This window comes from Misgurnus anguillicaudatus, chromosome 3 (assembly GCF_027580225.2).
Source record: "Misgurnus anguillicaudatus chromosome 3, ASM2758022v2, whole genome shotgun sequence".
Lineage (NCBI taxonomy): Eukaryota > Metazoa > Chordata > Actinopteri > Cypriniformes > Cobitidae > Misgurnus > Misgurnus anguillicaudatus.
The window spans coordinates 5,679,018-5,967,375 of NC_073339.2; the positions used below are offsets into that span (position 1 = coordinate 5,679,018).

General features: G+C 37.1%; 19 protein-coding genes, 1 long non-coding RNA gene, 1 other non-coding gene and 1 pseudogene across 34 annotated transcripts in view; 13 read left to right on the forward strand and 9 right to left on the reverse strand.

The window, feature by feature from the left end:
• Positions 1 to 5,547: 5,547 nt before the first annotated feature.
• On the forward strand, positions 5,548 to 8,753 carry LOC129437232 (uncharacterized). 3 transcript variants are annotated; one of them, XR_008642185.2, is made up of 4 exons: positions 5,548 to 5,706; positions 6,372 to 6,588; positions 7,580 to 7,796; positions 8,363 to 8,753. It is a non-coding gene; the product is annotated as an uncharacterized lncRNA (long non-coding RNA). The 3 variants fall into 3 exon arrangements; XR_008642186.2 differs by lacking the exon at positions 5,548 to 5,706 and adding an exon at positions 5,756 to 6,043; XR_008642187.2 differs by lacking the exon at positions 5,548 to 5,706 and adding an exon at positions 6,126 to 6,213.
• Positions 8,754 to 10,022: 1,269 nt separating this feature from the next.
• Positions 10,023 to 12,177, forward strand: avpi1 (arginine vasopressin induced 1). The gene is made up of 3 exons (XM_055204235.2): positions 10,023 to 10,183; positions 10,892 to 11,286; positions 11,750 to 12,177. The coding sequence occupies exons 2-3, from the start codon at positions 10,892 to 10,894 to the stop codon at positions 11,997 to 11,999; spliced, it is 645 nt and encodes a 214-aa protein (XP_055060210.2). The 5' UTR covers positions 10,023 to 10,183; the 3' UTR covers positions 12,000 to 12,177.
• A 2,200-nt stretch (positions 12,178 to 14,377) lies between these two features.
• pi4k2a (phosphatidylinositol 4-kinase type 2 alpha) lies at positions 14,378 to 24,397 on the reverse strand. Its single transcript, XM_055204236.2, has 9 exons — positions 23,912 to 24,397; positions 18,410 to 18,610; positions 17,951 to 18,082; positions 17,692 to 17,845; positions 17,533 to 17,594; positions 17,356 to 17,455; positions 17,081 to 17,214; positions 16,520 to 16,579; positions 14,378 to 15,291 (listed from the first exon to the last, which is right to left on the reverse strand). Exons 1-9 carry the CDS (start codon positions 24,248 to 24,250, stop codon positions 15,130 to 15,132), a joined length of 1,344 nt encoding a protein of 447 aa, XP_055060211.1. The 5' UTR covers positions 24,251 to 24,397; the 3' UTR covers positions 14,378 to 15,129.
• A 3,983-nt stretch (positions 24,398 to 28,380) lies between these two features.
• On the forward strand, positions 28,381 to 33,226 carry cdc25d (cell division cycle 25 homolog d). Of its 2 annotated transcripts, none has more exons than XM_073860197.1 (12): positions 28,381 to 28,670; positions 29,018 to 29,123; positions 29,536 to 29,563; positions 29,654 to 29,687; positions 29,906 to 29,968; positions 30,208 to 30,351; positions 30,450 to 30,554; positions 30,637 to 30,699; positions 30,786 to 30,884; positions 31,885 to 32,081; positions 32,167 to 32,278; positions 32,360 to 33,226. In XM_073860197.1, the coding sequence occupies exons 1-12, from the start codon at positions 28,566 to 28,568 to the stop codon at positions 32,495 to 32,497; spliced, it is 1,194 nt and encodes a 397-aa protein (XP_073716298.1). In that variant the 5' UTR covers positions 28,381 to 28,565; the 3' UTR covers positions 32,498 to 33,226. The 2 variants fall into 2 exon arrangements, with proteins under 2 accessions (XP_073716298.1, XP_073716299.1); XM_073860198.1 differs by having other exon boundaries at positions 28,382 to 28,670; positions 29,657 to 29,687; positions 32,360 to 33,223.
• A 161-nt stretch (positions 33,227 to 33,387) lies between these two features.
• Positions 33,388 to 35,836, forward strand: pgam1b (phosphoglycerate mutase 1b). Its single transcript, XM_055204239.2, has 4 exons — positions 33,388 to 33,679; positions 34,136 to 34,410; positions 34,498 to 34,678; positions 34,813 to 35,836. Exons 1-4 carry the CDS (start codon positions 33,541 to 33,543, stop codon positions 34,980 to 34,982), a joined length of 765 nt encoding a protein of 254 aa, XP_055060214.1. The 5' UTR covers positions 33,388 to 33,540; the 3' UTR covers positions 34,983 to 35,836.
• A 517-nt stretch (positions 35,837 to 36,353) lies between these two features.
• Positions 36,354 to 42,963, forward strand: exosc1 (exosome component 1). The gene is made up of 8 exons (XM_073860199.1): positions 36,354 to 36,462; positions 37,194 to 37,309; positions 37,430 to 37,504; positions 39,930 to 40,018; positions 40,671 to 40,704; positions 40,788 to 40,838; positions 41,631 to 41,711; positions 41,798 to 42,963. Exons 1-8 carry the CDS (start codon positions 36,435 to 36,437, stop codon positions 41,906 to 41,908), a joined length of 585 nt encoding a protein of 194 aa, XP_073716300.1. The 5' UTR covers positions 36,354 to 36,434; the 3' UTR covers positions 41,909 to 42,963.
• Positions 42,955 to 48,535, reverse strand: knop1 (lysine-rich nucleolar protein 1). 2 transcript variants are annotated; one of them, XM_055204240.2, is made up of 6 exons: positions 47,150 to 48,535; positions 45,472 to 46,693; positions 45,014 to 45,073; positions 44,831 to 44,884; positions 43,556 to 43,895; positions 42,955 to 43,371 (listed from the first exon to the last, which is right to left on the reverse strand). In XM_055204240.2, the coding sequence occupies exons 2-5, from the start codon at positions 46,552 to 46,554 to the stop codon at positions 43,590 to 43,592; spliced, it is 1,503 nt and encodes a 500-aa protein (XP_055060215.2). In that variant the 5' UTR covers positions 46,555 to 46,693; positions 47,150 to 48,535; the 3' UTR covers positions 42,955 to 43,371; positions 43,556 to 43,589. The 2 variants fall into 2 exon arrangements, with proteins under 2 accessions (XP_055060215.2, XP_073716295.1); XM_073860194.1 differs by having other exon boundaries at positions 42,955 to 43,895; positions 47,150 to 48,534.
• Positions 48,536 to 49,871: 1,336 nt separating this feature from the next.
• gprc5bb (G protein-coupled receptor, class C, group 5, member Bb) lies at positions 49,872 to 54,362 on the reverse strand. Of its 2 annotated transcripts, none has more exons than XM_073860196.1 (4): positions 53,584 to 54,362; positions 51,919 to 52,980; positions 51,737 to 51,843; positions 49,872 to 51,528 (listed from the first exon to the last, which is right to left on the reverse strand). In XM_073860196.1, the coding sequence occupies exons 2-4, from the start codon at positions 52,976 to 52,978 to the stop codon at positions 51,484 to 51,486; spliced, it is 1,212 nt and encodes a 403-aa protein (XP_073716297.1). In that variant the 5' UTR covers positions 52,979 to 52,980; positions 53,584 to 54,362; the 3' UTR covers positions 49,872 to 51,483. The 2 variants fall into 2 exon arrangements, with proteins under 2 accessions (XP_073716297.1, XP_055060218.2); XM_055204243.2 differs by lacking the exon at positions 53,584 to 54,362 and adding an exon at positions 53,168 to 53,478.
• A 5,248-nt stretch (positions 54,363 to 59,610) lies between these two features.
• LOC141358136 (LITAF domain-containing protein-like) lies at positions 59,611 to 66,869 on the reverse strand. Of its 2 annotated transcripts, XM_073860201.1 has the most exons (7): positions 66,757 to 66,869; positions 66,265 to 66,312; positions 63,044 to 63,079; positions 62,115 to 62,201; positions 61,494 to 61,538; positions 61,221 to 61,359; positions 59,611 to 60,709 (listed from the first exon to the last, which is right to left on the reverse strand). In XM_073860201.1, the coding sequence occupies exons 2-7, from the start codon at positions 66,293 to 66,295 to the stop codon at positions 60,604 to 60,606; spliced, it is 444 nt and encodes a 147-aa protein (XP_073716302.1). In that variant the 5' UTR covers positions 66,296 to 66,312; positions 66,757 to 66,869; the 3' UTR covers positions 59,611 to 60,603. The 2 variants fall into 2 exon arrangements, with proteins under 2 accessions (XP_073716302.1, XP_073716303.1); XM_073860202.1 differs by lacking the exon at positions 63,044 to 63,079.
• A 1,783-nt stretch (positions 66,870 to 68,652) lies between these two features.
• Positions 68,653 to 71,851, reverse strand: LOC129443958 (uncharacterized). The gene is made up of 3 exons (XR_012364847.1): positions 71,676 to 71,851; positions 69,743 to 69,919; positions 68,653 to 69,515 (listed from the first exon to the last, which is right to left on the reverse strand). It is a non-coding gene; the product is annotated as an uncharacterized protein (transcript).
• A 6,014-nt stretch (positions 71,852 to 77,865) lies between these two features.
• On the reverse strand, positions 77,866 to 83,918 carry LOC129443951 (lipopolysaccharide-induced tumor necrosis factor-alpha factor homolog). Of its 2 annotated transcripts, XM_055204244.2 has the most exons (11): positions 83,785 to 83,918; positions 82,513 to 82,604; positions 82,300 to 82,377; positions 82,106 to 82,183; positions 81,700 to 81,783; positions 80,597 to 80,632; positions 79,974 to 80,060; positions 79,720 to 79,782; positions 79,330 to 79,398; positions 79,057 to 79,195; positions 77,866 to 78,556 (listed from the first exon to the last, which is right to left on the reverse strand). In XM_055204244.2, the coding sequence occupies exons 2-11, from the start codon at positions 82,586 to 82,588 to the stop codon at positions 78,451 to 78,453; spliced, it is 816 nt and encodes a 271-aa protein (XP_055060219.2). In that variant the 5' UTR covers positions 82,589 to 82,604; positions 83,785 to 83,918; the 3' UTR covers positions 77,866 to 78,450. The 2 variants fall into 2 exon arrangements, with proteins under 2 accessions (XP_055060219.2, XP_055060220.2); XM_055204245.2 differs by lacking the exon at positions 79,720 to 79,782 and having other exon boundaries at positions 77,867 to 78,556.
• Positions 83,919 to 86,406: 2,488 nt separating this feature from the next.
• Positions 86,407 to 94,437, reverse strand: LOC129443952 (lipopolysaccharide-induced tumor necrosis factor-alpha factor homolog). The gene is made up of 5 exons (XM_055204246.2): positions 94,346 to 94,437; positions 93,384 to 93,493; positions 91,749 to 91,844; positions 89,647 to 89,794; positions 86,407 to 86,745 (listed from the first exon to the last, which is right to left on the reverse strand). The coding sequence occupies exons 1-5, from the start codon at positions 94,399 to 94,401 to the stop codon at positions 86,640 to 86,642; spliced, it is 516 nt and encodes a 171-aa protein (XP_055060221.1). The 5' UTR covers positions 94,402 to 94,437; the 3' UTR covers positions 86,407 to 86,639.
• Positions 94,438 to 96,098: 1,661 nt separating this feature from the next.
• LOC129443953 (lipopolysaccharide-induced tumor necrosis factor-alpha factor homolog) lies at positions 96,099 to 99,786 on the reverse strand. Of its 2 annotated transcripts, none has more exons than XM_073860200.1 (5): positions 99,738 to 99,786; positions 99,339 to 99,447; positions 97,736 to 97,816; positions 97,204 to 97,348; positions 96,099 to 97,087 (listed from the first exon to the last, which is right to left on the reverse strand). In XM_073860200.1, exons 2-5 carry the CDS (start codon positions 99,439 to 99,441, stop codon positions 96,982 to 96,984), a joined length of 435 nt encoding a protein of 144 aa, XP_073716301.1. In that variant the 5' UTR covers positions 99,442 to 99,447; positions 99,738 to 99,786; the 3' UTR covers positions 96,099 to 96,981. The 2 variants fall into 2 exon arrangements, with proteins under 2 accessions (XP_073716301.1, XP_055060222.1); XM_055204247.2 differs by having other exon boundaries at positions 99,642 to 99,776.
• Positions 99,787 to 101,768: 1,982 nt separating this feature from the next.
• On the forward strand, positions 101,769 to 108,350 carry tekt4 (tektin 4). Its single transcript, XM_073860195.1, has 6 exons — positions 101,769 to 102,518; positions 103,073 to 103,144; positions 103,359 to 103,502; positions 107,076 to 107,298; positions 107,545 to 107,699; positions 107,974 to 108,350. Exons 1-6 carry the CDS (start codon positions 101,974 to 101,976, stop codon positions 108,185 to 108,187), a joined length of 1,353 nt encoding a protein of 450 aa, XP_073716296.1. The 5' UTR covers positions 101,769 to 101,973; the 3' UTR covers positions 108,188 to 108,350.
• Positions 108,351 to 110,317: 1,967 nt separating this feature from the next.
• LOC129443955 (NACHT, LRR and PYD domains-containing protein 3-like) lies at positions 110,318 to 119,515 on the forward strand. Its single transcript, XM_055204250.2, has 9 exons — positions 110,318 to 110,668; positions 110,834 to 110,998; positions 111,253 to 111,300; positions 111,477 to 113,277; positions 113,628 to 113,801; positions 115,499 to 115,672; positions 117,942 to 118,115; positions 118,289 to 118,462; positions 118,556 to 119,515. The coding sequence occupies exons 1-9, from the start codon at positions 110,641 to 110,643 to the stop codon at positions 118,563 to 118,565; spliced, it is 2,748 nt and encodes a 915-aa protein (XP_055060225.2). The 5' UTR covers positions 110,318 to 110,640; the 3' UTR covers positions 118,566 to 119,515.
• A 270-nt stretch (positions 119,516 to 119,785) lies between these two features.
• Positions 119,786 to 156,201, forward strand: LOC129443956 (NLR family CARD domain-containing protein 3-like). Of its 2 annotated transcripts, XM_073860191.1 has the most exons (10): positions 119,786 to 119,973; positions 120,405 to 120,455; positions 120,574 to 120,725; positions 122,432 to 122,486; positions 126,311 to 128,120; positions 140,599 to 140,769; positions 141,038 to 141,211; positions 146,327 to 146,500; positions 154,819 to 154,995; positions 155,236 to 156,201. In XM_073860191.1, the coding sequence occupies exons 2-10, from the start codon at positions 120,425 to 120,427 to the stop codon at positions 155,414 to 155,416; spliced, it is 2,925 nt and encodes a 974-aa protein (XP_073716292.1). In that variant the 5' UTR covers positions 119,786 to 119,973; positions 120,405 to 120,424; the 3' UTR covers positions 155,417 to 156,201. The 2 variants fall into 2 exon arrangements, with proteins under 2 accessions (XP_073716292.1, XP_073716291.1); XM_073860190.1 differs by lacking the exons at positions 119,786 to 119,973; positions 120,405 to 120,455; positions 120,574 to 120,725; ... (1 more) ...; positions 154,819 to 154,995; positions 155,236 to 156,201 and adding an exon at positions 146,570 to 147,378 and having other exon boundaries at positions 126,318 to 128,120.
• Positions 156,202 to 157,682: 1,481 nt separating this feature from the next.
• On the forward strand, positions 157,683 to 166,141 carry LOC129443962 (NACHT, LRR and PYD domains-containing protein 14-like). 3 transcript variants are annotated; one of them, XR_012364334.1, is made up of 11 exons: positions 157,683 to 157,791; positions 158,227 to 158,274; positions 159,337 to 159,474; positions 159,801 to 159,848; positions 160,054 to 161,860; positions 162,180 to 162,350; positions 163,063 to 163,236; positions 164,789 to 164,965; positions 165,179 to 165,352; positions 165,446 to 165,768; positions 165,865 to 166,141. XR_012364334.1 is itself a non-coding variant. In XM_073860187.1 (10 exons), the coding sequence occupies exons 2-10, from the start codon at positions 158,244 to 158,246 to the stop codon at positions 165,537 to 165,539; spliced, it is 2,814 nt and encodes a 937-aa protein (XP_073716288.1). In that variant the 5' UTR covers positions 157,683 to 157,791; positions 158,227 to 158,243; the 3' UTR covers positions 165,540 to 166,141. The 3 variants fall into 3 exon arrangements, 2 of the variants coding, with proteins under 2 accessions (XP_073716288.1, XP_055060241.2); XM_073860187.1 differs by having other exon boundaries at positions 165,446 to 166,141; XM_055204266.2 differs by having other exon boundaries at positions 157,692 to 157,791; positions 158,224 to 158,274; positions 165,446 to 166,141.
• Positions 166,138 to 175,990, forward strand: LOC129443964 (NACHT, LRR and PYD domains-containing protein 12-like; annotated as a pseudogene).
• Positions 175,991 to 177,554: 1,564 nt separating this feature from the next.
• On the forward strand, positions 177,555 to 222,548 carry LOC129443969 (uncharacterized). The gene is made up of 22 exons (XM_073860080.1): positions 177,555 to 177,765; positions 177,941 to 178,087; positions 179,957 to 180,004; positions 180,219 to 182,025; positions 182,246 to 182,416; positions 182,744 to 182,917; positions 183,880 to 184,056; positions 184,272 to 184,445; positions 184,529 to 184,538; positions 184,767 to 184,773; positions 188,322 to 188,468; positions 188,583 to 188,630; positions 188,801 to 190,610; positions 192,715 to 192,885; positions 193,313 to 193,483; positions 197,255 to 197,428; positions 199,351 to 199,527; positions 202,388 to 202,564; positions 207,064 to 207,240; positions 217,054 to 217,227; positions 220,705 to 220,881; positions 221,625 to 222,548. Exons 1-22 carry the CDS (start codon positions 177,735 to 177,737, stop codon positions 221,812 to 221,814), a joined length of 6,339 nt encoding a protein of 2,112 aa, XP_073716181.1. The 5' UTR covers positions 177,555 to 177,734; the 3' UTR covers positions 221,815 to 222,548.
• Positions 222,549 to 234,919: 12,371 nt separating this feature from the next.
• On the forward strand, positions 234,920 to 237,693 carry LOC129445404 (uncharacterized). The gene is made up of 6 exons (XM_055206612.2): positions 234,920 to 235,046; positions 235,461 to 235,652; positions 236,650 to 237,147; positions 237,225 to 237,294; positions 237,392 to 237,430; positions 237,522 to 237,693. The coding sequence occupies exons 2-6, from the start codon at positions 235,472 to 235,474 to the stop codon at positions 237,586 to 237,588; spliced, it is 855 nt and encodes a 284-aa protein (XP_055062587.2). The 5' UTR covers positions 234,920 to 235,046; positions 235,461 to 235,471; the 3' UTR covers positions 237,589 to 237,693.
• A 24,782-nt stretch (positions 237,694 to 262,475) lies between these two features.
• LOC129443970 (somatostatin receptor type 5) lies at positions 262,476 to 274,027 on the reverse strand. 2 transcript variants are annotated; one of them, XM_055204278.2, is made up of 3 exons: positions 273,896 to 274,027; positions 271,249 to 272,383; positions 262,476 to 266,000 (listed from the first exon to the last, which is right to left on the reverse strand). In XM_055204278.2, exons 2-3 carry the CDS (start codon positions 272,374 to 272,376, stop codon positions 265,878 to 265,880), a joined length of 1,251 nt encoding a protein of 416 aa, XP_055060253.1. In that variant the 5' UTR covers positions 272,377 to 272,383; positions 273,896 to 274,027; the 3' UTR covers positions 262,476 to 265,877. The 2 variants fall into 2 exon arrangements, with proteins under 2 accessions (XP_055060253.1, XP_055060254.1); XM_055204279.2 differs by having other exon boundaries at positions 262,476 to 266,192.
• Positions 274,028 to 285,559: 11,532 nt separating this feature from the next.
• Positions 285,560 to 288,358, forward strand: part of pkd1a (polycystic kidney disease 1a) — an 80,687-nt gene continuing 77,888 nt past the window's right edge. Inside the window, exon 1 of one of the 2 annotated variants that reach the window (XM_055204281.2) lies at positions 285,560 to 286,119. In XM_055204281.2, the coding sequence (XP_055060256.2) occupies positions 285,851 to 286,119 (269 nt within the window). In that variant the 5' untranslated portion in view covers positions 285,560 to 285,850. The remainder of the gene's footprint in view (positions 286,120 to 288,358) is intronic. The other variant, XM_055204280.2, reaches the window with a different exon arrangement.

The window sequence follows — 288,358 nt, forward strand, 5'->3', positions numbered from 1 at the left end:
TGTTAACGCGTAAATCACGTGTTAACACGCACTACGTGTTAACGCGTAAGTGCGTGTTAACACGTAAATCACGTGTTAACGCGTTAGAAATCATGGACATGGAGTTTTACCACCATCTAGTGGTGTGGCGAATCTGACCTAAATACACAGAACGGACAGATAGATAGGATTGTAAATTGAAGTATTTTATCCTAAATATATATTTTTAAAAGTAATTAACAGTGAATAATGATCATAAATAGTTTACAGCTTGGACTATATATAATAATTATAGTATCATTTAATTTTGTTATAAATAATTTTGTTAGCTTTGTGAATTAGCCAATAGTCCCAATTTCTATTTACTTTGTGTCTAATGTCTTGTTCTTTTAGTACCTGCCTATGGAAAGAATTATATTCTTAAAAATAGAGGTGTTAAATGATGACACAGTAGTGTTACACAATTCTTATAAACAGTAGAGGATGATTAATATTGCAAGAAAAAATTATTTAAACACTACTTAACCACAGGTAATCTAATTAAGTTTATGTTAATAACAATTGGTTAAAGGCGGAGTCCATGATGTTTGAAAGCCAATGTTGATATTTGAAATCACCTAAACAAACACGCCCCTACCCCAATAGAATCTGGACCTTCTGTTGATAGACCCGCCCCACACATACGCAAACCGGCATTTGATTTGATTTGATTGGCTATAAGTGTGTTTTGGTAGTCGGCCCGTCTCCTTTTCCAACGCGTTTTTCAAACATCGTGGACTCCGCCTTTAATAGCAAGATTATGAACGTAAATGGAATGTATGCTCAAGCAGATGGTACATCTGCATCATTTTTGAACACACACACACATTATGATGTTCTACGTATGAAGTCTTTGGACTACCTGCCATCATGATCTGATTGCACTTAAAGCTAGTTCAACTAGTTTATAAATGCCTTATAAAATTTGTTTTTCACTAGTGTCATACACATATCCTTAATAATACAGTATAGCAATACCACACTATATAATTACAACCAATTTAGCATATGAACAACAGATGGAACTCTATATGTATGGCCTAATGGGAGAACATCAATGTCATTGTATAGAGCAGTTAGGCTTTAAAACATGCTTTTTGAGTTTAATTAATAATCTTATTTTGTCTGAAGGAGGCTCTCTACTACAAACCTTTTAAGCTTTTTTTTTTACTTTTTGGCACGCGTTGCCTCAGACATAGTTTCCATTTCAGATAGTATGTGTCATAGATCAATCTGAGGCTTCCAATGGATTAGTCACGCTCAGACTGTTTCTTTGTCATAGTAACTAGAACTACTCTGCAGCAGATACTAGAACAATTATGCAAATGTAATAAACTTTTGCTTTTTTTCTGTGTATTTTCTGATCTATAAGACACTTTGGATGAATGTATATGCTAAATGAATAAATGCATATGTGATGACTGGAAAAAAAGAAGAATGGCAATAAAACACATGTCTATAGCTTTGATTGGAATAAAAAAAAAGTGCTTTCTTGTTTTCACCTTTAGCACCTTTTAACTCCAAGCAGATATGAGACAGATAGGCTACTCACTACAGGGGGCTGCAAGAATAAAACAAAATATTTATTTTTGATTATGCCCTCGATAATCATGATAATTAATGTTGATTAATAAACTACATTAAAATGCTTAATTGCATTTTTATAGGTAATTCATTTTATAGGCTAAAACGTTTGAATGGTTTTTGCTTGCTTACTAATTTAAGACATCACACTAACTTTCTGAGTGACATGGAAACAAAAGGTTTTTCAAACTTGGACTAAATTGTATAGAAATTGGCTACACTGCACAATAAAAATCCCTTTATAATGGATGACGTGGGGATTACTTGGCCCGTCTGAGTCTGACCTTTGGATTATAATCAGTACAATCAATGTACAGTAGAGAACACAGCAAAATTGTATTGGGAGCAATTTAGGGGCGGTTTCCCGGACAGGGATTAGACTAGTCCTAGACTAAAATAAATGTAAGAGCTGTACAAACTAAAAAAAAAAATGTATTGACATATCTTAAAATACATCAGTGCTCTTTGTTTTGCCTTATAATGCACACAAGTAATGTTTTTAGTAAGGTATGTTTGTTTATTCTTTCCTAATTAGGCTTAATCTTGGTTTAAGAAAACCCCTGTCCGGGAAAACACCACTTTGTTTGTCATTTAGTGTTTTGTGTTCATATTCTTAACTTTGGACATAGATTTATTAATATATTATTAAAATGATAAGATCATTAATGCATTGTCATTAATTTTTAAACACTGACGGGACTCTAATTAGTTATGAAAAATTTAGTCAAGAAAACAGTATTAATATTACTCAAAGAGATTTTCTAAGAATAATTAAGGGTATTTCCCCTAAACTTCTACAGCTTATCAGATCATCCTTACAATACTCTCCTTTAAGGGAAGACATTCCTCGAATAATGATAGATGGTATTGACTTGTTAGATAAAAATGCAATAATATTCATATCAGAAGAACATTACTCTCTATAAGTAGTATTTCTCCTAAAGCAGTGTCTTCATGGAAACGGTTATATCCTTCGGTATCTTTATCTAACATATGGTCTATTCATAATAAGTTTGTGATACCAAATAAAGTCAAAGAAATCCACTTTAAAATCCTTCATATTTTTTACCCCTGCAAGTTATTTTTATCTAAATTTATGGATATTCACCTTTTTGTGGTTCTGAAAATGAATCAGTGATTCATTTGTTTGGTAAATGTCCCTTTACAACACCATTTTGGAATGAAATTTCAAGATTGATTTTTACATCCTTTAATAATCTTATTGACTTCACTGAAGAAATGGTCCTGTTTTTGTCATGTAATACTGGTTCTGTTCCTTTAAACAATACTATTAATATCCTGTGCTTGCTTGGAAAAGGTCATATTCATAAGTGTAAAGTTACAGCCTCAAAACCTAATTTTATTGCATTTTGCTCAGAATTAAAAGGTTTAACTGAATCTCTTTGTAAATTAAAGAATAACAAAAAAGCAGTTAAATCATACCAGATATTAAATAAGGTTTTGAATTCACATGTAATTTGAGATATGATATTTAGATGAACTTTCCTACCCCCTACTTGAGTAAAAATATAACAATTATTTTATGTCTATGTATGTTTTTTCTTTATTTATTTTCTTTATTTATTTTATTATTATTTGTTTATTTATTTCATTATTATTTTTTATAACTGTAAATCCCTCATAAAAGAATGTTTGTTCTTATTACTTTAGAATACTATGTTATTGTATAATACTATTTGTATGTATAATACAAATGTTAATTGTTACTGACATAATGGTAATAATAAAAAAATATAGCTGCAAGCAGCAACACGGGGTCAAGCACCTTCGGCGCAATGCAAACACAGCACAGCAAGCACACAAAGCACAGCAAGCTCACAATGCACAGCAAGCACACAAAGCACAGCAAGCTCACAAAGCACAGAAAGCACACAAAGCACAGCAAGTACTCAAAGCACAGCAAGCACACAAAGAACATCAAACACCCAAAGCACAGCAAGAAACATACAACGTATCAATCACCCAGGGCGCATTGAGCACCCAAGGTGCATCAAGAACACAAGGCGCTGCAAAGAACCCAAAGCGTAGCAATCACAGAGCAGAACCACCGCAGTGCCAAGAAGCAACCGAAAACACGGCAAAAACTGAACATATGTGAACTACAGACAGGTCGAGAAGAATAGGTGAGAAAGAACAAAATGTAATAGAAACGACGAACACTTGCCTCAGGCGGGATTAGAACGCAAGAACTCAGAATCTCATTGCGTGTGCCTTACCCGCCACGCCACTCAGTTAACACAGTTCAAGGAACAGCAGAAAAGAAATTACAGAGATACAAGGATTGACATATGCCAATTACCAAAGATGTAGAAATGACACTGCAGAGCAGAAATAACAGAAATACAATGTATATGAGAATCAAAAAGCTCAAGTGAGATTGAAGACAAGAAAAACATTCTGTAGAGCAACGCTATAAAATGTAATATACAGTAATTAACTATGACAAATAGACAACATCACAGGCACGATCAACTTTACAGAGGTATTTCTCAAAAAAATGCCTAGGTGCCAGAAAAATCTGTTCAGTCATTTCTGTGCGGATTGCTCCAAAGAACCTACGAGTAGAACCTGGCATAAAATAAACAAAATTTGTAAAAGGAGTAGCGAAAAGATAATTTACCATATGCCTTACAATAACACATTAATAGAATGTTGGAAAATGACAAATGAGGTATTGTTGCAATCGGCATAAACCAGTGAATTTAATTTCACAATTTCACAACAAGAAAATTAATATCAGACAAAGTATTCAGAAGTTATAGGCAGTTCTATAAGAACTGTTATTGTTTATAACCCCTAGGTGGCGCCATACTCTGACTTCCCAGGTAACTTCAGGACATCATGCCGAAGCTCCCTACCTATTTTTTCGCCGATATAGCCAATACTTCAAAAGTTATAGCAATTTATGACTCATTTCAAAATGGCAGACAAGCGGTCCGGTCAATCCCGGCATAATACACACCCACATATGCGGCATGAGCCAAGGAATCCGTAGACACCACAATTATAGTTTTCTGACAAACAATTCAGTAGTTATGGGCAAAAATAGCCTTTTTTCATATCTCAAGACCCATAGGTGGCGCTGTCACCAGATTCAGCATGGTCCCCCAGTTTATGCTTGACATGACGTGTACCAAATTTTATTTCGATTGATAAAATAATGACCGAGATACAGCTTCAAAACCATTTTTGCGTCAACCTCGTTAAGTTTGTGCATTTATTACTTTTAAACAAAGATAAATATCAAAATTCTGTTCGGTCATTTCTATGCGGCTTACTCCAAAGATCACCTGTGCCAAATTTCATAACAATTGCACCAAATTTGAAGGAGGAGTAGCGAAAAAACAAAATACTGTACATTTCAAAATGGCTGCTAATGTAATGGGTGGAGTCTTACTGTACAGTTTTAAAAACTATAAGTGTGATGAGAGCAATCATGTGTACTAAGTAGAATTTTCATAGATCAAACGGATCTGCAGTTATAACCATTTGAACATTGAATTTTTGCACTGCTGGTGGCGCTATAGAGTTAGTACTATAGACCCCATTTTTGGCCAAATGACTATTTATGACCACCACTACAACTGTGCCAAATTTCATCATTTTCCTACATACGGTTCATAGGGCTGCCATAGACACCAATGGCTAAGAAGAAGAAAAAAGTACAATTCCAATAGGTGTCTCAGCACCTTCGGTGCTTGACCCCTAAAAAACAGAAAAAAAAACTCGTTTTAGTCATTTGTGCATTGCATGTCGTTACCACTAATGAGCACAAGATGGCAGATGACTTCTTCGCCACTATCATTTTGAGTCGTATTTTAAAGGAAGATTTACAAGCAATAGCATGCAATGATTTTACTATAGCCAACTTATTAAAAGAAGATCCAAAACCAGGAAGTCAAATGCAGTTTGAGATTTATTAAGAAAAGTGTGTTATATAACAGGATATAGAAGAGGCAGATCATTATTTTCACACTCCATCACAGCAGGTGGCGGTATGCACCTTTAAAGTTGGTTCGTAACCCGCCATTAAACCAAAAGAAGAAGATGAAGATTGTAACGTCAGCTCATCGTAAGCATTAGGTAAGTGCTCGCTCACAAGCTTATGAATAATTATATTGCAGCGAATGCGTTACGACAGGCACTGTCATTGTGTGAATAATTAATGATATAGTGATCCAAGCATTACGTCGAGTTTGCCGTAAGCTTACCTCATAGCCATCATAAGCCAGGTTTGCTGACGGACACGGAAGAGCCAAAAAGTACTATTGAGGAATACAAACGCAAAAGCAGCAGCAGTAACAACAACAGAAAACAGTTTTGTTAGATAAATGGCCTTGGGCAAAAGTCTTTATAACTGCAATCACATAAGTTAGTGGAAACAGTGTCAGGCTTTCCCAGATGGAGACAATATAGTGAGGTAAAACTTTAGTGCTGTTTAAATGAATGCGTTGTGTTTGTTATTCATTTAAAAATATGACCATAAAGTTATGACTCATGACAAACTGGCAAGAGAGTTGATAACACAGATCTGTCCAAATATGAGGGAAACTATATTCCTTTGTAGGCCTACTGTGTAGCATTATTAGAGTAAATTGGTGTATATAATTTCCTTGTTGATTTTACATTAATTCTATGATTTTACATTTGAATAACCATTGTTTAAAAAATCATAAAAACAAATCTGATTCTAGTTATTACTAATACAAGCAACTTTTTATGGTTTTCTATATGCTTGTCTTTCACAGATTATTCACCCAGTGTTTATTCACAAGATTGACCGAAGCTTATTTAGATGACCAAATTATGAACATTGTGACCCACCCTGAGGCTGTAAGAGTGTGCCTGATGAGAGAATGCGTACTTGAAGCAGTTATAGGACATAATATATTCAAGAAGACCAAGCGATCCTTATAGGACTACATGCAAAGCAATGTACTCCAGACCGCACAACTGGACATACAGGTACTTTTTAAAAAGCTCATTATTCTTCTTAACTTAAACATGCATGCTTATTCTTTCTACTATTGTCTGTTTTATTATTAGTAAACAGTTTTGTTTTAAATTGTTAAAACATCTTTATCCTTTTTCAGATTATATTTTTGTTAAAGATTTTTTATTATCTACATGTCATGTCTGTGTTTATTTCAAATGCAAACAGTAGAACTGTCACAAATGAATATATCTATGACTTTGCACCTGCACTTAATTTAGACATTTTTAAGCATTTTAGGTCAAAATCAGAGTGTAACTTTTACTTTTCATACTAAATGAAATATTCAGCCCCAAATAGCACTTGATTACAGAAGAGTTTTCACTTGTTAACCTGACCGATACAGCAACCATCACACCAAACATTCCAAAACCTGTTTCATTAGATAGAATCAATCAATGAATTTGGGCAACCAGTATCTGATTGAATACTATAGCTAAAAGTGTGTCACAGCTTTGTTCTGATCAGTTGTTTCTGTTTATGTGTTTTGTACGCTGTGTGTTTTGTCATTGGTTTGTTTTGACAGGTGGCCATGCACGTACCAGTCATTGTCTTAAGCCCAGGATACACTGCAAGATTTTTGCTCCCCTATAATATCATTACTTTATCACACTGTGCGACATGGATCATTTAAACTTGGGTACGACAAGCATGTAGACTGTATAATGATGACACCTATTGAATCATAGGTTGTGACGACTGTGACTCCAGTTAAGTGCAATGTCACCAGCATGTGCTAGTGTTAAACAAATACTGGTACGCTGGTCGACATAGGACCACCGAAGAGCCACGATCACAGAAATTGCCACAAATGTTTCACGATGGTAATCTTTCGTTTGGGACCGCCAAAAATCATGCAGTGTATCCCAGGCTATATCCTCCCCTCCGTCTAGTCATCATCTCATTAATTATGAGATGCGCTGTCAGTGCTTTTTCTTTCTGACTCTTCTCTGTTCTCTCCAGATTGTGCCCTGATGCCATCTGCCCCGTTCTCCCAGCCTCATCTTCCCTCTCTATGCCTAGCTTCACATCGGTTGGCTCTTCTTTGGCTCTCTTCATCCCGTCTGCCTGCCTCGCTGCTCTCCCTGATAACATTTCCTGACTGATGCCTTGCACTCTGACTCTTTCTGCAAGGTGCCATTCTCAGCAGTGACTCAATTTAGTGCCACCCTGCTGCTTGGTGAGTCTCTGCATTCTGGAATTGAGATTTTCATTGCCCATTCAATAAACTGTTTTGTGCCTACAGTTGAGTCTGTGACTTTTTTTGACCAAGTGATGTAAGTAAGGTCTCAACTTTATACCTTTTAATATTGATTTCTAGTTACACAGTTGTCTTTATGATGGGCCTAGCATTTTTTAGAGTGTCTGTATTTCTGTTTCCTATGTCAATACTACCTATTACAATGTTTTTGGTTGAAAACAATTATAGGCCTTTGTTGCCAATGTTTGTTGTTTATGGGTTTTATTAATAATCAAATATTAAATAAGATTCATTTATAACTGAGCAAAAAAATATTTAATTATTTATATTCCATTATAATTTGCCTAATTCTTACTAGAGTACATGTAATAAAGTTCTGTTTTCTTTGTCATGTATGTTTTTACTACAGTACATTCTGATTGTATGAAGTTATAAGACTTAACAGTTTACAGGCTGTGATGTGCATTAGGCCTACATATACTAACATTCCTAGGTCATCCATTTCCCAGGGCAGCACAATAAACTTTACCATTTATGTGTTGCAGGCATTGCACTTCTGAGGTCATCACCATCTTTCTTCAGCCAAACAAAATGATTCTCACCAACAACCCCGGCTCTGCTAAGCTTGATGTTGGAGGTCTGCTGTTTTTGAAGCAGGGGACCACTGTCCATTAAAGGCTTCATAAACCATTTAACAAAATCACATAAGATAGTGTAGTTCATACTCCATGCGATGTGCCATACAATGGAAGGGCCATGTTCCTTATCACATCTGGATACTGCAAAGCTCCTGTCTCCTCAACAATTTACGAAACTAATCAATTATTAAATGAAGAAATGCTATGTAAAAGCAAAGATATTTCTTCCTGTGGAATTTGAGTCTTAAATGTAGTAATTACTGTTTTATGGCATAAATAAAAGTTAAATATTATATTATTTTAAAAGCATCATGTATCTTTTTTCATTCCTAATGTATTCTACTAGTAGTGTGTCAGGCACTTTAACCCTTATGAAAAAAGCCAAGGAAAGCATCATATCAAAACAACTGTTTATTTGCACATGCAACATTAAACTATGGTATACATCTCTGTTTTCATTACAATATTGAAAAGGATGAGTATTTGGAGTCTACAGTACTGCTTGCTCCATCTCCAGCAAAGATAAAAACATCCTAAGAAAAATGACTCATTCACACAGTATTCCTCTTTTTACAACCGCGACACATTTTGCACAGACAACACAGCATCTGGAGGACGTATATGATCCTCACCAGTGTTATTTATTGTTTTTCCTGTGTGTGTCTAATGATGATAAAAAAAATATAATTGATCAATTATACTTTGAAGGATAAAGCAAAACTACTATATTTACTATAAAGCTATCTAAACCAATAGCAGCTTCATAAGACTTAAGGTGGTTATCAAAGGGACTAACAAACAAATATAATGCATATGGGTTGACCTGTGAAAACATAATGTCCTGTTTTCATTTGTCAGTTACCAGTTAGGCTTTAGAAACATGATAAAGTTAATTAAAGTGTATTTAAAAATATAGTTTGGAGAAATGTGTGAAAGTGGTCATGAATTTCAAGGGTTGAATGATTATAGTTAACTGTTTAAAAATATGTAGTTGTAGCCTACTAATGCTTTTATAAAATGCTCAAAATATATTTTAGATGTATTTAAAAATATAGTTTGGAGAAATGTGTGAAAGTGGTCATGAATTTCAAGGGTTGAATGATTATAGTTAACTGTTTAAAAATATGTAGTTGTAGCCTACTAATGCTTTTATAAAATGCTCAAAATATATTTTAGATTACATCCTGTGATATCCAAGCCTTCTTTCTTTCTGTGTTTTCAAAGCTCCACACCAGTAGGTGGTGGTAAAGAAAACCGTGTAGGTACGCGTTAACACGTGATTTACGTGTTAACACGTGATTTACGCGTTAACACGTAGTGCGTGTTAACACGTGATTTGCGCGTTGACGCGTGGTGCGTGTTGACGCGTGGTTTGCGCGTTGACACGTGGTGCGTGTTGGCACGTGTTTTTGGCACGTTTTTGCCCCAATGGCCTTCCATAATATACAGACAATACGCACAGTACTGTCCACACCACATGACACACAAAAGAGAGAAATTTGATTGGTTGAGCGCTTTGGAGGCGGGCTAAATCGTTGTTTCCAGTCCTTTGATTGGTCAGAACGGTACAGTAAGGTGACGAATCTAATCGGTAAACTTTTCTGTTCGCCATACAGACAGAGACAAACAGCTAGTGTGTGTTTACTACGGTGCTCTGCTGCTTCATCGACAGCAATTTAAAACATCCAACATGCAAATGAAACTAACGCACTAGTGTAAAAGGAAAAGGTGAGTGGATTCTGCACGTGTGTGTTTCTTTGATATTTTTCACGCTTTTTTTAGCGGAGAGCAGAAAAGCAAAACCGTACTACCATCTAGAAATAACGAGCCACCATTGTGCTCTTTCATGTAGTCAAAAACAAACGAGTACGTACTCCTGCATCTATGTGTTTTTTAACGTTTCTTGTGCGTTATTATTTGTTAAATTCTCTTTGAAATTGATTTTTTAGTCGCGCTGTTGCAAGCTGGCCTCGCGCAGCTGTCACTGCGGATGTCGTGCGTCATTGGCGTGTCGTCACGTGACGCATTGTGGCACAAATATCAACACATCTCACGCCTAATTTCATTAACACTGAAGAAAATATTTTAGCAATGTATTTTAAAGCCTATAGGTTACAATACTTAACTCTATCTAGACAGTCTGTACTTACATATACATCGTATTTTGTATTATTGTATCCCCGTAGTTTGTACTTATCTGTTATATACAGGTTTAGAAAAACTGTCATATGACGTCAGGTCGCCGATCATGACGCACCAACACAACGTAATTGCATCACTAGTCGTTCTTTTTAAGCTAACGCCAAAACGAAGTATTATTGTTTATCTTTGCAAATATGAAGTTTAGTCACATGAAAAAAATCAATAGCATCAATAGTTTATTCAACTTGTTTTTCTACATACTATGATTTTAACAATTCACTCTTGTATCCACAGATGGAGGACGTGGCCTCCACTCCGGTTCTCGCAGGTCCATCCCAAGCCACGTTTTCCCATCCGACTACCTCGGCGCGCCGTAACAGGAAGTCTGGAACAGCTAACATTTTCCAGGGGGTGAACCTGAAGCAGCTCAGACGTCTGTTCCACGCAGCGGGTGAACCAGACGCCGAGCAGAAAGCCAGGATGGTTTGGGGAAACCGGAGACTGGGAAGCAGCGAGGACGGAGTGGACGGGGAGGAGGAAGAAGAGAATGGAGGGACGAAGGAAGTGGAAACGGGCCTTGCCCAGGCACTGGTGGGACTAAGGGTCCGAGCTCGGAACAGAAATGGAATCAGGGAGTCTCACAAGGACACTGCGGGAACAAGATGGGTCAGGGCGTTTGGTCACCTCAAGTAAGAGACGATGAGTAAAATAATGCCTAGATGTTTTACTAAGTATTAAAGTTAAGCAACTAATTTAGCCTACCAGGAACTGTTTAACGTACTGTATAGACTTTCAAACGATTTGATTTTTAGGTTATTTCAACTTTTTGTTCAAGCCATCAAACCAAACTCTGCACTGGAGATGCGCATGTAGTTTTCATTAATGTTTTTTATTCGAAAAGGTTTGTGACCTGGTATGGTTAACATGACCCTTATGTACTTATAAGGTTGAATTATGATGCACTTGGCAACCGCACTCCACCCTTTAATGCCACTGTGTGTGTTGGAAACATGCTAATCTGAGCAAATGTAGGTCATGACATCAGCCACACACTCACCTCATTTTAAAACCTGTACACGAACAGGAAAATCTAGGGATGGGTCACAACAAACTTGGGTCACCATATAAATGCATGCATTTTTTTACCTTTAGGATCAACGAGGGGTCACTAGGAAAACCAACTGAAGTCACAACCGGAGATGACGCTGATGAAAATGAAGATGACGCATCAGCTCTAGGTGCCTGTGGAGGGCCGAGCACATTTGAGGTCGCATCATGTGATCAAGATGACTTCCGGTCCCCGGAGGAAGAGAGTCAGGGGCCGTCCGGTGGGCCCAGATGGAGTTGGAATGCCGCTCAAGAGAAGGACCCAGAACGCTACCTGCACCGAATCCGACACTGACACTGCTGGCGGGAAGTTGGATTATCGCTGACTGCTAAATGCATGGAATTAGATTACTGCCTGAGAGAAGGTGGTTGTTCTCAGATTTACTTGAAACTTAAACGCTAATCGAGCCATGAACACTACAGCCCTGCGGGGCTGAGAACAAACTTTAACAGTAAATCCACCGAGTCCTCTACACCTGAGAGTTGTTGTGAAGTGTTGTCTAGTTCTCTAACTACAGGTTTGTGCCATTCCACGTCTTTTGAACGTAAGCACAATTCCACATTGCACAATAGTTGAACACTATTATAGAAATAGGTGATAGAAAAATCTGTTGATTTTACTCATCTTCATGTTAGATCAAACCTGCATGATACACTCTCTCTTTTTTTGCAACACAAAAGAAATGTTAAGCAGAATGTTTCGAAAAAATGCTGCAAACAATGAAAGTGAATCGAGACTTGGGCTATTGTGTCATACCAAGTTTAGACTGACTTAAAATAATACTATTACTGTTTTTAGCATGTCTCTAAAAGGGCCTGGTTTCACAGACAAGGTTTAGCGAAAGCCAGGATTAGGCCTTAGGTAAATTAAGACATTTAAGTCTCTTTTAAAAGGATGCATTAGAGACATTACGGGTGTGTATCTTAAAGGGACATTCCACTTTTTTTTTAAATATGCTACTTTTTTCCAGCTCCCCTAGAGGTAAACATTTGATTTTTACCGTTTTGGAATCCATTCGGCTGATGTCCGGGTCTGGCGCTACCACTTTTGGCATGGCTTGGCACAATCCATTGAATTTGATTGGACCATTGGGATCGCGCTGAAATTTAACCAGAGTTTCGATATTTTTCTTGTTTGAAGCTTGGTTCTTCTGTAGTTGCATTGTGTACTGGGACTGACGGAAAATTGGAAGTTGCGATTTTCTAGGCAGATATGGTTGGGACTATGCTCTCATTCTGGCGTGGGGATCGGGTGCTTCGCTGCTGTAACATGGTTGCAGCAGGCATAGTGATATTACGCTATTGAAAGGGGACTATTTTCGGGCAGTGCTTAATATCATTGCGCCTCCTGCGGCCATGTTGCAGCAGCGAAGTACTTGATTGTTGCGCAGTTTGAGAGTGTAGTTCCTGGACATATCGGCCTAGAAAATCGCAACTTTTGATTTCCGTCAGCCTTGGTACACAGTGTAGCTGCAGAGGAGTCAGGTTTTGAATAGGAAAAATATCGAAACTCTTTGGTTATTTTTGGCGCGATGCTGATGGTCTGGTTAGATTCGGTGGATTGTGCTGGGCTATGCTGGGGGTGGTACCGCCAGACCCGGAGATCGGCTGAATGGAATCCAAAACGGTAAAAAAAAAATCAAATGTTGAACTCTAGGGGAGTCGGAAAATGAGCTTATTTTCAAAAAAAGTGGAGTGTCCCTTTGAAACCGGAGGAAAGTGATAGTTCACCGAAAAGTTTTAATCATTTACTCATTTTGTTCCAAACCTGTAAAGTGGTCTTTGTTTTGCTGAACACAAATAAAGATATTTTGAAAATGTTTTTTGGGGGCACCGTTCACTTCCATAGTATTATTCTTCCCTATATTGGAAGTCAATGGTGCCCCAGATCTGCTTGGTTACAAACATTGCTTAAAATATCTTCAGCAGAACAAAGACATGTACACAGGCTTGAAGCAACATGAGGTTGAGTAAATGATGACACAATTTTTATTTTTCAGTGAACTGTCCCTTTAAGATCTAGTAAAGTTTCCTTTAAAGTTTAACCATTTAATGATGCTAAAATAGCCCATGTCGCCATTCAGTTTCATATTATTTATTCTCATTGTTATAAACTTCCACAGAAACAAACCTTGACATTTTTTTATTTCTAAGTTAAACTACTTCAAATCTGAACACAAAATTATGACTCTATGCTTATCAAAGCTTCCAGAGGCCCCGCCTCCTGTGTTTTGTTCATATGAATGTGTTGGGCAAGAGAGTCTGGGCTTTCTATTATTTAATGATACATGCATGTTATTTTTAAAGTTCAGTGATGTATATTGAGCGATATATACATTGAATTTTCTGCTGTAGCGGAGTTCACTCTTGGTCATTATAGTGTTGTTTTATATACAAATAGTTTGTGATAATATGTAAATTATGCATTAGAACTGTAATATCACCAGTAGCTGAAGTTGTATAACTGAACTCTAATACTTATTACCGATTATTTAACATTTTCAGAAGCAATACAGATTCAGACATGTAGCTGACATCTTAAAACAAACTCTTCCCGAGTCAACTTTTGCATCAGGGTATAAAAGTACATGTGTAACACTACATGTGTGAGAATAAGAATTATTTTTCTCATCATCAAAAGCTGGAACTTCAAAATAAAAAATGTTTTTGAAATTAAACTTACATCTCTTATTTTATTGAGTAATGCACCGTTAAAGTTTTAGCATCTTTCATTAAATACATTACATATAAATTATACAGATCATTGTCTTGTGTTTTAAGGTCATTTTGATGACGTCTCTAAATAGATTGTTAAAAAATTACAACATCTTTAGGTTTTTGAGTGAAAACGAATGATAGTGAAGAATGGAACCCTCCAGTGTTACCGCACATGCTCAGTTCAGCGCAGAGGTCGACTTGGGTTGCGCACATCAGATGCACGCATATCAAAAATAGAAAAATATAAGCAAAAAGGTACGGTGTGTGATTTTTCAACATAAATGTAAGACAACTAAACTAACAGAACAAGAAATTGGCTATGAATTAGACAGTTCATTGTGTTTAAATGGAAGCAGCGCATTGTACTTGGATGCTATTGGACACCACTACTGTGTTGTAGTTCCTCTTCCAGTACTGGAGAGGGCGATAAAGCAGTCAAGCATCAAAGGTACTACAGCAGAAAGTTTCTCCTTCATTGTCTTATTGACATGCAAGTCGCACTGAAGGCGTCTCATGCGCGTGTCCATACAGTGTTATAGTCAGCAGTGTCTTCCTGCAAGCCAATGCTCTCAAGTCAAGAGAAAAAAAATTCACTCGTTGCTCCCAAAATCAGTGTTCTGATGTCAGTCGATAAAGGAAAAAAAGGAAATAATTCCAAGAATCTGGCCGTACGTGCACCCCCAACACACACACATGAAAGCCCCCCATCACCACCAGGTAAAGAAGGGTCTTCTGCTTTGGAAGCTCTGTGTGTAAGATTCGCTGTTGGCCCGTTGAGGCGCCCGTGCCGTCTCCACGATAATAGGTGGCATCTGTACCAGCTGCAGAGGAGTTTTACCGTCTTTCAGAGCCTGACTGAGATTCAGGATCTAGAGGAACACAAGACAGAAAAAAGGATGAGGACTGAATCTAAAACATAACACAAATCTAGCTTTGAGTGAACTAGGATGTGTCTGATTCAACCAATATTCAGAAGGCACAGATGAACAATGCCTTTATGTAGCTTTGTTAAATTGGTTTTACTTTCACTTTTAGAGGGCGTGTCATGGATTTGAAAAGTTAAATGAAATCAGAATCTGAGTTATTGGTCCATGTCCATTAGCTTTAAAGTCATTTTTATGCTAGTGTATGGGTAATTTTAGCAGATTTTGCTAAATCTTCAGTAGATATACACACAAAAAAAGTCTGCAGATATACAAAGATATATTCAAATGTACAAATTAAAAGTCTAACATCTAGGATAAAAAATAAACTTTATGAAAAAAAACAAATATTCACTTTATCTAGTGCCCTTTTTGTGAAAACTTAAGATAAACCAGACAGCTGATTTTCATAGCAAGACTACATTTCACTAAGTGATTGCAAAACGTTCACTTTCAAGCTTCATTTCATATATGCATTTGTTTATTTAAAACAGCTTTGTGCTTGTAATTAGAATTGCTTGACATTTCTTAATACTTGAAGAATAATGTCCTATTTCCCACAGCATCCAAAACTATTGAAATCTTTTGTATTTACTAGTGCTGGCCAAAGATTAATCACGATAAATCACATACAAAATACAAGTTAATTTACGCATAATTTTGTGTATGCTGTGTGTAATTATTATGTATATTTAAACACACACACATACATATATACATTTCAGATTTTTTTTACATTTATATATAATAAAGAATATATAAAAAAACAAATAAATATATACACACACACACAAATGTGAATGTTTCTTAAATACATACATGAATGTGTGTGTAATGTATTTATATATACATAATAATTACACACATCACACACTTGTATATTATGCTAAAAATCACTTTTATTTTGTATGCAATTAATCACGATTAATCTTTTCCCAGCACTAGTATTTACAGTACATTCAATGCAGAATTATTTCCCACAATGCCGTTGGGTTAAATGAACCCAGAAAATGTTTATATTTGACACAATAATAAGCATTTTGGGCTGAAACAACCCAGCACAGGTTAAATTACAACCCAATTTCTATAATGTTTCAACGTTTTCTGGGTTAATTTAACCCAACGGCATTGTTGAAAATAATTGCTTTAAATTTTTTCAATGTTAACGACTCACCTGCCCCCTCATTACTGAAATCTGTTTCTTGAACTGTCCCCTGTCAAACCCTTGGTCTTTCTGTCAATGTAAACAAAGAGAAAGCAAATAATGAGCACAGAATGTCTAAAATCGACTTGACTTAAATACCAGTCAGTGTCTTGGTATGATTAAAGGTGCAATGTGGGATTATTAGTGGTATCTAGTGGTGAGATTTTGAACTGCAACTAATGGCTCAGTCGAAAGCTCAGCCCTCCCTTTCGAAACGCATAGTGAAGCTACGGATGCCCCCACAGGACAAACAAGTCATCGTCTGAGACAATGTTATATCAAAATGCGCTCTTATGTAGAAACATGCCGGTGCAAAATGGCGACTTCCATTTAAGGAGACCCGCAGTGTATGTAGATTAACGGCTCATTCTAAGGTAACAATACAGTTTATTATATACGATCTTTATACACCACTGGTAATATATTATATTGCATTATAATATCATTAGATACTTCTAAAAGTCCCACATTGCACCTTTAAGAAACTGACTAACTTGCATAAAAACCAAGGATATTTTAAGGCAATCTCACCTTAAAAAGCTCATACAGGTCTTCTTCCAGGTCCTTGACGAAGTTTGGATCAGATAATTTGGGAATCACTAAATCCCGGATTTCTTCGGAGAATGCAATTTTAGCCTGAGGTAGCCACGCCCAATAAAAAGGATCTACAAGAAAAAGTTTAACAATTTTGACAACATTAAAAACAAACTACACTGAAGTAAAAAAAAAGTCATTAATTCAGTAAGAAATGTACATTTGATCAATTGCCTATCATGTGATTGTGAAGTGGATAATGATTGGCTTACAGGCTCTCCATGAGTCTGGATGTTTAAGGGGGAAAGCCAGGCCATTATCAATCGCTGCTAGTTGAATGATGGGGTCCTTCACTACTACCCAATCACTATCCTGGACAACAAAACATGAAATGTGTTCAAACACACACAGTGAATAAAACAATCTGTCTATTTATGTTGGCCACTTACTCTATTGCTTGATGTGTCCATGGGACAATCATATTTTAAGAGCCAGTTATCATTTCCTCGATCTAAAAGCACACAGAAATAATCTTGTTAGGGCTGTAAAAGCTGAGAGGATTAGTTGCGTACTAGTTAAAATGTGTTTTCATGTTCCTCAGTGGTTACCTGTGTTTCTGATGATGTAATCCAGCACCACCAGTCTCTCAAACTGTAGCTGGAGTTGGCGATTGGTGTTTTCGGGTAAAGGCTCAGCCTCAAATCGCCGCAGCCAGAAGTCTGCATCTTTATAACCCTCGACAAAAAGCTGGAATGAGCCGACCTACAACAGTAAATGAGTTTATAAAGCGACAACCATCAATAAAGTGCAACAGTGACCTGATCCTTCTCCAGACAGATAGGTGGCGCTGACAACGAGCACACTTACCTTGGGGGGCAGGCCAATTCGATGAAAACGTTGGCCGACTTTGGGCACCTTTTCTAGCGCTAACTTCTTCCCTCTGGACTTTACGCGGTCAATAGCGCTGTAATTAAACGTCTCACTCGCTAAATTCACCACCTAGGACAAAAAGCAATAAAACGTTTGTGATCTTTTATAGATTAAATGTCTACCCTCTCTCTGCTAAGTAATAGAAACTGACAGTGCTGACATTGTGGGTGTGAAGGTGTGAGATAAGTTTAGTTGCGTTTAGCTATGTGGTGGACTGTTTGTTTTCAACCGTGCCAACAACAGGAAACGAATAAGGTTAAAAAACAAATGTGAAACCACCACGACTACCACTCTAGCTTTCTCATGTCCTTATTTCACCTTGGTTTTCGTTTCACATTACTGACGTGACGCACATAAACAGTATTGATCTGAATCAACAGTTAGATGTTGTCATACCTTGGTGCGTGGCACAATATTGAGTTCTAGTTTTTGGTCCACTAAACTGGCTCCGGCCTCTGACAGGTAACCCTGGTTCAGAACCAGACAGTCCCGGCCGAAACAGCAAGGACAGCAGAGCTTCTGCAGCCATTTGGTCCACTTTGGGTTCAGCTGCCCGTAAGGTTCCTCGTTCTTTGGTTTAAAGACCCCGATGATCTTCTGTTGGAGAGAACATTAAAGGTCATAAGTGAAACGTAAATTGAAACGTGACGAATCTGCTCGAGAAAAAGCAGTCCTACCACGTCACATTCCTGTTGGCATTCACACATTTTATTGCGATGACTTGACTGTGACTGTTTTAGCAAATAGCCTCAAAAGTAGCGTACATTTCACTTTTATAACTTAAAGGTACACTGTGTAACTTTTAGGAGAAAAAAAATCTTGAAAGAAATGCAATATAATCCATATAACTATATTATCAGTGGTGTATAAAGACCTTACATAATGAACTGTATTGTTTTTATTAACTTAGAATGAGACATTTTTATCTACATACACAGTGGGTCTCCTTACATGGAAGTCGCCGCCATGTTTCTACAGTAGCCCTAAACGGACAAACTGCCCTATAGAGCGTGATTCGTCTCTACGTTGCATCAGACAATGACATGTTTGTCCTGTGGTGGCTATTGTAGCTTCCCATTGCGTTTCGAAATTGAGGTTGATTGCTATTCACAATCTCACCACTAGATGCCACTAAAACACATTACACCTTTAACGCTTAATATATTTTGCTCTGTTTTAAAGCGTTATTAAAATATAGTTTAATCTAGAGCTGCACAGTTCAGATTTACAAAACCTATTAAAAAAAAATTGATGTGTGATAACTTGCGATATACGATAATACTTTACGTTTGTAAAATCAATGTGAGCTTATTAAAATCAGTTTAAAAATGGAAACTTACATACACGTTTCACATTATTTTAAGTATTAAAATTATTCAGTTATTGCAAACGATTGTGATATGCACGTTTATGATATTTTGATAATCTTACACAGCCCTGTTCTGATCACCCAAGGGGTTCGTTTTTCAGACTCCCATGAAGTGTTTCCTCCAACTAAAAGAAAAGAGTTGGAGAAAGACTTCATAGCAAAGCATGCGTATTTTGTCAGTGACACTGTCCAGCAGATCATCTGATCATAGATGTGCCTATGAGGTGCATGACTCATGTGAGTTGCCTCCATATTGAACAGAAGAACTTTCCAGCATGTTCACAGAGAAGAGTCTGCACCTTTCTGAGGACCATCAGCAACCAACCTGAAACACTGCATGATCGCTTCAAGAACAATCCTGTCTACAGCTCAGTTCTGCCTCCTACAGACAGCTCGAATTGATTTATTGATTCAAACATGGCTTTCTTTTCCAAATAGGAGCATTACATATTACATTTCAGAGTCAAGAGCATTAAATCTTAAACATTGGAGTACTTTTTTTTTCTTCAAAAACATTTTTTCTCAAATTAAATAAATCATATTGGAAATTCCATTTCTTCCACAGAAAATTTTATAGTAAATATCAGTTCCTTAAACTCCTGTTATTTTTTCGGTTCTGAAACTGTTGGTTAGTGAGACTATCCTTGTGCTCTTAAATGGATAGTTCAGAAAAAAATTAATTACCCGATGATTTACTCATCCTCAAGCCATCCTTGATTTATGTGATCATTTATTTTTAGACAAACAAAATCGGAGTTATATTAGAAAATGTCCTGGCTGTTCCAAGCTTTATAATGGCAGTAAATGGTGCTTTTGATTTGAAGCCCAAAAAAGTCCATCCATGCTTCATAGAAGTAATGCACATGGCTCCAGGGGGTTAATAAAGGCCTTTAAAATGGCAATCGATGTGATTTCTTAAAAAAATATTAATATTTTGAACTAGCTAATGGTAACGCCTGAGTCGCATTCACGAGAGGGTGAGTTTCCAATGTATGACATAGGGCGTATGTATTACTCACCCTCATGTCCTTTGAACCCCCATTGTCTTTCTTTGTTCTTCAAAACCCAAATGCAGATTTTCAAAAAAGTTTTGCCTCTCTTTCAGTGCATATTCTCTATGTCCAAACTGTCGTTTAGTCAATTTAAGAAGATTTAGTTAATTAATGTGTAACAACTAAGAAACAACATGAGTACATTTCTTCAGGACACTTAAAGTACATGACACAAGTTAAGTTATTTATTTAACGCTTTTGGGCCATTTTGAAGTCTGAAGTGTTGAAGCCCAAATTGGTCACCATCCAGTGCCATAGTAACCAGAAACATTTTAACTTTAAAAAGAAACTGCGTTAGGGTTCTGAAAAACTAAGAAAGACATTTGGGGTTCAAGCAACATGAGGGTTAGTAAATAGTTTTAATAATAGATTGTAGTTTTAATTTTGGAGTGAACTATCCCTTTAATATGTTTACTGACATACTGAATCATTACGTCTCAATCACATTATTCACAACGTGAGAGTTTAAGAACTGCGCAATATTGCTCAGGAAGATTAAACCACTTCTGACTAAACTAACACAAGCACAGGTCAGGTAGTACAAAGGTGTGATTTTTAGCATTAAACAGCTTAAACTACACCCAACAACTAAAAAGAACACAACAACTATGTCGTCACTAATCTTACACTACGTTTTTGATATGAAGTCTTATTTTAAAATCAACATGAATTGTAATTAAAACGCATTTTACTGTCAAAATGTGATAAATTTATGAGTAAAAAATATTAAATGAGATCAATTATAGTGCATGAATTATGTTTAAACAATCAATGTTTACATATGTGTTTGGTTTTCATCGCAGTCAACTGTTTTGCCTACATTAAACCAATAAATAGGGGTGCACTGATATATCGGCCGATGATGCTTGCTATGCTTGTCAATGAATTACGATGAAATGGCGCTACATCCAAAAGCCAGAGGGCGCTCTCGTGCAGAAGGATTTAACGATCAAAAGCCATAGTACATAAAAATTGCTGTGCATAATATCGGCTGTGCGATTCAGAGTAGTTATCGGCCAGGTATTATTATGCTACGTGTACACCAAATGCGGGGCATCGCGTTCTTCGCTCTAGATTACTCCCAGGATTTAAAGGAATAGTCCATTTTCTTAAAAGAAAAATCCAGATAATTTACTCACCACCATGTCATCCAAAATGTTGATGTCTTTCTTTGTTCAGTCCAGAAGAAATTATGTTTTTTGAGGAAAACATTGCAGGATTTTTCTCATTTTAATGGACTTTCATGGACACCAACACTTAACAGTTTTTTCAACAGAGTTTCAAAGGACTATAAACGATCCCAAACGAGGCATAAGGGTCTTATCTAGCGAAACTATTGTCATTTTTGACAACAAAAATAACAAATATACACTTTTAAACCAGGTCCAGTCCTGAAAGCGTCAGCGTGACCTCGCGCAATACGTCATGACGTCAAGAGGTCACAGAGGACGAACTCGAAACTCCGCCCCAGTGTTTACAAGTGTGGAGAAAGAGGACCGTTCATACGTTGTTGTATGTCAACTAATACTAATTAATGTCTTTGTGTCAGTTTATGGTTTACAATGGTCCGCAAATGTGCGTTTTATATATGTTACACGTGACCTCCCTACGTCACTACGCATTTACGCGAGGTCGCGCTGGACCGAAGTAGACGAAAAGTTGTGGTTTAAAAGAGCATATTTTTTATTTTTCTTGTCAAAAATGACAATCGTATCGCTAGATGAGACCCTAAAGCCTCGTTTGGGATCATTTAAAGTCCTTTGAAACTCTGTTGAAAAAACTGTTACGTGTTCAATTAAGTATTAAGTGTTGGTGTCTATTAAAATGAGAAAAATCCTGCAATGTTTTCCTCAAAAAACATCATTTCTTCTGGACTGAACAAAGAAAGACATCAACATTTTGGATGACATGGTGGTGAGTAAATTATCTGGATTTTTCTTATAAGAAAATGGACTATTCCTTTAACTAAATTTTTCAACTTGGGCGTAGATACGTTTGAGGCGAATAGCGTGTGTTTTCACGGCAAATGCGAGACCCATATTGCGTCATTTGCACCGCCCCATGCTAGGACGCATCTGATCGCGTCTTTTCATTGACTTTGTATGTAATCGCGCAAATCGTTGAACTCGCTTCTGGTGTGAACCCACAGTTAGTGTATATTGCATTTATTGTCGCATCTATACCAATAAAGATTTTGATAGTCTAAGCACTAAACAAATTAAGGAAATGTTAGAGAAAGCATTTGATTTTGATGCATTTGGCAGACACTGTAATCAAAGTGATAAACAGTCCACTCAAGGCATACGTTTTTATCCGTATGTGTGTTTATGGGAATCAAGCTCACAACTTTAACAACTATAAATGTGATAATGCTCTACCCAATGAGCTACAGGAACAGACAAGACAAAGCTTCATAGTAACATTTTATTTTAATCAATCAAAAGTGACCCATAAAAAACATTAATCAATAACCTTTTTACCTTTGGACACAACAACAGCAGTTTCACATACTCTGGCTATCTGGTGAATTAACTTATCTAACAATACTGTGTTCATGATACGCTATAAGGACATCAGAATTAGGCCACTTAACACACGTGACAGCTCTTAGGTCAAATCACGCCTCTCGTGAGAGCCATTAACCCATTGTGTTTCCTTTGATAAATTCATATGGGAAACCATTCAGACAAAGCAGAAATGAGTGCTGGATAACAGAGTAGGTAATTACATCACGTCTATGAATAATAATAATAAAAATAATGGATGCTGCTGTATTTTCACTAAAGGTCTTTTAAGAAAAACTTGTAAAACTTTTGTTTAAGGATGAAAGGCCGTGGCTCCATTTTAAAATCTAATGAGCTACGCAGCAAAGCAGTGTTTTGGCAAACAAACATTTTCTGGCAAAAAATCCAGGAGTGCCTGTGATGCCTACAAATGCTGTCTTGGTAGGCCGCTCACTAGATTTTGAGACAGAACCATTTGCAGTTCTCTAATCCAATTTAATTAACTGTCTGAGCAATGACACAGCGATAGGTCCAGAGATCCTGAATCACTGAAAACATACAGATGTGCTTGCAAAATTCAATTTTGACTTCCCATTGCTCAATTGGTAGAGCACTGAGGTAAATGGTTAGGGGTTCGATACTAATAAAAATAAGTAATACCTTTATCAGTTGCTCTTAAATGACACTGTTGCCTAACTTGGGTCAACATTTTTGGTGATGGTGTAAATGACACCAGAGGTAAAGTTTTAATTTGTGTAATAAAAGTACCCAGAGTTGAGTAACACCATAAACTACCCTACCATTGTCAATCCCATTTGAGGTTAGAAAGTTTAGATCATACGCTAACTTCTGGTTTGCAGGCCTGACCTGATGACACAGCTGTTAATGTGATATTTCAATAAACAACATGTTTGGCTCAATCTGAGTCTGCGCATCTAAACATAAAACATTAAATGACAGTGAACTTTCTCACCCCTGTTGAATCTTTGACAAAGTAGCTGCCACTGGAGCCCTGATAGATGCGCTCCGGGTAGATGCCCTCCTCGATGGCCCGCTCAGCCTTCCGGATGATCGCATTGAACAGCGGATCATCCGGAAAGTCATTCCTGTACGGATCCCGCGGAGACGCGCCACGATCCCGGTCCAGCAACGGCTGACGCTCCCGGCTGCGCCCAGGACTCCCCGCCGGCAGGCGCATCACGGAGCCCGGCGTGCCTCCAAATACGCCCCGGGGACTGGTCGGCTCGGTCGGACCATAGTTGAAATCATTGGAATCGCGAGTAGGTGAGACTAACGGGCTCGTCTCGTCCATGGCTGAGAGAAAAGAGAGTTGGAGAAAAGGGGGAAAGGGGAAATTACAAAGGACAAACGTCCGTTTGTTGCTTTAATGAAGTGATGCAGCTCGGTACAGTAGATCGCCAACAAACCAGTCACATGACAATACACTTCCGCAAAGAGGTGGGACTAGCCAGTGATGTCAAAGCCTCCGACCAATCGGCGCTTCGAAACGATATTGTTTTTCCATATGTAAGCTGTGATTGGTTAGAGCCAATGACACCCACATCGACCATGTGATAAAGCACAACATCACTGCAGTGTGATTAGTTTAGTAGTTTGGTGAAATTTGTGACTTGCAAACTCGACTTGTTTATCTGCACTAACTAATAAAAGAGAGTGTTGCTCAGTGTGAAGGCCCGTTCACACCAACTACGATACCTATAAGGTTTTAAAGATACGTTTTTATCTAATCATTTTAAATCATTTCAAAATATACCAAAAATAAATGTATGTTTACAAAATGTATTTTTCACCAATATATTTTTGGCCTTTTTGTATATTTTGAAATATGTTTTAAAAATAAATACAGTGATGTAAAAAAGTGTTGGCCCCTTCCTGTGTTTTTTTTTTTTTTTTTTTTTTTTTGCATGTTTGTCACATTTTAATGTTTCATTTATTAAAGATAACACAAGTAAATGAAGGTTTTTATTATGAAGGGAAAACAAAACAAGAACAAGCTGCAAATGAAAGGAGAAACTTTGGAAGTAGGAAGGACACATAATATCTAGACTCAGCTTTGGTCATTCAGTGCTTTATCAATCATTATTTATTATTGATTATGAATCAGGTAATTGCAATAACTTATATACCTGAGACTGTGGAACATACCCTATTATAATGTACAGCATATGAAAGAGAAATAATGCGATTAATAGAAGAATTAAGTATGATCAATATTCAAATTTGTTATAGAGCCCTCCCCTTGGACAGCACGTCAAATATCCTTTATCTCAATATTAATTAAATGTTAAAGCGAAGAAGTGAAATTAGCAATAATGATCAACAAAATCCCTTCAGGAGGGTGATGTGTGATTAATTTTCTGAAGCAAAAGATGACTTTGTTTAATTTTGAATGTCAAGAGGACATGAAACATTTTTGTCCTACTCCATGGAAAAAGGCTGAAATGATGAAATGAACAAATTCATTAATGAATAAATAAATTGAATGAATTTTGTCCTATGTTTTTGTAATCCATATTTTTTAAAATGCAGAAATGTGTTAAAATGTGATGCAATAAGTAGAACAGATATATAACAAAACATATATTTAGAAAATGAAATATTACATGTAAACAACAAGCACATACAATTCATGTATGATAAATGGATGAAAACTATGTAATAATTTTTTTTTTTACACTTGTTAGACCTCCTTTGGGAAATATACAACATAGATATGTGGTATTTCCCAAATAAGGTATAACACATGTAAACTATTTAGTTTAATTGTATTACATGTTTTCATACAATCAAATTTATTTCAGTTGTGCCACATATTAACCTTAAAATGTATTAATTAATTAATTCAGACATTGAAAACAATATTTCATTGTCTTATAACAATACCAAAAACACAGAGTGCCAACATTTTTATTAAGTTAACAAACTTAGATACAAAACAGGCATTAAACAATCATTATTATCAATTTACACTTGCTAAAGGCAGACATATAATGAGACTCACTAAAGTTCTATCAACAGTAAGGATTGGGCTAATATATATGATGTTACGTCTTTCATACATGCGCGGAACAAATCGTGTTTCCTGTTACAACAAAAGATCCTCAGAAGCTGCACAACATGTTGAGGTCCAACGAAATTCAGGAACAAATGAGAAAGAAAGTAATTGAGATCCATCAGTCTGGAAAAGGTTATAAAGGCATTTCAAAAGATTTGGGACTTTAGCGAAGCACAGTGAGAGCCATTAACCACAAATGAGGAAACCATGGAACAGTGGAGAACCTTCTTAGGAGTGGGCGGCCGACCAAAACAACCCCAAGAGCGCAGCGACGGCTCATTCAAAAGATCACAAAAGACCCCACAACATCATCAAAAGAACTGCAGGCCTTTCTTGCCTCAGTTAAGGTCAGTGTTCATGACTCCACCATAAGAAAGAGACTGGGCAAAAATGGCCTGCAGTGGCACAGTTTCAAGACAAAATCTGCTGCTGAGCACAATGAACATAAAGAGTGCATCCCAATTCAGGGGCTGGATCCTTCTAAGGATTCTGACTTTGAGGGCAAGACTCTGTGTTTAAACTACATGATGTCATCAAAGTCTGGACTCTGAGTCCACAAGTCCGCAGTGTGCCATTTAGAACAGGGCCATTCAAGGCTAAGTGTATCCCATCATGCATCATGTTTTGGATGTAAATCGTGAAACTTTTGGCAAACCTTGCGAGATGACGCAGATCCGCTTAATTGTAAGTTAATAAATATTACATATCTGTTTTGCTGCTTCAGGACCTGGAAGACATGCTGTGATAATGGAACAATGAATTCTGCTGTCTCCCAAAAAATCCTGAAAGACAATGTCCTGCCATCTGTTTGTGACCTAATGCTAAAGCGAACTTGGGTTTTGCAGCAGGAAAATGATCCAAAACACACCAGCAAGCCCACCTCTGAATGGCTGAAGAAAAACTAAATGAAGACTCTGAAGTGGCCTAGTCAAAGTCCTGATATCAATCCTACTGAGATGATGTGGCATGACCTTAAAAAGGCGTTTCATGCTCAAAAATGCCATGTGTGTTTGGATTTTGTTTTAATCCTCATAATCTAAAACAGTGTTTCCCAACCCTGGTCCTCGGGCACCCCCTCCCAGAAAGTTTTAGATGTCTCCTTATTTAACACACCTGATTTAACTCATCAGCTTGTTAGGGACACATGTTTACCATTTTGTAAGGAGGCTGATGAGTTAAATCAGGTGTGTTAAATAAGGAGACATCTAAAACTTTCTGGGAGGGGGTGCCCGAGGACCAGGGTTGGGAAACACTGATCTAAAAAACCTTCATTTAAAAATTGCATGTTATCTTTACTTGGGTTATCTTTGATAATTATTTCAATTTGTTTTAGGATCTGAAACATTAAAGTGTGACAAACATGCAAAAAAATATTTTTGCCACATGAGTTGTAAAATTAGAAATGTATTTGTTGCCCCTGAAAAAAATTTAGAAATATATGTTAATATATGAAGGTTAAATCTAAATATATTTTCAAATGTAAAATATATAGTTAATTAAGCTTTAGTTTCTACAAAAATATATTTAACATATATTAAAAACTTATTTTTGGCCAAATAAATGTATCTTTGCTGTATTTGCATTGGGGCTAGTATTGTGAACAGGTTTTAATTTTTAAAAATGTTTAAGGGGTTCCCGAAGAGAGTTTAGATTAAGCCAGGACTACCTTATTAGGACAATTAAGTTGTTTTTAAACATACCTTATAAAACACATTGCTGTTGTGCATGTTGTAACAAAATTGTATTTAAAATTAGGTCAGGGCAAGCTGTTTTTGGTGGGGACAACTCAAACATGCATTTTAGTCTTAGACTAGTCTTGAGCCCTTTTTGGGACTAAATTGGGACTACTCCAAAACCTTAATTTCTGAGAAAATTATGTTACTATAAAGTTTTAATAAAAATATAAAGAAGTGGGCAAACTAAAAGTCTGTCTTCTGTTCTACTAATAAATAATCATTTTTTTTAGTATCCGTTATAAAATGTACCCCCTCAACTGAACTGCAAACATTTAAGTTTTGGGGAAGGAAATGTTGTGCTGTGATTTTCCACGTGTGTCAGATGAGTGACTCCTCTGTGCCAGATTGGCATGACTAGACTCACAGGGACGCGACGCACAACACGCATCACATGATCTTGTTGTAGCAACACAAGTTTCCAAGGGGAGGTGACCGGAGAGACCCTAGTGGACAGAGGATGAGACATTGGGCGTGTGCGACTTTTCCAGACGCTGCGCAGATTGATAGCACATGACATCATAGTGCCGCGAGAGCGATTCAAAAGCAGAGTTCTAAATCACTCTCGCGGTACTGTGATGTCATATCGTTTTGCGCAGAGTTCCGTGAAGTCGAACACGCCCATTCACAATATCCATCACTGCGTATTAGCCACAGACACAACTGACTTTTATGTCAGGCATCTTGCAAATGAATTGCGCATATTTTATATTCACCAGCAGGAGTTATGTATTAGTGTTTGATGAATCATCATGCACATCTGATATTTAACTTTGCAGTTTGTATTAGAGCACAGTTAGATCTTTATCGTCATTTTAATGGCTGGGGATGTGACGGAGGCAGTTTGGGATCTCTCCTCTGCAGAAGAGTCCTCTCCGGTCTCTGAGCTCTCATTCAGCCTGCAGAAGCTCCAGTGTCAGGATAGTGTGAGTCTTGCAACTATTTAAAGGTTTTCTATTTATTTAAAGGTTTTCTATTTATTAGTGCACATTTAAAATACATTAAACATTAAAAGCAAATTCTAATATAAACAAAGTGTATTAATAATAATTATTATACTATTATTTAATAATATGACATTATATTTGTATTATTATTTAAGTGTGTAATGTTATAATAATTATATATATTATTATAATGTTTATTATAATAATATCATTTTCACACAAATAGTACACTAATAAATAACATATAGTATATTTGTCATATTTTGCAAATACAGTATTAATATATTCATATGATAAAATCATTTATATTTTTATAATGCATAAGTGTGACAGAAAAGAGCTGGACCCCCCGGAGAAAGCTTGTTTTGACACCTGAATGGATCAGTACACCGATAAACACTCTCTCCAGGGAGAGAGAGACGCCAACAGGTCTGGACAAGAGTTTCTCTCTCTCTCTCTCTCTCTCTCTCTCTCTATTACACACACCCACACACAATACGCAACAATTGTTAGTAACTAATAATTGTTTACACTACTTACAGTGTATACCAGTAGGCACTGGAGATCTATGTCAAGCAGAAAGTATAGATTATTGGAGACATTTGTAACTAATAATATATTTTTAATATTAATAAGTATTGGTAGAGCCCCTTGGAAAGATTTGTCTTCCCCTTTAGCTCAATTGCACTGGCAACGCAAAGGTCATGGGAACACACATTACCACAAATGCATTTTAAATTCCTCACATAAGCATCTGCCAAATGCATAAATGCAAATAATAAAACGGCCACAAATCTGATTATTTAATCCTGGTATATTTTTTTCAAATTGCCCCTTCTAGTCTCTGCAGTGAGAAGACGAAGAGCAAGGTAATGAAAACATGCACATGGTTAATCAGTAAACTGTGATGATCACATGGTTGAACAAACTATCATACAGTACATTTTTTTCTGTTTCAGCAGAAGTCTTTCCCCTGAATCCTCTTCAAACAAGGTAAGACATGCACTGACCAAACCTGATCTATGATACAACCATAAAGGAATTCCTGAAATGTCATATGAAAAGACACTTTATGTGCAAATAAAAAATTTTTTTACTGTATTGTCATGTATTTATTTATTTTTAACTGACTATAAACAAAACAGATCCACAATTAATAAAAACTAAATATAAGATTGTATCTGATGTTTTTTCTATTTGTATCGAATCAGGAGGTCCAGTCAAGACGTCTTCAGAGGGAACTACATGCTAATAAGGAAAATGAGCGAGCTGTTGTCAGTAACAGTTGTTTTAAATAGCTAAACATTACTCCACATTTTGTTTTTTTTTAACTAAATTGCATTGCCATATTCAGGTAATTCAGTTTGTATATCTTGCATGACATTTTACACTGCACTTTTGAATTTGGCAGTGTTTACAAGGAGTGTTTTTTTCTGTCACCTGTGCTTCTCACTTATGTTGACCATCCCATTGCTGTTGCATTGTGGGTAATGTAGTTTGCATTGTCCAGCAGAAGAGACTGCGTGTGCGGCTGTCTAGCAGATTTTCAAGTGCATCGCAGAGGTCAGAACCAGCATGTAGAAACTGGAAACAATACTGCAGTGATCCAGAAGATGATGGCAGTTATCCGAGGGAGATGGATGCGATAGACCCGACGGTGAGAGTAAAATAAAAATTCAAATGTGTTAAATGTGCTTCAATTATTAGTATTCATTTGTGCACATGAATATTTGATCTGTCATTGTGTTTCCATAGGCTGCTGTGAAGTTCTGTAGAATGAGGTCACACAGAAAAGCTCCACCCATTAATATAACCGAGGCCGCCGTCGCTGACCTCACCCTCATAGGGGACTTTAGTAAGGTACGTATAGGTCTTTAGAGAGGTAATCAATCAATAATAGCTAATAACCATGTATTCAGTTTTGATACAATTGTTTCCATAGCAACACTTGCTTCCTGTTGAAAGTGTTGGCCATCAAGAGCTTCACTGTGTCAGTGCACACACAGTAAGAAATCGTCTGAAACTAACGTAATGTTTTATCACAAACATTCAATGTTTATTTAAATGCTTTGGTCTATTCATGACTTGCAGGTGGCGTCGCTGATCAAGGGTCAGTTTGGTCCAGCGGTTGAGGACTTCCTCATCGTCGACTGTCGTTATCCGTATGAATATCAAGGTGGACATATTAAGGTATTTAAATATATTCGTAACTCACAAGCATTAAAGTTACAATGAAATTAAAACTTACATTTTTTATGTAATATTGCAGTGTTTATTATTGTCTTTTTTAATTCATGTACCCTCATAAACTTCAATCAAAATCTAAAAATGTACTTCCACCCTCTTGTGGCACCAGACGTGAAAGAAGCGTGAAACGTTAGTGATTTACATGTTAAGTCAATGTAAAGACGCTACAGATATCCGATTCGTGCGAATGAGGTGGTGTAAATGATGCGACGTAAATGACGCGACGTAAATGACGTAACGTAATGACGCAACGTAAATGAGTTGAAAAATCTGAACTTGGCATGTTAACCAATCAGGAGCTTGCTCTAGTAGTGACGTGATTACGATGTACCAAGGCAAGCAGAGGCAGAACTCAATTTGAGACTACAAGCTAGCTAAAGCCGTCAAATTGAGCGTATTCGCGTCTGAATTTCACACGCAATTGTCTCTTGCTGCCTGCTGCCAGTTCCATACAACTTTTCTATATCCACTCAAAGCACAGTCGAAAACACAAGCCACGCCCACTATTTTCCTTGCGCGATATTCTGTTTCACTCGAAAATACGCCCCAATCCGGAAGTAAAGACAATCGTGACTTCCGGTTCACGGGGACTTTAAACTTTTCTTTTTAGTGTTTACATATTTTTCCTTTCGAAAAAGAACGTTTCAGCAAGACGTATCAAAGCTGTCATGTTTTTTAAATAGCCAATAGCTTTTGGTTTACATCACAACAGTAAAGCATGATTTCCTGATTGGTGGTTTGCTGCAGGAGGTATTGAGGGAGGGACATTTTAGTTTGCTTAAAAGTAATTTTGTCAATGGGCACGCTAGAATAAAAATGACCTCAAAGCTAATGTACATAGACATATATGACATAGACTTCATTTGAATTTCGACCGTGTCTTCAAATGTGTATGTTTGCACAGGAATAGTAAGGCTTTAATTATGTTCTCTCTTTAATACAGGGAGCAGTAAACCTTTACACTGAATATCAGATCCAGCAAGCTGTCGCCCAAGCATTAGAAAGGGCTAAGCTTCACCCCACAGGAAGCTTCTTCTGGGGGCACCAGCCATCTGACTCAATTGCAAAAGTGGAGGGGTCATCGCCACGGAAACTAATAGTGTTCCACTGCGAGTTCTCATCCGAAAGAGGGCCACATCTGTAAGATAACTTTAAGAGATGTTTTTGGCTCTCATAACATGAACACGTAAAATTGATACAGTGATATTTCTTACATGTTCAACAGGTGTCAGTATCTGAGGAGGTTAGACAGATGTCTAAATGTGTATCCAAACCTGCACTATCCCGAGGTCTACCTTCTGTTGGGTGGTTACAAACACTTTCACAGCTGCTATCCGGTATAACACAATATCTGTGCATTATTTCCCTAAACATCATGTGCATCGCAGCATGCACACTAATCTCTCTGTCTGTCTCAGGACATGTGTGACCCCTGTGGATATGTACCCATGCATCACCAGGACTACCAGGGGCAGCTGCATGGCTTTCGCAGGAGAAGACCCACACGTCAACGAAGAAGACGGCCGATCAGAATTCATCAAAGGACGACACAATAAACACGACTTTACTTATGGACATCAGCTGCATCACAACTTGTATACTTCTATGCACTAAACCAGTGGCTATCAAATTGGGGGCCTTGTGCCAAGGGTGCCCTATTTTATGACCTTTTATAAAATGCATTAATTTCTCGTAAATTCTGTGTAATTAAACCTTAGAAAAATAATGCTACTAAGACTCAGCATTACATTGTATGATGCAATTTTTTTGTTTTGTTTATTTACAATTTTAAGTTTTTGAGAAAGTTTTATGAAAAGCTGGTTTAAGCTAGACCAGCTTAAAAACTGACCAAAACACAGCTAGACCAGCAAAACCAAGCTGGGAGACCAGTTAAAACCAGCTCTCACCAGCTTATGCTGGATTTTTCAGTAGGGCCGTACACTAGGGAGGTCGCACCATGAAAAGTTTGAGAACCACTGCACTAAAGTATGTACTTCATTGCAATCGGAATATGCATACTTTTTTGGATTTTAGGCCACCTGTAGGTATGAATTTATTATTAAAAATATTGGTAGTTGTGTCTCAAGGTTATTTTATTGTTATCTCAGAATGACGTGCACTATGATGTTACACACTGTATAGTATGTACTACTATTAATAAAGAATGCATTAGTACTATCGAGGTCTTTTTCTTAATTGCCAGTCATAAACAAGACAAAATATCAACAATATGGTGGTATAACAATCTGTTGAACACATATTTAACAAAAATACAATTTTAAATGAAAAATGTAAGTTCATAAAAATAAAAACTAGTATGAGATTCTTTTACAAATAAATGTTTACATACAACGACGCTCAAGGTCGAATCGGAGCATCAGATGTAGTGACGTAAACGCGCGTGGTCTTTAATTTCCCCTCTGATTGGTCGCACCAACCAGGAAGCGTTTCCTTGCAACTTTCACAAGCAAGCAACGACCTCCAGATCTCCCGACTTACATCCGATCTGCCAGCATCTCTGATCCGTTTCCCCGGTCCGTATCTCCGTTATTCGGTACGAACCTTTCCATTGCATTTGAAAGCGTGTGCACGCAGCGACATGGCCGCGTATAAGCTCGTTTTGATCCGTCACGGCGAAAGCTGCTGGAACCAAGAGAACCGATTCTGCGGCTGGTTCGATGCGGATCTGAGCGAAACCGGAGAAGAGGAAGCCAAGAGGGGCGGACAGGCCCTAAAAGGTGACAGTGTTTTAAATGCCCCCCTAATTAAACAGATAGATCCTACTGCATGTCTTTCTTGGATTGCTTAATGGCCCTGTTGTGTACACGATATGAGACCACTGCGACACTGCAGGCCTGAAGAGATGCATGCTCTCTGCACCGACCTGCAGGTGTATTTTTGTAAATGAGTTAACTTTTATATAAGAATTAAATGTTATGCATATATAAAAATGTGCAGTTTAAATTATTTCGATGTGTAATTCCTTTCTTGTCCTTTTAATGTTTTTAATTTATTTCAGCTAATTTTTGTTCTCATTCTATACTAGCAGCCATTATAAATATCATCCAAACTTGCTTGTCCTCCGCAGAGTCATGGGAGGCTGCAGCCCAACCCAGTATCTCAGGCTGAAGGCAGGGGGTGCAGTCTATCACAACAAAAATTTAAATTATAGTCATCGGACTTTTCTCTTCCAGATGCTGGATATGAGTTTGACATATGCTACACGTCCGTCTTGAAGCGAGCTATCAGGACCCTGTGGTTGGTGCTGGATGGCATTGATCAGATGTGGCTGCCCGTGCATCGCACCTGGCGTCTGAACGAACGCCACTACGGCGGTCTCACTGGACTCAACAAAGCCGAGACGGCAGCCAAACACGGGGAGGCTCAGGTGAAAATTTGGAGGCGCTCTTATGACACCCCCCCTCCATCCATGGACCCTGACCACGACTACTACACCAACATCAGTAAGGTTAGTATGCTTTAACGGTGATCTCCAACAAACATCTTTTACTTTTGTTTTGAGACTATAGTACAACACTGTCACGTTTTGCTGCAGGACCGTCGATATGCCGACCTTACAGAGGACCAGCTGCCCTCGTGCGAGAGTCTCAAGGACACTATTGCTCGTGCGCTGCCGTTCTGGAACGAGGAAATTGTTCCTCAAATCAAAGAGGGGAAGAGAGTCCTCATCGCTGCCCACGGCAACAGCCTGAGAGGCATCGTGAAACACCTGGAAGGTGAGAAAATATGTCAGACGACACCTGAAAAAGTAAAGCTCACTGATAAGAGATTGATATATGGGTTCAGTTAAATATATAAAGATGTAATTGATCTGAACACCTCTTATGTATGACCGCTGTGTGTTTTCTAGGTATGACAGAGGAGGCGATTATGGAGCTGAACCTGCCTACAGGAATCCCCATCCTCTATGAGCTGGACAAGAACCTGAAACCCGTGAAACCCATGCAATTCCTGGGAGATGAGGAGACTGTTCGCAAAGCAATGGAAGCTGTAGCCGCTCAGGGCAAAGCCAAGAAATAGACAATAGCATTGTATGTTTGGTCTCATAACAATTCTCCCCAAAAACCACAATCAGAGAACAAGTCTAGTACCAAACCAATGACCAATAATACATTTATTAATGCTATAAGCATATAACTGGGACCATCTTACTGTAATAAAACCTTTTACATACAGTTATCGCAGTCACTTTAACCCCTTGAGTATGAATATATTAATTACAACTGAGCCACAATAAATTTAGGAGATATTTTAGCTTTGAATAGTCTCTGCGCTGAACATATTTAAAAGATGGTACATGTGTTTTATCTGTGATGGCATGGCTTTGACTGTATCCAGGCAACAGCTTATATTAATGATGTGGTGGGTAGCAGAAATGTGTGATTCATGCATAATACCGATGTCCTATATATACGCCCACAGACGCGCTCTTTAAAATATTCCCTGCTTTAAAGCACTGAAAAGATATTCCGAAACTGCGTTTAGGATTCGTGATGTAAGTTTAAATGGTAATTAACAGAAGATTATATTCCTATGAGAGATATTTATTGAAAAAGATGGTTGTTTTTGTCTTTGGTCTGGTAATTGCACTGTAACTGTATGTTATAATCATGCTGTTGTCCATTTCATTTTCACTGTATTTTGACCAACATATGATGTATTCCACAAACATTCATTTAAGATGAGAAGAGTGATTAAAAATTGATATTCCTCTAGAAAATACCTTCTCACGTGTTGTCTTATCCTTCACATTTTGGAAATAAATAGTGTGGATATTATTTTCACTTGACTGAAAGATGGTGTTTTACTGTATGCTTGTTTACATTAGTAATGTGCAATCCCAATAAATGTTGGCCAACCTAAGCAGAAATAAATGTTGTATGTGTTTTATTTGATTCTTTAGAAATAAATAATTGGCTAGCATTTTTTACACATATGACATGCATTTTGAACTAAAAAATAATATGCTGCTATTTTTATAAAAAAAAAAATATACAAACACTTAGATATGGGCATAAACATTTATGTTTACACAATGGCAAAAAAAAGATGAAATTAGATTTTCTCACAGTTTTCTACTTTGAGGTCTTTTAAAATATCTTCATAAATTAAATGTAACTGATTTCTAAAATGTTATCAAAAATAATGTCCTAAAAATTGTTGACATAAAAAATATGCATTTGGGAATTGTATAACTGGAAAATGTGTAGAAAGTGAGTTTAATTTATTTTATAGTCACAAACATTCAAATGATAATACTGATACATAAATAATAAATGTGGGAAATTTAGTACTAATGATTCTAAAAATATTTATTGATGTTTGTACACGAATGAGATAATTTCGTTTTTATCTACTGCCACAACAAAGATGGCGCTCTCCGTGTACCACACATTACGAATTGACCAATCAGTGCGCAGTTTGCCCTCGGCCTAATAGCCAATCAGAAGGCAGCTGTCGCTTCTTGAAAACATGTCGCCCATGAAGCTGTGTGTTCCAGGTGGGTCACTGTTATTAACTCTTTACCTTCTCATTCTTTACTGTTTATTGAGATACTCTTAGCGTGACTTATATGTTATTCACCTACGCGCTACCTGACATTTTATGAACTTTGATGTCGTTGGTTAACGTTTACAGGAGTATGAGCGCTGCCAAGCTTTTACACGTGCAGTCAAGTGGGTGTTGCATTGCTCTGCTGAATTAGCTGCGCGCGCAATACGGTTGTGAAAGTTTTAGCATGTATATAAACATCCTCCGCAGTCACATATCTCGGTTTTGCCGTCGTTATTTAGTTGGTTTGGTAATATTGATTTACTACTATACTACGCGGGAGTAGTTCTCAGGGTGTTAACGGGGTTTAAAGACTCGTTTGGCGAGCCCCGCCCACCGCTTTGGGCGTGAGAGCTGCTGTCATGCATACTCCTCTGACAGGACTGCATTATGTGCCTGTACACGAACTTGGCAACTGATCAATGACTCCAGCTGTTTTCAACAGCAAATCTTTCCTGAAACCAATTAAGATCGTCTGTTTTAAGAGTTTCACTTTTTAAACAAATGTCCAACAAAAATCACGTTACATTTACATGAAAAGTGCGTTACAGTAACGCTGTTACACGTGCATGATTGGATTTTCAACCTAATTCCTGCATAAAAGCTGAAACTGTGTTGTTTAACTTCTGAAAATGGCAATATTATATATTTTTAAGTGTTAACTGTCTGTTTTTTGTACAGGTGAAAGGCTCTGCAGCACGGAGGACTGTATCCCCGGCACCGGCACGTATCTGCGGCACGGCTACGTCTTTGCCTCTCTTGCGGGGTACGTACTGAGGAAGAACGAAGGAGAGGAGGTTAGTTGGGTGATTTGCTATTATGTTGAACCCAAATGTTCTGTAGCCACTTTATACAATGTGAGTATTGAATAAAAACATTTATAAGAGAAACTCAATGTCCGCCTTTTTCTTTTTTAGCTTCCGGTGATTTCAGTTGTTAGAGAGACAGAAGCACAGCTTTTGCCTGACGTCGGTGCCATTGTCACCTGCAAGGTGAGCGTCTGAAACATGACATCATTATAAGTGTATAATGCCATATCTGAATCACTGTAATAATGAGATTACTATGGTCAGATTTCATTATGAGCTGTTCATGTCCTCACATAGAGAAGATATTTGTTTCTTAGGCACTTTTAACATCCAAATTAATCTCTTTGTCGTTTGTGTGGCTTTGTCGATGGCAAACAACTTAAAGGGACAGATCACCCAAAAATTTAAGTTGTGTCATTGTTACCTTGCCCTTATGTTCTTCCCAACTAGGGTTGCAAAATTCTGGGAATTTTTAAGGCTGGAAACTTTCCATGGGAATTAAAGGGAATATATGGGAAATAATGGGAACAAACAGGGAATTTTCCAGGCCTTGACTACCACAAAAGCAACACTTGCTGCATTTCAGCCCAAGTACTACATCAAGTCTTGATTATGTTTTGATAAGCATTGATAAGCTATCATGTAGGTAGCTCAAGCTGTGATGCTCTTTCATTCTGCTAGCCAGTTTTCTGTTATCATACAGAATTACTGTACCACCCAAAAGTTTGGACAGATTACTATTTAATTTTTTTTAAAGAAGTCTTTTATACTCATCAAGCCTGTGTTTGATCAAAAATCATTCAGAAATCATAAATATTCGAATAAATCCACGGCTTGATGAGCATAAGTAGCAGGATTCTTCAAAGCATTGTATTACCTTGCATGCATGTCTGCTTTTGACCAAAGAAAATGTTCATTTATGTTTGTATATAATATAGTTTATATAAATTTCCCAAAATTTTCAAATAATTCCCATTAAGTTTAGCCTGACGTTGCCATACTCAATTCTAGTCAGAATTTGAGTCTGATACCGCTCCATTGAGCTATAATTATGAGGCGTGTCTCAACCGAAAAATGCCTCTGCACTCAATTGGATAGACCTACGACCAATCAGAGCAACGGAGTGTGTGACGTGTGTTGAAATTACGTCTTTGCAGCCTGACCGAACTGATAGTTATTTCGCTACAATGACACTAACATTGTGATTATACTGAGTTAGCGAATGTACATCAACACCTATTATGTTTACAACATTTCGTTTATATCACAACATGAAGTATTTACTAAGTCATAGAGTAAGACTATCTCTTACCATTTGTACGTTAGGTGAACTTCATCCACGACGACACCCATTACGTTTGCTTGAAAATATTGGAGCCTAGCATGTCTCTCCACTTATTCAGCAACCACAATTCCGGGCTTCCGAAAAGAAGCTGGCAACGACCGCTATATCCATCTCGTCGTGCACGCTGAGTTGCATCGCCGTGATAACGTTAGCCATTTCAGTTGCGACCAACTTTTGCCGAATAGGAAGGACGGCAAAAACATCAACAAATGCCCTGCTCGCGTTTCTTTGTTCCTCTTTTAAAATCAATGCTCTGTTGATATCTTTTAGAACAGACTCAATGGCTGCGTCCGAAAACTCTAAATTGCTGCCTTCTGAGGCAGCTTTCCAAGGCAGCAAGGCATCAAGGCATGTCCGGATTCAATGTTTGGTTTACTTCCTGTCTCCTGAGATACCTATGCGTGGACGTACATTAAGAATGTGATTGGTCGAGTCCGGTTGAGTTCGAAAAAATAAAATGGCGGCCAAGGACGCGACAGGACCACCAATTTAGTGTAAATAAAGGTATATTTGTACTTTTTACACCTTTTAATTGCATTTCTAGCGAGAAATTAGTATTGTAGTTTTCAAATATGTGATTAGTTATCACAAAGGCGCTCTCTGTTTAAATTTCAAACACGCTGCCTTAGAAGTGTGTCCGAAAGTCTATCTCTGAGCTACCTTTATGCCTCCGAAGTCATTTCCTCATGAGGCAGCGAGGCAACGAGTCACTGCCTTGAGTTTTCGGACGCAGCAAATGTCAGAATCCACACATCTGAACTCTACAGCGGCAGCCATTCAACACACGCGCTCTTTGGTGACGTGGTTTATTACGTTACTGTTGATTATCTGTCCATCATCGTATAAAGCCCGCCCTGACAATTTGATTGGTTCGACCAGCGTTTGTCCTAGCATAGTAGCTCCTCAACGCAGAAACCCCAGACCCATCTTCCCGTTTACAAAATCTTGTGGGCGGGGCTAAGATGGGCTGGCACCCAGGCTACATTAAGTTTACAATTTAAAAAAAATCCAAAATTACCCAGGTGAAGTTTCCATGAAAAGTTTCCAGAAATTTACAGGAAACTTTCAGCCCCTTTGCAAACCTATTCCCCACCCAAATAATTTTCTTTCTTTTGTGGAATACCATTCACTTGAAAACATGAAACCTAATACTGAAAGTCACATGGGTTTGAAAAAAAACAAAGGTGTGTAAATGATGACGATTCTTCCTTTTTGGATGACCTGTACATAATGTTTCTAATTGTGTGTGATTTGTTGTGCAAGGTAACAAGTATCAACCCAAGGTTTGCTAAGGTTCACATCTTATATGTGGGGTCGACACCACTGAAAGATCGCTTCAGAGGCACTATCAGGTATACTGATGTTTCAAACACCATCAAATATAGTTTAGCCCCTTAATTCTGTTTAATTCAAATATTCATGTCCCGAAGATGGAAGTCTTAAAAAGCATTAAATAAGCAATTCCATGCCAATGACAACTTTACCAAAAAATGAAGTTTTTACCAAATGTTTTTAACCATACTGATACTCTGATGTAAGTATTTGGTGGCTTTAATCTCTGGTCTTTGTTTTATGTTTTAAGTCCAGATTTCAGAATTGTCACACCCATAACGTTGTTTCTTCCTCATAAATTCACACAAGAAAAATAATACATATTTTCTTTTCTTTGAAGAGTCGCCCCGTCTCCATTTGTTGGATATCATTGCTTCTGATTTGTGCAATTTTAAATTTAAGGAATTCCTACAACTTGAATGTTACACAAATACTTGTCACATCCATAACGCTTGCATGTTTTCCCTCATCTTAAATACATCACATGGCTGATATTTTTCTAATGTTTGGAAAATATAAACAGATGGTTCAATATATTGGTAATAAATGCATTCTCTGGGAAATTATATTAAAATTTTTGACTGAAAAATCACATCCATTTTGTCAGTGCATTGTTAGTATAGAAGTAAAAATGTAATTTGACCTTCCTAATTCTTGTTTTTATCTCTCCAGAAGAGAAGATGTAAGAGCGACAGAGAAAGATAAGGTGAGTTAACCTGGTAAATTGTAGAAAGAGAAATGCCATGTTTTGAGTCGATTGTTAAATTTTTTTTTCATTTTTCTTTTCAGGTGGAGACGTACAAAAGCTTCAGGCCAGGAGACATCGTCCTTGCTAAAGTCGTATCCTTTAAAAAAAAAAATTTAATCTCTTGAGAGTCAGTTTACTGAATGAGTCCTTGGATAGAGTCAATAAGTAATTTATCATTTTGTGATACCTTTTGAATATAATAATTGCCTTTTGTCCACTTTGATGTGTCTATCCTTAAAGACTTGGTAGTTATTGTTGGGTTACAATTTTGCATTAAAGGAGACATATCACGAAAAATCAAACTCTGGAAAGAAATAAAGTTCAGAGAGTACAGATGCAAAACCCTCAAAGTAATTTAACATTTTTTTAACAGGCTTTCAGGTTTTGGTTCAGTAATTAAAATTTCTTATTTTCACAAATGTCACTTTAATTTGATATTAAACACATTTGAAAGGTTTTGCTGCACATTCTTCAAATTTTGTTTTTGAGTAAAAGGCTCAAAACTTCGGTCAATATCCTAATATATTCGATACATCACCTTTAACTGAGTGATAAAGTCTTGCACCTTGATGTACGCATGCCGTTGTTCATCTAATTTTTTGCTGAAAATCATTGTGGTGTTTAATAGATTCTCCCAACAAACCAGTATTTCTAAATGGCCCGAGGTCGGGATTAGGCGGATTTAAAATGTTTGAACGTAAAACACAGGCAGAGAACATTCGGTCAGTATCATTATCTAATTTTTTAAGAAGGGGAATTTAGCAGCTTTTGCATTTGAGCTCTTCAAAAATGACCTGACTCCATTAATAGCTTTATAATACAGGACTCCTGTTATAAACTCTTGTATCTGAAATGCGTTTTTGACCCTTGACCCCAGCCCTCAGATCTCTTTAGGTGACGTGCAGTCGAACTACCTGCTAACTACAGCTGAGAATGAACTGGGCGTGGTGGTGGCCCACAGTGAGGCTGGTAAGGGGCCGTTCAATGATAGTGCACCAAAATAGTGTAAATAATCTCCATTTTACTCACGTTTTGTTCCTCTGATTTTCACGCTGGTGCTCAGATGGTTCCCATCAGCTGGTGCGAGATGCAATGTCCACGCACACACGCTAAAGAGTTTCGCAAGGTAGCGCGGGTACAGCCGGAGTACCTGCAGGCCTGAGCCACGCCCACCAGGTCTTTTAACCACACCCACTGGAACACACAGCTTCAAAGACACGCCCTCTTACTTTACTCCTGTCGATTTCTCTGTCAGATATTTTATTCTTAACAGGTGTAATGCGTATGAAGTGCACACTGGTAAATTGATTTAAAACCATTTCTGAAACCGTAGGAGCAATGATGACATACGAATAACATTTTACTATGATAAGAATGTAGTTGTGTACTAATGAAACAGGCATTTATGACATTTTGGGTGTGATGCAATGTCATATGTGAAATTGTTTTAGAGCCTCTACAAACATCCCAGGATGTTGGTTATAAGTGAATCTTATGAAAAAAATCTGGTTTATAATTTTACCTCAGAGAAAAAATGTCTTTTTATAAAGACAATGAAGCCTTTTTAAGACCATCAGTGTTTGACATAATTTACAAAACAGTTAAGCACATCTTTCTCCTAATTCTCATTAAAATATTACTGTTTTACATTTGTTTAAACACTATTTGCGTTATAGTTTTGAAAATGAAATTATATTGCATTACTGTAATGAGAATTCTGGTTGAAGAGTTATTAATTGTAATGAAAATTTCACTATGAAGAAATGAGCTAATCCTAAAAATAGGCTTTGTTTTGGGGTAAAACATGGTTTTGTGAGAATGTAAACCACCAATGATACTTATAAAAGTAAAATGGTGTTTTTTAAACCATCCAGGTCATTTGATTCATACAGCGTGAGATCCATAAACAACAAACCTGAATTCATAAGAAATGTCACAATCGCATTTCAACAGAAAAACATGATGGAGAATCTTTGGAGGAAATCTGAAGTGAAGTTACTGAGGTTATTTTTGGCGGCACTGATTTCAAACTCTTAAAAGCACATGAACCGCAAAAATAGTCATTCGGAGATGTTCGAGTTTCTTTTTGCTGCTTTTATTCTTGGAATATGTCTCTTTATTTTCATACTTTTACTTTGTTCTGTCACTTTGTAACTGTTTTGAGAGGTCATGTGTTTACAAGAGAAGAAATAAAGCATCTAACAGAAGAAAAGTTCACGCTTGGCTTTAATGTAGCATTTTGTAAAACAATAAAGCACTGGACTTATCTCTATATATAAAAAAATAAACACTGCAAACCTCAAAAATTTCCCTCAATATCACTGAATAAGACATTTAAAGAGCCTTTGGTGATATATCTAATTCTTATGAGTTAATTACATCTTAAAAATTTCATCCGAGTAAATTAATTTAATGAAGACTGGTGGTTATATATCAAAGACTCTTCGGTAGTTTGCATTTTATTTACAGGTAATTGTTATAACAGGTCATAAATGATTGAGATTAATAGTTTACACAAGTAGTTCACAAAAAATATTGTCATGGTTTACTCTTGCTCCTTTCTTTCCAAACCTGTATGATGTTTTTGTGAAATTTTAAAGGCTCTTCATGGCCACAGCTGTCAACCTAAAAATGTAATTGCAGTCAAAACAACAGCACAGATTTTTCAAAGCAATAATTTAGTACCATTAAATTTATGGACTAGTGGCCTGCATTGACACTTTTAAGGAATTTTTCTGTATATTCTGGAGATTGACTGATATAATTGCTATAAACTAAAAAAAAATCCCGTAAAAAAATGTGTAACAACCTGAGTAAACAAAAAATGTGTGTGCCAATTCATCTCAGTCATCAAACCGTATCGATTTCCGTGCGTTCACATCAATTGCGAACTTCTTATTGGACGGAGGTGAAAATCCCAACCCGGTTCCTCTACTCCCGAAGTCCATGTGCCGACTCTGCGCACGCTCAAATTCTCCCAGAAGGCCTTGCTGTAAAGTCTGTTGACCTTCAGTTCCTAGGGCCATGTTTGCCCGCCCAGTGCTTCCTGTGATTGGCTGGCTGCTCTTTTTAAACCCGCCCATCAGTCGCAGGAACTTAGCTTGTCTTTCAGAGCTGTCAAACTGAGCTGTGCTCCACTGGCCGACATTCTAGAAATACACAAATACAAATCAGATTCATCCACATAGATAAACAACCGTGAACAAATAACAAGGTCATATGAGACACAGCCATCTTTTAACAGTTTACATACTGGGAACTATATTCTCAGACGGTGAAGCACTGCTACTTGTGCGGAGTGATTTGCTCGCAGCACCCGAGAAGCCCCTGGTGAGGAGCAGAGAGTTCGGCATTGTGCCAGAGTTGTGCATTTGTGTATTTGTACACGGTGCGACTATATAAATCACAACATATAAATAAGAAAATGTTCGCAATATTTTGTCACTTATTGGGAGCAGTATGCTAGCTGGAGCCATTCACTTCCAGTCTTTGTGCTAAGCTAGCGGGGGCTGCGTCAGACAGAGTTACAGCACGCACAGAGATGAGAAAGTTGTATGTATGGACTTATCTAACTCTGGGGGTTACAGTGAATAAGCTAAATTCCCAAAATATGGGCGTGTTCTTTTAAACATAATTAAAATGAATGTTTCTTTTAATTTATCTGCCATCTTAGATTATGTTTATCACTAAACTAAACAGTGCATTGTGGGATTGCTTTATCCACAAACTATACATGCTACCTTAGCTTCGAAACATACAATATGCAAGTACGCAAAACAATCCTTGATTCTGTAAATTAATCAGGTGTTGCATGCTAAATCAAGTATGCAGTCTAAGGGACAGTTCACATTTTCACGTCTAAAACCAAGTGGAACACGCGACCGCATTGCTTTCCTTCTTCTTTTAGAGGCAGAATTCTGAAAAGTTAAAATTTAAGTGGCTGCGTTGCAGACACGCCTGAAAAAAAAAACACATTTGAAATAACACATTTGTGCACGCAAAAAAACGAAATGTGAACCGCCTCCAAGTGGGCAGCTAACTAGTGCATGTATGGTGTGTGTTTGGATGTACAGTAGGAACTGACCACTTCAGGTTGTGACTCCTGATCAATTTCCTTCTGCAGGGCGAGCCGACGAGCCTGTGGATCAGAAGATACCCATCAAAAACTTCTGACAGGACGACACGACAGAATGAGCTGTATGAGGTAAGACCCTGTTGTGTCTAAATTGGATATAGTCTTGTCATTCATTGTCAGCTGGGGCAGTACCTGGTCTATAGAAACTTCATCCTGATTTCCAGGCTTTGCCGACAGGAACACAATATCATCCTGATGATACAAAGTGAGCATGTATGAGTGATACAAAAAGCAGCATGTTAACATTGCATTAAAATACTTAAAGATTTAATGCACATTTAAGTTCTTATACATTTATTGGTAGACAGGGGTAATAAATTCAGAGATGCGCTGCAATTCAACCACACACGATTGTGGGACAAATTGGGACAATCCACAAAAACTTTTTATTGGAGACCCAATTAAAGCACTTAAACATGAAAAAAGTGGAAAATGTTCATGATATGTCCCCTTTAAACTACTGCATTAGAGCACAGATAATCTAGTGAGGTGGGAAAATGTATTACAATTTTATTCAAATAATATTATTATTATAATTTTTTTGTTGCTGATTTTAGGGTCAAATGTACTCTTATTATTGAGTTTTTTACCTTTTCTGTGGACTCGTTCCTGTCTTTTTTACTCCTCTTCTTTTTCACTAGCTCCTCCTTTATCTTCTCTGTGACATCATCAACCTTCACCTTGATGTTCTTTTTCTTCTTCTGGTCTGACGTCTTCACCTTTCCTATGACATCACATGTGACATTTGCCTTTTCTTTCATCCCGTTCACGCATGCAGGGCCCTCATCTATGCTTTCTAATCTTTTTTTCTTCTTTTTCTGTGCATTTATCTCCTCCACGTCGTCTTCTACTGGAGCCAATTTCTTCTTCTTCTTTGTTTTTACCTTCTCTTCAATCACTTCCACACATTCTACATTACTTTTAGTCTTTAAACTGGTGTTTTTTTCTTTTTTCGTCTTTTTCTTTGTTGGTTCGTCACCTATGCATGCTTCACTTTCTTCAGTTTTTACATGTGCCTGTGTCTTTTTTCTTTTCTTCTTGATCTCTCCATCCTCTGCTTTTGGGTTTAGTACTTCATCTTCGATATTCCTCCTTTTTTTCTTCTTTTTCTTGTCTATCTCTCCATTGTTTCCTACATCAACCTCTTCTTCTTTGACCTCGACTTCCTTCTTCTTCTTCTTTTTCTTTATTTCTCCAGTTTTGGTGACATTCACCTCCATCTGTTTATCTCTTTTTTTCTTCACTTTCTTTACCCTCGACTCCTCCAAATGATCTCCATCCATCTTGACTTCCATCACTTCTTCTTGAACATGTTCCATCTCTTTTTTGTTCTTCTTCTTTTTCTTCTTCTGAGGAACATCATTTTCTTCTTGGCCTCTTTTACCACTGTTTATTCCCATGGGTTCTGTTTTAACAGCAGTCTTGACAGACGCTTCACAAGACACAAGGTTGTTTTTTTTTACTTTCTCCTCTTTGATTTTCTTCTTTTTCTTTTTAGTAGCATCATGCTCATGTTGCCCTCCATCACAGATCTTTACATCTGATTGTTCAGTTTTAGCATTTGCCTGGACAGAAGTGGGGTGATATTGTGCAATATTTTTGGTTCCACCCAGTTTACCTTCCTTAATTTTTTTCTTCTTCTTCTTCTCTTTAAACGTTCCATCGACCGCCATCTCCAGATTTAAAGCTCCTCTTGTTTGATTACACGTGTCAGTTTTTGTCAGGAAAGGTCTGAAAAGTCATCTCTTGATTTTTGCATCTTTATTTTACTCTCTTTTATGATCCAGGATCAGCAGGAACTTTAGGTAAAGGCTGAAAAATAAAAGCATATTTCGGACAGATCAATGACGTCATGTGAAGCTGTTTGTGATATAAACACAATGTATAGACATTATATAGACATAGATATTTTTTATATTTATGTATTGTTATTGATTCATGGGGAATTTATTGTATTACATGAATTTGTTTGCACAATCACTTTATTTTATTACCTTTAAGAATACACAGATTTTTTTAAAATAAACTAAAAGCCACAGAATATCCACTATTGTCTTAAAGATCAAGCAACTTAAAAACGCAAAGCGCTTGTGACCAATGTTTTCATTTGGTAAATATGCATGCAATATATTCAGCGATAACAATAATCCAGTAACAGTTTCATATTTTATCCGTTTAGCAGCTTACCACACGCATGTACAAAGTTACACCAAACGAGTGATCCACGTCAACATGTTGTTTATATAATTTGTGTATTTTAATACTTACTTCGCACGTGTGCCTGTCCACCTTCCCTGCGACTTCAATCCGGAAGGAACCATGATTCTACTTCCTCAGCAACGCTTACGCGCGCTTGGCTACGGTGACGCCACCGACAGAGACCGATAGAGTGCGCACGCGCAATTCAAAAAGTGACAGGAGACGCTTTGAAAACACTGCAAGTATTTTATTAGGATTTATTTCAAATATAGACATCAAATATAGGAAGAAATACGAGCAAATCTGTGCAAATCACGTAATCGACCTCTACAATACAAAGAGTACATTTAAAGTCTTCTATCCAACCTGTTGAAAGTGCTTATGTCTTAAAACAATTAACAAAACTCGACTTCATCCATCGCTGCGCAGACCGTCGGTGTATGACGTCAAATGTCTGGAGTCTCGGGGTAATTTGACGTCATATGCCAATCGGGCTGCGCAGCTCTGCATGAAGTCGAACAAAACTACACTCATTTATATAACTGCAGCACCGTCAAGCCAGCATATTTGTGTGCCAGAAAAATAACATGAAATAACAGTATCGCCTTACAAGATCAAACACGGCACTGAGTTTATAAATGTGCTCACTGTACTGAAATACAACAGTTACAGCATCAACTGCATGAAGATTGACGAGCAATAAGCGTGCAACAACGTCTGGAAAATGTACATTACTGATAAAAAAAATTTATGGTTATAATGGGACCTGTACTGGTTTTAATGGTGAACATTTGATGGTTCAAAATGGATAATGTAATAGTAACTATTATATATTTTTTAGCAGGGATGTGATATCATAACAAACTATTTAGTTCAAAAGAGACCAAATATCAATTTCATACAAATAAATACAATTTAAACAAACAGATTGTGATTATGTTTTTAAAGTGGAATGCAGAAAGAATATTTGCTAAGGCTAGATTTGTTTGTTTATGTACATTAAAACAGGTCTTCATCTCTGCATTTGACTGAAGGAGTAAGTATGGAATATTGGCGACGGAACATTTAACTATTCAAAATAAATAAATGCGGCAACAACATAATTGGGGTGATATGGAACTGGCGTAGTGATATTGAACTGTAATGCAGTCGACAGACCTGAAACTATTTCATAGATGTGTGTTTACTAAAAAATAATGCACACCCTTAGAACGTTTGTCAACCAATCAGAATGATGCATTCCACAGAATGATTAAAATCCAACAGCTCTGTGGTATAATCAAAATGTAAACAAACAAGATTGGTATCCTTTACAAAATTGTACCAGGTTAATAGTTTCACAATCACAGCTAACAGAAAAAAGTTCCAAGAACGCTCCCCGAAAGCTCCCAACGCTCCCAAAAACGCTCCGCCAACGCAAAAAGTGTCCAGCCTTCCCGACGCTCCAAGAACGCTTCTGTGCCGTCCCAACGCCAAAGGAATGCCACACTTCACCACCTCCAAACGCCATGACAATGTCATGTTTCAACGTTCACAAAATGTTCAAAACAAAAACTGTTTACTATATTGACCCGCCCGATTGTTATGTAAATGATAGAGAAACATTGCATTTATTATATTTATTTTTTATATTTATATTACTCCACTATATTTATTATATACTATATATCTATTATAAGTTTAGATGCTGATGTTTTGTTTCATTCCAAGTCACCATTATTGTGACCAGTGTTCGCCCCAGTTGGGCTCCTGACCCCCGTCCCTCGCCTGCCATTTTTTTCCCTGGTTGTGTTAACTCTTTGCTAACACACCACACCTGCCATGAACATGTTAAGTTAGTAGTGTAATTCTGTGGTGAGGTGGTTGGTACATAATGGAAAAAAATCATCCCTAATTAATTTACTAATCAAATCTGTTTATTTTATGTCAACAATGCAAATGAGATACAGCACTTTCAGAGCAGTCCGTCATCAAGAAGTTTTAGAATCTTTGGACAAAAAATATCTGCTGCATAATTGGGATGCACAAACATCAAGAATCAGACTATGAATCTCAACCATGGTGACAAAGAAAATTGTAAAAAAACAATCATTATTTATCCATGCTGCAGTGCATGCTGGGAGTCCTGAATGAGATTTTTGTCCAAAGTTTCTAAAACTCCTTAATGACAAACTGCTGTGAAAGTGCTGGATCTCACCCACATTATTGACAGAAAACAAACTTTTGATTAGTAATTTAATTAAGTCATTATCTTTACAATTATACCAACCACCACAGAATTACACTATTAACCCCACATGTTCACAACAAACGTGGTGCATCATCACAAAGTCAACACAACAGAGAAAACTAGCAAGCTAAAGTCAAGGGTCAAGAGCCCAACCAAAACAAACACCAATCACAACAATGGTGACCCAAAATGAAACAAAACCTCAACATCTAAACCTAATAAGTAAATTGTGTTTTCTACAGCAATATATTTACTAAACATTCAGAAATAATGTTTTAAAAAATATATAATAAATATAATAAAATTAAATGCAATGTTTCTCTATCATCTACACAACAATCACACAAGTCAACACAACAAACAGTTGCTGTTCCAAACATCGTGTGAACATTAAAACATGACATTGTCACAACGTCCAAAAATGGCAAAATGCAACATTCCTCCAACGTTGAGACAACACAAAAACGCCCCCAGAACGTCAAGAAAACTGGACACCTTCCACGCCGGCAGAACGTTCCTGGGAACGCCGGGAACCCTCAGGGAACGCTCCCAGAACTTCCCTCTGCCAGCTGGGATGTTCTTTGTAGTAAAACCATAGTAAACATTTACCATTGTTTCACTGAAGTAACTAGTTAAAACATGACATTTGTAGTAAAACTATGGTAATACAAATGGTAATCAATCTCCCACTTCTATTATAATAAAACTTATTTTGTACAATGTTTATAAGAGAAGGCAAAAGTATTGTCCATTTTTACGTGTATGCGGGGTCAACATACAATGTGCATGACACAATTTTCCTCATCAAAAGAGTGTGCATGTGTGCAACGCGAGGGGCAACCTTTCGATCTCTAATGAAGCCAATACGGAAGTGACTTAAACTGCAATTCATCGACTGACCGCTAGAGGCTGGCTCCAAAAGGGAGTCAATTCCCATGGACTACCATGTTAAAAATGCCCAACTTTACAGTAGAAAATAATGTTTACAGCCTGGTACAAAAAGTGATTTTGGTCTGTATAGCTAATTTAACCCTTCATGACAACTGTGAGGGGGTGAATTTTTTGTAACTCATCCGTTTAAATTATATTAAGCCTTAAACTTCTGCATAATAAAGGGCATGGCCACTTGAGTTATGGTTGAACAGCCATTGTTGTCACTAGAATCGAGCTAGGCGGGCGTGGTTTCAGCAACCAGCCACCTCAGCTTCAACCATGTCCCACCTCTTTACCCATTTTTGGTTTTCCGCGAGTGATTCGCGGTGACGCGTGGCCAAGATGGCGATAGCAGGCAACGCCTACTTTAAGCTTCAAAAACGGTCTTCACAAACCAATGGGTGACGTCACGGACACTATGTCCATCTTTTTTTTACAGTCTATGTAGGTCACGCATGCGCCTACAGGAGTATGCAGTATTTAGCCCAGGAGATGCATTGCATTTTGTCACAATGTGCATGAGTTGAACGTATGTGTACATGTACGAGTCAAGTAAACTATACTTTGCAAGGCTGTGTGTTTGACCGCATATGTTCGCATACACGTAAAAAACAGAATATACTCCGGGCTAGAGGTCCATTTCAAAACAACCAGTGCAAAATTGTGCTCCCTATCATATTTAAAATCTGTATCAAATTTTAGTCAGCTCTAACTTGATTGACAAAAGCATTTCCACATTATTAACATGGAACTCTAAAGGTGAAGTCTAATTTCTGTGTCACGAGCGGCACCAAGCTAATTTTTTTATTCTCACCAAGAACCGTCCAGGACACAATTGTTTGACTAAGCAGTAAAGCAACTAAATATAATGTACAAAAATTAAAGAATTTATTAATAAAAGCTGCTTGTGTATATGTCGTTCATGTTTGTTCATTGTTTGAGGGTTATAATGTGCAAAATACATAAGATAGCTAGTAACCAGATAGCTAGTTCACTGAGTTTGAGACTGGCTTTGACAAACAGATAGTCCTGCACTGAAACTCATGCTAATAGTTGAGCCAATGTTGCTATTGCTGCTCCAGTTAGGATTCCCAAAGAAAGCTGCATCTTTGACTGGTGCTGCCTGCGGCACAGAAATCACCAACTTCAACCTTTAATAAAGTGCCTATTGACTATGTGAAGTCACCCAAAGTGCATCCTAACTGAGAGGAAGAGGATTGTTATTGCCATGGTAACCGCTTCACCACAGATGCCTCCCGGTAAAGTTTGGAGGTGCAGTTGGGATCTGAAACACACATAATTCAAAGGACCGGAGTCAACTATTTTGATTATACCACGGTTACCACAAACATTGCTCTGGTGACTGTTTTTAAGACAGTTGACAGGTAAGGTGTGTGATTTACAGAAACATAATCAACACCAATGGAACATTTCTCAGCCAATCAGAATACAGCATTCAACAGGCCCGTGATATAATTTAGCATAACACTCACCGTTCCTGCGTTCATGAGCAAGGCCATCTCAGTGGGCTGATAAACGTGACTACGAAACGGCACTGCGGGTCGTATCAGTCCGTTATGATACCCTCCAGCCTGTAGAACTATAAAACACATAAATAATTTAAACAAACCCCCACGAACACGTGAAAAACATAACCCCATTTGTTTATCAGTACCTGTACCATGCTCCTCCACAGAGTACGCCTGAGTACTCTCTGCGTACGACGCTCCGGGATTGGTCGGCCGCTCGTCGTCATGGTAACCCTGCACGGTTGTAGGCGTGTCGTAATAATTCTGTCCCGCGTCTACGTTCCTCTGGTCGGCCGGGCGCAGACACAGGTGGGATTCTGGGATAGCGTGAAATAACAGCAGCACCCATCCTTCCGTCACCAAGGCAACTGCCAAAGCCGGCTCATCCCAATCTTTTGCAACAGCTGCGACGTCGCCGTAGAGATAGAGCACAAGCCAGGCGACCCAGACGAGAAGAGACGAGAGACATGTGAGAAAAAGCCAGACGCCGTTACACCTCCATTTCATCCGTATCCTGTTTGATTCATCTCGGTTGCCGCCTCCACACAGGATGACAGCCAACGACAACACGCTGGCCGCCAGCAACAAAGCTACAGCGTAGCTACACACGAGCACAAAGTCTAAAGGCAGGTAATCACAGGCCGCGTGCCCCTGTCGGACCACAGTGAGCAATATCCACTCTCCAGCGATGATGCCTTGAACCAAAGTGAGTCCGAAAGCCAGCCCGGCGAGAGAGCTACCTGCCGGGCTCCGCCTCCCTCCGGCCAATTTCTTCAGTCGTACCCCCTGCATCAGCAAACACGAGAAGCACAGCGCAAACAACGCCCCCCAAAGCCCACGTCGTACCGCGCAGAGCACCTCGCCACGCCCAACCAAGAAGACCAGTGATAGGCTGAAAAGGCCAATCGTCCCGGCCAATAGGAGGAGGAGAGGGCCGACGCCACATCGTTTCTCTGGTTCCGTTACCGTTTTGAACTTGGCTAGGAGAATCACACCTAGAATCAGAGATGATAAGGTACCACCACACGCTGTTGCCTCTAGTACCACACCCCATACGGACTCCAGGTCACACAGAACCCTGTAGGGCAGGTCCACAGCAGCACCACACCCTCGAGGAGGGGGAGAGGCTATAGCCTGGGGCGTGTCCTCAAGAGCGCAACAGCCAATTAGAGACAGGGTAAAGATGAGAGTGAGTCTCAGAGCCATGCCTGTGGAGAAAATGAGATATAATCAATAATTTTCCATCAGGGGAATTTAAAACACGTTTTCAATAATCAGACTTAATTTATTCATGACATATATGCAAATGCCCTGGCACCGTAAAACTAATTCCATATACGCACCTCTAACATTTTCAATTATTAATAAGTTGTTCTATTTGCAAATATACGTTACCTGGTTAAATAAAGGTGAACGATTAACTAGCAGAACACGAGATGCACTTGCTCATCCTCATCTGTTTACTTGTAAAAGCTGCGTGATAACGCTCGCATCCTCTGCCCCTTGTAAACCCACGGCAGTTGCTATGGCAACCAGAGGCGCGCGTGGGCTGATCCAGATAGAGACGCTCGCAATTTATATAAAGAACAATCGCTAGAAACACACACGCACACACACAGCTCCTCGACCGTATGCATACACATACACAACTTTTGTGTTGCATTCATAGTTAACTGCAGCAATATCACGATAGACTAAAATCATTAAATAAAATAAACGTGCAAATATCACAGTCCTTAACAGTCCTATAAACAATTTAAATGAATAACATCAAAACATCGTTTGGTATGACGAAGAAGCTGATTTCTTACCTTTTGAATGTTTATTTGATTTGTTGAAGCTTTAACGCACAAATCTAGATTTTTTTATTTGTCCAGAATAGTTTGTGATCCACACATACCCACGGCGCGCACGCAGATGATAACCATAAAAATATGTTTTAATAGTGTGGAAATTAGGTTATCCTCATATATTCTGATGATAATACGCTCCTTTACTAACATGGCAAGCAAACGAGTCTTTCTCCCGTGGGTCCTCGTACTCAATAGTCCAAAAACAGGGACTGGAAATGAAAAGAAATTGTCAGTAGTGTGCGCCAGACAGCATCACACCTACACACGACATCTGTAGAGCTGCTTTTTTATTTTCTTTTCTTTTCTTTCTTTTTTCTTTTCTTTAGTCTGTTATTCGTGAAGCAGTTAAATATTTTGGTCCTCGCAGTTGAAGTGTTGATGTGGATGCTACTGTCTCCTCTGCTGTAATGGTCTGATGTTCAGATCGGTGTGCAGTAGAGGGTAAAATTCACGTCTGATTCAATAGAGACTCCACTGAATTGCTGCAGTCCATACTTAGATTTCTTAAGCACCCATCTCCAAATGACTCCACTGATGCAGAACTTATAAATAAACAATAGCATCATCCACAAACTCCTCAGGACAAGACTTGTACTGGTCACGTGGTCGAGATGATTCTGATATATTTTGAATAGATAAGGATTCACCTGTTTTTGTCAAAGTAAACTGACAGTAAAGTCTTGCACCAGTAACGTGCTCGCGCGCGGCCAGGTATGTGTGCACACGGAATGTCTTAAGAGACTTATGTAATAAAGACCTCATCGCTTCAGGTCATACGTATGTTTGTGTGTGACAGAGAGAATGAATGTGTGTATTGTGTGTGTGTGTGTGTGTGTGTGTGTGTGTGAGAGAGAGAGAGAGAGAGAGAGAGAGAGAGAGAGTGTGTGTGTTAGTGCGTAAGTAGTCTTACAATAATCCTTTGCAATGGTGCAGTGCCATCAGAATATAAGCACCTTTTCATCTCTATAGATAACAAGAGTATAACCAATTTAACACAATTTACACAAAGTAACAAGAATAATGATTTTACCATTTCATTAAGGCTTTAGAAAATCGACAATAACTATATGATTACTTGCATGATAAAATATGAGTGGCTATGCTGTTACAGCTATTAGTTTTGTGGAGTTATTCATAATGAAATTATTTGTTGACATTAGTTGTGAGAAACATCCAGACATAAACACACATTCTGTAAAACAAACTTTGCCTGAGGACACACATCCATGCAGATCTGGCTTGTCCCCACAATGTAGATTAGGTTAAGCTGCATCTAGATCAGTTCCTATAGACGTCCGATGTGCCCAGCCATAAAACTTACCCCGAGTCAGCAAATGTCCTGGAAAACCACAACACAACCATGCATAGTTTTAATAAATGCATAAAGGCTGACAGAGAAACATGTTACGATTATATACTGTTAACAGCATATTTTTAATGCTGCCAAACATATACTGTATGTGACACATATAAATGCGAAGTAGTGAAGTTGTCCAGATAGCAAGCAACCATTTAATCAATGTTAAAAACAGATGTTAATTGCATTGAATTAAAAGTAAATTTGCATCCTTTGTTAATGTTGAAAAACATTGAAATTTCAACATCCAACATTATGGTGATCCGTGTTTGCTTTAGTTGGGCCGTTGAGGCTTGTATTTTAATGGTACGTTTTTTTGGTTGTTTAAACAGAGTTATAAAATATATCTATAGCAAAAAAAAAAAAACTGTAAAGTGGGGATTTAGACAGACAGAGGCAGTGGATCCAAATGCAGACATTTAAGCAAACATAAAACAAGGTAATCCAGATATTAGTGGTGGCTGGTGACTTCTTTTTTTTGAGGTCGCTCGATGCGAAGTTCATCACAACGTGTATGTAGCCCGTCATGTGTGTGGTTCTTTTTTTCAAAATATGTGTTCTGCGCTTTGAGAGATCATGTGTGCATCACATGCACTTGACATCTGTTTTTAACATTGATTACTTGTTAAGCTTTATGCTGCAATGCACACTGGGTATTAACATAGTACTAAACACATACAAGCACTGACAAATAATTAGATTAATGAAAGCCAAAGGTCAAGAGCCAAAGTAAAGCAAACACTGGTCACCATAATTGTTTTTTATTTCATAATTTTTCAACATCAGTGAAGGGTGCAAAAGTAATATTGACTCATTTAAATTTTTTAAAATTGAGTCAATGGATTCTGTCTTGTCACTTGCTATCTGGGTCAGTTGGTAAAGCATGTATTGTTAATATCGTCATGCTATCCTTAAGGGTCACTAGAACACACAGGACAGAACCTGAGTCGACAGACTTTCCTTACCAGATACAAACAAACAAACAAACCTCTCAAGTTTCAAGAGGAAGCACATTAAGAGGTGAAAGCAATAGACCAAGAGAGCAGTCAGACAGACCGGTCTATCTTTAAAAGACACAGTCAGGTCAAGTCAAGCTCACTTCATACACAGAGAACAATGAGAGGAAAACCCTCAGGCTCTGTCCCTGCACTCGAAACACAGCTCTATTCTCTCGTTTTTATGCGTACACAGTAATTATTTGTGAAAAATTTAACTCAAGCAAACTAGCAATAATAATGTTTGAATAATAAACGTTACTCTAGTAGGCCTATTGCAGTAAATAAAGATGGACCAATTTCAAATAAACTATATTTTATATTTTACAGAATGTTGCAGTTTCATTTACTAGCCACCAGATGGAATCCTAATGTCTTATTTTGTTCTTTATTTACCTGGGGCCGTATTCACAAAGAATTTTAAGGCTAAAAGTAGCTCCTAACTGGCGAATTTAGGAGCAACTCCTAAAAATAATGGGCGTGTCACTCCTAACTTTAGGACTCCTAATTTTTTTCACTAAAAGTAATTCACGAAGCATTTTAGCCCTAAAAGTAGCACCTAAGTCTGGGACAGCTTAAAAGAAGTCGAGAGGACTCCTAACTCACTAAGACCTATTCACAAAGGATCCTAAATGGCTTAGGTGCTGTCTGATCCTCCTTAACACGGACAGTTTCACCAACTCAAAAGCATTGCCAAGACTTAAAAGCACACTTTAATGTAAGCATATTGTTTATGACATTTGTTTTTTACAATTCATTACATTCGTGACAAGCAGGAAGTTTTTAGAATTACATGAAACAATAATGATATTATATATTTAATATTGTACGCCAACCTGTTGCCATGCTTGCCCGTTTAAAGGCTGCAATCTCAACCCTTGACTGCGATTGTAATGCATACCACCTCTCGCAGTCGTCCGACCCAGCTAACAGAAAAAAGTTCTAAAAACGTTCCCTGAAAGTTTTTAACATTCCCAAAAACGTTCTGCCAACGTTAAAAGTGTCCAGTTTTCTTGACGTTCTAAGAACGTTTTTTGTTGTCTCAACGCTAGAGGAATGCCACACTTCACCATTTCCAAACGCCATGACAATGTCATGCTTCAATGTTCACAGTCACACAATGTTTAAAACAACAACTGTTTATTATATTGACTTCTTTGATTGTTATGTAAATGATAGAGAAACATTGCATTTTATTATATTTATTTTTTATATTTATATTATTTTATTATATTTATTATATATTATATATTTGTTATGTATTATATATCTGTTGTGTGTGGGTTTGGATGTTGATGTTTTGTTTCGTTTTGGGTCGCCATTGTTGTGATTGGTGTTCGTTTTGGTTGGGCTCTTGAGCCTTGTCCTCTGCTTGCTGGTTTTTTCCCTGGTTGTGTTGACTTTTTGTTGGTGCACCGCATTTGTTGTGGGCATGTTGAGTTGGTGGTGTGGTTTTGTGGTGTGGTGGTTGGTACATAATGGTAAACAATCATTCCTAATTAATTTACTAATCAAAAGTTTATTTTCTGTCAATAATGTAAATGAGATCCAGCACTTTCAGAGCAGTTTGTCATTAAGGAGTTTAAGAAACTTTGGACAAAAAATATCTGCTGTATAATTGGGACGCACAAACATCAAGAATCAGACTATGAATCTCAACCATGGTGACAAAAAAAATTGGAAAAAAAATCTTTATTTATCCATGCTGCAGTGCATGCTGGGAGTCCTGAATGAGATTTGTAATTTGTTAATACCCAGCATGCATTGCAGCATGAAGTTTTTCATTTAATTGTCACCATGATTGAGATTCATACTCTGATTCTTGATGTTTGTACGTCCCAATTAAATAGCGGATATTTTTTGTCCAAAGTTTCTAAAACTCTTTAATGACAAACTGCTGTGAAAGTGCTGGATCTCATTTACATTATTGACAGAAAATACACTTTTGATTAGTAAATTAATTAGGAATGATTTTTTACCATTATGTACCAACCACCACACCACAGAATTACACTACTAACATAGTGGTTTTCTTTAACCACTAACTTAACATGTTCATAACAAATGTGGTGTATTAACAAAAAGTTAACACAACCAGGGAAAAACTAGCAAGCAAAGGACAAGGCTCAAGAGCCCAACTAAAATGAACACTAATCACAATAATGGTGACTTAAAATGAAACAAAACATCAACATCTAAACTTACATATAATAAATATATAATATATAATAAATATAATAAAATAATATAAATATAAAAAAATATATAATAAAATGCAATGTTTCTCTATCATTTACATAACAATCAAGAAGTCAATATAATAAACAGTTGTTGTTTTAAACATTGTGTGACTGTGAACATTAAAACATGACATTGTCATAACGTTTAAAAATGGTAAAATGTAACATTCCTCTAACGTTGAGACAACAAAAAACGTTCTTAGAACGTCAAGAAAACTGGACACTTTTAACGTTGGCAGAACGTTTTTGGGAACGTTAAAAACTTTCAGGGATTGTCTTAGAACTTTTTTCTGTTAGCTGGGGAGTCCGCGACATAAGCGGGAATGCTGCATTGATCTGCAAACAAATCCTCTCCCCATGCGCGGGTTGATCCGAAATGAGCGTGTGCCTGCGGTTACGAGTCATCAAAAAATATTTTTTATGATATTCGGGTCGCGGTCGGTCGGGTCGTTTGAAATAAAAATGCCAGTTAACTATTTTAAACAATTACTACTTTAAAAAAATGCGGGCCAGCCAGGGAGCGGGTCGGGTATATATATAGCCTATATATTTTTTTGCGGTCCGGAGTTGCGAGCGGGTTAGTTGAAAACATTGGTCGGTTGTTTTGTTGTACATGTTTCGCGCATGACTGTCTCCCACGTCTCACGCTTAGTTTTGCTTGATATCTCAGTGCCGAATTTCCCTTTTATTATGTTTCTGTTTCCAGCACTAACTGGGACAGCAGCAGCAGTAGCTGATCCTGCGTCTAGTTGGGCTTTCTTTTCCGTTTTGGCGAGTTCATAATCCACCGTCATTTATTTATTACATTAGGCTTCTTCAATATGGGAACATTCCTTGCTTTAAGTAGTCTATTTAGGCTAATAGGATGTAAATTAATCAAGCAAGTGTTAATGCAATGTCATTTTTTATTATTAGGCAATTGGCGGTTTTCATTTGGTTATAGCTACCTTGATTTAATTTAATTTCATTCACGACTTTTCTTTTATATATGCATTTCGATGGCATTACTATTATTATTTTGTGTAGGACAGACATTTTTTGATAATTCACTCATCACTCAATTATCATAATTCCATGATAATTGTAATTCCATGATTTGGTGCGTCTGTGTTATGTTCCGCATGACAGCCTGTCATCTAACAACCAATCACCGTGGTCAATGCGAGGCAGCTCGTGCATGAGAACTGACGTCATCCGTAGCAACGGAGACTCACTCTTAGTTTAGGAGTTATAATTTTTCCTTACTAAAAGTAGGTCTGAAAGGCGTTGTGAATAACTTTTAAGAGAAAACTCCTAACTAAAATCTTTTAGTGCGATTTAAGAGTACTCTTAGTGGTAAGATAAAATTCTTTGTGAATACGGCCCCTGGCCTATATCAGGGGTTTTCAAACATTTTGATGGCAGGGACACCAACATATAATGAACCTTTAACGAGAGACCCCTTTTCTAAAATATATATCCATATTTTTTATTAAGAAACATTTCAACTGTGTTACCAACTTAAATAATTGGCTACACATAGACTTTTCAATATTTTTGCTTTGTCTTTGTTCCCCTGAACTTTTCAGACCCAATTTTATAACCCCCTGGCCTAGACTATTGTCAGCTGTATGTAACTCTATTTCCACCTCTCTTTTAGACTGCTCTATACACACATTTAATTTATCTTTTGAATATTTTGCACAGTAGAAAATTTTTCTGTATGCGTGAGAAAAATAAAATGCATTGTACAACGTATCCCACAATGCAAAGTGCTTGACTCTTTCCATTTTCATGAGACGAATCAAGCAGAATAATATTAGGCTACAATTTTATATAGACATACAGATTGATGTACTTATTTCATACGGTAGCATACTTTAGCATTTCTTGTAGCATATAGCATATTATAGTAGTTACTTGTAAATGTAAACTATTATGTTCTGTAGTATAAACTATAGTAAACTGATAAACTGTAGTACACTTTGTTGTAAAGTGACACAAATCTGATTAAGAGGTTTGACAAAGGTTACAGTCTTCAGTATCTCATCCAACTTCCTTGTTCGAAACTAGATGAGCTTGTCCAGTCACTTCGCATGGTCTGTTTTGGATTTTTGAGTGCAAGCTATTAAGAAAGTGTAATATAGGTACAACACCCATGTGAATCATAAAAATATATATTTTGCTTGATTACATTAACGAGGTTGTTCAGCAGCATCATCACATAAGGAAGAAAAGCTACAAAATCAAAAACTTTTCATCATGTCATGATTATGTTTTTATGAATTATTGTAGACTCGATTAATGTCCAGTGAAGGTTGAAACATTATTATTATTAAAGCTTTGGAACAAATTTGGTTTGTGTTTGAAGCTTTCTTTCCCGAATATTCTTTTATCACAGAAAAAGCTACATTCGTTTATATTTGTAGATGACGATGTTGCACTGCGGACAGTGATGCTCTACGTCCTTGCATGCCTTCACACAGAAAGGGATCAAACAACATGGCCAGATCCTGAAAACAGACAATCTGTTAGTGAGTTTGAGTTTGTAATTTTGATATTAGCAACAAACTATAATCGGTCACACTACATCTCAGATAGCAAGCAACTATTGAAACAATGTTAAAATTTTTTGACTTGTTAATGCACATGTATTTTTTCTAAAACACATAAAAACACTGAAAAAAGAACTTGGTGAAATTCAAGAGTCAATGGCCCAACTAAAGCAAACACTGAGCACCATAATTTCAATATTTTTTCAATATTAATGGAGGGTGCAAACCTGATATTGGTAAAATGGGATTAACATTATTTCTGGTATTTCTATTTTCTGGTTGCTATCTGGGATTTTGGCAGGGCCACCCAAACCCAAAAGTGGATGGACTTTTCTTTGGACAGCGAATGCTATTCCTACTCTGAATGGCACGAATAAGATAGGGGAATTAAACTGGTCTGGCAATGAGTATGAGTATGGCTAAAGAGTATGGCTATGATGGTAACATGATGGTGAATATAGTTCCTTACCCAAAAATGCCAAGACCTCCGCAGATGGCCCAGACCAGCAGGCCATCAACATACTCTGTGCGCGTGACAACCATTTGTTGGCATTGAGGGCATTTTGCTTGCCCCGGTACATCACTCAGATGGGGGGCCGCAGCAATAACTTCATATGGAGAAAACAACAATTATATTCTTTGAAAAGATGAATATTATAATAAATACATTCTGTATTGCATCCACTCATCATTTGCATGATGGCAAGTCACATTAATTGTCATAATACAAAGTAAAACTCACTAATAGCAGGCACAGGAGACATGACTGGTACGCTTTGTTGAGCGGCTACCAAAAGTAAAAAAAATCAAAGTAGAATGAAACTTTTACAACAGTTATTAAATCAGTATTTTATTAATAGGCCAGTTGACATTTTGACACGTTTGGGCAGTTATCACTGCAGTTCCCAGATAGCAACCGGCAAAAGGTGCCAGCGATGAAAATCAAACCAGCGACCTTCAAGTTATGAGGCCGACTCTCTAATCATTAGGCCTCCACGGCCCCTATGATGACAGACTTTGGAATGCTCAACTTATTACTTTATGCGGAAACATCCAGGTTTACAAAATCTCATAATATAAAGTGAATCTATAGCACAACTAGCTCACCTACACCAGGCCCAGGTGGCACAGTTTGGTTTGGAGATGGAGCCATTACTTGTGGATCAGAGACTATTAGTAATATAAAGATAAAAGCTTTTCTTTAGTTAATTAATCTAAGTAATTTGTATAAAGAATATTCAACATCAAAGGCTTTTGCAAAGTATTTTTTCTTCTTCTATGTATTTGATGCCAACACAATGACATAATGGGATTCTGGAATATTTTGGTTTAGTGAAAACACAAAAAGGGTGTGATTTCTCACATGTAGGTGCAACCGTAGACTGGACTGTCACGTTTATGCATGGACTCTTGTATTGTTGTGGTGCAGAAGGTTTCGTATCCATATAACCTGGCAGGGGTGTAAAGTACTTGAGTGATTATACATGATTAATAAACTTGAGTATTATTTTTAAAGATCTATACTTCACTTTGCTCACACTGAAATTGTGCGTCTTTTCCGTTTATGCTATATACCAGTATATTCAGAAATCACAAAGGACTGTTTGTATTAAGCTATTCAGACTGTCAAAGTACACTGAAAAAAAATTCTGTGCAGAAAATGCTTGTAAATTTTAAAGGAACTGTCATGTAAAAACTAAACAAAATTATCAGTAACTTTAAATAAACATTCCCAGGTAAAATTTATTTTTAAGGAAACTTTACTCACTCTTCATTTGTAACCCAGATATCAGTAAACATCACTTTTGCACCCACAATTATTTTATCAAAACAACATTATGGTGATCAATTTTAGATTTAGTTGGGCTTTCTTTTACTGTCATAATGGTTTGTTAAAATTTGCAAAGAAAACTTTCTAATGTGTTAGTGTGATGTGAAGTTACAAAATTGACCAAACGACTGTCCCTGAGATCGTTAAGCAATTATATAAAGTTTGTCTGAGCAAACCTGTAATGTTACAATAAGTGATTAAAACGGTGTTGTAGCATCATGCTCTTAAGAATTAACAAAAATACTCTCAATATTAAACCACATTAAACACATAAAGCCATCAAGAATCAATGTATAAAAACTCCACACACAGTCATCAAATTAAAGCTTCATGCCGCAATGCATGCTAGGTATCAATATTTTACTAAATATTGTACTAGCTTTTTTAAAGTAAAACGTTTTTAAAGTTTTTAAGTCTTCACTGAAATCTTTTTTTCACTGTACTGTGTGACTGTACTGTACCTGGTGGGGGTGGTGCATAAATTGTAGGCATTGGAACTGTAAAATAAAATATAAAAAATACACGGTTGGTCCTACAAAACAACAGAGGAAACTAAAAAATACACTACTGTAATGTTTAGAGATGTTATGTTCAATTTTACGATTTACAAAACTGAACTTTACATGCAGTCCAACTCCACCCCAACTATTGCATACAAATGTTTCCCATTTGTGTAGTCAGATGGAGTGACCATGAAGCTTTTTTACAGACACACATACTGTCATAACATATATATCTTTTCTGTTAGCACGTTGTGGCATTAATGCGACTAAATATGCTATTGTCTCAGAATGTATTCACAGGAATCAGATCTATTTTTAATCAAAAGCTGTAGCTTATTTGCAGGTACACACATGAAAACATCGCTTTTTTGCATCCATAGTGGCATTTTGGATAAGTAAATAGTGGCAAATTGGATATGGGCATAATATTAGCTCTTTATCAATGCAATATCGAAAAAAAGTGGAAATACATTTGAAATTAAAGGCGCAAAAGAGGATGTTTCCGCCGACTGAGAATCCAAAGACCGTTACTGAGTTTTTTAAATAAGCGCACGCGTAAGAACAGCCTCCCTCCTTCACAGCTCATTTCAAGGGAACGCCTTCCATAACTCGTGCACGAGTATTTGAACACGAGTGTTTGTTTACCACCGGCATATGCTGTGTCGCGTCAGTGGATTCATTATGTGAAAAGATATGATAATAAACACATAAGACGTAAAGTTAGATCAGTCGACGCTACTCCCATTTCAACTAACATGTAGCAGACTGGTCACTGCATTACACCCAGCTAACAGAAACAAGTTCTAAGAACGTTCCCTGAAAGTTCTTTACGTTCCCAAAAACGTTCTGCCAACGTTAAAAGTGTCCAGTTTTCTTGACGTTCTAAGAACGTTTTTGTGTTGTCTCAACGTTAGAGGAATGTTACATTTTACCATTTTTAAACGTTATGACAATGTCATGTTTTAATGTTCACACAATGTTCAAAACAACAACTGTTTATTATATTGACTTGTTTAATTGTTATGTAAATGATAGAGAAACATTGCATTTTATTATATTTATTTTTTATATTTATATTATTTTATTATATTTATTATATATTATATATTTATTATATATTATATATATATTATATATAAGTTTAGATGTTGATGTTTTGTTTCGTTTTGGGTCACCATTGTTGTGGTTGGTGTTCGTTTTGGTTGGGCTCTTGAGCTTTGTCTTTTGCTTGCTGGTTTTTTTACATGGTTGTTTTAACTTTTTGTTGGTAAACCACATTTGTTCTGGTTGTATTAACTCTTTGTTAATACACCACATTTGTTGTGAGCATGTTGAGTTGGTGGTGTGGTTCTGTGGTGTGGTGGTTGGTACATAATGGTAAAAAAATCATCCCTAATTAATTTACTAATCAAAAGTTTATTCTCTGTCAAAAATGTAAACGAGATCCAGCACTTTCACAGCAGTTTGTCATTAAGAAGTTTTAGAAACCTTGGACAAAAAACACCCGCCGTATAACCGGGATGCACAAACACCAAGAACCAGACCACGAATCCCAACCATGGCGACAACCAAATGAAAAACTTCATGCTGCAATGCATGCTGGGTATTAACAAATTACAAACCTCATTCAGGACTCCCAGCATGCACTGCAGCATGGATAAATAAGGATTTTTTTCCAATTTTCTTTGTCACGAGATTCATAGTCTGATTCTTGATGTTTGTGCGTCCCAATTATACAGCAGATATTTTTTGTCCAAAGTTTCTTAAACTCCTTAATGACAAACTGCTGTGAAAGTGCTGGATCTCATTTGCATTGTTGACGGAAAATAGACTTTAATTAATTCGGAATGATTTTTTGACATTATGTACCAACAACCACACCACAGAATTACACTAATGACTTAACATGTTCATAACAAATGTGGTGTATTAACAAAAAGTTAATACAACCAGAACAAATGTAGTGTATTAACAAAAAGTTAATACAACCAGAACAAATGTGGTGTATTAACAAAAAGTTAATACAACCAGGGAAAAACTAGCAAGCAAAAGACAAGGCTCAAGAGCCCAACTAAAACGAACACTAATCACAATAATGGTGACTTAAAATGAAACAAAACATCAACATCTAAACTTATATATAATATATATATAATATATAATAAATATATAATATATAATAAATATAATAAAATAATATAAATATAAAAAATAAATATAATAAAATGCAATGTTTCTCTATCATTTACATAACAATTAAACAAGTCAATATAATAAACAGTTGTTGTTTTAAACATTGTGTGAACACCAAAACATGACACTGTCATAACGTCCAAAAATGGCAAAATGCAACATTCCTCCAACGTTGAGACAACACAAAAACGCTCCTAGAACGTCAAGAAAACTGGACACTTTTAACGTTGGCAGAACGTTTTTGGGAACGTAAAGAACTTTCAGGGAACGTTCTTAGAACTTTTTTCTGTTAGCTGGGCAACTACAGTACAAGAACAACGTCAATATATCTGAAAAACAGTACAACAATAATTATTCCACAAAGAAAGAATAATCACTGTTACCTGTCGAAGAGAATTTTTGCGACCTGCGCGTCTGTCTTGACACCTCTCTGTTCCTTCATTGCTCTCCAGTGTTGAAATGTGTTTCTCCAATAACAACTCTGGTTTGTTTACATTATTCTGACAATTTTCTCCTTTTCTCAGCGACTTAAAAAGTCTTTCTTTTGCGTCCTCCTTTGGGTTTCTCTCTTCCATGGTGCAGATTCGAGGAGGAAAGCAGGAGTGAAAATGAAAACAAACCGAAACTAAAGACGGAGTTTCATGCGCTATGCGCAATTGCGCATGCGTCACTCGTGTAACGTTACTGGAGCGTGCACGTCTCTCACAAGAAACGTAATGGCAGTAATTGACAAGCCAGAGGGCCAATGATGATTGCGATGATTGCATCAACGATTGGCTGATATTTATAAGGCCCTACCTTATGCACAGATGACATATATTAATTTTATTACTTTCAGTGCGCCTAATAAATAGTCTTTTATCATTTAGTAAAGACAGTTTCAAGTAATATTGCAAAAATGTATTAAACAAACATCCTCTTTTCCACCTTTAATGTGGTCTTAACTGACACTTAAATCTCTTTAAATGTGTGCTTTTCAAACTTACCCTGTGTTTCCTGAAGCTGAATCGATGCCATCCTCCTTAATTCACTCACTGTTGGATAAGAAGAATCAGATTTTAAATGGTATTTCAAATATTTTTAGTCAGTAAGACAGTTTTCACACTTTTGTATTAGATCAGCTCCACCTTAAGACATCATGTCCAAGTTCATCAGCCGAATATCGCTCTTTGCCCTGTGTGTGGTTGTTTCCTGTATTTTGTTTTTTATTCCGTTTAATTTTTTACATTTAGGGGTGGTTTTCTGAACAGGGCTTATCCTAGTCCCAGACTAAAATGTATGTTTGAGCTGCTTGATTCAAAAACATCTTGTACTGTTTGCATTTGTGCTTTTAAAACCGCTGTTTGTATTCGCTTTTTCAAAGCAGGTAATTATGTGAAGATTTGGTCTTAAGTCTCAATGTTCTGTAAAACTCTTTGAAGTCTACAGTCAATGTGAACTAAACATACATATTTAAGTCTGTATATTTGTTTGCTTACCTTAAATGAAGATTCTCTTTCACAGATCTTTTTCCTGTCTTATTGAAGAAGGAACTGAAGATCTTTAACTCTCCATATTCATATCCAATGTGGGAGTGTCCAGTAAAGCAATAGGCAAAGTTAGTAAATCAACAATTACACTCTTCTTATCTTCACTCCATAGGCGAGACAAAGGTGCAATCAAAGTTAATTTTCATATAATAAAAGCCAGCTATATATTTCATGTCTTCAGAAACACAGCAAAAATTAAAGAGTTGAAATTTCAGTGTTAAAGGGGACATTTCACAAGACTTTATTAAGATATCAAATAAATCATTGGTGTCCCCAGAGTATGTATGTGAAGTTTTAGCTCAAAATACCATATAGATAATTTATTATAGCATGTTAAAATTTCCACTTTGTACAGTAGGTGTGAGCAAAAAATGTGTGATTTTGGGTGTGTCCTTTAAATGCAAATGAGCTGATCTCTGCACTAAATGGCAGTGGTCGAGTTGGATAGTGCAGATTAAGGGGCGGTACTTTAATATATTTTCCATGAATGTGTATGTTTATATTTCATGACTAATTCTGAAGGAAAAACATCCCATTGAAATCCTTGATTTCCTTCAGCATACTAATCTGGCAGCTGTACACATTGACACATTTGGCAGTGACTATTCCTGTGTCACTGCTTCAGTCAAACAGACATTCTCAGCCCTAAAATGAATGAAAACTTATGCCAGAAATACTACTGGACAGTCTCAACTTTCAGCATTAGCCTCTATGGGGATAGAAAAGGACTTATTGTTGTACAACAGAGTGACCGAACTCTTCTTGAAGAAAGAAAGGAGGATGGATTTTGTGTACAAATAATCCGTAGGCTAATTTGGTGAGTTCAATGCATTTTATTTAGTAAGAAAATAATATTTGTAAATATTTGTAAAATGTAAATTTTGTGGATATCACTTTTTTAATAGTAAAACTTTGCATTATCCTTAAACAATAGACTGTCAACAAAGTAATTTGTTACACTTTTGATTCAGTTGTTAATTTTCTTCAAGAACCATTTATGCTATTTCTTTTCCAAAAAAGTTTGCCTTAATTCACAGCAAAACCCCCAGAGTTAAATGAACACTGACTGCTGGGTGTAAATATTGTCCCAATCTTACAGATCGTTGAAAGTAACTCTGAAGCAGAGTTATAAACTGAAATCTGTAACTTTATCTTCTCTATCAACGTCTCTGTTTAAAACTTAAAGTTGCATTTTACATCTTGTAGAGTTTGTTGGCTGTTTCATTTAAAGTCATATTATGGTGACCCGTGTTTGTTTTAGTTGGACTTGACTCTTACCTTGTTAAGTTTCTTTTTGGCTGTTAAAACCTTATGGTGTGGTTTCACAGACAGGGATTAGCTTAAACCAGGACTAGGCCTTAGTTTTAATAGTTTAATATAACTAGTTTGAACAAACATGCCTTATTAAAAACATGTTGTGCATTTTGAGGCAAACACTAATGCATTTTAAAATATGTCAATGCAAGTTGTTTTCAGTTTGGACAGCTCTTACATTTCTTTTAATATACACTGTAAAAATTTGCTGTAATTTTGCAGCTGGTTGCCAGTAACTTACTGTAGAAGATAAAGTCTGAAAATGTTTCATGTTCATTTAACTTTGAACAAAATGTTGCCAGTAAATAACATACATGTAAAATCTACAGTGAGTTGCTGGCAGCTAGTTGCCAGTAATACCCATTAATACTGTAATTTCTGCAGACATTTTTTACAGTGTAGGACTAGTCTAATCCCTGTCTGTGATTAAGGAATGTTTGTTATGGCAGAGAAACAACAGTAGTGCAACCTGTCTTATATGTAATTTTTCATAGCATTTTGTTATAAACACACTGGAAAAATATTAGTTTTAAAACAAAACATAATAAGAGCGAATCAGACCTCACAAGTACACCCAAAACTGTGACCCGTAAATACATTTTCAGGTCTACAGTAAAATGTTTGGACACATGGTAGCTATCCCAGCAAACATGCTCCTGTGGGACAGAACAAACCCACATTAAACTCCAAGTGGCCCTTGAGCGGTTTTTCCCTTGTGGCCCCTATATAAGGGTTGTTCGCGAGCCAACCCACTGTTACCATGCCCACAGAAAACCCACACTGGCTCCATATGGGCAGGTCTTTATTTTTAAGGTCTTTATTGTTGCCAACATTTGCATGTTTACATGTACTGTACAACAAACATTAGAAAACAAAATGGGCTTCATTCATGTAATCCTCATAAATATGTGTGAATGTAAAATTTGTAAGTAATAAATCTAAATGTATCCCCATCTTTCTCACTATCTCCTCATTGAAAGGAATATGTGGGGAAAAACATATTATTGTGCCAGAAACCAAAATTTTTATTAAGCCGCTCTGCCATTCGCTGAAGACCGCATCAAGGGGTCAAAGGAGGCGTTGATAAGCACACTTAAAAGCATCAAAATGACAGATGGGACACCCCACAGACTTGTAGACTAAACAAGCATGCGCAATTTAAGGCCAAAAGACTGAAAGTCCACATAAAGTGTGCCATTTGGGACAGGGCCACTTATTGCTCAACATCATCAAGAATCTCCAGTCTGAAGTTTGGATCTTTTGCAAGATCAAAAAGTTTCTTCAACCCTAAGACTCCTTTGAAACTGTGGCTCAGATCCAACTCTCGTAGGTGTGAGGGGTTCGCTGAAGACAAATAACACAATCCTTTCTCTGTCACCCCACAGCCAAACAATCTCAAACACATGAATCAATGGTAAAGATGAAATGATTAAAATGAGTAAGACAGAAGTCCTCAACACTAAAACAACTTATACATCTCAGTATATAAAAAGATTTGGACGGATCTTTAATTGGTTCATTGTGTGTAATTAAGTTATGTATATTAGCACTCATTATAATGAGTTCTGGTACAGCTGAAGATGTACATTGTGTTTCCATCATACATAGATCAGTTAAATACATCAATATCTCCAGTTTACAGTTTGGGCTCTTCAGTCCATCAGAGATCACCTTTACTCCTAAATCCTGAATCAGGTTATTGTGACTCAGGTTCAGCTCTATCAGATGAGAGTTTGATGATTGTAGAGCTGATGATAAACTTTCACAGCACTCAACAGTGAGTTTACAGCCTGTCAATCTAAAAGGAAAACAGAAGCAGAGCACCTGTGTGGGCAGCATTCACTTTTTGTGCTTACCCAGCTAGAAGAAAAAGTTCTAAGAACGTTCCCTTAATGTTCCCAAGGTTCCCAAAAACATTCTGCCAACGTTAAAAGTGTCCAGTTTTTTTAAGTTCTAAGAACGTTTCTGGGTTGTCTGAACGTTAGAGGAATGTTACATTTTACCATTTTTAAACGTTATGACAATGTCATGTTTTAATGTTCACACAATGTTTAAAACAACAACTGCTTATTATATTGACTTGTTTAATTGTTCTGTAAATGATAGAGAAACATTGCATTTTATTATATTATAAAACATTATTTCTGAATGTTCAGTAAATATATTGTTGTAGAAAACACAATTCACTTATTAGGTTTAGATGTTGATGTTTTGTTTCATTTATAGTCACCATTATTGTGATTAGTGTTTGTTTTAGTTGGTCTCTTGACACTTGACTTTTTGCTTGCTAGTTTTCCCTGGTTGTGTTAACTTTGTGTTATTGCACCACATTTGTTATGAACAGGTAAAATTTAGAGTGTAATTCTGTGGTTGTGTGTACATAATGGTAAAGATCATCACCTAATTAATTTACTAATCAAAAGTTTATTTTCCGTCAACAATGCAAACTAGATCCAGCTCTTTCACAGCAGCCTGTCACCAAGGACCCTCAGAAACTTTGGACAAAAATTTCCGCTGCACAATTGGGTCGCACAAACATCAAGAATCAGAGCATAAATCTCAACCATGGTGACAAACAAAATTGTTTTAAAAAAACCCTTATTTATTCATGCTGCAGTGTATGTTGGGAATCCTGAGATTTGTAATTTGTTAAAACCCAGCATGCATTGCAGTATGAAGTTTTTCATTTAATTGTCACCATGGTTGAGATTCATACTCTGATTCTTGATGTTTGTGCGTCCCAATTATACAGCGGATTTTTTTGTCCAAAGTTTCTTAAACTCCTTAATGACAAACTGCTGTGAAAGCACTGGATCTCATTTACATTTTTGACAGAAAATAAACTTTTGATTAGTAAATTAATTAGGAGACGATCTTTACCATTATGTACCAAGCACCACAGAACCACACTGTCAACTTTTCATAACAAATGTGGTGTATTATCAAAAAGTTAACACAAACAGGAAAAAAATAGCAAAAAAGTCAAGGGTCAATAGTCCAACTAAAACAAACACTAAACACAACAATGGTGACTATAAATGAAACAAAACATCAACATCCAAACCCAACAAGTGAATTGTGTTTTCTACAGCAATATATTTACTGAACATTCAGAAATAATGTTTTATAAAATTATAAAATGCTTCTCTATCATTAACATAACAATTAAACAAGTCAATATAATAAACAGTTGTTGTTTTAAACTTTGTGTGAACATTAAAACATGACATTGTCATAACGTTTAAAAATGGTAAATGTAACATTCCTCTAACGTTCAGACAACCCAGAAACGTTCTTAGAACTTAAAAAAAACTGGACACTCTTAACGTTGGCAGAATGTTTTTGGGAACCTTGAGAACTTTCAGAGAATGTTCTTAGAACTTTTTTCTTCTAGCCTTAACATGTTTTTAAGGTTGTTTTTCATTTATTATCTGTGAAATTGTAAACCTTGTTGTATGAGTCTAATTATATGTGAAAACAGTTTATCGTAAATCACTGCAAAATTTTATATTCTTTATTTTTGATACAAAGGGGACTCTTATTGCTCAGCATACCTTAGCGTCTCCAGTTTACAGTTTGGATCTTTCAGTAGATCAGAGAGCAACTTCACTCCTGAAACTCCTGGGCGACTGTAGCTCAGATCCAGATCTCTTATGTGTGATGGGTTCGACCTCAGAGCTGAAGCCAGATAAGAAATGCCTTCTTCTGTCACCTTACAGTCACATAATCTACAAACACACACACAAACAGTGAAAAGTGACCTGATCATCAAGTATTTCCATACTCAAAATGTGACCTCTGCATTTACAGCAAAGTCCCGGGAGTTGAGTTGGCACTGCTCGGTGTTTATATAGGTCCACTCTCCAGAGTGTTAAAAAAGTAACACCAGAGAGAGTTAAAAGCTACAATCTGTGACTTTATCCTCTCTATCACCATCTCTGTTTGAAAACTGAAATTGCATTTTACATCTTACTTTTACATCCTACTTGAGTTATTTTCTTAAATTAGGTTTAGATGTTGGCTGTTTCATTTAAAGTCACCATTATTGTGATCAGTGGTTGTTTTAGTAGGACTTGACTCTTGACTATTAGCTTGTTAGTTTTTTCTAACTGCTATATCTTAGTGTGTTTAAAACACATTGTTATAGCAAAGAAAAGGTTATTGTGTGATTGAATACTGATGATTAAAACAAAATGTCAAACATAATCATTTAATGAACCGATTTATTAATATAGTTTTCCCCCCTTATCAAAGGCATCATTTTCTATCAATAATAAATTACTACAGTTCAAGGTCCAGAACTCTCATAGCAGTTTATCATTCTGAAGGACTTTGATAGTGTGCACAAAAACATTAACCGCTGAACAATGTAGATACAAAGACATCAAGAATCGGAGTATGAATCTCAACAATGGTGACAAAGAATATGGTAAAAAAGTTCATTATTTATTCATGCCTCAGTGCATTCTGGGAGTTCTGGATGAGATTTGTAATTTGTTAATACCCAGCATGCATTGCAGCATGAAGCTTTTCATTTTATTTTCACCATCGTTGTGATTCATACTCTGATTCTTGATGTTTAAGTGTCTACATTATACTTCAGTTACTCTGTAAATGTCAGTGTTTAAAATGGTTCAGAATGAAAAACTGCTATGAGATGGCTGGATCTCATACTACAGTATCATATTATTGACAGAAATAAACACTTCTAGTAAGACGTCAATTAATTATTTTTTAAGAGTGTTATTTGAAAGTATATCCATAGAGACACACTAGTGTCTCCTCTTTGGCCACGAAAAACATGTTTTAAACACATGCAATTGTAATAGCCAAAAACAGCTGAAAAGCTAAGACTAAGACTCAAGAGTCCAATTAAAACAACCACTATTCACAATAATGGTGACTTTAAATGAAACAGCCAACATCTAATCCTAAATTAAGAAAATAACTCTACAAGTAAGATCTAAAATGCAATTTCAGTTTTCAAACAGAGATGGTGATAGAGAGAATAAAGTCACAGATTGTTGCTTTTAACTCTCTCCGGTGTTACTTTTTTAACACTCTGGGGAGTGGACCTATATAAACACTGAGCAGTGTTAATTTAACTCCCGGGATTTTGCAGTGTACGACGCTTCTGCTTAGTACATAAGTACATTAGTACTTAAGGTACATAAGTTAAATTTATGTTTGGTCTGATCGGGTCAATATGCTGATGTCCGGGTGTGTAAGACTAGTCAATCTGCAATAATTTTTCGAAAAGAAAAAAATCTATTAATTTTTTTTAACGTTTCACAGGTTTAAGGCATTGTAATATAGAATGGTAATTTAATGCGTTATCACTTGATCTGTGTTATTTTATGTAAAGTAGAATACCTGAAAATTATTTTTTTATGTATTTCTAATTGTTTTGGCCATTCGGTTCGCAGTAACCTATTTCGAGATTTACACCGCTGGGTTTTCTGATTTCACTTAATCGCGTGTTATTTAGACGTGCTCCGCATCATGAGATATTAGCCTCTTTTCACCGATAAAACAGAAGAGCTAACCGAGACAGACATGGAGAATGAAACGAAACTTAGAAAAAAATTATTATATGCGGTGCTCTGGTTATGAACCGGATTGCTGGAGATGCAAACTGTAAAACAAGCAATCACTCCGTCTTGGACCCTTACGAAAATGAATCATAGTTTTACTATAGTTAAAGCCAAAATCATGGTTACAACAATATCGTTTCAAAAACCAACCACCCAATAGCTTAAAAAAAGCTTACTGTAGTAAAACAATGGTTATTCTTGTTAGATGATAATCCATTATTGCATAATTGTTAAAGACTTTCACCGGAACAGATAATGTTTATTCTTCTTCTACAAAAACATGTCAAACTAAATTAAGAATAGTCTGTTATATAGCCTATATACCTTTTATCATTCGCTCCGTCTGAGGTTATAACACCATTATCTGTATTTAAAATCTTTAAAAAAATGTTACAATGTTTTCAACGTAAAAATACATTCATATACATGTAACAGTCAGTGTTTATTTGAACTGTGATGAAATGTTCGCTGTAGAAACAAACATCTGTAGGCTACTTGAATGCGAAGGCAGCCACAGGACAGTGCGAGGTGAACTAGCGTCTGATAATGCAGACAATGCATTAGAGGTGAGAGGATCAAACAACGCTGTAGTTCTGTCACCTACAGACACCTAATAATCTCCATTAATACTAATATTTCTCTGTTTATGCTTCACTTAATCGGTCAGCGAATATAACACTCTCAATCAGCCCTGCTGCTGCCATGTTTCCCACGTAAGAGGCCAGGCAATGGGAGTTGTTGGCCCCGCCTTGACGCAGTGATTCACAGGGCGGGGGCGTGGTCAACTCGGAATGCATTTTCAATTGAATTTTGCTACATCCGTTGCGCGCTATGTAAATGAAAATGCAAGTAGTTGGTATAGCCTTTATTGTTTATATCGTCATGCTATCCTTAAGGGTCATTAGAACAATAATCTCCATAAATACTAATATTTCTCTGTTTATGCTTCACTTAATCGGTCAGCGAATATAACACTCTCAATCAGCCCTGCTGCTGCCATGTTTCCCACGTAAGAGGCCAGGCAATGGGAGTTGTTGGCCCCGCCTTGACGCAGTGATTCACAGGGCGGGGGCGTGGTCAACTCGGAATGCATTTTCAATTGAATTTTGCTACATCCGTTGCGCGCTATGTAAATGAAAATGCAATCCCATGTTTTCCACCCGTAAATGTAAATGCATTTAGGGAAATTTACATTTAAATGATCATTTTGCTACAGTTTTGCTTGACAATGTGAAACACATTATATCAGTTCGGGTAATACATTTCCATTTTAATTTTTAGTACTAAACACATACAATCACTGAAAAAGAATTAGCTTAATGAAAGCCAAGAGTCAAGAGCCAAAGTAAAGCAAACACTGATCATCATATTTGTTTTATTTTAATTTCATAATTTTTCTAAAATGCAATCCCATGTTTAATTTCATAATTTTTCTAAAATGCAATCCCATGTTTTCCACCCGTAAATGTAAATGCATTTAGGGAAATTTACATTTAAATGATCATTTTGCTACAGTTTTTGCTTGACAATGTGAAACACATTATATCAGTTCGGGTAATACATTTCCATTTTAATTTTTAGTACTAAACACATACAATCACTGAAAAAGAATTAGCTTAATGAAAGCCAAGAGTCAAGAGCCAAAGTAAAGCAAACACTGATCATCATATTTGTTTTATTTTAATTTCATAATTTTTCTAAAATGCAATCCCATGTTTAATTTCATAATTTTTCTAAAATGCAATCCCATGTTTTCCACCCGTAAATGTAAATGCATTTAGGGAAATTTACATTTAAATGATCATTTTGCTACAGTTTTTGCTTGACAATGTGAAACACATTATATCAGTTCGGGTAATACATTTCCATTTTAATTTTTAGTACTAAACACATACAATCACTGAAAAAGAATTAGCTTAATGAAAGCCAAGAGTCAAGAGCCAAAGTAAAGCAAACACTGATCATCATATTTGTTTTATTTTAATTTCAGAATTTTTCGACATCAGTGAAGGGTGCAAAAGTGATATTCACTCATTTTACATTTTTTTAATTGAGTCAATGGTTTCTGTCTTGTCCCTTGCTATCTGGGTCAGTTGGTATAGCCTTTATTGTTTATATCGTCATGCTATCCTTAAGGGTCATTAGAACAATAATCTCCATAAATACTAATATTTCTCTGTTTATGCTTCACTTAATCGGTCAGCGAATATAACACTCTCAATCAGCCCTGCTGCTGCCATGTTTCCCACGTAAGAGGCCAGGCAATGGGAGTTGTTGGCCCCGCCTTGACGCAGTGATTCACAGGGCGGGGGCGTGGTCAACTCGGAATGCATTTTCAATTGAATTTTGCTACATCCGTTGCGCGCTATGTAAATGAAAATGCAATCCCATGTTTTCCACCCGTAAATGTAAATGCATTTAGGGAAATTTACATTTAAATGATCATTTTGCTACAGTTTTTGCTTGACAATGTGAAACACATTATATCAGTTCGGGTAATACATTTCCATTTTAATTTTGCAACTTTTAAAGCATTAAAATATGTATTTAAAACAGGGCTGTAGAAAATGGAAAATGTAAATTAAAGTATTACATTTTCATTTCTATTTTGCACCAAGGATTGCACATAAATGCATGGAAAATGTAAACTTAAATACAGAAATGCATTGTCATTTACATATTGCATTGTCATATTGCATATTACATTCTAAATTGAATTTAGCTACCCATATGCTTCCATACTGTCATAGTCTTGAATTATAAAAAAAAAAACACTTTAAAAAGTTACACTACTGAATCAATCTCTGACATCATGAATCTTCCTTGCAAATATTAACCATGGTTTTACTACATTTAAAATGAAAAAACATGGTAACTGTAGTAAACCCATGGTTACCACAAAATAACCATTGTTTTGAAAACCATGATACCTAAATCATTATTGTTGTAAAACTAGGTTAATTAACATGCAAAAAAACATGTTTACTACACTTTTACCACAAAAGCAGTAAGCTTTATGCTGCAATGCATGCTGGGTATTAACATAGTACTAAACACATACAATCACTGAAAAAGAATTAGCTTAATGAAAGCCAAGAGTCAAGAGCCAAAGTAAAGCAAACACTGATCATCATATTTGTTTTATTTTAATTTCATAATTTTTCTACATCAGTGAAGGGTGCAAAAGTGATATTCACTCATTTTACATTTTTTTAATTGAGTCAATGGTTTCTGTCTTGTCCCTTGCTATCTGGGTCAGTTGGTATAGCCTTTATTGTTTATATCGTCATGCTATCCTTAAGGGTCATTAGAACACACAGGACAGAACCTGAGTCGACAGACTTTCCTTACCAGATACAAACAAACAACAAACCTCTCAAGTTTCAAGAGGAAGCACATTAAGAGGTGAAAGCAATAGACCAAGAGAGCAGTCAGACAGACCGATCTATCTTTAAAAGACACAGTCAGGTCAAGTCAAGCTCCACTTCATACACAGAGAACAATGAGAGGAAAACCCTCAGGCTCGTTTTTATGCGTACGCAGTAATTATTTGTGAAAAATTTAACTTAAGCAAACTAGCAATAATAATGTTTGAATAATAAACGTTAATATAGTAGGCTTATTGAAGTAAATAAAGATGGTCCAATTTTAAATAAACTATATTTTATATTTTACAGAATGTTGCAGTTACATTTACTAGCCACCAGATGGGATCCTAATGTCTTATTTTGTTCTTTATTTACCTGGCCTATATCAAGGGTTTTCAAACATTTTGATGGCAGTGACACCAACATATAATGAACCTTTAACGAGAGACCCCTTTTCTAAAATATATATCCATATTTTTTATTAAGAAACATTTCAACTGTGTTACCAACTTAAATAATTGGCTACACATAGACTTTTCAATATTTTTGCTTTGTCTTTGTTTTCTTGAGCTTTTCAGACCCCAGTTTAAAACCCCCTGGCTTACACTATTGTCCGCTGTATGTAACTCTATTTCCACCTCTCTTTTAGACTGCTCTATACACACATTTAATTTATCTTTTGAATATTGTGCACAGTAGAAACATTTTCTGTATGCGTGAGAAAAATAAAATGCATTGTGCAACGTATCCCACAATGCAAAGTGCTTCACTCTTTCCATTTTCATGTGACGAATCAAGCAGAATAATATTAGGCTACAAGTTTAAGTTTTATATAAACATATAGATTTATGTACTTATTTCGTACTGTAGCATACTTTAGCATTTGTTGTAGCATATAGCATATTATAGTAGTTACTTGTAAATGTAAACTATAATGTTCTGTAGTATTAACTATAGTAAAGTAAAGTGACACAAATCTGATTAAGAGGTTACAGTCTACAGTATCTCATCCAACTTCCTTGTTCGAAACTAGATGAGCTTGTCCAGTCACTTCGCATGGTCTATTTTGGATTTTTGAGTGCAAGCTATTAAGAAAGTGTAATATAGGTACAACACCCATGTGAATCATAAAAATATATATTTTGCTTGATTACATTAACAAGGTTGATCAGCAGCATCATCACATAAGGAAGAAAAGCTACACAATCAAAAACCTTTCATCATGTCATTATTGTGTTTTTATGAATTATTGTAGACTCCATTAATGTCCAGTGAAGGGTGAAACATTATTATTATTAAAGCTTTGGAACAAATTTGTTTTGTGTTTGAAGCTTTCTTTCCTGAATATTCTTTTATCACAGACAAAGCTACATTCGTTTATATTTGTAGATGACGATGTTGCACTGCGGACAGTGATGCTCTACGTCCTTGCATGCCTTCACACAGAAAGGGATCAAACAACATGGCCAGATCCTGAAAACAGACAATCTGTTAGTGAGTTTGAGTTCATAATTTTGATATTAGCAACAAACTATAATCAGTCACACTACATCTCAGATAGCAAGCAACTATTGAAACAATGTTAAAATTTTTGACTTGTTAATGCACATGTATTTTTTCTAAAACACATAAAAACACTGAAAAAAGAACTTGGTGAAATTCAAGAGTCAATGGCCCAACTAAAGCAAACACTGAGCACCATAATTTCAATATTTTTTCAATGTTAATGGAGGGTGCAAACCTGATATTGGTAAAATGGGATTAACATTATTTCTATGGTTGGTTGCTATCTGGGATTTTGGCAGGGCCACCCAAACCCAAAAGTGGATGGACTTTTCTTTGGACAGCGAATGCTATTCCTACTCTGAATGGCACGAATAAGATAGGGGAATTAAACTGGTCTGGCAATGAGTATGAGTATGGCTAAAGAGTATGGCTATGATGGTAACATGATGGTGAATATAAATCCTTACCCAAAAATGCCAAGACCTCCACAGATGGCCCAGACCAGCAGGCCATTAACATACTCTGTGCGCGTGACAACCATTTGTTGGCATTGAGGGCATTTTGCTTGCCCCGGTACATCACTCAGTTGGGGGGCCGCAGCAATAACTTCATATGGAGAAAACAACAATTATATTCTTTGAAAAGATGAATATTATAATAAATACATTCTGTATTGCATCCACTCATCATTTGCATGATGGAAAGTCACATTAATTGTCATAATACAAAGTAAAACTCACTAATAGCAGGCACAGGAGACACAGTTTGGTTTACAGGTGGAGACATGACTGGTACGCTTTGTTGAGTGGCTACCAAAAGTAAATAAAAATCAAAGCAGAATGAAACTTTTACAACAGTTATTAAATCAGTATTTTATTAATAGGCCAGTTGACATTTTGACACTTTTGGGCAGTTATCACTGCAGTTCCCAGATAGCAACTGGCAAAAGGTGCCAGCGATGAAAATCAAACCAGCGACCTTCAAGTTATGAGGCCAACTCTCTAACCATTAGGCCTCCACAGCCCCCATGATGACAGACTTAGGTATGCTCAACTTATTACTTCATGCGGAAACATCCAGGTTTACAAAATCTCATAATATAAAGTGAATCTATAGCACAACTAGCTCACCTACACCAGGCCCAGGTGGCACAGTTTGGCTTGGAGATGGAGCCATAACTTGTGGATCAGAGACTATTAGTAATAAAGATAAAAGCTTTTCTTTAGTTAATTAATCTAAGTAATTTGTATAAAGAATATTCAACATCAAGGGCTTTTGCAAAGTATTTTTTCCTTCTCTATGTATTTGATGCCAACACAATGACATAATCGGATTCTGGAATATTTTGGTTTAGTGAAAACACAAAAAGGGTGTGATTTCTCACATGTAGGTGCAACCGTAGACTGGACTGTCACGTTTATGCATGGACTCTTGTCTTGTTGTGGTGCAGAAGGTTTCGTATCCATATAACCTGGCAGGGGTGTAAAGTACTTGAGTGATTATACATGATTAAAATATCAGTAAACATCACTTTTGCACCCACAATTATTTTATCAAAACAACATTGTGGTGATCAATTTTAGATTTAGTTGGGCTTTCTTTTACTGTCATAATGGTTTGTTAAAATTTGCAAAGAAAACTTTCTAATGTGTTAGTGTGATGTGAAGTTACAAAATTGACCAAACGACTGTCCCTGAGATTGTTAAGCAATTATATAAAATTTGTCTGAGCAAACCTGTAATGTTACAATAAGTGATTAAAACGGTGTTGTAGCATCATGCTCTTAAGAATTAACAAAAATACACTCAATATTAAAATGCTGGCAATTAAACTACAATATAAAGCCATCAAGAATCAATGTATAAAACTCCACACACAGTCATCAAAAAAAAGCTTCATGCCACAATGCATGCTTGGTATCAATATAGTACTAAATATAGTACTAGCTTTTTTAAAGTAAATCCACTGAAATCTTTTTTCACTGTACTGTGTGTGACTGTACTGTACCTGGTGGGGGTGGTGCATAAACTGTAGGCATTGGAACTGTAAAATAAAATATAAAAAATACACGGTTGGTCTTACAAAACAACAGAGGAAACTAAAAAATACACTACTGTAATGTTTAGAGATGTTATGTTATATTTTAAGATTTACAAAACTGAATTTTACGTGCAGTCCTACTCTACCCCAAACTATTTCATACAACTGTTAGATCCCATTTGTGTAGTCAGATGGATTGACCACTGAGCTTTTTTACAGAAACACATACTGTCATAACATATATATATCTTTTTTGTTAGCACGTTGTGGCATTAATACGACTAAATATGCTATATTGTCTCAGACTTTATTCACAGGAATCAGATCAATTTTAATCAAAAGCTGTAGCTTATTTGCAGGTACACACATGAAAACAGCTCTTTTTTGCTGGCATTTTGGATATATAATAAATAGTGGCAAATTGGATATGGGCATTTGAAATTAATTGATCAAACTAATAGTACAAATTGATAAAAATTGTCTTATTTTACAGAAAACTTTTGTGCTCCACAACTTGTGTGACAGAAACAGATAACACAAACTATACAGCGAACAGAGAAAAGTTCTAAGAATGTTCGTTGAAATTTCCTGACGTTCATAGAAACGTTCTGCCAACAGATTTTTTTAGCATCTTAAAACGTTTTTTTTTTGGTTGTGTGAACATTAGAGGAATGTTACATTATACATTTTCAAACGTTATGACAATGTTGTGTTTTAATGTTCACACAATGTTTCAAACAATGTTTTTTATATTTACTTTTTTGCTTGTTATGTAAATGATAGAAATATGTTATTATATTAAAACTGTTATAAAACATTATTTCTGAATGTAAAAATATTGTTTTAGAAAACCCAATTTACTTATTAGGTTTAATTGTTGATGTTTTGGTTCATTTAAAGTCACAATTATGGTGTTAAGTGTTTGTTTTAGTTGGACTCTTGACCCTTGAAATTTTGCTTACTAGTATTTCCCTGGTTGCATTTTTATGCTAGCAGAACGTTTATGGGAACATTGGGAACTTTTAAGGACCGTTCTAAGAACTTTTCTCTGTTAGCTGGGTACTACAAACCAGGTGTAGGCTGGACTGTCTGATGTACAAATGAGGAACCCTGGACTGGTTGTGCTTCATATGGTGGAGGAGGAATTGGCATTCCTTTAACAAAACAAAACGAAACAAACAGATACAAGCTGAATATAGAAATTCTAAAGAGAAACTTGAATGAAAAAGATTTGATTACAATGTCTTTAAAAATAATTTTATATTGAAGAATACATTTAAAAAAACTTTGAAAATAATAATAAAAAAACACTTCATAAAGTAACAACCTATGTCTATTACATTTTTTATACATTCTTAGAACATAGTGGCTGAGTTTGGAATGTTGTTGGGCTTTTTCTGCTTTGTGTGATGACTGTATAAAAATATTAAAGAACAGGCTTGTAATACAAAGTGAAACTAAAGCAAAAGTGCTCACCTCCACCAGTCGTGTATGAAGACTGCCCTGTCTGACTTACTGGTACAGGTTGTGGGGTGTAAACTGTGGGCATTGGAGCTATAAAATAAAAATTTAAGTAAACTTTTTGAACTTTTCACATTATGTTATTTTAATAAGACATTAAAGTGAACTTCTAAAGCAGAAATTTGTAAAAAATAAACATTGATGCTCACCTACACCAGGTGTGGTTGCATATTGGACAATTTGGGGTCCCTGGCTGTTTTGCTGTGTCTGAAGGTTGGTAATTGGAACTGTAAAAAAGGTGAACATGAAAAACTTTACAAACCTGTTAATTAATGCTAAGATATTTTTACATGGCATTTAACTGTGAAACTCTGAAGTTGTTAATGATGAATAATTTATTTCTTTAGTTAATTTCATCTGACCTGATTGAGGTGGGCTAGCCAACTCCTGTACAGGATAGGCAGCGTCATCGACAGATGCACCACGTTTGTTTTTCATTATCAACAATCTGTGACTTTGGAAAGACATAGGAGAGTTTGGTTAGATTACTTTAATTTTTAAATCTTGAGAAAATCGCTTTTTTACAAAATGTAAATAATACAAATGTCACAAATGTTTGGACATTTAAGTTAATCTTAAAATTATGCACAAATGTATCCATATGAAATATAAATGCATGTTACATTATCAAGTGATTTAAATACTTTGAGATTGATAGTAACTGAAAGTTGTCAGTTCCCTCAAGCTAACACTTTTGTCATAGCAGAGGAACCACAGGTGTAGTTCAGAATCAGATACTGTATGTTCATTTAAGTGTTGAATGTATTTATATCTATTGTTTTATAAAAATCTACCTTTTTGTGATGTATATTTTTTTTCTTCAAAATAAACACTTTCATATTGTTTTTGAATGCAATGGCATCATGAATATTTGAATAGAATTAATGTGGCCAAAAACATTTTCCAGCTCTCATGCGTTTATACATTATCAATGAAGGATTTTAACACAAGAACAGCATTTTCTGGCAACACCAGAAAAACAGCATAGCCACTGCATGCCACACATGGTATGCAAAATATGATTCCCCTTTGAACACCATAAGCTGCTAACACATATATTTCCTAATGTAACTTAGCAACAATTCAATCATTCTTAGTTTGTAATGTAAAATCCAAAATTATTATCGCTTCCACACTGTTAAATATTGTTCATAGCAAGGAAGCTGCTTTGAATCAATGTGCTTTGGAAAAAAAATCTGCGTTTAATTTAAATTTAATGGGGTGGTTTCCCGGACAGGGATTAGCCTAGTCCTAGACTTAAAGTGCTCTTTGTTTTACCTCAAAATGCAATGCTTTTAGTAAGGCATGTTTGTTAAAACTAGTTATATTTCCTAATTAAACTAAGGCGTAGTCCTGGATTAAGCTAATCCTAGTCCGGGAAACCGCCCCATTAATACTCCAAAATAAATACTTTTCACATATACTATTTTTGTTCCTTTTTACCATATCTATCACAGTAATTCTTTTGTCAGTGCTCAGTATAACTTTTTATATTGTAATCTAAATGTTTAAAGGTTTAATTTACTAACTGTAAATAATTCATGTTTTGCAGTATAACAGACAGAAGTGATGCACCAAAATTAATCTTATTTTCTATTTTTATCAACAGATGCACATTAGAATCTGACACATACCTGTGTATTTCAACTCTGATGCTCCTCTTTAGAGACTCACCTGGGGTGTTTAGACAGGATACAGGCTAAACTCACTTATATAAGAGAGAAAGAGAAAGAAAGGGGAGAGAGAAAGAGAAAGAAATGGGAAGAGAGAGGTAGAGAGAGAGAGGTAGAGAGAGAGAGAGAGAGAGAGAGAGAGAGAGAGAGAGAGAGAGAGAGAGAGAGAGAGAGAGAGAGAGAGAGAGAGAGAGAGAGAGAGAGAGAGAGAGAGAGAGAGAGAGAGAGAGAGCTGGAGCATTATAGATTAGGGTTTTATACCATTTAGAAATACATTTAGAATGCATTTTAATTCAAACTCAATATTAATATTTCTAGACCACATATGGAGTGATACCACTGCAATTGGAATTTATATTTAATTATATTATGTTTATTAAATATTTTCTTAAATACTATTTTTTAAGTTTTTAATTTATGGTGGAACAGCATTGTAAAACAACTTTCTGAAACTAAATGGCTTTAAAACATTAATAAAATACATTTTAACTTTTTTTTATTTAAACATACTAAGCAATACACAGCACTGCACCAGAATACCTTTGTGATCATATCAGTTTATACACTTCTTCACACACTCCTTTTATCTGCCAACTCTTTTTTACTTCATCAGCCTTCAAGTAAACCAAAGCCCTTGAGTTATGTAACACATAATTATGTACCTCCTACTTTCAAATTATTGTTATTATTTTACTACTATTTTTATAGCAGTAAATTTACCGCCCCCTCCAATTGTTAGTCTGCTGCAAGTTCCATTTCTAAATGAAACACCTACTTTCTATATCAATTCACAATTGTAAACACAAGCCACGCCCACTATTTCCTCGTCTGATATTCCGTTTCACTCAATAATACAGAACTAAAGTTGATCGCAATTTCCTGTTCGCAGTTATTCGAACCCTTGTGAGATCCTTAAAAAAATTATGTATATGTGTTCCCAAGGCAAAAAATGACACCTTTCCAAAAACTGCTCTTAAAATGTCATACATCAATATTTTTTCCCACTTTAAATGAGTAAAACTACTTCTTCCTGAAACATACATATCAAATATTAATTCAATTTGTGAAAATGTTAACCCTGTATATGCCAGTTTGTTTACAGTAATTGAACCACAGTGTTCGGCTGATGGCGTGAATCCTTTGGTGGGACGTTGTAGCCTGAAAATGCCCCGTCCTGATTTCTCACTCCAGAGGTTGAGGGCTGATTCATTTTTTCTGTAAATACTGGCCAGAATGAGCAGCCCCACATAAAGTTTCTATGTCTCAAGATATCTCCAGCTGGAGATTGAGTGTCTCCTGTGCAGGTTCCTCATGGCCCGACTATGCTGCAGGATTTCAGCAGTAATGAAAACCTTGAAGTTCGCTTACTGGACATAACCACCAACGAAGAGTTGCACTTTTGTCTTTTCTCTGCCATAACAAACATGTTTTAAACACACAAAATGATAGCAGTCAAAAAACTGAATAAGGCAAGAGTCAAGTTCAGCTAAAACAAACACTGATCACAATAATGGTGACTTTAAATGAAACATCTAAACCTAAGTTAAGAAAATGACTCTACCAGTAAGATGTAAAATGCAATGGTAAGATGGTAAGAAAGAGGATTACAGAGCTTGTAATTCTGCTTCAGTGTTACTTTTTAACACTCTGTTAGATTGGGACAATATATACATTCAGCAGTGTATATTTAACTCTGGGGATTTGTCTGTGTGAAGGCTTCCTGGGGGCTAAGTGAGGTCTGCCCGTGCAGGGCCAGCGCTAAGGGGCCAACGTTTTGCCAATGAGCAAACCTGCGTGGGGCTCTAGGGCTATGCCCATAAGATGCCACCGTAGGCTTGCTTGCAAGGTAGAGAGATTAACCTGTAATATCTCAGCAATGTTAGTATGTTGCCTTTCTTGTTCGTTTTGTATCTCTTTAACAAACAAAGAATCACCCAATTGGATGGTAAGGTACTAAAATAAAAGTAAAAAAATGGGTGTGGTCGGGCTATGTGGTTTCATCAAATAACCTTGAACATCCACCTTTCTGCTGCATAAAATCTTTTTTTGTGGTAAAAAAATGACTACAGATGATAAAAGTTAGGAAAAAAATGTTTATTTGAAGAACTGTACAAGGTTCTTGATGGTTCTTCAATGCTGTGAATGCTCTTTAAATCTTAATTTTAAGAGTGTTCTAATAATGCCAGAACAGTGAGTGTGTATTTATAGGTATGTATTTTCCAACTCATATCCTCCCATTCTGTATAACAGACAATATTCTCTTAATGTTTTAATTTCATTTTTGCACTCACAGCAAAGGTTGATATGCCTTTCGATGACAACTTCCCCCAGGCTGTAACTAAAGTTGAAGTGAAAAAGTGAAAGTGACAAGCATGCAGCGCATACTTGAAATGTGACCTTTCCATTTAACCCATCACAGTGAGTAGTGATGTGCTCATTTGAGCTTATAATAAACAAAAATGCCTGCACATCATCTCAACAAGATACACACATACTGATAAGAATGTATACCTTAAAAGTCACTTTGGATGAAAGCATCTGCCAAATGCATAAATGAAAATGTTGGAAGAAGAAAGCATTGGAGACTTTTGAAAAAACAACAACAATTTAATTAAATAAACGCATTCATAAAACATATTTGTGCAAAAATGCCAACATAGAGTGAAAATGTGTTAAATTAACTTGTGCATGATATACGATTCTTGTTTATAACAGAAGAAAGGAAATGACACAATTATTATGATGTTGGGACAGTCCTGGTACATTCATGAAACTGATCAAAATTTCTGCTTGGAATATGTGTGTTTCTGAGTAAGTTACATGCGTTTGTATATGTGAACAACATTTCTGCAGTTTGGGCAGCGATGCTCTACATCCTTGCAGGCGTCCACACAGAATGGAATCAAACAACACGGCCAAATCCTGCAGGGACAAAACAGACACAAATGAGTGTGTTTTTCACTAAGGAAAAACTAATCTATTCTCCAACTCATTTCCCTAAAATACGACTCATAGGAGCGTTTACTAAATTAGCATTCCTACCGGCAGTGTCACTGTGGCCTTAATGCTGTTTTATCTGAATGAAAATAAGAAATTCCTGTAGCTTAGTTGCATTAGCAGAGCATAAGTCACAGGATTAGTCCCAAAGAGCACATATACAGCTAAAAAAACTTTGAATGATTATCCAACGTTGTAAATCAAATGGTGGGTAAGGGACTATCTATAAAGTTCCCTTTTCAGAAATAACATGCTGTGTGTCTCCAATCTCTTCTAATGAGGTTGTTAGGAGGCGTTCCTTATTCTGGTAGTCCTAAGCCCTATTCGGACGGCATTCGGTTTACAGGGATAGATAGGGGACCATACGTGGCACTCTTCCTGGACGCATCCTGGCCAAGATTTCGAATGCGCCTTTTGGAAGTCGTATTTGTCGACCGCATACACCATCCGTCGAGGTTTAATTTTCAGAGAAGCAACCAGCACATTTTAAAGTAAGAAAAAAACAATTGTATGTCTTGTGTTTTAAACTAAAATGTAAGAACCTCGATGACGTGGGCGGTCAAAGAAGTGCGACTTTTGGAAGACGCACCCGAAATCCTGGCCAGGACGCATCCGGAGAAATGGCATGTATACCTTAGAAGAAATCTCAGTAAAACATTCAGAAATTGGAGGGGTAACTCGATTACGCAGCGCGCCACCTCTTTTGTCGTCACATGCATATTACCTTGCTTCCTGATATCACGTGGAAACAACATGACACAGACGAAAAACTCGAAACAGCGAATTTCAATTCAGTTAAGGAAAACAATCAGTTTCAGAAACACTTCCGTGCCTCTGAGAAATGAATTTGACTTTTTTTAAAGTGTGTGTCTTGGTATTCAGGGACTGACTTGCCACTGACTAGTTTTTCCAGTCACACTAGACTTTTCATTCCATTGACTTACATTTATATGCATGAGAATGCTTCATGCTGGAAATGCAAGCTTGTGTGACGATGCAAATTCATATCATGTGGAGCATTATAACCAGTACAAAAACAGTATGTTACTCTGTGACCTTTCTCTCTACTGAAAAGCACACATGGACGAACCGAAAGATCATAATGACGATACGCTCCTGCCCACTCTCTGCATCAACGGCCATCAAATACTTGTATGCTCAGTGTGACTGTGGCTTAACCATCCACTGCAGTAACTAGGGTTGCCAACTTGGATGAAATCAAATACCACAAGAGAATTTCGAAAGCAATCTCCTCTGTATGATTTTGTGGGATTTTGATGTTATCTGCCTCTCCGTTCTTATGGCACCACCACATAAAGTCGAACAAGCCTCTTGCATCAGTCACTGGTTCAATCCGTATAGCAGTCAATAAAACGGGACAAATAAATTTGGTTCAAAATACGGGATGTCCCGGCTAATACGGGACAGTTGGCAACCCTAGCAGTAACTGACGAGAGATGGCTGACATGAACTGCACTGCTTTACTCCCATTGGAAGTCACTCTCGAAGTTGCTCATCGTTTGAATAAAGTTCTCTCAATTTTGTCACACCCACTTCCTGTCACCTAAAGTCACTGTCGCTCATGTCACCAGAAACTACAGGATTGCGTTGCTCTGCCTATGCTAGTCGCTAGCGGTGTGCATGAAATTTTAAGTGTCATAAAGGAGATACTTTGGGAAATTCTAATTGGGCAATAAATTTGCCTGAAAACACAACGTCATGTCATGTCAAAACTTTGACATGGTTTTATTTTATTTTGGATAATCAGTTGCTTACTTTAATAACACAAAGCAACCTATAACGTATGTAATACTAAGACTGATGGCATTAACTGATTGTAAATGCCATTAGCCTGAATCATACATTAACATCCTCACTTAGTTGACATGTTAAAATAGTATCAGGTGAACAAAAGCGAACTTTACTCCTAATTGGCCTATTTGTTTGCCCTGGGAAAGAATAAAGCAGTGTATGTCATAGCTGGGTGCGTCATGGTAAAAATTTGTTTAACTGGTGGGGCTTGGCTCAGGTTAGATGTCACCCAAAAGTTCTTACAGTGATTCATCTTTGTGCAAGTACCTGTATGCATGAACAATTGTGGAGCATTAATAGGTACAGCATAAAAAGGTAGGTTTTGTGTAAGGTTGCACGATAAATCGCATGTGATAGTCATGTGCATCTCGTCAGTAAAGCTGGTTCCTTGATTAGTGTTAAATCGGCATATCATATAAGCTGGGCCATATCGCATGCATATCGCAGGCGATAAGTCCGCGATAATTAATGCAAAATTTTTCCGATTGTCAGTGAACTACGGCTTTGTGTAGTAAATGCCGCTTCATGTGAAAGCAGATGACGGCGATTTACTACTAATCAAGGAACCGGCTTTACTGACGAGATGCGCATGATAATCACATGTGATTTATTGTGCAGCCCTGGTTTTATGCCCAAATTCGACAAGGATGCAGATGTTACAAGAGTTTTGATTCCCACCCAACATACTCTCTCACCAATAGATAGGCCTACCTATTTTACAAGGTAGCTTATCTGTTTGAGTTCACACGATCTTATCCATACTGTAAATTTTTGTATGATCTTCATGTGCCCCAGTCATGTTGGACTTGGGTTGAGGTTTCATTTGTGCTTTTCTCAGATAATCATACGGCGTATGTCGTAATCATACTCAGATAATTTCACATCGTATGAGTTCATACAAAATCACCACCATGTAAAATAGGAACAATGTAAAATTGTCCCTCCATAACCTTATAGCATTAGCTATAAGTCATTCATGTGATTATAATGATAATAGTAAATATGGTTTCTTACAACAAAATACCGAGACCTCCACAGATGGCCCAGGTGAGTAGACCATTGACATATCTCGTCTCTGTGATGACTTGTTGCTGGCAGTAACTGCATTTGATCTGCCCTGGTACATCAGTCAGGCTGAGTGGCATAACCACATACTGTGTGACTACACACACAAATGAAAAATGGTAGGTTATCAACACAATGTGAAATCATACTCTTAAAAATAAAGGTTCTTTGTCGGGCTGTATGACTACATACAGAAACCACAACATCCACAGCAGCCAAAAATGGTTCTTCTTTGGCAACGCCACCTGTGAGAACCTTTATTTTTAAAAGTGTAGATTTGCTAGAAAGTTCATACAGCTTCAATCAAAGTTTAAAGATATAGTTCACTCAAAAACTGAAAATTCAACCTCCAGTTAAATTACTTTGTTCTGCTGAACACAAAAGAAGATATTTTGTTCCTAACTAAACTGATTTAGGGGCACCATTCCTTTCCATAGTATTATTTTCATAGTATTATTAGTGCCCCTACAACTGTAAGGGATCTCAGGTTTTGGAAGAAAGAACAAAACTGCAAGCGTTTTCCGGGTTTCGGCACCAATACCGTAAGGGTTGATTCACTACAGTAGTTCAAGCTGTAGGAATGCCGAAATGACTAAAGAAACGTTAACAGCAAGATAGTATAAAACTGCGTATTTCTTGTCAATAACCACCTATCTGCAACTTATACCAATGCCAGAAATAAGCACAGTTATGATAGCAAAATATGCGGGAGAGCATTGCTAGAATATAAATATATTGTATTGCAATAGGTAGTGTTTAAGTATAAAATAAAACAACAGATGATATAAATGAAAAGGTTTAATAATAACAATACTGACTTAAAGTTAAAATGTGAATAAGTTTCTAATGTGAAATATTTCCAATGTGCATAAGATATCACCTGATACATTTAAACTGACAAATCAAAAGACCACCTTTAACCCCCACTGTACTGGATGAACGACTATGCCAATTGTCTTTGATCCCTATCAGTAAGCACAAGAATGCAGATGGTACAGGATGGAAAGGGGGATGTGACAGAGTAATACCCAAACATTCTTCAAAGTAATTTTTTTTGTGTTCAGCAGCAACTTGGCAACAGGTTTTGAGCAACTTAAATGAGCTGTATGTAGGTTCTTCACTGTACTAAATAAAAAATGCTATAATTTATTCGTAGATAATTAGGAAACTTGCTAAGTTCACATATCAGTTTCTCTGAAAAACAATGCTGTAGCTAGTTATTCTTTTTTAAAAGCCCCTTTTGTGTTGTAAAATTTTTTTGGGGGCTTTGTGGTCCTGACCACCACAAATTTACCCAATAGTGTATTTCGCAATGGCGGAGTGTTATGTGTGTTGCTTGTGTTTTCAAAATATGTGTTTGTTGCGTCATGACTCATGTGAACCATGTGCATCACGTGTTTTGTCAAAATAAGTGTCTGCTGCAGAAAACTCCAAAGGGTTTATGATAAATGAAACGCTCACGTTAAAAAATACACACAAGAAACTCCCTTAACAGTAAACTCTGAGTACACATGAGATTATGTGAGTATCTGGCAAACTTGAGCGTATCTTTTATCATAAACCCTCTAGACGCATCACAGCAGGCACTTGATGCACACACAATCTCTCAAAGCGTAGAACACATATTTTGAAATTGCGAATCACACACATGACAAGCTACATACATGTTGTGACGAACTTCGCATCGAGCGCCTTCGAAAAAAGAAGTCACCGGTCGCCACTGGTATTTCGACAGCTCGGTTGCCAGTTTTCACAGTTGCATAAATAAGACTACCATGGCCTATAAATGTGACTTCTGGTGGACGCAACCTCCAAAATGAGCCACAGATTGAGTTATAAGAATTCAAGTGTGTTTGTAAAAATCAAAAACATTAAAATGAGCAGATAAACCCGAGGGGGGAGCAGGGTAAATCTATCTCCAAATTTTTTAATTTAGGCTCTTACATACAGCTCCTTGAAGGGTGAACAAATTATGAACAAATTTTCATTTTTCGGTGAACTATCTCTCTAAGTAATAAAACGTATGTAAATTATATTATATAAATGCTCACCTACGGCAGGTGCTTGTGCAGGTCCTACAGCAGCTGAAGTCGTGGTGGTGACTCTTGTGACTTCATAGTGTTGCTGTGAGGATTGAGGGGGGTAAACTGAACCCACCGGAACAAAAGGTACATGTCACACCATCACAGATTTCACACAAACAATCCAATTGACGTTAAGCTCTGAACCAGTTAATACATCATTTAATCTTTGTAAAGCAGAATAAGGACCTGTTTACACGTACATGGTTATTTTTAAAAACTGAGAGATTTACGTTCGTTTGTGCCCCTTGTTTACACACAAACGGAGAACTTGCCTCTCAAACCGATTGTTTCTAAAAACTCCGGCCAGAGTGGAGATCTTGAAAATCTTCGGTTGCACGGTTGCATGTAAACTGAGACAAACGGATGTTTAAGCAGGCAACGTCACAGAGTATGCGCAAGAGCTCGCACCTACGTCAAAAGTGTGACCTATGTTTACATGTGACTGCTACTGTGAACGCTTCCAAGATCACATTTATGTTCGTGCAAACTTGTTTCGCGTGTTTGTATTTGCAAATACAGCTGCTCCATTATGTCGAGGAGCAGAGACGAGTGCTCGGAGGTCAGCAATTTTACGCGTGTTTGACTTCATGCGGCGCTGCAAGAACCGACAGGCGGATGATGTCAAAGTACCACGAGAGCGATTCGAAATTAGACCTCTACGTGTGATTCCTCAACTCGCTCTCGTGGTACTTTGACGTCAACGATCACCTACTGCAACAACTCCTCCCTACAACATGGTGGTTGGCTTTCGTGGGCTTGAACTTCTCTTGACGGCATATATGCACGGGTAGGCTACGTGTAAATAAACACTTTTCTGAAAACTGACATGTGTGCACGATATTTTGAAACCGGATAGGTTGAAACGTCCGTTTATGAAAATAGCCGCCCACGTGTAAACATAGCCTTAGACGCAATGCCCACATGGCAAGATCTAGCTGATATGGCTGATGAGGTGACAGTAAATAATCTTCCTGAAAACAGTTGTGTGAAGGTATGAAGTTGAATGAGAGGAGGAAATATTAAGTCATATGTCAAAGATCCTCAGGCACTTTGTTGAAAGGGAACATAATCATCTGTATTTTTGGTGACAGTTTACAATAAGGGTGTATTTGTTAACATAAGTAAATGCATTACCTAAAGCAAACTAACAATAACTAGCTTAATAATAAAGTTTTTATTAATTTATCTTTGTTAATGTTAGTTAATGCTAATACAAATATTCATATTATGTTAACTTAGTTGATTTTAATAATATATTAGTTTAATGCTAAATCCTGTAGTGTTCATGTTAGCTAATGCATTAACTTATGTTAACAAATACAACCTTATTGTAAAGTGTTAGATTTTATTTTTATTTACTGTGATACTGAATTCTGGTCAAAACATTTTTTTTGTAAATATGTTATTTTCTGTACAAAAAAGAAGTAGTCTGAGATTGCATTCAAATGCTTTCTTTTGAGCAGGTTTATTATTTTGGAGCTTTTTAGCTAAACCCGTTTGGCTGGTAGTCAGACAGACATTTACTATAAGCAGATGGTTCTTGCCCAGAACAGGTTGTAACATAAACTAGATTTGATTAGGCAATACTATTGGGAAACTCACCTGGTTGAGGTTGGTATGCAATCGGTTGACCAGGGTAGGGAACATTGCTTTGGTTCATTGGAGGTCCAGGATATGGAGGTGGATTCATGTCTTTCTCCATTTTTGAAGATCTAAAAAGAGAGGAAATTGAATGCAGGCAGTAGGCACTGTTTTCTTGGACTGTCTAAGTCTTTGCAGTTCATCTATATTGACATTAAAGAGCAGCTAAGCCTGTTTTGAAACTGAATGGAATACTAGGAAGACAATTATTTAAATATGTGCTAGTCAATCGGAGCATGTTATTATTATCTTTCCAGTCCACATGATGACACAAAGACTTATTGTCTCTCCATGACGACCTAACAGTCGAAAGGCAACCAAACACTGAGTCGACACTGAGACAGAGCGACAGAAACAAAGAGGAAAATGTTTATTATTATACAACACGACTATGAGCTACGTTGTATTTACTATTTCATAATTTCAGGTTAATATTTACATTTATGTATAAGGAAATGTGTGCTCTTTCGGTCCTGTGACTTTTTATTTCCCAATTTTTGGCCTCACAAAATCACAAATGTTTCATGTAATCTATCAATTAATAAAACATTATACAATTGCATGTATAATATTAATACTAAAATAATATTATAGATTAATTTGATTTTTTTTATGAATCACTGAGACTGCACCTTTAAAAAGGTCCTAATATGTACCATGCAGGTGTAAATATAAATACATTCTGTATCAATACCTGTAACATACTAATATGCACTCTTAGATACAAAGGTGTACTTTTGAATGGGTATCGCCCCAATAACAGCTTTAGTATTTTTTTTAAGAGTGCAGGAAACTACTTAAAATACTAAAATAACCAATCAAGCTAAATCAATAAAACATCAGGTCATCTATACTGTTCAACACAACACAATATAAATATAAATAAAAGGAAATACAAATAAATAATCTTAACATTAACATACCTGTGTGTTTCAGCAGCAGGTGACAAGCCTTGTGTAAAATATTTACCTGTAGACATGTGGTGATGTTGGAGGGGGAGGAGCTATAAATGCTTATAAAGGCTTGTATTCACACCCCCAATAAATTATCAATGCTTGAAAATAAATCAAGTTAGAACAGCAGTATTTGATTTAAATGATTTTTGATTAAAAAATGCAACGTTCTAATTCATTTTTGAATGTCATGGATATAAAAACTAAACTCTGTTCACATTCTAATAACAAACATAAAATCTGCTTCATTCATTAATATTAGAGCTATTTCATTATGCATCAATTAATGCTAACAAAAATGTTTGATTTTAAATATGCAGCATAAGTAGGAAATTAATTAGGATAAATTTATGCTGAAACAGTTTTGTTGTCAACTACTATGTAATGTAGTGCATGTTTTAACTGCTATCAAGTGTTACCAAACATGTCATCTGTTTAACAATAAATCAACAAATGAAAGTTTGTGCTGATTTTATTTACATTCACAATTTAGATAAACATTTGGATATCCTTACAGACAATGCAGATATATGTTTATATTTGCTTCAATGTTGTTGTTTGAATGTTTGGAGTCGTTTTTGTCTAAATTAAATTCATGTTCCAGTTTGATGCGCTTTCACAAGCTAAAACATTATTTAATTAAACATTAAAACATTATTTGTTTGATTATATTACCTGACTTTATAAAACCAGGAAAGAAATGCAATATCAGTATCACACATTTACATTGTATGATGATTACAGAAAATACAGACATCGCTGTTCACACTGACAACAAGACAATCTGACGAAAACCATGACAAACTCAACGTGGAAAAAACATATGCACCTTTTCGCAACGAATTTCCAGTCCTGTCACGTGACCACAATGTGGCAGATCATTATAAAGTCGCAATGAAATTTATATTAAAAATGTACAATTTTAGGAACATTGTTTTTTATCTGTAAGCTTAATTTTTTTAATTCATGTGCCCTCATAATCTTTAATCAAGAACACAAATCTCATCCCCTCCTCAAAACGATCTCTTTACTTCCGGTCATATACTGTATGGCAGGTGGGCGGGGTTCGGGAAAAGATTGCAGCGATTAGGAAATAGCAATCCAATCAGTTCTAGATGGACGAATTAAAGTCCTGTCCTGCCTTTTTTTCATTTCACTCGGATATACATCACCATGGGGAAAATAAGACAATCGCTACTTCCATTTCATAGCGACTTTAATGCCTCTGAATGACCTACAACGATATACATTTTTGTGTTATTGTATACTGAAGCCGATGAAAGACCACAGATCGGCAGAGGGCAAAATGTTTTATTTTTTTATTAGTAGTATTAAAGTCTTGATATAATACAGCAAGAAACCAATGTATTTTTTTTATGCATTCATTAACATACTGTTTCCAAAAACCAGACATTTATAAATATAATAAATATGATTTACGTGTGTTCCACGAAAGATGTTGTTAGACATTTAGACAGTTTCATCAGACATGCGTGTTGCATTCTAGCATGTGTTATTATGATCTTCTGTTCTTCTTGTATTTAGCAATGATCAATCCAATTCAAGCCAAATACATTATTAATGGAGAGGATGGCATGCATGCTATAGTATTGGTAGTAGTACAACATGCATGTGTATTGCCAGCCTAATTTGATGTATGCAAATGTGTCAAAGTACATTCTTACTTTTCACACCAAATGCAAAGATTCATTGCCAGTTTAAATTATCGGTTGTCAAGATACATTTTTATTTCACAGTTAAAATAGACGTTACATGTGCAAAATGTTGATTAGTATGTAATATAGTTTTAATATTGATTTTCTCTATGCTTAAATGTGTTGTTTTAGCATTACAATGGCGGCACAATTACATTACACCATAGATTTAAAAAAATTACACAGATTCAAATCACAGAACATATAATTCTCAGTAAGAGGGGAAAATGTATTTCTACATTTCTTTTTACTTGGCATTGTAGGTGTCACCTAGCCCATGACCAACAAAAATTGGCCAGCCAGACAATGTCAGAACTTTCAAATTATACATGTTTTTATTGTTGCAAAAAGGTATGTTAAAGGAAAACACCACCGCTTTTCAATATTTTACTATGTTCTTCCCTTAACTTAGATGAATAATACATACCTATTTTTTTTCAATGTGTGCACTTTTAATCTTTGTACAGCGTCTCGTGAATGTGTTAGCATAGCCTAGTCCCATTCATGCCTATGGCTTCAAAAAGGGATTCATTTAGAAGCCACCAAACACTTGCATGTTTTCCCTTTTTAAAGACTGTTACATGAGTAGTTAAATGAGTGAGTATGGTGACACAAAATAAAACCATAGGAGTGAATGGGGCTATGGGGGTATGTATTAATTCATCTAAGTTAAGAACATAGTAAAATATTGAAAAACGGTGGTGTTTTCCTTTAAGGAGTTAGTAGACTTTGAATAATTTATAGCACATACAGGACTGTACAAAGATCCCGTACCAGACAGCAGAAGGCGCCAGGACGGATCCGGCCCTGATATGGGCCGAAGCCCCAGAGTCGTCTGCTGAGCTCTACTGGTTTCATCCGTCGTCCTCATGTTCTCTTGTGCAGACTATGCTACACGCGGCTATAAACACGAATGACATTTTTACAGTTTGGACAGCTGTGCTTTACATCCTTGCACGAGTCCACGCAGAACGGGATACAACAGCAAAGCCAGCACCTGTGAGAACACGGCAGACAAGATCCATCAGCATACTGTATATGAACAAATCTGTAAATCTGTTTATCTCCATTAATGCTCTGTGTTTATCTTGGGTCTTGAGTTATTAAGCTTACGCAAAGATAGCAAGGGTTCCACAGATTAACCATGTGAGCAAACCACTGGAATGTTCAATTTCCGTGACGACATCCTGATGGCATAGAGGACAGGTAATGCGACCCGGGACATCGGTGAGGGTGGACATCACCACCACCTGCGTAACTAAAGTGCATGCATCTGTTAAAACTGAACAAATATGAATACAATAGCCAGTGCAAATTAGACATTGATACCACCTGCTGTCTGTGTGCATTTATAACGCTCCTCTTCTGTTTTACATCATTTTACAACTAATGTTTGAAAATGTGTTTACCATGTTTTTATCACTGTATTGTTAATACAACGGGTTATGATTGTGAACAGCATTTGACGTCATGTATTGTGATGAAGCTGTGAAATTTGTACTGTTTTTAATTTTACATTCATATAACCAATCCCATTGTTAATCCATTAAGCCATACATGTGTTTAAAGTTGGGGTACCCTTTAAGACAACTAATACAGTATATGGTATATTATCTGGTGCAGTTCTTTGGTTCTGAGCACTCACCTACAGGAACTGCCATGGGCTGGACATTAGTGGGCGGAGCTCCAAATCCATATGGAGGTGGAGGGGGGTAGGGTGACGGATCTGTAAAAGAATAAGATTGGGTTCACTGAAAAGATCAAAGCAGCTCTACAGAAGCTCAAATAGATCTCTTGCCACCACATGGGCCTATATGTATATGGGGGATAATGTTTTTCTATTGAAAGTTGCAGAACCTTGTATTCGAATCACACTGGTCATTGTCAGCTAGTTTTATTTCTCTTTTTACTGTAGCTTTACATAGTTCAACAGCTTCCAACAGCTGCATTAAGATGTTTTAGAACAATTTGAGTTAAAGGGGTCATATTATGAGATTTTTTTTATGTAAAATAAGTCTTTGGTGTCCTCAGAGTTCTTATGTGAGTTTTAGCTCATGCTAAATAATTTTAGCATGTTAAATGGCAATTTTTGAGCAAAAATGTGCTGTTTTGGGGTGTGTCCTTTAAAATGCAAAAGAGCTGATGAAATGCAAACACTGATTGCAATGATGATTTTGTTGTAATTGAAACTCAATTGTGCTGTAAATTATTCTCTTTCTCTCTGCACTAAATGGCAGTGCTGTGGTTAGATGTGCAGATAAAGGGGTGGTATAATTGTAATTGGCTTTGGTATCTACATCACAAAACAGGTGAACTCTGAATGACCAAATTTTTCACGTGCTTGCAAAGAAAGTTACTGTTGATTCAAGCACTGGGGACCCAATTATGGCACTTAAACAACGAAAAAGTCAAATTTTTACACTATGACCACTTTAAAGGAACAGTATGTAAGAAATTTATATCAATTAATCATAAAATGTCCCTGATATGTCACTAGACATTAAGAAATAATTTTCATTTCAAATACTTATATCACTGACAACAGTGGTCTGGCCAGGATGTTGTCATTTAAAAAGTGGAGTTGCAGCCCTCAACTGATGTTTATGTTGTCATGTTGTGTATTGACCACCAGTTGTATGATTGCAGTACCAGTTTTAGCCACTAGTTTTGTTATTGCAATACCAGTTTTGGCCACAATCCTACGTACTGTTCCTTTAACTAACTTTACTAAACACCATTAAAAATAAAGGTGCATCATGATGCTATAGAAGAACCATTTTTGGCTGAAGGGTTCCATTAAGAACCTTAAATATCTGAAGATTCTTTCTGTTTCACAAAAGCTTCCTTGTAGTAACCAGAAATGTTTTTTTTCTGTGGCATCGCTGTGAAGTACCTTTTAAGCACCTTTATTTCTAAGATTGTAAAGTATTTTATTTCTCGCCCTTTGAAGTCATAAAGGACAATCTGAGACCATAGCACACGCAGTGTTTGTTTTCCAGGGACTGTGTATCCCATTGATCGACATCTTACTTCCTGATTTCTTTTTACATGGACCTTGCACCGTTGTTCCACTAAGCCATGTTCTTTGGCAATTTGTATCTGTTACTAATGCTTTGTATCTGTCACATTTTCCATTAGACCAGATGTTTTAACGGGTTCGCAAACATTTTAACATTGTAAGTTGATTGCTATCAGTGAGTTCTGATGAGTAATCTTGTTTATGAGATAGAGGCAGAGCACAGGTTTACCTGTTTGAGCCGTGTAAGCTCCCTGGTGTCCGGGGAAGTTCATGCCCGTTTGAGTCACCTGAGGACCGGGATATGGAGGTGGATTGGATTCTTTCTCCATCATCAAACCCTAGAACATGATCAAATTAAAAGTGGATGTGCGTTGCTCTGGTTTCTAAATTTTTGTGTAAACAACAGTACTGTTTTGAATTCAAATTAGCATTAGATATACATGTATGTACTCAATATTTTACCACAGCTCACTTTTCATATCAAACACATTAATATTAAAATATTAAAAATAAAGACACATACAACACATACCTGGGATTTCCTTTATTCAGAACTGTAACTGTAGTTTATAAAATGAGAGGATGTGTGCAGCAGAATATTGAGAAGTATGATGTGGGTGTGACTTACAATTATAAGACCAGAGCAGAAAGGAGGTCTAGGTGTCGTAAATGTGGGCATTAAACTGAGAATGTAACACTGTGGGCAGGGTTATCTAGTTTCTCAGTTACAAGAAATGTTGACCAAGGTCCTGTTTTTTCATGACAGAGAGAACGAATGAGTAGCATTTAGTTTAATTTCGTTTAGTAGAGTAACTTTTTTGTGTTAGGGTTAACCAAATAGCAAGCAACCATTGAAACAATGTTAAAAAATGTTGTTTTGTCAATGGTAATCCCATATAATCCATATCACGTTTGCACCCTTCATTAACAATGAAACAAATATTAATATATTAATATACCACCATTATGGTGTTTAATGTTTGCTTTAGTTAAGCAATTCTTATAATTGTTTCAATGGTTGCTTGCCATCTGGGAAAGTGCTTTCAGAACCACCTTATGGTTATATTTTACATTGATTTTAAATGACACTGTTGTGTATGTCTAAATAAGTAAAACTAATTGTGCTTAACAAATTTTTATAGGCTTAGTTTAGTATTTTAGGTTGTAATGATTTCTTTATAATTTTATTTTATTAATGTGTACATTATACACAATTTCTGTTTTTAGACAAATTTTAATCTTATCAGCAAGCTAGGAAGTGTTTCTCTCTTGTTCTTCTGGGTGACCCCCACACACTTTTGTCTTGTAGATGGGTCATAACTCACACAATTGCTCCATCAGTTTATACTCATAAATCATAAAGAGTTAATGTGAGACAGTGTTAACACAATGAAACTAGATTTCAGTTTTATTTTTTCACTTCCTTTTCACAGTAGTAGTCAGACATTAACAATATGAAGCAACATGATGATAATTCAAAGTATAGAAAGAGGAAGCATGCAGCAGAAAGGGTCACCATCATGAGTAAACATGCCATGTTCCTCATTGTTAAACATACTATGCTGCAATACCTTTTATGTTTCTCATTAAGATATATAAACTCAACGACACCTGCCCATTAAACAGAAGGTCTAAGGTTTATAGCCTTAGTTTTCTATTTACTGAAGCTCCACCCTCTCTCCATCATCTCATTACATACAGTATGTGACGTCTCATTCACAAAAAGCAAAATTAAACATCCGACATCACTGTACAGCATGTAATCATGCACTGTCAGAAAATAATGGTGAAAAATGCATGGTCCTTAGCTGTCCCTGTCTGTACCCTTTTAAAAGTACACCCTTGCACCTATAGAGTTTGTATTAGTACCTCAGAGGTACATATCAAAAAGTGCATTTTAGACTTAGTTCCTTAAAGGCACATGCTGATACCAAATGTATACCTGCACCTAAATGGAACATATAAGGACCTTTTGGTAGGATTACACTATTTGGGAGCTGCCTTTTGTTTTTGTAAAGGGATATTACAAAACAGGTTGACATGATGTAGTGATGTTAAGGATACTTGGGTAATATTGGGCTTAATCAGAGCCCATTTGCATTTATGAATGTAAAACCTTATAAAATAATACGATTTAAAAAATATATGATCTTTAAAGAAGTTGTTTTCTTCATAAAAGAAAACAATATTTTTCTGTATTTTGATTCTGATTTATTTTGAAACATTGAAAGGACTTTCAAATCGTAAAGCTACCAAGACTATGGCATATTACAATGTGTTAAATTCCTCATTTTTAAAGAATTGTCTTATATACCCTCTTTATTTTGTATTTTGTAGAATCTCTTTTTTATTTATTTATTTATTTTTTTCTTCTTTAAATTGTAATCTTTTTACTTTAAATGTAATTTGTAATCCCTTTACTACTGTTTGCTAATGTTGCTGCATGATGCTTTGATTGTACAATCTTTATTATACAAATAAAGCAAGGACACTTGGGAAACTCCTATGAAGTAATAGGAATAAAGAAGAAAAATACATGCTTTAGTAGGCTTCTTTAGTAGTAAAAAACGTAACATGATTTTGATTTTTAAACCCATGCGGTAATAATACACGCATTTAGATATCAAAAGCAAACACGAAGCATGCTGTTTAATTAAATAAGCATTATTGAAATGGCTGCCATCACTTGACAGATTGAATTTCCACTTGTGTGTGCTGGTATAACAGAACGCGTCATTAGCAACCGTAGACCGGTATCCAAGCAACGAACGCAAACATTCACTGATATCCCGGAGGAACAGCTACTTGTTAACATTTGATTCAATTTCAATATATGTAAGTTTAACTTAATAATCCAAACAATAATGTCGTCCCAAGTTCTCGTGTCCCGGCCCTATTTTGACACCCGTGCCGTGGCGCAGAACGGCTCGCAGCCGCCACTCACAGAACCGGAGACCACCGTCAAGGAAAACCTATACGCCGGTACATCCGCCGGTTTGGCCACAGCAGGCTACCGAAGTGCTAAATACACACCCGAGGAGTGGTTCGCCAATAACTCCGCGCTGTTAAACCGAGCCGTCGCGAACCGGAACCAGGCGGAGAGGATCCGTCAGGAGACCAAAGCCCTGAAAGCGCAAACCGACGCCGGGACTTTGCGCACTCAGACCGCGGGAACCAAACACCTGGGCGAACGCCTGCAGGACATCCACCGATGGAGATCCGAGCTGGAGCGCTTTATCGAGCGGCTGGCTGCAGAAACAGAGCTGCTGACGAGCACCAGGCGACGGCTGGAGAAAGCGCTGGACGCCACGGAGATTCCCTTCGCCATTGCCACTGATAACCTCACCTGCCGCGAGAGACGCTTCGGTCCGGATTTGGTGAAGGACCAGGTGGAAGAGGAACTTCTGAGGGAAGTGGAGCTTTTTATGATTTAAACCAAGAACTCAAACAATAACATAACATCTTTAGACAAACATTGAATATTAGCTTGGCAAAGCTTTATTTAAAAGTTTTTTAAAACGTCTAAACCATATGCTTTATACACTTCCTTGTTGCACTTAACGTTTTAAGTTTAATCAACTTTAAATTTAATTAGCTTTAGTTATTTAAACATTATTTTTATAGCAACTCTGCAAGAAAGTTGCATTTTAAATGAATTACCCTTTAAAATTTAAGTGCGACAAGGAATATTTACAATGTACTTTGAATCTATCTTTAAATTGTCCAACAAAGAGACAATGATAAAGTTTTTGTCAAAATTTGTACAGTAGCAATATGCTAAAGTGACGTCATTTGAAGTAGAATTGAAGTTTGAAAGCTATATGGTTTATAAAAACAAAACTAAACAAAGTTTGTACAGTACATTGGATGTGTCAGGAAAGCCTTATAGGATTGTATTTTTATTATTATTGAGAAAAATACATGTGTTTACTTTCTATTTAACATTGCTGAATATTTCTAACAGGAAGTGGAGCTGATCAGAAGCATTCAGGCACTGCTACAGAAAACTGTGGACCAAACCATCAAACAGATAAAGTATTGTACTATGCATAACATGATTTTTTTTTACACAAACAATACTCTGTTGTGTTGACTATCTCATAAACTGTTGAATTAAAACAAGGAAACAACGCACTTCGACAGGATTACAGATAAATAAATGTTAATCTTTGCTTTTAAAGTACAGCACATCATTTATTGCGACTGAGATCTGATTGTAGATATTAAGCTAGCTGTCTGTCTGTGACAGGCTGAACCAGGAGGCTAAGCAGACTCTTGAATTAGACTGGTCCGATAAACACCAGGCTTATGGTTTAGATGACCAATGTGGCCGCTATAACAACAACAGCATGGACACACAACGGCACCCGAGTTCAGCTGTTCTGCAGGATCAGTATGTATTACATTACACAAACGCTGTATCAACACAACTTCCCAGCTAGCAGAAAAAAAGTTCTAAGAATGTTCCCTGAAAGTTCCCAAGGTTCCCAAAAACGTTCTGCCAACGTAAAAAGTGTCCAGTTTTCTTTGGGTTCTGGGAGTGTTTCTGTGTTGTCTGGACGTTAGAGGAATGTTGCATTTTACCATTTTTGAACGTTGTGACAGTGTCATGTTTTAATGTTCACACAATGTTTAAAACAACAACTTATTATATTGACTTGTTTAATTGTTATGTAAATGATAGAGAAACATTGCATTTTATTATTTTATAAAACATTATTTCTGAATGTTCAGTAAATATATTGCTTTAGAAAACACAATTCACTTATTAGGTTTAGATGTTGATGTTTTGTTTCATTTATAGTCACCATTATTGTGATTAGTGTTTGTTTTAGTTGGACTCTTGACACTTGACTTTTTGCTTGCTAGCTTTTTTCCTGGTTGTGTTAACTTTTTGTTAATACACCACATTTGTTATGAAAAGTTAATAGTGTAATTCTGTGTTGCTTGGTACATAATGGTAAAGATCATCACCTAATTAATTTACTAATCAAAAGTTTAATTTCTGTCAAAAATGTAAATGAGATCCAGCACTTTTACAGCAGTTTGTCATTAAAACGTTTAAGAAGCTTTGGACAAAAAATATCTGCTGTATAATTGGGACGCACAAACATCAAGAATCAGAGTATGAATCTCAATCATGGTGACAATTAAATGAAAAACATCATGCTGCAATGCATGCTGGTTATTTACAAATTACAAATCTCATTCAGGATTCCCAACATGCACGGCTGCATGGATAAATAAGGATTTTTTTAAACAATTTTATTTGTCACCATGGTTGAGATTCATACTCTGATTCTTGATGTTTGTGCGTCCCAATTATATTTTAAATTTTTTGTCCAAAGTTTTTAAAACTCCTTAATAACAATCTGATGTGAGAGAGCTGGATCCAATACACACTATCGACAGAAAATAAACTTTTGATCAGTAAATTAATTAGGTGATGATCTTTACCCTTATGTACCAACAACAACAGAATTACACTGTTAACTTTACATGTTTGTAACAAATGTGGTGCATTAACTCAAAGTTGACAACCAGGGAAAAAACTAGCAAACAAAAAGTCAAGTATCAAGAGTCCAACCAAAACAAACACCAATCACAACAATGGCGACCACAAATGAAACAAAACATCAACATCCAAACCCAACAAGTGAATTGTGTTTTCTACAGCAATATATTACTGAACATTTAGAAATAATGTTTTATAAAATAATTAAATGCAATGTTTCTCTATCATTTACATAACAATTAAACAAGTCAATATAATAAACAGTTGTTGTTTTAAACATTGTGTGAACATTAAAACATGACATTGTCATAACATTTAAAAATGGTTAAATGTAACATTCCTCTAACGTTTAGACAACACAGAAACGTTCTTAGAACTTAAAGAAAACTGGACACTTTTTACATGGGCAGAATGTTTTTGGGAACCTTGGGAACTTTCAGGGAACGTTCTTAGAACTTTTTTCTGCTAGCTGGGTTACAGTCTTTGAGCCTCTGATCAAATTAAAAATCTGTAACATTGACCATGATTTCTTGCTTTTAGGGGTGGTTTCCCGGACAAGGATTAGACTCGTCCTAGACTAAAATAAATGTAAGAGCTGTCCAAACTGAAAACAACTTGCACAAACATATCTCAAAAATACATTAGTACCCTTTGTTTTGCCTCAAAATGCACACAAGTAATGTTTTTAGTAAGGCATGTTTGTTAAAACTATAATTAATTATTAAAACTAAGGCCTAGTCCTGGTTTAAGCTAATCCCTGTCCGGGAAACCACCCCATAAAGGTACAGTTTGTAATATATTTGAAGTAAAATATCCAAAAACCACTAGGTCAATGTTATATATTTTGTCCAGCTGATTACTAACAATTGCACTAATGTTTTCAGCTACTTGTAAATTATGACATGGGGCAGTGCAGTCGCCTGTCAATGATGTTTATATCCACGTTACCCTTTGTAACTGTCTTTATTTACGTAGAACCCACATGACAACAGTGTTGTTGATAGGGATGCAGCGATTAACCGGTTTCACTATTAACCGCGCTTTAAAATGTCACGGTTAAGTAACCGTAAAGCCTTCGCTACACCGCGTGTTTTTGTTTCACGCACGCAGACACAAACCAGATCCACGAATCACCAAGAGGCGCGTGCGTCATGATGCACTGTATTACAAAGCTCCGCGTTCAAAAGAATATGTGCGCGTGACGCGTCTCTTGGTTTGTCCGTGCATCATGATGCACGCGCCTCTTGGTGATTCTGCTTTGTATGTGTGTGTGTGTGTGTGGTTGTGTGCGCACGCACCTGCACGCGCACGTGAAAGAGCCACACAGCATTAAAAACCTCCTGCTCGCGGATCAAACCCGGGCGGGGCTCCTGGTGGTCTGACTGCATTTCATTACGTTGAATTATTTTAACGCGTTAATGATTAATTAATGAATAGCACGAGTTAACACGTTAATCTTGCCACCCCTAATATTTATATTTGATTTTTGTGTAATATTAATCTACACCTGTCAAAATGACTCTCAGTACCCAGTCCAGGATGACCCTGTGTTATTATTCGTTTTGAGAGGCTCTTATCATTTTTACTAATACTTCAAACAAACCAAAATAATATAACTTTATTCAGTCCAAATGTAAAATTACATTTATTCAAAAGATCATTAAAATGAATAGCCTACAGGTTTCAAAGGCACCTATACTGTTTAAGTCAAAGCCAGCTAAGTTATTATTATTATTATCTTTTGACCAAGAATTGTAGAAAAAATACACAAACTGAAAATACAGAAGAATTTAGCAATTGTTCAAAAATTTATTCATGTGATTTTATACATTAATGTTGTAAAATAAATGAATCCTTAATAACCGTAATAACCGTACAACCGTGGTTATTTATCAGACTATAACCGTACCATCAAAATCTATAATCGCTGCATCCCTAGTTGTTGACAAATGCAGAAGTATGCGTCTGTCAGGCTATACTCGCTTGTTTATGGTAATTTTGTTGATCTGAACACTTCATTCTGTGCTGTGTTAACACACTGTCATATTGGACTAATACTGTAACATGTATGACAAACAATTTAGTTTCGAACATTACATGAAACCTTACATAATAAAATAAAACAAATCAAACCCAACATTTATAAAACTTGATTACTTTACCTCTTGTGTAAACATGATTTCTCGTTCCCGTCTGATTGATGGCCATCAGCGGTTGAGTTAAAGACCACAAATCCCATAATTCCATGTTGCTTCAGAGCGTCATTAATCTATGTCAGTGTTATTTTTTTGATCGTGCACCCTCTAGTGGCAGATTCTACAAATTGTACCTTTAATAAACATTCTTAGATTATCTTTCGACATTGCTGTTATTAAATCAAAAGATGGACTTTTACCAAATACTAAGGTTTACATGAATGTGTTTCTGAATTTCTTTTATTTAAATGATTAGGGTTTGTGATCAGGGGGTGTGGAGTAAGTTTACACATGATAACCTGCAGCTGGCGGAAAGAGAGGAAGGGGCGAGTCAGGCCCTGCGGCAGCTGTGTGATCAAGTGCTGCAGGACGTCTCCGAGGACCTGCGGGCGCAGTGTGCCGCTGTGGATCTGGCTTTTAACCAGCGCTGCATGGAGCAGAATCAGGCCAAAACACAACTGGAGCTGCAGCTGGCACAGGCAACACAAATCACATTGCATTTACACTTAATCTCTTATATTGTAACACCATATTTGAAGAGTTTATATTGTAATGGAAACAATTAAAGCATAATGGACCTCCCTGTCCTACCTGTACAATCTTCAGACTTCTGTAATTGAAACTTCAGACAAGGCTTTGTTATTATGAATATTCCAGTGTGCGAATGTACACACTTGTAGAGACTGTTGGCCTTTTTTGTTTATACTGAGGTGTGTTTATTGTAGATCTTGGAGCAGATTGGGGAACAGGAGAGGAATATTCAATTCCTGCAGCAAGCTGTGCATGATAAAGAAGCTCCAATGAGAGTGGCTCAATCCAGACTGCATTACAGGACCTTCAGACCCAACATGGAGCTCTGCAGAGATCAGCCACAGCTTAGGTACACACACACACACACCATATCACTTTAGCCCATTAGCCAAAAATATCCTATTATAATATATCTTTTACAGTACTCACATTTTTGATGGCATTAAATAAATTGATAAATTATGGGTGTCTGTGTTTGATGTCACAGCATAGATTAGTCATGCATTAGTTAGGGGTTTAATGCTATCAGATGAATGGGAAAGCATTTAGGTAACTTGACACACGCTCATCCTAAACACACAAATGCATCTGATGTGTGTGTGTGTGTGTGTGCGTGCGCGCAGTCTGTTAGGTGAAGTATCAGAGATCAGCAGTACAGTGTCAGCCCTGCAGCAGCAGCTGTATGAAGCACGCAGATCTTTATCAGACCTGGAGGAGACCAGACTCGTCCTGGAGAAAGACATCGCCTGCAAAACCAACTCTCTCCTTATTGATCGTGAGAAGTGTATGACACACCGCACACGTTACCCTACAGTCACAGTGCTGTCTGGATACTGACTAACATTCAAGTTCTGGATTCGTTTCTCACAGTCACTTATTTTTATTTGTTTGTTTGTTTGTGTTTGCTTTTTCAGTGTATTTGCTGTATTTTTGAGTTTGTGTTTTCATGTGATGTAAACTGATGACAGATGGAAAACAAATAAATTCTCTTTATATCATATACATAAGCAAACTTTCTTTTTGCTAAAATTCATCCCACTTGTTTGCCCCAGCAAGCAATATAGCATCCAAACACTGCCTTAGCATCTAAGCTAAAACAATGCAAAGTCTGAGCTGTCAGTGAAAATGTATTAGCTGTCTAACTATCAGTGGCAGCCAGTGACATCTTTATTCGAGGACGCATGATGCGAAGTTGGTCACAACATGTATGTGACCCGTCACGTGTGGTTCATAATTTCAAAATATGTGTTCAGCGCGTTGAGTGAACCTATGTGCATCACGTGTTTTGTCAAAATAAGTGCCTGCTGCAGATGCGTCTAAAGGGTTTATTATAAAAGAGACGCTCGCGTTTGCCAGATACTTGCCTAATCTCATGCGTAATCAAAGTTTACTGTTAAGGGAGTGTCTTGCGTGTATTTTGTGAACGTGAGCGTCTCTTTTATCATAAACGGTTTTGAAGAGTGTGCAGCAGGCACTTATTTTGACAAAACACGTGATGCACGTTTTACATGACGCAATAAACACATGAAACGCGAGCAACACACGTTACATGTTTGTAAAACACATATTATGAATTTGCACCCCTCAGAAGAGCAGTCACGAGCCGCCACTGCTATCCATAGCCCCAAAATAAATAAAACAAATTAATGAAACTAAACATCTTGTGATCACTGCTGACTTTGCTGACATGATGAAATATTATACATCTTAGAAGTTATTTAGGCAAAAAACGACATGAATCCAAATGTAAAGCCCTCATGAAATTAAAGTTTTTTCCTTTTAGTATAAATATGTTATCCTTAAGAATAAATATAAACTGATATGGTCCAAAACACTGACAAAATTCTCATACAGATGATATAAGCATTCAAAATAGTTTGCCACATGCGCTAAAAAAGTTTATGACATCACCCTATATTTTAACTTCTCACCAAATTACCTGTCCAATCAAATGCTGTTTATATGCTGAAGCATCCCATCCTCTACATTTTGTTGCAGTATGTCTTTGCTAGACTGTTCCATAAATAAAATACTATTGGTTATTTAAAAAAAAAGGGGAAGGGTCCTTTTGATAATTCCGTTGTTTCAGTTAAACCGATGTCACCACATCAGATAATGCTGCACATTTCAAGGCACTTCAGTGGGCCTTTAATGATATTTTGGCTAGAAGTTGGTTACATATAGCCGGACTATATCAAGTCTATGGTAAAATGATGGCTGTTGCTTGCTCAGATAAGGAATTGCAAATGTTTAACAATCAAAAATATACTCAAAAATGAGTGTGTGCTTGAATGTGGAAAGTGTGTCATTACTAAATATTTAATCTCTTTAAATCTATGAGAAGACTCAAAAAATAGACCTGTATTATGCACAAGCCCTTTGCTTTAGGCTTGGTGTTAAGATTATAAAACTACAAACAAGAAACATAATACAGATAACATAAAATGTCAAACATGAGAAAATGCAGAGAAGAAAGATTTTTTACTTCCTCATTATTTAAGGTGAGTTATTGAATAATAGTGCCAAAAATACTGATCTCTTACAAAATAAAAAAAATGTGGTAAAAGTGTAGTACATTTTTTGGGTGTATTGATTACTATTAGTTTTACTATAGTAACCATGTTTTTTATTTGTTTTAACTTTTTTACTGTAGTAAAACCATGGTTAATTTTCGCACTGAACAATGTTAAAAAAACAAGGAAGTAGTCCTCCCATAAATATAGCTGTTTAATAATGTAATATGTTGATAAATAATTAAATAGACTAAGACATTGGTTCTCAAACTTTTTCGTCATGCGGCTCCCCTTGTGTACGGTGCATCTCTTCATGGCCCCCCAAAGAAAATGTATGACATAAAAATTATACGTTTTGGAATATTTTATTAAACAAAATATATTTGGTTAGTAGCCTTATTTTTCTGGGGTTTTATTGCACAGAATTTATGATAAATTAATAAATGTTTTATAAAATGTCATAAAACTGGGGCCCCCCTGGCACCATCTCAGGGCCCCCAGTTTGAGAACCACCAAGACACACAGCCAATAAAAGCCGGGGTCAGATTTTTGTCACTGAGCTATATATTTGACTACAGATAAACAGAATAGAGTTACAAAATCAGAAATGAAATCACAGTTGACAACCGCACCCAGGGCAAAGAGCAATATTCAAACGACCAAGACGGACGTCACGTGATGTCGTAAGGTGGAGTTGATCTAATACAACGGCACAAACAGCAGTGCTGTGACTAAAATGTAAACATTTTTTTGCTAGCAGTGGGTGAATGAAAGACAATGGCATCGACTCAGCTTCAGGAAACGGGTGAGTTTGAAAAAAAAACAATCTGAGGAGATTTAATTGTCGTTTAAGACCAGATGGACTCCTTTACAACTGTCAGAAAACAAGCACAAAGAAAGTAATAAAGAAAGAATCTCGGGTAAATACATCTCGTCAAAATTTAATGTAGTTTTTCTGTCTTTGTTTCAGTTAAAGATGCTCCAGACCACATCGACAGCAGCTCTTCTCCTCACACAGGAGTCAATCTTGAGATGAAAGCTGACAGAAGTGCAACTGTACTTGCTCCTGTACTTTCTGGAAACATGATATCAGGCGTAATAAATATTAGCTATAACTCAAACCCTTCAAACAAAGGTACTTGTGAAAAAGTGATTATCTTAAGATGAGTCATGTATTCTTGAAAGAGAGAGAATTTTAAAGTTTTATCCGCTAAAAGTTTTTTTTTTTATAATTTAGGATTAATAGAACAACTGTATGATAATATTGAAGCTAACAGGATTTAAAGCTACAAATTGTAAAACTAATGGACTATATATCCCATATCTTCATTATTGTATCTTACATATTCTTTATAATTCTGTGCTCTTTCATATTGTATTTTTTTACAGAGCGACAAGAGTCCCCAGAGACGGATGGAAAACACTCAGTAAAACAAGGTACACCAGACTTCATTACATCGCTCACCAAATAATTTTAACATGCAGTATTATACTACTATTACAGCCTATACAGCACTTTAGCATAATACTGATGATAGTTATTATGCTAGTGTGAGAATTATTTGTGATTTTTGTTTTATTACCTCATCTGTGTATTCTTTTTTTTATCATAGTGGACTTAATGCATTTTTTGAAATGTCACAAAACCAACATGAAAGACAAGGCACAGCATATTTTTGATGTCAAAAAGGAGGAAGAAATATATCTGAAGGATGTTTACACAGAGCTCTTTATCACAGAAGGTGATATTAAAGGAGTCAATGAAGAACACGAGATTCTGCAGATTGATGAAGCTTTCAAGGGTAAAAAACAACAGGACAGACCAATCCACTGCAATGATATATTCAGTTCACTGAGACAAAGAACGACAAATAAAAAGGTTGTACTGACCAAAGGCATCGCTGGCATTGGAAAAACTGTCTCTGTACACAAGTTCATCCTGGACTGGGCTGAAGGAAAAGCAAATCAAGATATAGATGCCATGTTCCTGTTTCCATTCCGGGCAATTAATTTGATTAAAGATGAAAAGATCAATGTCCAGCAGCTTCTAAGTAAATTTTATCCTGATCTGAAAGATATAAGTAAAACAGATCTATACAAGAAGTGTAACCTTACATTTATTTTTGATGGACTTGATGAGAGTCAATTACCTTTAAATTTTAAAAGCACAATACTGGACGATGTTAAGGAAAGATCATCTGTAGATGAATTGTTCACAAATCTGGTGAAAGGTCATCTGCTTCCCTCAGCTCTTGTCTGGGTGACCTCACGACCAGCAGCAGCCAACCAAATCCCTTCAGAGTTTGTAGGTTTGTTCACAGAGGTGCGAGGATTCACTGATCAACAGAAGGAAGAGTACTTCAGAAAGAGAATATCAGATGAGTCTCAGGCCTCCAGAATTATCTCACACATCAAAACATCTCGTAGTCTTTACATCATGTGCCACATTCCTGTCTTCTGTTGGATTACAGCTATTGTTCTTCTGGAAACTCTCAATGAGGACAAAACAGAGGAGATTCCCACAACACTCACTGAAATGTACATTCACTTCCTTATAATACAAATGACCATGAAGAACAGGAAACATGATGAAGACATTGAAAGAAACTATGCAAAGTTGTTGGATTCAAATAAAACAAAGATTTTAAAATTGGCCAAGCTAGCTTTTGAACAGCTAAAGAAGGGAAACACTATGTTTTATGAGAAAGAGCTGAAAAAGTGTGATATTGATGTAAATGAAGACACACCTGAGTCCACAGGAATGCTCACTGAGATCTTTAAGAAAGAAGCTGGACTTCATGAGATGAAGGTCTTCTGTTTTGTACATCTGAGTGTTCAAGAGTTCCTCGCTGCATTACATGTGTTCATGAGCTACCTGAACAAGAACCTGGAGGAGCTTCAGTTTTTCTTCAGTAAATTATTCTTTTTTAGAAAGATCCTCAAAAAAGTTACTTTGCATGCCTTACTGAAGAAAGCTGTTGATAAAGCAATAAATAGTGAAAGAGGTCATTTTGACCTTTTCTTGAGGTTTCTGTTAGGTATTTCACTGGAATCCAATCAGAAACTACTGAATGGTTTGTTTAATGTCATTGTGAACAGCACAGAGAGCATTACAATAGTTAAAGAGCACATTAAACAATTACAAAACCACAACATCCCAGCTGAAGCTTCGGTTAATCTATATTACTGCCTACTTGAGTTAAAAGACAAATCATTACATGAGGAAATCCAGCGATACCTGAGTTTAGGTGATCATTCAGGAAGAGAACTCTCAGCTTCAATGTGTTCAGTGTTGACCTACATACTGCTGATGTCAGATGAGGTGATGGATGAGTTCGACATGAAGATGTACAACACATCACCTGCAAACTACATGAGACTGATCCCAGCTGTGAGATGCTGCAGAAAAGCTGAGTGAGTAGTTTAGTAAACAGCTATTTTTAGTAACTGATGTTTAATATATACCAACCAGTGGTGTACTGCAAAATGCATTGGCCCCCCTCAAGAGTGAAGGTGAGCCCCCTTACCTCAATATCAAATCAGTGGAATTCATGCACATTTTCCTTAAAGATAGCATACCACTGCTGTACCACTTAACCCCTCAGTCGCTTTCTCCCCGAACCTGCGACCTATGGGTTATAAACCCAACTCTTTATACATTAGGTCATGACTCATGACTGATTATTACCTGAAATGCAACCTAGACAAAGAAAATTAATTTTATTTACACTGACACAAACACTTTGCTTCTGTTTTCTGTTCAGATTGACAGACTGTACTCTCTCTGTGGAGTGCTGTGAAAGTTTATCATCAGCTCTACAATCATCAAACTCTCCTCTGATAGAGCTGAACCTGAGTTACAATAACCTGCAGGATTCAGGAGTGAAGCTGATCTCTGATGGGCTGAAGAGTCCACACTGTAAACTGGAGATACTGAGGTATTTAACTGATCTATGCATGAAAAATTAAATATACATCTTCAGCTTCACCAAATGGCGACCCAACTAGAAATTAAAAGTTCTAAGAACGTTCTCTGAAAGTTCCCAATGTTCCCAAAAACATTCTGCCAACGTTAAAAGTGACTAGTTTTTTTTAAGTTCTAAGAACATTTCTGTGTTGTCTGAACATTAGAGGAATGTTACATTTTACCATTTTTAAACGTTATGTCAATGTCATGTTTTAATGTTCACACAATGTTTAAAACAACTGTTTATTATATTGACTTGTTTGACTGTTATGTAAATGATATAAAATAATAAAATGCAATGTTTCTCTAAAACATTATTTCTGAATGTTCAGTAAATGTGTTGCTGTGGAGAACTCAGTTCACTTGGGTTTGGATGTTGGTGTTTTGTTTCATTTGGGGTCACCCTTGTTGTGATTGGTGTTTGTTTTGGTTGGACTCTTGACACTTGACTTTTGGCTTGCTATTTTTTTCCTGGTTGTGTAAACTTTGTGTTAATGCACCACACTTGGTATGAAAAGTCAATAGTGCAGCTCTGTGGTGCTTGGTGCATAATGGTGGAGATCATCACCTAGTTGATTTGCTAATCAAGGGTTTGTTTTCTGTCAGGAATTTGGATGAGATCCAGTGCTTTCACAGCCGTTTGTCGTTGGGGAGTTTTGGAAACTTTGGACAAAAATATCCGCTGTACAACTGGGATGCACAAACATCAAGAATCAGACCATGAATCTCAACCATGGTGACAACCAAATGAAAAACTTCATCTGCAATGCATGCTGGGTATTAACAAATTACAAATCTCATTCAGGACTCCCAGCATGCACTGCAGCATGGATAAATAAGGATTTTTTAACAATTTTATTTGTCACCATGGTTGAGATTCATAGTCTGATTCTTGATGTTTGTGCATCCCAATTATACAGCGGATATTTTTTGTCCAAAGCTTCCGAAACTCCTCAACGACAAACCGCTGTGAAAGAGCTGGATCCAACACACACTATTGGCAGAAAATAAACTTTTGATTAGTAAATTAATTAGATGATGATCTTCACCATTATGTACCAACAATCACAGAATTACACTGTTAACTTTTCATAACAAATGTGGTGCATCAACACAAAGTTAACACAACCAGGAAAAAACTAGCAGTCAACAAGCCAAGTGTCAAGAGTCCAACTAAAACAAACACTAATCACAATAAATGTGACTTAAAATGAAACAAAACATCAACATCTAAACCTAGGAAGTGAATTGAGTTTTCTACAGCAATATATTTACTGAACATTCAGAAATAATGTTTTATAAAATAATAAAATGCAATGTTTCTCTATCATTTACAGAACAATTAAACAAGTCAATATAATAAACAGCTGTTGTTTTAAACATTGTGTGAACATTAAAACATGACATTGTCATAACGTTTAAAAATGGTAAAAATGTAACATTACTCTAACGTTCAGACAACAGAAACGTTCCTAGAACTTAAAAAAAAACTGGCCGCTTTTAACGTTGGCAAAATGTTTTTGGGAACCTTGGGAACTTTCAGGGAACGTTCTTAGAACTTTTTATTTCTAGCTGGGATGGGGCCAGTCAGAGATAGAGTAGGGCTGGAGTTAGACTAATAAAATAATTTCCAGATGTCCAGCCTGATTCTCATTTGTGTGTTTTTAGATTTTGTGACTGCAGGGTGACAGAAGTAGGCTTTTCTTATCTGGCTTCAGCTCTGAGGTTAAACCCCTATCACATAAGAGATCTGGATCTGAGCTTCAGTCACCCAGATGTCTCAGGAGTAAAGCTGCTTTCTGCACTACTGGAAGATCCATGCTGTAGACTGGAAAAACTCAAGTATGTTGTGTAGTAAGAGTCCTGTGTGTATAATACAGACAAAATATTTCTTGGTATTGAAACTGAAATTCACAAAACGACATATATTCATAACTACACATTGCAACAAAAGACATTTTTTTTGTCTTGTTTCAGTACAAAAATCTAAAAGTTATTAAATTAAGATACATTTTCTTGATGCGCAAAATGACCTTAGTAATGCATAGTAATACATACATAGTTTATGCATGTGTCAGAGACAAATAGATTTTGTAGAATGTGACATTTTTTATGTTAAAGTGCCAGTCAGGTCCAATTTCTAAGCTTCCTAATATTGTTAAAGAGTCCCCAACAACATTCAAAGATTCAGTCTGCCTTAACCCCATCTTTCGGTAGCCTACTCTGCTCTGATTGGTCAACTGACACAGTCTCCGCACAATTCAACAATAGTGCAACATGCATTGACCTAGTGCTAACATGACTTAACTGACAAGAAATTAAGAGTGTGAAATCTGACATCAATACACATCATTCATCATTTATCCAAGTAAAATAAATGGCGATAGACTTTTTTACACTAATTTAAGCAAGTATAAGTTAACCGTGCCACAGCTAAACAGGAAACAAGAAGTGCAAATGATAAGACATTACAATAAACTAGACATTCAAAAGACTTGGGGGGGGGGATAAACACATAACATCATAATTATACTTACAGGTTGTGGTAAGTAGATGCATGTTGTTCGAAATAAAGTATCTTTCATGGCCAAGCATTTAGCAAATCCCGCACTGAAAAATACATTTTAACCACTGATCTTTTTAACTTCATCTTTTTATAGTGAAAACAACACAAACTTGCTTTAACAGCTAAAAACACTGTGTCATATCGATATGATGTTAACACACGAACCAGTGGAAATGTCTGTGGGCAGGTCAGGGTTTTCGTTTCTTGTGGGCAAGACTGTAGGCGGAGATTATGCAAAGTGTTGCCTTCATGTGTAGACAGACAACAGGTGGAAGATTAAAAAATATTATGACTCGAAAACGCGATTAGGAGTCGATTCCTTACTTTAAAACCCAATAATTTTATTGATCGTGCCTTTTTTGGTTTAACTACTTTGCACATCGTTTACATTTATGAACAGCTACATGACACACCAATACAGGTCATTTTTGAAATTGGATGTCTCTGGCACTTTAAGGGCAAATTGGACAAGTGCAGCACCAAAAAAGGTTAAATACACCTGTTGATGTCAGCGCCCCTTACACACTACAAAGTTTCAAAAGAGACAAAGTCATTTGTCAACAAGACTTCTTCATGACACATTTTTTGGCTATTGCTTTAAAAAACATTTTTTTATTTTTGTACCCTTGCTGAAATAAAAAAATTGACTTGGTTGCTCCATAATATACCTCTCTATGCCATTCCACTGACTCTAATGCCCCATCCAGAACACCAGCGACTTTTTCGCAGTCTTTCACCTGTCCCTTTCAGAGAGATCATTAGGAGGTGTTCCTAATTCTGTCTACCATAAACAAATGAGTATCGCCCACTCCAGTAACTGACGAGAGACTAAACGCGACTGCTTCACTCTTATTGGTAGTCGTTACCGAAAGTCGCTCATCATTTGCATAAACTTTTCTCAACATTGTTGCATCACTGGACACACCCCATCCGATTGCTATTAGTCACTGTCGCTCGCTGATAGTCGCCAAGCTTCTATTGAAATGAATGACATCATGTTGCCCTGCTGATTAGATCTTAGTTTTCTTTGCAACAATAGATGTATTTTAAAACACTGCTTCAACTGCCAAAAAATCTTAACATTAAAACACAAGTGTCAATGGCCCAACTAAAGCAAACACTGGTCACCATAATGGTGGTTTGTTCAAATGTCTACATTTTTCCAATATTAATGGAGTTTGCGAATGTGATATTGATTCAATCTGATTAACATTGACGATCAACGATTTTAACATTGTATCAATGGTTGCTTGCAATCTGGGACTGTTAGTCGCTGGTGGTCTGAATGAGGTAATAGGGTAAAACTAGCCACTTGGGAATACACAGCCAATAGCGCGCTGACCTGTGATTTCATCATTGAAATTATCTGCAGCGTGTACATAGCCTAATTTATAAGCTTACAAATCACATATCATTCACGTTCAGTGCGTTGTGCTTTAATTTACATTACACAATGCTCTGGCATCTCAACAAATGTTATCCACAAATAAAAAGTGAATGCTGTCCATCACTGACACAGACGCTCTTCTTCTGTTCTCTGTTTAGATTGACAGGCTGTGATCTCACTACTGAGTGCTGTGCAATTTTATCATCAGCTCTACAATCATCAAACTCTTATCTGAAATTGCTGGACCTGAGTTTAAATCACTTACAGGATTTAGGAGTAAAACTGATCTCTGATGGACTGAAGAGCCCACAATGTATACTGGAGAAATTGAGGTATTGAATTGATGCATCCCAAAAATACAATGTACATCTCTATCAGCACCAAAATTGAGGTCATTATGTTTAAATAAAACAGCACAACTCAGTTTGATAAGTGCTGACTTGACAATACGAGAACAATATTATTCTCATCGTCTCAAATTTGCTCTTTATTTATGTTTGTACAGATTATATGGCTGTAAATTGACCGAGCACGGCTTTTCTTATCTGGCATCAGCTCTGAAGTCAAACCCCTCACACCTAAGAGAGTTGGATTTGAGCCATAATCTCTCAGGAGTGTCAGGATTGAAGCTGCTTTTTGATCTTGTAAAAGATCCAAACTACAGGCTAGAGAATCTTGAGTAGGATGGGTAGGAAAATGTACATTTAGACATGCGTCTTCAGCTTCTGTTGTTTTGTCTCGTTATAAATATTGTCTTCTGTCTTGTGTGCAGAGACCTGTGATCTCACACTGGATTCAAGCACAGCACATAATGAGGAGCTATAAGAGATTGAATGTGTGTGTTCAGGTTTTGTGTAGAGAGACGCTGTCTCAACACTCTTACTGGGAAACTGAATGAAGTGGATTGATGAATCTGCAAAAAGATGGAGTATTGACTTAAGTGGATCAAGTCTGTTTGGTTTCTGGCACAATGGGCTTTGTGCCCAGCTGCACTGCTTCCTGGGCTTCGGCCGGCTCCTTGTTTCCTGTCTGCCATTGTTGGACGGGCTGATTAATCCAGCTGTGCCTGATCTCAGTAGTCACAACAACAATAATCGGACACACCTGGATTAATCAGTTTGTCCGGTGAGGGCGGACGGGGGGCGGGGGGCTGGCTGAAGTTCAGGAGGTGGTGCAGCTGGGCATAAAGCCTATTATATGCTTTTCCCCACATATTTCTTTTCAAAGAGGGAATACAATAAGATAATAAAGACTCATTAAAATTACTTCACATTTACACCTATTTATTAAGGTTACATGAATGGAGCCCATTTTGTTTCCTACAATTTGTTGTACAGTATATAACATAAAAATGTTGTCAACAGTAACAACCTTGGAAATCATGACTGTGTCATATAAGTGTACTGTATTTTGCTACAAACACTGGAAAAATAATACATTCATGTTTTTTCAGACCTCACAAATGGCTGCAGTAAAATGTCTGAACACAGTTTTTTTTATTAGATTATTAGTTTTAAAATAATCTCTCGTTGTGAGAAAGCAAAAGTATGTTTGAGGTCTTTCTGACAGGAAATATCTTTTTATCAGGTGAGACACGCTACTTAACAAATTAACGGTTTTAATGAAAAGGTACAGTATGAAAGTAAGGTCAATGTATGTTCTTTCAGCATCATTTTGTTTTATTGTTGTTCTTTTTAAGTGTTATCATTGGTGGTGGTTGAGAGCAGCATTACCATGGCAACATGGAATAACTTATGAAAATTAACATTATATTTACTACAGTTAAACAAAAAGATAAAACAAACTACTAGTTAAACAATGGTTAATTTTTATAATTTCTGTGCCATCAGCCTCATAGACATACACTCAACAATCTGTTGATAGTAAAACTACAACTTACAAGAAATATACAGTATAATATCCTATTCTGAAGACATGAAATAAATAGCTGGCTATATTTATTAAAATGTGCTTTGACGGTGGAAATCTATCTTGCCTGATAAGACAATGATAGTGAAAAAAACGTATTTGTGCTTCCCAAGTAAATTGTTTCATTTGTTTTACTAACTTTGTTTATTGCCTAACTGGACACTCCCATAGTGGATATATAAAAGTTGCTGTGTTGTAAAGGGCCAGTTCAGTTCCTCTATTTAACAGGACAAAGATCTGCTAACAGTGTCATTACCTAAGGTAAGCAATTAAATATACCAACTTGTTTAAGTCTTTAGTTAACACTGATTGCAGATTTTAGAGAATATTGAGACCTAAGAGTAAGACCAAATAAAATATGAATTAAATATTTTTCACATAATTACCTGCTTTAAAAATTTAATATATACCAGCTGTTTAAAAAGCAGAAAAGAATGTAACAAATTCTTGTTCCTGACCTTTAAATGTCTAAATGTGGAAAAAAAACGAAAAACAAAGTCACACAACCGCAAAGAGTGATAGCCTATTTAACCGTGAAAGTGGATATGATGTCTTAAGGTGAAGCTGATTTAATACAACAGCACAAAAAGAGTGTGAACAAATTGAAAATATGTCTCACTGAAAATATGACAGACATCTTACTGGTGGTTATATTAACAAACAACCATTTAAAATCGGAATTTTTTGTCCAGTGGTGAGTGAGTGAAGGACGATGGCATCAAGTCAGCTTCACGAATCACAGGGTAAGTTTCAAGAAATCTAAAGACCAAATGGACCCATTTCAGGTTAAAGTGTTAATGTGTAAACAAGCACGTGTATCACAAATCTTGATGAGTAGATAAATCTCTGTCAATGTTTCAGTGCAAGATGCTGCAATTCAGATCGACAGAAGATTGACAGGAATCAATGTTGAGATGAAAGCTGACAGAGGTGCAACTGTAAATGCTCCTTTACTTACGGGAAACATCATATCAGGCCCAGTAAACATTTATGGCTCAAACTATGCAGGTAATGTGAAGATGTGCTTTTGTGGTTGTTAAATGAACAGTAAAGATAAGTCATTGGATAGTTAAGTGACTCATGGTTTGTATTTCTGGAAAAGAGAGACTTTTATTTTTTTACAGTGGGGGAAATAAGTATTTGACACATCAGCATTTCTAAGTGGGCTATTGACACAAAACTTCCATCAAATGTAGCCATCAAGCCTAATATTGAATTTATACAAAGAAATCAGAACATTTAAGTATACAAGTTGAGTCATAATAAATAAAGTGAAATGACACAGGGAATAAGTATTGAACACACTTAATTTAATACTTTGTAGAAAAGCCTTTGTTGGTGATTACAGCTTCTAGAAGCCTCTTGTATGAAGCGACCAGTTATCTGCATTGCTCAGGGGTGATTCTGTCCCATTCTTCCACACAAATGGTCTTTAAATCTTGAAGGTTCCTTGGGCTTCTTTTATGAACTTTGATCTTCAGTTCTCTCACTGGGCCATTCAAGCAACTTGATTTTCTTTCTTTGAAACCACTTCATTGTTTCCTTGACCTTGTGTTTGGGATCATTGTCTTGCTGAAATGTCCACCCTCTTTTCATTTTCAGCTTTTTGGTAGATGGCAGCAGATTTTTTTCCAGAATGTCCCGGTACGGTTCTCCATTCAATAATATGAAGTCTGCCAGTACCCCTTGCTGAAAAGCAGCCCAAAACCATGATGCTTTCACCCCCAAACTTAACTGTTGGTATGGTGTTCTTGGGGTGGTGGGCAGTGCCATTTCTTCTCCAAACATGGTGTGTAGAATGACTGCCAAAAAGTTCAATTTTGCTTTCATCTGACCTTTCTATAGTCTCCCAATAATCCATCTCCAAATGCCCTTTCGCAAACTTTAACTGAGCCTCAACATGCTTTTTGTTCAGCAATGGAGTCTTGCGTGGTGAGCGTGCATGGATGCCATGGCGGTTAAGGCTGGTTTATGGTGAAGTGATGTTCTTTCCATTTCTGGATAACGGCCCCCACAGTGCTCACAGGAACATTCAGCATTCTGGAAATGCGCCTATAACCCTTCCCATCAAAATGCTTTTCAACGATAAGATTATGAAGATCTTGAGAGAGTTCTTTGCTTTTACCCATCATGAAGTATTTCCTGTGTGCCTTACTGGGGAATGAGAAGCCTTTATAGGCCATCAATTATGACTAAAGTAGCTGATATTAATTAGTACTGATGGGGGCAGGGTTTCTCTCTTAATACTGACAGATTTCATGTGATCTTCTGGCTTTCTATGCCATTTTGCACCTTGTTCTCTTCATGTGTTCAAAACTTCTTCCCTGTGTCATTTCACTTTATTTATTATGACTCAACTTGTATACTTAAATGTTCTGATGTCTTTGTATGAATTCAATATTTGGCTTGATGGCTACATTTGGTGGAAATTTTGTATCAATAGCCCACTTAGAAATCCCCTTACTGAAAAAATGCTGATGTGTCAAATACTTTTTTCCTGCTGTATGTCTGCTAAAAGGGAATTTTATTAATTTAGGAATAAATATTATAACATTTAAGCTAATGGGCATAAATTTAAAGTCACTTAACTTCACTTAATAGGGTGTATGGGTATTTTAGTGCAATATAACCGCTTCTCAATTATTATATTTTACATTTTCTCTTTTATTTGATCTCTTTTTAATTTTGTGCTCTTACGCTATTGTATTTCTTCACAGAGCAACAACCGTCCTCAGAGACAGCAGGAAAACATACAGTAAAACAAGGTGCATCAGACTTCATTATACAGCACTCTTATGAATTATTTTAAAAGACATTACTCTTCGCAGCACAAATAAAAAATACCAGTTTAAGGGCACCTAATTCATTGCTAAAAATGTTATGTTGTGTATTTGGTATAATACAATGTGTTGGCGTGGTTTATGGTTAAAAAACACATTATTTTACACATAGCGTACATTTTTGTAGCTCCAGATATCCTGCCTTTCTCAAACCTTACCATGTTTGAAAGATTCGCTCCCAATGCAATGCTGACAGGAGTTAAAGGTAGGGTATCTAATTTTGAAAAGTGCTTACTGTAGCTGACTAGCAATGAAATCACGATCCCACCCACCATTCAAATCGGCATCCAAAGTCACGCCTCTTTCAAAACACATGAACACGCACAGATCAGACGTCCACATCTCATGTCTCATTCACCAGTAAGAAAACTTTCCAGTACAAAGTGAATAACATTACCAAAATAACCAACATAAACAACTGTTTTACACCAGAATGAGTTTAAGCACACTTTCGGTTGTGTAGACGTAGTAACTATATTGTTACGCTAATCCGTAAACAAACTCAAATTTAATAAGCAACACAATGTTTCATCAAAGTAGAATATCTGAATCCACTCAATACAAACATATCGCATACCTACCTACGTGGTGGCATTCAAATTATGCTTACAGATGAGGGACAAAAAAGCAACGTCCGCTCGGACCGAGATCTATGATTAGGTGAACATTTTTTGGTCCTACGCCTTTCACAGATGACACACAGGAAAATCCCCAGTGTTAAATTAACTCTATCAGTGTTAAATCAACACTATTTGGTGTTTATATAATCCACACCAAGATCGGTGTCAAAAAAGACTGGTGTTAAAAATATAACTCTGAATCAGTGTTAAAGTTAATGAGATAATGAAGTGATGATTAAGACATTAATGGTGAACACCTGCTGGTCATTTAAATCAATTACATTTTGGACATTTTCCTGTGTCTAAATTTTTATTTTGATGACTCGTTTTCTGGAGAAAATACTAATATAATAAAGAAAGACAAATTATTAAATGCAATAAATGAATACTGTTGGGTGTATGCCTCCAAAAGCTTTCACGCTTGCCTCTCTATCAGCATCTCTGTTTGAAAATAAAAAGATAACTTGCTGAGTTATTTTCTAATTGGATAAGTTTAACTTTTAAACAACTGTCAGAACAAAATACAAGTGCTCAACTATTCCAGCATCCACACGCGTGATTTAGTAGACAAATCTTCTTTCTGACGCGATGTCTCACAAGTCAAATAGACATTTATCACAGAATGTATCACATTAAATCTTAAGTTTGTGTTTGTTATGAGTTCATTTGAAGTCACCATTATTGTGATTAACGTTTCCTTTAGTTAGGCATTTGTCCCTTGACCTTCACAGTTCTAACTCTCCTCTTTTAACAATAGCAACAGTGTTTTAGTAAAAGCACTTGTTCATTGCTTCATGTAAGGGGAAAACCTTCCAGACCATCTCACTTTATTTTTATTTTATTCTACTCTACAAATCATTGAAACATTTGATCACAAATTAATTATAAAGAAACAGGCATATAGAAAAGCTCTATGCAAATGACATTGTATTGAATGAGACTGCCGTAATGCTTTAGTGTGTTTTTTGTTGTTGTTGTTTTTTGCTTAAGAGAGACTTCATGATTTCTGATACAAATCTCAACAATGGTGACAGTTAATGGAAAAAAATTTGTCATGTCGCAATGCATGATGGGATTTATGAATGAGTTTTCTACAATCCTGGTACCCAGCATTCATTGCAGCATGAGGCTTTGTTGTTGATTGTCACCATGATTGTGTTTTATAGGCTGATTGTTGATGTCTCAGTGTGTCTGACTTACACCACGGATTAGATTTGGGTAAACAATATTTAACTCTTCAGGGTATGTGGACTTTTACAGCACTGTTGGATTTCATGGGAGCTTCACAGGGTTAGCAGAACATAAATTAAACACTTATATTTAGTGATTACTTTTTTATGATATCATTGAATCCCAAGACTTATACTTTCTTACTAATTAACATAGTATATGTTATAGACTTCACTTCTCTCATCTTCCTCTGCTTTAACAGATGTGTTTTATAAACACACTGCCACAATGAGCAGAAGAAAACTAACACCAAACTTCAAGACCCAAGTACCCAACTAAAGGAAACACTAAACGGAGCAATGGTGACTTACTTTATTAACCAGATTTTCAGCAGTTCTTTAGAAGTTAAACCTATCATCCATGTAACTCTGCAAGCAAGTTGTAATTTTAGTTTTCAAACAGAGATGATGATATTGTTCATTTAACTATGGGGATTTCATCTATTGCATTTAATAATTTGGCCTTCTTCCTCATTTTAGTATTACTTTCTACAGAAAAAGAGTCAACAAAATAAAAAATTTAAGACAGGAACAATTCCAAAATTGAGTTGATTTGACACGGAATGACCAGCAGGTGTTCACTACTAATGACTCAATCACTTCATTATCTTATTAACTTTAACACTGATTGAGTGTTTTTTTAACACCAATCTTGGTGTGGATTATATGGACACCGAGCAGTGTTAATTTAACACTGGGGATTTTACTGTGCATAAATTTCTACAAATACATTTAAACAACTTAACTTAGGGGCTGTTTACACTTGGTATTAAGATGTGTTTTCATCGATCGGATCACAAGTGGACGAGAGAGACACATTACGTTTACACCTGGTATTTAAATCCGTCTCTTTTGTCCACTTTTGACCGCTTCTGTGCTGAATACTATGAGGGGGTGGTCTGTGTGAGACGGTGGGCGAGTCTCTCTGCTGTCATTCAAACCCGAGCGGGAGTAATTATGAGTTTATATGGAGGCAAACTAATATTATGTCGGAGTGCACTGCTTGTTTAGCAAGTAAACATGCTGCACAGTGTTTTGTACATGAGTATGTAAGAGCTTTCTTTGAATTTTCAGCGCAATTGATGAAATAGGATCGCGCAACTTTCACACGCTTTCAAAACGAAACTGCGGAGATCAGCCGCTTAGTTTTATCAATGAAAGGCTAAAAATAGCGCTGTTCACCGAATGTTCACGCCAGAAGTCATAAAAGACGTAAAACTTGTGTTTAATACCTCAGATTAGATAAATGGGCGGAGAGAAGGCGGTCGCGTGTGGCTGTTCGAACGCATTCAACCACATGTGCGTTCCGCAACTCCAAAGCGATCCGATCGAAAGTGGTTTCGACCACCTCTGGATGTGGTTGAAAGTGGTCGAAAGTGGACGAGCTCAAAACGTTTTGAACACCATTTACACCTGGCATTAACGTCGTCCACTTGTGATCCGATCAACGAAAACACATGTTACTGCCAAGTGTAAACAGCCTTATAGTGATTGCTATCAGGATGTGAGGAGACTTTTAACCAGCATAATTAAAAATGCTTCAGGATCATATCAGATACCCTGCCTTTAATTTACAGGCTGTCAGTCAGAAGCGGGAGGAATTATGATAATGACCATCGTGTCCACGTCAACAGGCCCAGGAAGTAAACTGTTGCCTACAATCCGTGTGTTTGTTGTAGTCCAAGAAAAGAGATTTAAGTTGGAGACGATAACTCGCGTCATCGTTTACTTTGGGTTTATACCTTTTGCATATCGTAAACATGTACTAATATGCACTTACACACCAAAGGAAATGTAAAACCACGAATCGGACTAAAGTTGCTCTTTAATACTGATGATGGTTATGCCAATGTGAAAAAATATTCGTTTTTTTTGTTTTTCCTGACCATATGTATTGCTTTTTTAATGACAGAGGACTTAATGCATTTTTTGAAAAGTCACAAAGCCAACATGAAAGACAAAGCACAGCGTATTTTTGATGTCAAAAAGGAAGAAGAAACATATCTGAAAGATGTTTACACAGAGCTCTTTATCACAGAAGGTGATATTAAAGGAGTCAATGAAGAACATGAGATTTTACAGATTGACGAAGCTTTCAAGAGTAAAAAACAACAGGACAGACCAATCCACTGCAATGATATATTCAATTCACTGAGACAAAGAACGACAAATAAAAAGATTGTATTGACCAAAGGCATCGCTGGCATTGGAAAAACTGTCTCTGTACACAAGTTCATCCTGGACTGGGCTGAAGGAAAAGCAAATCAAGATATAGATGCCATGTTCCTGTTTCCATTCCGGGCGATTAATATGATTAAAGTTAATGAGATCAGTCTTCACCAGTTTCTGAGTAAATTTTATCCTGATCTGAAAGATATTGATATAACAAATCTACATAAGAAGTGTAATCTTGCACTTATTTTTGATGGACTTGATGAGAGTCGATTGCCTTTAAATTTTGGATGCGAAATACTGAATGATGTTGAGGAAAGATCATCTGTAGATGAATTGTTCACAAATCTGGTGAAAGGTCATCTGCTTCCATCAGCTCTTGTCTGGGTGACCTCCCGACCAGCAGCAGCCAATCAAATCCCTTCAGAGTTTGTAGGTTTGTTCACAGAGGTGCGAGGATTCACTGATCAACAGAAGGAAGAGTACTTCAGAAAGAGAATATCAGATGAGTCTCAAGCCTCCAGAATTATCTCACACATCAAAACATCTCGTAGTCTTTACATCATGTGCCACATTCCTGTCTTCTGTTGGATTACAGCTATTGTTCTTCTGGAAACTCTCACTAAAAACAAGACTGAGGAGATTCCCACAACACTCACTGAAATGTACATTCACTTCCTTATAATACAGATGAACATGAAGAACAGGAAACATGATGAAGACATTGAAAGAAACTATGCAAAGTTGTTGGATTCAAATAAAACAAAGATTTTAAAATTGGCCAAGCTAGCTTTTGAACAGCTAAAGAAGGGAAACACAATGTTTTATGAGAAAGAGCTGAAAAAGTGTGGTATTGATGTGAATGAAGACACACCTGAGTCCACAGGAATGCTCACTGAGATCTTTAAGAAAGAAGCTGGACTTCATGAGATGAAGGTCTTCTGTTTTGTACATCTGAGTGTTCAAGAGTTCCTTGCTGCACTACATGTGTTCATGAGCTACCTGAACAAGAACCTGGAGGAGCTTCAGTTTTTCTACAATCATGAAATTCAGTTCTTCTTTAAAAAGTTTCTTCACAAAGTTACTCTGCATGACTTACTGAAGAATGCTGTTGATAAAGCGATGAAAAGTAAGAGAGGACATTTTGACCTTTTCTTGAGGTTTCTGTTGGGCATTTCACTGGAATCCAATCAGAAACTGCTGAACGGTCTGTTTAATGTCACTGTGAACAGCACAGAGAGCATCACAAAAGTTAAAGAGCACATTAAACAATTACAAAACCACAACATCCCAGCTGAAACTTCAGTTAATTTATATTACTGCCTACTTGAGCTAAAAGACAAATCATTACATGAGGAAATCCAGCGATACCTGAGTTCAGGTGATCATTCAGGAAGAGAACTCTCAGCTTCAATGTGTTCAGTGTTGACCTACATACTGCTGATGTCAGATGAGGTGATGGATGAGTTCGACATGAAGATGTACAAAACATCACCTGCAAACTACATCAGACTGATCCCAGCTGTAAAATGCTGCAGACAAGCTAAGTGAGTGATTTTCTTGAGATCTCCTGATTTTGTTTTAATAAGAAAGTCACATTTTATAGAATTGTAGTAATTAATGCTAGGGATGCCCTCCACAAAGATTTTACTTGTTGACTAGTAGTCATTCATTTAATCTAGTCTAGTCGCACATTTATGATACGTTTAGGATATTAATTTATTATAGTCTATATACTGGGGAGGGGGGCATCTGATAATGGTTTCAGGGATAAGAAAGAATACTACATGTAACATTTCCAACATTGTTCCACATTACAGAGACATACGAAACCATAATAATAAGCCTTTAAAATATAAATTAAAGGTGCACTGTGTAACTTTTTGCAGGATCTCTTGACAGAAATGCAATATAATTTACATAACTATATTTTCAGTGGGTATAAAGATGAAGTTTAACTGTTAAAGATTGATGTTACATCATAATTAAACTTGTAAAATCCCAATGAACTCAAAACTGACAATTCTGATTTTTTAATGTTATAATGCAGTGTTCATTATAAACAATTTATCTGTGTAAAGCACGGAATACACAGCAGGATTTTTGCACTCCTATAAGATTATTAATTATTGCGACATGGATGGTTTAAACTTGGGTACGACAAGCATGTAGACTGTACGATGATGACACGGTAAACGCCGAACGCAGACAGAAAGCACTTACTTAAAAAGTAAAAGAACAGCGAGTGTCGGATTATGAAACGTGTTCTTTAAAGAAAGGAGTACGTGACTGAGAAGTGTTATGGGCGAATGAAGACACCAAAATGCTGATACGATGTACATTGAGGATTAAGTCAATCTGAGACGCTGATGGTACACTCTAAAAAAATAATCGGTAAAAAAACGGATAATGTCCTGGCAGAAAATTACCGGCACTTTTTCCGTTATGTTTACAGAATTTCCGTTTATTCAAAAACTGAACATTCTGTGGATTTGTGGAGCACTGTCCGTGGATTTGCAGAGCATTTTCCGTGGCCTTTGGGGACACTTCAATCTGACTATGAAACGCAACAATGGTGACAATCAACAACAAAGCTTCATGTCGCAATGCATGCTGGGTACCAGGATTGTAGAATACTCTTTCCTAACATTTACTCTCACCATTGTTGAGATTTGTATCCAAAGTGTTGATGTCCCTGAAGCAAAAACCACAGCTGACACATATGCAGCCATCTTATTCAATACAGTGTTTTTAGATCAGCATAGAGTTTCACTCTTATACATTTCAGTTCTTTATTCTTATTTTATCATTTCATGTTTAAATGTTAGGCAGCATAACATAACAACAATCAAGCTTAGATGAGAACATACACAATTCTGCTTCCTCAAACAACAAACAAGTTGCAATAGCTACAAGCAAAAATGCTGTTGCAATGCTAAAAAGAGTCCGTTCTGTGAAGGTCAAGGGACAAAAGCCTAACTAAAGGGAACACTAATCACCATAGTGGTGACTTTAAATGAATCTAAAACAAACACAAACTGTAGATTTAATGTGATAAATGTTGTGGTAAATATCCATTTGACTTACACGTCACACCAGAAAGAAGATTTGTCTACTAAATCACATGTGTCAATGCTGGAATAGTTTAACACTTGTATCTTGTTCTGACAGCATTTGTTTAGAAGTTAAACATCATCCATGTTAGAAAATAACTCTGCAAGCTAGTTGTAATTTTAGGTTTCAAACAGAGATGGTGATAGAGAGGCAAAAGTGAAAGATTGCAGCAGGGGTTATTGCACCCATAATGCAACATGTTATTAAAAAAACAGATAAATGCCTGTAAAACATAAATACGGAAAATTCCTTCATATTTACACAGTACTTTGTCAGTTTTTTTACGGATTTTTTTAGAGTGTAGGACAAGTCTTTTAAATGATATTAATTAAATTAAATGCTGGGAAAGAGATGATCAAAATGCTTATATATATTCAGATGGGTGCTGGCTTGTGCGCTGTTGAGAGATAAATCTATACTAAAGCACATTTTTTATGAATGTCGATACTATGTTACATTGTGCACTGTAAATGTATTTAAAAAATACAACTATTTTTGTGTATGCTTTGTTAGCGCATGAGCTAAAAATACGTGTAATTTAAGCATTTTGTTCTGTTTTCTGTTTTGTTAAAGGTTATCAACCTAAACCAAAACTAAATTAAGAGCCAAACCACTGTTTATCGAACTGAATCTACTAACCGGGCTCAAAATGAATGGACATTGAGTGAATGTGATATGTGAAATCATCTGATCATGTTGGAATCAAATCATGTTGGAATCATCTAATCATGTTGGAATTATCTAATTATGTTGGAATCATCTAATCATGTTAAATTGCATTCTAATCATGTGTCTGTAAGTGGATGTGAAATCAAACAACAATCAAGATTGTAAAAAGTTTATTGAGGATTGAAGAGAAGTGTTTTAAGTTGTTCCTGTGTCTATGACTGACTAAGCTCTATGTCAAGTTTGGAGCAGTTTATGTACGAAGTATTAAATAACTTGACACTGTCTGAAAATTATCGTAGGGCATCTTTGGACACAAGACCAGGAAAACGGCAGTCTTTAAACCTCTCTCACTGTTCGTCATAGGACCACCGATAAAGAGTCACGATCACAGAAATCGCGACGATTGTTTCACGATGGCAATCTTTTGTCTGGGACAGCCAAAAACCGTGCAGTGTATTCAGGGCTTAAGATATTATAAAAAAAAATGCATGTTACCTCCTCATAAACTTAAATCAAAATCTGAAAATGTACTTCCGCCCTCTTGTGGCGATCATTCTCAGATGATGTCAGTTTCTCCAAGTAGAGGTAACTGCAGACTGAAGCAATGGGCGTGCCATGAGGTTGGAAAGAAATGGGGCGTGCCATGAGGAATGGGGCATGCCGTAAGGTCTTTTCAATTGAATGCGAAAAGCTTCCTGATCCACATAAAAGCGAGCCATAAACTTAATCACTATTACACAATAATTATAAAAGACAAAATAATTTTCTTTCACTGTAAAAATAGCAATAATGATGGAATACATTCAAAAGTACGTTACCTTCGAAACCTTCTGTATGACGCGGGTTACATGACGTCATCGCCGCCGCGACTTTTTTAAGGATCAATCATTAAAGGGAACATATTACGAAAATCTGACTTTTTCCATGTTTAAGTGCTATAATTGTGTCCCCAGTGCTTCTATCAACCTAGATAATGTGAAGAAGATCAACCCAGTAACTTAGTTTTGGTAAACCATTTTCTGCAAGCATGTGAAAAAATAGGTCATTGTAATTTGGCTCCTATTGTGATGTCAGAATAAGGTAATACCGCCCCCTTTATCTGCACTATCCAACCACAGCACAACCATTTAGTATGGAGAGAAAGAGAGAGATAAAATATTTCACAGCACAATAGAGTTTCAATTGCAACAAACCACCATCATTGTGATCAGTGGTTGCACTTCATCCGCTCATTTGCATTTTAAATGACACACCCAAAACGGCACACTTTTGCTCAGACCTATTTTAGACTTAGTTTTCATCTTAAAAAAAATCTCATAATATGTCCCCTTTAAAAAAACATTCATACTGTTTGTGATAAATTAACTTTTTGTAACACATCACTTGAAGATATTAAACATTTATTTTGTATTGCCCCTCTTCTATTTAATTTTGGAGTGACTTTCAAATAGATATTCCTAAAATTTAAACTCCTAGGGGTGGTTTCCCAGACAGGGATTATCTTAAGCCAGGACTAGGCCTTAGTTTAATTAGGAAATATAACTAGTTTTAACAAACATGCCCTACTAAAAACATTACTTATGTGCATTTTCAAGCAAAACAAAGGGCACTGGTGTATTTAAAGATATCTCAGTGCAAGATGTTTTCAGTTTGGACAGCTCTTACATTTATTTTGGTCTAGGACTAGTCTAATTCCTGTCCGGGAAACCACCCCATAGAGTTAGAATTTAGAACCTCACATTTTACTTTGTTTCCAAAACTCATATTTTTCTGAAAAACAAAATTATTTTGGCGAAGTTTATTTTATATGCATAAGACAAATAAAAGAAACCCTTTTAAATATTACCTTTTATTAGACTGATCTCACAGTATACTTTGAAACCCTTTCAAACATGAGATCACAAAACAAAAAGTTTTTGAAATATCTATAACACCCTGATTCATAAACTTTTATTTTTGTATTTATTTGTATTGTTCATTTTATACTTGTTATTGTTATTCTCTGATTTAGACATTTTGAGCTTTGTATTCATCGTTTTTATTGCATTACACTTGAAATGTCTGTACTTAAAGGGGACATATTATGAAAATCAGACTTTTTCCATGTTTAAGTGCTATAATTGTGTCCCCAGTGCTTCTATCAACCTAGAAAATGTGAAAAAGATCAACACAGTAACTTAGTTTTGGTAAACCATTTTCTGCAAGCATGTGAAAAATAGGTCATTGTAATTTGGCCCTTATTGTGATGTCAGAATAGGATATTACCGCCCCCTTTATCTGCACTATCCAACCACAGCACAACCATTTAGTAGGGAGAGAAAGAGAGAGATAAAATATTTCACAGCACAATTGAGTTTCAGTAGCAACAAACCACCATCATTGCAATCAGTGTTTGCACTTCATCCGCTCATTTGCATTTTAAATGACACACCCAAAACGGCACACTTTTGCTCAGACCTTTTTTAGACTTAGTTTTCATCTTAAAAAAAATCTCATAATGTGTCCCCTTTAAACTTAAAAATAAAATTAAAAATAATTAAAAAACGAATTCTTATTTTAAAGTTAAAAATGTCTCCTGACACTTTTAAAGTTAAACTAATTTTGTACTTTCATTTAAAGTACATACAAACTAAAAGTAATGTTATTTTTATAATAATGGTACAGCAAAGGTTTTTGCTGTATAAAGGCATACATATATACGTGTTTGATCAAACACTGACTATATAATTACAAAATACAGTAAAAACAGTTTAATAAACTTCTTTTAGATGACATTAATCAATTAAGCAAAACAAACACCATTTTATCAAAAAAAAAAAAAAAAACATTTATTCAGTATTCATTTTTACAATTAATTTTTTTAAACGTCAATTGAATTTGTCATCAAAGACTTGTGTTCTAAGTCAAAACTAATTCCTTCACTGATTCATCCTATACACAGCAAAATCCCCAGTGTTAAATTAACACTGCTCGGTGTTTATATAATCCACACCGAGATTGGTGTTAAAAAACACTAAATCGGTGTTAAAGTTAATAAGATAATGAAGTGATTGAGTTATTAATAGTGAACACCTGCTGGTCATTCCGTGTCAAATCAACTCAATTTTGGAATTGTTTCTGTCTTAAAATGTTTATTTTGTTGACTCTTTTTCTGGAGAAAGTAATACTAAAATGAGGAAGAAAGCCAAATTATTAAATGCAATAGATAAAATGCCTAGAGTTTAATGAACACTATCATCATCTCTGTTTGAAAACTAAAATTACAACTTGCTTGCAGAGTTACATGGATGATAGGTGTAACTTCTAAAGAACTGCTGTAAATCTGGTTAATAAAGTAAGTCACCATTGCTCCGATTAGTGTTTCCTTTAGTTGGGTACTTGGGTCTTGAAGTTTAGTGTTAGTTTTCTTTTGCTCATTGTGGCAGTGTGTTTATAAAACACATCTGTTAAAGCAGAGGAAGATGAGAGAAATGAAGTCTATAACTGTTACTAAGTTAATTAGTATGAAAATATAAGTCTTTGGATTCAATGATATCACAAAAAAGTAATCGCCGAATATAAGTGTTAATTTATGTTCCGGCAATCCTGTGAGGCTCCCATGAAATCCAACAGTGCTGTAAAAGTCCACATACCCTGAAGAGTTAAATATTGTTTACCCAAATCTAAACTGTGGTGTAAGTCAGACACACTGAGACATCAACAATCAGCCTATAAAACACAATCATGGTGACAATCAACAACAAAGCTTCATGCCACAATGCATGCTGGGTACCAGGATTGTATAAACTCATTCATAAATCCCATCATGCATTGCAACATGACAAAAATTGTGCAACTTTCTTACCATTTACTGTCACCATTGTTGAGATTTGTATCAGAAATCATGAAGTCTCTCTTAAGCAAAATACAACAAAGCAAAATAAAAAAAAAACACTAAAGCATGACGGCAGTCTTATTCAATACAATGTCATTTGCATAGAGCTTTTTTATATGCCTGTTTCTTTATAATTAATTTGTGATCAAATGTTTCAATGATTTATAGAGGAGAATATAATAAAAATAATCAATCTGAGAAGGTCTGGAAGGGCTTCCCTGGACATGAAGCAATGAACAAGTGGTCTTACTAAAACACTGTTGCTATTGCTAAAAGAGGAGAGTCAGATCAATGAAGGTCAAGAGACAAATGCCTAACTAAAGGAAACACTAATCACAATAATGGTGACTTCAAATGAACTCATAACAAACACAAACTTAAAATTTAATGTGATACATTTTGTGATAAATGTCTATTTGACTTGTGAGACATCATGTCAGAAAGAAGATTTGTCCAGTAAATCACGCGTGTGGATGCTGGAATAGTTGAGCACTTGTATTTTATTCTGACAGCTGTTTAGAAGTTAAACTTATCCAATTAGAAAATAACTCTGCAAGTTATCATTTTATTTTTCAAACAGAGATGCTGATAGAGAGGCAAACGTGAAAGATTGCAGCTTTTGGAGGCATACACCCAACAGTATTCATCTATTGCATTTAATAATTTGTCTTTCTTTATTATTTTAGTATTTTCTCCAGAAAACGAGTCATCAAAATAAAAATTTAGAGACAGGAAAATGTCCAAAATGTAATTGATTTGAATGACCAGCAGGTGTTCACCATTAATGTCTTAATCATCACTTCATTATTTCATTAACTTTAACACTGATTCAGAGTTCTATTTTTAACACCAGTCTTTTTAACACCGATCTTGGTGTGGATTATATAAACACCAAATAGTGTTGATTTAACACTGGTAGAGTTAATTTAACACTGGGGATTTTCCTGTGTAGTAGCAGTCCATAGAACAAAAACCATCAAACTCTCTATCAGAATAGAACGCGCAGTGAAGACCTCCTTCATAACGAACCGCGCGAAGTCAGTGGCTTTGCAAATGTATCTTGTGATATTCACAAAGTCTAAAACACTGAGAGCACAGAACGGACATCAATATAAATCTCAGACTCTTGGGGCCCTATTTTAACGATCTGAAACGCAAGTCCGAAGCGCAAAGCGCAAGTGACTTTGTGGGCGGATCTTGGGTGCTGTTGCTATTTTCCCGGCGGGAGAAATAAGTCTTGCGCCGGGCGCAAATCAATAAGGGGTTGGTCTGAAGTAGGTTCATTATTCATAGGTGTGGTTTGGGCGTAACGTCAAATAAACCAGAACGCTATCCAACATTCCCTTTAAACGCAAGGGCGCAAGTTCCATGGCGGGTTGCTATTATTATGACGGATTTGACAGGCGCACGCCAGGAGCGGTTTACAGCCGAGGAGACCGACGTTCTTGTAAGAGCAGTCAAAGACAGAGAAGTTGTTTTGTATGGGGATGGGAGAAACCCGCCCAAATCAGCGTCGGTTAAACAGGCGTGAGAGGAAATAGCCGCAATTGTCTCATCAGCTGCGCCAAGCACTACAATGATGTCAGGAGACGGGGGGATCCCAAGCTTGCCAGCATAACAGGAGGACATTTTATTGTAACAATTTATGATTTAATGATTTCCCTTATCTTATATTTTTTTATTGTAACAATTTATGATTTGCAAAAATAACTGTTGCACCTGTGTAGATTAGATAAGCAATGCGCGTTGTGCACGCTATACATTATGGTCAAGCATGCGCCCTTAAAATAGCATAATGAACCATGCGCAACGCGCCACTGACTTTAGACTAGTTTTTTTTGGTTAGTAGCGCAATTGTTTTTTGAAACGGCAAAATAGCATAAGAGATGGTTTGCGCCGGAGCACGCCTCCTTTTTTGCGCTGAACCGCCCAGGGAGCGCAAGATCATTCCCTAGTTTGCCGACGTGCGTCTGTGGAGGGAAAAACCCGCTGTGCGCCAGTGCAAAATACGAAATGATACATGCGTCACTGACAAAGTCACTTGCGCTGGGTGCAAGATAGGGCCCTTGATGTCTTCGATGCAAATGCAGTCATTAATTCTTCTCACCGTAACATGTGTGTGTCAACAACAATTAAATAATTACCAAAGCTGACAGATGTCAAGCAAAGAGACCAACAAATTATATTGCACATGTATTACTCCGCCGCCTTCTTTCCGTCTAAAGGAAATGACGTGTAACTATGGTTATTGCTGATTGGCCAACACAGTTGCCAGAAGGAAGCTCATTTGACCAATGAGAAACCTCTTACCACGCCCCTACCTCTTGTCACGCCCATACCTCTTGCCACGCCCATTACTCCAAGCTGCAGCTACCCCTGTCTCAGTTAGACGGCTTGGGCGTTAACTCCACCCCCTCCAACTGTCTAATGCAGGGGTGTCAAACTCATTTTAGGCTGAGGGCCGGATGGTAAATAACCCCATGATGTGAGGGCCGGATAATTTTTTTAAACCTTAGTGTGCTGATAATTGTGTTAATATTAACTAAACAAAAAAAATTAATTAGTTTGTTCAGCAAGAAAACTCAAGAAACACACAGCTCTGTGAAAACTACATTTCATAAGGTCACACTCATACTGTACATATTATACACACAAATTTACATCTGTACAAAATCCACTGGCCTTAGGTTGAAAAGCCTTAATTTAACTTCTTTTGCATTATTCCTTAATGCCATTATAAACCATTCACTTTTCTTTGGAATATATTTGCATCACATTAATGTCCCTACTTTTTAATAGCCTACTGGGCACAAATTAATAAAACTGTATAAGACCCAAGGTGTATAAATTTGATCCTTAGCACTGTATCAATGAATCAGCTCACGTTAATGTCCCAATGTTTTTTTCATGAAATTCTGGGCAGGAGTTAATAAAACTGTATACACACGACCCATAAGGTGTATGAATTTCATATTAATGCATTGAGCTGCGATAAGCATGTTCCAATGATTTTAATGAAATTCTGGGCAGGAATTTATAAAACTGCATTTTGTATGCGGCAATTACAACAAATATTAAGGATATTTATTAGAAATAATCTGTTAGTTAAATACTTATTTTATTTGATGTATACACCTAAATAATATCTGTACATTTTACACAAAATTTCTGTTTATTTTTAGTCATTTATTTTGGTTTGTCCAACTAAAAAAATCACCCAAGGGAAATAAAGAGATTTTATTAAGTTATTTTATTTTAGTGATATTTTATTTAACCACTGAATTATTTAGTTTAATTAATTACTGCGTCACGTTAATGTCCCAATATGTTTTTTAATTCTGGCCAGGAATAAATAAAACAGAATATGTATATGACTTATTAATAAGGTATATGGTGATTTTGATCTTAATAGCACTGTATTTAATGCATTAGCATGCATTAAGCGTCATGTTAATGTCTCTAAGGTTGTGTTAAGTTTTTTTTTATTCTGCACAGGAATTAATAAAACTGTATATAAAGTATGACTCATTAATAAAGTATATAGTAAACTTGATCTTTAAATAGCACTATATTTATGCATTAAGCATCATGTTAATGTCCCTATGTTTTTTTTATTATTCCGGGCAGGAATGAATAAAATGGTTTAAGACCCAAGATGTATGAATTTGATCCTTATATAGCACTGTATAAATGCGTTAGCTCACGTTATGTCCCAATGTTTTTTATGAAATTCTGGGAAGGAGTTAATGAAACTGTATATATACACGAGCCATAAGGTGTATGAATTTTATCCTTAATATTAATGTATTAATGCATTGCGCTGCGATAAGCGTCACTATTCCGATGATTTTAATGAAATTTTTGGCAGGAATTTATAATACTGCATTTAGTATGCGTCATTAATAATGTGTATAGTGAATTTGATCTTTTAATAGATGTGTTAGCATTGTGTTAATGTCCCGATGGTTTAAATGAAATTCTGGGCACTAATTCATAAAACGTGGCCACGATTTTACTTAATAAAACGTGAACTTAAACGAGGGAACGAATTACTAAAACGTGGGCACGATTTAGCTTAAACGAGGGAACGAATTACTAAAACGTGGGCACGATTTAGCTTAAACGAGGGAACGAATTACTAAAACGTGGCCACGATTTAATAATTCGTGGGAACGAATTGCTAATTCGTGGCCACGATTTAAAAAAAAGTTTTACCATGTTATGAGACGGGTACACTGAAAAAAACAACTTGTAAAATTTACTTTAAAAAATCCTCGTAACAATTTGCACGAACTTTTTTTAAGTAAAATTTACTGCTTTTTTATAAGTAAAACTTACCTACTAAAATCAAATAAAATTTACTCAAAATTGCATGATAAAACATATGTTAAATAATTAATTAAATGTTACTTAATTATTTTATTTAAAAGTTAGATTTATTTTAATCGTTTAGGTAAAGTCTATGAGGGTTTTTTTGAAAATTGAAGCATTACTGTCCTAATAATATTAAATAAATCTTATTTTCTGTTTGTTGTTTTCTTTAACATATTCCTATGGACCTAGTTATTTTTAGTGTTATAAATGGCATTATAACGCAAAATTCATGACTGACAACAAGTCAGTCATTGAATAAACTTGATTCGGAACAGAAACGCACACAAACTGTGTTTCTGACATGTATTATCAGCACTGTGGAGAAAATTACAATACCATGTTCTGAACAGGGTTCATGTAAAGAAACACTGATCACCTGAACGGTGACTTCACAAAATTATTATTTACAACAAAACATCATCAATAATATAAGAGCTTAAACCTTTTTGACATTTTGCTAACAAATATTTAAGTAGTTAAAGTTCTTATCAGTTCTTATTCTGTGATAAAGCTTAAAAAATAAAAATTATCAGGCGCAAATAATTGTGGGTATTCCTTACAACATGTGCAAATAAATGTAAGTAAATTTTACTTAAATAATACAAGAAAATATCTAATAAGACTTACTATTCCCACACAGTTAATTTTTTACATGAATTAATTGTGTATTTATCATCATTTTACTTAGGAAAATCTAGTTCTCAATAAATGTTAATATTATTATGTAGAAATTATGACAGTTAATCTAATAAATATTACTACACCAAAAAGTTCGTTTTTTCAGTGTAGTTTTTGTCTACAAAGTGCCAACAACAGCAAATTTAGTGTTTATATTAATGTGGATCTGATCGGGAACATTAAATCGATTAGACAAGTTTTGTAACGTTAATACTAAGAATGAGGCTATTTTGATGTTTGCTTGCTAAGTTGTTAGCACGTTTAGAACACCAACAGCAAATCATTACCGGAAGAAATACATAAACAAACTTCCAAATTACTAATTCTGCGGTTTAACAACTGATATAATGTAATGAATCTACCTATAATGCAACGAACTTCGGAGACTATCGTCTTCGCTCTCCAGGCAGAGAGTGGGCACAGAGATGCTGCGGAGCGGGCGGGAAAACACTAAGTGGATTACCGGAATCAGTGGATCTTTAGCGGAGCGGTAACAATAAAACAGCAAGATTTTTGGGCATCGTGTTAGTCTATGTTCCCCGTTTTGCTGCTTTCCGCAAGTCTCTCATATTAAAAACGAACTACACACCCGCCTGAAAGGGTTTTTAAAATATGTATTTCATATTTAATAAAACTGTATAAATCATCATGCGGGCCGGATTGGACACCTTTGTGGGCCGTATGTTTGACACGCCTGGTCTAATTCCATTTCTAAATGAAATGCCTACTTTTCTATATCAAATCAAATCATAGTGTAAAACACAAGCCACACCCACTATTTTCCGTGTGTAATATTCTGTTTTAGTCCATCACAACACGGAAGTAAAGTCGACCACAACTTCCGGTTTACAGGGTTTACTGTACCTGATTTAACTATGCTTTTAGATTTCATTCTTATCTGCTGGCATGTTCTTTTTATGTCAGTGGGATTGCATCTACGTGAAAATGAATATTAGGTTCAGTAACTTGCATATCTCTTTATCATTTGCTGCTGCCATGGTGAACTGTAATATCGGAGCTCCATCGATGAAGACTTTATATAGCGGTTGTGCACGCGCTCCACTCAGTCAGTTTGTTCAGAGTTTATTAAACTAACTAACATCAGATGCTGTGAAATCGAAACTCAATCCAGCCATGATTAAATTATTTGTGTTTAATAGGTTATTTGATCTTGATTATTTGTCATTATGACTGAATGACAGATTAACAGTGTCTAAGTGAAGTATCAAATGAACAACAAACAATGAAAAATGTGAACACAGAAAGTAAATGTTATTCACACTGACACAAATGCTCTGCGTCTGTTCTTTGTTTAGACTGATAGACTGTAATCTCACTGTTGAGTGCTGTGAAAGTTTATCATCAGCTCTTCAATCATCAAATCATCTGATAAAGTTGAACCTGAGTTACAGTAAACTTCAGGATTCAAGAGTGAAGCTGATCTCTGATGGACTGAAGAGCCCAAACTGTAAACTGCAGATACTGAGGTATTTAACTGATCCATGTATGACAAAATACAAAGTACACGTCTTCACAAAAAAAAGGTCATTATTTCTATTTATATAATTGTCTACATGTTAAAGTCTTAGGCCAATTCTTAGTTGACATTCTCTCAGCACACTTCTCGCTTCATGTGGCCCATCAGAAACTTGGGACCTGAGTCAGACTGCTACATTATCATTTCCAGATGTCCAGTATAAGACTGATTACAATGATTCAGATAAACCTCACTTTTCATGTGTGTTTGTACTGTAGATTATTTGACTGTAAGATGACAGAGGAAGGCGTTTCTTATCTGACTTCAGCTCTGAGGTCAAACCCATCACACATAAGAGATCTGGATCTGAGCGGTAATTGTCCAGGAGTCTCAGGAATGAAGCTGCTCTCTGATCTACTGGAAGATCCAAACTGTAGACTGGAGACACTAAGGTACATTGGGCAGTAAGATTCCTGTGTGCATGTGTCCCAGCTAACAGAGAAAAGTTCTAAGCTATAAGTCAAGGGTCAGGGGTCAAAATAAAACAAACACTGATCACCATAATGGTGACTTAAAATGAAACAAAACATCAACATCTAAGCCTATTAAGTTAATTGTGTTTTCTACAGCAATGTTTTTCCAAACATTCATAAATAATGTTTTATAGCGGTCTAAAAAATGTAATGCAATGTTACTCTATCATTTACATCAGTGGTTCTCACTTTTTTTTCTTTTCAAACGTTATGACAGTTGTTTTAAACATTGTGTGAACATTAAAACATGACACTGTTTTCTATATTTACTTTTTTGCTTGTTATGTAAATCAGTGGTTCTCAACTCCAGTCCTCGGGACCCACTGCTCTGCACATTTTGGATGTCTCCCTTATTTAACACACCTGATTCAGATCATCAGCTCGTTATTATAGATTCCATGAACTGAACTGAGTGTGTCAGATATGAGAGACATCCAAAATGTGCAGAGCAGTGGGTCCCGAGGACTGGAGTTGAGAACCACTGATTTACATAACAAGCAAAAAAAGTAAATATAGAAAACAGTGTCATGTTTTAATGTTCACACAATGTTTAAAACAACTGTCATAACGTTTGAAAATGATATTAATTTAACATTCCTTTAACAACCAATAAATGTTCTTAAAACGTTTCACTATTAGTTGGGGTTATACAGATGAAATATTTTGTTTTGAAACTGAAATGCATTGGGAAATGCATGTTGTGTTTTTCTGACTGTAGATCATGAAAAATAGAAACCCACATACATTTATGAATACACATGTACACAGATCTATTGTATATGGTATACAGTATAGTAATAGTACATATGAGCAATTTTTATAGACGTGACTGTTAATGTCAAAACTTGAAACATAAATTCTTAGAGAATCCATATAATACCAATATATTGAAAATATACCTGTATATTGAATTTATATTTTTCTAAATCCCTGATGATATAGTGCAGAAATTAGAGCTGCCAGGACGATTGATCGCAATTTATATTAATAATGCTAATATCTAATATTTATATTATTATTTATATTAATAATGCCTGTCTAATATTGATTCTAAATCCTATATTATGCACAATTCTTTTATGTATTATGGCTCTTTCATTAGTAGTTAGTCCTTTTCAATTTAAATCACTGGCTGTGTTTGCATTACCCTTTCAATTTCATTAATGTTTGGAAATGCTCTTACGTCTCCTTTGGTTAAAAATAATAGGTGTGTTCAACTTCATGCGACGCTTCGCAAACCGATCAGTGGCTGACTTGAAGCAGTGCATGCCAGTTAATAGGTGTGTTCGACTTCATGCAGCGCTGCGCAGACCGATCGGCGGCTGACTTGAAGCAGTGCATTCCGATTAGTACTTTTGTCCGACTTCAGCTGGCGCTGCAGGCACGTGACTGTGTCATATGGTTTTTAAGTACCGCGAGAGCGATTCGAGATCAGCCGCCTGAGTTAGCTAGCGCAGTTCGCGGAGAGGAGCTACACGGGCTGTAATGACGACACAGCTGTTTCAAGATTGGTCGGATTCACCACATGACAACAATCACGTGTATTTCATGCTTATTTTCATGCCCTCAGTTCCACAAATGCTCACAAATCTGTATTTTTATAACAGTTAAAGCTATTTTCATGTAGTCGCGATGTTATATAGGGAATGTTAATGTACGTCACCGCAGTGTTGCATTATGGGACGTGGGCGCCATGTTTAGAGGCACCGCCGACCGCTATACCATTTAATTGTGGGCATATTAAGCTAAAACTAGGTAAAATTGAAGAAGAATGGAAGAAATCGAGAAGTTGAAAGAAAAAGAGAAGGGACCCTATCGGGAGAAACATAAATGCTACTGCCAAAAAACCTTATTTGGACAAATAAACAACATAAATCCATATGATTTAGCAGCCCAAGACTGGATTACGGACCTCCGCTTACATATCTGTTCAATTACCTTGTTTTTGCAGGACTTTATTTACACTTTGCCGGAGTTTAAGAGCTATAAATCCCTTCAAGCTTATAGTAAGGTTACACTTCTTCTTTTGGAGTCTTATGGTTGGCAAACCAGCTATTTACTGACAATGTGTTAATACCTACGTATCTTAATAATTCTATAAAATAATTTCTCCGTTGTATTCTGTGCGATGAATCAACACATGTTCAAAAGATGGCACTTCTGTTTTGGCCAAGTTATTAAAACAATCAAAATGCTAAATATTTAGCTAACGTTGTTATTTAAAGAGTCACAAGCAGTTGCATTTAATAAAAAATATGTGTTACAATCGTCAAAATATTTATTTTTATAACTCATGTGTTTAGGGTGATCAGAAATGAATGAATCAATCAACCAATAACTTACATTTGCAAGTTAGTTTGACAGTGTTAGCATAAAAACAAGACAATTTAAGTGGTTCTGCTTTTATTAATCACAAATTACTGAATTACTGAAAATGCAGCGATCACACTCTCGCTGATGCAGGGATTTTTTTTTTGAAAAGTAAACGTTTTTCTCCTGATTGCAGCAGGCAAACCACGCGATCCGGCGTCTTTTCGTCAGCTCCTGCACCGGCTTCCTGTGTTTTTTCCGCGAATAAAAGCTGGAAAAACGTATTCCGTTGTTCAGTTTCCTCCCTGAACGATCGCGTGACCTGCTTGATCGAGCAGTACTGACCAAACATATCGAAGTTTATTAAAATCTCGACAGAAAATACAAAAACAACCTCCAACACATGAACTCAAATACAGCGGGATAGGACGCGTGCCTGCAAATATGGCGGATTACACATAATGCAACACCGCGTGACGTCAACTCCACATTCCCTATTGTGTCATCTTCATCAAAATAAAATGGATAAAAAACGTAGACCCCACTACATTGGTATTTAAATAATATATGCTTATGTTGAACTTTATTCTTGTAAAAACAGATCCTGTAAGCCTCTTCAGTTCCACTCATGCTCATACACGGACATTCAAAACAGTATAATTCACTTTTTATGTAGTTTACATCTTACAAATCATGTTTATTGCGATAAAGCAAGCAAACGGCACGTGATCAGCCTTGACGTAAATGCCGCAAACTACGTGAAGCACAGCGCGTCCGACTTCCCAGCTAACAGACACAAGTTCTAAGAACGTTCCCCGAAAGCTCCCAACGTTCCCAAAAACGCTCCGCCAACGTAAAAAGCGTCCAGTTCTCTTGACGCTCCAAGAACGTTTTTGTGTTGTCTCAACGTTAGAGGAATGTTACATTTTACCATTTTTAAACGTTATGACAATGTCATGTTTTAATGTTCACAAAATGTTTAAAACACCAACTGCTTATTATATTGACTTGTTTGATTGTTATGTAAATGATAGAGAAACATTGCATTTTATTATATTTATTTTTTATATTTATATTATTTTATTATATTTATTATATATTATATATTTATTATATATTAAATATCTATTATATATAAGTTTAGATGTTGAGGTTTTGTTTCATTTTAAGTCACCATTGTTGTGATCAGTGTTTGTTTTAGTTGGGCTCTTGACCTTGTCTTTTGCTTGCTAGTTTTTTTCCCTGGTGGTGTGAACTTTTTGTTAATACACCACATTTGTTATGAACATGTTAAGTTAGTAGTGTAATTCTGTGGTGTGGTGATTGGTACATAATGGTAAAAAATCATACCTAATTAATTTACTAAACAAAAGTTTATTTTCTGTCAATAATGTAAATGAGATACAGCACTTTCAGAGCAGTTTGTCCAAAGTTTTAGAAACTTTGGACCAAAAATATCTGCTGTATAATTGGGATGCACAAACATCAAGAATCAGACTATGAGTCTCAACCATGGTGACAAAGAAAATTGTTTTAAAAATCCTTATTTATCCATGCTGCAGTGCATGCTGGGAGTCCTGAATGAGATTTGTAATTTGTTAATACCCAGCATGCATTGCAGCATGAAGTTTTTCATTTAATTGTCACCATGATTGAGATTCATAGTCTGATTCTTGATGTTTGTGCATCCCAATTAAATAGCGGATATTTTTTGTCCAAAGTTTCTAAAACTCCTTAATGACAAACTGCTCTGAAAGTGCTGTATCTCATTTACATTATTGACAGAAAATAAACTTTTGATTGGTAAACTAATTAAGTGATTATCTATACAATTATACCAAACACCACAGAATTAAACTATTATCTTTACATGTTCATAACAAATGTTGTGTATCAACACAAAGTTAACACAACCAGGGAAAAACTAGCAAGCAAAAGTCAAGGGTCAAGAGCCCAACTAAAACAAACACTGATCACCATAATGATGACTTGAAGTGAAATAAAACATCAACATCTAAATCTAATAAGTGAATTGTGTTTTCTACAGCAATATATTTACTGAACATTCAGAAATAATGTTTTAAAAATTATAAAATGCAAAGTTTCTCTATCATTTACATAACAATTAAACAAGTCAATATAATAAACAGTTGTTGTTTTAAACATTGTGTCAACATTAAAACATGACATTGTCATAACGTTTAAAAATGGTAAAATGTAACATTACTCTAATGTTGAGACAACACAAAAACGTTCTTAGAACGTCAAGAAAACTGGACACTTTTGACGTTGGCAGAGCGTTTTTGGGAACGTTGGGGGCGTTCGGGGAACGTTCTTAGAACTTTTTTCTGTTGGCTGGGTTCATGTCTCCGTTTTCAGCTCCTCCCCGCCTGCTCGCGGCTAATCTCGTCGATCGGTCACATCCAGCCACAGCCGATGTCGAACACACCTAGTAATTTTGTCAGACTTGAGCTGGCACTGAGGCATGTGATTGTATCATATGGTTTTAAAGTACCGCGAGAGCGTTTCGAGATCAGCCGCCTGAGTCAGCTTTATATTGAAATTATATGTATTTAGATAATCTTGTGCAGATTACAACTGCGCCTCGTCTATTTTATATTTTTACACAGTATATATATTTTAAATTGACAACCAGAATCTACATACTTGCACATATACCTGCAATATATTTTATGCACATCTCTACTCCTGTTCTCTGTTTAGATTGGAACGCTGTAATCTTACTGCTGAGTGCTGTAAAAGTTTATCATCAGCCCTACAATCATCAAACTGTCATTTGATAGATCTGGACCTGAGTGAAAATGACCTACAGGATTCAGGAGTGAAGCTGATCTCTGATGGACTGAAAAGTCCACACTGTAAACTGGAGAAACTGAGGTATTTAACTGATGACGGAAATACCGTGTACATCTCATAATGCACTAAAATATGCTTATGTGTTTATAGTTTATCTGGCTGTAAGGTAGAATATGTGGGCTTTTGTTATCTGGCTTCAGCTCTGAGATCAAACCCCTCACACCTATGTGAGCTGGATATGACCTTCAATAACCTAGGATACTCAAAGAGTTGGCTGAAGGCTCTGCTGAATGATACAAACTGCAGCCTGAATGATGTCGAGTAAGTTGGGCAATTAAAGAAAAGATATGCAGATAAAAATATGTGTGCAGAATGTGATGTGTTTGTCTCTGTGTTTAAAGTTTAGGTTTTGCGAAAGTGTTCATGAAAAAAAAAATACTTAAAAGGAAGTAGGAGAACAAATTGGTGTGAAGTCACCTCGAACAAATCTGGCCAAAATGAACTGTTCTGATACACCTGAGTGAATTCTTCGGGAAAGGCCTGCTGGACTAGTAAACACCTTCGATCGACCATTTGTCCGGTGCCATTGCGTAATTAGTGGATGTGTTCTGATGCTTTCTTTGACAAGGCAATCGTTTATTTCATTCCGCGGAGGTCAGACAAGAAGATACGGGCAACATGAATACACTGGAGAGCAGAGATTCAGCGAAGGCATTTAATTCCTCTGGTTGCTGGGGACTATCCGGATTTATGCAAATCGACTTGGAAAAGCATCTGAGATAAGATTTCCAAGGCAATATAATGAATCAAGAGAGATGAGTAAGATCAAGGGAATGCAGAGGTTTTTGACGGCTTTTTTGTGAAAAGGTAATCTAAGTGCTATCCAGCAACATGTTTTTGTTTCAAGTTGGGTTTCTTTTTTTTTAAAGTTTTTAATGTTTTGAACAGGTTGTAAAATAGAAAATAAAAACTGACTGGTTGTTTTTTATTGACCTGGCCTCAGGGGCGATTCTAGGATTTTCATTTTAGGGGGGCTCAGCCCCCAGTAAGGGTATGATTAAAAAAGTATTATTTGACTATTAGGGTAGGGTTGTATACTACTAACCTTATTGCAATCCACTATTCCATTGTATTCCCTGTGTTTCATATATGGGACTAGAACATTTTCTGTTGGAAATGGAGATTTTTTTACAATGAAGACTTCCTGATTCATTATTCACTGGGCAAATACACGACACACCTATCAAGTACAAACACATCATTTTACTGTTTTTACTGTTTTATTGTCATTTATCTTATAGGTCAATATTATTAGTTGATATAGCCACTGTGTTAATCTGGGAACAAATTTATACAGATCTAAAATATAGAAAAGGGGACTGACCAACAAGTGATCTACCTTAATACCGAGTTGTCAAGATGCAGTATGATGTGGTTTTTAGGACAGGGTTTAGATTAATCCAGGACTAGGCCTTAGTTATATTACCCAGCTAGAAATAAAAAGTTCTAAGAACGTTCCCTGAAAGTTCCCAATGTTCCCAAAAACATTCTGCCAACATTAAAAGCGGCTAGTTTTTTTTAAGTTCTAGGAACGTTTCTGTTGTCTGAACGTTAGAGTAATGTTACATTTTACCATTTTTAAACGTTATGACAATGTCATGTTTTAATGTTCACACAATGTTTAAAACAACAGCTGTTTATTATATTGACTTGTTTAATTGTTATGTAAATGATAGAGAAACATTGCATTTTATTATTTTATAAAACATTATTTCTGAATGTTCAGTAAATATATTGCTGTAGAAAACTCAATTCACTTACTAGGTTTAGATGTTGATGTTTTGTTTCATTTTAAGTCACCCTTATTGTGATTCGTGTTTGTTTTAGTTGGTCTCTTGACACTTGACTTTTTGCCTGCTAGTTTTTTCCTGGTTGTATTAACTTTGTGTTAATGCACCACATTTGTTATGAAAGGTATTTATTGTATTTCTGTGGTTGTTGGTACATAATGGTAAAGATCATCACCTAATTCATTTACTAATCAAAGGTTTATTTTCTGCCAATAATGTATATTAGATCCAACTCTTTCACAGCAGTTTGTCATTAAGGAGTTTTAGAAACTTTGGACAAAAAATATCCGCTGTATAGTTGGGATGCCCAAACATCAAGAATCAGACTATGAATCTCAACCATGGTGACAAATAAAATTGTTTAAAAAAATCCTTATTTATCCATGCTGCAGACAGTGCATGTTGGAGTCCTGAATGAGGTTTGTAATTTGTTAATACCCAGCATGCATTGCAGCATGAAGTTTATCATTTAATTGTCACCATGATTGAGATTCATAGTCTGATTCTTGATGTTTGTGCATCCCAGTTAGACAGCAGATATTTTTTGTCCAAAGTTTCTAAAACTCCTTAATGACAAACTGCTGTGAAAGTGCTAGATCTCATTTACATTTTTGACAGAAAATAAAGTTTTGATTAGTAAATGAATTAGGTGATGATCTTTACCATTATGTACCAACAACCGCAGAATAACACTATTAACTCGGCATGTTCATAACAAATGTGGTGCATTAACACAAAGTTAACACAACCGGGAAAAAACTAGCAAGCAAAAAGTCAAGTGTCAAGAGACCAACTAAAACAAACACTAATCACAATAAGGGTGACTTAAAATGAAACAAACATCAACATCTAAACCTAATAAGTGAATTGGGTTTTCTACAGCGGTGTGTTTGCTGAACATTCAGAGATAATGTTTTATAGAATAGTGGAGTGCAATGTTTCTCTGTCATTTACATAACAATTAAACAAGTAAATATAATAAACAGCTGTTGTTTTAAACATTGTGTGAACATTAAAACATGACATTGTCATAACGTTTGAAAATGGTAAAATGTGGCATTGCTCTAACGTTCAGACGGCAGAGGCGTTCCTAGAACTTAAAAAAGGGCTGGCCGCTTTTGGCGTTGGCGGAGTGTTTTTGGGAGCATTTGGGAGCTTTCAGGGAACGTTCTTGGAACTTTTTATTTCTAGCTGGGTAGGATGCTTATGTAGTTTTTACGAGCATACCTTACAAAAATATTACAGGTGTGCATCTTGAAACAAAACAATGTGACTGATGTATTTTATGTTAGTGCAAGCTACTTTTAGTTAAGAACTAAAACAGGCATTTTAGTCTTGAACTGGACTTAAGCCCTGTCTGGGAAACAGCCCCTATGTCTATACTGTAGTAGGTGAACCCTCAAAAACTTACTAGGAATACACAATGTATACTACCATACCACAGACAAATACACAGGTGGCATACACTTTTTAAAAGGAAGGAGTTCAAATGTTGAAATATTAATATTTAAAATAAAAACATTTAATAATCTATACTTTAGATTTTTTTAAAAAAAGTTATTTTAAAGAACTGCAAATATAAGGTGAAATGGCCATAAAAAGCTTGATTTGCACTTTTGATCCAGTTTTTCCACAAAAAAAAAAACAAGTGTCACAGGTCGGAGCGGACCACTTCGAACGCGAGTCACGCCCCTCCCTCAGTTTCCACCCCGAGGAGGTCCCAAAATGCCCCAATGACCAAACAGACGAGAAACGGGATAAAATATAACAATCTTTATTAAATATTTAAAAGGTAAGGGGAAAGGGGAAGGGATTCTTAAAAGGTGAGTACGGAGACTTTGAATGGATCGGAGTCGCTTCTGACTCTCACGGGAATCACAGGTAAGTTCTCTTTGCCTGTCTTTGCTGGAGATGTCTAGAAGGTATACAAGTGTGTACCTAGATTTGGAGCTGGAACATCTAAAAGGTATACGAGTATACAGGAATGTACACTGGGCACTTGGCTTTAGGCGTACAGGCGAGTACACAGGGATATACGCTGGGCTCTTGGCTTTGGGCGTACAGGTAAGTATACAGGGAAGTACACTGGGCACTTGGCTTTGGGCGTACAGGTGAGTATACAGGGAGGTACACTGGGCACTTGGCTTTGGGCGTACAGGTGAGTATACAGGGAGGTACACTGGGCACTTGGCTTTGGGCGTACAGGTGAGTATACGGGGCTTGGAATAAATACAACTCACAGACCCGTAGGTAGACGGACGTCAAGCTTTAGCTCGTTGGGGCTTAGGTGGCTGGAGAGGACATACGACACACAGCAAGGTTCTAGCCTTCCTAGCTAGGACAGGCTTCCAGCGCAGCACTTGAACGTGGACTTCCAATACGTCGTAGAACAGTCCCACGTCAACACAGTGCCCTTGGCTCGAACCTGCAGAAGATGGAGGAGCAGGTCAAGGCTGCTGCACGTTGGGCCTAATACGGCCACCAATGAAATCCTGAACGTGGGTAGGAGACTAGAACACCACACCAGATGATGTACTGTACAAGTGGGCCAGTTGCTTCCCTCTCCTCTCTTCCAACAATGGGACAGGAGATTTCCTTTCCCTTGGCACGCCACCACCAGGTGAGAGCAGGAACTACGAGTCACAGTCGGGTTGTATAATAAGTGTATCGGTCGTCCACCGACACCAGCTCACTTCTTCGGTTCAGGCTCTCCTCTTTGGCCCACAGCATGCCACACACACTCACGGTGAATTAGGGTCTGATCACCACGTTGGGCCGGGATTTGGTCCTGAACAGCAGAAACGGTGGACACGGAGGATACCAATGGAGACGTCACATCCACGACTTGTAAACCCCACCTCTTTCCTCTTTGTAGTAAGCTTCGGCTCGCCCACCACTCCTTTCTTTGGGTGGGGCCGTATATACAAACTGAGCAAGCACTTAGGGGATGCACTGGGACACACACAGTTTAGCAAGTGATGTCACTGGCAAAACAACAACTCCCCATACCCACAATTTGTTGACTCTCGACGTTTCTCTCTCTCTTCCAGAGGAGCAGTGTATACAAGATTGCTAATAGCACACTCCTTCGATCCTTCCAATGTATTACACAATGACTCTCCAATGTCCACAACCTCTTTGAAGCAAACAGCACAAATCAACACAATCACTTCGACAGGAATTTCCTAAGTACTTATCTTCGTTTTCATTTGGCTCAATCCTCCACTTTGTCTTCGCCCAGTCTGCAAACTTCTCAATAATACACCTCTCCAACACAATGTTTGCTGGAATAAACTTCCTCTTCCTGCTGTCCTGATGCTCTTTTTATAATCCTCTTCTCTTCTGAACTGCCCAATCGCCACACTTAATAAGCACACCTGATGCCTGATGCCTGATTGCCTGATTATAGTTGCCCGGAGTTACCGGGTGTTTCGGTGAAAGCGGTCCGGGCGGAACTACTTCCGCTATTTTTAGTTCCGCCATATTTTTAGTTGCCGCTGCCTTTAGTCACTCCGTGACACAAGTTTTATAAAAGGATAAACTTCACAATCACCCGGTGTTTCACTGCATGAAATTATCTGCCTGATGCGTTCAGAACAACAACGGTACATAAAGCAATCACGCCAGTACCTGACTTTAAAACATGTAACGTTAATCAGCAATATATAGATGTGGGCTTTTAATGGTAGCTTGACTGACCTGCTCCCTTCTTGGCGAATATTTCTGTGATTTTGCAGCATCTCGCTGCGTCTGTCTCTCTCTGCTTCTCCTTTGTGCTGCATATTTGTTAGAGTTAGATAAAGCCAAACCCTTACAAAAATTAACCATGGTTTTATTGTGGTAAAAGTGTAGTAACCATGGTTTTTTGGTGTATTGATAACTATCAGCAAAACCATGGTTTTACTACACTAACTATGGTTTAACTATGGTTTTTGAAAACCATGGTTGTCAAAACCACGGTTGTTTTGTAGTTACTATGGTTTTACTACAGTAACTAACCATAGTTTTTTTGGTTTTAACTGTAGTAAAACCATGGTTAATGTTCGTAAGGGAAAAGGCAGTGGGTTGCCGCCGTTAGGTCATGTGGTGGCATTTTCGCACCGCGATTGACTGACTCGTAGATTTTAAGAGGTCCGTCATTCATTCATATCATATTATTTCACATGTCAATATATATATATTAGGGCTGTCAATAGATTAAAATATTTAATCGCAGTTAATCGCATGATTTCATGAGTTAACTCGCGATTAATCGCAAATTAATCGCACATTTTTATCTGTTCTAAATTTACCTAAATGTAACACTTTTTAAGTTTGTAATGCTCTAATCAGCATGGATTTGGATAATATATATGCTATATGCAAATATATGTCTACAACAGCCTGTTTACATTTTCAACAGAACCATCAGCCATAGTTTTATAAATGTTTTTGCCTTTAGAAGACCTTGTTCTTTCTGTTTGCTGCTGCATCATTTGTGACCTGTGCTGGCAAATTGAGTTGGGATGAGCAAATTATAAAAAATGTGTCATTAATATTTTAACATTCTATATTAAAAAACAACAAAACAATTGGACAAATAGTTGGAATCAGACAAAGCATGACAGAACTATAACTGTTAATGCAGAGCAAAAACAATATCAATATACATATATGTTTTTCTTTTATTGTTTAATTTTGACTTTGGGTGAGATCAATTTTATAGTGTTGGATTTTGCAAGGGTTTAATATAATTTTCACAACAGTTACTTTTCCTTAACAGTTAACCAAACATTCACTTCAGATATAACAAATTATGGGTCATGCGTCAATTCTTGTCAAAACAGATATTTTTAAACCTGTAATTGTGTGTTAGATGTCTATATATATCGAGCCCAGTCTCCTGAAGATGCGTATAGACGGGTTGCACGGCGACGTCACTAACTGGTTGCGCGCGCAACCGAGAGGCAGAAAGAAGAGACGTGCATTGTGTTGTATGCTAGTAGCGGTGTCTGTAATTCAAAATGCCAAGGAATTGTTGCGTGGAAAATAGTACCAACAGAGTCAGTGCTGGGTGCCTGATGTTAACATACCAGTAGATGCGACTATTACGTTACTAGCATTATAATTATAACATTATAATTTATACATGTATCACAGTAACACTGCAAAAATAAAGACAGAAAAACAGATACAACTAAAATCAAGTCTTATTTATATACAAACAATAAAGAACGCTTCAATAATTAAGGTTGTTGCAGTAGCAGATCAGCTCACCAATCGGGCTTTCTGCCTCTTGGTTGCGCGCGCACCCTGCAATGTTTGTAAACTTGCAACCCCTCTATAAATAGCACTTGCGCGTTTGTGTGCATGCGCTTCAGACGTCTGCGTCAGACATCGCTTTTGAGCCTTGTCACTCTTAATAACTCTTTTAACATCAATCAGATCCCGAACTTTATCTCTCTTAATAATTATTTTAACATCAAGAAAGTCCTGCAGTCTATTTTCTATAATTTCTGAATGCTTTTTAAAACGAAACTAAAAAGTGAAAGAAGACGCATCTTAGCTTTATATGGATTTGGGACGGTACACCTCACAGAAAACGTGCAGATAAAGAAAACTGCACGTGCAGAAAACGTGCATTTTAGATGTTTAATTACCATTTAGAGCATTGGATTCGCTAGACGAGAGCTTAATGTTCTTATTTTTATGAAAAGCTCCGACTCATCTAGACAGCGCCAGTCACTTGCTGCGTGTCAATTCATCCAGCTGTGGGTCAAACAGAAATTGCGTGTTGCGTTAATCGCACGTTAATAAAATTAGTGCCGTTAAAATGAATTTGCGTTAACGCGTTATTAACGCGTTTATTTTGACAGCCCTAATATATATATATACACACACACACACACACACACACTTTCTGGTTTCCATGTTTTATGGGGCCATTCCATAGGCGTAATGCATTTTATACTGTACAAACAGTATATTCTATTCCCCTTACCTACCCCATTCCCTAACCCCAACCATCACAGAAACCCTTCTACTACTTCACATTTTCAAGATACATCATTATGTTTGATTTATAAGCTTGTTTCCTCATGGGGACATCAAAATGTCCCCACAAGGTCACAAAAATACTGGTATTCCTATCTTTGTGGGGACAATTGGTCCCCACAACGTGATAATTACCAGGTACACACACACACACACACACACACACACACACACACACACACACTAAAGACAACACATTAGTGTTATACGTTATCCCAGAATCCACCAATCTCTGTGTTATTATTGAAACAACACATTTTGTGTTACTTTTAACACAACTTGTGTTTTATTTTAACACAAAATTACATATAATGTGATAAAATTACACCCAATGTGTTAAAAGCTTAACACAAAAGTAGGTGTACAAAATTAACACATCCTAAGAGTGTATATTGTGGGTCTTTGTCCTGTCTTGTTGAAGAAAGCAAATAAATTATTTTATTCTGCATTTCTATACAAACGGCACAAAAAGTGAATGCTGCCCACACAGGTGCTCTGCGTCTGTTTTCCTTTTAGATTGACAGGCTGTAAACTCACTGTTGAGTGCTGTGAAAGTTTATCATCAGCTCTACAATCATCAAACTCTCATCTGATAGCGCTGAACCTGAGTCACAATAACCTGATTCAGGATTTAGGAGTAAAGGTGATCTCTGATGGACTGAAGAGCCCAAACTGTAAACTGGAGATATTGAGGTATTTAACTGATCTATGTATGATGGAAACACAATGTACATCTTCAGCTGTACCAGAACTCATTATAATGAGTGCTAATATACATAACTTAATTACACACAATGAACCAATTAAAGATGCGTCCAAATCTTTTTATATCTCATTAAGGGTACTGAGATGTATAAGGTGTTTTAGTGTTGAGGACTTCTGTCTTACTCATTTTAATCATTTCATCTTTACCATTGATTCATGTGTTTGTAGATTGTTTGGCTGTGGGGTGACAGAGAAAGGATTGTGTTATTTGTCTTCAGCGAACCCCTCACACCTACGAGAGTTGGATCTGAGCCACAGTTTCAAAGGAGTCTTAGGGTTGAAGAAACTTTTTGATCTTGCAAAAGATCCAAACTTCAGACTGGAGAATCTTGATGATGTTGAGCAATAAGTGGCCCTGTCCCAAATGGCGCACTTTATGTGGACTTTCAGTCTTGTGGCCTTAATTTGCGCATGCTTGTTTAGTCTACAAGTCTGTAGGGTATCCCATCTGTCATTTTGATGCTTTTAAGTGTGCATATCAACGCCTCCTTTGACCCCTTGATGCGGTCTTCAGCGAATGGCAGAGCGGCTTAATAAAAATTTTGGTTTCTGGCACAATAATATGTTTTTCCCCACATATTCCTTTCAATGAGGAGATAGTGAGAAAGATGGGGATACATTTAGATTTATTACTTACAAATTTTACATTCACACATATTTATGAGGATTACATGAATGAAGCCCATTTTGTTTTCTAATGTTTGTTGTACAGTACATGTAAACATGCAAATGTTGGCAACAATAAAGACCTTAAAAATAAAGACCTGCCCATATGGAGCCGGTGTGGGTTTTCTGTGGGCATGGTAACAGTGGGTTGGCTCGCGAACAACCCTTATATAGGGGCCACAAGGGAAAAACCGCTCAAGGGCCACTTGGAGTTTAATGTGGGTTTGTTCTGTCCCACAGGAGCATGTTTGCTGGGATAGCTACCATGTGTCCAAACATTTTACTGCAGACCTGAAAATGTATTTACGGGTCACAGTTTTGGGCGTACTTGTGAGGTCTGATTCTCTCTTATTATGTTTTGTTTTAAAACTAATATTTTTCCACTGTGTTTATAACAAAATGCTATAAAAAATTACATATAAGACAGGTTGCACTACTGTTGTTTCTCTGCCATAACAAACATTCCTTAATCACAGACAGGGATTAGACTAGTCCTATATTAAAAGAAATGTAAGAGCTGTCCAAACTGAAAACAACTTGCACTGACATATTTTAAAATGCATTAGTGTTTGCCTCAAAATGCACAACATGTTTTTAGTAAGGCATGTTTGTTAAAACTAGTTATATTTTCTATTAAAACTAAGGCCTAGTCCTGGTTTAAGCTAATCCCTGTCTGGGAAACCACACCATAAGGTTTTAACAGCCAAAAAGAAACTTAACAAGGTAAGAGTCAAGTCCAACTAAAACAAACACGGATCACCATAATGGTGACTTTAAATGAAACAGCCAACAAACTCTACAAGATGTAAAATGCAACTTTAAGTTTTAAACAGAGACGTTGATAGAGAAGGTAAAGTTACAGATTCCAGCTTATAACTCTGCTTCAGAGTTACTTTCAACGATCTGTAAGATTGGGACAATATTTACACCCAGCAGTCAGTGTTCATTTAACTCTGGGGGTTTTGCTGTGAATTAAGGCAAACTTTTTTTGGAAAAGAAATAGCATAAATGGTTCTTGAAAAAAATTAACAACTGAATCAAAAGTGTAACAAATTACTTTGTTGACAGTCTATTGTTTAAGGATAATGCAAAGTTTTACTATTAAAAAAGTGATATCCACAAAATTTACATTTTACAAATATTATTTTCTTACTAAATAAAATGCATTAAACTCACCAAATTAGCCTACGGATTATTTGTACACAAAATCCATCCTCCTTTCTTTCCTCAAGAAGAGTTCGGTCACTCTGTTGTACAACAATAAGTCCTTTTCTATCCCCATAGAGGCTAATGCTGAAAGTTGAGACTGTCCAGTAGTATTTCTGGCATACGTTTTCATTCATTTTAGGGCTGAGAATGTCTGTTTGACTGAAGCAGTGACACAGGAATAGTCACTGCCAAATGTGTCAATGTGTACAGCTGCCAGATTTGTATGCTGAAGGAAATCAAGGATTTCAATGGGATGTTTTTCCTTCAGAATTAGTCATGAAATATAAACATACACATTCATGGAAAATATATTAAAGTACCGCCCCTTAATCTGCACTATCCAACTCGACCACTGCCATTTAGTGCAGAGATCAGCTCATTTGCATTTAAAGGACACACCCAAAACCGCAAATTTTTTGCTCACACCTACTGTACAAAGTGGAAATTTTAACATGCTAGAATAAATTATCTATATGGTATTTTGAGCTAAAACTTCACATACATACTCTGGGGACACCAATGATTTATTTGATATCTTAATAAAGTCTTGTGAAATGTCCCCTTTAACACTGAAATTTCAGCTCTTTAATTTTTGCTGTGTTTCTGAAGACATGAAATATATAGCTGGCTTTTTTATATGAAAATGAACTTTGATTGCACCCCTGTCTCACCTATGGAGTGAAGATAAGAAGAGTGTAAAACTTTCAGTTTTAGTTGTTGATTTACTAACTTTGCCTATTGCTTTACTGGACACTTCCACGTTGGATATGAATATGGAGAGTTAAATATCTTCAGTTCCTTTTTCAATAAGACAGGAAGAAGATCTGTGAAAGAGAATCATCATTTAAGGTAAGCAAATATACCAACTTAAATATGTATGTTTAGTTCACATTGACTGTAGACTTCAAAGAGTTTTACAGAATATTGAAACTTAAGACCAAATCTTCAAAAAAAATGAATATACAAACAGCGGTTTTAAAAGCACAAATGCAAACAGTACAAGATGTTTTTGAATCAAGCAGCTCAAACATACATTTTAGTCTGGGACTAGGATAAGCCATGTTTAGGAAACCACCCCTAAATGTAACAAATTAAACGCAATGAAAAACAAAATACAGGAAACAACCACACACAGGGCAAAGAGCGATATTCAACTGATGAACATGGACATGATGTCTTAAGGTGGAGCTGATCTAATACAACAGCACAAAAAGTGTGAAAACTGTCTCACTGACCAAAAATATTTTAACTACCATTTCAAATCTGATTGCTCTTATCCAGCAGTAAGTGAATGAAGAAGGATGGCATCGACTCAGCTTAAGAAAACACAGGGTGAGTTTGAAAAACACATTTAAAGAGATTTAAGTGCATAAGACCACATGAAATTTTAGTTTGAATTGTTAGAAACACAAGAAATGACAAACACAAGAAATTATCATTTTAATTTAAAGATGATAGGCTACATACAAATCTGACTTTTCTAATAATCAGTTTTGGAGATATTTTTTTAGAGTTGTTCCAGCGGAACTGCGGCCGATACCACAAAAAAATTCTGGCATCGGAATCGGCGAGTACTTGAACCCATGTACCGATCCGATACCATTTTCTTTATAAACCTAGTAATTGCCCATTATAGCTCATGCTAAAGCTACCGCTGCAAAGCGAAACTAATTTCTTGCTGCTCTGAATGCAAACACCAGGAAGTTACCACAGGCGTGACGCAACCACTGTTTACTTATGCTGCGTTCCAGGCAAACTGTAACCCGTAAATCACGACTTCAAAACCGCGACTTACGACTTAACTGCGAGTACATCGATCTAGTACGAGTTCACGGGTGGGAAGTCACGGGTTTGACTGCCGTTCCAGTGCACTTTCACATGTAGAAGGTTGGAAAAACACGGGTTACAGGCTGCCTGGTACGCGTACTCTCAGTTCAAAGTCGTAAGTCGTGGGTTTGAAGTCGTGACGGGTTCAAAAACCTGCCTGGAACGCAGCATTAGAGCGGCAATGAAATGAAAGCGTGCAGCTGTATGTCTGCTGTTTGTTAGTATTTCAGACTAATAAAATGTTGACATGTCTCAAATGCCATGCTGGATTTTCGATAGGTTGCACAACTTTTAATAACTTTAAAATGAACTTGTTATAGCATTTGAAGACGCTTTACTCCGAAGAACATGATGGTTACACTCAAGTCTCGCATTTCACCACATTGTGGCTACACTTAGTGTTTTTAAAATAGCTTTATTTTACTTTTGTATTTAAAAAATGAAATGCCTTTTGGATCGGTACTCTGTATCGGCCGATACCCCGAGCCCAGGTATCAGAATTGGTATTGGGAAGAGAAAAATGGTATCACAACATTTTAAATCTCTCCTTCAATGTTTCCGTACCAGATGCTGCAGTTCAGATTGACAGAAGATTGACAGTCAATGTTGAGATGAAAGCTGACAGAAGTGCAGCTATAAAGGCTCCTGTACTTACTGGAAACATCATATCAGGCCCAGTAAACATCTATGGCTCAAGCTCTGCAGGTAATGTGAAGATTTGCTTTTGTGGTTGCTAAATAAACAGTAAAGATGAGTCAATAGTCATTTAGGGACAGTTCAGTGACTCATAGTTTGTATTTCTGGAAGAGAGAGACTTTAAATGTTTATCTCTGTTAAAAGGAAATTTGATCAATTTAGGAGTAAGATAACATCTGTATGATGACATTAAAGTTAACAATTTAAAGCCACAAACCTTAACCAAATAGAATTTCTGCATCTTTCGTTACAATATCTCCACATCTTCATTATTTAACATTTTCTCATTCATTAAGTCTCTTTTTAATTCTGTGCTCTTCTGTTATTCTTCACAGAGCAACAAGCGTCCTCAGAGACAGCAGGAAAACATACAGTAAAACAAGGTGCACCAGACCTCAGAGCTCTCGTTAATTATTTTAACATTTATTTAGATAAAAATATACTTAGCATTAAAAGACTATGCATCATTGCTTTTGCTGGGATTGATAAAAACATTTCTGCACTAGTAATATTGACTATAAATTAGCTGATGGAAATTATGATGAAAATGAAGATTAAAACCTTTTTGTATTGCTTTTTTAACCACAGAGGACTTAAAGCATTTTTTGAAAAGTCACAAAGCCAACTTGAAAGACAAGGCTGAACGTATTTTTGATGTCAAAAAGGAAGAAGAAACATATCTGAATGATGTTTACACAGAGCTCTTTATCACAGAAGGTGATATTAAAGGAGTCAATGAAGAACATGAGATTTTACAGATTGATGAAGTTTTCAAGAGTAAAAAACATCAGGACAGACCAATCCACTGCAATGATATATTCAGTTCACTCAGACAAAGAACGACAAATAAAAAGATTGTACTGACCAAAGGCATTGCTGGCATTGGAAAAACTGTCTCTGTATACAAGTTCATCTTGGACTGGGCTGAAGGAAAAGCCAATCAGGATATAGACGCCATGTTCCTGTTTCCATTTCGAGAGATTAATTTGATTAAAGATGAAAATATCAATCTCCAGCAGCTTCTAAGTAAATTTTATCCTGCTCTGAAAGATATGAATAAAACAAATCTATATAAGAAGTGTAATCTCGCTTTTATTTTTGATGGACTTGATGAGAGTCGATTGCCTTTAAATTTTAAAATAAAAAAAATGAATGATGTTCAGGAAAGATCATCTGTAGATGAATTGATTACAAATCTGGTCAGAGGTGATCTGCTTCCATCAGCTTATGTCTGGGTGACCTCCCGACCAGCAGCAGCCAATCAAATCCCTTCAGAGTTTGTAGGTTTGTTCACAGAGGTGCGAGGATTCACTGATCAACAGAAGGAAGAGTACTTCAGAAAGAGAATATCAGATGAGTCTCAGGCCTCCAGAATTATCTCACACATCAAAACATCTCGTAGTCTTTACATCATGTGCCACATTCCTGTCTTCTGTTGGATTACAGCTATTGTTCTTCTGGAAACTCTCACTGAGAACAAGACAAAGGAGATTCCCACAACACTCACTGAAATGTACATTCACTTCCTTATAATACAGATGAACATGAAAAACAGGAAACATGATGAAGACCTTGAAAGAAACTATGCAAAGCTGTTGAATTCAAATAAAACAAAGATTTTAAAATTGGCCAAGCTAGCTTTTGAACAACTAAAGAATGGAAACACAATGTTTTATGAGGAAGAGCTGAAAAAGTGTGATATTAATGTCAGTGAAGACACACCTGAGTCCACAGGAATGCTCACTGAGATCTTTAAGAAAGAAGCTGGACTTCATGAGATGAAGGTCTTCTGCTTTGTACATCTGAGTGTTCAAGAGTTCCTCGCTGCACTACATGTGTTCATGAGCTACCTGAACAAGAACCTGGAGGAGCTTCAGTTTTTCTTCAATCATGAAATTAACTTCTTCTTTAAAAAGCTTCTCAAAATAGTTTCTCTACATGCCTTACTGAAGAATGCTGTTGATAAAGCAATAGAGAGTGAAACAGGGCATTTTGACCTTTTCTTGAGGTTTCTGTTGGGCATTTCACTGGAATCCAATCAGAAACTGCTGAATGGTTTGTTTAATGTCACTGTGAACAGCACAAAGAGCATCACAATAGTTAAAGATCACATTAAACAATTACAAAATCACAACATCCCAGCTGAAACTTCAGTTAATCTATATTACTGCCTACTTGAGCTAAAAGACAAATCATTACACGAGGAAATCCAGCGATACCTGAGTTCAGGTGATCATTCAGGAAGAGAACTCTCAGCTTCAATGTGTTCAGTGTTGACCTACATACTGCTGATGTCAGATGAGGTGATGGATGAGTTCGACATGAAGATGTACAAAACATCACCTGCAAACTACATGAGACTGATCCCAGCTGTGAGATGCTGCAGAAAAGCTAAGTGAGTGCTTTTTTATTAACACTTTAAAAAGTAATAGGGGGCCTGTGCCCAGGAAGAGCTTTATGTATAGAATAAAACCTTAAAGCACATTTTATGTCCAGACTAGTCTGACAACCGAGTGTACGGCCAGATGGTGCAACTGGCCCCTGATCTTTTATTACCCTAAAGGGATTTATTTGTGATTCCAACCGGCTATTTTCATATAATTATATTAGTGACAAGTGTCAAATGAAGAATAAACAACTAAGCTGTAAACCACATGCAGTAAATAAATGCTACTCACACTGACATAAACACTCTGCTTCTGTTTCTGGTTCAGATTGACAGACTGTAATCTCACTGGTGAGTGCTGTGAAAGTTTATCAAATGCTCTACATTCGCCAAATCATATTTTGGAGCTGAACCTGAGTCACAATAACCTGCAGGATTCAGGAGTGAAGCTGCTCTTTGATGGACTGAAGAGCCCAAACTGTAAACTGAAGTTACTGAGGTATTTAACTATTTTCCCATCAACTAAGAGAAAACGCTTCCCTGCCAATGACGAGTGGGTAGGGTAATCCATGACAACACCAACAATAGAAAACAAAAAATATATGTTGTGTTGTGTTTTACATCCTCTTGTATGTGCTCGTTGATGATGATGTAAGATTACGCAAGTGAATCGGGGTTTGATAGAATCAATTGAGAAACCAGACCAATGCTGCCGTAACAACAACTTGACCCCGTGACCCCCCCCACACTGTTTTGGTTGTCTCTCTATATTAAATAATGTAAAATTCAATTAATTAGCTTCCATAAAAGGCCTGCTCAACTTCATGCGGAGCTGCACAGAATGATCAGTATGTGGCATCGCAGTACCATCAGAACGTTCTACTCTCATCATCTGTCTCGCGTTACTGTGATGTCACTCGCCGATTGGTGTGTAAAGCAGCAGTGCCGCTGAAGTAGAACAAACCTGTTTCCCTAATTACCACACTAACAAGCTGAAGAGTTGAATAGAGAGAGACGTCTAAAACATTTTGGGAGAGGGTTGCGAGGACTGGAGTTGAAAACGTTGGCTAGATAGATGGTCAGTCCACAGCAAGGTGTTCTGCATAACAGATTGGTTTGAAAAGTGATTGGCCTGTGCTTAGTAAACACTCATCAGACTGATACGATAATCTGTAGATGTTGCAGGTAAACTTTACTGTTTGTGTTTGTAGATTATGTTACTGTAAGTTGACACAGGAAGGCATTTCTTATTTGGCTTCAGCTCTGAGGTCAAACCCATCACACATAAGAGAACTGGATCTGAGCAACAATAACCCAAGAGTCTCAGAGGTGAAGCTGCTCTCTGATCTACTGGAAGATCCAAACTGTAGACTGGAGACACTCAGGTACACGTTTATATTTTGTAATGGATGTTGTGTTTCTCCAACTTTGTTTTTAACATACAAAGTTATAGCAGCCATGCAGGGAAAATAAGCAAGATAAAAGTCAAGAGTCCAACTCTTAAATCAAACACTGATCACCATAATGGCGACTTTAAAGGGGACATTTCACAAGAATTTTTAAAGATGTAAAATAAATCTTTGCTGTCCCCAGAGTACATATGTTAAGTTTGAGTTTAAAATACCATATACAGTAAATTATTTATTATAACATGTTTAAATTGCCACTTTGTAGGTGTGAGCAAAAATGTGTTGTTTTTGGGTGGCTTTTTAAATGCTAACAAGTTGATGAAATGCAAATACTGATCACCGTGATGGAGGTTTGTTGAATTTGAAACTCAATTGTGCTGTCAATTATTCTCTCTCTCTCTCTCTCTCTCTCTCTCTCTCTCTCTCTACTAAATGGCAGTGCCGTAGTTGGATAGTGCAGATTAAGGGGCAGTATTATTGTAATAATTTCCCCTTTTGACACCAGGAAGGGAGCCAAACTTCAATGACCTATTTTTTCACATGCTTGCAGAGAATAGTTTACCTAAACTGTTACTGGGTTGTTCTTTTTCACGTTATCTAGGTTGATAGAAGCACTGGGGACCCAATTATAGCACTTAAACATTCAGTAATAATGTTTTATAATAATGTAAAAATAACAGAATGTAATGTTTCTCTATCATTTAAATAACACGCCAAAAAGTTCTTACAATATAGAAAATATGTGTTTTGAACATTGTAAGAAAATTAAAACATGACATTGTCATAACATTTGAAAATTATAGAATGTAATACACCTCTAACATTCACACAACCACAAAAAGTTTTTAAAACATTCAAAAACCAGGACACTTTTTATGTTGGCATAATGTTTTGGTGAATGTTTGGAATTTTTCTCTGTTAGCAGGGACTGTAGTGGTGCCCGAAATTATAGTAGACATTATCATGTGCACTCATTCAATCCCATAATGCACCATAGTAATGAGTGTACAACCAATGTACCTTCAACCATAGACATTATATATGTATACGGCTCATGACGTGCTGGAATGTAATCCAGCATCACCGCTTTATTGTTTGGGTCTCCTTACTCTACGCTAGCACCAGAGTCAATCAGAGTCAACGGAGAGTGAGCAACTATGCCCGTATTTTGTGCAGTATACAAAAATGGCCAAAATGGTGGCTGCAGTGCTTATTTAATTTCACGATTGCCATTTCTCAATCTGAATGCTTCAGTCTGGGAGCAGGCTGCATACGTCATCATGCCTGGTTTATTTAACTGAGCATTACGTTCGCAAGTCATAAGCACATACATATTTTTCTTTCAATGTTTGTTGCAAGGACCTTTATTTTAATATTATATACTAACTCTGTCTTACTTAACATTTTATATTGTACTGCCGAAGACTGCCTCACATCACACACTTAAATGTACAAACTGGAACTGACATCTGTACATATGACAAATGAAATTTAAAAACTTGACATGTTACCTTAATTCTTTATTTAGATTGGAAAGCTGTGATCTTACTGCTGAGTGCTGTGAACGTTTATCAGCTGCACTACAATCATCAAACTGTCATCTGATAGATCTGAACCTGAGTAACAATAAACTGATTCAGGATTCAGGAGTGAAGCTGATCTCTGATGGACTGAAGAGCCCAAACTGTAAACTGCAGACACTGACGTATATAAAAAGTTCATTGCTTATTTATTCTGAGCTGCCGTCATAAACATACACATTTAAATTATTATACACAGAAAACCAATTTCAAAGGCAACCAAATAGTTTTTATCTCATTCAGGGCATCGATATATTGTGTCACGGTTTTGAGTGTTGACAACTTTGATTTCATTCATTCTTGTTTATCTTAAATTTACTGTTGATTTATGTTTGTAGATTATCTGGCTGTAAAGTGACAGAGCAAGGCTTTTGTTATCTGGCTTTAGCTCTGAGGTCAAACCCATCACACCTAATTAATCTGGATCTGAGCTTCAATAACTCAGGAGCCTCAGGAAACGAGCTGCTCTCTGCCCTTGTGAAGGATCCAAACTGCAGACTGGAGAATCTTGAGTAAGTTGGGGAGTAAGACAATTGACTACATTGTGTGTTATGCAGATACAAATATGAGTGCAAAATGTGACATGTTTATCTCTGTGTTTAAAGATTGGATTTTGTGAGATTGTTCGTAAGCGAAGTTGCTCCACCAATCTGGGAACAAATTGGGAACATAATTCCATTTTTTCCCACCAAGTTGTGACACAATCTCGAACAGGTCAGACATGGAACAATATCTAACAACAACACAAAGCGAGCAACATAAACGCACTGGAGCATCAAGTTTTACAGCAGAGATTCAGAGACAGCATTTCATTCATTTAAAGAAAGTGTAAAAGGTGCTGTGAAAAGTGACATGGAGAAACATCTGAGATAAGATTTCCAAATCCATAAAAATGATCAAGGGAAAGAGTGCAGATATGGCTGAAAAGGTAAACTAAATGCTACTCAACTTGCAATACTTTTTTGTTTGCCAATCTCAATGCCAATACCTCTATCATTGAAATCAGCATCTGATGTGTTTGTAGCATGTTTTGTAAGGTGGTGCCAAACCCTGACAAAAGATATTTGTAAGCCAGCACCAAATGGCTGAATCCACAGGGAACCATTTTCTAATTCCTGTCAAAATAACATCTGAAACCCCTCTCAAAGAATTCACATCTACACCTGAGAAAACTACTCCATGGTGTGAGGTCATATCCTACCTCACTTCCTCCCCATTTCCCCTCTTCACATTCTCTCAGGACAAACTGTATATGGAATGCTACACTCTGCATATACAAAGTATCTGAATCTGGTCTTGCATTGGGTTTATTAATATGACAACAGGATCCAATGTTAATCTGTAACAATAACAGAAAGCAAACTTCACCTATTGTTGGGAGACACCTCCTACCTTAGACATATTAACCAATCCCCCAGTGTATGCATATAAGGCAACACCCCTGGGTTTACAAGAACCAATCAGTATATCATTATCACAATGCTTTGTTCTCTGGAAGATGGTAAAAAAATCAGGTGGGATTTTCTATATGCAGAAAGGAACCCCCATGATGCTGTCCTGGCACAGCATCATGTATTTTGATTTCTTTTTGAGGAATCTGTAACCAGATCTTCATCCTTATCAGGTATGCAATGGTTTTTCGTGTGATTGTTTCGTATTTTAATCGGATTGTAAACTGGCTTCTGAATGATGTTTTTCCTACTTGGTTAATACATTGTTACGTTTGTATTCATTCTAATTTGCTCTGTATTATTGACTCTTCTAAGTTACTATAAAGTATTATGATATCCTTTGTCACCATAAATCTATGATCCAGGTTAATTCATGCAAAAATTTGTATTGATTTTTAAATAACAGTGGATTTAGAGCATTTTTTGTCACAAAGTCACAAAGCCAAAATGAAAGACAAAGTACAGCGCATTTTTGATGTCAAAAAGGAAGAAGAAACATATCTGAAAGATGTTTACACAGAGATCTTTATCACAGAAGGTGATATTAAAGGACTTAATGAAGAACATGAGATTTTACAGATTGATGAAGCTTTCAAGAGTAAAAAACAACAGGACAGACCAATCCACTGCAATGATATATTCAGTTCACTGAGACAAAGAACGACAAATAAAAAGATTGTATTGACCAAAGGCATCGCTGGTATTGGAAAAACTGTCTCTGTACACAAGTTCATCCTGGACTGGGCTGAAGGAAAATAGACGCCATGTTCCTGCTTCCATTCCGGGCGATTAATTTGGTTAAAGATGAAAAGATCAATGTCCAGCAGCTTCTAAGTAAATTTTATCCTGATTTGAAAGATATGAATAAAACAAATCTCTATAAGATGTAATCGTGCATTTATTTTTGATGGACTTGATGAGAGTCGATTGCCTTTAAATTTTAAAAGCACAATACTGGACGATGTTAAGGAAAGATCATCTGTAGATGAATTGTTTACAAATCTGGTGAAAGGTCATCTGCTTTCCTCAGCTCTTGTCTGGGTGACCTCACGACCAACAGCAGCCAATCAAATCCCTTCAGAGTTTGTAGGTTTGTTCACAGAGGTGCGAGGATTCACTGATCAACAGAAGGAAGAGTACTTCAGAAAGAGAATATCAGATGAGTCTCAGGCCTCCAGAATTATCTCACACATCAAAACATCTCGTAGTCTTTACATAATGTGCCACATTCCTGTCTTCTGTTGGATTACAGCTATTGTTCTTCTGAAAACTCTCACTGAGAACAAGACTGAGGAGATTCCCACAACACTCACTGAAATGTACATTCATTTCCTTATAATACAGATGACCATGAAGAACAGGAAACATGATGAAGATGTTGAAAGAAACTATGCAAAGCTGTTGAATTCAAATAAAACAAAGATTTTAAAATTGGCCAAGCTAGCTTTTGAACAGCTAAAGAAGGGAAACACAATGTTTTATGAGGAAGAGCTGAAAAAGTGTGATATTGATGTAAATGAAGACACACCTGAGTCCACAGGAATGCTCACTGAGATCTTTAAGAAAGAAGCTGGACTTCATGAGATGAAGGTCTTCTGCTTTGTACATCTGAGTGTTCAAGAGTTCCTCGCTGCACTACATGTGTTCATGAGCTACCTGAACAAGAACCTGGAGGAGCTTCAGTTTTTCTTCAATAATTTATTCTTTTTTAGAAAGATCCTCAAAAAAGTTACTCTGCATGACTTACTGAAGAAAGCTGTTGATAAGCAATAGAGAGTGAAATAGGGCATTTTGACCTTTTCTTGAGGTTTCTGTTAGGCATTTCACTGGAATCCAATCAGACACTGCTGAATGGTTTGTTTAATGTCACTGTGAACAGCACAGATAGCATCACAAAAGTTAAAGAGCACATTAAACAATTACAAAACCACAACATCCCAGCTGAAGCTTCGGTTAATCTATATTACTGCCTACTTGAGCTAAAAGACAAATCATTACATGAGGAAATCCAGCGATACCTGAGTTTAGGTGATCATTCAGGAAGAGAACTCTCAGCTTCAATGTGTTCAGTGTTGACCTACATACTGCTGATGTCAGAAGAGGTGATGGATAAGTTTGACATGAAGATGTACAACACATCACCTGCAAACTACATGAGACTGATCCCAGCTGTGAGATGCTGCAGAAAAGCTGAGTGAGTAGTTTACTAAACAGCTATTTTTAATTTTATTTCCCACATAGTAGAATTTTAGTAACTGATGTTTACTATATACCAACCAGTGGTGTACTGCAAAATGCATTGCCCCCCCTCAAGAGTGAATGTGAGCCCCCTTACCTCAATATCAAATCAGTGGAATTCATGCACATTTTCCTTAAAGATAGCATACCACTGATGTACCACTTAACCCCTCAGTCGCTGTCTCCCCGAACCTGCGACCTATGGGTTATAAACCCAACCCTTTATACATTAGGTCATGACTCATGACTGATTATTACCTGAAATGCAACCTAGACAAAGAAAATTAATTTTATTTACACTGACACAAACACTTTGCTTCTGTTTTCTGTTCAGATTGACAGACTGTACTTTCTCTGCGGAGTGCTGTGAAAGTTTATCATCAGCTCTACAATCATCAAACTCTCCGTTGAGAGAGCTGAACCTGAGTTACAATAACCTGCAGGATTCAGGAGTGAAGCTGATCTCTGATGGGCTGAAGAGTCCACACTGTAAACTGGAGATACTGAGGTATTTAACTGATCTATGCATGAAAAATTAAATATACATCTTCAGCTTCACCAAATGGCGATGTAGCAGTATCTGACTAAATTAGTATAATGTAGTGAAACTACAAATAAAATGTATTTAGTGATTTAGACCACAAAGAGTAATAACAAGAGATTGAAGACAGACAGGAACAAGTTTTAATTGTTTTAGGGTTTTTTCCAACTTGTTTTATCTTATTTGAAACAGTCATTTTAAGCCCCTATATGGGCAATGGATCCTTGAGGTGTACTTACATTATGTGTACCATACCCAGGTACTTTTTTGCTGGTGTGATCGCTAGGGTTCTGCCGATAAACGATAGTATCGTGTATCGACGATCATCAAGCATAGGGCCGATAGTGGTATTTCATGACAATAGTTGGCAATAGTTATTGTTATTATCATCATAGTTTCACATTAACATTTTTAATGTTAGCTTTTCCTCGCATGAGAGGGTTTGTGGGCTTCACTTTGCATGAGATAGTTTGTGACATGCACGGATTCATTATAAAACATTGTTTCTGAATGTTCAGTGGATGTGTTGCTGTGGAGGGCTCAGTTCACTTGCTGGGTTTGGATGTTGATGTTTTGTTTAGTTTGGAGTCGCCCTTGTTGTGATTGGTGTTTGTTTTGGTTGGACTCTTGACACTTGACTTTTTGCTTGCTGGTTTTTTCCTGGTTGTGTTGACTTTGTGTTGGTGCACCACATTTGTTATGAAAGGTTAATGGTGTGATTCTGTGGTGCTTGGTGCGTGGTGGTGGAGATCATCACCTGATTCATTTGCTAATCAGAAGTTTATTTTCTGTCAAGGATTTGGATGAGATCCAGTGCTTTCGCGGCCGTTTGTCATTAACTCTTTCCCCGCCATTGACGAGATATCTCGTCAATTAAGAGAAAACGCTTCCCCGCCAATGACGAGATTTTCCGTCTTTCCGCAATACCACGATTATCCACCAGGTGGCAGCCTTCCGCAACTTTTTAAACCCGGAAGTATTGCCCTATGGCAAGCTGCTGCATGTCCGTGTCTGTTTTAAAGATCGCTCTGAATGGGATCTCTATGAAAAATCCGTCACAAACATGGAATTATCTCTGCTTTTTGCTCAAAATGTGATGTTTTTGCAGAAACCTAAGGATGAAACGTTTTTTTTGTTTGAAAGCAGAGGGTCTGTTCTTTCATTTGGTATATTGTATGTTTATATATCTGAAGAAGAAAATTTTCTGGAAGGCATTAAACTTTGGTGAAAATCATGAAAAATGCTGGCGCTGGCTGGCAACTTTTTAAAAAAAATGCTGGCGGTGAAAGAGTTAAGGAGTTTTAGAAACTTTGGACAAAAATATCCGCTGTATAATTGGGATGCAAAAACATCAAGAATCAGAGTATGAATCTCTATCATGGTGAAAAAACTAGCAGACAAAAAGTCAAGTGTCAAGAGTCCAACTAAAACAAACACTAATCACAATAAGGGTGACTTAAAATGAAACAAAACATCAACATCTAAACCTAGGAAGTGAATTGAGTTTTCTACAGCAATATATTTACTGAACATTCAGAAATAATGTTTTATAAAATAATAAAATGCAATGTTTCTCTATCATTTACAGAACAATTAAACAAGTCAATATAATAAACAGCTGTTGTTTTAAACATTGTGTGAACATTAAAACATGACATTGTCATAACGTTTAAAAATGGTAAAATGTAACATTACTCTAACATTCAGACAACAGAAACGTTCCTAGAACTTAAAAAAAATGGACGCTTTTAACGTTGGCAGAATGTTTTTGGGAACATTGGGAACTTTCATGGAACGTTCTTAGAACTTTTTATTTCTAGCTGGGATGGGGCCAGTCAGAGATACAGTAGGGCTGGAGTTAGACTAATAAAATAATTTCCAGATGTCCAGCCTGATTCTCATTTGTGTGTTTTTAGATTATGTGACTGCAGGGTGACAGAAGTAGGCTTTTCTTATCTGGCTTCAGCTCTGAGGTTAAACCCCTATCACATAAGAGATCTGGATCTGAGCTTCAGTCACCCAGACGTCTCAGGAGTAAAGCTGCTTTCTGCACTAATGGAAGATCCATGCTGTAGACTGGAAAAACTCAAGTATGTTGTGTAGTAAGAGTCCTGTGTGTATAATACAGACAAAATATTTCTTGGTATTGAAACTGAAATTCACAAAACGACATATATTCATAACTACACATTGCAACAAAAGACAATTTTTTTGTCTTGTTTCAGTACAAAAATCTAAAAGTAATATTGTTAAAGAGTCCCCAACAACATTCAAAGATTCAGTCCGCCTTAACCTCATCTTTCGGTAGCCTACTCTGCTCTGATTGGTCAACTGACACAGTCTCCGCACAATTCAACAATAGTGCAACATGCATTGACCTAGTGCTAACATGACTTAACTGACAAGAAATTAAGAGTAGGAAATCTGACATCAATAAACATCATTCATCATTTATCCAAGTAAAATAAATGGGGATAGACTTTTTTTTACACTAATTTAAGCAAACCGCGCCACAGCTAAACAGGAAACAAGACGTGCAAATGATAAGACATTACAGTAAACTAGACATTCAAAAGACTTGGGGGGGGATAAACACATAACATCATAATTATACTTACAGGTTGTGGTAAGTAGATGCATGTTGTTCCAAATGAAGTATCTTTCATGGCCAAGCATTTAGCAAATCCTGCACTGAAAAATAAATTTTAACCACTGATCTTTTTAACTTCATCTTTTTATAGTGAAAACAACACAAACTTGCTTTAACAGCTAAAACACTGTGTTTTATCGACATGATGTTAACACACTAACTAGGGGAAGTGTCTGTGGGCAGTTCAGGGTTTTCGTTTCTTGTGGGCAAGACTGTAGGGGGAGATTATGCAAAGTGTTGCCTTCATACGTAGACAGACAACAGGCAGGAGATTCGAAAAATATTATGACTCGAAAATGTGATTCAGAGTCGACTCCCTACTTTAGAAGCCAATAACTTTATTTATCGTGCACTTTTTGGTTTAACTATTTTGCACATTGTTTACAGCTACATGACACACCAATACAGGTAACTTTCGAAATCGGATCAGTCTGGCACTTTAAGGGCAAATTGGACAAGCACAGCACCAAAAAAGGTTAAAGAGTAACTAAACCCCTGGTCAGAGCCTAACTCCAACCACTGACAATATTTGAAAAATGCAAGAAAAGTGGGCAGATCCCAATGGAGAAAGAGGGGATGAACTAAGCTTGTACCAAGTGTGTGGTAAGATCGTAACAAGGGTGTGGTGAGCTTGAACCTCCTTACGTAGGATAGTACCACTTACATCACGCAGTACCGCAACATCCAACAGGAAAATTCAACTGCAGTAGCCACCGTTCCACCCGAAGAGGGCAGCACTCAGAGGTTTTTACACCATATATTCTAGCATTGAAACACTTTATACCCAAATGACAAAAAAGTTACTCAAATCAATGAACAGCACTAATAAAGCCATATTCTTACAGATCATTAACTAAAAAAAATTGGTTTAGGGTTTAGTTACTCTTTAAATACACCTGTTGATGTCAGGGCCACTTACACACATAGATATGTATATAACGGCTAGATGGCTCATCCGCGCTGCTGGCCAAATGAGTGCAACGTCCGCATTTTGGCGGCCATCTTACGACAGGGCGCTCGCTCACTCGTAGCATTGAGTTTTAATGATGCAGGTACTTTTAAATGACCATAACTTGCTTAATTTTTTACCGATTTTCAAACGGTTTGGTTTGTTATAAACGTCAAATATGTACCTATGACACTGCATACCTATACTAAAAATAAAAAATAAATTCATGAAACATGTTAAAGCATCCAGAATTATAGCCACGTTAATAACGTTTGTAAAAACCCAAACCGTTTGAAAATCGGTAGAAAATTGAGCAAGTTATGGTCATTTAAAAGTACCTGCACCATTAAACTCAATGCTACGAGTGAGCGAGCGCCCTGTCGTAAGATGGCCGCCAGGTGATGCCGTTAGGGACTCCGCCTTGAGCCATCTAGCCTTTATATACATATCTATGCTTACACACAACAAAGTTTAAAGGCACACAAGGCAAGTCTGAGTATTATTTCTCTACTAGCTCCCCCTAGTGTCTGGGAGTAAATGCTTTCTATATCTAAGACTTTACGAGACTGAAGGACACCGGGTCGGATACAGCGAACTTGCAAGTGGGGTATTCTTCCTACAGACGGTAGGGGCGGGCGAGAGGGTCTTCATTTGTCATGTAATGAGTCATTTAACCATATACTGACTTACGAAGATGATTTATTAACAACAAAAAAATGCTGCCTTGTGTCCCTTTAAAAAGCGACAAAGTAATTTGTCAAGAAGACTACTTTTGGCATTTTTTAATTTTTTTAACCTTGCTGAAATAAATAAATTGACTTCATTGGTTTCATAATACACTGCTCTCTGCCATTCCACTGACTCTAATGCCCCGCTCAGAACACCAGTGACTTTTTCGCAGTGTTTCGCCTGTCTCTTTCAGAGAGATCATTAGGAGGTGTTCCTAATTCTGGTTGCTAGTCTTACTCCAGTAACTGACGAGAGACGTAAACCTGCCTGCTTCACTCTTATTAGTAGTCGTTCCCATAAGTCACTCATCATTTGCATGAAGTTAAACTTTTCTCACCATTGTTGCATTGCTGGACACACCCCATCCGATTGCCAATGGTCACTGTTGCTCGCAGATAGTCGCCAAGCTTCTATTGAAATGAATGACATCATGTTGCTCTGCTGATCACATTAGATTTTAATTTTCTTTGCAACAACAGATGTATGTATTTTAAAACACTGCTTCAACTGCCAAAAATATCTTAACATTAAAACACAAGAGTCAATGACCCAACTAAAGCAAACACTTATCACCATAATGGTGGTTTGTTCAAATTTCAATATTTTTTCAATATTAATGGAGTTTGCAAATGTGATATTGATTCAATCGGATTAACATTGACAAATCAACGATTTTAACATTGTATCAATGGTTGCTTGCAATCTGGGATTGTTAGTCACTGGTGGTCTGAATGAGGTAGTAGGGTAAAACTAGCCACCTGGGAATACAGAGCCAATGGCGCGCTGACCTGTGATTTCATAATTGAAATTATCTGCAGCGTGTACATAGCCTAATTTATAAGCTTACAAGTCACATGTCATTCACGTTCAGTGCGTTGTGCTTTAATTTACATTACACGACGCTCTGGCATCTCAACAAATGTGAACCAATAATAAAAGTGAATGCTGTCCATCACTGACAAAGACGCTCTTCTTCTGTTTTCTGTTTAGATTGACAGGCTGTAATCTCACTACTGAGTGCTGTGCACTTTTATCATCAGCTCTACAATCATCAAACTCTCATCTGAAATTGCTGGACCTGAGTTTAAATCACTTACAGGATTTAGGAGTGAAGCTGATCTCTGGTGGACTGAAGAGCCCACAATGTATACTGGAGAAATTGAGGTATTGAATAGATCTATGCTTCCCAAAAATACAATGTACATCTCTAACAGCACCAAAATTGAGGTCAGTATGTTTAGATAAAACCGCACAACTCAGTATGACAAGTGTTGACTTGACAATATGAGAACAATATTATTCTCATTGTCTCAAATTAGCTCTTTATTTATGTTTGTACAGATTATATGGCTGTAAATTGACCGAAAACGGCTTTTCTTATCTGGCATCAGCTCTGAAGTCAAACCCCTCACACCTAAGAGAGTTGGATTTGAGCCATAATCTTTCAGGAGTGTCAGGATTGAAGATGCTTTTTGATCTTGTGAAAGATCCAAACTACAGACTGGAGAATCTTGAGTAGGATGGGTTGGAAAATGTATATACGTGTATACATGCGTCTTCTGCTTCTGTTGTTTTTCTTGTTATAAATATTGAATTCTGTCTTGTGTGCAGAGACCTGTGATCTCACACTGGATTCAAGCACAGCACATAATGAGAAGCTATAAGAGATTGAATGTGTGTGTTCAGGTTTTGTGTAGAGAGACGCTGTCTCAACACTCTTACTGGGAAACTGAATGAAGTGGATTGATGAATCTGCAAAAAGATGGAGTATTGACTTCAAGTCCTAGAGTCTGAGCTGCTCTGACTTGGTTTGGTTTCTGGCACAGTTATATGCTTTCCCCACATATTTCTTTCAAAGAGGAAATACACTTAGTAAGATGATAAAGACTTATTACTTAAAATTACTTCACATTTACACCTATTTATTAAAGGTAGAGCGGAAGATTTTCTTTTTCCGGGTGGATCATCAAGATTATTGGTCATCCTAGTTTTCAATCATTCAGATGATATGTTGACGTAAGGTCAACATGAAGGTACGTGCTCGTCCCTAGGTTCGCTTTCTGCACATGCGCACTTTGAGGTGTATATGTGTGGTGGGCTACGACTTCAGCCATTCATTGAAACTCGCGTTCTCACCGTGTTTTTTCAAAATGTCTGATGGTCACAAGAGAAAAAGTGTCTACAAATTGCATGACACGAAGAGAAAGGCCTCTGAAGAAAGAAACAAGACCAGAGTGTTTTTAGGAGAATATTTCACATGCTGGCGTTGTGAAATATTGTAAGTTATTTGAACAAACCATAATTACATATTAAACTACTCCATATATTGAGTATTCCCAGTTAACAGACAAAAGTTCTAAGAACGTTCCCTGTAAGAACCCAACATTCCGCCAATGTAAAAAGTGTCCAGTTTTCTTGACGTTCTAAGAACGTTTTTGTGTTGTGTGAACACTGGAGGAATGTTACATTTTACCATTTTCAAACGTTATGACAATGTCATGTTTTAATGTTCACACAATGTTTAAAACAACAATGTTTATTATATTGACTTGTTTGATTGTTATGTAAATAATAAAGAAACATTGCATTTTATTATTTTATAAAACATTATTTCTGAATGTTCAGTAAATATATTGCTGTAGAAAACACAATTCACTTATTAGGTTTAGATGTTGATGTTTTGTTTAATTTTAAGTCACCATTATTGTGATTAGTGTTTGTTTTAGTTGGATTCTTGACACTTGACTTTTTGCTTGCTAGTTTTAGACCTGGTTGTGTTAACTTTGTGTTAATGCACCACATTCGTTATGAAAAGTTAATAGTGTAATTCTGTGGTGCTTGGTACATAATGGTAAAGATCATCATTTAATTAATTTACTAATCAAAAGTTTGGGAGGGGCGAGTGAGTTTTTAAAAGAAGACATGGGTAGAGTGGTCTGCAGAATACAGAGCTTTTGAACAACTTTAGAAGTCTATAACTCTACGTTCCATACTCTACGTTCCCCCAGCACCCCTTACCGAAAATATCTTCCTGTGCCTCTGACAATCCTTTTCTATCGCCACGGAGGCTAATGCTGAAAGTCGAGATTGTCCAGTAGTATTTCTGGCATAAGTTTTAATTCATTTTAGGGCTGAGAATGTCTGTTCGACTGAAGCAGTGGACACAGGAATAATTACTGCCAAACGTGACAATGTGTACAGCTGCCAGATTTGTTTGCCGCAGGAATCAAGGATTTCAATAGGATTTTTTGCCTTCAAACTTAGTCATGAAATATAAACATACACATTCATGGAAGTACTGCCCCTTAAAGTACACTATCCAACCAGGCCACTGCCATTTAGTGCAGAGATCAGCTCATTTGCATTTAAAAGGACACACCCTAAATGGCACATTTTTTGCAAAAACCTACAAAGCGGCCATTTTAACATGTTATAATAAATTATCTATGGGGTATTTTGAGCTAAAACGTCACATATGTACTCTGGGGACACCAATGATTTATTTGACATCTTAAAAAAGTCTTGTGAAATGTCCCCTTTAACAACTGAAATTTTAACTCTTTGATTTTTGCTTTGTATATTTTGAAGACATGAAATATAAATATAACTGGCTTTTATTATATGAAAATGAACTTTGACATTGCACCTCTGTCTCATCTATGGAGTGAAGATAAGAAGAGTGTAAAGAACTCAGTTTTAGTTGTTGATTTACTAACTTTGCTTATTGCTTTACTGGACACTCCCACAGTGGATATGAATATGGAGAGTTAGAGATCTTTAGTTCCTTTTTCAGTAAGACAGGAAAAAGATTTGCTAAAGGACAGGTATCATCATTTAAGGTAAGCAAGCAAATATATTGACTTAGATATGTAAGTTTGCTTTACATTGACTGTAGACTTCAAAGAGTTTTACAGAATACTGAGACCAAATCTTCACATAATTACCTGCTTTGAAAAAGATTTATATATATATATATATATATATATATATATATATAAACAGCGGTTTTTAAAGCACAAATGCAAACAGTACAAGATGTTTTTTAATCAAGCAGTTCAAACATGCATTTTAGTCTGGGACCAGGATAAGCCCTGTTTAGTAAACCACCTCTAAATGTAAAAAAAATTTAACGGAATGAAAAACAAAATTACAGGAAACAACCACACACAGGGCAAAGAGCGACATTCAACTGATGAACACGGACATGATGTCTTAAAGTGGAGCTGATCTATTACAACAGCACAAAAAGTGTGAAAACTCTCTCACTGATTAAAAATATTTTAAATACCATTTAAAATCTGATTCTTCTTATATAGCAGTGAGTGAATGAAGGACGATGGCATTGATTCAGCTTCAGGAAGCACAGGGTGAGTTTGAAAAGCACACATTTAAGACCACATGAACCCATTTTAGTTTGAACTGTAAGAAACACAAGAAATGATAATTTTAAAGATTACATAAAAATCTGACTTTTCTAATAATCAGTTTTGGAGATATAAATTTTTTTTGTCTCAGTTTTAAATTTCTCTGTCAATGATTCAGAAGAAGATGCTGCAGTTCAGATCGACAGAAGATTGACAGGAGTCAATGTTGAGATGAAAGCTGACAGAAGTGCAGCTGTAAATGCTCCTGTACTTACCGGAAACATCATATCAGGCCCAGTAAATATCTATGGTTCAAAATCTGCAGGTAATATGAAGAAGTGCTTCTTTGGCTGTTAAATAAACAGTAAAGATGAGTCAATAGTCTTTTAAAATGATGGTTCAGTATTTCTGGAAGAGAGAGACTTTAAATATTTATGTCTGCTATAAGTAAATTTAGGAGTGAGGTAACATCTGTATGATGACCTTCCCAGCTAGCAGAAAAAAGTTCTAAGAACGTTCCCTGAAAGTTCCCAAGGTTCCCAAAAATATTCTACCAGTGTAAAAAGTGTCCAGTTTTCTTTAAGTTCTAAGAACGTTTCTGGGTTGTCTGAACGTTAGAGGAATGTTACATTTGACCATTTTAAACGTTATGACAATGTCATGTTTTAATGTTCACACAATGTTTAAAACAACAACTGTTTATTATATTGACTTGTTTGATTGTTATGTAAATGATAGAGAAACATTGCATTTTATTATTTTATAAAACATTATTTCTGAATGTTCAGTAAATATATTGCTGTAGAAAACACAATTCACTTATTAGGTTTAGATGTTGATGTTTTGTTTCATTTTAAGTCACCATTATTGTGATTAGTGTTTGTTTTAGTTGGACTCTTGACACTTGACTTTTTGCTTACTAGTTTTTTCCTGGTTGTGTTAACTTTTTGTTAATACACCACATTTGATATGAAAAGTTAATAGTGTAATTCTGTGGTGCTTGGTACATAATTGTAAAGATCATCACCTAATTAATTTACTAATCAAAAGTTTATTTTCTGTCAAAAATGTAAATGAGATCCAGCACTTTCACAGCAGTTTGTCATTAAGGACTTTAAGAAACTTTGGACAAAAAACATCCGCTGTACAACTGGGACGCACAAACACCAAGAATCAGAGTATGAGTCTCAACTATTGTGACAATTAAATGAAAAACTTCATGCTGCAATGCATGCTGGGTATTAACAAATTACAAATCTCATTCAGGATTCCCAACATGCACTGCAGCATGGATAAATAAGGATTTTTTAAACAATTTTATTTGTCGCCATGGTTGAGATTCATACTCTGATACTTGATGTTTGTGCGTCCCAATTATACTGCGGGGAGTTTTTCTCCAAAGTTTCTAAAACTCCTTAATGACAAACTGCTGTGAAAGAGCTGGATCTCATTTATATTGTTGACAGAAAATAAACGTTTGATTAGTAAATTAATTAGGTGATGATCTTTACCATTATGTACCAACAACCACAGAAATACACTATAAACGTTTCATGTTCATAACAAATGTGGTGCATTAACACAAAGTTAACACAACCAGGAAAAAACTAGCAAGCAAAAAGTCAAGTGTCAAGAGTCCAACTAAAACAAACACTAATCACAATAATGGTGACTTAAAATGAAATAAAACATCAACATCTAAACCTAATAAGTGAATCGTGTTTTCTACAACAGCAATATATTTACTGAACATTCAGAAATAATGTTTTATAAAATAATAATATGCAATGTTTCTCTATCATTTAACAATTAAACAAGTCAATATAATAAACAGTTGTTGTTTTAAACATTGTGTGAACATTAAAACATGACATTGTCATAACGTTTAAAAATGGTAAAATGTAACATTCCTATTACGTTCAGACAACCCAGAAACGTTCTTAGAACTTAAAGAAAACTGGACACTTTTAACGTTGGCAGAATGTTTTTGGGAACCTTGGGAACTTTCAGGGAACGTTCTTAGAACTTTTTTCTGCTAGCTGGGTTAAAGCTAACAATTTAAAGCCACAAATCTTAACCAAAAAGAGTTTGTGTATCTTTCATTACAATATATACATCTTCATTATTTAACATTTTCTCATTCATTGAGTCTCCTTTTAATTCTGTGCTCTTCTGCTATCGTATTTCTTCACAGAGCAACAAGAGTCCTCAGAGACAACAGGAAAACATAAAGTAAAACAAGGTGCACCAGACTTTATTATACAGCGCTCTCAATAAATAATTTAACATTTATTTAGATATAAATATACTTAGCATTACAAGACAATACATCACTGCTTTTGCTAGGATTGATCAAAAAATTATTGCACTAGTTAATATTGATTATAAGTTAGCTGATGAAAATTATGATGAAAATGAAGATTAAAACCTTTTTTGTATCGCTTTTTTAACCACAGAGAACCTTATGCATTTTTTGAAAAATCACAAAGCCAACTTAAAAGACAAGGCTGAACGAATTTTTGATGTCAAAAAGGAGGAAGAAACATATCTGAATGATGTTTACACAGAGCTCTTTATCACAGAAGGTGATATTAAAGAAGTCAATAAAGAACATGAGATTCGGCAGATTGATGAAGCTTTAACGGGTAAAAAACAACACGACAGACCAATCAACTGCAATGATATATTAAGTTCACTGAGACAAAAAACGACAAGTAAAAAGGTTGTACTGACCAAAGGCATCGCTGGCATTGGAAAAACTGTCTCTGTTCACAAGTTCATCCTGGACTGGGCTGAAGGAAAAGCCAATCAGGATATAGACGTCATGTTCCTGCTTCCATTTAGAGAAATTAATTTAATTAAAGATGAAAAGATCAATCTCCAACAGCTTCTAAGTAAATTTTATCCTGATCTGAAAGATATGAGTAAAACAAATCTATATAAGAAGTGTACTCTCGCTTTTATCTTTGATGGACTTGATGAGAGTCGATTGCCTTTAAATTTTAAAAGCAAAAAAATGAATGATGTTGAGGAAAGATCATCTGTAGATGAATTGTTCACAAATCTGGTGAAAGGTCATCTGCTTCCTTCAGCTCTTGTCTGGGTGACCTCCCGACCAGCAGCAGCCAATCAAATCCCTTCAGAGTTTGTAGGTTTGTTCACAGAGGTGCGAGGATTCACTGATCAACAGAAGGAAGAGTACTTCAGAAAGAGAATATCAGATGAGTCTCAAGCCTCCAGAATTATCTCACACATCAAAACATCTCGTAGTCTTTACATCATGTGCCACATTCCTGTCTTCTGTTGGATTACAGCTATTGTTCTTCTGGAAACTCTCATTGAGGACAAGACAGAAGAGATTCCCACAACACTCACTGAAATGTACATTCACTTCCTTATAATACAGATGAACATGAAGAACAGGAAACATGATAAAGATGTTGAAAGAAACTATGGAAAGTTGTTGGATTCAAATAAAACAAATATATTAAAGTTGGCCAAGCTAGCTTTTGAACAGCTAAAGAAGGGAAACACAATGTTTTATGAGGAAGAGCTGAAAAAGTGTGATATTGATGTAAATGAAGACACACCTGAGTCCACAGGAATGCTCACTGAGATCTTTAAGAAAGAAACTGGACTTCATGAGATGAAGGTCTTCTGCTTTGTACATCTGAGTGTTCAAGAGTTCCTCGCTGCACTACATGTGTTCATGAGCTATCTGAACAAGAACCTGGAGGAGCTTCAGTTTTTCTCCAATCATGAAATTCAGTTCTTTTTTAATAAGCTTTTCAAAATTGTTTCTCTACATACCTTACTGAAGAAAGCTGTTGATAAAGCAATAGAGAGTGAAACAGGGCATTTTGACCTTTTCTTGAGGTTTTTGTTGGGCATTTCATTGGAATCCAATCAGAAACTGCTGAACGGTCTGTTTAATGTCACTGTGAACAGCACAGAGAGCATCACAATAGTTAAAGAGCACATTAAACAATTACAAAACCTCAACATCCCAGCTGAAGCTTCAGTTAATCTATATTACTGCCTACTTGAGTTAAAAGACAGATCATTATATGAGGAAATCCAGCGATACCTGAGTTTAGGTTATCATTCAGGAAGAAAACTCTCAGCTTCAATGTGTTCAGTGTTGACCTACATACTGCTGATGTCAGATGAGGTGATGGATGAGTTTGACATGAAGATGTACAACACATCACCTGCAAACTACATGAGACTGATCCCAGCTGTAAAATGCTGCAGGAAAGCTATGTGAGTGATTTTTTCTTAGCAATTTAAAATGTAATAGGGGGCCTGTGCCCAGGGAGAGCTTTATGTATAAAATAAAACCTTAACCGAGTGTACGGCCAGATGGTGCAAACAGCCCCTGATATTTTATTCCCCAAATGGGATTTATTTGTGATTACAACTGTCTATTTTCATATGATTATATTACTGACAAGTGAACAAACTGCTTCTGTTTCTGGTTCAGATTGACAGACTGTAATCTCACTGTTGAGTGCTGTGAAAGTTTATCAAATGCTCTACATTCACCAAATCATCTTTTGGAGCTGAACCTGAGTTACAATAACCTGCAGGATTCAGGAGTGAAACTGCTCTCTGATGGACTGAAAAGCCCAAACTGTAAATTGAAGATACTGAGGTATTTAACTCTTTTCCCATAAATAAAGAGAAAACGCTTCTCTGCCAATGACGAGTTTTTAGGGTAACCCATGACAACACCAACAAACAAAAATATGTTGTGTTGTGTTTTACATCCTCTTCAATGTGCTTGTTGATGATGACGTGAGATTACACAAGTGAATCGGGGTTTGATTGAATCGAGTGAGAAACCAGACCAATGCTGCTAGAACAACAACTTAGTCCTTGTGAACCCCCTCCCAGAACATTTTCATTGTCTCTCTATATTAAATAATGTCAAATTCAATTCTCTAGATGTTGCAGGTAAACTTTACTGTTTGTGTTTTAGATTATGTTACTGTAAGTTGAAACAGGAAGGCGTTTCTTATTTGGCTTCAGCTCTAAGGTCAAACCCATCACACATAAGAGATCTGGATCTCAGCCACAATAACCCAAGAGTCTCAGGAATGAAGCTGCTCTCTGATCTACTGGAAGATCCATACTGTAGACTGGAGACACTCAGGTACACGAGTCCTATATGTGCATTATACAGATTAAATATTTTGATTATGTTTTGTAATAGATGTTGTGTTTCTCTAACTGTAGATTGAAGCTTATTTGTGTGTTTTTAACAGTTATAGCAGTCATGCTGGGAAAAAAGTAAAAAGAGCAAAAAGTCAAGAGTCCAACTAAAACAAACACTGATCACCATACGGGCGCCTTTAAATTTGACATTTAACAAGACCCTTTAAAGATGTAAAATAAATGAATAATGTATAGTGCCGAATAAAGGGCGTTATTATCATAATAATATCCCCTTTTGACATCACAGAGAGAGCCAAACTTCAATTACCAATTTTTTCACATGCTTGCAGAGAATGGCTTACCAAAACTAAGTTACTGGTGTGTTCTTTTTCACTGTCACTTTTTCACAGTCACAATCTAGGTTGATAGAAGCACTGTGGCCCAATTATAGCATTTAAACATGGAAAAAGTCAGATTTTCATAATATGTCCCCTTTAAAGGAAACAAAACATTGCTGTTTTCTACTGCAATATTTTTACAGAATATTCAGAAATAATGTTTTATAACAGTTTAAAAATTACTTTTCACATATTTTCACCATGAGGCACCTACATATATAATGTCTATGCCTTCAACGGCTAGCTGCTACCCCTTCACTGTAAGGTGCATTGCAAATGAACCTCCTTGTCTTGACACAAGATGGTGGCCACAGCCCTTATTTAATTTCATGAGGGCTATTTCTCAATCCGAAGTCTGCTGCATATGTCATCAAGCCTTTTTTATTTAAGTTAACTGAGCATTACGTTTACAAGTCATAAGCATTCTTGCTTAACATTTTGTACTGTACTGCCATACCTCACATCACAAATTTAAATGTACAAACTGTAGCTGACATCTGGACATATTACAAATAAACTTGAAATGTGAAAACTTGACATGCTGCCTTTATTCTTTGTTTAGACTGGAAAACTGTGATCTTACTGCTGAGTGCTGTGAAAGTTTATCATCTGCTTTACAATCATCAAACTCTCATCTGATACACCTGAACCTGAGTAACAATAAACTGATTCAGGATTCAGGAGTGAAGCTGATCTCTGATGGACTGAAGAGCCCAAACTGTAAACTGCAGATACTGAAGTATATAAAAAGTTCATAGTTTATTTATTCTGAACTGCTGTCATATACATACACATTGTAATTAATTACACACAGAAAACTATTTAAAAAGCAATCAAATCTTTATTTATCTCATTCAGGGCATTGATATAATGTGTCACGTTTTTGAGGGTGGAGAACTTTGATTTTACTCATTCTCATCATCTTAAATTTACTGTTGATTCATGTGTTTGTAGATTATCTGGCTGTAAAGTGACAGAGCAAGGCTTTTGTTATCTGGCTTCAGCTCTGAGGTCAAACCCATCACACCTAATTCATCTAGATCTGAGCTTCAATAACCCAGGAGCCTCAGGAAACAAGCTGCTCTCTGACCTTGTGAAGGATCCAAACTGCAGACTGGAGAATAATGAGTAAGTTGGAGAGTAAAGGGACCACAGTTTGTGTTATACAAATATGTGTGCAAAATGTGACATGTTTTTCTCTGTGTTTAAAGATTGAATTTTGTGAGATTGTACAATAGCGTTCCGAACCAGTTTTAAAACAAGACAACAATCTCAAACAGTTCAGACATGGAACAATATCTAAAACAACAACTTGAATCGAGCAACATAAACGCACTGGAGCATCGAGTTTCAGAGCAGAGATTTAAATGGCATTTCCTTCCTTTAAAGAAATTGTGAAGAAGGGTGACATGGAGAAACATCTGAGATAAAATTTTCAAATCCATGAAGGATCAAGGTAAATAGGCTGAAAATATGGCTGAAAAGATAAAGGTAAACTAAATGCTACTCAATTTGCAATACTTTTTTTTTTGCCAATCTTAATGCCACTATATCTGTCATGGAAATTAACATTCAATGTGTTGTAGCATGTTTCCTTTAGATTGCCTTTCGAAAGTTAAATCACACAGCAGACGTTCTGAAGTACAAGAAATGCATCTTTTTAATTAGTGCTCTCTGTGCTGAATAAAAATGGCAAATGTGTTATCTTGTCTTAATTTGCAAGAAGGAAAGGCACATAACACCTACAATTGCTTCCTCATTTATGTTTTTAATATATCAGCTTTATGCTGTGCAAAAAAATCTTCACTTGAAATAAACTTTTTGTACATTATGTATGTCTGACTTAAGCATACATTTATTAAATCAACAGTTAATTTAGTTCCTTTTCATATTTTTATTTATATCTAGATGTATGTGTATACGTTGATATTTTCAATAAAGTAAATTGTTTAAAATTCCTTATGCCAATGGTATCATTTATACACTCATTCGCATGGTGTTGGTTAGTTCAGTTTTACAGGTGGTAATACAGCAAAACACTTTAATTCCTACCTGACATTATGCAATACCTGTACTGTAATTGTAAACATGCTGAGAAAATCAATTTAACATAGAAATTATAATTTTTTATTGTGCTTTTTCACAATTTTTTTACACAATTTTTTGCCGGGTTCTACTCACTTTTCGTAAACAAATTTGTCCCCAAAATATGTTTAAGTAGGTATAATGAACAGAAACAATAATTATCATTATTTTATGGGGACATTTCATAGACATAATTACTTTATGTCAAACGTGCCGCCATATTAGTGATGGCAAATTTTTCCATTACTCTCATTGTCATTTGCAGTTTGGGGATATACAAACCGTTGCACACCTCAAAACAAGTCTCTGGGAATTACCTTAGACTTAACAGTTGTTTCTGGTTGTGTTTTATAGGCTGATTCACTTAATAGGCCGCTTATTAATAACTAGAAAATCGCTATTTTGCTGTTGATACTTAATTCAAATTACCAATGTTTTAAAGCATGTTGCCATTTTGTAGGATGCTTTCCAGCATGCATTGCGACATTGAGAATGTCACCATTGTTGTAATTCATGGGCTAATCTTGATGTCTGTATGTGTGTCAAAAACTTCTAGACTGCTTTTAATTTTTTGTACATGAATCCATAAGGTGAAGGTATGCACTTTAGTAATTTTATAATGACACATCAGGTAATATACAATAATAAAAACACAGTTTGTGACAACTTTGAAACTTATAACACAAACCTGCATAAGCAAACAGTCAGCTATAGTGATGGGAGAAATGAATCTTTTCGAAGCTTTGATTCAACTGAACCAATTGCTTCAAAAATGATTCGCTGTTTCGAAGCGTTCGAAACCCCTAAATATGGGCGCTATATTCCTGCTATTAAAAACACTGTGAAAGCAACAAGATCTCAGTCAAAAACATTTGACACTTTTACAAAATAATTGCAATTTTTTATAAAAGATAATATATCTTAATTAAGCCATTAAATTAAAGTGTAACACTCTTAACCCCCTTTTTATTTAAATGCAGATGTTTGTGATTAAATCCGTCTATAAACAATAAGTAGGAAACAGCGTTATCAGAAATGTTTTATGAACTTGGATAATACAACTTTTGACATAAGTTTACCTATATATAATTTGTGAACTGCCCCAAGTGGTGAACCATCTTGGAGTCTCGAAACAGTTAAGACGAAAATGAAGCATCGGCCATGATACAGTCAGTTTCAACTTTGCAGATATTTTTTGGTGTTGTGAGGAAACTGCAATCAGGGGCCCGTACCATGAAAATGGTTAAACAAATTCAGGGTTACAGGATTAGTTTAAGGTTGACAAAACCAAGCCAATGTGCAGGCCTTGTTGGTAAAAGCTATTTTCATGGTACCCAAAACCCAGGATTTGCACAAACTAATCCTAAACAAAGCTGGCTAACCAACTAAACCAGCTTCATGGTATAGGCCCCAGGAAATACACTGAAGATATGAAATGAATAGCTATGGTGTTTTTGCTAGTAATGGGAGAAACAAACAAGCGTTCGAAACACCACACACGCTGGCGACACCTGCTGGTCAAAATATTGTAAAAGCAGTTCTGTCCATACATTTTACACTTTTTTACAACTCCCCCAGTGGTAAATCATCAGATTGTTGAAACAGTTATGACGTAATGAAGCCTCGTTTGCTAAAATCACGTGACCTGGCCAGTTTGAACATGTATGAAGGCTAGATGGCTCAAGGCGGAGTCCCTAACGTCATCACCTGGCGGCCATCTTAGGACAGGGCGCTCGCTCACTCGTAGCATTGAGTTTAATGGTGCAGGTACTTTTAAATGACCATAACTTGCTCAATTTTCTACCGATTTTCAAACGGTTTGGGTTTTTACAAACGTTATTAACGTGGCTATAATTCTGGATGCTTTAACATGTTTCATGAATTTATTTTTTATTTTTAGTATAGGTATGCAGTGTCATAGGTACATCTTTGACGTTTATAACAAACCAAACCGTTTGAAAATCGGTAAAAAATTAAGCAAGTTATGGTCATTTAAAAGTACCTGCATCATTAAAACTCAATGCTACGAGTGAGCGAGCGCCCTGTCGTAAGATGGCCGCCAAAATGCGGACGTTGCACTCAATTGCGGCCAGCAGCGCGGACGAGCCATCTAGCCTTTATATACATATCTATGAGTTTGAAACCATAGACCGTAAAAAAATGAAACACGCTCCGAACCAATGATTCGAAACAAAAGATTCGTAAAAGTTTCGAAGCCTCATGATGCAGTTCTTCGAAAGCGATCATCTTTTGCATTAAATGTACAACGTTGCTGCTTCTCTGCTGACAAGGTGAAAATAGGATAAGGACCTGCAAAAAATGTTTTCGTTTTAAAACTAACTTTATTGCTTGGTCAAAACCCAAATTTACTTGTGTGAGAAAAACGGATGTCCTTTCTTCTGTTGAACCAGATAGGAAAGCATCATTCATTGACTGTTTAAGGTAAGTTATCATTATTGACATATATTTAAGATTTAAGATATTGATTATATTTTTACAGAATGCTTAAAGTATCTTGAGACTTTTTTAAAGTTAGAACCGCGCCCAGGATCAGCGATCATTCAAAAACTATAAACACGGAACGAGATGTTTGAAGGTGGAGCCGATTTAATATAACGGCACATAAACAATGTGAATCAATGTCTCGCTGACAGACTTAAAATATGACAGCCATCTTACTGCCAAACAAACGTTTCAAAATCCTTTTCGTGTCTAGCAGTGAGTGAAAAACGATGGCATCGACTCAGGAAACACAGGGTGAGTTTAAAGAGCACAAATCACAAAGAAATGTTAAGTGTCATATAAGACCACATGAACCCTTTCAGTTTGAACTGTTAAAAACAAGCACAAGAAACATTATCACTAATGTTGGTATTGATGAATCTTTGTGCATGTCATGTCTCTTTGTCAATGTTTCAGTACAAGATGCTGCAGTTCATATCGACAGAAGTTTTGCAGAAGTCAATGTTGAGATAACAGCCGACACAAGTGCAACAGTAATTAGTCCTGTACTTCACAACAGCAACATAAGATCACTAAACATCAACTATGTCTCAAACTCTGCAGGTACATGGAATGAAATACTACGAAACTACCTTTTCTTTATTCAATTTTACATGTTCTCTTTCATTTTGATCTCTCTTTAATTTTGTGCTCTTTTGCTATTGTATTTCTTCACAGAGCAACTCGAGTCCTCAGAGACAACAGGAAAACATACAGTAAAACAAGGTGCGCTCTCATTAATTATTTTTAAATGTCGTTTAGTTGAAAATACACTTTAACATTTGAAAACCATTAAACATTATACTGTAATACTGATTATGCCAGTGTGGAAAAATATTTGTGCTTTTTGTTTTATTATCTCACCTTTTTGTATTGTTTTTTTTTTCAAATTACAGTGGATTTAAAGCATTTTTTGTCACAAAGTCACAAAGCCATCATGAAAGACAAGGTACAGCGTATTTTTGATGTCAGAATGGAAGAAGAAACATATCTGAAGGATGTTTACACAGAGCTCTTTATCACAGAAGGTGATATTAAAGAAGTCAATAAAGAACATGAGATTCGGCAGATTGATGAAGCTTTAACGGGTAAAAAACAACAGGACAGACCAATCCACTGCAATGATATATTCAGTTCACTGAGACAAAGAACGACAAGTAAAAAGGTTGTACTGACCAAAGGCATCGCTGGCATTGGAAAAACTGTCTCTGTACACAAGTTCATCCTGGACTGGGCTGAAGGAAAAGCAAATCAAGATATAGACGCCATGTTCCTGCTCCCATTTCGAGAGATTAATTTGATTAAAGATAAAGAGATCAGTCTTCACCAGTTTCTGGGTGAATTTTATTCTAAACTGAAAGATATTGATATAACAAATCTATTTAAGACATGTAACCTTGCTTTTATTTTTGATGGACTTGATGAGAGTCGATTTTCTTTAAATTTTAAAAGCAACAAAATGAATGATGTCGAGGAAAAATCATCTGTACATGAATTGATTACAAATCTGGCCAGAGGTGACCTGCTTCCATCAGCTCTTGTCTGGGTGACCTCACGACCAGCAGCAGCCAATCAAATCCCTTCAGAGTTTGTAGGTTTGTTCACAGAGGTGCGAGGATTCACTGATCAACAGAAGGAAGAGTACTTCAGAAAGAGAATATCAGATGAGTCTCAGGCCTCCAGAATTATCTCACACATCAAAACATCTCGTAGTCTTTACATCATGTGCCACATTCCTGTCTTCTGTTGGATTACAGCTATTGTTCTTCTGAAAACTCTCACTAAAAACAAGACAGAGGAGATTCCCACAACACTCACTGAAATGTACATTCACTTCCTTATAATACAGATGACCATGAAGAACAGGAAACATCATAAAGACGTTGAAAAAAACTATGCAGAGTTGTTGGATTCAAATAAAACAAATATATTAAAGTTGGCCAAGCTAGCTTTTGAACAACTAAAGAATGGAAACACAATGTTTTATGAGGAAGATCTGAAAACTTGTGGTATTGATTTGAGTGAAGACACACCTGAGTCCACAGGAATGATCACTGAGATCTTTAAGAAAGAAGCTGGACTTCATAAGATCAACGTCTTCTACTTTGTACATCTGAGTGTTCAAGAGTTCCTTGCTGCACTACATGTGTTCATGAGCTACCTGAACAAGAACCTGGATGAGCTTCAGTTTTTCTTAGGTCATAAAACTTGTTTCAGTTTTAAAAAGATTCTCAAAAAAGTTACTCTGCATGGTTTACTGAAGAAAGCTGTTGATAAAGCAGTGCAGAGTGAACAAGGACATTTTGACCTTTTCTTGAGGTTTCTGTTGGGCATCTCACTGGAATCTAATCAGACACTGCTTAATGGGTTGTTTAATGTCACTGAGAACAGCACAAAGAGCATCACAAAAGTTAAAGATCACATTAAACAATTACAAAACCACAACATCCCAGCTGAAACTTCAGTAAATCTATATTACTGCCTACTTGAGCTAAAAGACAAATCGTTATATGAGGAAATCCGGCGATACCGGAGTTCAGTTAAACTTTCAGGAAGAGAACTCTCAGCTTCAATGTGTTCAGTGTTGACCTACATACTGCTGATGTCAGATGAGGTGATGAATGAGTTTGGCATGAAGATGTACAAAACATCACCTGCAAACTACATGAGACTGATCCCAGCTGTGAGATGCTGCAGAAAAGCTAAGTGAGTGATTTTCTTATTCTTATAGTATTTTTTTAGTTTATTACACTATGCTCTGGAATGCTTAATTCTGATTGGCCAGTCACTGCATTCCAATGGTAATCATAACAGTGGCATCTATTCACCTAAAACCAAGGTATGGTAGACTCCATTTAATCTCACTAAATTGACATAACAGTGCCATAGGCCAATGGTTTCCAAATCCAGTCCTCGGGGCCCCCCCTCCAAGAATGTTTTAGATGTCTCCTTATATGAAACACCTGATTCCACTCCTCAGGCTTCTTCCAGCCTACCCAACAGAGAAAAGTTCTAAGAATATTCATTTAATGTTTCCAACGTTCCCAAAAAACATTCTGCCTACATGAAAAGTTTCCAGTTTTTTTTATGTTTTTAGAATATTTCTTGGTTGCTTGAATTTTCAAACGTTATGACAATGTCATGTTTTAATGTTCACACAATGTTTAAAAGAGAAATATTGCAATTACAATTATTTTATAACGGTAATAAAACATTATTTCTGAATTTTCGGTAAAAATATTGCAGTAGAAAACACAATTCACTTATTAGGCTTAGATGTTGATGTTTTGTTTAATTTTAAGTCACCATTATGGTGATCAGTATTTGTTTTGACATGCTATTATAAATTATCTATATGGTATTTGGGGCTAAAGCTTCACATATGTACTCTGGGGACACCAAAGATTTATTTTACATCTTTAAAAAAGTCTTGTAACATTGCACATTTAAATGCAGAGCATGCATACTGTGCATGAAATCGCTGAATCCATGTGCAATGTGAGGGCAACAATTGGTTTAATTAAGTGCTTGACCCAGACAGTGTGTGCAGGTACTTCTGACGGAGCCGCCAGTCCCAAGCTGAGCAACCGGCTCTTCCTACATTCAAAGCACTGCTTGAATAAAGGGTTTAATATTATTCTTAATGAAAAAACACAACAACAAAACGATCTTGCTTACATTAAACATTAAATATGTATATTATAACCGAACGAGAAAGCACATTGTTTATGCCATTGTCAGTGTCAGTGAGCTCTCATCACACACTCTTGACAGTAAATAATAAATTAAATCTGACACCTGCTCCCCTGCTGCTCCTATATTACACTATTACAACATACCTAGTGTTTGCCTTAGTTTGGCCCTTGACACTTGTGTTTTACTTTTATGTTTTCTTTGGTAGTTAAAGCAGATGCCCGACTGTCAGTAAAGTTTTGTGTTTACCTTGTCTCGGTGCATTTACAAACTAGAACAGTTATAACAGTCACAAAAGGATCAACCTCATCATGTAAAGTAAACATTACAACAACCAAACAAACTTAAGGATAAGAAATTAGTAAATGGTCAGTAGCCCAACACTGTTCACCATATTGGTAACCAAGAAATTATAGTATGGAATTTAAATCTATTCCATACTTTTTGTTCATTCATACTGGTTTCACTGGTGACACTGATATCAGTCACATAAAGTTTCATGCGACCAACATACATAAATCTTATTAAATAGGCTAAATATTTTTTAAGGGTGTCTGAATCTCACTGCACACTGATTCCATGCTGTATAAGTACAGGTTCTGCTTCTCAAATGTAAATATTCTGAGTATTCATTATTGTGGAAATAGTTCCTTTATGTAAGGGTTAAGTGTACTGTGCTTTATAATTGTAAATAAATATTTTCATAGATTTTTGTCCTCACTAGCCATGTTTTCATCACCATGACTTTATGTGCATTTTGAAGTATTGCATGAGAAACAAGTGATGAAAACGCCAAATTTTGAATAAAAATCCCATTAATTCGCAAAAAGTTTTTACACTCACTTGTGGTGGTTTTTGACTCATGCGATAAGAGATAATGCAAAAATGGGGGATAGAAACGTATTTTCAGAATAAATTTTGAAGTAGCGAACATTAAACCCACAGGGAGGGAGGGCTAAGTTTGCACATTATAGATTTTTCGGTTCTTTGAGTTTGCAGTTATTTACATGGAGGTAAATAACAAAATGTTTACACACAGTGATTCTAATGTTCACTTACAGTATCTTTGTGTTGCTGACCATCTGACACAGACGCTCTGCTTCTGTTCTCTGTTTAGTTTGATAGCCTGTGATCTCACTGCTGAATGCTGTGAAAGTTTATCATCAGCTCTATCATCAAACTCTCATCTGATAGAGCTGGACCTGAGTGACAATAAACTGCATGATTCAGGGGTGAAGCTGATCTCTGATGGACTGAAGAGCCCAAACTGTAAACTGAAGATATTGAGGTATTTAAAAGCATAATGTAAACGTATGTAGCTCAGAGGTTCTTATGTTATTAATGAGGATATAAACATGATGTTGATCTGCCAGGATTTGGTGCAGACAGCCCCCTGTTTCAGAAAATGTTGGTAACAAAATGTTCTGTAACAAAAATTAACACAATACAGAACTTACAGTACATGAAAACAAAGCCCACGAAAGTTTAAAACAGGAACAAGACACTCGCAATTAAAAAAAAACGTTAGATATATTTACACCATTTTTTGTTCAGTACTAGCACTTTATGGATTTTTTGATTCTTTGCTAGAGTTGAACTTATTTACATAAAGGTTAATAACAAAAAACTTAAATAAATTAAATGAATCCTATGTTCACTCATCTCTTTGCTTCTGACCATCTGACACAGACGCTCTGCTTCTGTTCTTTGTTGAGATTGACAAACTGTAATCTCACTGCTGAGTGCTGTGAAAGTTTATCATCAGCTCTATCATCAAACTCTCATCTGATGGAGCTGAACCTCAGTTACAATAACCTGCAGGATTCAGGAGTGAAGCTGATCTCTGATGGACTGAAGAGCTTAAACTGTAAACTGGAGATACTCAGGTATTTAAAAGAGTAATGTAAACGTACCCAGATAGCAAGCAACCATTGAAACAATGTTAAAAATCATTGATTTCTCAATGTTAATACCATTGAATAGGGCTGAGTTGGTTTGGATATTTTCTTACCACAGTCGGTAATCAACAAATTCCTGTGATTTTGCGGTTTATTGGCAAGACAACGTGCGTGTCCACATGTGCCTACAGACATTTCACCACTTTTCTATCCTTAATTTGTAAATGGCCTCTGAATGAAGCAAATTATTGCTGCCATGACGGTCTGTTAAAGTAACCATTTGTATGAGAAATCATTTGTAGTGCGCATGTGTGTGTGCTTGAGTATAGCTTGGAAGCTGCATGGAGACGCATATGTGTGCGCAAAATGCCATGCTCTGTCTCGCATGCGTCCGGGCAGACCACCTCTGTCGTAGACCCTGACCATAAACGTTTTTCTTTTTCCACAAACAGAAAAAAACTAAACTTTTTCAATTGTATCCTGCTTTAGAAATGGCCACTGTGGTAAGCTAGATGAAAAAGAGACAATCTGACCTCTTTGGATATTAATCCTTTGGACTGATTGCGTGATCTTTATGTTTGAAAATTTGATAATGTATGAATCCTGATTCTGTTGTTGATCTGTTGCGGCTGTTTGCACGTTCAAATTAATTGTGAAAAATTAGGTTATGGGGTTATGGTGATCCGTGTTTGTTTTAGTTGGACATTTTATTTATTGATTGATTTTTATTGAAAATTTACAGTTATAAACACAGAACACAAACAAAAACATACAGCAGTCTCGGACCTTATAGACAGGGTTCTAAATTAACTTTTTTGACCACCAGCCAAAGTGGCTGGTAACTTTCTAAAGTTACCAGCCAATCAGCATTTCCACTAGCCAATTTTTTTCCGGTGAAAATAAGAGAAATTATGAGTGCCACTGAATGCAACAATGATTTGTTTTTTCCTTTGCATGCATGCGACAATCCTGACAAAACATGACAACATTTTTGTGATGAAACATAAGCTTTCTTCATTTCTCTGTTGATAGACATAAAGCTTTACTGGGGCACAGGCCCCCCATTTTTGCTGACTTTTTGTAAAAGCCTGCTGTGTGCAAGAAGTGTGCAACAGTTCTATGCAATGTCCTTTGCTTAACCCACTATTTTTCAGTGCAACAGGTACTGCGAAAGATAAATATGTATTTAAAAATATTTAAGTATAATCTTCATCATACCTAACATTATTAACATGTTTGGAGACATTAATGACATAAAATGTTTGGTAATAAAGACAGCAGAGAAATATTTTCTACATTATACAATAACAGCAATGATTAATAACTTATTTTTACAATAATATTTCAAGAAACCAGTCATTTTACGACTGCTATTCTAAATAATCTCAGTCATAGTTACTGTTAACTGTTATGTAAGTTAGTGTCCTAGAATTAAATATTAGTAAACTAAATATTAATTTAATATCTGTAAATACAGAACAGTATAACACATACATCTGTTGATTTTCTCAGCAACATTGCAATTCAAAAGACTTGACAAAAGGTTTTCCTGAGATTTTTCCTCTAATATTTGAGAACTGACTGAGTGTGGATGTAGTTTGTCTCACCTCCCTTAAACTTATCATCTCTCCGTTCTGCTTCCTTTTCCCTGCTTTGCACAAAACATTTATGATGTCCATTTACAGAAGCCAATAATGATCGAGTCAAAATAAGATTATCATTTTTATTTAGAAACTTACTTCTCGTCATGTTTTCATAATTACTCATTTGCGTGGCGTCCCCTTTGGATGCAGTTGCGCGCGCGGATGAACGCAAAGACGCGCGTGGACATGGATACATGCGTGCACGCATCAGTGTAAATTGGGTAAATACATTGCATATAGATCTGAATACACTAGTTAACTGCTAAAATTTAAACTTGAGATTTACACCTGGGCACAAAAGATTTACACTGGGGCACATGCCTCAGTAAAGGGGTGTGGCGACACCGCTGTCTATCCTCCCTGCGCTGCCCGTTCATTCTCCTTCTTCCTTTTGTGTTCTGGTGGACGCGTTCAGTTCGTTTCCATGGTTTCTCGCGCTGGTTTCGCTGCAAACTGCGCGCAGCCAATGGGCGTATGAAACATTATCACGTAGCATTACACAGTGTTTATGGGAAATGTAGGAAGTACTGCCAGAGGGATAAATGACCGAGAACGGAGCTTTATGTATCATGCTTGCAATGCCTCATGCATCACCGGCCAAAGTGGCTAGTAAGTTTTTATTAATACCCGCCAAAATGAATTTTAACCCGCATTTGGCGGGTTGGCGGGTGTTAATTTAGAACCCTGCTTATAGACCTTATAATAGTAAAAAAGGTGTTGAGAAATAGTTAAAGATGTATACATACAATAATGGTGTAGTGTTAACAGAGATGTGTAGTTTGTAGTGCTGGGCAAATATTAATCGCGAATTATCGCATACAAAATAAAAGTGATTTTTTTGCATAATATATGTGCGTGTACTGTGTCTAATTATTGTATATATTTAACCACACACACATTCATATATTCATTTCAGAATTGTTTTATATAACATTTATTTTTAATATAGAATATATAAAAATACAAATAAATATATATAAACATGTAAATGTTTCTTAAATACATACATGAATGTGTGTGTATTTATTTATACATAATAGTTACACACAGCACATACTCATATATTATGCCAAAAATCACTTTTATTTTGTATGCGATTAATCTTTGCCCAGCACTAGTAGTTTGTTGTTTTGTCTGGCTTGTAGAGCTCTGTTAGTCAGTTAATTTATCCAAATGATCAAGAAATAAACTCCAGTCCTTCAATTTCTGTATAGAGTCTTTCCATTTGTATAACAGAGACCATGTCCACTATCCACATCCGGAAAGAGGGGGGTAAGGATGATTTCCAGTTTTTTATGGGCTTTTTTTCAACCCAGTAACTTTGTTTTGGTAAACCATTCTCTGCAAGCATGTGAAAAATTAGGCTGTTTAGATTTCCCCTGTTTTGTAATGTAGATAGCAAGACCAATTACTACCCTGCACTGCACTACCCAACCACAGCACTCCTGTTAGTGCAGAGAGAAAGAGTTAAGATAATTGACAGCACAACTGAGTTCCAATTTCAACAAACCACTATCATTGTGATCAGTGTTTGTATCTTATCAGGGGTCAAAGGGCCCAAACTAAAGCAAACACTGATCACAGTAATTGTGATTTGTTGACATTTCAAAATGTTTTCAATATTAATGGAGGGTGCAAACCTGATATTGATTCAATGGTATTAACATTGACAAATCAACAATTTTTTACATTGTTTCAATGGTTGCATGCTATCTGGGGTGTGTTTATTTTTGACTGTTAGTGTTTCCACCTTGGTAATTGTTTGCTAATTGAGCCTAAGCTGTGCTGACTTAAGTGAACAGTATTGAATGCTAGTGCTTTCCATATGACCACAAGGTGTAAGCACTGAGACATGTAGGGATTTGTGTGTAGAGTTTTGAAGTAACAGCTAACCAAATTTGGCTCATGTGTTAAAGCAGGGAAGTAGTGTTTATAGTTCAGCTAAATGATTGTGCTTCTTAAAAATGGTGTTATGGTTTTAAAAAATTTAGTTCAAAAGCCTGGTTATAGTGTTTTAGCAATCGAGAAAAACTGTAAATTAATCTTATGTTCAGTTCACTCATCTCTGTGTTGCTGACCATCTGACACAGACGCTCTGTTTCTGTTTTCTGTTTAGATTGGAACACTGTGATCTCACTGCTGAGTGCTGTGAAAGTTTATCATCAGCTCTACAATCATCAAACTCTAATCTGATAGATCTGAACCTGAGTTACAATAAACTGCATGATTTAGGGGTGAATCTGATCTCTGATGGACTGCAGAGCCCAAACTGTAAACTGAAGATATTGAGGTATTTAAAACCATAATGTAAACATATGTAGCTGATAGTTTCTTAAGTTAGCAATAGTGAGGATATAAGCATGACATTGATCTGTCAGGATTTAGTCCAAGCAGCCCCCTGTGGCAGAAAATGTTGGTAACAAAACAGAACTTGCAGTACACGAAAACAAAGCCCACAAAATGTTTAAAACAAGAACAAAGAGCAGCAATTAAAAAAACAGCATTGTAGATATTTTTAGGGGTTTTTTTGTTCCCTACAGCACTTTATAGATTTGCAGAGAGCCCTGCAAGTAAGCTTAAGATGGGCCTGTATGGGCATAGCCTAAGGGCCCCGCACAGGTTTGCCCACTGGCGAAATGTTGGCCCCTTAGTGCTGGCCCTGCATGGGCAGCCCTCACTTAGCCCCATGAAGCCCTCACATAGAGAAATCCCCAGAGTTAAATAAACACTGCTGGATGTATATATTGTCCCAATCTTACAGAGTGTTAAAAAGTAACAATGAAGCAGAATTAAAAGCGCTGTTATCCTCTTTCTCAACATCTCTGTCTGGGATCTGAAGTTGCGTTTTGCATCTTACTTGTAGAGTCATTTTCTTACTTTAGGTTTAGATTTTGTTTCATTTGGAGTCACCACTATTGTGATCAGTGTTTGATTTGGTTGAACTTGACTCTTGACTTTTACCTTGTTCAGTCTTTTGATTGCTATAACTTTGTGTGTTTAAAACATGTTTGTTATGGCAGAGTGCAAACATTTTGTGGTGGTCAGTTCAGTAAATAAAGTCTAAACATCATTGTATAAAAATGTATGTATTCATTTATTGTTTGCACACTTATCAGAAGGATCTTTCTCTGACAATGTGATACTATAGTATGAGATCCAGCTCTCTCTTAGCAGTTTGTCTTTCTGAAGAATTTTGAAACACTGACACTTAAAATTAACTGCTGTATAATGTAGATACACAAATATCAAGAATCCAAGTATGACTCACAACAATGGTGACAATAAAATGAAAAGCTTCATGCTGCAATGCATGCTGGATATCAACAAATTACAAATCTCATCCAGGACTCCCAGAATGCACTGCGGCATGAATAAATAATGAATTTTTTTACCATTTTCTTTGTCACCATTGTTGGGATTCATACTCTGATTCTTGATGTCTGTGCATCTAAATTGTGCAGTGGTTAATGTTTATGTGCAAATTATCAAAATCCTTCAGAATGATAAACTGCTATGAGAGTTCTGGACCTTACACTGCAGTATTTAATTATTAATGGAAAAGGATGCTTCTGATGAGGGGGGAAAACTATATTAATAAATCTGTTCATTAAATGATTATGTTTGACAATGTTTGACAACCATCAATATTCACTTAGACAATTGCCTTTTCTTTGCTATAACATGTGTTATAAACACAGTTAGATATAGCAGCCAGAAAACACTAACAAGCTAACGGTCAAGAGCCAAAGTCCAACTAAAACAACCACTGATCACAATAATGGTGACTTTAAATGAAACTGCCAACATCTAAACCTAAGGTAAGAAAATGACTTTACAAGTAAGATGGAAAATGCAATTTTAGGTTTCAGACAGAGATGGTGAGAAAGAGGATAACAGAGCTTTTAATTCTGCTTCATTGTTACTTTTTAACACTCTGTAAGATGGGACGATATTTACATCCAGCAGTGTTCATTGGCCAGCGCTAATGGGCCAACGTTTTGCCAATGAGCAAACCTGCGCGGGGCCCTTAGACTAGCCCTAAGTGGGCCCATAAAGGGCCATCATAGGCTTGCTTGCAGGGAGTTGAAATTATTTACGTGATGGTAAACAACAAAAAATTACACAATTAATATGAACCATATGTTTACTCATCTCTGTGCTGCTGACCATCTGACACAAAACGTTACACTTCTGCTTCTGTTCTCTGTTTAGATTAATGGACTGTAAACTCTCTGCTGAGTGCTGTGAAAGTTTATCATCAGCTCTACAATCATCAAACTCTAATCTGATAGATCTGGACCTGAGTTACAATAACCTGATTCAGGATTCAGGAGTGAAGCTGATCTCTGATGGACTGAAGAGCCCAAACTGTAAACTGCAGATACTCAGGTATTTATGTTTGTAGCTATGAGTTTTTTGTGTTATCATTAGTGAGGATAAAAACATGGCATTGATCTGTCAAGATTTGGTGCAGACAGCCCCCTGTTGCAGACAATGGTAACAAAAAACAAAAAAAGCTTTATTTAACAAGAAAACAACACAATACAGAATTTAAAGTAAATTAAAACAAAGCCCATGAAAGGTTTAAAGGGGTCATAGCATGGAAATCTGACTTTTTCCATGTTTAAGTGCTATAATTGGGTCCCCAGTGCTTATATCAACCTAGAAAACAGTAGCCTCTTGTGGAACGGCTGAAATTCCACAAGGGGGCACATTTGTTCCTCAGACGTTGCACAAAAAATGTGACTTCCGAATATATTCGTGAATGACAAGTGAGATTCGAACGAATGTCTGTTAGTGAACTAATTGTATACAGTATTTATATCGTAATTCGGTCAGAAACGTCAAGATTGTGAGGTGAACCAATCGTTTTGGATTCAAAAGCTTGGATATTAGATTTCCTTGGACTTTTTTGGGATTTATGAACAATTTGTTTTGGACAATTTCACCGAAGCAGAAAAAATGAAGATTTTGAAGGTAAGGAAATATCTCGAATCTGCGCCGCCCGGTTCAGGTAACTAACAACTAGATTAGAGCTGCAAATTTCGACTATTTTTTCAACCGATTAGTCTATCGATTATTTTTTCGATTAATCGAATAGTCTAAAGATTTTTTTTACAAATAATAAATGTAACATCTGCTATTAATGCCAACATTTTATTGAAGCATTTTCTCAATTAAACAAATACACAAACAGTGCCCGTGCCAAGGAAAATGTAACAAATCACATAAAAACAAGTCCAACATTAATTCAGCCTAACATAAACAGTGCAAAAGGGGCATTATTCACCTTAAAGAAATAAAATATATTAATATTAAAGAAGTAAAATAAAAATAAATCAAACTGAATAATAACTCCTTATTAATATAAAAACATGCCCCGCTCTTTATTGTTCCAGCCCTAGTGCTAATCATAAACTAATGAAGAGTCATCATTAACTACAAAATGACTCACATGAAATCATTGTTTATTAATACATTAACTAAAAAACATGTCATGTTGTACTTAATGATGACTCTTCATTAGTTTATGATTAGTACATGCATTTACTCAGCATTAGTTCAGACTGAAGTAAAAATAAGTTCATTGTGATTCATGAACCCTTATTATAAAATGTAACCATATTATTACTGTTAATATTATTACTATCAGTCGTAACGTTACTGCATTCTCATTTAGCATCAACTTTAACATTTAACTTTTCTTAAGTCTCGGGTAAATACAAATTTAGTTAGCATGATCTTCTAATATTTTATAAACGGCGTTTACGCTGCTGTTACTTTAAATAAACGCATGTCAGGAATACCTAACGAGACGAGCTTTTATAATATCTGCGCACATAGCAAAAAAATAAGCTATGGGAACTCCGCGCTGCCAGCTGGCTTTCAGTGCACGCGGGCACATGCCTATCTCAGTGTAACACAGTAACTTATTATTTCATAACTTCTTAATATAAAAAGTTAAACATGTCCCGCTCTTTATTTACTGTTTCAACATACTGCCCAGACGCGATGCAATGTCGTGTCTGTCAGGCGTCTCGCAGCTCGTATTAAACTAAGATGTAAACACAGCTGTATTAAGCACCATATATGCCTGCATTGATTCTATTGTTGTATAAAAACTTACTGTAAAAATTCAAATACTTACGCTGCCGTCGCGTCATTCTGAGGTCGGAGAGCTCCAGGTTGTTTTCTTTTAAGATGATCATGCACAGATGTTGCGCTGCTGTGTTATGCCATTTCAGTTTTACACAGTATGGGTTTTATTTTGTCTCTGCTTAAAGTATTCCCACACTTTTGATCACGTTCTGGCTGTTTGGTATAACACTTGTATTATCCGGTCGGAGCTGAAGCCGCCTTCATTTAAAAACGTAAATAATGCGACGCATCGACGCACTTCCGGCAAATCGACGTAATTAGGTAATCGACGTAATCGACTACGTCGACGCGTCGTTCCAGCCCTAAACTAGATTACAGTTTTATGACTGCTATAAATCATATAATGCTTTGTGTGTGCGCTTAATGGAATCCCGAACGTCTAAGCTTTCAAACGATGTGCCGCATGACCGTATATTTTGAAGATTTAATGCTTCAAAGTTACAATGACGTTTATGCAGCCTCACGTGCAAGGGAGGGGGTGTGCCGTGTACGGCACAGTGATCCTTATCAGGTTAAAGGGACAACCCAGTAACCAGTCTCTGCACGCATGTAAAAAATTTGGTTGTTTAGATTTTGCCTGTTTTGTGGCATAGGTAGCGAGTTTTATTACAATAACACAGCGCCTTAATCTGCACTATCCAACCACAAGAAAGAGAGAGAAAGAGAAATTGACAGCACAGTTGAGTTTGAATTTTTAACAAACCACAATTATAGCGATCAGTGTTTGCATTTCATCAGCTCATTTGCATTTAAAAGGACACACCCCAAAACGGCACATTTTTGCACGCACCTACAAATTGGCAATTTTAACATGTTATAATAAATTATCAGTGGGCTAAAACTTTACTTATGCACTCTGGGAAATATCATAATATGACCCCTTTAAAACAGAAACAAGGACACCCGCAATTAAAAATGCAAAAATGTCCTCTACTAGGACTTTATAGGTTATTGATTCTTTGTCAGAGTAGCAATTTTTCATAAAAGTAAAAAAACAAAAATTTTAAATAAATAAAATGAATCTTATGTCCACTCATCTCTGTGCTGCTGACCATCTGACACAGACGCTCTACTTCTGTTCTCTGTTTAGATTGATAGTCTGTCATCTCACTGCTGAGTGCTGTGAAAGTTTATCATCAGCTCTACAATCATCAAACTCTCATCTGATAGATCTGAACCTCAGTTTCAATAAACTGATTGGGGGTTCAGGAGTGAAGCTGATCTCTGATGGACTGAAGAGCCCAAACTGTAAACTGAAGATATTGAGGTAATTAAAATCGGAATGTAAACTTATTCAGCTGATACTTTCTTCCGAGTGAGGATATATACGTGGCATTGAGCTGTCAGGTTTTGGAACATTTTAAGAAACATTTTGTTAAAACTGTACTGATAGGATGTTTTGGATGTGTAATGTGGGCATGTTCAGTAAGAGGAAGTTTTACTTACAGTCAGGGCCTTTTAAGTCAAAAGAAAAATACTCAAGACAACTTTAAAGTTCGGCTAATTCAAATGTGTGCTAAATTTTATATGTGGCCCTATGGCTCTGTTCTAAATTCTATGTCAATTTCATAAGCTTCATAAAAAGTTAGGACTGGAATAAGCATCAGGGATGACTCTTCTGGTATAAGACTGGAAGAGCAGCAGAGGCGGACACTACTTAAGTATTTTTACTTTATACATAAAATTTAATTTTCAAGTATTCCTATTTTATCAGTGTTTTTCTTTGGAAAACATACATTCCAAAGCATATTATCATAATTTTTACTCCACTACATTTCATAATTTCAAGTTTCTGGTTTATATTTAAGTACATTAAACATCTAGTAGTTCAAGAAAAGTAAAAGTACACAATTTTTATGTAATTAGGTATTAAAATCTATTTGAATATGCAATATAAAAGGAATACACAGTATGATTCTATGCTTTAGAATGTAGTGAAAAAATTTTAGTAAAGTAAAGTTCATTTTTTTCCCAAGACAAAAACTCTGATAAAGCACAGATGCTTGGAAAATGTTACTTAAATACTCAAGTAGTGTCCACCTCTGAAGAGCAGATCAATATAAATCCCTCTTGAGAACAGAGCATGCATGCAGCAGTAAGGACACAATGAACTTGATAAAGTTTAAACAAAAATTAAAGCAGGTGTTTGGGAAGGAGGTGGGTTACAAATAGGGGTTGGCCGATTATTTATCTTGTCGATCGATATTAAGCATTTTGCTGATTATTGTCATTGGCCATTTTAAAAGCCAATTTTGTTGATAAAGTAATGTAATTTTGAAATGTGCTATTTGGCCCTGATGCAGCCAAGGATTTAGTGAGAGCCGTCAGAACACGGAACAAGGCACTCAGGTGCCTAGAACAATGCCCGTCCATCTGATTTGTTGAAAGTCACGCGTCTGGCCAATCAGGGCAAGAGCCTAGCCAACACCTGGGGCTTTCAGATCACCTCACTCTACTTCTCCTCCCTGCCTACATCCCTCTTAGGAGGGCAACAAAGCCATGTATCAAAACCATCACAACATGGCCAGAGGGGGCTCTGTCACAACTCTAAGACGGTTTTTCAAATACTGATTAGTCCATTTTTGAACATGAGGACCTTCATGAGTACACAGAAACAGTACTTTTTTATATTAAAACTTGCATTGACAATGTGACTGTAAACAAACGCATAAGGGTTTTTTCTAACCAGAAGCCATGGATGACTTCAGAGGTACATAAACTTCTTAAAGCACAGGACTGGGCCTTTAGGCTAGGGGTCACAGCCCTATATTCCACTGCTAAGACTGAGTTGAAGAGGGGAATTAGAAACGCTAAATGGGCTTACAAAGAGAAAATCGAGAACTATGTCAGATAACGACCCAAGACGAGTGTGGCAGGGGTTGCAACATCTCACTAACTACCAGGGTAGAAAGAAGTAACAACTACAAATGATGCCCTCCTAGCAGAAGAACTTAACAACTTCTTTGCACGTTTTGAGACAAAGAACTTATCCAACTCACTTCCATCTGTGGTCACTGATTTGCCTGCTCTCACTGTCCAACAGCATGAAGTGAGACAGGTATTTAAAGCAGTGAACACTAGGAAGGCAGCTGGCCCTGATGGGGTACCCGGGAAGGTACTAAAAGCATGCTGTAATGAACTCTCGTCTGTCTTTACCACCATTTTCAACCTATCTCTTGGCCAGGCCATTGTCCCCTCTTCTTTGAAATCAGCGACTATTATCCCTATCCCCAAGAAATCACCATCAAATAGCGTTGCAGACTACAGACCCGTGGCTCTCACTCCTCTAATAATGAAGTGCTTTGAGAGACTGGTACTCAAACATGTGCAAGCTAACTAACCTCCGTCCCTGGATAATCACCAGTTTGCATACAGGTCAAACAGATCTACAAATTATGCTCTATCCATTGCTCTCCATACTGCCTTGAGTCATCTTGAACAGAGAAATAGCTATGTCAGGATGCTTTTTGTGGATTACAGCTCCGCTTTCATTACAATTATTCCCGACATCTTGACAAACAAATTGCTGACTCTCGGCCTTCCTCCATCTACTTGTAGCTGGATAGAGGATTTTTTATCAAACCGTCCACAGACTGTCAGCATAGGACCACATTTCTTTTCCACCATCACACTTAGCGCCGGCTCACCCCAGGGCTGTGTGCTGAGTCCTCTCCTTTACTCATTGTACACGTATGATTGTTTACCATCGTTTTCCACCACTTCCATTATAAAGTTTGCAGACGACACTACTGTGGTGGGACTGATAACGGGTGGGGATGAATCCGCTTACAGACAGGAAGTGCAGAATTTGTCTGAGTGGTGCTCTGCCAATATTGCAAAAACAAAAGAACTCATAATAGACTTTAGAAAATGCAGTACACATCATCAACCCCTCCTCATAAATGGTGAGTGTGTGGAGAGAGTTTCCTCTTTTAAATTTCTGGGCATCCATATTACAGATCAACTTTCATGGACAACTAACACCACTACAGTTGTTAAAAGGGCACAACAGCGCCTTCACTTTCTGAGGACATTGAAGAAAAACAGCATGAATTTGATGGTGATGGTGTCCTTTTTATAAAGCCACCATTGAGAGCGTTCTATCCTATTGTATCTCTGTGCGGTTTGCTGCGTGTTCTGTCACTGATAAAAAGGCCCTACAAAGAATCATACAGATTGCAGATAATATCATTGGTTGTCCTCTCCCCTCCATGTCAGATCGCACACTCTCGAGAGCAAACAATATTACTAAGGACAACACGCATCCTGGACACTACCTGTTTCAATTGTTGCCTTCTGGTATGCGATATAGGTCCATACAAACAAGCACCACCAGATTTAAAAATATTTTTTTCCCAAATGCAATAGTTTCTTTAAACAAAGGCAGTTAGATAAACCAGTCACTCACTATCATATTTTGAACTGTGATCATTGTTTTAATCTAATTTTATTACTGTATTTTATTACTGTTTTTTATTGTATTCTATTTATTATTCATTTTTTTATGCATGATTATTGATTAATTATTGTATACACCATGTGGATAGCGCTCCGAATTTCGTTGTGCTGTAAAGTACAATGACAATAAAGGCATTCAAACATTTCTTGGTGAGGCCAATGTAGGCACTATATGGGCTTGAAGGATGGGCCCTAAGTGGGTTTATCCGCCTGTTCCATGCTGGCCCCATGTGACTTAGCCCACATGAACCTTATGTAGAAACTAAAGCCAATGTTAACTAAACCAATGCCAAGTATGAGTGTGGTTAGGTTGAAGAAGTGATAAAGATAATGAAGATATGAATGAAGTGATGATTGACCATTAATGATAAACACATACTGTTAATAAACAGAATCACTAAAGAAGGAAGAACAAGAAGAGAAAAAAGGGAAAAGACCAACAGAACCACAACAACTACAAAAATTTAAATAAACATTTGGTGGAGCCAATGTGGACAGCAAAGTCCCCTGTGTTAACATTAACATTAACACTGCTCAGTGATTATATAGGTCCACACTACAGAGCGTTAAAAAGTAACACTGAAGCATTTATTTGTAGAGTTACTTATTAAATGAGGTTTAGTTGTTGGCTTTGTTTTATTTAAAGTCACCATTATGGTGATCAGCGTTTTTTATTTTGACTCTTGATTTTTTTCTCTTGAATGTTTGTTGTGGCCAAAAAGTGATAGTAGTGCAATTCTATGGTGGTGGTGGTTAGGATATAATGTCAAACATCATCATCTTCATGCTGCAATGTATGCTGGGTATCAACAAATTACAAATCTCATCCAGAACTCCCAGAATGCACGGCAACATAAAAAAAAATCATGAACATTTTGACAGTTTTCTTTGTCACCATTGTTGAGATTCATACTCTTGAGTCTTGATGTTTGTGTGTTTAAATTACATCATGGTTTATTTTTAAGTATATTGTTTTAAAATCTTCAGAATGACAAACTGCTATGAGAGTTATGGATCTCATACTTTAGTATCACATTACTGAGATAGGTACTTGTGGTGGTTTACCGGACAGGGATTATCTTAAACCAGGACTAGGCCTTAGTGTAATTATGAAATATAAACAGTTTTAACAAATATGTCTTACCTGTGTGCATTTTGAAGCAAAACAAAGGGCACTGATGTATTTTAAGATATAAAAAAACAAGAGTCAATATCCAACTAAAACAAACACTGATCACCACAGTTTTTACTTTAAATAAAACCAACATTTAAACTTAGGTTAATAAATAACTTCTGTTCTCTGTTTAGATTGACACACTGTGAGATCACTTCTGAGGGCTGTGAACGTTTATCATCAGCTCTACAGTCACCAAACTCTCATCTGGTAGAGCTGGACCTGAGTAACAATACACCAATTCGGGATTCAGGAGTGAAGCTGATCTCTGATGGACTGAAGAGCCCAAACTGTAAACTGAAGATACTGGGGTATTTAAAAGTGTAATGTAAACTTGGACACGGTGTAGTTGTTTCAATTTAAGCTCACATAACACATGCTGTTTCTGCATTTCTGATGTTAATCTGAAGTACCTATAGAGTAGTATTACATCCTTTATATCTCCGAAGAGTCTTCATTTTAATCAAATTTATCAAAGACAGATCAACTTTACTGATTCTTTCCGATAACTTACGAAAAAATTCAGGAGTTAATACAGAGGGAGGAGCGAGTACGAGTCATTCAACAATATACAACACTGTTTAACTTGTGATTCACTACATGTTCGTGTCGTTTATATAATATGCACTTATGCACCTATTTGCAAAATAACACCATACTATGCCGGCATTTCTGTGCCAAAAGGAATCGAGCGCATCACTGATACCCGCACGCGCGCAAAAGTGTGGAGCAAAAAGCTCCTTTTAAACCCTCGCACGCGCATGCCATCTCATATGCTCGTAATTTAAGCCCTCGTGCGCGGAGATGTGTCTTACAGCACGCGCAAAATCATCCCCAAACTCTCGCGCTGCGTCTTTTTCGCTTGCGCGAATACAATTCTTTTTGGCAGTCGAGGGGCGGGACTTATTATTTTACATGTAATCTCAAATGTCATTGGTTACTACACTATTCTTAAAACCGGTTGTGATTGGACAGTCGTGGTAATCAGCGGCCGCCATTTTGGGGTAAAAATGTCAACTGGACAACAGCACAGATACACAGAATGACAACGAAAGAGAAGTCAAAGTGGAATTAAAACACGCGATTTTCAGCAATCCAGTGCAAAAACTATTAGTGTGATAGTACAAATCTCGCCTTTCATCGTTTATTGCTATTTTTAACTGTTTTTTAGTGTAATAGCAACTTCATTCCTTTTAGAAACTGCAAGTCCTAGCCATACAAACCATAATAATGATTTATATGAATATCCCTTACGAAAAATAACCATTGTTTATTGTGGTAATAGTGTTGTAACCATGTTTTTTTTTTTGGTGCATTGATTACTATCAGCAAAACCATGGTTTTACTACACTAACCATGGTTTAACTATGGTTTTTGAAAAACATGGTTGTCAAAACATGGTTAATTTTCGTATGATACTAATTACAATGAGCTTATTAAATATATTTAGTGAATTCATTTATTTCATTGATAACTTATTTTTGTATGTAATATGTGTACCTCCTGGGAAACGGTCTAATGTTATTATAGAACTCATATCACTTTACTCTTAGCTGTCATTTAGAGAGAAATCTAACATTAATGAATCTCACAGACAAATCAGACAAGAAAATAACAACATATAATTTCTCACATTAAATCAACAGTAAATTTTATGACGTACCTACATTAAAAGCTGTATTATCTTATGTTTTATGTTGTCAGTGATGGAATAAGGTGATTTATGTAATGTTATTAGTAATGGCTTATATTTGAAAAATATTTGTATTTTATTTTATTTTTTATTTTATGTTATCTGTATAGCTGTTCATATATAGCTGGTAATATTCTTATAAAAAAAATAAACTACTACTAAACTAATAAGTTGGGTGAGCACGCCACCTAGTGAATAATTGCAGAAAATATGGATTGCTGTAATAACTTGTCATTTGCAGGAAAATGTTTTCTCTTAATAGATAACTCGTCAATTGTTGGGGAAAGAGTAGTTAATGCTCATTAAAGCAAGACTGTAAACATAAAACTCTTATTTAAAAACAGCCACGGCTTCCAGAATTATTTAATTATTAAATCATGACACTTAGGCTATGTCCACACGAAGCCGGTGCATCCCCTATCCGATCATTTTTTTCCCTTGCTCTAAAAAAAAAAATAATCCGTACACACGAAACCACTGAAACCGACTGAAAGCGGTGTAGTATATATGCCGGACCAGTATGGGGCGCTGTAATTCTGCCACAGATATACACTATACACGGAGAAGAAGACTTTGAGCATGCGCATAACCAACGTATGGTGTTGTCTATTATCGATTGTTGGTCACCACAATTGCATAGAAGCAATAGATTTTGCTGTAATAAAGCTAGTAGGCTTTAGTAGCTTCTGTAGCACGAACACAATCACGTAGTCCACCGTTATTGTTGCTGCTGTTACGTGTGACGCTTCCGACACGTGATGTGATGACGTTTTCGCTTCACAAAATATACGGATTGGCTGTACAGACGAAACCGCAAGGGTGTCGGTTTCAGATTTATCCACTTTAGGACCTGGTTTCAAAAAATAGCGGATTCAGTCTCCCAAAACGCCGGATCCGTGTGGATGTAACGCCAATACGATAACAAATTTATACGTATGCAGTGATACGCGTCTCCGTGTGGACAGCCCCTTAAAGCATGATGTTCTATAAAATCATTGTGTTTGTGGTGTGTCCCAGGGGATTAAAACATGCAATATATATTTCAGATATAGTGGAGTTATACTATTACTAGTAAGTAATAGTAAATATATTTATAAAGTAGGCTAAAACTATCTAAAAAAGATAATACAGCTTTTAATGTAGGTTTGTCATAAAATTTACTGATGATTTAATGTGAGAAATTATATGTTGCTGTTTTCTTGTCTGATTGGTCTGTGGGATTCATTAATGTTGGATTTCTCTCTGGATGACAGCTGGGAGTGAAGTGATATGAGTTCTATAATAACATTAGACCGTTTCCCAGGAGGTGCACGTATTGCATGCGGAAATGGGTTATCGGTGAAATAGATGAATTCACTAGATATATTTGGTGGGCTCGTTGTAATTGGTATCATATTCATGTGGGTCATTGTTGTGGTTTCTGTGGCTAGGACTTGCAGTTTCTAAAAGGAATTAAGTTGCTATTACACAAAAAAAAACAGTTAAAAATAGCAAAAAACGATGAAAGGCGAGATTTGTACTATCACACGAGAGTTACGTATGTAACTACGGTTCTATGAATCCCGGATGACCGCCAGAGGCGGTGCTTAAGCACTGAATGATCCATCTCGCGCATGCGCAGGTCGAGTGTTTATACCAACAAAGTCACCCGTGACCCCTGATGCCTACGGAGAGTCTATAACTTCCGGTGACATCAGAGGATCTGTTCCTACAGAATCTTCTCGCGAGTACACAGGAATTCTGAGTGACAGAACGCTCTGGCGGTCATCCGGGATTCATAGAACCGTAGTTACATACGTAACTCTCGTTCTATTTCATCCCTACTGACCGCCAGAGGCGGTGCTTAAGCACTGGATGACACATACCAGAAAAGTCACGAGGAATTTAGCACGTACCTTATTGAGAGGACAGCGCAGAGTCTGGCAACAGGACCACCTCCAGTGGATGGGGGGTGGCGACATTCACCCGGTAGAACCTGGAGAAGGTACTCGGGGATGCCCATGATGCCGCCTCACAGATGCGCTCCAGGGGCACGCCGCGCAGGGCCGCCCATGAAGTTGAGACTGCCCTGGTAGAGTGGCACCTCACCCCGGATGGCAGGGGGTGACCACCTCGTTTATATGCCTGGGTGATTACATCCACCACCCAATGAGACAACCGCTGTTTGGAGAGAGCACAGCCCCTCCTAGGACCACCATAGCAGAGGAAGAGCTGGTCTGACTGCCTTATACTTGCAGTCGCGACAACGTAGGCTCTGAGAGCCCGTACGGGACACAGCAGCTGTAATCTGTCCTCCCCTTCTGGGGGAGTAAATTGTGCCAGGTGGATAGGCTGGTTAAGGTTGGTTGATGACAAAACCTTCGGAAGAAAAGCTGAATTCGGCCACAGGGTAACCCCCGAGCCATCGGAGTTCCACCTCAAACATGAGTCACTCACAGAGAGCGCATGAAGTTCCCCAACACGTTTCGCTGACGTGATAGCAAGGAGAAAGGCAGTCTTAATAGAGACCCACTTCAGCTCTGCCTGAGCCAGGGGTTCAAAGGGAGGTGAACATAGGGAATCGAGCACCAGGTGTAGATCCCTGGCTGGAGCGCGTGGTGCTCGTGGGGGGCGTAACCGCCATGCACCCTGCAGAAAAAGGGACACCAATCTGTGACACCCCACCGTGTCGTTGTCCACCCGAGCATGTCGAGAGGAAATGGCTGCCACATATACCCTCAAGGTAGCCGGGGACCGGCCGCCATCCAAGAGTGACTGGAGAAACTCTAGAATCTTTGGAACTGAACAGTGCACAGGGTCCACATTCCTGTCTGAGCACCATGTAGTAAACAGCCGCCACCTGTTCTCATACTGCGCCCGGGTAGAAGGCGCCCTTGCATTCAATATGGTATTGCAGACGCCATCTGAACACTCAGTCAGCAGCGGGTCGGGCCCTGCAGCGACCAGACCCACCGCTGCAGGCGGTGAGGATCGGGATGCCAGATTTGGCCCCGTAACTGAGACAGGAGATCCCTCCTGTCTGGGAGGCGCCACGGTGAACCGTTGCAGAGACTGTACAACAGTGGAAACCATGTTCTTCCCGGCCAGAAGGGGGCTACCAACAGTAGCCTGTGACCGTGTTGGAGGACTCTCTGCAGTGTTGGAAGAATCAGAGGGATTGGTGGAAAAGCATAGAGGAGAACCTCTGGCCAATCGTGTGCGAGAGCATCCTGGCCCAGAGGGCTGCTCTTCTCCGTCCAGGAGAACCAAAGGGGGCAATGAGTCGATTCCTCTGAGGCAAAGAGATCCACCCCTGCCCTGCCGAAGATGTCCCAGATGCTGAGGACCACATCCGGATGAAGCCGCCACTCCCCCGGCGGAGGCTTGCAACGGGAGAGTAAGTCTGCCGCATGATTCTGCTCCCCAGGCAAATACATCGCCCTCAGGCTGGCCAGGTGTGGCCCTGCCCACAGCAGGAGATCCTGGGATGCCTGCAGCAGTGGTGCAGACTTGGTGCCTCCTTGGTGGTTTATGTGAGACACAGTCGAGACATTGTCTGATCGCACAAGCACATGCCGGCCTCCCAGGAAGGGAAGGAAAACCTGCAATGCCTTGTGCACAGCCCGCAGTTCCAGGACATTGATGTGCTGTGAGCGCTCCTGCACAGACCACAGCCCCTGAGCTGTTCGATTCTGCCACACAGCACCCCATCCCGAGAGGGAAGCATCTGTTGTGAGGATTTCCCGACGAGATGCGATGGAACCCAAGGGCATGCCCTGCAGGAGAAATGACCTTACTCTCCATGGGGCCAGAGCAAGAAGGCAACGACGTGACACCTTGAGTTTCCTGTGCCGGTGCCACTTGACATCTAGGTGAAAGCCGTGCAACCACCTCTGGAGGGGACGCAGCGACAGCAGTCCTAGAGGAATCACGGTAGCGGCAGCTGTGAGTTTCCCTAGGAGGCGCAAAAACTCCACATAGCATAACTGCCTGCCCCCCCGAAACAGGAGGAGGCGGCGGAGGATGTCGTCCACCCGCTGTGGTGATGGGCGAGCCTTCATGGTGATTGCATCGAGAGTCATCCCGAGAAAAAGCATGCCCTGCGATGGAACCAGGCAACTCTTTGTAAAATTCACCCGGAGGCCCAGGCGGGCCACATGAGAGAGAAGACACGACGTGTCCAGTGCCACCTGAAACTGGGATGGCGCACAGATGAGCCAGTCGTCCAGATATGGGAGAATCTTCATGCCCCGCGACTGCAAGTGCGAGAGGGCTGCCGTCACACACCTGGTGAACACCCGAGGGGAAAGGGAGAGACCGAATGGGAGCACTCGGAACTGGAAATGACGCCCTTGAAAGGCAAACCGCAGAAACTGCCGATGGTGTGGAGCTATAGGGATGTGGAAGTAGGCATCCTTCAGGTCTACTGACGTAAACCACTCTCCTTTGGCAATTGTACGTAGAACCTCTGCAGTGGTCAGCATGTGGAACCTCAGAACCTTCAGGAACCTGTTGAGACCCCTTAGGTCGAGGATAGGACGGAGTCCGCCATCTTTCTTTGCTACCAGAAAGTAAGTTGAGTAGAACCCCCCGGGGTGCAATAGGGGATCTACTGGCTCGATGGCGCCCTTGTCCAGGAGGGCGGACAACTCCTGGGTGAGGGCTTGGGCTTTTGCCGGGTCGCTTATGATGGTCATCTTGACCCGGCCATGGGCTGGGGGCCGGTGTCGGAACTGAAGTTTGTACCCGTGGGTTAAGGTTGAGAGCACCCATGGGTCCCTGATGGAAGCAGCCCAATAGCTGAGCTGCTGCTGGGAAAAACAGCCGACGGCCGACCCCCGGGCTTCAGCGCCGGGGTCCCCGGCCTCTAAAGGTTCCAGAGGCACGACGGGTTGGAAAGGACTGCGGTTGTCCTGAGGGCAGCCGGTCAGGCACCCGAAAGGTCGGTGCCTGCTGCTGAGCAGGCTGTGGACGTGGGCGCAGAGACCTTAGGTAGCCCCTAGGGTGAGCCTGTGGACGAGAGCTGCGCTGTGGGGCAGCTGGAGGACCTCTAGGCCTGCTAGGAGGCGGAACGCTTCTTTGAAGCCCGGACAGCTGCTGTCGAGTCCGTCCGGCTTGGACCGTGCGCTCAAGCGCTTCCAGAGCTGCGGAACCAAACAGCTCCCCTGGTTCCACCGGAACACTGCGGAGGGTTCTCCTACAGGCCTCAGTGAGAGGAGATTGTGCCAACCATACCTGGCGGCGAGCCTGCACAAGAGTAGACATCAACCGCCCCAATTCCCTAGACATCAATGCGAATGCCTGTAGTGAAGCATCGCTAAAATTGTGGACGGAGGCATCCAACTCAGTCTCCTGCAGGGAAGTTGACAAAGCGAGCATCAGGTGGGACATGGAGTTACCGATGCGTCCCATGCGGGCCGCTGCATCATAGGCCTTACAGAGCAGGTCATCTGTAACCCGGCACTGGGGACGAGGGCACCTAGCATCCGGCCTCAAAGCCTCATCAGGTGAGATGATAAGAGCCGCTATTGTCGGCTCAACTGCTGGCATGCGGTCCAATCCGAACTTCTGGGCATCCTGCATGGCTGCCAGGGTCCGGCCATCGGACGTTGCATGAGAGAGGGCCCTAGAATCCCTCCAACATGCCTGCAACTCCCTCAAATACTCCTCCGATGGGGGCGCAGTAAAGCTGACGGAGGCTGGGACACGCCTGAAAAAAGCACTGGCCGGAGCCGGCTGAGTTTGCGGGACGTCCAACTGGAGACGAGCAAGAGCCATACGAATGATGGCTCCCATAGAGCAGTCCTCAACACCACCAGTAGAGCTATGGGTTGAAGAACGGGAGCAGGCCCCAGAAGGTTGGGAGGCTTCCATCTGTGGAAGTACCTCTGGCTCATATTCATTAAACTGGCCAGCTGACGCTGCCATGGAAAGCACATCGTCCTCCGACTCCAAGGAGGCTGCCGAGGGGACAAAATCATCTGGCGGCTCTGCTCCAGTACCGGACTGGAAAGCCAGGAAGAGGGACTTCATAGTATTGAGCTCCGCTGTTAGTTGGTCCACTTTAGAGGCAAGCCAGGGTCCCTTAGCCTTTTTTGCAGGAGTGGGGCCTGCAGCCTCAGCAGCCCGACGTTTAGACTGCCCAGACTGATCTGGAACCAGTCGCTGGGCTGGGGTCAAATGTCCAATCGACAAAGTAGAGCCCAACAGTTGCTCCACCTCAGCCAGTCTAGCTGCCCTCACTGCCCGAGGCATGATACCGCAGTTCATGCAGGGGTCGTCAGAAAGACCCTCCTTTAAATGTTCGAAGCCAAGACATGAGGGACATAAATCATGGCCATCCTCAAGCTGCAGAGGAGCCATACAGGCCGAGCAGGAGTGGTTGCCAACCATGCTGGCAACTGAGAAAAAAGGTAGCCTCGGCGGAAACGCTGCCACCAATTAGTCACAGGGGCACACCTATGCTGGGAGCGGGAGCGAAAACACTACCTTCACCAGCTAAGGGTAAACTATCCCAACGAAAAAATAGACACAGAATGCAGTACAGATGCCGGGAGAGGGAGCGAAAGCACAACCTTCACCAACAAATGTAGCAAAAAAGAAAAAAGATTAGCTTCAGCGGGAACACTGCCACCAATCTAGTCACTGAGGTACAAATATGCTGGTAACGGGAGCGAAAGCACTGCCTTCACCAGCTTAGGGTAACGAAAAAATAAGACACTAAACGCAGTATCGGTGCCGGGAGCGAAAGCACAACCGTCACCGCAAACGTTGTGAAGCCAGTTAAGGGTAAGCGCTATTAACAAAAAACCAGCACAACCGAGTTGGCACGAATACACAAAGCGCCGTTAAGCGCCGAAACGATTAACAAAAAACTGGCACAACCGAGTTGTTGCAAAATACACAAAGCGCAGTTAAGCGCCGAACGATTAACAAAAAGCTGGCACAACCGAGTTGGCACGAATACACAAGCGCAGTTAAGCGCCTAATGTTTAACAAAAACCGACACAACCGAGTTGGTACTAAATATAAAAAGCGCAGTTAAAGCGCAAAAAGACGTTTAACAAAATAAACCGGCACAACCGAGTTGGCACAAAGTAACTACACGAGCGCAGTTGAACAATCAACCAAAAAACTCGTCCGTGTTACAACAATAAATCGCAGATGAATCAATAATATAAAGGTAACTGTTAACGTTAGATTACAAATGTCGGGAGAGGGAGCGAAAACACAGCCGTCACCAACAAATGCACCAAACGAGCAGTTATATAAAAAGTTTGTAACTCACCTGTCGGTAGATCTCGTTGCGGCCTTTGGAGGGCGAGCAACTCGCTGCTCCGACAATAAAATGTCACAAGGCCACCAGCAACGAATGAAACACAATATCCTGTAGTCTTTTGCTAGCGCGGAAAAAACAACCTGCGAAGCGAGAGGATGAAAAGGAGCGGATCCTCTGATGTCGCCGGGGGTTGTGGACTCTCCGTGGGCATCGGGGGTCACGGGTGGCTTTGTTGGTGTGGACACTCGGCCTGCGCGTGCGCGGGATGGATCGTTCGGTGCTTGAGCACCGCCTCTGGCGGTCAGTAGGGATGAAATAGAACTAATAGTTTTTGTAGTGGATTGCTGAACATTGCGTTTTTTATTTCCACTTTGACTTCTCTTTCGTTGTCATTCTGTGTATCTGTGCTGTTGTCCAGTTGACATTTTCACCCCAAAATGGCGGCCGCTGATTACCACGACTGTCCAATCACAACCGGTTTTAAAAATAGTGTAGTAACCAATGACATTTGAGATTACATGTAAAGAAATAAGTCCCGCCCCTCGACTGCCAAAAAGAATTGTATTCGTGCAAGCGAAAAAGTAGCAGGTGAGAGAGGATGCAGCGCAAGAGTTTGGGGATGATTTTGCGGGTGCTGTAAGACACATCAGCGCGCGCAAGGGCTTAAATTACGAGCATATGAGATGGCATGCGCGCGCAAGGGTTTAAAAGGAGCGCGCAATCTTTTGTTTCCTCGCTTGCAGATCTGTTATGCTCTCGCGATAACACTATTGCGCGCGCGCGGGTATCAGTGATGCGCTCGATTCTTTTTGGCCCAGAAATGCCGTCATACAAAAGTCTTACTTACCGCATGCAACTGATGACCCGGTTAGGACTTTTCAATGAAATCCAGTGTTAAACAAACACACACGCAAAACTCTGCTGCTACCCCGGATAAACAAACTATGTCCATTCTTTCTATAAGGCTGACTTTCTTCTCCTTACATCCAAAAACACACTTCTTCATTCATGCCATTGTTGAGTCTTGATATAAATATCATTGTAAAACGGTGTGTTTAATATGTTTTAAATACTCTTAGTTAATAGGATGCATGGCGTGAATAAATAAAAGAAAGTGAACCACACCTACAAAAGTGAAAACCTGACACAGATTCTTTTCTGTTTTCTGTTCAGATTGACTGGCTGTTCTTTCTCTGCTGAGGGCTGTGAAAGTTTATCATCAGCTTTACAATCATCAAACTCTCATCTGATAGAGCTGAACCTGAATGGCAATAGACTAAAGGATTCAGGAATGAAGCTGATCTCTGATGGACTGAAGAGCCCAAACTGTAAACTCCAGATACTGAGGTATTTAACTTATCTACAGTATGTTTGCTGAAATATAATGTACCTATCCAAATGCACAAAATTAGAGGATATTATTTCTATATTTTGATACTGTATATCTAAATGTTTGTTTAAGCTAATACAAAAACTTTACTAAATGACACACAAAGAATAAGTGAAAACTAATCTAAATCTATCTTACTGTATGTCATGCAGGTCACTAAGACCTTGTACACAATGCAGCTAAGTTCAGTTTTCACATTAACTTTTAATCAGAGGTGGGTAGTAACGAGTTACATTTACTTCGTTACATTTACTTGAGTACATTTTTTGGGTAACTAGTACTTTTAGAGTAAATTTAAGGATGGGTACTTTTTACTCTTACTCAAGTACATTTCTAATGAAAAAACTGTACTTTTACTTCGCTACATTCGGTGGCGTTACTACGCTACTTTCAAATGGTAATAATTAATGAATATATTTTACTTTTTAAGTTTATATGGCTTGCTCGAAAGTCTCGCGAGACGTTAGAGAGGCTGCGTGCGTTGCGAGGGGTGGCTACGTATCACCCTTTAGCGCGCGTAGATGAAACAGATAAAAGGAGATGACTGAAGCGGAGGATGACCTATGCAAGCTATCAGAGGCAGATCACGCGTGGGCTCAAGTTTGGTCTATGTTTACACTACAAAAGGTCAAAAAGAATAGTTTCATAATGAGATGTATGCTTTGTGCACCAAAACGAACTGACATCTCAGCGTACAGGAATTCAAGCTCCAACCTGAAACAACACGGCGGTAAGTGTCACTTTGTGCAGTGCCTTATTATAATATAATTTCATGCACTGTTTTTGTCATATGCGCTCTTGTGCAAGCAATGAAAATCACTCTAACCTTACAAACAACAAACGTTCACATCTGCACATTTCCATATCATTTCCTCATAAAACTAAACAAATTGAACAGCATAGTGTTAAGTCTTGCATTAATATAATACGTGAGAACCGGGGCAAAAGTAACGCTGGACGAAAGTAACAAAGCGATTTTCTCAGAGGACTGATAACATTTGCATCCCAAACTATGACAGCATCTTTGCAACCCTTGACAGAGGAGCTGACAAATATCGCGTTATTTACTCACCATTTTCCGGGTGTAGATCCAGAAAGGTGTTTTCAACCATAAGTAAATTCCAAAAGCGGTCATTGTTTTCTTATAACGCGTTGTGTTTCTCGTTTCATCAATCCTCAGGTTATTTAGTGCTCTTACACATCCTGAAGTTTGACTTCTCAAGAGTTTTTAAAAATAAAAGTAAATCGGGTTTAAATGTGAGGAGATCCTGTCGGGACGAAAGTAACACTTACTTTTGTACCATTTATATTATTCTAATTTTATTTAATTTAATTTTCATATTGTTCAAACTGTTGAATTTAAGTTTGTACTGTTGGTTGCTTTTGAAACATTTGATAAAACTGAAATTTAAAATGAAAATATAATTTCATTATTTTTTTCAAAGATAAATTACAAAATATGTTTGCAGTTACATATTAAAGAGGTCATAGTCATGTATAGTTAATAAAAACAAGTGTAACACGAAAATCTACATTGTTTTGTTGTGTTAAAAAAAGTAACGATTCACCACTTATGTTCAAAGTGAAATTATACTAGTCATTTTACATTTGTTAAAAATTCCACCTGGTATTGATAGACAACACTTGTGAGTTACTGACCACAGCAAAAATATATCTCTGTCTGAAACATTATCTTTAAAAATTTAAAAAACTTAAAAAAAATCTGAAAAATGTCTCCCCTACACATAACCGGACACCTTACTTAAATGTAGAAAATACATACGAATAAAAACTGGATTAATAAAATAAAAATAAAAGAATAAAGTATGTTTTTAAAGAAACATGTTTTATATATTATAATAAATGTAGAGTTGATTTGCAAAAACAGATAAGTTCCATTTGAAATTCTAAAATAAGCATTTTATCAAGCTCCTTATGTTGATTAATTGCACATTAATGACAATGAAAATAACCTATTCATATAAAAACATGATAACAAACAGCACACACATTCTTTTTTGCTTACTGTAAGATCCAGCCAAATTTTGTTGTGAACGTGAAAATAAAGACACAGTTAACTGTCAGAAAACAGTCAGTGTTTGTTTAAGATTTTTTTTAATGACACGTTATGTGGTGTTGGAGGACTGAGATAGACTGCTTTACTTTAACCTAGGTAGTAGTATATAAGCAGAACAATGAGACTTTTAAGGAGAGGTTTGTGAAAGCCCTCCAAGTAGTCTGAAATTCAGGGATTTTACGCTTCTTTTCAATCAGATCGGAAGTAACGAGTAACTAACTACTTGAGTAGTTTTTTCATCTAATACTTTTTTACTCTTACTCAAGTAAATAATTAGATTGTTACTTTTACTTTTACTTGAGTAAATTTTTGTATAAGTACTTGTACTTTTACTTGAGTACAGATTTTGGGTACTCTACCCACCTCTGCTTTTAATGCTTAAGCAAACACTGATCACCATAATTAAATGTATAATTCATAACCTCAATGGAGGTTGCAAAAGCAATTAACATTGTTTCTGTCTTGTCCCTTGCTATCTGGTACAGCCTTAGTCCAAGTCAAAATCAGTACCAGATTGACAGACAGAAAGGCAGTTAGAAATTCAAAGACAGACAAAGAGCTGTGGAGAGAGAGAGAGAGAGAGACCTGAATCGATAGTAAGACAGAAACCAGGGAGCCTGGTCAGTTCATAACAAAGGACAAATTGACTGGCTTAATCGACTCAAAGACAAGACCAGGACAGAACTGGAGCAGGAAACAAAGAAGAGACAAGATAATAAACAGTGTGACATATTAACAGGAGTGACTGACATAAGTGAATAAGACAGAAGTGAAAGCCCATCAAGAGCAAACAAACTGCATTTATATAGTGAAGGACATAATATGAAATAAGAGAACATGTGCATTCACTGTAACTCACCACAAGGAGACAGCAAAACACAAGACAGAAAAACTTGACCAATCCCAAAACCTGAGACTTATCACTTTATATGTTTATCACAGGGAGGATTGAAGAGCTTAATATTACCAAAAACAATAAGCAATTTTAGATTACTCAACAACTTCATTTTGTACACCGTACCAGAGTTAATACTGTAGACATACATTTTTTAACAATAAAAATAAAAGCCTCAGTATGTTTTTATAAATCAATACATGTATTTTATTTGTTACAATTTGTTTTCTAGTAAGCAAAAACATACAGGTGAATAAAAATACAAAAAAATTGTAATAACAAAATCTAAATCAAAGTCAATTGCAGGTTATTAAGGTTAGTCTTTTAAACAAACTGTTCCCAAATGACCTCATATTTCTCTCATAATATTCTTTTACAAATGAAAATCAAACAACAAAAATGTGAATCACATACAAAAAGGGAGAAACTGACACAGACGCTCTGCTTCTGTTCTCTGTTTAGAATGGAAATCTGTGATCTCACTTCTGAGGGCTGTGAAAGTTTATCATCAGCTCTACAATCATCAAACTCTCATCTGATGGAGCTGGACTTGAGTCACAATACCCTGATTCAGGATTCAGGAGTGAAGCTGATCTCTGATGGACTGAAGAGCCCAAACTGTAAACTAGAGATACTGAGGTAACAGATCTGTGACAGAAATACTATTTACTTCTCCAACTGCACCAGAAAAGAGGTCATTATATTATAAGTTAGTATTTCTGTCAATGTTTTGTTTGAGATGCTAGCGTAAATCAACAGTTCAGAGTAAAACTTTGCTGTTGATATGCAAGAGCTGCTAAAAATACCAAATTATAGCAGCCAAATCTTTCTCATTTAGTGCACTATAACATCACATTAAACACGCACACCGAACACCTTGCACTTTTTTATCGCCTGCCGCACCATGCGTTTTTGAAGGAGCGCTCGGAGAGGAAAATCGCCCGACGCCATTAATGTTTTTCCATTGTCCGATTAGAGGGAAGAGGCGGCCGTCCGTTGTGGTGGCGAAGTTTACAGTTGATTGGAACAACCGGACTGCAGTCACTCACTGTCTTCTGCATGTTTGTGCACCTCTCACCCTCGATCAAAGTCAGAGCAAGCGTCTACTAATATGACAGTTAACAGCAAAAGAGTCCTCACACTTTAATATTTGATTGACAGGACAGCTGCCTCGGTGGTTGTCTAGCAATAAAAAAGCTGTACCGCGCTGCACTTTTGTTAAAGTGACAAAAAAAGTGTGTACGCCTTGCATTTCCAAACATTTAAAACACGTTTGGTGTGATTGGCACCTAAGCGGGGTTTTTTATGTGTTTGAGTGTTGAAAGCGTGTATTCATTCAGAAGTCACAGATAATCTCAACTTCACTATTCATGTGTTTGTAGATTATCTCATTGTAATGTGACAGAAGAAGGCTTTTCTTATCTGGCTTCAGCTCTGAGGTCAAACCCATCACACCTAAGAGAGCTGGATATGAGACACAATGATCCAGGAGTCTTAGGAGTGAAGCTGCTCTCTGATGTACTGGAAGATCCAAACTGCAGACTGGAGAAACTCCTGTTAAATATTGATTAAATGGATACTGAACTGAACTTATAATGACTAAAAAGCCTGGTCATTATATTATTCCAATCATAAACAGCCACCTACCTTCCTTCTGCAATAATTCTGAATATGTTTTTCCCCATTCTGACTGCTGCAACTTGTTTATAACTGCCTTGAAAACATTTCACTTGTAAAGTCAGACATTACTCATCTATATACTGACCTATATACTATAGACGGTTTCAGCAGTAACAACATAAACAAGCGGCTGTCGTGGTCTGCACGTAACTTCCGGTAAACTCCGCTAAGAACAACAAAGTTCTTTAAACGTAGTTAATTTGTATAACAAGAAAAAAAAACACATAGATCTTACATAGGAAACCAAAACATTTGTTATTTTTGACAAGGTATTTGTTCAAGAGTTCAGTTTAGTAACTAGTCAGACCATTAAAAAAATGAAACCGGAAGTAAAGTTCGGATCCAGACGTGTAGCGCGTCAACGCATGTGCGTCCGATGAAACCGTCTATACAGTATATGTTAGCAAATAAAGAAAACATGTAAACATGTTTGAAGATACTGTACTGATGAATGCATGGATCATGTGGTCATGGTGATGTGGTGATAACAGAAAAAATATGTATAACAAAAATGTGTAAATAATTGTATTAGTACACTGCAGAAAAATGATTTTCAAGAAAAAAAATCTTAGTATTTTTGTCTTGTTTTCAGTAAGAACATCTAAAAATTCTTAAATTAAGATGCTTTTTCTTGATTACCAAAACAACCCAAGAAAATAAGTCTAGTTTTTAGACCAAAAATATCAAATCTAAGTGAATTTGTGCAACAAAAGAAATCTGCCAATGGTGTAAACAAAAAAATCTTGAACATTTTTCTTAAACACTAAACTCAAGAAAAATTTGCTTACTCCATTGGCAGATTTTTTTGCTTGTTTTATGCACAAAATCACTTAAATTTGATATTTTTGGTCTAAAAACTAGACTTATTTTCTTGGGTCGTTTTGCTCATCAAGAAAAAGCATCTTAATTTAAGAATTTTTTTCTTGAAAATATTTTTTTTTGCAGTATACATAATGCATCATATTCTGACATCATATATTTTGTATACTATATGCCCCAATATAAATGTATATATGCACTGATTCAAAACGCAGCAGCTCGACTTTCTGGAGCCCAAAAGAGTACATGTGACTCCTATCCTCATCTCCTCCGTTATCAGTCCCCGCCCACATCATAATGATATTAAGTCATTGCTGCTTGCATTAAGATTGGTCACTGGCTATGCATTCACATACCTTCATATCTACACCCCATCACGAACCCTACGGGCAGTGAATGAGCGAATCCTTCTGGTACCTTCGCTAAAAGGGCACAAAATCACTGTCCCGCTCACTCAATGTTACTGTTCTTACTGGTGGGATGATCTCCAAAGCTCTGTCTGGTCAGCCGCATTTTTCACAAATTGTGAACACCTCTTAATAGGAAATGGACTGTAGTACGAAAAGAGAGAGGGAGAGAGACATAAGACATAATCTGGCATTTTGATTGGAGTTTCCTTGAAATACATACATTTGTGTTTTCAATAACAAACTCAGTATTTCATTCCATTTAATTCATTCAAACTTCGTTTATCATTCTTTCAATTATATATATTTACTAACTAACTCTACTAATCTTTATTATATATTCATTTGATCATTCTTTTTTTTCTACAGTAAATTTTGTTTTTATTATGTTTATTTAATTCTATCTAATAATTTTATTCTACATAACTTTCTTGGGTGTTTAATCTTATGTTGTCGCTGTATTGTCTTCAATGGTCTCCATCTCAAGGTTCATAATAACGCCATGAGACAGTGTTCTTGCATTGTGTAATATTTATTGAATCTGTTTTTAGTTAGATAAAGTCTGAGCATTGAAGCTCAACTGATTTAAAAAAAAAAATCATTTTTATTTAACAATAACACTTTGTCTATGTATTGGCCATATAGTTTATTTGAAGTGTTAACTCACAGCAGAGGTGATATTTTAATGCAGATTTAGAAATGTACTTAATTTCCTGATGGGGAGAGAGATCAAGTGAAACTGGACTCTAATTGGATATATAAGATCTGCTAGCTAATTGTTGGATCTATCCCAGATAGCAAGCCACCACTGAAACAATGTTAAAAATTGATGATTCGTTAATCCCATTTAATCAATATCCGTTTGCACCCTCCATTAATATTGAAAAAAATCAACATTACAACAAACCACTATTGTGGTGATCAGTGTTTGCTTTAGGTGGGCCCTTGACTCTTGTGTTAAGTTTTCTTTGCCTGTTAAAGCATTGTTTACAATACAGAAAACTAAGATCTAATGTGATCAAGTAATTTAATTGTAGATTTAACTTAACTTTGAAACAGATCTTTCTTTCCAATGCCTTTCTATGCAAACCCTAAAAAAAGATTTAACTTGTTGAAAACTAAGAGTCAAGGGCTTACCTAAAGCAAACACTGATCACCATAATTGTGGTTTATTGAAATTTCAATATTTATTTCAATATTAATGGAGGGTGCAAACCTGATATTGATTCAATTGAATTAACATTGACAGATCAACAATTTTTAACGTTGGTTGCTTGCTATCTGGGATGATTCTTGTGGATCCATCAAGTCTTTCAAAAACTTTACCCCCAAAAGAAAGCCTCTGAAGCCACTTGCTGTAAAACAATGTCAGAAATGAATTGATGAGATGAACAGTCAACTAAATAGATGCGTATGATCTTCTTGATGTAAAAATTATGAATCTTAACCTCATACTGTACAGCAAAGATTCTGAAAGACTTTCACATTTTTCATGTGAAATAATTTGTTCAGGATGGGAATTTTCTGCATTTAGCTGTATGTAAACTTTTGATCGCAACTGTAGGCCTATAACATGTGGCTTGCCCGACAAAAGTTGCAAAATATGCAATTTTACAATGTCAACACATGGTGGCAGCGCTAGATTTTAGAATAGGTGTAGCAATGTGAGCGAGTAACCAAATCTTTAGTCCGTTCGTACCAGTGAACAGAAGAGCCAGGCACGGTACTAGACTCACTGGACTGGAGGGAATCTGTAAATCTGGGTAGACTCAGTGGGTAGCACTGTTGCCTCACAGCAAGAAGGTCCTCGGTTCAAGCCACGGCTAGGTCAGGTGCCCTTTCTGTGTGGAGTTTGCATGTTCTCCATGTGTCAGTGTGGGTTTACTCCGGGTACTCTGATTTCCTCCAACAGGCCAAAATCATGCATGTTAGGTGAATTGGTATACCAAATTGCCCATTCCCCAACCTGTGTATGGATTAACCAGCTCTCGCCACGTATATAGCCATAGATGCTGGAATGGCATGAAGAATAAATAAATACATAAAAACTCATTCTTAAAGGAATAGTTTATCCCAAAAATGATAGTAAACAATAATATTTACTCTCATGATGTATCTGATGAACACAAAGGAAGAAATTTTGAGAAATGTTTGTAACCAAACCGATTATGAGCCCCATAGTAGGAAAAAATAGTACTATGGAAATGAATGGGGCTCATGAATGGTTTGCTTGCAAACATTCCTAAAAAATATCTTCCTTTCTGTTCATCAAAACAAAGAAATGTATACAGGTTTGTAACAATAGAAGAGAGAAAATTATGAAATAATTTTTTTGGGGGGTAAACTATCCCTTTAAATGAGTCTGTTACATATGGTGATGTCCTTATCTCCACAAACAATTTATAAAACTGCTAGTATGGGTCCTCGATTATTACTGATTAAGTCGTGTTCGATGGTGTTTATTCTAGAAACATACATTCTGTGACCTGATTATTTTCCTTGAAAGTTCCCAACGTTACCGAAAATGTTATGGCAACATAAAAAGTGTTCAGTTTCTTTAATGTTTTAAAACATTTAAATGTACATTATATAATTTTCAAACGCTATGACAATTTCATGTTTTCATAATGTTTAAATTAGCTGTTAAGAATAAACTATATTTTTAGAAAAACTATAGTGTAAGGGACACAGAGATGCTGAAACTAGCCCTCATTTATCACATCGTGTTTTAGGTTTCAAGAAAAAGTAATTAACCTATATGGTGGTTTGTGAGATGTTGGAAAACAGTGCCCTTTCTCATACACAGACCAGGGACTTTGCAGCCCAATAAAACTCTTTTATAGCAACCAGGATGCTGTCTGACTGAAAACATAATGAAAAAACAGTTTTGAGGTATTTATAAATAATTTTTTCTGAGGTTTAAGTGCTTATTTTGGACTGGGAATAGCATTTTGACTTCTGGAAATTGCAGTATTTATAGTACAATGAAATCTTTTTTTAATTAAAAATGTTATTTCAAGCATTTGTGAATTTTTCTTGATGCATGGTGACACAAGTTTAGTGGGATTAACAGATCATCCGCACTGTGAAAATTATATCAAACATATATTTTTTTACTTTACCTTAACAAATTAAGTTAAACAATTTCAACTTGTTTTATAAGTTATGTCAACTTAAATATAGTCAAAACCTAAAATAGTAGGTTGAACTTTATGCTGCAAATTCAAAACAAATTGAACCTGGGTCATGACATTATTATTCACATTTTGTATCTAAATTAGTAAGATCAACCGCATTTGTTAACAGAAGGTCAACAGCTCTCTTCAACAACATTTTTATATCATATTACTTTAAATAAAAAATGTCAAAGCTTAAAGCCCAAATAAAGGCATGTGATTAAAGCCGCAGGCCATTTAAATGTCTGTTTTAATTCAACATGACATAATTATAAATTATGTATATTTATTATGTCTGAAATCATGGGTTTGTTTCTACTCACATCTCTCATTACATCCCAAAACACAGCATGTATTTTTTAAAGAGAATTATTTTTAAGAGGATCTTCCAAGTTGCTGACAGAATATTTTAAGCTCAATCAAGCCTTCGCTTTAACTGCTTTATCAAAGCGATTGTAAAAACGTTAAATATTTGGGCTTGAACATCTGTGACGCACAGAAACCATCAGAACAAACCCCAGCAGACTGCATACTTGACGATAAAACATCACGGGAATAAAATGATGATGATAAATCACTTCTGGGCTATTCAAATGAGATGTAAAGGGAGGGGTGATGTGTTATTTTATTTCTTCTGTAAGAATAATTATGTAAATCATGATATTTAAAGCATGCCTAAACCCCAGTCTCACGTCCATACAGTTTTTTTTTTACAGGTGAACGGGTCACAAACTAATGTGTTTTGCACAAAGCAATATGTGCTTTATTTTTTTGTGAAAAGGGTTTCATTTATGATACTACACAAAGAGTGTTTGAAATTGCACATATATACACATGTATATAGAGAGAGAGAGAGTTCATTGTGGTTGTGACAGTTAATATAATGCACACTTAGACACCATGTAACCTTCACACTGCTGTAAACGGTTTGAACAAAGCAAAAGCTGGTGCTTAGCTAAAGTCATTGTAATTTCTCGGTTTGTGTGTCTGACTACAGGTGCATTTCTGCAATAAGCTCATAAAAGAAAGAGGTGAGTGTCGATTACTCATAGAGTGGAGGAACGCAGGGGTTCGAGGTGTTTAAAACAGGTGCGTCATCTCCTGAGGACATCGCAGTTATAGCCTTCACATTTACAATCACAACAATCATGCATATACGTACTGTAATCGTAAGCATCTTCATGATTTATACGTTCAGTCACAGGACATTAAAATCACAGTGCTTTACCTGAACGTCAAGCTGAGAGAATCACTTACTGAAAAAATACCTTCAAAAAAACAGATGAATACTGACATTAATGTCACAGAGGCATTTTTAACAGAAATAAAAAAAATATATATTTTAAAGCAAAATATATCACAACAAAAGTAAAATAATGTATTATTTTAAAATGCCAAAATTAAGATAAAAAGGGATTTAAACACATAGGGGCAGTTTCCCGCACAGGGATTAGACTATTCCTAGACTAAAATAAATGTAAGAGCCGTCCAAACTGAAAACAAGTTGCACTGAAATATCTTAAAATACATCAGTGCCTTTGTTTTGCCTCAAAATGCACACAAGTAATGTTTTTAGTGCGGCATGTTTGTTAAAACTAGCTATATTTACTAATTAAACTAAGATCTAGTCCTGGCTTAAGATAATCCCTGTCCCCCATAATGTGATGAAATAGACTTGTGCTTAGACACCTGACTGAACTTGAACAGAACTGACTCTAGCATTTTTTCGGATGTTACTCAGTTTGATGTTTGGTAACTAATTCAAGGCCCTTCAGACATGTGTGCAGATATTTTGTTTGTCATACTGAAAACAGTCGTTCATGAGTTTGTTAGTCATGAACAGACTACAAAAGATGAAAGGTACGTTGTGTGTTGGAAATATCTGTGAACAGATTAAAGTTAGCATACAGTGTTAGAAAGCTTTTGGTTATTCCATATATGTAGTGAAGTATGTTGCTGTTTTAATTAACTTACATTTACAAATGTTTTTTTTTGTCTTGCCTGTTTAGAATTTGTTTTGTGTATAATGTGTTTATGTGAAACCTTGGTATGGCCATCTTGGCCAGGACTACCTGGAAGAAGAGATTTCTTTAATCTCAATGGGACCTAAAATAAAGGTTAAATAAAAATAAAATAAATATATTTAAAAAATTGTCTCTGAAGGAGGGACTTAAACCTGTGACACACCTTAAAGGGGTCATAGCGTGAAAATCAGACTTTTTCCATTTTTAAGTGCTATAATTGGGTCCCCAGTGCTTCTATCAACCTAGAAAATGTCATCAAGATTAACCCAGTAACTTTGTTTGTGTAAGCCATTTTCTGCAAGCGTGTGAAAAATTAGGTCGTTCAAATTTTGCCTGTTTTGTGAGGTAGGTAGTAAGGCGGATTACAATAATACCGCCCTCTTTATCTGCAATATCCAACCACAGCACTGCCATAGTGCAGAGAGAAAGAGAGAAAGGAAAAAGTACTTGACAGCACAATTGAGTTTCAATTACAACAAACCACCATCATTGTGATCAGTGTTTGCACTTCATCCGCTCATTTGCATTTTAAACGACACACCCAAAAACGGCTCACTTTTGCTCAGGCCTACAAATTATCAATTTTTACATGCTATAATAAATTAGCTGTGGAGTATTTTGAGCTAAAACTTCACATACACACTCTGGGGACAGCAAAGATTTATTTTACATCTTAAAAATATGTCATAATATGACCCCTTTAAAGGGACACTCCACTTTTTTTGAAAATTTGCTTATTTTCCAGCTCCCCTAGAGTAAAACATTTGATTTTTACCGTTTTGGAATCCATTCAGCTGATCTCCGGGTTTGGCGGTACCACATTTAACATAGCTTAGCATAATCCATTAACTCTGAATAGACCATTTAGCATAGAGTCGAAGAGTTTTGATATTTTTCCTATTTAAAACTTGACTCTTCTGTAGTTACGTTGTGTACTAAAGGCAGAGGGAAAATTTAAAATTGCGATTTTATAGGCGATTTTTTAAGGGGACTATTTTCGGGCACTGCGTAATATCATTGTGCCTCTGCAGCCATGTTAAAGAAGCAAAGTCCTTAATGAGAGTATAGTTCCTAGCCATATCTGCCTAGAGAGTCGCAGCTTTTGATTTTCCGCCGGTCTTAATACACGATGTAAGAGTCAAGTTTTAAATAGGAAAAATATCGAAACCCTTGGTTATTTTTTGGCGCGATGCTAGTGGTCTAGTCAGATTCAATGGATTGTGCTAAGCTATGCTAGTGGTGGCGCCAGACTCGGAGATCAGTTGAAGGGATTCCAAAACGGTGGGAATCAAATGTTTAGCTCTGGGGGAGCTGAAAAATTAGCATATTTTAAAAAAAGTGTAATGTTCCTTTAAGCTTCAAACGAATCCCTTCCTTAAAACTCTTACATCTTAAAGAACGTAAAAGAACCAGTATTCTTAATAAAAAAAAAATGAATACAAAGTTTGTTGTGGATATTTTTATATTCCGGCACTGAGACTGTTTCTTCATCAAGGCTGTTTGTTAGTCATATGGAAGTGTAAAAAATACATAAAGAGAGAGAGAGAGAGAGAGAGAGAGAGAATTGAATAGGTGAGTAATGCTGCTGGTTAAAAATGTCAAGTCTTTCACTGTTCTGTTGTGTGTGAGGGTTAGCATTGCTCTCTGTCAACCTCAATGAAGTACAATCACAAAAACCTTTACACACACGCACACAAACAGAAAAAGAGAAAAGAATCTTAATGACACGGCCAAAGAAATCCTGAACGTAGAAAAACCATATCAGCATCTTGTTCAGCTTTCATGAGTGATCCAGATGAGCATTTAGAAATCACACACACTCTAAAAACAGATGTGTTAAAAACAAATGTGTTGTCCCAAAAGTTGTTACTTTTAACACAACGTGTGTTGTCACTTTTATATATTTTAACATAAAACAAAATTACACATACTGTGTTTAATAGCATGACAGAAAATGTGTAAAAAAAAATGAACACATCTTTTCTTGGAGCAGTTATCAGTCATCATCTTTGTAATTAAAAAAAATATTAATAAATACTTTTACAATTTAAAAGTTTATAAATGCACTCAACACTTAATGGTAACACTTTCCTTGTACAATTTTGAACAGGTCAGAGTTTAAAAGCACTTGTTAAAATGCAAATTCAAATCATCTTCTGATGTTTTCGCCCTTTCGATCATTTATGAGAGAACAGGGTGATGACATTTAAGCTTAATGAAGGTTGTTTAATGTGAGATTGGCTGACAAAGTCTGCAGTCTGTTAACCAGCATCTGCAAAGACACTAAATGAAGGAAAATCATCCGCTTTCATCAGATTTGACGTTAATGGTGAAGCAATGATGCATTAACAGACCATATACACAGTATTTCAAAGGACACAAACACAAATAGGATTTATGGCGTTGTGTGTATGGCAGGTTTATAAAGTCTTCTGCAACTTCATAAAGATTAACAATCAAGTTTTTAAAGCTTAGCATCAGTATGTACTATGTTTAAATACATTCAGATAATATTTACTATTATGTGACCTCTTATCATGAGGTCATGTGTTTGAGAATTTGTATAATTTATTATTATATGAGGATCCTGGGGCGTCACTCTTAAAAACATCCTCTGAAAATGATACTTAAAATGAACATTTTGATACATGAGTATCTACATTACAGTAAACATTGTCCAGAGTTAGCGGCATTGTTTAGTAAATACATTTTTTTCTAGAAGAGATGTCCAAAATATCTTGTAAACATCTGTTCCACAGTGTGTTTTAGGAAGGATGTGAGGGTAAGGAAATGATTGCGGCATAGTTTCTTTTTTGAGTGAACTATCATCTATTTAATGACCGTCATCACTGTTCAGCTCCAGCAATCACACATCTGATAGACTGTCTCGAATCTCTCAGTTTCTTAACATTTCCAACCATCCTAAAAGACTTTCACCCCATCCTTCACTTATGAAAGTATGTTAAGACATTTGCGTAAGCGTCTTCGCCCATGCAGGATGATGAGAACATTAGAAATCTTGCATGTGATTGGATGTTTCTGAGGACCATTTCTTGTGCAATGGTGCAGATGCTCTTAATGGTCCTTGAAGAACCTTAAGGTGCAGATAATAACACGGTGCAGATCATTATTGTTGGCTGTACGGAGGCTTCTCATATGAGCTATTTGGTTTTTCAAAGTTTTCAATGTGTGATTATGACATTTCATTGAAAGATTTGGATCTTAAACAATGTCCTAAAGAACTAGAGAGCGAGTTGAAACAAAAAAACATAGCATTGGCTTATGCATAAGGTTATTTGTTAAACCTATTTTAGCCACAGGCATAAGGATTACCTCATATGTATGTTTGTGTTCCTCACATCATTCTGTAGGTTATGGGTTCGATTTCCAGAAAAAACACATACTGATGAAAAAATATGTATAGCTTGAATTCACTATATGCCCATTTCTTAAAGGTGCATTGTGTAACTTTTAAAAGGATCTCTTGACCGAAATGCAATATAGCCTACTATACATATTTTCATTGGTGTATAAAGACCTTACATAATGAACTGTATTGTTTTTATTACCTTAGAATGATCTGTTTTTATCTACATATTGTGCACCATGGGACCATATAAAAAAGTTGCCATTTCACGCCACCATGTTTTTACTGTAGCCCTAAACAGACCAACTGATCTACAGATCTCTTTCTCTTTAAAAAAATGTAAACAGTATAGTTTTTAGGAATATTTTCTTAGAAACACTTCAAATCCTCCAGTATGGAGGACCACAAGAGTCATGCGAAATGTAATAAAGAACTTCAATATTTAATAACTACCTGGACAATAAAAATAACAATTAATACATTTGTTTAAAAATTCATTAATTAATCTATAATTAAATAGACAAAGTTACAAAAATAATTATTATGTAACATTTTATTAGGCAATAAAAAGTGAGATTATAAAAATAATGTGGAAATGAAATATTAATCCATTAATAAATAGTTCAAATTAATCTAACAATTTACAAAAACAACATAAAACATGCAATAAGTTCATCGTTTTGCTTTTCATTTTAGCCTCTCTATTTAGCTTTTCTGTGACTCTTTGCAGGGCTCAAAATTAACTTTTTTATTTGGTAGCACTGGTGCTCCCAACTTTAAAGAGTTAGGAGCACCAGCAAAAATTTAGGCGCATCCATCAAAAAATTTAAAAGCGCCACAACTACAATGTAAATGTTTATAGATTTACTTTATTAAAAATAAAACACCACCACCGGGCTTTACACGTCCTATGGCCAGCATTTAAAAGTTGGTCTTCTATTTTATTTTATTTTTGCTGCATAAATTCCTAAATTAATACCCAAATGCTGTTGAAATAGTATAGCAGCAATAATAATTTAACAATTACAGGTAACATGATTAAGATTACATAGAAAATCTAGCAAACACGTAAAACACTGATTAATTGTGACATTACAAAAGTGACCCTAATATAGAAGGCTAATATATATTGGTATTGATAACTGCATTACCATTATGCTTTTACTACTAAATAGGCAATGTTTTAAAAAATACAACAAAAACATACCATTAGCATTGTCGTATTCCACAGCAACATGGACCACAAGGATGTTTGTTGGATGTCCATTCACCAGCGCATGCACACATATACTATCAAACACTCTTTGACAGACAGGTCGGTGTCTCCATTAATAATAAACACATTTGTCATGACACGTCTTTTATTTTTGGCACTTTCGCCATGTTTAAGCAAGGTACGTCTGGCGCTTAAAATGTTTTGATTCCGCCATTAACGCCGTTTTACAGGATTTACAGTAAACACAGTAAGTTACATTTTCCCGAAATCTTTAAGCCACTCTCTCTGAAAGGTTTAACGTCAACTCGTATTTTCCGGTGGTGGAGTTAGATTTGAATCCGGATCGTCGTCAAAAAATACAGTAATAACCTTGGCTGTAATCGGCTCGCTCTCGTCATGCTCGCGGCGCGTTCGTCTTTTCACATTTCCGCGCTTCACGGCAACAAGGAATGACTGACGCTCATATTAGCCAATCTGCGGTCTTCATTAAACGCAAGAACTTAATGGTGAAATTTGATTGGTTATGTATCGTTGGAGAGAACACTGAACCTGGGACAGCGCCAGCACGCAGGATCACAATCAACTCGCGTTACAACAAAATGGGCAGTCGCACAAATGCTCCCAAATATATTTTAAGGTCGCACAGATTAAATTTCGGTCGCATATGCGACCAAAATGGTCGCAATTTCGAGCCCTGCTTTGGGTCCTCATCCGAGATCTATAAATCTGTGCATGACGTACAATCAGAGCCAATCAGCGAGCTTGTTTCGTCCACCTGGCCATAGCTAATTTTTATTTCTCATTTGACCATTTGCAAGGACCCAAAGAGTGACGGAAAAGCCAAACAAAGAGGCCAAAACGAAAAGCAAATCGAACAGCGAAAAGAACAAGGAGAACCATCGGGAAAATGAAAACAGAAATGTCAAACGGAAATGCCCCTTCAAATTCCCAATTCAAACCTGTAATTTTGTAGTTCAATTTATAAATCCAGTTATTTATTTATCTTTTTAAATCGCTTTTTGAAATACATTTTGAAATTTCATTATTTATAAATGCAATTTAAAATGATGAACTTATTGAGTGTTTTATGTTGTTTTGTAAATTGTTATATTACTTTGAACTATTTATTAATGGATTAATATTTCATTTCTACGTTATTTTTATCTCACTTTTTATTGCCTTATAAAATGTTACATAATGATTTTTTTGTAACTTTGTCTATTTATTTATAGATTAATTAAGGAATTTTTAAACAAATGTATTAATTGCTATTTTTATTGTCCAGGTAGTTATTAAATATTGAAGTTCTTACATTTCGCATGACTCTTGTGGTCCTCCATACTCCAGAGTCTTCAATGCTGTTAAACTGCTTCACTAAACTCCCAGTAATTTTCTCCTAGTTTTTTTTTATAATTGTATGATTGTATCCAGGTTCAGATGTTGTAATCATTTATTAAACTATGTGACTCATCTGCTGAAAGTTTTTTTAAATAGCTCTTAAAGATTTCCCTGGTACACATCATTTGGCAAAGTTTATTGATGTTAGTCAAAAATAAAATCTTTTAAAAGGCTTTTTAGGGTTCGACTGTTGTCGTAAGGAGGGTTTTGTAAACGTTAAAGGCAATTAAACCATATATATAACTCTTCAGTTCTATAGTTTGCTTTTACAGTAAACCAAGCATTCCACCAAAGCGTCACACATACTCAGTTATACGGTTTCTAAGACGTTTACATTCATGTTATCAGATGAATATTATCATGGTAATGGTAATACATACACGTGCTGTGTTTTGAAATAATCCTTTATTGGCATAACCTATTCAATGTGAAACTTTGAATTTCTTATCTGATGTCTGCTGATAGAGTTTAAAAACATGGAGCATTCCAACACCCTTTAAATACACTGTGACACAGTTTCAAAACTAAAAGAACAAACAAAGATATTAAAACAATGAAAGAATGAAGCTTTTGTCTTAAATATTGGTTTTGGTGTGACTGCTGTACATTTGCTGATATGATTACAGGTCACCGTTACATATATAACACAGAGCCCTAAAGAGCAACATAACACTCTCGTCTGTCTCTACGACAAGCATCTTCTCAGTAGATCATCAGGTAAGACCTTTCGATTGAAATATATTATTTAATTACTATAGCAAACACATTTAAATCCGTTTTGAGGCATAGCAAGTATACTTTGTATGACCATTGGTGTGAGGTTCTTTCTAAATGACCTTTCGATTTTGTTCACACATTAATTCAGATGGCATCTAACAGATTTGACATGTTGGTTTTGGTAATCATAACTGTCAGTATCATTTTACACACCACTTGAGTCTGTGTGAAACAGCTGTCATGTTTCACTGTCTCCTTATAAACGTGTCTCATGTCTATAGTGTGTTTAGCTTTTATCATTGTACTAACATGTGTCCAGTATTCCAGAATTATTCCAGACTCCAGTTTAGACTGGATTTTCTTTTTCCCTCTTATTATGTCCTCACTTAGGACAATTGTGGTTATGATCTACAGGTTTTAGAGAAATGGAGAGCGTTTCCTCACTGAAGATGTTGGCAGTTTTGGCTTTAGTTTTGCTGGTGTCCAGTGTGAATGAAGGACGGATTCTGACTAAATGTGAATTGAAGGCACAGCTTGAAGCCGCTCAGTTTCAGGTTGTTAAGACCATGGGAAAAGATAAGACTGTGGAAGATCTCATCGCCAAATGTGAGTATATTTATAAAGCTCAGATGCAAAACCTGCTAAACGTCACCCCTTCGGAAATGAGATATTGACCAAATGATCTTGGCATGTATTAAATGTTCATCAAATACCTACGCTTCAAATCCGCTTAATCCCGACCTCTTGACCATCAATCACATTTAAACTTAAAGCGGTCATATTATGAGATTTTTTTATTTAAAATAAGTCTTGGGTGTCCCCAGATTACATATGTGAAGAAGTAGTAGGTGCAAGCAAAAATTTGCCATTTTATGCAAATGAGCTGATGAAATGCAAACACTGATCACCATAATGGTGGTTTGTTAAAAATTGAAACTCAATTGTGCTGTTAATATTTTTTCTCTCTCTTTCTCTCTGCACTAAATGGCAGTGCGGTGGTTGGATAGTGCAGATAAAGGGGCGGTATTATTATAATAAGACTTGCTATGTCAAAACAGGCGAAATGACCACATGCTTGCAGAGAATGGTTTACCAAAACAAAGTTACTGGGTCTTTTATTTACATTTTTTAGGTTGATCGAAGATAAGAGGGCCCCATTATAGCACTTAAACATGGAAAACATCAGATTTTCGTGCTATGACCCCTTTAAGTCTTCTGCAAATACTTCCTGAATCGTATACAATAAGAAAAACTGAAAAAACAAGAAATCCCAGAAAGCGATTTTGCGTTTTAAAGATGTCCAATAGCCATCCAAACACAGCTCAAATTTCTATGCTAAAATAAGGTAAAATTTGGGCTGTCAGTGAAAATTTAATAAACGTCTAACCATACCCCAAAAATGAAATAAAATAACATCTATTAACACTGTTGACTTTGCTTACATGATGAAATACCATCTGGCAAGTTATTTTGGAAAAAACATGATGTAACCAAATTCAAGTTTATTTTAGAATACTCATAACTATATCGGGTCTAAAATTAATCTAGATGGTGAACTGACAGCTGTTGAATCTAGACCAAATGCATTTACTTTCTTTTGCAGTGGTTTGTAATGTGGAAAACGTTTCGGGATTAAACACCAGCCTTATCACCAGCATTCAGATCAACCCAGAGGAGATCAGACCTCCTGTCAGACCCCCATTCCAATACCCTCCCCATCCAAAAGCCGAAGAACCTAAAGAAAAAGATGATGGGAAAATGAAAGAGGAACACATCATTCCTGTCCAACCGCAAAGAAGTCCCAAGGGACGACCGGAAAGATCTCTTCCTGAGGGAACGATCATTCCCAATGTTACAGAAGCAGGAAAGAAGCTCATGTTGATGTGGCACCGTGGTCTTTATCCAAAAAAGTCCCCCGTTGACTCATCTGGAAGTCATTCAGAGGAGTCGTCCGAAGAGAGCGGATCCGGAGACAGCTCGGAGGAGAAGCTTGATGACGTCATCACACATAACCTGTTCGGCATCTTCCAGCTCAGCGATCGCGTGGCCTGCGATTCTGGATCCAACAGAACCCTGAACCTCTGTGGTCTGGAGTGCAGTGGTAAGAATCAGAGATTTAATTTCTAAATTGATGTTCAGTTCAAGCACTTGACGGTTTTCATGGCTTTTTATTAAAAGCTCTCGTTGATGATGACATCACTGATGATGTTGTCTGCTTGAAGACTTTGGGAGAAATTGCTGGCACTTTGTAAGTTTACATGTACATAAACCTAAATGTGCAAATGTGCATGCGTATGCATACGTACTATCACTTACATATAATTAATCTCTCATCTTCTTTGCAGCAATGGCTTTGGTCCCAAAAAGAAATTTGTTGCTAAGATGTGAGTACAAACACTTATGAAAGTGTCATTTTTTGCAAACATTTTTACACCCACAGCACTAAGCACTCGCACTGTGTTATATGTGTTACAGGATGGCAATGCTGTCAGTAAAAGAGTGTCGCTCTATCACTCCCACTAAATACTTTGCTGAATGTTGAAGATGAAGCTTCTACATCAGATAATGGAGCAAATATCACATTCATTCAAAAGATGTACTTTGTATCATCTAGAGACCTCATGAAATAAAATTGGTATTGTTTGGACTTTTGGTGTATTCCTGTAACATTTGAGGCCATCCATGTGCTCCTAAAAAATGAAAGGAACTTCATACAGATTTATCTATTTCAGGCAAACAGATAAAAAATATTATTGACCCATCTTGTTTGCAGAGCTGCATAGAAAACTGTTAAGTTCACTAAATTGCTTTATAAAATGTCCTTTTCTATAAACCACTTGCAACTAATAACAATCATTGTTCAAAGCTGTGACAATCTAAACACTACTGCTATTGAAAAGAAAGAGATGGGCACGATTCAAGATTCACTTGAATTGTAAAAATTAAGATGTTCTGAAATTAGCTGCCATAACAATAACATAGGTTGACGGCTTCATGGTTATTGTTATTTTTAAAGCACAACCGTCTGGTGACTTACATGACATCTGCATTGACTGAATAATTTTAGGGTCATTATGATGGTAGTAGGACATTTTAATGGACTCAAATGAATAACTATTTCTGATATGCACATTTCTGGTGGTAAGCCACTGAAAGGACTGTCATGGTAGTAGATTAAATGACACTCAAACACTAAATGCTTTTTATCATTTGGTCTCTCAGTTCCTTGCTTTTCATGCATTTTTTTGTCACTAACTGAATGATCCTATCACAGTTTTATAATCCAGGCATAATTTCACAAACTCGAAAGTTACATTTAAATGGTCAAAAATGGACCCAAGCTGTCACTGGGGCCATAGGTGCCAATCCCGTGTGTGTACCTGTGCTCGAGCACCCATGGAAAAACGCCATTTATGTTCAATTAATTTGAATCAAAAACGCTTTTGAAATTCTGGAGCCTCTCTGATTGGTGGATCACATGAGTTGTAATATCTACAATGATTTGATGAATAAGGGATCCACGAGGAAAACACGATCGCCCACTTTTCTCTTTCTTTCCAAAGCAATTGGGTGCTCCTGTAGTGTTTGCAGTTGCAAAGCATTCTAGACTGCAAAAAATAATTTCTTACTTAGTATTTTTGTCTTGTTTTAAGTACAAATATCAGAAAATTCTTAAATCAAGATGATGAGCAAAATGACCTGAGAAAAAAAAATCTGCCAATAGGGTAAGACATTTTGTTCTTGAATTTTTCTTGAATTATTTTGCAATGCAATAACAAACGCAAACACGGAAGCAATGGAGCATATCGATGGAAGGGTGTTCTTGATTCCCATCATGTTGATGGCTTTTACTGCTAAAGGGAGTTTGGGAACTCGTACAACAAAGCACAGATAACAACATCACTTCGTTCGCTCAACAGCACACTAGTGTAAGTTAATCTTACATTTAGCAATGACGCTAGTGGTGATTCTCTCTGACCAATCAGTGATTTGCAGTGTTTACGCATCATGTTTCAGGATCGGTACGGCTCAACCGAATTGGTTCCTCAAAAGTATCAGATAGGTGGAAAACCCACTCAAAAAGTGAGCCGTACTATGCAATGGAAAAGTGCCATAATATGTACTCTGGGTACCAGTATGCACCTCTGAGGTAATTATATAAAATCTTAAGGTGCAAAGGTGTACTTTTAGAAAGGGTACTGCCCCAGTGACAGCAAGGGACCATTTTTTTTTACCATTTTTCTTTTACATCAACTTGGTACAAAACTCTGCCACTAAATAAAACATTAAAATTAGTGCTCAAGCCTCTCATTTTTTAAAACTTAAGATATGCATTTTTAACAGAACCAGATTTTTGCCTTATTTATAATGACTTGGACGCACGCATCCTTATTGAACAATGTTGATGCAGAAGACATACAATCATTTCAGTTTTCATGTAACCACATCTCACTGCTTGTTCTCTCTCTACTGGTTTGACATCATATTTTAAAATGGACTTACACAATAGCAAATATTTGACACACCATAGCTTTAAACAGGCCCCATTGGCCTTCATAATGACCTCTTTAAGGACAAATTTCCCAGCGGTTTTAAAGTGGCCGGCCGGGAGCTGTCTGCACATTTCCAAGTCATTCAGAAAGGATATCAGGTTGAAATAATAAGAGTGAGATTTAAACGACCAAAGCTTTTACAATGAAAAGATTAAATTGAAAATCATTCAACTGAAAATACAAAATGAAAGGTTAATAATTCAGGGTTGGGTTTTTTTTAAGCTTATCTGCACCTTACAGATAACAGCAGAATCCAATTTATAAATCAGTTGAATATTTAATCAATTTTTACATTAGAAAATCTGGAAATGGGGACCCTTTAATAAATGCCAAAAGTAATATTTAATCCAAAACCTGGGAAATAACCGATGCATTCAAATTAAATCTAAAATATAATATTGTGCATATTAAAAGCTTTAATTTGTAAGGTCATGTTTGTTGACATATTTAAAATGCCTTCTGAATAAGGAAAACATTGGTTACATTAAATTTTTGTCTCTTATTTACTTAAACCTACTGGAAGTCATGTCTATATTAGTGATAAAATACAGTACAGTACAATATGGAATATATAATGAATGGATATTAATCCAACATCACTCAACTAATAACTTGTATGCATCAACACAAAAGAGCTTGTAAAAATCTGTATTTCTTTTGATCATCAGCAATGCAGCTCCTGAAACCAATTGCTGAAGAACAGAGAAAATTAATTGGTTGACATGGTGGCAGGTATTAACAGAAAGACCAGCTTAAAAGGTTTGACATTTTCAGAACTGCCAGGGTAAGCTGTCCTCAACCTATCCCTGCTAGCTAAACAAACCTCACAACTTTGAAGATAAATTCACAAAAGAAGTGGTATTAGTAATTTGGTATTTGTATATGTCAAAGTCACTTCACAGCAGGTTCACTTTGCTTTTGTGAATCTGAAGAACACTTTATGAGATGGAACAGAAAACCCACTCATTTTACCACCAGTCATTTTCCTTTAAATCTTTACTTTAAGGCTTGCACCTAGTCAAACTAAAAATTAAATGTTGGGGTACAAGAACATTGGGACTAAAAACAATTTACACTAATTCTTTTTTTTAAAGGATTTATATTAATAGTTTATTTTCAAATAGCTACTGCTGAACCTTCAAAACCACCATAGGAATCATCATTCAGAGGTTCATTCCCCAATATTTTAAAGAAATTAAAATCAGGAGCGATGGTGTTGTGGGCAGTGCTCTGACATGTGGCACATATGTGCATTCGACAACCCGAGTTTGATTTCTGGTTCCTTGCCAGTACCAATTCCCTCTCTTCAACGTTCCTGTCCTCCCCTATGCTATCTGTCCAATAAAAGCAAAAATGTCCCAATAAATGAAATGGTGCGATCCCTCATTCAGTTTAGTTCTAATGAAATAAGCCCTTCAAAATTCTGACTTTGAAATGACAGTTAATAGCACCATCACGATCATGAAATTTTGCCTCAAGATTAAGCAAAATTTCATACCAAATTCTTTGAGTCACGATTTGATTGTCTGATTTATACTCATATTAAAGAGCTTTTCAAGTCATATTTCTAAAATGTTACATTTGACTGCAAATACTGTAAAAACTCTCCACGGCTTATTATTATTTAAATGTAAAAACTTCATGTCTATAGCTCAGTGGTTGAGCACTGTCTTGAGCGCAAAAGGTCATTATGGGTTTGAAGGATTTGTATAGCTTGTAATGCACTGTATGTTGCTTTGGATAAAAGTGTCTGCCAAATGCATAAATAAGCATAAATATATGTAATTTTTCCTTAAAATCTGAATACTTACAAGAATATTCCACTGTTGTATTTAAAATGCGGGAAACACATCTTCTCCTTAGACTACAATTACATTTACACATTTGGTAGATGCTTTTATGCAAATTGAGGTTCGAACCCATGACCATTTGCGCTGCTTTCGCAATGCTTTGCCACTGAGTTATATTGAGGGCAAGCAGCAGCAGTACAGACTCTTATTATATTTTATTATATTATATTTATTGTGCGTATGTTCTTATAGTTTTACATTACAGTTCTGACTATCAAAAACGCAAATCAACTGTGACGTGGTTTTACATTTACTTGAACCATAACATCAAAGGCGGCCCAGAGGACAAAATTTTGCCGCTTTATAATCCAGGATCATTTGTTGTTATACAGTAAACCTATTTTATCATCCATCCAAAGTTACTTGATGCTTCATGCCCTCTTGATCTATGGGTTAGACATACAGTTGTGTTGTTTTCTCAGATCTGTGTTAGTGCTGCACAATTAATCACATCGCAATCGCGATGTCAGCCTGCGCGATTATATGACAGCAAAAGTTAGCAATTATATTAAATAAATAAATGTGTGAACTTTCTGATAACAGTTTGATGATTTTCCTTGCTGTTTAAAAAAAGAAAGAAAAACGAACAAAAAAGGCAGTGCACGTGTGTGGCGTGCGTCGTCACTTGTGTGTATGCAGCGTGGAAATACCAGAGCGAAGATGGATATATATATATATATATATATATATATATATATATATATATATATATATATATATATATATATATATATATATATATATATATGTAACAAATTAACTTATTTCCTTACAGTCAGTTCACATGAAAATTACCAGCTGAATAGATAAGAAAAAACAAATATGAGAGTTGGATTAAAATAAGATTGGATGTGGGAAGGCATAGCTTATTAATAAATCTCTCTCTCTCTCTCTCTCTCTGACTGTGTGTGTGTGTGTGTGTGTGTGTGTGTGTGTGTTTCTTATACTCATACTGTCTGATGAACAGTAAATCTGATGTCTGGGAATGAAGACAAAGTCCAAAATCCACAGACCTTTAATCTGTTGCAACAAATGTACTGTATTTCCAGTATAAGCGGGCACACATAAGCAGTGTAAACAAACAACCACACGTCCCTATTGAAAAATCCAGCTAAGACCAACATAAGATTGATACACCAGCAAATAACTTCCTGCACCAGTGAAAACCAGCTAAAATCAAGCTGGGAGACCAGCGAAAAACCAGCTCACCAGGTTATGCTGGTCTTAGCTGGAATTTTCAGTAGGGGTAACACAGATGTATATTTAGGAATGGCTTAACCAGTGAAATTACTCTAGACCTCCAGAATCAATTATACTCATAGATGTCTAATAATGCACAGTAGCAGGCTCAGATTGAAGAATGATAAAAATGTAATCAAAATTTCTTGAAGTTCTGAAAAACACTCACAGCTTTAATTGTTGTAAATGGGTGCAAATGTTTTTGTAAATGATAAATCTTTCTTTCTTTCTTTCTTTCTTTATTTTTATTTCGAACAACAAAAAAATATATATAAAATAAAAATAACAAAAATAAAATAAATATGAAAATACAATAATTGAACATACAGTAATTGCATTACCACATAAAAAACAAAATATTCTTTTACTTTCATGTGTTCGAAAAGGAGCGGGATGAAGCAAAAGCTTATTTTTTTCCCACCCCTTAAAGAGCCATTCAAAAATCTAATAAATATTTTGTTCTGGAAGCTAGTTCCAGTAGTAGTAGTAGTAGTAGTAGTAGTAGTAGTAGTAGTAGTAGTAGTAGTAGTAGTAGTAGTAGTAGTAGTAGTAGTAGTAGGCCTAGTAGTAGTAGTAGTGACACAGGGTCTGTGTCATAGCGTAATGCAGACTTTCAAAAGAAGTTGTTATTAAAAAGGAGCAGTACCAACTATAATGCAAACTCACAACCATAGGTAAGCATTCTTATTAGTAAATTACCTTGCTTTCCAAGCTTTACATGCAGGGATAGGGAACATCTTCTGACGTTAACCCCCCAAAAAGTGCATCCATCCTTCACAGAATTAATCCACACGGTTTCAGAGGGTTAAATGAGGTCTTCTGCAGGTAAACGATGCGATTTTGTATCCATATTTTAAACTTTATAAACTATAATACTAGCTTCCGGAAACAACGCCATTTTGGACTCACGCGATTTAAGAGAGACTGCGCACGTACCTATGGCAACCAGCGCTCATTACGCTAACTCTCTCGCGCATGGCGTAGTCCAAAATGTTGTCCTCACGGAAAGCTGGTTAAGCTTATTAAGTTTAAAATATAGCTAAATTTTTTTACAAAATCTCATCGATTACCCGCAAAGGACATTTGTTTACCATTTGGAGCCATGAGGATTATCTCTGTGAAGAATAAATGCACTTTTTGGAGTGTCAGAAGTTCACTGATCCCTTGTTTTTCTACCGTTAAATCTTGTTTGAGCAAAGACATTTACTAATATAACTCCAAATGAAAGTTGGACATCTCAGATTGCTAAAGGGTAAGTAAATCATGTGGTAATTGATATGTGTCTCTGGAGTGTTGCTTTTAAGGGTTTTAATTAAAGAGCTTTAACTTTATTAGGAGGAAAAACGGAGATGAATATTTTGGACATCGCTTTGCTGAAAGGGTTTACTGTGACATATCCAGCCGGCATAAAATATTTAACAGAAATGTCAACATGATTAAAACAGCATTTCGTTCGCGGCCGCAATAATTGCGACTGGAGGGCTGCGGTGACGTGCGCGGGATGCGGCTTTAACATCGCGCCGTTATCAGATGCAGACAGATGAACGCGTCGCGGGCAGTTAATGAAGGACAGTGAAAGTAATGGATTGATATTTGGAGTATCCGTCCATCATAAGAGAGATACAAAAATGCTTAAATAAACATCCTCACCTCTGGTCTGTCAGCGCAGGCGATGGTAAGGAAATAACATCTTAATAAGAAAGAAACGACACACACACAGCGCACCAACATCCCGAGGAAGCTTAGCTCAAGTGGACGTGGGACAAACCGTTACACAAACACACACTCAGTCAGTCAGGTCAGGTGTGTTGTTAAACTTGTTAATCAGGGTTAATACTGCAGGTGCAGAGAAAAAGAGAGAGACACATATGGAAAAGCTGAGACTGCATGAGATGTGAGGAGAACAGATAAGCCGCATTGAAATCGAAGGAATCCGTCAATAAAGAACGATTTGTCTGTCCTTCATGGTCGTACTGATATTCTCTATTTATCAGAGGTCTATCAGGACATGGGCTTTTTTCCTTAAAGTGGTCAAAATATGGAAAACGTTTTAATACAGAAATCTGAAAGGAACAGTATCCTGTTTAAAATTAGAGGTGGAAAATGATAACTGCATCGGCCTGGCATCACATTGCACTGAGGCCCTTGGGCCCAAGTTATAGTCGTGTGTAAGGTCTACGCCGTAGCTATGCCATAGGTTATCCGTATCCTAGCTGTGCATAGCCTGACGTGCATTTCGGCAAAATTTTAACAGTGCGTCCATTCTATGCGAACCGCAAGCACGATTGGTCCAATGGCAGGTAAAAAAAACGAGTCATATGTATTTCCGTTTGCGACGGTGAGAACAAAGATGGGCCATTAGTTGAGGAGTGATTCAACTGAAACTGCAACAAAAGTCGCTGGCTGTTTACTTCCATCACTGCTGATCTTCTCAAAATAAACACAACAAGTTGCTATGAAAACTGACATGTAGCCTACAGTGTCATGCACAACTATAATGAGCACAGAAGTATTAAATTGTTACGACCTGTAAGTTGTAACATCCTGTGATCAATAAGTACCAAAATAATTAAAATGAAAAAATAACCATTTGAAAAAAATGAAAAATTATCACTCACATAACTAGTATCTTAGAGGTCTTCTTGTGTCCAAAGAAATGTACCCGACCCATAATGACCCAAATCACTTTTTAACAGAACCCGACGTGCACATATATATATATACATATATATGACCCGAGAAAATTATACCAAAGTCCGACCTGCCCCGATGTAAATGGCAGGACCGCACCCACCAGTCAGACTGAAAGAAACCCTGTGGCCTCGCAACCAATTTAGCCCAATGCTCCATTTATTTTCCTTTGTTATTTGATGACGACACCAATGTAACCACAAAAACACATTCATTTTCATTCATATTAGGCTGCTAATATTATACCCTACCATGTCTAATGCACACGTGAAACTTTTAGACCCGAACCTGCTCTGGTCTCATGTCGGACCTCAGTTTTTCGGATCTTAGTGGACCTGTGAAGACCACTAGTATAGATTTTTAATAAGGGAGTGTTATTTTTAAAAATGTATGGTACAAAAGCGCTACAAAACCATATAATGCATACAATACTATGGGCCTATATGCTGATGTGTGTAGCGATTTTGTTTCTGTGATGAATGCGTGTGATTATGGACTGTATTCGGTCTTCAGGGTGCAGCAATTTTATGTGATTTCTCTGCATTGAGAGTTTAGTTAATGTAACGTCCAAGCTACTGGATCAAGCTAGATGGCAGCCATACAATGATTATAATCAGTGGAGATGTCGGCACTGCAATTGTAGTAATGTGAAAGCTTGGTTCAGATGGAAGCGGTCTTGTTTTGGTGTGATGTTGATTGCGGTGCAGATCAGGTGGTCTTTTATAAAGCGTGAAAGAAGATATTTAGAGTAGACCCTCTTATTCACACTTTTGTTAGAAATACTTTATTTATATAGCTTATGTAGACGTGGTGGTTTGTTGATTAAAGAAGCTTTGATATAAGGTTAGAAATCTACACGGGAATACTAAAATATAGAGGAACATTTTTTGGTAAGCTGTTTCTCTTTCATACAGTAGCTTAGAAGATTAAATGGAGCTCTCAGTTGTGTATATTCATTTCGTCTCAGATGTTTATCTTAAAATCAATTAGGAGAAATATGATCCTGTGTGTGAAATCCAGGTTAAAGTCTCATCATCTAATTATGTGATTAGAAGCATCAAAGTTTGATTTCACTCATTGACTTCAATCTTTAACGTGATCTTACTTAGACAGTATTAAAGATATCAAGATTATATTTCAACCGAATGTTCTTACACTATTATTGTGAATGTATGTTGACTGGAAATTCATTATGCAGGATTCCAGCTGCTGGGTTACTGCTGTGTCTGCTTCTAATCTACCTCAGTAAATCTAATCTGAATGCCGGATGTGTTCTTTAACAAAGAATAGTGCAGAGAAAAAGAGCCTGAAGTATCAGGAAGGATCTTAATTGTATTTTCTCTGTCCATGTTATGTATGTTATAATGGAGAAAACATCTGATTTTTATGGTTATTGCATATGACCTCTGATCGTGTTTTGAATTTGTGAATATTACAGACAACAAACTGATACTTGAGTACTGCATAATCTTATTGACGAAATATTGACAAAGTTATATCTAGCCGTTACTACAGGTAGTTGTTAATAGCACCTCCCCAAAAATTTGAAGAAAAAGTCCCAGCACATTTTGTTTATCATTTGGATGAGTTGAGAAATTATAATTGTGTCACTAAAATTATAAGCTAATTTTATAAATAAATGAAAAAATGTATTTAGTATTAGTAAAAAAATCTCATATCTACTGGAAATGTGTATCTAAGGCTGCAGTCACACCAAAAGCGTTTATGGCAGTTGCATGCGCCTTTTTTGAATGATATTCTATGGGCAGGGCGCGTTTGCGCGCTGTTTATGCGCGCTGAGCGCCTTGCGGTTTTTTGCCGCCTGCCGCGCACGCGTTTTTGAAGGAGAGCGGAGAAGCGACTGACGTCATTTGCATCTTCCATTGTCCAATCGAATGAGGGGAGATGCGGGCCTTACGTTGTGGCGAGGGAAGTTTACAGTTGCTTTGAAGAACCGGACTCCACTCGCTCACTCTCTCCTTCGTGTTTGTGCACCTCTCATCCTCAAACAAGGTCAGAGCAAGCGCCCTCTTTTTAAAGTTTCTGCTAATATGACAGTTAACAGCAAAAGAGCGTTCACGCTTCAATATTTGATTGACAAGACAGCTGACTCGGTGGTTGCTTAGCAATATGAAAAGCCGCGTCGCACTGCTCTTTTTTAAAAAAGGCAGTGCGTCGCGCCGTGCGTTTGCAAGCGTTTACAGCGCTTTTGGTGTGACTGGCCCCTTACTTAGTAGTTTATTACTTGTTTTCCAGTAAATTCTAATCTAAAAATTCTTAAATTAAGATATATTTATTTGAGAAACAAAATGATCTAAGAGATTACAGGCCAGCTACTACAAATTAGTGTAAGAGCACAATTTTTAAAAAAGCGCAAATGTGAATGGACATTTCTGCAAGTGATTTACTCACAAGGCGCAAGTTCAAGAAGACAGGCACAACAATCTGTCTGCTGATAATGACCAACACAATCTACTAATGCCAAGTTCAGACTGCACGATTTTAGCCCTGATTTTGACTCACCGACATGTTTTGAGAAATCACAGACAAATGCCCGAATTCACAGGCAAATTTGGCATTTTGGCATTTGTCTGCAATTTCTCAAAACCTGTCAGCGAGTCAAAAGCAAGCCGTGTAAAAATGTGTTTTGACTCAAAAATAACATCGGCGATGACCTACAGCCAATAGAGACCAATATAGGGCAGCTGGAAGTTCGGGGAGAAATTTCCCCAACCATTTCCTCCTTCATAATCTTTATTTCTTTTTCTTCTTTCTGCTGCAAATGATCGCACATGCAATTTGTATGGTACGCTTATTGCGGGCTACCATTTTTAATAATAATCCCAGTCTCACGTGAAAACTCTGGTCTTGTACGCGTGACCTCACGTTGTTTCTGCATCACTTCTCGCGTGCGTTTGGTTGTGAGACGTAGTTTGCAGACTGGGACAAAGTTGTCGGTGATTCTTCCTATAGTAAAGTCATGCAGTATGAAACCCCTGTCGCCAATCCATCACACAGTCTAAAACAGCAGCAACTGAACACTACCCCAAATAGCCACGCAGTGTGAAAACATTTGTGACCCGACTAGTTTAAAAATCATGCAGTCTGAACTCTGCATATGAGCAACGCAAATAAGCATAGGGCTTAAGACATGTTTTTTTTTTTTTACGTTAAATAATGGCACAAATAACAGTAAATTGACGTGCACAAGCCTTCGTAAACAAATTTGTGTGATTCCTCCACACCTTTTCAGTGCTAATTTTTCACTGTGTGTCTTTAGTAAATCCTGAAAGTAGTTTTTTTAACAAAGGTGGCATTTGCGCAAGCATAAGCTATTAGTAAATCTTGCTGTAAGTTTTGTTTTTCTGAAATAAATCATGAAACTCACCAGAGTGTATGCTTGATACAGGTAAAAATATCTGCCGGGTAAGAAAATTAATTCAATAAACTTAATTTGATAAACTTAATTCAAGTAAATTTTTTACCCCACTGTCAGATGTTTTTACTTGTTTTAAGCATAAACTCACCTGATTATTTTCTTCAGCAAACAAGACTTCATGTTCACCCAAAAAATGAAAATTCTGTCATTATTTACTCTCTCTCTCTCATGTTATACATTTCTTTGTTCTAATGAACACAAAGGAAGATATTTTGAGGAATGTTTGTAAACAAACCGTTTGTAAACAGACCCTATTTACTTTGAAAAAAAGTACTATGGAAGAAATAAGCTCCACAAACGGATTGTATTCATCAGAACAAAGAAATTTATACAGGTTTGTAACGACATGAGAGAGAAAAAATGATGACAGAATTTTCGTTTTTGGGTGAACTATCCCTTTAACTAGGTCAGAATTGCCCTCAAGTCAGAACTGCAAACGTTAAAATAATCGGAACTTTTGGCCAAATGTGAGATGTGATGGACTGTTATCTTCTCTAGAGGTTTGAAGGAGGTACACATGGAAAAACATGGCAGTTTGATCACTTGAGTTAATTTGACCAGGCATTTGGGAGAATTGCAGGTCATGCAGAGAATTGTACGCTTGTTCATTAGTTATGAAGAAATAGAGGAAAGTGCCAAAGAGAGAGAAAAGACTGAAACTGTGTTTATTTTAGGCCACCGTGTAAATTGTCAAATAGATCAACGAGGTAATATTTCCTCTGCCCCAAACATTATGAACTGCGGCTGCCTTATTTTATTGCCCTGCACGATACCTGGAAGCTAGAGCAGCATCGAATACAATCCCAGATTGCCTTGAATTAAGCAAAAACAAATCAAACAGATGACAAAGATATTGAATATAACAAGATTGAGTACCACTATTAATAAGAATTGTTGGAAATGCAACGCTTAATATTGGCGCTTGTCGACAGAAGTCCCTTTTTCCATTTAAAAGAACTAATCATCAATCGATTGAGACTTTAACGATTCTTTCAGGGAGGATCTCACTTTTCAAAAATTGTATTTTTAGTGCAATTTGAGCTTAAGAAACTAAAGTAATGAAAAGTTGATATCACGTTTAATTGTTGGTTAGAAATATGTTGTTTAATTGTGATTTTTAGTGCACAATTTTAGAGATAGCTGTCTTTCTACATTTTAATTAGATAGTCCTTCATGACTGAAATAACTACCCAGAGAAGTTGCAAACACAGCCGCCTAGTGCCGCAACTTTCCTAAAGGGTATGTAGATATGCATGTAAATATATTTACATCAATAAATACCTTAATGACTATAAAAAAATAGTCAAAGATCTGTATGACGCACAAAGTCTCTGCATTACAATCAAATCTAAATGTTTGGACAGGCGACTTGAGATCTCATTATCTAAACCTCGCTTTAGCCTTTACCCTTTAAAACATCGCAATAATAAAGATCATGAAGCCAGACAGGTTGACACACAGTCACATAGACAAACATATAGTTGTGTAACATCACAGTTGGATGTGTTTGTGTGTATTTTAAGGAGCGCATGGGTGATTCTCACGAAAACTTGGTTTGAAAAATGTCAAGCATGAAAATGTAAAAATTGCTTAAATTTACTTTTTTTCACACCAGACATTAGAAACAAAGTCTGGAGTATATGGGAACATTAATTTAAAAACGTTTACTTATCATTTAACACTTTTTGTAACATAATTTCAAAAGTAAGTCCTAAAAAATCTCATTACCGCAACAGTCAGAAAACATCAACACTGTTAGAAAAGCTAATATAATTTCACATTTTTAAAAATGGATTATTAATAGTCTTGCACAGTAAATTGAAATTCTGAAATAATATTTATTTTAAATTTAACGTTTTTTTTATTTTGTTTTATTTAGCTCATATACCGCAACACCTTCCACAATTTGCAACTATTTTTTTTTATATTTCGAAGAAACCTGACACATTTTCAAAATGACATGACAAACCTGAAAGAACATAATTTGGAGATTCTGCACATGCGTTTAAAATCAAAGTATTATGCTTCTATTAATGAAATTAACATTTAATAAGTATCTGTTGCGGTAATGATACATAGGTTTCGGAAATGAGGTTAATTATTTCGGTAATGAGAATACATATACTAGCCTGAGATTTTGTTAAAAACAAATTATAAAGTAGAAAAAACTGAAATATTTACAGCATCATGCGTTGAAGTTCAAAACTGTTTTATTGTGTAGTCTTTGAAAAAAACATTATAGAAAAAACATGAGAACAGGAAGGCCTATATTAATATCCCTTTGTGTCATATTTAAGTCCCCATTTATGCATTTAACATACTGAAATAAGATGGTCTTGATGACATATGCTGCCTACAAATGCGAGCTCTGAAGGCTGCAGCCAATGTCAGCTGGATATCACAAAACATTTGTGTAAATAAGATGAAAAATATTTCCTTGCTGGATATGATTTGGTCTTCTGACCTTTTTTCATTCTGTATCTGTTTCCAGTTCTGGGCAGTAGCTTCACTACAAGTAGCGAAGCTATTAGTTTAACTACATTTTTTCAGTAGCTTAGCTGCTTTCTAAATCAAATAGTTTTTCAGTAGCTACGCTCTTTTTTTGACCAAGTAGTGAGGTAGCTTCCACACAAGCTACAATTTTCCAAACATTTCTGAAGTCGTCCTGAATTTGAGAATAAGCGCGTCATTTGAATCGACACAGGGCGTCGTTTGTTCCGTATTTTCGAGTTGTGCAGCCTTCATTCATACAAAACATTACCACTCGCATTCTGTGAAGACTCGTGCTCTACCTCTGACTGGGTTATGTCACCAAGCCAAGCTAATATAAAAACATGTAATAAATATTACAATTGAAACTATTAATAGAATGTGCTTTGGCGGGCACCTCACAGACTCTGTGTAGGCTACCTGCGGGCCCACGTTGGAGACCCTTCAGGGCAAGGTGTTTTTGAATAAAGGCAGCTCAAACATGCATTTTATTCTGGGAGTAGGATAAGTCCAGCAAACAGCCCCAACATGTGAAGTACCTAGGTCTACATTATGCTTGTATTGCCTATAATTACTAAAATAATAAATTGAAACTGAATTACATAATAAAACTGGTTAAAAATAAATAAGTAGCTTGGATGTAGCAAGCTACTATTGATGTAGCTTAGCTTGCTACATTTCCCAGGGGGGTAACTTCAGTGTAGTGAAGCTTCATTTAATGTGAAGTAACTGGTAGCTTAGCTCACTACATTTTCCAAGTAGCTTGCCCAGCACTGTCTGTTTCCATTAATACGCGAGAGAGAGAGGCTGTGTCCGAAAGCTTAGACAGCTGACTTGTTGACTCGCTGCCTTATGAGACAATGACAATGAGAAATGCTTTAGGACAGACTTCAAAGGCAGCAAAATTGAATTCAGGTAAAAATGTAAGCAGCCCTCTCTATGTTCCGGGATGTCGCAAATCTGCTTGTGGTGCGGAGGTCTGATGGACCCACCCAATTCACACGAGCTCTGTGTGCTCTGCTTGGGGCTTCTCCACCTAAAGGCGGCAATTGTTGGCTCAGGGTGTCCCTTATTGTGAGGATCTCCAGATGAAGGTGCTCAGGACCCGGCTCAACATCGCCCTTGGAGGTTTCTTACTGCAGTGTCCCACTGCCGGCAAAGAGCCGCAGGTGGTTGTCCTCCCTTCTCTCACCACTTCAGTTTGTCGCCGAGAGCCTGTGTCCTGAACCGGGAGCTGCCATGTCTGTTTCCTTTGGGTTTCCAGCAGAGGAAGATGAGATGTCTCTGAGAGCGTTGGACGGAGACTGGGACCAGGCTCCACGTGGTGCATCAGCCACACAGCCCTCCTTCTACAAGGAACTGGTGCGCATTCTCTTCAAAGCCTTGCAGGACTTGGAGATTGAGTGGAGCACCCCACAAGATCCCCAGAGAAGCAAGCTTGACTTTTGTTTTCTACACTCGGGCCGCCCCGCTGCCGCTCGGAGAAAAGTCACCAAAGCGTGGGCTACCCCTCCCCCCATTTTTTTTCTTAGGTAGGCTACCTGTGTATTCCCCCCATCAAGGACGCTGTGGCTGCTCACCTCTTCCCCTTGTCTACTTCCTTGGATGGTGTGGCACAGCTTTGAGGATAGTGAAGCCTCATGACAGCACACCTGTCCGAAAAAGCATACCCGCGCCGGGAGAGGCTCTGTCTGCATTGCACACTATGGCGATCCTACAGATCTTTTAGGCGCAGGTGCTTAAGGCTCTGGATGAAGGCAGCACGGATCTAAATACCTTCAGGGATCTGAGGATGGCTACGAATTTCACGCTAAGGGCCACGAAGACCACTCATGGTGCTCATGCACAGTCACGCCTGTTTCTCTATCCGGCCTGTTTGGGACACGGTGGGCACAATTACGGAGCATTTCTCGGAAGCGGTGAAAAGCTCTAAGGCTATGAGCCACTTCCTACCTCACCACCCTGTGTCTCATGGACCAGAACCGGTGGTGCATCGCAAGAGTCCCTGGCACAAATCCTCCAGTATATTATGCAAGAAACCGGGTCCTGGGGGACTGCCGTCCGGAACGAAGACGTATTCCTGACAAGAGTGCTGTGAAGGAGAGAACGCTGAGCAGCGGAAAAGAATGAGAGTCTCGTTGGATGTCCCCCTGGCTGTTGCGGGCGACGCAGGGACTTTATGTTGAAATGTTTGTCTGTTAAATGTAATAAACATTGTTATTTTGTCAAAAACAGAGCATTCTTCTCTTCAGTTGGTTTTGTGTTGCTTGCCCCAGGGCCCGTCCTCACATAAGCGTCTACAACACGCCCCCCCACTCTCGAACACAACCCACATGCTGCGAAGACAGCGGAAAGGGTTAATGCACAGTCCTAATGAATTGTGCAAAAACCCGCTTTCTGTTACAGCGCCGGGCGCTTATAGGCCATCCTCTCTGGTGTCTGTGACTCACGCACTGCGCAGAAAGGAGGTAGTCTCCCTTTGTCCCTCGCCCCCACGCAGCAATCTGACGCTGAAGACAGCGCGCGTTGTGCGGTCGCAGTGAGCTGAGATGCTGGCAAACATGGGATCCAACTTTGTGGATCTTGTGAAGCAACTGCTGTTGCAGCGCCTAGACGCGTGGCGTGCCATCGCTAGGTTGTCTTTGATACCTGAAAGTGGAAAGAAAGCATTACATTAAATTAGCATGTCTCACAACATTGGAAGAAAAAAATGTATGTACACAACATAATATATTATAGACTTGTTGCGTTGTGTTGTGTGTGTGTGTGTGTCATGTACATTTCCTAACACTGTAGTGTGTTTTTTGCTAAATACACCTGCTAGTAATATCTCCAAACCTAACCTCTTTCTCTCCTTCCTTCTGTGCTCCTCGAGCCATTCTGGGTTGTTGTAAAGTTTCTCCCTGAACTTTGTCAAACTGGCCTTTGCTTAAGCTTTTTTCTCACTTGCTGATTGTCTACAATGAAGCATCATAAAGCAAAATATCAACAGTTATTAAATTTTAAATTTGTATTAAATTCATAAGATATATTTAAAAGTAATAAACAATATGCTTAAATTCTCATTTCCGAAACAGAAGTTCTCTTTACCGCAACTGCTATTAAATAATTGCGGTATATGAGAATGGTGTTGCGGAGGATGAGGTACCCCAGTATGTTTTGCTAAAAATAGAGAAGCCATGAAGGCTTTGCTCATTTTTTATTCAGTGCATATAATTAGACTTTAATAAAGGACATTTTCATAAAAAAATTGTAAATCAAAATTTTTTCGAAATGTAGAAAACTACCTGTTTCAGAAGAATCAGAATCAGAATCAGAATGAGTTTTATTTGCCAGGTGTGCACAAGCACACAAGGAATTTGTTGTGGTTTTCAGGAGCTCTTGGTACATACATACATATCAAGTGAGAACAGAAGGAACATTTTAAAAGTAAAACTAAGAAAGTAAGTAATAACAAAAAAGTAAGTAAAATAAAATAAATAATAATACCAATGTGGTATACATTTGGATCAGAGACATTGAGATTTGTATTGTATATACAACAGGATGAATAGAATAATATATATATATATATATATATATATATATATATATATATATATATATATATATATATATATATATATATATATATATATATATATATATATATATATATATATATATATATATATATATATATATGCATATATACACACAGAATTTACTCTCAGCAGTAAAAGTGAATACTAAACAGGGTAATTGCTATGTTTAACAGTTTAAGCTGGAGATAGCGTTGGGGAAAAAACTGTTCTTATGCCTACATGTTTTAGTGCAAAAAGATCTGTAACGTCTGCCTGAGGGCAGTAGTGCAAAAAGGTTATGTCCGGGGTGAGTGGGGTCTGTGATGATGTTACCTGCCCGTTTCTTTACTCTGGCGTTGTACAAGTCCTGAAGGTTGAGCAGGTGTACACCAATAATCCTTTCAGCTGTCCTGACAATCCGTTGCAGTCTTCTAATATCTGATTTGCTGGCTGACCCAAACCAAACAGTTATAGAAGTGCACAGAACTGACTCGATAACAGCTGAGTAAAACTGTGTCAGCAGCGCCTGTGGCAGGTTGAACTTCCTCAGCTGACGAAGGAAGAACAGTCTCTGTTGAGCCTTTTTCACAGTGGAGTCAATGTGATTGTCCCACTTCAGGTCCTGAGAGATGATGGTGCCCAGGAACTTGAATGACTCCACTGCCTCCACAGTGCTGTTCATGATGCTGAGTGGGGAGAGTGCAGGGGGGTTTCTCCTGAAGTCCACAATCATCTCCACTGTTTTGATCGTGTTCAGCTCAAGGTTGTTATAATTGCACCAAAGAGCCAGCTGCTCCACCTCCTGTCTGTACGCAGACTCGTCACCGTTCCGGATGAGTCCGATAACAGTAGTGTCATCCGCAAACTTCAGGAGCTTGACAGAGGGATGTTTAGAGGTGCAGTCATTTGTGTACAGAGAGAAGAGCAGTGGTGAGAGAACACATCCCTGTGGAGCACCAGTGCTGATGGTGTGGCTGTCGGACGTGATTTTGCCCATTCTGACTCGCTGTTGTCTGTCTGTCAGAAAGCTGGTGATCCACTGACAGATGGAGGTGGGTATAGAGAGCTGGGTCAGTTTATTCAGGAGGGTATCCGGGATAATAGTGTTAAAGGCCGAACTGAAGTCCACAAACAGGATCCGTGCATATGTCCCTGGTTTGTCCAGATGTTGTAAAATATAATGCAGACCCATATTGACTACATCATCCACAGACCTGTTTGCTCGATAAGCAAACTGCAGGGGGTCCAGGAGGGGTCCAGTGATGTCCTTCAGATATGCTAACACTAGTCTTTCGAATGACTTCATGGCCACAGATGTTAAGGCAACAGGTCTGAAGTCATTGAGTCCTGTGATCTTTGATTTCTTCGGGATTGGGATGATGGTGGAGCGTTTAAAGCAGTAGGGGACTTCACACAGCTCCGGTAATGATAATCAAAATGTTGTGTAAGCATTCTGACAAGAGAATATTTCAAATTTAACTGGAAAGATATAAAGAGATGATCTTACCTGGTAGCCATCTTGAAGTAACTGGTCCATGTGCTTGGTCACTTAAAATCAAACTTTATTAAAATTATGTATGTGTGCTTAAACTGTTCTCAAAAAGTGTTGCGGAGGATGAGAACATCAGGCACGGACACTACATTTTCCTAATTTTTCTTCATTATTATTATACATGAATATTCAGTAAATTATTTTTCTGTCATCTAAAGTAGTCTAGCAAAACATCAATTTATTTTTTTTCTAAATATTTTTGTGTTAATTTGTTTAAATTACAACATAACGCATGTTCAAACATAGCCGAACGCATTGCGGTAATGAGAATTTAAGCAGAAAATTAGATAAAATTGACAAATTGTATATTCTTATGTTAAAATCACACATTGTGCAAGCTAGAACACAGAATTGTGTTAATTCTGATGCTTTTTAATATTACTATATTACACATTTTATAGCTAAAATCATTAGTGCCGTGGTGTTTCAATGGTTTCGTGAGAATCACCCGCATAATGAATCTCTTGCAGCTCTAGTCAGACACATTCAATGGTCGCCTCCGAATGCAACCTGACAGGGTGTCTTAAAAATTTTGTGCTAATGGAGACCTTAAGATCTAAGTTTAGTTTCAGATCAGGTTTATGGCTTTTCTAATGATGGTCTAGGTCAAGCCTCTGGTTTAAATACTGGTCTCAGATCAGAGGAAAATGAAGCCGCTCTCCTGCAGTGCTTTTTAAAGGTCACGCAGTGAGGGTCTCTGATCAACTGCTCTTAACATAATCAGGATGGGCTACACGATCAGAGCCACATTAGGAAGAATGATGATCTGCCTGACATACAAAATTTTGTTTGTTTAAGCTATGTCTCATACTGTAGCTTATTACTCTCCTTGATTTTATAATGGGATACTTTGTTATTTTGTGTCTGGCGACAGGAGTCACAGTAAACACCCACACACAGATGAAAAACATGCCAAAAAATACCTACTGGGGACTGTAAAACATCAACTGCAGCTACTCGAGTTGCGCAAGTGGATGTTGGCAAAGTAACTTGTTGCTAAATTTTAGTTTTGTAAAAACACAGACTCTTCTGAGCTCATATGAACACAAACATGTGTATGGGTTGGAGTTGCTTTCTATTTGAAAACAATGCCTTTTGTCCCACTTCTCGAAGATTTTTTGTTGTTCCTTGTGTCTTTAGCTTTTTGGTTCTGAAAGAGTTATAAATACTAGTCTAATCGCATACAAAGTAAAAGTGATTTTTTGGCATAATATATGAGTGTGTGCTGTTTGTAATATATATATATATATATATATATATATATATATATATATATATATATATATATATATATATATATATATATATATATATATATATATATATATATATATATATATATATATATATATATATATATATATATATATATAGCTATATTACATTATATTATACCACTGGTCTGTTTAATGCTTTATTCTGATTGGCTGAGAAATGTTCCATGGGTGTTGATTATTTTTCAATAAACTGCACCCCTAACCTGTCAAAATGCAAATTTTTTCATTAAAAATAGCCCGCGCGCACTATACGTTCAGCGCCTGTTTTTTTGTATCCTTCGCGTAATTTGCAGAGGTTGCGCACTGTGCGTACATGAGAATGTAGTATGTAACTCAGGAGATCCATTGCATTTTGTTGTAATGTGCATGCATAAAACGTCTATGTACACATATGAGTCAAATAAACACAAACTATACTCCAGGCTTAAAGCTAATCCTCACAAAAACAAGAAAAACATGGTTTGGCTGACTCACGAGCCTTTTCCTATTAAAATGTTCTCACAAGTTGGTTATCATTATATTTCACTATGCTAGGGCATACATTTGACCCTCACAAATATAATAAAATCTGTACAAATAAACATATTTATATATTTGCACACTTTATACTGTGCATATACGCACCCATATGCACATGCATACTGCACTTCAGATGATTTTACAGATTTTACTTTTGGCAGTGCCTTATCTAAACACACTCTTGAGTAATATCTGGCATTTTTCTTTACACTTTAATGAGGAAAATTGAATGATGTTGGATGTGTTTCTGGAACAAGAAGTTCTCCAACACCCCAGACAACCCTTGAGTGATGAGAACTGTGGTAACGTACGAGGAAACCGACCTCTGAGGGATGTTGTTTTACAAGTGCACATAATTCAGAAAATCCCTGTCGATATGATTTACAGCCATGAGATCTTTGTGTTGGCTTTCCAGAGACTTCGTTGAAAATCTCACTGATTTGGTGGAACCGCTTTGCACACGGTTCTCAAGTGAATCTACAGAGAAAACAGATTTCTAACATTTGAGATAAGCCAGCAGTGGTGTACTGATATCTAACACATTCTGAAATAAATGAAGACCGTTCTCACTGGTCCTTCGGTCAGATGAATTCATGCCCCGATAGACCTTTAATCTGCCAACAGCAATGACTGATAAGTCACTTTCTGCTTCTGTTTGGACTCCTTTCGGCAACTATCTTGCTGTCATTGATAGTGGACGTTCTCCCTGCTAAGTCTCACCTCTCACACCGCAGAAGAAGCACTTTTGGAAGATATTATTTACACCTTTCACTATGTGGCCGTTGTGAAGGTCACGACATTGAAACCCATACTCGCTGGAACCAATGATACAGAACATGAGAGTTCACAAAGTGGCTAAGCTAGAAACCCAACAAAGGCCACATTGGAATTCCTATTAAAAATGTTCCTCATCCTGAATTTCTTTAGTGTTTAGTTGGCTAATTCATACGACCACGTATGTAAGTTGTGGTATGATTTTCCTTGACCCCTGTGGGATTGGGGGTAGGTGCGGGGTTAGGGGTTCGGTTTTGTTATTGGGTTTTTTCATGAAAATCATACGATTTGGCACAATTAACTCCGTATGAATTGATACGAATTAGCCAACTTATAAAATATGTACGATTACTCGTGAGATTACGCTGGTATGACAGTAAAATTGTATTAATGTTTATTTCTGTTCCTTGAGTGATTTGAGTGCTACAACACCTGCTCCTCACACTTTACTTAAAATGTTGAGTTGTTTTGATAAATATTGGACAGAACCAACTGCTGGGTTATAAATAAAACTCTGGGTTTTTGTTAAAAACACCCCAGCATTTGGGCTGAAACAGCCCATGATAGGTTTATTTATCACCCAAAAATTGGTTCTGTTCAATATTTACCCAATCATGGGTTAAAACCGCTGAATGTTTTTTAGAATGAATGTTTTGCCTGAGACATGGATCTGAATTCTGTTTGGTCATAAGGCTGAACAATTTTTCATGAATTGTATCTGACAACGGGCCTCCTGTGTTTGTTTGTTTGTTATTGCTTTTCTGGCTTAGATTGAAGATTTAGTGCCATCACGCTGGAAAGTGGGTGGACTGTCTGCTAGGAACAATGCTTAATTTCCTCGAACCTTTTGTTTTCAACTGCATTGATGATCTGCGCCTCAGCTATCTCGGCCTCAGCTATCTCGACACAAAATGAGATAAGAAAATGTTGTTCAGTAAGTAGGTCTGAAGGGTCCTGAAATGTTTCATAACAGTGAACAACGAAGATAATCAGAAAGTATAGAGAGGGGGTGTAAGAAACACCGGGTGGAAACCTTACTGAGAAGGAAAAGTGTGTGATTTAAGTGAGTAAAACAAAGGAAAAGACAGATGGAAAGCTACTGTGTCAATCTGACCCAACACCAGCTTACACTGGAGAAAGAGAGAGAGTATACACCATAAATCAATACTACTACAGATTCTGAACATTTAAATTAACAAAAATTTAAGAAAGAAAGAAATTTTACTAAATTATATTCCATTCAATTCAATTCAGTTGATGTCTGCGGGATGCATCTGGAATAATAACATAATGTAATATAATTATGCTAATAAATGCAATTCTGCATAATACTTAATAACATAAATAGTTATAGGTATTTCATTTTAATAAAAAATTGGAGGTAATCAACAAGTGACAGTGGACCTTAAGAGGTTTAATAAAATAAACAGACAACAAAACAGATGTTGAAACCAGATGGCTAATGAATACATCTTTTATTCAAATAAAAACATTGTTTATATACAAGTTAAATATTTGAACAAGTTCTGGTGCTTGATTTCACAGGTGACATGTATGACAGCAGCTATGTCTGTACGCTTCTCATGATGGTCTGCTCTTTACACACACTCCCTAAAACATTTCAACAATTCAAGATGCTTTCAACCTAGTTCTAGTTTTAATATTTTGTGCAATATACAATTAACTGGGTCATTTTTTTCAGAAAACGTTGCTATTTGTGTACTATATAGACCTCATCACTTTATTTTATAATGTTGTTACAGTTCATAAGGTGGGAAAATACACATTTTACAAATTCTGAAATGAATAAAATAAAATCCCTTTAATGCTCAAGCACAAATGGCACTGTTTCCCAAAAAATGATCTAGATATGATAAACAGTGAGTAATCCTTAATAAAATAATATCAATATAATTGTGCAAAAGCATGATACAGTGCCCTCCACAATTATTGGCACCCCCGTTCAACATGTGGCCGTGGACCTCCAAAAATTATTTTTTATTTAAACAACACAGAACCCAAATGCAAAAAAAGACAAAAATCCAACCCTTGATCCAAATACACCACCCTGGCTGCAAAGAATTTACACGTCTAGGGGAAAAAAATTGAAATCATGCGTTCCACAATTATTGGCACCCCTAACAATTCCTATGAAAAATAATTTTTAAATAAATTTTTCTGTAGTTGCTAAAGTTGGTCAGGGTATCTAGGAAGTTTTAATTAGTAATTCATGACTTCCTGTTTCCCTGGAGTATATGACGTGACAAAGAGGTCTAATTCTCTTACCCATTTGTCATCATGGCAAAGACAATAGAACACACCATTCAAGTAAGGCAGATGTGTGTCAACCTTCATAAGTCAGGCAATGGCTACAAGAAAATAGCCACTCGCCTTAACTTGCCCGTATTTACAGTCAGAGGAATCATTAAGAAGTTGAAAACAACTGGAACAGTGACAAACAAGGCTGGAAGAGGTCCCATGTTTATCTTGCCACAACGCACAGTGAGGAGGATGGTTAGAGAAGTAAAACATTTTCCTAAGCTTACTGTCACAGAATTGCATCAAAGAGCATCAGGGGTTACAAAGTCTCCATAACAATTATCAGAACCTCTATACATGCCAACAAGCTGTTTGGGAGTCATGCAAGGAAAAAGCCTTTTCTCACAAACGTTTGCTAAGCGATACTGGAACTTCAACTGATCATGTGCTTTGGTCAGATGAGACTAAGATTTAGCTTTTTGGCAATAAACACTCTAAGTGGGTCTGGCGTAAAACAAAAGATGAGTATCCGAAAAGCACCTCATGCCCACCGTGGAGGATCTGTGATGCTGTGGGCCTGTTTCTCTTCCAAAGGCCCTCAGAACCGTTTTAATGGTGCATGGCATTATGAATGCTTTGAACTACCAGGACATTTTAAATAAAAACCCAAGGGCCTCTGCCAGAAAGCTGAAGATGGGTGGTCATTGGGGCTTTCAGCAGGATAATGATCCAAAATATGTGGCAAAATCTAAACAAAAATGGTTCAGTAGTCACAAACTCAAGGTCCTCCCATGGCCATCTCAGTCCCCAGACCTCAACCCAATCGAAAACCTGTGGAGCTAAAGAAGAGAGGACCCAGGACACTGGATGATCTAGAAAGATTGTGCAAAGAAGAATGGTCAAAGATCCCTCTCTGTGTTCTCCAATCTTGTGAAATGTAATAGGAGGAGATTAAGTGCTGTCGTGTTGGCAAAAGGGAGTTGTACAAAGTATTAATATCAGGGGTGCCAATAATTGTGGAACGCATGATTTCAAGTTCCTTTTTTCCAAACGTGTAAATTCTTTACCACCAAAGCAATGTACCCAAATCAAAGGTTGGATCCTCGTCCCTTTTTTGCATTTGGGTTCTATGCTGTTCAAACAAAAAGGAGAAGTTCCAGAAGTCCACGACCACACACCAAACAGGGGCGCCAACAACCGTGGAGGGCACTGTATGTTCTCTCAAGCATCTCTTCTAGAATCAAATTCATCTTTAGGTTAATGATTAATAAAAAATCAAGACTTTTCTGTGGCATGTAAAGCTTTCTGAACGACATGATGAGACTGCTGAAATACAAGTGTCATTTAAGTATATTTTTGAGGCACAATTAGTATTAAAAACAGGATGCACATTCTCAATAGCTTTTATAAATACACACATAGAGCAAACAAACACTGTAGTTCTCACACAAGCAAGGTCACCATAACTATAAGATATTAAAGCTGTTTCTAGAAGCAGCCAATCAGAGATGTCAACAAAGTTTGTGTGCTTAACATTAAACACAAACCTCTTTTGTCTTACTGTATAAGACATTTTGCACAACAAATCTCAATACAAATGTGAGCTTAGAAATGTGCTGATGTGGTTAAAATTACACTGCTGGATAACAAAAATTTCAAGACAGAGTCAGAATTCTTATAAAGCACAAAGTTTCTTACAATATCTTTAGTGTAATAATATTTTAAAAAAGAATGTTATATATATATCGCATACAAGTTATCATTAACATTTAACAACGAAGCACACTTACGCAACAAGTTCCAGACAGTAACTAAGCAAAGACACACAATTCTAGGTCAGTCTTGTGTGCTGATAGCGTCATCCAAGACATGAAAAGGCACTTTGCTACGTTTGGCACATCAATACAGATCAGAAAATGCATTCTTGACCCTTATACACGAAAACCCTTACCACACTGGCAAGAATTTCAAGATTCTCAATACCATGCAGAAATCTCAGACCATTCAGAAGCAATGTCATAGTTCCACAATCTTGTTTAACATGAAAGTCCCCAAGTAAGAAGAGGTGAGTATTCACAGAAGGATAAAGCAACACCAGTATGTCATAGGTCAAAATCTCTCTTTTATAACTCCATTCAAAGTCAAATGTGGACATCTTGAACTTCTGACCGCAAAGGAAAAACGACAATGCTACTGTTTGCTTTGCGGGTGATGCAACAAAGAAGCTTTTTGCCATACTACTGTACAACCAATATTGCAGTTAATAAATGACACAAAACAAAGCTAGTATTTTTTCAAGGTGTATGATTATAAGATCATTGATGAAATGACTTTCTTAGTATTTTTGTCTTGTTTTCAGTACAAAAATCTAAAAATTCTTAAATTAAGCATTTCAATTATGCATTTTCTTGATGAGTAACATTACCTAAGAAAATAATTTAGGCACTTTTAGACAAAAAACAACATAAAATTTAAGTGAATTTGTTTCACTCTTTCCCCGCCAAGAGAAAACGCTTCCCTACCAATGAGGAGTATTTCCGGCTTTCCGCAATACCACTATTAGGTGGCGTTCTTTCGCAACTTATAAAACTCGGAAGTATCGCCCTAGGGCAAACAGTTGTATGTCCATGTAAGTTTTAAGGATCGCTCCGCATCTGATCTTTATCAAAAGTCCTTCACAAAAATGGAATTATCTCAGCTTTTTGCTGTTTCTAAATATACGTTCTTCAGCGATATTGCGTCTTTGTGTTCTCGCTCTATGTCATCATTAACCGTCGAAGTTCAATTGCAATTTTCAAGAACACAAGTACAGAGGACGCATGAAAATACCCGGATGTGTTCTTGATATCAAGGATGCATCAAGTGCAAACTTGCACGCTGAAATCACTTTACACCCCAGAAGTCATTGCAGCAAAACAATGGCGGAGGTCAGGTGACCAACAGGAAGATCGCACACATCTCATTCTTCCAAGGTCACCTGGCAAGACCGATCTCCACGAGAATGCCGTTCTTTGCGTTTTTGGAATTGAGAAGCAGCCATTGTATGTTTAGATATTTTAAGAAGAACATTTTCTGGAAAGCATTAAACTTTTGTGAAAATCATGAAAAATGTTGGCGCTGGCTGGCAACTTTTTTTAAGATGCGGGCAGGGAAAGAGTTAAAACAAGCAAAAAAAATCTTAAACAAATTCTTACCCCATTGGCATATTTTTGCTTGTTTTAGGCACAAATTTACTTAAATTTGATATTTTTTGTCTAAAACTAGACTTATTTTCTTGTAGGACCTGCTGAAAAGCTAATGCTTATCACCCCAGCAAATCTGAAGTGGATGGTACATTTGAAATTCTAAAAACGTGATGCACGGCATATTTTGTGTGTTATTGTACGTAAAGGATGCTAGGAGACTGAAATCTCTCTGAATGCTCCATGAGATCTCAGTTATCGTCCTGTAAGATCTGGCAGTTCAGTTCTTTGCGTGTATGTATGTGCGTGCATGCATGCGCATTTGTTTTCCACTTGACATCACAGAAGGTTGCACATAGAAGAGCGAGATGATGGCGATCGTGTAAACAGTACAGTCCTGGGAAATTGTTACAGGTATGTCCAGGTCATATTCAAGAGAAATGAGGCAGATTTTAAGAACCATTGTGAATTTTACCATAAAGCTTTTAATTGACGTCCTTCACCTTTTTCTCATTCTCACTACTGTTACATAAAATATTGATTTAGTATTTAAACTGTTAAGAGCACATCATGGTAAAATATGCTGTTGTTCTCTTTGATTAAAGCTGAGTTCAAGAAGAATGTATGCATTTCAAAACACTAAATAGATATGTTTATGTAAATATGTCCTCTATTGGGTATCTAATAGAAATAAATGAAGAGTTCAGATACAAAATGCTATAAGTACATATGGCATTTTCTTGTAATTAAGCTTTTTATCAGGCTTTTATGTTTAGGTTCAGTAATTTCACTTGAATTATTTCATAAATGTTACTTTAGTCATTTCACTGGTATTTAACCAATCTCACTGTCTTTCACAGCAAAATCCTCTAAGTACATGCTAAAATCTCCACTTCTGAAAAAGTCACTCTTCACTGTCGCTTCTGAATAAAGGTACAGGTTTAACAATTCTTGTCAATATCCTAATATGTATGGTAAACCTCCTTTAATTGGGTAAAAAAGTGCCATTTTCATCCAATTCTTCTTCCATGGACTTTGTGAAGGTGTTTAGCAGTGGCGTTTTTCTTGACTGGCAGGAGGCCGGGATTAAGCAGATTTGAAGCCAAAGTATTTGATGAACGTATAATAAATGCAAGTGCATTCGGTCAATATTGGATATCAATATTCTGGGCTCCTGAAATGTTCATAAAATGTGCATTACTGAAAGAAATGCCCAGTTTTTTCTTTCTGATATGTTGAGTGAAATGTGATCTGGATATTTCATAAGGTTTGCAGGTGTGTTATGACAGCAATATAAATCTCTAAATCCCCTTGTGTCTTCATCCTCAGTTTATATTTCCTTCTTTCCTCTGTTTTTCCATCGTATGACTTGCTGTTAGGATTTCACACATTGTGTCCGAGTATCCTGGTATTGTTCAGATCGGCTCTCGCGGCCCGGCAGGGTCACAGGTCATGGCTGGGACTAGGTGTGGCTGCAGAGGACACCGGGTGGAGGCTGGGCTCTGCTGTTTGGGAGGGCGTGGTCACTGGCACATTCTGGGACGTGGCTTGGGGCTCAGGCCACACCTTCCACAGGAATCCAATGATGACAGTTTGAAAAAAACAAGAGAGAGCAGACCACAGAAAAGTTGAAGAAATAAAGATGACAGAGAGAGAGAGAGAGAGAAGGTGAGTTTAAAGAGTGGACTGTCCAATGATCTGTGGTTTTGCAGTCTGTGGCTTCTCAGATGAGCTCATGCAAGTCTCTAACTGCATTTCCTGCAGAAACACAAAACAGGACAGACAGTGGCACCTCTGTACTGCTGTGTGTGTGTGTGTGTGTGCCTGGTAATTATCACGTTGTGGAGACCAAATGTCCCTACAAAGATAGGAATACCAGTACATTTTTGACCTTGTCCACTCTCAGAAAAAAAAAGATACAAAAGCTGTCACTGGGGCGGTACCTTTTAAAAAGGTCCTAATATGTACCATATATTTTTGTGTATTTTTTTGTCAAGGTACCACCAGTGACAACTTTTTTAACTTCTCGTACCCTAGGGGAAGGGAATAGAATACACAGTTTTTACAGGTCTATGGAATGTCCCCACAAAACATGGAAACCAGAATGTGTGTGTGCGTGCGATCATGCATGTTATGCTTTCACCCACATTCTGGGGACATTTTGTTTCTTAGGCCACCATCATCTTAGTTTTGCTCAAATCGATATTTATTTTTAACTCAAAATGTTAAAAATAAATTATGTACACAAAATGCACAAAAGGGGTTTGGCTAGCTAAAAGGGGTTTAGGGTTATGTTTGGGGGTAGGATTAAACAGCGGTTCTGGCTAGATGGTTTACAGCTACAGCCTAAATGTTGGGTTTAGTGTTAGGATTAAAACATCAGTTCTTTCTAGATGGGATACAGCTACATCTTAAATCCTGTGAAATGTTGGGTGTAGGGTTAGGTTTGGGGGTAAGATTAGGATTAAACCACATTTCTGGCTAGATGGGATATACAGCCACAGCTTAAATGTTGGGTTTGATAATAATAATAATAATTTGTTACATTTATATAGCGCTTTTCTGCAGCACTCAAAGCGCTTTACATATGAAAGGGTGATTCTCCTCAACCACCACCAATGTGCAGCATCCACCCGGATGCTGCAACGGCAGCCAGATTGCACCAGAACGCCCACCACACACCATCTTATTAGTGGAGAGGAGACAGAGTAATATAGCCACTTAGTATGAGGGGGTGATTAGTAGGTCAACTGGTAAGTTTGGCCAGGATGCCGGGGCACACCCCTACTCTTTATCAAAGGACATCCTGGGATTTTTAATGACCACAGAGAGTCAGGTTTAACGTCTCATCCGAAGGACGGTGCTTTTTTTCACAGTATAGTGTCCCCGTCAATATACCGGGTTGTTAGGACCCACATAGACCACAGGGTGAACACCCCCTGATGGTCTCACTAACACCTCAACCACCAGCAACCTGGTTTTCCCAGGTGGTCTCCCATTCAAGTAATGACCTAGCTAGATGGGATACAGCTACGGCTTAAATCCTGTGAAATATTGGGTGTAGGGTTAGGGTTGAGGGAGGATTCATATTAAAACAGCAGTTCTAGCAAGATAGGATACAGTTACAGCCTAAATCATGTGAAATGTTGGGTTTGGGGTAGAATTAGGATTAAACCACGTTTCTGGCTAGATGGGATACAACCACAGCTTAAATGTTGTGTTTAAGGTTAGGAATAGTATTATAACAACAGTAATATCAAGATAGGATATAGCTACAGCCTAAATCCTGTGAAATGTTGGGTTTACAGTTAGGTTTGGGGGTAGGAGTAGGATTAAACAGTGGTTCTTGCTAGATGTAATGCAGCTACAGCCTAAATGTTGGGTTTAGGGTTAGGCTGGGGGGAGGATTAGTATTAAAACCGCCGTTCTGGCCAGATAGGACAACAACCTAATCCTGTGAAATGTTGGATGTAGGGTTGGGTTTGGGTGTAGGATTAGGAAATTTCCTGGGATTTTGGCATTTGTTGTATCCCTTCTTGCCACAACCGTAAAAAGCCCACAACTGTCAGGACAAAATGGCTTATTCAGGCAAAATTCAGTACCTTTTTTGGCACTCAACACATCTTTAACCCTTTTGAAGAGACTGAAGAGCTGAAGTAATTATTTCATTCAAATGATGATTTCATTTCAAAGAGATCCTGCAGTTTCCTGCTATTGCTCCAGAAGCTCACATTAAATAGCTTATAATTTTATTCAGTTTTTTATACAAATCTCCTGTATTTCTGGTTGTATTCAAATAAAGAGACTGAGAAATAATTATATACGGTCATTATGCCATTGCAGAAACAGCCAATCTAATGGCAGCATGTTGGCCTAAGACATTTGCACAGTATGAACTCATATTGACCTGGCATTTGCTTCATTGTAAACCGCCTTTGTAATTCAAATGAATTATTAAATATACAAAATGAAAATGTAAAATTGTAAAAAGGTGTGTGGTTTATGGTTAGTGGATAAAATATATCTTTGCTCGGTATTAAAATGTGAAATCAATGGAAGGTGCAAACAAGTGTATAATAATTGATTGAGTTAAAGTTAATATGCCATTGTAAAAATAATCTGAAACTGTTCTAGACAGTGAAATGGTTTGTTGTACATAAAAGAGATGCGTGACTGTTCACAATGCTTTCTCATATAAAATCTGTTTACAGGTTTGGAGCGACATGAGGGTGAGTAACAATGACAGATTTGTTGAACTGTTTGTTGAAAAGTTGGCACAAAAATAGACACACACACGACCCTTCCTTTTTCACACCTGTGTTTTTCACACATTCCCTCTCAAAAATTCTCTATTTTACATTTTGTTCTCACTGTACCTGCAGCAAAACTAATAGGGCTGTTTATATCTGGTATTAAGATGCACTTTGGTCGATCGGATAAACAAGTGGACGAGAGAGACACATTTATGATCACACCAGGTGTATTAATAAATAAAATAATCACTTTGAAGGGGTGATCTGTGGGCGAGTCCCTCTGCTTTTGTTTAAATGCGAGCTGGACAAATGACAGGTTTAAATTGATATCCGAGGCTTGTGTTTTTAGTAGGGTGACCATACGTGCCATTCTTCCCGGACGCGTCCTGGCCAGGATTTCGGGTTCGTCTTCCGGAAGTTGTTTTTGTCGACCACATACGTCATAGAGGATTATTATTATTATTATTATTACAGAAAAGCAACGGTTACATTTTGAGGTAAGAATGAAACTACGATTGTATGTCTTATGTTTTTAACTGAATACTCAACAAATACGACTTCCGGAAGACGCACCGAAATCCTGGCCAGGACGCGTCCGGGAAGAATGGCACGTATGGTCACCCTAGTTTTTAGTACACATGCTGCACAACATTTTCTACATGTATATGTAACGGCTTTCTGGGATATTTCAGAGCAATTGCTGAAATAAGGTCCCACAACTTTTACACGATCGCAAAATGAAATAATGAAAGAGGTGGAGAGTTTTATAAATGAAAACCTAAAGATCGTTTATTGGGAACACTGTGGGACTAGAAGTCAGGTCCGTTGTAAAAACATTGCGCATGTACATCACGCATTAGAGCAGTAGGCGGAGAGTAGGCAGTCACAAAAGCAATCCGGTCGAATGCGTTTTTTGACTACCTCTGAATGTGGTCGAAAGTAGGCAAACTCGAACCGTTTTACAACCCGTTTACACGTGTATTTAGTGTCGTCCAGTTGTGATCTGTTCAACCAAAATGCATTTTAATAAGGTGTAAGAGAAAGAGACATTCCAGTGAAATGGTGCTGTTTTGGGACCCAGAATCTATGGACTATTCTCAGATCATTCAATCTGTTTAGTCCATCACAAGTTGTTAAAATGATTCAAATATATAAATAATACAATGTGTAGGAATCCATTCATGCATGTGAGAGTGATTTAGTTTGGTCTCCATTGGACCGAGGAAAGCATGCAAGTGATCTCTGTTGGGGGTTGAGGGCCCCTAGAAAATGTACTACGTTTTACTCCAAAAGCAACGCTCCTGTTCATAATCATACATTCAACATTGTACATGTAAAGTACACACGCACACACACACACGTGCATATATATATATATATATGCTATGTTGTGATATATACCAATACAATGATAGCATGATAAACGATTTTGGACAAACCTATTGCACAACTATTTCTCTCTCTTTCACACACACAGATGGTCATATATGGGGACATTGGGAATGTTTATTGGGAACATATGAGGGCTTTTTTCCCTAAGGGCATATAAGAGGGTCGGACTGATGGACAGGAAGACACACACACATACACACATGTCTGTCTATTTTATACTCAGTAAATCAGTTTCAGTTAGGGTCTCTCTTGGGAGTGTGTAAGGATTAAGATGTTGGCAGCTGTATCCAATGTGAAATTCTTGACATGTTTGTAACCTACAGGGAATTAACTCAGTATAACAGTGAACTAACAGCATCATGAAAACTTTCTTTCCTTATTTCTTTCTTTCTGAGTGATTGAGCTTTTTGAGTTGTGTAATACTAGGCTACAAAACATTGTGGACAACCCTGAAAACATCTTAAAGGAGTAGTTCACCATTTACTCATCCTCATGTCGGTGGTGGTCATTGGTGGTGGTTGAGAAGAATCCCCCCCCTCACATGCAAAGCGCCCCGAGTGCTGCAGAAAAGCACTAAATGTAACGAATTATTACTATTAATATCATCATTTCATTCTACCCATATAACCAATATTTTTCCATTTAGACATTATCAGCATTGATCAATCACTGTGCCTACTTTCCTAATAACTAGAAGTGCATAGCATCAGTCAACTTTTTCAATATATGCAATAGTGCACATTTTCTGTTTCGTTTTTTGTGTCAATGAATAGCCATTCGCAATAAGCCTGGTCTCTGGTAGTGAGCAATAGGTTTAAAGGCCAAAGTGTGGTTTTTACGTGTACACGAGAGTCCGCATACAGTCCGCATGATGCAGTTTTTGTCATCAGAAGAGTGCACGTGTATTGTACACACACCGCATTTTTAAACACTGCGTACATTGTACGGCTCTTGATAAATTTCATTCTGTCACAATGCGCTTGTGTCAAACTGGGTACACGTATGAGTCAAACTATACTTTGCAAAGATGTGCGTTCAGCCCTGCACATACGTTCGCGTAAACGTAAAAAAAGACTATACTCCGGGCTTAACATTCATCACATTCATGAAAAACATGCAAAAGTGTTAACTGTATAGAAAGTGAAAAATGAGTACCGGCGAGGATTTACCTGGCTGCTCTGTACGTGTCCATTAAAGTCATTGTTCCGTGGTGCCAGGAACGTGGTGTCGTGAGTTGTGGTTTTCTCAGTCCGCGGCACACTGGGGTCGCCGTCCTCCACGCCATTCGCTTTCCGAAAGCACAGGACCTTCCTGAAACTCTGCTTGAAGTTGTCGGACAAAAACCCGTAAAGAAGCGGATTGGCGCAGCTGTTGGCGTACGACAGGATCACGGAGAAAAAATACACCCCCGCCATCACGCTGTTCTCCGGAACGATGAAGACCAGGTTTACGATGTTGATGATGTAGAACGGCAGCCAGCAGAAAACAAATACCACCACGATCACCACCACCATACGAGTCACCTTCCGTTCCGAACGTCTGCGCTTTGTGAATCCGGCCCGAGCGCCGGATGATTTCACCTTGACCACAATGAGAAGGTAACACATGCAGATGACCAGCAGGGGGCCGAAAAACCCCAGCGTTGCGGTGTAGAGGATAAACGCCGTGGACCAAACATTTTGCGGCTCGGGCCAAATCATGTTACACGAATTGAAAGTGTCCTGGACGTCTGAAAATATCACCACAGGAAGAACGACAATGAACGAAAACGCCCACACCGCAGCGCTAACAACTTTAGCTACTCTTGGTCGGCGCCATTTAGTGGAGCGAATAGGATGCACAACTGCTAAATAGCGGTCAATGCTCATGACTGTCAAACAGAAGATGCTTGTGAACTGATTTAGCGAATCTGCCGTCATGACGGCGCGACACAGGAAGGAGCCGAAGGGCCAGTACGAGAGTACGTTTTGAGTCGTAAGAAAGGGGAGACCCAAAATATAGAGCTCATCAGCGACGGCCAAGTTCAAGATGTAAATGTTAGTAACGGTTTTCATCTTGGCATAACGTAAAACCACATAAATTGCTAACGTGTTGCCGGTAAGTCCAACAATAAACACGGTAAATGATATCACGGCGGTCACCATGGTGCTGCTTCCTTGGAACGGAATGCTTTGATTAGACACATTGCTAGTGTTATTCCCGAATGAGGATGAAAATCCTGAAAATCCTAATTGGGTGGTGGAGTTGTAATCCCCTGAGATGGGCCCCGTACACTCTGAACAGTTGAGTGACTCCATGCTGGAACTGCAACAGAGATAAAAAAGGTCAATTTAGTTAGAGGTGGGAAAGAGACGAGTGACTCGTGTGAAAGTAAACATGGTTAGAGAAATAAAGAAAGTATGAAGCTGTTCTGCAGATTGACCGTATTTGTCAAGTCTCGATTTAAGTCTGCATAGTTACTTTTTATGTTTTCATGTTTGTTACAAAATATGGTTTGTGTTCATTTAATGTACTTGAGTCTGTTTCATTTACAATACGAGATCAAAGATGCTAAATTTGTACCAAAAGAAGATCACCTTAACCGTACAGACCAGAGCCAAAACAGTAAACCTGTCTGAGCAGAATGACTAGACACAAAGCATACATGCATAGCGCTCGCTCGCTCTTTCTGTTTTAGTTGTTCTCTCCCTCTCTATTAATTAAACACCACTTTTCTTTTTTGACACTTCTGGGATCCTTAAAAATTACAAACATGGAATTTTCCATATGACAAAATGTATTCCTATTGCACTTTGAACAATAGGCAATTGATATCTATTTTATTTTCCGTTGCTTAAGAAGAAATTTAAAATACACATGCGATGTGTATGGTTTATGTAGTGTTATATTTGATGAGATATGTTTGCTTACATTTAAAAGTTCAAAATTTGATTGACCAATGGGGTCTTTTCTCAGGAGGATACTTTAGTTATGGTCTCCATTTGACCTTTAACAAAACTGTCTATGAGAAATAATCAAGACATTAAAGAAAACTCTTTCGTTTTCTTTATTTTCTTTTGCAAAAACACCCATACAAAAATCATGGTTAAATATAAACGCATGTTACATAAATATCAGATTTCTATATGGGGCATAGTTCTCATCGTATTACCTTCTCAACCACATAAGCTTTGAAAAATGTTTTTTATCATTCAAGATCCGTCGATCTCTTTCACTGAGTTATTTAGGGTTAGACTTTTACCTAATAAAGTAACACTATTGATAATAATCAATTCATATTCCGGCAGAACAAGCAAAAAACAAACAAACAAAAAAATACGCAAGAATCGTGCGCACGTACCCGATGAATGTGCCATATACCGCAACGCAAAAAAAACATAGTCTTCGAAACAGGTTGCTTTTACCTCAATAAAATCACGATGAAGTTGTCAAAGGCAGCGTTAGGAAATCTTGCTGTAGGTTTTTTATGCGTCTACATATTTGTACATTTTGGACAAATAAATACAGACTTTAAAAACCGCGTAAAAAACAATCCTAATGCATATACTGTATATTAGGCTATTTGTCAGTGCTAAAAAAATAACTTTAATATATTGACAAAACAGTTTACCCGTTAAGCTTTCATAAAAGTACTAAACGTCAAAACCTAGCTATAAACGATAGTTTAAATTCTTGTGAGCTTACCTGAATAGCCTATATGGCGAAATTGCGTAAGCAGGGGTGAAACAGCCCTTGTCAGAAATGAGCAGAAAAACACTTAACTGTATGGAAAGAGTTTGTAAGAGCATGCAACAGTATCTACTAAATTACACCAACCTCTTTACGCGCGCGCTCTCACTCTATGGCACCATTAAGCATCCCGGCAGGTGAAGGCATCTGCTCACCGATTCAGTATGATACCCGCACTACACAATCCTGTTAAACCGAGAGAGAGAGAGAGAGAGAGAGAGAGAGAGAGAGAGAGAGAAAGAGAGAGCGTGCACCAGTCACAGCTGTTCCTCCTCCTTGAATCATATTCAACCATAACATAACGAACACAGAAACTAACCCAGACTGAAACGATTATCGTCGGATTAAAGCTTTCAATACTAAAAAACTTGAACGCTGTAATTGAAATCCGACCTTCAGTGTGCAGTTGTCTGGGTGGTGGTCTTTTCATTTACATTTTATGCATTTGCCAGATAATTTTATACAAAAAGTGACGTAGAGTGCATTTATCAGTATGTGTGTTCAAAGCATATTATTTTATTTTTTATTTGGATCCCCATGACCCATTACCAAGGTAGTGGCTATTCTTTCTGGGGTCCAACAAGTAAAAAACTAATGATTTTACAAAAAAACATAGAACACAATGATTTGTACGTTTACACAGCTTTTCGACACATGTGCATTGCGACAAAATGCAGTGCATCTCCTGGGCTACATACTACATTGTCCTGTACACGCATGTGCGACCTTACAAAGTATGCACAGTTACAAAAACCTAGTGCTGAACATACACCAAACCCTCATGTATGCCTAAAAACAGTACTAGACCCTTTAACTGTTTGAACACAATGATGACGTAGCAACTTATACGTGCACATTTTGGCAATGGAAGTATGGCGAGAATCAGCAGCGTGTCAAGCTACGCGAGCGGATTAAGTAACACAGATGGAGAAAGTTGTTTTAAAAAGTTGACTTTATCAAATGGTAGCACGGATGAATGAACCTGCTAACAAGGGGGAGGGTTTTGCAATGCAACAAACCATATTTGTAACATTTGGATGATAAGAAGGCAGGCAAGGACATCCAAGATATTACAAGATACATTTGAAAATCTACTAAACAACTTTGTGTACACTGTCATCTCCTGTAAATTATGATAAAGGTATTACTGTCAGGGTGTGGTGGAGGATGAAGGCGAGATGAAGACTGAGGTAATAAATGAAATGATCATTTTATTATTTTAACATCTACTGGAACTTAAACAGGAACATAACGATAACATCAAGAAACAGTAAATAATGACCAACAAGGTGCGGATGGACAAACAGAGTATAAATAAGGTGACTGATGAGGATTGCTGGCAGGTGTGCTGATAACAAATGAAGATCAGGTAAGGAGAGTGAAGGATCATGGGGAATGGAGTCCAGATGGTGATAAATGGGAAAAACATGAGGCACCCCTAAAAAAGGAACAGAGTACTACCTGGGAGGGGGGTGGGTATCCTGGAGGCTGGGACTGGATATGTAAACCTCCAGAACAGGAGGTGCCGGAGGCACCGGCACGACATGAAACACCGGCAGGACAGGAGGCACCGAAGGTGCCAGCAGGACAGGAGGCACTGGAGGCGTTGGCAGGACCGGAGGCTCCGACAGGGCAGGAGGCGTCAGAGGCATTAGCAGGACGGGAGGTGCTGGAGGTGATGGCAGAACTGGAGGCGCTGGCAGGGCACCAATGATCACAGTGACCATGACTCTGAGAACAGGTGTGCATGAAGAGCTCACGGTCACTGTGATCGTGGTGGTATGCCCCCCTCCCCCTGTTCTTTTCTCAGGGTATTTGGGAATGGCTATCTTGGGCAAGGCAGAGAGTTCAAGGAGCCCAAAAATGGCCATCTTGGGCTGGGCAGAGAGTTCAGGGTGCCCGGGCGAATCAGGCGAAACCGGCAACCCAGGTGAACCAGGCGACCCAGGCGAAACAGATGAGCCAGTCAATCCAGGGAGATCAGGTGACTCAGGTGATTCAGGCAAGCCAGGCGATTCAGGTTTGTTGGCTTGAGTGTACCCACTGGAAACTGAACAGCAGCAAGCAGTCCACGCATACCACAGGGCCATGGCAAACACAGGAACCACGGAATCCAAAGAACATACCTCCGAAGCAAGAGGGACCACGGAACAGCACACAACCGGACTCGGGACTCCGGCCGTCCACACAGACATCGTTGAAGCATCCTCCAGACTAGACATCATTCCTTGCTGCTTCATCTTGCGGGGAATAGAGGAGCGAGTCTTCAGCTCGATCGGATCAGAGGAGCAAGTCCTCGGCTCGCGGGGATCAGAGGAGGATCAGAGGAGCGAGTCTCCAGCTCGCAGGGAACAGAAAAGCGATTCGTCGGCTCGCGGGGATCAGAGGAGCAAGTCTTCAGCTCTAGGGAAACAGAGGCATGAATGGTGACGGGCAACTGGTGAAGGGGTTTGCAGATATCAGAGGTAAGAACCGGGCACTGGTGAAGGTAGGATGAGGTGGAAGGCACTGGGTGAAGGTTATGGTGAACTGGAGGGTGGTTTCGGTTTGGGGCTCATTAACGGTAAATTTGTTCTCAGGAACAATATCAATCTCAAAATTAGAGCCGTTTAATTGGAGAACATAATTTAAGACATCAATAAAGGACATTTCACAAAGATCAGGGGAAACCATAGTTTGAAGGTCCTGATCCAGTCCCAAACGAAAGCAGTTGTTTAAGGGCTGAATCCCTCCAGCTCACCTGATGGGCATTGTCCGTAAATTCCAGCGCATAGTCCTCCAGAGACCAACTATCCTGGAAAATTGTGAATATTTTGAGGTCCTCTGGAGAATGGGTGCTGGTAATCCAGTTTTGGTTGGTCATTCTGTCATGGTGTGGTGGAGCAGTGTTTCCCAATCCTGGTCCTCGTGGCCCCCCTCCCAGAAAGTTTTAGATGTCTCCTTATTTAACACACCTGATTTAACTCATCGGCTTGTTAGGGAGATATGTTTACCATTTTGGAAAGAGGCTGATAAGTTGGATCAGGTGTGTTAAATAAGGAGATATCTAAAACTTTCTGGGAGGGGGCCTCGAGGACCAGGATTGGGAAACACTGTGGTAAAGGATGAAGGCGAGATGAAGACTGAGGTAATAAATGAAATGATATTTTTATTATTTTAACATCGACTGGAACTTAAACAGGAACATAATGATAACATCAACACAGTAAATAATGACCAACCAGGTGAGTGTGAACAAACAGAGTATAAATAAGGTGACTGATGAGGATTGCTGGCAGGTGTGCTGATAACAAATGAAGATCGGGTAAGGAGAGTGAAGGATCATGGGGAATGGAGTCCAGATGGTGATAAAGGGGAAAAACATGAAGGCACAGAGAATGGGGTTGTGACAATTACAAAGACCTAAGGCATGAAACATATTTTAGCATGTGACAAAGCTCAATTCATATGCAAAAGCGCACATTGCATTTTTAGTATTACGACATGGGCCGTTTCAATTTACCTCTCAGTGGGAAGCAGAGTTCGTGTACTCATATCTCACCTGTCTGGTTGAATAATTGTGAATATGTGACAAACCGATATAGCAAATGGTCTCCTGCTGTAACCAATTAATGTCATGACAGCAGATGGTTATTTTACAACATCATAAACTGAGGGGAATTGAAGGTGCTTTAAGCTTTTTGATCTGTATTACTTGATACATATCATTGAAATACCATAGGTGTCTTCTTAGATGCCGATCTGATCTGTGATGTCCCCAAACTCTGTAAACAACCACAAGAGTCATGGGAATCTTTTATGTCTACCCCAAAATAACAGAAACACAAAATAATGAATTTAAAAAATGTATATGTCAGAAACATCAATGTTTTTAGGTATTGCCTATGGTGGAAGGGGAAAAGAAACAGATTGTTATTTCAATCTGTCTTAGTCAACACACACCCTGTTAAGGCAGTGGTCATGATGATGGTAGCAAAGAAAAGACAGGATCCACAAGAACACATAGATCAATAAAAGTTAAGTTCATTCATCTGTAAAGCAGTTTTGGTTTGACAGGCACACAGTGGGTTAAGTATTGATTGAAAACAGATATTGATTAACCTCATTAAACACATGACCTGCGATTCTGTTAGACCAAACACTACTGTATGACAGAACCATGACCATACACATGGGCAATCAAAATGTGTTATAATCACCTATTCATAAAATAGTACCTATTCATAACATAGCAATGTTTTTGGAAATTTGAAACTTAAAAAAATACTATAGCATAGTATAGGCCTATGATTAGCGTTTTAAACAGCTCACTTTTATGACTATGACAGAGACGATTTATCAGTTTTCAATAATTACTTGGCAGCATCACCAATGCTTGCCATATAAACTGCTAAGAGCGTCCTCTATTGGCTGCCACACAAACTACATACTCCCATGCAGTCTGAAAGAGTTGTTCTTCCTGTGCATTATCAATAATGTAAAACATTCTTCAAGCTGTGTTTTATAATGAAATTATCCTGTGAAGACTGAGTGTCAGTAGAGAAATTGTTAGTGATAAGTGTCTTACAGAATCAGGGTTTTGACTCATTTCATGGTGTTGTGAATCAGGCCGAACATTGACCTGTGTGAAGAAAATTATATTGGCTTCAATGCGTGACAGAAAAGGCAGGTGGTGTCTTCCACAACATTAGTGTCCGTCTCTCTCTGCTTCTCTGCCAGTGTAATTTGGTTAAAATTACAAGCATGGAAATTTCACCCAGCTGCACGCAAAGGGAGAATAACAGGTTCACCAGGGGCCAGAAAAACAAAACATAACACAATATAGTATAATGTAATATAATGTTATATCATACAGTTTTATTGCCTTTTGAAATCAAATTCATTTTGTCAAATATTTGCAAAAATTTACTATTAGCTACCCATTTAGTACAAATTGAGCAAATGAGAAGAGACATCATACAACCATCCAACATTACTGTACCATACCCAGATAGCAAGAAACCATTGAAACAATGTTAAAAATGATTGATTTATCAATGTTAATCCCATTGAATCAATATCACATTTGCACGCTTCCAATAATATTGAAAAAAGCAAATATAAAAATTTCAATAAATTATCATTATGGTGATCAGTGTTTGCTTTAGTTACGCCCTTGAATGGGATTAACATTGACAAATCAATAATTTTTACATTGTTTCAAATGGTGCTTGCTGTCTGGGTAAAGACCAATTGGGTACCTTTAAAGGTACAGTTAAATGTTTTTACCCCTAACATTTAAAGGAATAGTTCGGCCAAAAATGATATTAAACTCATGATTTACTCGCCCCGGAGTCGTCCGAGATGCATATGTCGATCATTTTTCAGACCTTTATTTATCATCCTGGAGCCGTTTGGATTTATTTTGTGAAGGATGGATTCACATTTTTTGTACTTGAAGGTCGTGGACCCCGTAACTTCACATTTAATTAACTGAAAGATCTCAAATAATTTGAAGCACCCCAGTAACAGTTTTGTACCTTTTTTCGGATATTGTATATGAATAATAGAACAGTTTCACAAGATGAACTGCATACAGTATATAACAACAACACCACTTGATCTATTAGAAATTAGGGAGAGAACAAAATTGTATTTTGTTAAATAAAAGTGCATTTTTAATAGTGATTAATAGAATTTCTGTTGACATTTAGGCAGGCTTTGGGAGACACAGCTGTAATGTTTAATTTGACTATGTGTCATTGCGTTTCAGGCGCATTATGGTTTGTTACGGTCGCTGTAGTGATTTATTTACAGAATGTGATTAGAGTTTGTAGAGGGTTAATACGGTTTACTTGTGTTAGGGCAGGCTTGTATCCATTTGTCATGATTGCAGTCTGCATCAATTCAGTTCAATTCAATTGTATTTGTATAATAATATTCACAATGCATGCTGTTCCAAACCAGCAACATAAATGATAAAAGTGATAGGGCCGATGTGATTCATGCTGATTCTGAATCAGTGTATCGAGAACATGACCACTAATGTAGATGATCCATAAAAAAGTCATCTTTTAATACCCTGTTCTTTCGTGGTTTTTATCATGTTTTTTAACACTGCTTTGGTAGGAATACTTGCATGCAGTGCAATAGTAAAAGCATGCAAGCATGAGTTACATGCGCAAATAAATTTGTCTTACAGTACTATAGTTACTAGTACATATCAAAGTACCACAGTATAGCAATTTGTCTCTGCGTGCATGCATGCCCGTGTGTTTAGATGCAACCTTATCATGGTCTTCTTCTGAAATGTCATGCAATTTACAACATCAATAACAATCAGATAGTAATGCTATCAAATTAGAGAATAGATTTCTGTCATTGATTTGTGTGGCCATCTGCAACAACATCACTGACCGAAGTTAAACCTTTGAACGTTGTTGCTATGAATTTTAAAACTGTCCTGTGTGTGAAGATTTTCGAATGCTACAAAAACCTTAAAGGAGCAGTATGTAAGAAATGTATATAAATTAATCATAAAATGGCCCTGATATGTCACTAGACATTAAGAAATCATTTTCATTTCAAATACTTATATCACTGACAACCGTGGTATGGCCAGAATATTGTCGTTTAAAAAGTGGAGTTGCAGCCCTCAAATGATGTTTATGTTGTCATTTTTTGTATTGGCCACCAGTTTTGTGATTGCAATACCAGTTTTGGCCACAATCCTACATACTGTGTTGCCAGTACAGGCAACACATGTAGATAATGCACTAGGTTTTGGAAAGCACACCCATGAATACAGTTCATACTCACAAACAGGCAAATATAAATTCATACATATAAACAAACATATTCAAATAGAGTTGCTGTTGACTTGAAGCATACAGATGCTATAATTAATGAATCAATATGATCATAAAAGGTTAACCTAATAAACGGTATGAGTGCATGATCAGCCATATCAGTCATCTTTGTAGTAAGTTTTGCAAAGGTAAATGACACTCACATTTTCTGCAGAGACGTTTTAAGACCTGCAGAAACCCTTTAGGTTATAAGCTAATATTTCATAATAAATGTCCACAGAGTTATACTGGAAAAACATTAATGTTGTCAGTTTGCTGTATGCACTTGTGTTGGATTTTGAATTCAAATCAACATTGGATCCTGACGTTGGATCAACGTTGGATTTTGACGTCGGATCATGACGTTGGATCATGACGTTGGATCAATGTTGGATTTTTTTTGGTCGGATCAATGTTGGATCTTGATGTCAGATCAACGTTGAATCATTATGTCGGATCAACGTTGGATTTTGACGTCGGATCAACGTTGGATCATTGCGTCGGATCAACGTTGGATCTTAACGTCGAATCAGGGTTGCATCTTGACGTCGGATCAACATGGGATCTTTGACGGCAAAACCCAATTTTTTGCAGATGTCAAGGTGAATTAAGACTATTTAATATCTGCAGAAACCGGTTGTAAACTAATATTTCATAATAAATGTCCACAGACTTATACTGGAAAAACATTAATGTTGTCAGTTTGCTGTATCCACTTGCGTTGGATTTTGAATACAAATCAACGTTGGATCAACGTTGGATTTTGACGTCGGATCAACGTTGGATCATGAGGTCGGATCAATGTTGGATCTTGATGTCAGATCAATGTTGGATCATGCTGTCGGATAAACGTTGGATTTCGATTTCGGATCAACGTTGGATTTTGACGTCGGATCAACGTTGGATCTTGATGTCGGATCAACGTTGGATCATGGCGTCGGATCAACGTTGGATCTTAACATCGAATCAGCGTTGCATCTTGACGTCGGATCAACATGGGATCTTTGATGTCAATACCCAATTTTTAGCAGATATCAAGCAGAAACCATTTAGGTTGTAAGCTAATATTTCATAATAAATGTCCACAGACTTATAAAAAACACTTATGTTGTCAGATTGCTGTATCCACTTGTGTTGGATTTTGAAATCAGACCGTCTTCGTCCCTTTCTTTCGAATAATAATAATGCAGTTCTCATTCCACTCTCTTCCCCTTGATGTTCGCAATAGCGAGTGCTTGTTGACTTTTAAAAAGCATCTAAAGACATATCTTTTTATACAGGCATTTTTTATGAAATGTTTTATTGAGACTTAAATGCATTTTACATGTTGTTTGTTCTGTCCTATCCAGTGACCTGTATATTGTTTGTAAGGTGACCTTGGGTGTTCTGAAAGGCGCCATGACATAAAATGCATTATTATTATTATTAATACATCAATGTTGGATTTTGAATTCAGATTAACATTGGGTCTTGACATCAGGCCAGCTTTGGGTCTTGACATCGGGTCAACATCTGATTTTGCTGACGGGCCAACTTTGGATTTGGACGTCAATTCCAAATGTTGGGCAGATGTCAAGGTGAATTTTGAGGGGCGGTGGCCCAAACCAGGGGGGGGGCACTAAAACCCAGAATACACTGCAGGATTTTTGCCTTCCTATAAGATCATCATTACCTTATCACACTGTGCGACATGCATAGTTTAAACTCTGGTACGACAGGCATGTAGACTGTACAATGATAACACAGAAGCTTCGGCGGCTGCGTCACACGTTAGCGCAACGTCACCACCAGCATAAGCTAGTGGTAAACAAATACTAGTATGCAGGTCGTAGCAGCAAACACACTGTGCGGTGATCGTGTTAAATTTATGACACTGCCAGAAAACTATCGTAGGCTATCTTTGAACCTCTCTCACTGTACGACGTAGGATCACCGATGAAGAGCCATGATCACAGAAATCGTGACGATTGTTTCACAATGGCAATCTTTCGTCTGGGACAGCCAATAATCGTGCTGTGTATCCCGGGCTTAAGGGTACTATTAATATGGTTTTAATAAAATGTGATTATTATTATTATAAATTACTTGACAAGTGATTATAATATACTTTAAAAAAGTGTAACAAACTGCTAAATATTCTATATGATTTACCTGCTGGCTTGCTGGAGCTTTGAATCTATGTTCGCAATGTCGAACTGCCTTTAGCAGCCTTCCTGTCTTCTGTTTTGTGAAGGCATGTTTTTTGTATTTTTTTTGTCTACAAAGTGTGTCAACAATCACAAATTTTGTGATATTTATGATTGGGTATTTTAATTTGATAAGACACGGATTGTAATTCTAAGAATGTGATATTTTGCTGTTACTGTCCTCTCCACTCTCCAAAGACGGGACACAGATTGTAAGAGATGCACTGGAGCGGCCGGGAAAAACCAAGTGGATTATGGGAAACAGTGGATCTTTAGCAGAGTAGTAACAGAACACTTTAAGGGGGGGTTGACGGTTGATGAGAAGGGCACCTCAGCCGATGAAGGCAGAAAGGCACGGCCTTCTGCAGACAATGTAAAGATTAAATTGTACATATTGTATTTATCTGGGTCAACTTGTCAGGTTCTTCAGCTGAACTACAGTGTGTCTTTGAAGTGAAAAATGTTATTTACAATGAGTACACTCGTTTCTACTGCAATCTCTCTCCTCATATCACCTCGCATGTTTCCTATTTCTCTTTCTCAGATCTCTCTGTTCTGAGCAGCTTTGCCACATGGGTTCCCTGTCTCTTCCCTCTTCTGTTCATTTATCTTGAGGCAGAATCACAGCTATCTGTGCTGTTTTAATGGCATCCTCTGGGTATGACTCACTCACGCTGGTTGGTCAGGTTTCTGACTGAAACTCATAACATGCTGTGGGATCGAAAATCTTGGCAACAGGTTGTCTGGGTGGTAATTTTCTTGTTTCTTGAGGGCTACATCTGATATTAACTTTTTAAAATGACTGTAACTCTGTAACACCTACTGAACCTCATGGCTCGTACACATGTCATGTCTTCAGTTGGCAAACAAACGGTGTGCAGTCCATTGCCAAAAAAACTACATTTATACATATTGTAGATGCTTTTACGCAAAGCAACAAAATGCATTCAATCTGTTTCCTGGGAATCGAACCCATGACCTTTGTGTTGCTAATACAATGAGCTAGGAACCTACCGTTAACTCCATTCTTAACATTCACTAATTTGACAAAATTCCGCATTATGTTACTTGAACAGGCATGAAAAGGGTTCAAAATGGACTGAATTCTGAACTTTATATTTAGAGCTCCCCCTGGAGTTTAAAAACACAATTTACCCCTTCGTTTCTGAATAATTCATACACAAACTGTGAGAGATCAGTTTTGTCTGGTAAGTGCAAAACAATGTATATATTGATTTGAGATTTTAGGTAAACAAAATTAATATCTTATATTCTCATACAAAATAAACAAAAACTGCATGATTTAAGCATTTTAGGCACAATGTATTCACACTTTGCATATTAAAATTGTGTCATTTTATCATGCATCTTCTGGTATTGGGGTAACCTATTTAAGGACTTCATTTCTATTCTGGCCTCTTTTTTGGCAGCTTTTTACTCAGTATTTTTGTACAATTATATTTTTGTGTAAAAAACTAATTTAAAATGTTTAAACATATGCTCTCAGATAAATGTATTTAATTTCAGTCAAGTAACCCTAAACTTTTAAAAAGTAGCGCAAGTTTATATTAATAAATAGCGCAGAAGTCAATTAAAGAGCTATTTTACAAACTAAATAGTACAGTAGTATGCTAAGAATTTAAATATTTAAAAGCCATATGACACAATGAAAATACACAAAAAGTCTGAGCGTTTCTCAGAGCTCTTTGTGTTACTACAGAGTGTCTTACAGTGTTCCTGTAGTTCAGTTGTTAGACCATTGTGTTAGCAGCACAAGGTTGTGGGTTCGATCCCCAAGAAACTGTGTGCCCAGCTAATAGAAAAAAGTTCTAAGAAGATTTCTTGAAAGTTCCCTAAAAACGCTCTGCCAACATAAAAAGTGTTCTGGGTTGTCTGAAAGTTAGAGGAATGTTACATTCTACCATTTTCAAACGGTATGACAATGTCATGCTTTAATGTTCACACAATGTTTAAATAAACTGTTTTTTATATTTACTTTGTTCGTTATTATGTAAATGATAGAAAAACATAGCATTTTATTATTTTAAAACTGTTATAAAACATTATTTCTGAATATTCATAAAGTCAGACTAAAACAAACACTGATCACCATAATGGTGACTTAAAATGAAACGAAACATCTAATTCTAATATGTTCATTGTGTTTTCTACAGCAATATTTTTACTGAGCATTCAGAAATAATGTTTTATAACAATTTTAAAATAATGAAATGCAATGTTTCTCTATCATTTACATAGCAAGCAAAAAAGTCAATATATAAAACAGTTGTTTAAAACATTGTGTGAACACTCAGGCTTTGGTTTGTATTTTTTCAGATTTCTTCCAGATATTTTGGGGTTAGGAAAAAACAATAAATATAATAACCAAATATTTTTCATTGAACATGAAGCATGTAAGTGTCCACGTTTGTGTACAACAGGTTTCAGTTACACAGAATTAAGTATTATGGTGCAAACATACAAACTGGACACATTTTATGTTGCCAAAACGTTTTTAGGAAACTTTCAAGGAACGTTCTTAGATCTTTTTTCTGTTAGCTGCACGCTTACCATCATTTATCAAAATGATTTTGTGTTCATCAAAAAAAAAGAAAGAAATTAATACAGGTTTGGATAAGAAAATGACTACAGCATTTGTGGTGAAGTATCCCTTTAACACAAAATAATGTAACATTTAGTTGTAATGACAGTTTGCGTTTGCGTGTAAAGCATCATCCAGTGGTGAGCAGAGGTACTGCAGGATGGGATCATGAGAGGAAGTTCTTGAGGAACTTTTGGACTTCAGAGGTTTTTTTTTCTCCTCTTGAGAAGAAGTGAATCGAGTTCCGTTAGCGGAGGAATAGAGGGGGGACGTCATCAAACACGGGGCAAAACGCGACTTTTCCCGAGTTTTCTACATTCCGCATTGTTTCTCTTATGGAAAAACTGGATAAAGAGTGAACTTTCCTCTCGCGCGTCCCGAGGAAAACTTCACCAACAGAACAGGGGCGATGAGATGCGAGTGAGCTATGCCTTGTGGAAATGGACAGACTGTATTTAAGCGAAAACATGGCGTCTGTCTGCCAAACTTCGGATTATTTTCCAGTCTGTTCTTTGCGCTCGGCTGCCTCGCGGCGCTCTCGGGCGTCGCGGCGGACGGGCGAGAGTGTAGCCCGTGTCCTGGTAACTGCTCGTGCACGGCGGTGGGACCCCAAAACTTGTGCGTGGTTAATTGTTCAAACATCGGACTGGATCAGGCCCCAGCGGCGTCCGATCTACCCAGCTATACACACACACTGTAAGTTACCTATGCATTGAATCGCCCGAAAACACCCGAGTTTTAATATGCGGGTGTCTTTTGTGATCTACTGGATGCATGCGTGGAGGTTCTCATGATGACTGGTGTGGTACAGCAAACTACCACTGTTTATATTAGTTGAGTGTGTGTTATGAAACCCTACATATGGGCTACTCCATCTGTCATCCCATCCCAAATAAACCAGTCAAGCCCTGTTGAAAAGAAACGATAGAACCATAAGAGAGATTCTGAGGGATTTAATGGTTATAATGGGAATTTTATTGGTTTTAGGGAGACTACATTATAATGATTTCTGTATGTCTCTAATGTGATGGGATGTTATCTAGTGTATAGGAACCAGTAGAACACCATTGAATCCTACTGGATTAAGACCCAGAATAAACTATATTACGTTTTTTTGTAATGGTTTTTAAAGTAAATAACTGGTGGTAGTTGAGTACTTTAGAATGTGTATTGTTTATTTCAGCGTGGAGTTTAATAGGTGTAGAGAAAAGGCTTAATTTAAATACTATTTAACTTGCCAAACAGACATTGTATACTCTTATATTTTCTTATAGATAGACGCGTAAAAAGAAGCCCATTATTTTTTATTTAAGTAATTTCGATAAAATAACCCAAATAAAGTTATAAACACTAAATCCGGTCTGATGGATCCAGACGGCACATACTCAAAATACATCTGTTGCTCTGCTCTGTGGTAATATTGCGCGCAGGTAGAGTCGCGTCGCGCGCCAGCATCCTCGCGCTGAGAACACTCTGTTCTCTATGGCTCGAGCTCAGAAGTATGGGCGCATTCACTTCATATGCACGCTTAATAGAGGAGAGCAGGGGCGAAAGTATATTTTAAAACGTCATTTTAAAAGATAATGTTTTAGACAGATATATATTTTCTCTGGTCAATAACTCACAAGTGGCTATCAGGTGGAATTTTGAACACATTTAAAACGACGTCAGTATAATTTCACATTGAACATAAGTAACACAAAGTTAAATAAACATTAAACATTAAGAAGAATTTATCTTTACAGAATAAAACTAAAATAACAGCCTCATCCAAAGCATTCTCGGAAACAGAATCTGAAGGATTTCTGGTTCCCACAATGCTTTGAATGAGGCTGTTATTTTATAGTTTTATTCTGTAAAAAAAGACTTGTTAATGATTAATATTCACTTAACTTTAAACAAACTGTTGCCAGTAAATAATATAAATTTAAATCTACAGTAAGTTACTGGCAAACAGCTGCACAACTACAGCCCATTTTTTACAGTGAACTTTTTACATAAATTCTTGTAAAAAATGAAGCCGTAAATCTTCCTTTTGTAAAGTTAGCTTTTCAATAATTACATAACAGTTTATTAACTTTGTTTGTGTGGTATGTTGAAATTCACTTAACCTTTATGCAGAAATTTTGACTTTTTACTTGTACCACACATAAACTCCTAAAACTACAAGGGGCATTTTCCCGGACAGGGTTTAAATCAGTGCTTCTCAATTATTTTCTGTCACGCCCCCCCAGGAAGAAGTAAACATTTCGCGCCCCCCCAACTCTCCGCCGCGACTGTAAATAGTATAATTTGTCTATAAAATGACACATCTGCAAAGCATTGTATCCTTATTAACATTAAAGAAAACACAAAAAAAGAAATATCAATCAACTTACAACAAAGAATAACTTTATTAACATTGTTTTTTAGTCTGTAACAGAAAAGACTTAAAATGCATCAATTTGCCTGAAATAAAAAAATCAATCCTTATTTACAGTAAATTTTTTGACCATTTGATACTGAAAAATTAAATTAAATATAATCAATAAATAATAATAAAAAACTCAAGCGGCTTATCAGCATGTTTGGGGTGTAATGTCTTTAAGTGACGGTGCAAAAAATCACTTCCTGAAAAAATATTTTCCCCGGGGTCTCACGCGCCCCCCCTAGTGTCGCTTCGAGCCCCCCCTGGGGGTCCCGCCCCACTATTTGAGAAGCACTGGTTTAAATAAATCCAAGACTAGGCCTTAGTTATAGTAGGACATTAAGTAGTTTTTATAAACAAACCTTACAAAAACAATAATGGTGTGCATCTTGAGACCAAGCAATGGCACTGATATTTTTTAAGATGTAGTACAAGGTGTTTCTAAAATAAGGCAGCTCAAAAATGCATTTTAGTCTTGGACTAGCATAAGCCCTGTCCGAGAAACCACCCCCTAAAGTTTGAAATAGG

Bases quoted from the DNA above. Each gene is read 5' to 3' on its own strand.
- exosc1 (XM_073860199.1), top strand. From the start codon at position 36,435: ATGTCGCCCATGAAGCTGTGTGTTCCAG. The intron at 37,505-39,929 runs GTGAGCGTCTGA...TTGTTGTGCAAG, and splicing joins GTGCCATTGTCACCTGCAAG to GTAACAAGTATCAACCCAAG. The intron at 41,712-41,797 runs GCTGGTAAGGGG...TCTGATTTTCAC, and splicing joins TGGTGGTGGCCCACAGTGAG to GCTGGTGCTCAGATGGTTCC.
- pgam1b (XM_055204239.2), top strand. From the start codon at position 33,541: ATGGCCGCGTATAAGCTCGTTTTGATCCGTCACGGCGAAAGCTGCTGG. The intron at 34,411-34,497 runs GTTAGTATGCTT...GTTTTGCTGCAG, and splicing joins ACTACACCAACATCAGTAAG to GACCGTCGATATGCCGACCT. The intron at 34,679-34,812 runs GTGAGAAAATAT...TGTGTTTTCTAG, and splicing joins CATCGTGAAACACCTGGAAG to GTATGACAGAGGAGGCGATT.
- pi4k2a (XM_055204236.2), bottom strand. From the start codon at position 24,250: ATGGACGAGACGAGCCCGTTAGTCTCACCTACTCGCGATTCCAATGAT. The intron at 18,083-18,409 runs GTATGACAACAT...TTTTTGTCCTAG, and splicing joins ATATTGTGCCACGCACCAAG to GTGGTGAATTTAGCGAGTGA. The intron at 17,846-17,950 runs GTAAGTGTGCTC...TTACTGTTGTAG, and splicing joins GAATTGGCCTGCCCCCCAAG to GTCGGCTCATTCCAGCTTTT.
- cdc25d (XM_073860197.1), top strand. From the start codon at position 28,566: ATGGCTGGGGATGTGACGGAGGCAGTTTGGGATCTCTCCTCTGCAGAA. The intron at 28,671-29,017 runs AGTGTGAGTCTT...TTATAATGCATA, and splicing joins AGAAGCTCCAGTGTCAGGAT to AGTGTGACAGAAAAGAGCTG. The intron at 29,124-29,535 runs GTCTGGACAAGA...TGCCCCTTCTAG, and splicing joins GGAGAGAGAGACGCCAACAG to TCTCTGCAGTGAGAAGACGA.
- LOC129443962 (XM_073860187.1), top strand. From the start codon at position 158,244: ATGGCATCGACTCAGCTTAAGAAAACACAGG. The intron at 159,475-159,800 runs GTAATGTGAAGA...TATTCTTCACAG, and splicing joins CTATGGCTCAAGCTCTGCAG to AGCAACAAGCGTCCTCAGAG. The intron at 162,351-163,062 runs GTATTTAACTAT...TTGTGTTTGTAG, and splicing joins TGTAAACTGAAGTTACTGAG to ATTATGTTACTGTAAGTTGA.
- LOC129443970 (XM_055204278.2), bottom strand. From the start codon at position 272,376: ATGGAGTCACTCAACTGTTCAGAGTGTACGGGGCCCATCTCAGGGGAT. The intron at 266,001-271,248 runs GTAAATCCTCGC...TTCCTGTGGAAG, and splicing joins GACACGTACAGAGCAGCCAG to GTGTGGCCTGAGCCCCAAGC.
- LOC129443951 (XM_055204244.2), bottom strand. From the start codon at position 82,588: ATGAAAAACAAACGTGGTGCATCTGTCGATGACGCTGCCTATCCTGTA. The intron at 80,633-81,699 runs GTTTGTAGTACC...TTTATTTTACAG, and splicing joins GACAGTCCAGCCTACACCTG to TTCCAATGCCTACAGTTTAT. The intron at 79,399-79,719 runs GTGAGCTAGTTG...TACTTTTGGTAG, and splicing joins GCCACCTGGGCCTGGTGTAG to CCACTCAACAAAGCGTACCA.
- LOC129445404 (XM_055206612.2), top strand. From the start codon at position 235,472: ATGGAGAGCGTTTCCTCACTGAAGATGTTGGCAGTTTTGGCTTTAGTT. The intron at 237,148-237,224 runs GTAAGAATCAGA...TTTTATTAAAAG, and splicing joins CTGTGGTCTGGAGTGCAGTG to CTCTCGTTGATGATGACATC. The intron at 237,431-237,521 runs GTGAGTACAAAC...TATGTGTTACAG, and splicing joins AAGAAATTTGTTGCTAAGAT to GATGGCAATGCTGTCAGTAA.
- tekt4 (XM_073860195.1), top strand. From the start codon at position 101,974: ATGTCGTCCCAAGTTCTCGTGTCCCGGCCCTATTTTGACACCCGTGCC. The intron at 102,519-103,072 runs GGAAGTGGAGCT...ATATTTCTAACA, and splicing joins GTGGAAGAGGAACTTCTGAG to GGAAGTGGAGCTGATCAGAA. The intron at 103,145-103,358 runs GTATTGTACTAT...TGTCTGTGACAG, and splicing joins CAAACCATCAAACAGATAAA to GCTGAACCAGGAGGCTAAGC.
- LOC129443956 (XM_073860191.1), top strand. From the start codon at position 120,425: ATGGCATCAAGTCAGCTTCACGAATCACAGG. The intron at 120,456-120,573 runs GTAAGTTTCAAG...TCAATGTTTCAG, and splicing joins TCAGCTTCACGAATCACAGG to TGCAAGATGCTGCAATTCAG. The intron at 128,121-140,598 runs GTGAGTGATTTT...TTCTTTGTTTAG, and splicing joins AAATGCTGCAGACAAGCTAA to ACTGATAGACTGTAATCTCA.
- LOC129443952 (XM_055204246.2), bottom strand. From the start codon at position 94,401: ATGTCTACAGGTAAATATTTTACACAAGGCTTGTCACCTGCTGCTGAA. The intron at 93,494-94,345 runs GTATGTTAATGT...CTCTCTTTTTAG, and splicing joins CCTGCTGCTGAAACACACAG to ATCTTCAAAAATGGAGAAAG. The intron at 86,746-89,646 runs GTAAGAAACCAT...TTGTCCCTGCAG, and splicing joins GGAGGTCTCGGTATTTTGTT to GATTTGGCCGTGTTGTTTGA.
- LOC129443953 (XM_073860200.1), bottom strand. From the start codon at position 99,441: ATGATGGAGAAAGAATCCAATCCACCTCCATATCCCGGTCCTCAGGTG. The intron at 97,817-99,338 runs GTAAACCTGTGC...ATTCTTTTACAG, and splicing joins AGCTTACACGGCTCAAACAG to ATCCGTCACCCTACCCCCCT. The intron at 97,349-97,735 runs GTGAGTGCTCAG...CATGCACTTTAG, and splicing joins GCCCATGGCAGTTCCTGTAG to TTACGCAGGTGGTGGTGATG.
- gprc5bb (XM_073860196.1), bottom strand. From the start codon at position 52,978: ATGGCTCTGAGACTCACTCTCATCTTTACCCTGTCTCTAATTGGCTGT. The intron at 51,844-51,918 runs GTACTGATAAAC...TGTGTTTTATAG, and splicing joins TGTGGAGGAGCATGGTACAG to TTCTACAGGCTGGAGGGTAT. The intron at 51,529-51,736 runs GTGAGTGTTATG...TGTGTGTTTCAG, and splicing joins TGCTCATGAACGCAGGAACG to ATCCCAACTGCACCTCCAAA.
- LOC129443969 (XM_073860080.1), top strand. From the start codon at position 177,735: ATGGCATTGATTCAGCTTCAGGAAGCACAGG. The intron at 177,766-177,940 runs GTGAGTTTGAAA...TCAATGATTCAG, and splicing joins TCAGCTTCAGGAAGCACAGG to AAGAAGATGCTGCAGTTCAG. The intron at 182,417-182,743 runs GTATTTAACTCT...TTTGTGTTTTAG, and splicing joins TGTAAATTGAAGATACTGAG to ATTATGTTACTGTAAGTTGA.
- knop1 (XM_055204240.2), bottom strand. From the start codon at position 46,554: ATGGCGGTCGATGGAACGTTTAAAGAGAAGAAGAAGAAGAAAAAAATT. The intron at 45,074-45,471 runs GTAAAAAACTCA...TTGTATCATCAG, and splicing joins GGAACGAGTCCACAGAAAAG to GATGATATTGTGTTCCTGTC. The intron at 44,885-45,013 runs GTACTGCCCCAG...TCTGATCCACAG, and splicing joins ATGAAGTTTCTATAGACCAG to GCTCGTCGGCTCGCCCTGCA.
- avpi1 (XM_055204235.2), top strand. From the start codon at position 10,892: ATGGAGGACGTGGCCTCCACTCCGGTTCTCGCAGGTCCATCCCAAGCC. The intron at 11,287-11,749 runs GTAAGAGACGAT...TTTTACCTTTAG, and splicing joins AGGGCGTTTGGTCACCTCAA to GATCAACGAGGGGTCACTAG.
- LOC141358136 (XM_073860201.1), bottom strand. From the start codon at position 66,295: ATGGCATCGATTCAGCTTCAGGAAACACAGG. The intron at 62,202-63,043 runs GTACAGTACAGT...CACCCCTGCCAG, and splicing joins TTATGCACCACCCCCACCAG to GTTATATGGATACGAAACCT. The intron at 61,360-61,493 runs GTGAGTTTTACT...CTCCATATGAAG, and splicing joins GTCTCCTGTGCCTGCTATTA to TTATTGCTGCGGCCCCCCAT.
- LOC129443955 (XM_055204250.2), top strand. From the start codon at position 110,641: ATGGCATCGACTCAGCTTCAGGAAACGG. The intron at 113,278-113,627 runs GTGAGTAGTTTA...TTTTCTGTTCAG, and splicing joins AGATGCTGCAGAAAAGCTGA to ATTGACAGACTGTACTCTCT. The intron at 115,673-117,941 runs GTATGTTGTGTA...TTCTCTGTTTAG, and splicing joins TGTAGACTGGAAAAACTCAA to ATTGACAGGCTGTGATCTCA.